The following is a 288358-nucleotide window of genomic DNA, read 5'->3' as shown; positions in this document are numbered from 1 at the left end:
GTGTAGGTTCTATGGCTCTAAGGATATTGCTGGTGTTGTCCGAGGCCCAAGGCCAGCTCCTGGAAGAGGACCTGGCACAGAGGGGCGGCTGGATACACATTAGTGTGCCCCATGACGGTCCATGCACTGGCTACAAAGTGAAGTCTGTGTTTTCAGAGTCAGAACAACAAAAATTTTTTGAAAAACGTTCTTGCTCTGGCTAGTGTGGCTCAGTTGGTTGGAGCCATCATCCCATAAACAAAAAGGTTGCGGGTTTGATTCCCAGTCAGGACACATGCCTGGGTAGTGGGTTCAGTCCCCATTCGGGAAGTGTACCGGGGCAGCCAATCAATGTTTCTCTCTTGCATGTGTTTCTCTCCCTCTCTCTAAAAGCAGTGAGCATGTCCTCATGTCCTCGAGTGAGGATTAAAAGGAAAAAAAGCTTGCTGAACAATTGTACCTACTGTGTCATGATCTGTGTTTCCTGGTGAATCCCTTTTAGGGAGATGAAAAAGTAAAGTCTTATTATCCCATAGACTTTTCCGCTTCTCCCTGCCTGCCCAGCCCCCAGCCTGGCTTCCTGCCTCACCCTGGCCGTGCACCACTGTCAGCCTCTGAAGCCTGACGCGGAACTCGCCGCCCTGTGGAGCCTTTCTCGGCATCCTCTCCCTCCGCTCACACCCCATCAGCACGCCCTGGTCGCTTGTGCATTCAGATGGCGTCTGAGGTGTGCATTTGCATTTGCTGACATCCTGTCCTGAAACAGTACTTTATCCCTTGGTGTGTCAGGTGGCAGAAAGGGACTAGGCAAGGGCACTTCCTAGTCATCTTTTCAGGCCTTTGAAAGCAAAACTTCATTATTTTCTTTTGCAAAAATGTTCTTACTCTTTGAACTGACGTAAAAAGCTGCCCGAGTCTTCTATTAAATGGGCTTATTGTGATCTTCAGAGGTAATTCATTGTTGGAAATAAACAACACAGTCACATTGCCTACTGCCTAAAATTTAAAACACCCAATGTGAGTGTATCTTTTCAGAATGGACTCATCCCTTCCAGTAATGACAACGTGCCATCCCACGGTCCCTGATGGCGGAACACCACGAGGGGCTCCATGCCTGTGAGTGACAGGGTTGGAGGACGTTGGAGGTCTGCTCTGCTAACCTCCCACCTCAGGAGAGGCCCGGGGAAGCCATGCAGTGCTGCAGCAGAATCAAAGAACAGGGTTACGTCATCGCCTTTTCTATCCTGCCCCAGGGCATGAAGAAAGCTAACCCACCCTAGTGAAGGAGAGGGCTCCTCTGAGACCCCCACCAGCCTTCTCTGTGGCGTTCTTTCGTTCGGAAAGGCAAAGGCATGGCCTGGTGGTGCAAAGTGACAGCGCAGGAAACCAGCTGTGAGGCCAGCCCAACAGGATGCTCCGTTCCCTTTCCCAGGCTCCACGACCAGCCCCATTCCTGTGGTTCCCATGGAGCAGAAATGTTTGTGTGGGTTCAGGGCTCTCCAGGAGAAGCTGGTCATGAGGTGACGGCCTCTTCCTTCCCTGGTGCCAGGGGTGAACCCCGTGACTTTCCACAGCAGGCGTTTCCTCCACGTCCTCGACCTAATTTTCTAAACCTTAAGGTTTCATAACTCGACCTGACTCAGAGTGAGGTGTTACTTAATAACATGGTGAGGCAAAGATACATATTTTGCCATGTTCACACCTGGGGGATTTTGAACTACAAAAAGCAGGGAAGGGGAAAGAGCAGAGGCTGGCGGAAGCCTCTAAACCATTTTCATTTCTCGCCGGCCCTGTTTCTGATACCCAGGCATTTCCTTCTTCTACCATTTTCTCCTCACAGAGTTCTCACTGCTCAAGTGGAAAACAAGCAAGGAAAAACACCAAGAGGCACAAGCAAGGAAAAGCATTTACTGGGAGACAGGGCGTGAGACTTGCCCAGGTCTCCTGCGTGGGTCCCCCCAGGGCAGCATTGCCCTGGGAAAACGCTGAGCCCTGGCTGGCTGCCCTCATCCGGGCTGAGCGAGGCCCTCACCCACGACTGATGGGTCCATGCAATGTGTGCATGCAGGTGAGCACACATGTGACCCTGTGTGCATGTGTGTGCATGTCTGTGTGCAGGGGGAGGCTCACCATGGTGAGGAGATACAAAAGTCTAAAAATGCAGCCTTCAAAGGGGATGATTTAAGGCAAGAGTGTCCTCACCAGAGAATTCCAACACAAAACCAGAGACGAACGTACCCTCATGACAAAAGGTGTTGCCAAGAAACATGTCAAATGTTTGCACTTTTCATTCAAACTTAAAGTTACAGTTAACAGGCTCATCAATACTGTTAAACAAAAATTTCGGCTGGAAGAGGATTATCTAGAGCTCCACAGGAAATCTGCCAAGTGCTATCTGTCACTGGCTTTAAGATGCCTGGTTCTGCTGATGTCACTGTGTTCCGGGTGTCCCTCTGAACTTGTCATAGCTCAGGGTTACACCATCTCTTTATTCTCCTTCCACAACCAGCCATTTTATTTGATCGATCTTTCATGTCTATTTCTTCCAAACAAGAAAGGGGAAGCATCGCCAGTGCCCCTTGAAGGGGTGTCACGAAATCATGGCTGGGACATCTAGATAGCAGCATTCCGTGGCAAAACCAGAGCTGTCCCTGCTTTGCTAAATGGCAGGTCAGGTCAGGGGGGGACAAGAAATGACTGTCTTTCAAATCCCAGCTGTTCTGTACTCTAATACATTTTCAGCCAGATTACTCAGAATTAGTAACATTTTAGAGCACATTGGAAAAGTGACTGCCCGGTCATTTTCTAAGGCCCAAGTCTGTCTGCATTTTCTCCCCAGCTCAGCTGTTGACCTGGTAGCACAGAACCCTCTCAGTGTTCCTCTTTGTGACAAGGGATAAGTGAAATGAGCCTTCAATGTGCTTTCAGAAAGACATGGTTTTAGTAGCCATTTTGGACGATTTAGAAATGAGCACAGTTGCTTTTTTTCTGTCCTTCGGCTGGCTAATAGAGAATAAGGTTTCTCAAGCAAAGAGGGAGACTTCTGAAAGGATCCTGAGCTTGGGGTCCTGATTTGAACAGGTAACACAGGTCTGGAGCGGGATGGATGGCTAAGCTCCTGCTTAGATCCAGTGTGGAGCTGCGGGGGGGGGGGAGGACTCCAGACGCAGTTAAGGGTACAGCCTCTGAAGCAGGACGCATGGGGTGCCAATGCCAGCCCCATCACTGAGGTGTAACCTTGGTCAAGTGACTTCACAGCATTCTCGATCGCCACGATAAATACCAGAGTTATGTTAGCAGCGGGGTCACAAGCGTAGCGCCTCGCAGGATAACTGTAAATGCTGAAGGAGCCCACCCGCCTCGGTTATTGCTCGGGTGTATCATGATTGCAGAGTAGAGAGCAGAGATTTATTAATCGCGGAGAGATTGGGAAGATGGAAAGTTGAAAGAAATTCAAAAGCTATTGGAAGAGAGCAATTATTTTGTGTAAGTAAGGTCACACTTTATTTTCATTTTACAAAAGCTTGTTGGGTTTTTCTCCTCTGTAGGGATGGCGGCTCACCTTCCCTGCCACTCCCGACACGTTGTGCTAGGCCAAGGCAGTGTCCCTAAGGCCTGTGTTCGGTCACTTTAACGTTGGTTAGGTGGGGGTAATGTTCACCATATTTAAGATGATCTTGGCCCATTTTTGAGGTCTTGGATTACGTGGAACTATTTTCAAAAGCTTGTGGGAAGTTCTCACCAAAAAGGCCCCAGTGCGTTCTGGAATTACCGAAATTTCTTCCCAGATCATAATTAAAGAACCAGTTACACGAACTGCTAGTTATAAGATGAATAAAGCCTGAGAATCTAATGTATAACATGATTACTGTAGTTGACAACACTGTATTATGTAATTGAAATTTGCTAAGAACGTAGAACTTAAGGCAAATATGTGAGGTGATACATGTGAAACTAACTTGAGGGCGGAATCCCCTTACGACGTATGCACACATCAAATCATCACATGGTACATTTTAAATATCTTACCAATTCAATTGTCAACTGTACCTCACTAAAGCTGAAGTGAATAAATAACTTAAAACGAATGGTTCCATCTCCTCTTAAATGGAGAAAGATTTTTTTTCTTTTCTTTCTTTCTTTTTTCTTTTTTGGCCAAGAGAAGGGAATTTCTTTTCCTCACTCCTCTCCCTAATTCTCAGGGCAATTCCAAATAAAAATTGTTTAAACTCTCCAATTTTCGTTGTGGTTTTCCAATGGTGCAATCAGCCACATTGACACGTTTAAACACAGACAATGCTTATTGTTCACCCACGATGGAGCTTCTTTCTACTCAATTCCTTACAAAAAAATGGAAATTAAGTAGGGAGCAAAGTGCCTGTGAATTTCCCTGCGTCCAAGGTCAGTAGAGGGATGGGAGTTTGAATGATGCTTCTGTCTCATGGGGCAAAGGTGGTCATGTCTCATCGTCCTCACCCTACAGCAGGTAGGTATCCAGCCTGGAGGAGCTAGAAGCAGGTGCTGGCAAGTTCAGCGGGGCCCGGGGATCGGGGGCTCGGCCTCTGGGGCCAGTGCTTCATGCTTACGGCACCACACAGGCCCCAAGTGGTAAGGTTGGGCCGGGGGCCGTGGCCCCTGCTGTCCCAGGCCTTCCTCCAAGTCTTCCTCCTGTTCCTTTCCCCCCTGGCCTGGGCTGCCTTGAATGTCCCCACTGGGGCCTTTCTCTCCACCCTTAAAGTCTCAGCAGGAGAAGTAACCCCAGGCCTAGTGGGGAGGGTGAAGTCAGGACAGGCTTTTCACCATAATTCTGAATTTCCTAGGTTTTGTCAGTGTAAGCCAGATGCAAGGCTATTTTAATGCAGTTGTTTTGTGTGTGAATAATATGCTCATTTTGCCAAACCTCAAGCCCTGGAACTAAGATCTCATAAAAATGCCTAGAGTCCAAAGCTAATAGCTGTTATTCAGCTGTTATGGGTAAGGCCTAAAAAGTTTCAGATTGATATTCTTCTCACCAGGGCAGCAGCTGATGCGAAGGTATTGCGGGGTGGCCGGGACTCCGGGGCCGGAGGCGTGGGCGGAGATGCGCCCCATCAGCCTGTCCCAGCCACCCCGCTGTGCGGAGGCCCTGGGAGCCGATTTTGGAAGTTTGTTTTCTCTGCAGCCCCCGGTCACAACTGGGCCTTTTGTGTTCCTCACTTCCCACCTTATTCAGAAAGCTCTGGAACAGATTTTTGACACTGGCCTCCAACCTCCATCCCTCCACCATTTTCACACACATATCCGACTACCACCGACCTTCATTCAATGAGGACTTCTGGCCTGTGCATACCAGGCACTCTGCGAGGTGTGATGACAAAATGTCAGTCTGCCCGAAAGAGAGAGTGTAGGGTCACGGTTAAGGGTGTGGGCTCTGAAGCCATCAGTCACATGCTGGTTCCGCCACCTGTTAGCCCTGTGACATTGGGCAAGGCCTACCTGTCTTCCTATGGGGATAATAATAGCACTTGCTTCCTGATACCTACGTGACTTAAAATTTCTAATGCACTCAGTGCCTGGAACATGGTAAGCACCATGTATTTGAAACATAAAATCATGAGGGACAGGAGAGATGTATCAAGCCTGCACGCAGACAAGTGAAGTGGCTGCTGGGAAAGGACGGCACCAGTGAGAGCTGAGGAACCTGGGCTGGGATTCGGAGGCCAGGCCAGGGTGCGGAGGCCGGACCGGGATGTGAAGGGCCAGTGGGTATTAATGCCCTGCAGACTCCATCTCTGCTACTCTCCTAGTTCTAGCCACAGTCACCTCTCTTCTGCACCACAGAAGCGCCCTTCTTAGTGGTCTTCTTTCCTGTTTCTGTCCGTTCCAGGTTGCAGTCCATTGGTTTTTTTAAACCTTAAGTCTGATCATGCCATTTCCTAAATGGCATTGTCCAGTGGCTCCCAAGCACCCTCAGGTTGATATCCAAGCTCCTCCGTGGGCCCACAAGGCGCTCATCATTCTCCTTCCAGCGTCAGCTCTGCCTCTCTCGTCCTCGTCTCCTTAACGTCCAAGATATTCCCTCACACACAGCATGCCGAAACCACGGACTTCCTTTTTGTCACCTCCACTTGGAGTATCTGCCTGCTCCACCCCACCTTTTCCCTGGAAACCTCCAATCATCCTTCAGCTTCAGCTTCAACCTCACTTCCTCGGGGCAGCCTCCCCCGGGCTCCACGCTAGAATGGGGGTCCTGCCCTTGTTCTCCCACAGCCCCTCTTAGGGCCTTATCATAGCGCTGAGGAGGTTATTTTTCTTTTATCCTCTCTGTCTCCCTCCCCCCACACATGCCCTGGGAGGGCAGAAGCTGCCTTTCTTCTTCAAAAGTGTATCCCCGGAGTCAGCACAGTGCCTGGCATGTGGTAGGTTCACGATACATTTATGGGTTCAATTTTGTCTCCCTTAAATCTTCATGTTGAAGTCCTAACCTTGAGTCCCTCAGGAGGCGACCTTATTTGGAGACAGGATTGTTGCAGATGTCATTAGGTAAGGTGAGGTCATACTGGAGTTAGGTGGGGAGGCCCCTCATTCAATGCCGCAGCTGTCCTTTTAAAAAAGAATGCGACGTGAAGAGAAAGACCCACGCACAGAGAGGACAGTGTGAAGAGAATCAGGGAGAAGACAGCCCACAAGCTACAGAGAGAGGCCTGGAGCAGACCCTGCCCTCCCAGCCCTCGAAGGATCTTACCGACACCTTGATTCAGACTTCTAACCTCCAGAACTGGGAGACAATGTATTGGTGTCGTTTAAGCCACCCAGGTTGTGGTACATTGTTATGGCGGCCCTAAGAAATGAATGCAACATAATTTCTTCACAGACTGGGTTTCCAACTCTTTTAAATGTGCTTCTCTAAGTAAAGATTCTGCGTGTGCACAAATATACTCTAAACAGCTCCGTATTCCACAAATAGATGGACCCACAAGAATGGCAGGCCCAGGTGGCTGTTAGTCATCAAAGCAAGCAGCCAATTTTAGCTTTCGAACGACCCCCTCCTTGCTGGGTATTCCAGGAAACTCACCCAAATGGGCAGGGGTGGCGGCCGTCTCAGCAAGTCCCCACAGCAGGGGGCATGCGAGTTGATGGGCACGCAGGTGCTGGTTTTTCTCTTCCCACCAGGAAGAAGCAGCTGAGGAGGAACCAGGGGAGGTGGGCAGGGGTGGGGGGGGGGCAGAGCAAAGGGAAGAAAAGAAGTAAGGGCAGGAACTTGGAGCCAGAGCCGCGTTCACCCTGGACCCCAGAGCCACACCGCAGGGTATCAGAGCAGGCTGTGCAGAAGCCAAGGTGTCAGGGAGGAATTTCCCCCCTTCTTGAGAAAGTTCTCCCTCTCCATTTGATTGCAGCCTCTAATAAGCAATTCTTTCAAATTTCTTCTGACTTAAGAAGTTCAGAGTGTGTTGAGCTAAAGAAACACCAGGATCATAATTACGGTTATTATAGGGAGTTGTTGTGTGCCCATCTCCACAGCATCTGGCTGTAATCACATGCTTAATGGAATGCAAGATGATCCACTGCTCATAATGGGCACTTTCCAAGCCAGGCAGCCACCAAGTGCCCACCCTCCCACTTGGGGGCCCAACGGAACAGATGTTTGTGGAAAAAGAAGATGCTTGTGTCTGTCTGAGGGCCAGCGACCTCGGCGCAGTGTTCAGGGAGTTAGTGCCACCACCAGATCTTGGAGTTCATATGGTTCCGATGAGCCAGCAAGGTCGGGAAATGGGGTCTCCCCAACTCAGGGAGGCAGGAAAGGCGTGCCTGCGAGTGGGTCCCATTGCTTACCTCAGATCGCGCTCAGTCTCACAGGGGGTGAGCTGGAGAGGTGCCGCTGTGGGATGTGGGCCCATATTTGCTCTTGGTAACCCTGGGCTCCTGGTCCTGTTCTTCAGCAACTAGGAAATTCCAACTCACGGAAAAGGCAGAAGGAAAGTCCCTCCAGTCAAACAATTGCTCTGAAGCAAAGTTGTCTTAGTCAGCTTGGGCTGCCTCAACACAACACCATGGACTCGCTGGGTGGCTTAAACAACAACATCTACTTCTCACAGTTCTGGAGCCTGGGAAGTCCCCGATCAAGGTGCCAGCAGATTTGTTTCTCGGAGAGGGGCCTCTTTCTGGTTTGCAAGTGGCTGCCTTTACCCTCTCTCTGTATCTCCATGTCGTGGAGAGAGAGGCCCTGGTGTCTCCTTCTCTTCCTGTAAAAAAAGTAGGGCCCCACCACGAGGGTCCGACCTTTGTAACCACATCTAAATGTAACCGGCTCCCAAATGCTATCAGATTGGGGTGCTGGCTTCAATATTTACCTTTGGAGGAGACACAACTCTCTTGTTCCTAACAGTAATTAAACTTGCTCTCTTTTTTCCTACCACCCATTTCTTTCTTTATTCTCAGGTCTGAGAGCTGAGGAACCCCGAGCTACAGGTGCCTGAGCAGGCCCTGTTCCCTGCAGACGGGGCCTTGGACTCCTTCAGGCCTCTCGCCCTGCTCCAGCTTCCAGATACAGTGCTTGCCCCGCGCCCTGGGCTGACTGCAGCAGCTGTTGGGTTTGACTGTAGTGGAGCCTTAGCTCTTGCCCTTGTTCAGCTCCTTTAGGTTAGTACCATCTGACCCTGATTCCACCGGGCCCCGCGCTCTGGGTATCTTCATTAACGGCCTCACACATAACCCTCTACAGTCACCTCGCCTCCCCTGTGCCATCACGCTCAGTTTCTATGCCGCTTCTCTTTATTCTAGGTTTCTGCTGCTGTCTTCCCTCTGCGGGTCCTGTGCAAATAAACCTTCCTATTCCTTAATTCATCCCACATCCAAAGATCTCCTGTGTGCCTTTGAAAGCCTCTCAGACTCAACACGGTCAACAATGAACTTTTAATCTCCCTTTGCCCACACTTCGCCCTGAAACCCATGTCTGTGCCATTGACTAGTTCGGTTGGGATACCACCACCCATCCAACAGACTTGTCCTTTGTCGTCCAACATCCTACCTATCAAGTCCTGCAGGGTTTCCTCTCAAAGTACTGCAGATATCAGGAAAGAAAGACGTGAACATTTAAAGTAGGTGTTTTTTTTCAATTAGAAGATCATCTCCCTAAAACTTAACCATATTTTGAAGGGGGCTAACTTAATTGCTACATAGTCAAATGTCTATCTGTACTTGAATGATAGCTTCACATGCATATTGAAAATAACATAAAATACAAGATACTAATTTAGAAATTAACATCCTCACTCATATTTCATGAAGCAGTTTTAGTCATACTTCTTATGTGCGATTTTGACATCAGGGCCTTTATCATCAGTGGAGCCAACTGTAGAATTAAGGTGGTTTTCTAGAGTAAATCATGGTCAATTCTGTGGTGTTTGAGACACAGCATTTTTAGAATCCAAATGTGATCTGTCTTGGCAAATGTTTGCTAAAGTCACAAGAATCCATGAAACAGCTGTTTTTTTCAACTGTGTATTGTACTCCTCACTATGTAATCACTTAATACATTCATTTCAGCATAATCTTTCAAAGGCTTGTTAATGACACTATCCAACATTTGTGATTGTGAAGTTATAATCCCAGGAAAAATTACTGCAGCTCTAGTAGTTGACTTTGCCTTTTTTTTTTTTTCAAACTGACTCAGTCAGGAGACCTCTCTAACACTCCAAACTAGCCTTTTTTCAAGCCATCTCAGGCACACGTGCCTTCTCCAAACATGGGGTGACCATATGCCCAGGTGGCTGGGACAGTCCAGGTTTAACATGTTGTCTCTGTGTAATTATCAATAGAACCATTTCAAAACGTGTTTCAATTTAGGTCATTAACCATAGCATCAAATACCCATTTGCTCTTCTAATTAAAGTAATTGAGAGAACCCCCTTAATAAGGATTTATGTGGTTTCAAACATAAGGTCACACTATCTTATCTGAGAAATTATGTGGGGATGGGAAGTACTTTGTCTTACACTAAGGCGTAAACGGTGCTCCTCATTAAATCACATGGTAGCCTCCCAAGTGGTTTCTCTGCTTCCAGGGTGTCCCCGTCATATCAGCTTCTGTTGTCCTTTCCGTCCCCTGCTTACAACCCTTCAGTGGTTCCCCATGGTCTACAGAGTTATATCCATACTCCTAATGTGGCTTACAATGTCTTTTTCTTCTGAATCCCTTTTGCTTCCTAAAACTCATTTCCTGCCACTCACTGTGTGAAAGCCTGAATCATGGCCTCCCAAACCGGTCCTCACCTCATCCCTAGTGCCTCTGAATGTTACCGTCTTCTGCTGTTGTTCTGCATCCTCCTGAGATAACCTGGGAGGTTACCCTAAAATTATCTGGGTGAGCCTGACGCAGTACGACAGTCCTAGTGAGAGGAAGGCAAGACGGTCAACGAGGCTGCAGAAAATGGGAGGGATGTTGGTCAGGGGAAAAGGCCATATGGTGACAGATGCACAGACGGAAGCCATTTGCTTTGAGGATGAAGAAAGGGACAACAAGCCAAGGAATTCAGAACAACAGCAGAAGATGACAAAGGCGAGGAGCCTCCAGGAGGAACCAGCCCTGCTGACATCTTGACTTGAGCCGTTGAATCTCAACACAGGTGTCTGACATCCAGAGCTGTAAAGAGAAAAAGTTCATGTTGTTTTAAGCCTCTAAGTTTGCGGCAACGTGTTACAGGACATGGTGCACCCTACCCAGTGCTTTATGTTCCAGAAACACCAGCCTGTTTGACGTTCACCACCCACATCACGCTCTTTGCTGTTTCACGGCCGTTCCACTGCCTGGAATGTGCAGTTTCCTTCCCACCCCCCTTCCTTTCTCACTCCAGCCCCTGTTTGTCAAATCCTATTTACCTGTATGACTCAGCTTGGGTGTTCCCACTGCAGGGGAGCGTTCCCTGACCTTCACACCTACACCCACCCAGGTGGGATCAGTCCCCTTCCTCCAACTGCCGCGACTCCATTCACATTGCTCTAGCATTTCTTCTACCATAGTTTACTAAAATCGTCTATGTGACTGTCATCCCCAACAGTCCAGGAATGGACTGTGTCAAGGGACTGTGTCATATTTATTTTCTATCTCTGTATTTAATAGATGCTCACTAATTATTTGTGGAATAATTGCAGAAAATGAATTCAGATTGCCTAACAAATATATCTTAATAAATATTGAGTATTCCTTGCCATTTTTCAAGTAATTTGAGGAGGAACCACTTGTGTTCAATATTCTATTATGTATTATCCTAGAAGAAAATGTGATTTGTTCCTAAATAGAGAAATCCTAGGAATCACAATGGAAGAGTTACGGGTCTCTTTCATCCCCCACAGAGAGGGCTTTCTGGTACCCCAGCTCAGCAATAAGCTATTTAGTGTATCAGAGGAAGCTTTCCCCTCAGATGAACTTGCACACCAGGGTCTGGGACCCCAGACTCTGAGCTCTGTTGGGTAATGGGGCCTAAGTTCAAACTGTTAGGTGCCAGCAATGCCTCATCCCCTACTTTAGCCCAACTGGACTGTGCTTGTCCTCAGACAGGCATTCCTTTCTAGACACCTTTGTTCGCTCTTTTTCTCCCTTCTAGAATGCTGCTCTCTCTTTCACTCTTTGTGCTTTCATATTTCAACTTACTTATCCACTGAAGTTACAGCTTCTGAAACTATCCAATTCCTGGTTGGCTATTTCATAGTTCAGATGAATGGATATGAATAAGTCAGACCAATCCATCACTACCATAAAAATAGCTGAAATTCAAGTTCCTCCAAGATGCAGCCAACATTTCTCTACAAAGGAGAGCACATTTCCAAGGGAAAGCAAGCATATCTTTATAATGGTGGTGAAATCTGCCATATAGGCCTCTGAGCATTCTCTTGTGTATATTCTGTGGTCCATTATGGTAATTTCTTCTTCTCTTTACCTCCTTCGTAACTGGGTGATTATACTGCAGATCCCTGGGTGCCGTAATTTGCATTGCAATATGAGGCTTCATTTGATGCTTGGAAATTATGGGCCCAGGGCCGAAGCTCTGATGTGGGAGTTGCTTCCACGCAAGTCAGAAGTTACTTATATATGAGTGCAGCTCTGGGAATAAAGAACCTCTCTTCATAATCACAATTTAATAGTTAAAAATAAGATCTCACTTACGGAAAAATAACAGGAGCAGGCCCACCATAAGAGGAAGAGGAGAACTGAAATGAAGTGCTCTCATAAAAGTTTCATTTAATGCAGCCACACACATATTACACACTTGGGAAAAATGCCATAAAGTTTCTATTCAGGAAGAGGCAATGTTCCCTCCATCTCCTGCCTGTTCAACAAAGATTTGTTCTGAATTTTGAAGTCCCTACAGGTGAGTGTTCACAGGCATCATGGCGTTCAGGAGGAAAGAAGCTACAATCACTGAGCTGTGAAGATGGGAAAAGAGAAATGAGCTCCATCCAGGGAAATCAAAAGTTACTGGTATCGGAGGACAAGGATTTTCATACAGATGAGTTCTTCCTACTTCAGGTTTTATAAGAATTCATAGCTTCCTCTGATCTTGAATTTAGGTGAGGGCTTGGTGTATTGAAGTTGGCAATTTTCCTGGAGGTAAGAATACCTGAGCTCTAGTTTCATTTCACCTCCTAATTACCTAGTAGTCCCCTAACGAGATCTTGTTTCTTCATCTGTTTATCCTGGAGGTTGAATGAGGATATCTTTAAGGTCCATTCTACGTTTAACATTTAGTGCTGTCACTCGGTGCTCACTGGTTTGTGAGCACGGTAAGGGTCACAGCCTGTGGCAAGCAAGGCCAAATCTGTATGTGGGGAATACTATTCCAGTTTTGATCCACGTGAAAGACTTAGTGAGACACCAGATCCAGAGCTGGGTGGTCGGTGGCCCATCACTGTTTTTTTGGTCTGAGCAGAAGGCATTTTATTCTGGCCTCAAAATCTTCCATAGAATTGATTTCTCTGTAGAAGGGGCGTGTGTGTGTGTGTGTGCGCGCGCGTCCATGTGTGCGCGTGCAATAGAGAGAGAGAGAGAGAGAGAGAGAGAGAGAGAGAGAGAGAGAGAGATTGCTCTGAGAAGTACAGTGTTGAAAAACAGAGATTTGACAAAAGCAAGGGCAGGGAGGTGCAAATGAGGCAGTCTTGAGCTAATATCTATTAGCAGAAAAAGAGCAACATAAAAGTACCCATAATGGTTAAGTAACACTCAAATAATGCTCAGTTCTCTGCACTTCAGCTACAGGTTTGTGTTTAAATGAGATTTATACAAAGAATCTCAGATCCCAGGAAACTCATTAAATGAAGTTATTTGCTTATTTTAAAATTGTCTATGATAAAATTCTTCTAATTTTCAACTGTTACTTAGGTACAAAAAATACCCCAATATAATGAATGATGATTCAAATACCAAGGAATGGCTTCTCTGTAGCAAAGTGGCTCAGAGGTTCTCATAAATTTTATCATGAAATTTGACACATATGGAATTTTACATGAAGCACAACTGGTGAGAACAATCTGCAATGAAATTCTCTACTTCAGTCTTCTTCTTCTAGTCATTCGAGAGGCTGAGGGCGAAGAGTTCAAGCTTCGAGTCAGATAACCCTGGGCTCAGGTCCTGGTAGTGCTATTTCTGTGTGACCTTGGGTGGGTTTTGTAATCTCTCTAAACTCAGGCTCCTTGTCTATAAAATGGAGATAGTATCTTAGGGGATGGTTGTAAAAATTAGAGGCAGTGAATTAAATACCCAGTGAAGCGCTCTTGATAGGTTATTATTAATGCACTAAATTTTTACAGCCCAGGATAAACAATGGACTTCATGTGAAAAAAAAAAAAAAAAGAAAAAAAGAGGGCTTATGAGCCCTAAAGTGTTTTAACAGAAAAATATTTGTTAACAGAGTGACTACTATGTGCCAGAGAGTGTGTTAAGTTTTATCGATGCAAAGAGAATTAACCATGTTCTATGGCCTTAAGGAGTGTGGAGTTGAGTAGAACAGACAGGCTTACTTACATTACAGTTAATCACTCTGGTAGATATTGACATATTTCAGACCTGTAATGGGACCAAGAGGATGCAAGCATCTCCATGCCTCTTCTAGTCTGTGGTTTGGCTGAGGGAAATGGATCCGACATTGAAAATCAAGAGAGAGCATTTTCCTGTCCTTCTTTCCTTTCCTCTCCTGTTTCCTTCCCTCCCTCCCATCCTCTCTTGCTTCCTACCTCTCTTCCTTCCTCACAAAACCATCCTCTACCTTCTGACATTCTTTTCTTACAATCTCCTCACCAGTGCCTGCTTTTCATTTCCTTTCACAGCCTAGTGGTCTAAGAGAGGAATGACTCTTTGGATCTCTTCTTCCGAAATGGAAAGAATAATGCCCCGTCTCTCAGATTCTTTAATTGGATCTCAAAAACATTTTTACAATAGCCTTTCTATGAGCCGCCCATCCATCTGCTGAAGGCCAGTGCTCCTCTGGAGTCAAGACTCCCTTCTTTGCCGCTGGTGGGGAAGAGGCTGTGTGTCACATCCTGGAGGGGCCTGGTGTGCTTGCTGAATTTATCGCTAGCCTGCTTTAGGGTGCCGTTGGCTCATCAAACTGTTTCTTAATGTTCAAGGAACCTCATAAGGCCATCTTGGCTATACTAGGGGCAACATTAGCTATTTATTTCTCCAAAATTACCTACACTTTCAAATAAAGTGGCCAGTTTTATTCTCACTAAATAGCTCCACCAAGAAACAGAGGCAAAACAATTTTTTGATAGTTCCTTGATCTCTTCTTGCATTGCTTGACTTGAAACATGATAGTTTTAAAATTTTATACCATATATTTATGCAAAGTAGTTTAAAATTAAAAGTGATATTTATGTTAATATCAACTATATACTGACTCCTTGTTTTTGAGCTATTCGTGCATTCTATGTACATCATTGTCATTTTATACACATAATTTCCATTTCAAACTATAGCCATGCAAGATAGGTAACATTGCTAATCTTTTTCAAATGAAGGAAAGCTGATGATTAGAAAAGTTAAGTATCTTTGCCATAGCAACACAGCTGGTAAACAGCAGAGCCAAGATTTCAGCACAGATGTATATATTAACACTCTCATATGTATGTATTTATATGTCATGTAAATTAGATGCTGAATCATCCTCATGTCTATTTTATTTTCAAGAATGGTTATTATGAAAATATAGCCTTTTTTCTTTTTCTTTTCTTTTTTTATTAATTTATTTACTTTTTAAATACATTTGTCTCTGCCTTCCCCCCACCTCTTTCCCTTGCCCCCTCCCACCTTCCCTCCCTCAGCTCTTCCCCTTTGGTTTTGTCCATGAGTCCTTGCCATATGTTCCTTGACTTTCCCCTTCCCTTCCCTATCCCTGCCCCGCCCTTCCCTCTTGTCTCTGTTGATTTCTTTTCCTTTCAGTGTTGCTGGTCATATTTTCCTTGCTTCTTTGCATTGTTGGTTAGGTTCCGCTTATAGGTGAGATCATATGGTATTTGTCTTTCGCCCCCTGGCTTATTTCGCTTAGCATGATGCTCTCCAGTTCCATCCAGGCTGTCGCAAAGTTTAGTACTTCTTTTTTTCTTTCTGCTGCATAGTATTCCATTGTGTATATGTACCATTACTTTTTGATCCAGTCATCTACTGATGGGCATTTAGGTTGCTTCCAACACTTGGCTATTGTAAATTGTGCTGCTATGAACATTGGGGTGCATAGGTTCTTTTGTATTGGCGTTTTGGTGTTCTCAGGGTATAGTCCCAGCAGGGGAATCGCTGGATCAAAAGGCAGTTCCATTTTCAGCTTTCTGAGGAAATTCCACACTGCTTTCCATAGTGGCTGCACCAGTCTGCATTCCCACCAACAGTGGACTAGGGTTCCCTTTTCTCCACAGCCTCGCCAGCACCTGTTGTTTGTGGATCTGTTTATGATGGCCATTCTGACCGGTGTGAGGTGGTACCTCATGGTGGTTTTGATCTGCATTTCTCTGATGGCTAGTGATGCTGAGCATCCTTTCAAATGCCTCTGGGCCCTCTGTATCTCCTCCTTAGAAAAGCATCTGCCCAGGTCCTTTGCCCATTTTTTGATTGGATCGTTTGTCTTCTTGGAGTAGAGTCGAGTGAGTTCTTTGTATATCTTGGAGATCAAACCTCTATCTGATGTATCATTAGCAAATATATTTTCCCAAACAGTTGGCTCCCTTTTCATTTTGCTGATGTTTTCTTTAGCCGTGCAGAAGCTTCTTATTTTTATGAGGTCCCACTTGTTTATTCTTTCCTTTATGTCCCTTGCTTTAGGAGACATATCAGTGAAAAAATTGCTGCGTGGGATATCTGAGAGTTTCCTGCCAATGTTCTCCTCTAGGACTTTGATGGTGTTGCGACTTATATTTAAGTCTTTTATCCATCTTGAGTTTATTTTTGTGTATGGTGTCAGCTGATGATCCAATTTCAATTTTTTGCATGTAGCCCTCCAGCTCTCCCAACACCATTTGTTGAAGAGGCTGTTATTGCTCCATTTTATGCTTCTGCCCCCTTTGTCGAATATTAGATGTCCATAGAGACCTGGGCTTATTTCTGGGCTTTCTATTCTGTTCCACTGGTCTATGGGTCTGTTCTTGTGCCAGTACCAGGTTGTTTTCAGTATGGTGGCTTTGTAGTAGAGTTTGATGTCCGGTATTGTGATCCCTCCTACTTTGTGTTTCTTTCTCAAAATTGCTGCGGCTATTCGAGGTCGTTTATGGTTCCATATAAATTTTTGAAATGTCTGTTCTATTTCTGTGAAATACGTCATTGGTATCTTAATAGGGATTGCGTTGAATCTATAAATTGCTTTTGGTAGTATGGACATTTTGAGGATATTAATTCTTCCAATCCATGAGCATGGTATATGCTTCCATTTATTTGTGTCTTCCTTAATTTCTTTTTTCAATGTTGTATAGTTTTCTGCATACAGGTCTTTTGTGTCTTGGGTTAAATTTATCCCTAAGTACTTTATCTTTTTTCGTGCTGAAAATATAGCCTTTTTTCATATAAGAAGCTGGCTTTGGGAGAAGAGATGCCAATGACAAATGACAACAAATTTTTAGAACTAAGAAAGAAGGTTTTATTTGTCATAAGATGTAAACACAAGCTATTTATTTAATAACAATGTGATAAAATTATATTAGGATAAGAGAGGGAAAATGTCTGGAGTCCTAAGCACAAGAAGCCTAACTCCTCTTTTTCCACAGGAGAATGCCAATAGAAATAAAATGGAAATATTTTTTAAAAAGCTAACCCTGGGTTAAAAAAATGAAGATAAATATCAGAAGATACAGTGGAAACAATTGAAACTAATCACTCATGCAGGAGGACTTGATGGGTAGACTATATAGAGCCTTATAATACACTTGACTTTTAAAATTAAATTTGAATATTATCCTGATGCCAAATAAAATACAACAAATGCATATACATTGTAGATAACAGAAAATACAGGGTAGTATAGGAATAACAAAGATTATCTATTAATAATTTTGCCACCTAAATTTAGTTATAATTAACATTTTAGTGTTTTCCTCCAATGAATTTTTTGTTATAAATGAAACATATTTATATGTTTACATACATATTAAAAAGAATTCTGTTTAAAATATTTAATGTCATAGATATTTTCTTATGTGATGAAAACATTGTCCTAATTTTTTGTATACTATTCAGTCATATGGATATTATATAATTATCCATTTTTCTATGACTGGGCATTTAACTTTTAAATATGTATTATTTCATAGTCATTACAATAGCATTATGAGTTATTCTCATCATAATCATCTTTTTAAAAAAATTTTGAGGGGGTGGGAGAGGGGGATAATGATGGAAAGAAGGGAAAGGGACCAAAGAACATGAATGAATGACCCATGGACATGGACAATGGTGTGGGAATTGACTGTGGGAGTGGGGGGGTGAAATGTAGAGGGGGGCAAAGGGGGAAAAGTTGAGACACATGTAATAGAATAACAATAAAAAATGATTAGATAAAGAAACCTTGAAGAGGTTACATAATGTGCTATTATAGGCTGAGTTACATTCCCCCAAATTCATATGCTGAAGTTCTAACCCCCAGTACCTCAGAATGTGATTGCATTTAAAAATTGGGTCTTTAGCGCAGTAACTAAATTAAAATGAGGTAGTTAGGGTGGGCCCTAGTTCAATGTGACTGGTGTGTCTGTAAGGAAGGGTGATTAAGATACGATCACAGAGGGAAGACCATGAGAAAACACAGGGAGAAGAACGCTCATCTACAAGGCCTCAGAAGAAATCAACCCTGCCGACGCCTTGATCTTGGACTTCCAGGCTCCGGAACTGGGAGAAATCAATTTCTGTTGGTTAAGCAACCCAGACTGGGGTAATTTATTCTGACAGCCCTGGCTAACTAATGCATATGCCTGTGGTCGTGTCACCAGTGAAGGCTAAATTTTGGGACAAAATACAGAACTTTTGAATTCAGATTTCAGATCCCAAGGTCTTTCCCTAATGCTCAGTTGCATTAATGTGTATATACATGAACATGTACACATATATTCAGCTTCCATGAAAGTCACAATCTTATTGTACATGAGTTAATATTCTTATCTACTTTTGTTTTTGTTTCTATTCTTTTCTTTACCTCTTCTTATAACGTTTCCATATTTTCCTTATGCTTTTCCCTTCTGCTATATTTCCCCATAGTCATGCCTGGACAGTTTATCTCACCATAAACATCTGTTTTGGAATAAGTACAAATCTGCTTTTTATATCCTGACTTGCAGGTTTGTAGCCATCTTATGTTCTGTGTCCTTAATTTGTTTTTCAAGGCACATCTGGTTAAGAACATGATGTCATCCCGCGCTCTTGGTTGCTAACTGAGATTGATAAAGAAACAAACTTCACAGTGTAATGTAAATACTGATATGAATTGAGATTTGATATGGTCAAAGAAAAACAGTGAATACAGTACTGGCCTGGGATGTTCTTGCTTTGTAATTATTGTAGTTTTAGCTAGTTTCTCCTTGTCATACTCTCAGAGAGTTGTGCCCCCCCCCCCCCCCCCCCCCCCAAACTCCACTCACCTTCTTCTCCAGGATCCTATGATCAACAAAAAAATAAGTAACACTCTGTTTGGAGCAGTCCTTGCCTTTATTTAAGCAGGTGCTAAGTAATTATAGACATACTTAGCATTTAAAGACTGTGTTTCTTTTTAAATCCTTAAAACACATGTTCACATTCATGTTTCAAATGTAAAAACAAGTTCCAAAGAGGAGAATGAAATCTCAAAAGTTGACTAGTTCTGGTGAATAGAAATGGGACCAGGTGGTTTTACCCTCCTGAAATCAGTATTTTATTCTGAAGGGAATGGAAGTCACTCTGGCTTAGAACCTCTTTAGAAATGATGAGGGCTTTGAACTCTTCTTTCTGAAAGTACAGGCATGAGTTACATGTACTTTCTGGAGAGTCATAGGCAGTTGGTAAATGTGTTGACATCCAGAGATTAGTTGTGTCATGAATCTGATTTTTCAGGCTCACGGATTTAAAATATCCTGAGAACGACAGTGGGAGTTCACAATAAGGATTGCTAGACATTGAAGAATTTTTTGAGTTATCATTGTTCTTATGTCCTAGAATCTATTTTCTTAAAACTATACAAAGGAAATTGATAGCATCTCATATTTCTCCAGTGGTTCTGCCAAAAGGCAGAAATGTGGATTTAAATGGTTTTTGAAGACCCTTTGAGCCCTAATGAGTCTGAGCTTGCCACCTCTTAATGATTACCAGATAGTGGTAATCATTAATGACAGAAAGTTCTATAGCCCCATGAAAACGGTAATTCATAAGAGGCATGTCCAAAGTCCCTAAGGGATCTATCTGTTCACCTTCTCCTCCTTACATGGCTTTCATGGGTTAGAATTACACTGAGGGATGTTTATAACATTCCAGAGGATGGATTTGTAAAAAGGACTAATTAAAAAGGATGTCATTTTTCTCATCTATTTAGTTGTATAATTTCTAGTGAAACCTGTGAAGATTTATTGATGTGTTCTAAAGAGCTATGATTGTAGGAACTTAAACTTTTTTAATCTGGAATTTGAGTTAAAACCACTACCGAATTAGAAGAGTGCCAATCCTCCTCCTTCTAACTATGTAGATAAAATGTAACCCTAGTAGAGCTTTTCTCAAAACCCATCTGGGTGCTGGGGAAAAGAAATACGACAAATCCAAAATGTGCTTGGGCTTAAAAATAATGAGCATGTTTTGATGTGTTCCAACTCAGTTAAAAATTTTTAGTCCATGGGTGTAAAAGTAAACTTTGACTTGGAAAATATTCCTGGATTGTAATAGTACTGTGTTTTGTTTTGTTTTTTTCTGACAGAGCTACATCTTTTAAAAAAAAGTAATTGTATGAAGATACAGAGAATTGAAACTTGCATTGCAGTAAAATCTGGGCAATTGTACGATTAAACAATTTCCTTTTTTTCTCTAGAGGCATGTGAATAGCAACAACATCCCCAGAATCACTTAATGTAACTTTTGTTCATTCAGACATTTATGCAACATTTCTTCCTTGTGGCTGTTTCTTGTTAATGGGTTATTTATGTTATTCTAATTTTACTTTCACATTTAGATTGTATTATATGAACAATTAAATGCTTATAAAGTACTATTTGTGAAATTTAAAGCAAACATCTCTCTTTTTTAACATCTTTTTTAGAAAGCATAAAGTCTTAATATTTTTATATATACTTTCCTTGTTGTTTTGTTTGCTGTCATAATAGTTCACAAGACCTCAAGTCTATGCTTTGTGTGTAAAAGGTAATTCAATATCCTTGGACATTCTCTTTGTCCTCAACTTAATGTTAGTGTATCTGGGGAGATACAGGTGTTTAAAGCCCTCTAGTACTTACTAATTGGCCAAAATTAATTTTATTCTCTATGTTTCTTAAAAGTTTATTAAAAGTTAGTTTAAATATATTGAGTTTTCAATGGGTAAAAAAGTGTTGGTAGTATTCCAGGTTCTGTATTTTCCTTTCTAGGCTGGTCTAGTTCAGGAAATAGAATCCTCTCAAGTCATAAGTAGAGAGGAGAAGTCTCCAGTTGCTTCTATGTTACTGAAATCCTGAGGTAAAATACCACATATTTGAGCCTGTGATTCTGTTCTTCTAAACCCTTGTATCTCCTGTGTGTTAAGTCTTGTCCCTCCAGTAACACTTGAGCTTTTGAGGTCAGAGCTGTGCCTCACGTTTTTGGTATTCCTGTATCTCGGTTTCTAGTAGTTGTTCATTAAATACTTAAAGTGAAACAAACTCTTTATGTTTGATGGCAGTTACCATTGCCAAAGAGTTTGGTATTAAAGTTAGTGTCCTTGGGTCACCTTGGCAATCTGTATTTCTCCAAAGCAATCCCTAACCCTGCTGAATTACTCTATTTGGTAAGGTGATTCATTCACTTTCCAGCAATTCACTTCTGGTTTTCTTAATTCAAGTAGAAATCTAGATTGGCCTTATTTTCTTCATGTTTACAATTCTTCTCAAACGTCTGTATCCCAAACTCACATATCTTCTCAAGTATCTGAACCTATGACCTTCAGAGGGATTTTCCATCATTCTCCTCAAGAGCTGCTGGGTATTGAGTGCTCATTGTCTGGAGCTCCTGACCACAATGAAGCCGTGTGTATTTGTTTTAGATGCATGGCTTCGCAGTTCTACGTGATTATTACAGTTATTTCCAGCTGTGTACACGTTGGGGGTTGGCGGGAATTTGGGGTCCATACCAGTCTTCATGTGTATTCAGTTAAGTCAGAAAAATCATTCCTCAACTTAGTCCAACCAAAAGGGAAAATTATTGGGTGAACATGAGGGGTCACTCAGAGGGGAAAGAACCATGTAAACCAGGAGTCAGATTAGTTCCAGGGTTTTCAGGCCTAGAACTGGGGTTAAGTGACTACCAGGTTCCTCCTGTCCTCTCTTTCCTGCCTCTCCTTTCTCCATTTCCTCCTCTGGGTCAGCTTAATTCTTTCCTACTCCACATAGGCCTCTAAGTGTGGTAAAAGTGTGGCTGTTCCAGGTGTATATCCTTCCAGTTCTAGACATTAAAAGGCACCATCCTGTTTTTTATTTTTTTAAGTTAAAACCTGGGGAGAACTCTAATAGTTAACTTTGACTTATATGTTCATGTGTGGACCTGTCTTTAAAGTCAGAGGGATGGATTTCTACTATGGGCCCTGCCTTGGTCACTTGTCCACCCCTATGGCCAGGAGGTGGGGCAGCATTGTAATAGGCAGACACCACTGAAACCAAAATGTGGAAATAAAGAGCAGCTCTTCCCCCAAACAAGGATGAATGTTGACTGTTATGGATTGAATTGCATCCATCCCCAGATTTGTATGTTGAAGTCCTAACCCCCAATATGACTATATTTGGAGATAGGCTTTTACAGAGGTAATTAAGCTTAAATGAGCCTAAAGTAGAGCCCTAATCCAATATGACTGCTGTCCTTAGCAGAGAGAGGAATACGAGAGATGTGTGCACACAGAGAAAAGACCATATGAAGACACAGCCAGAAGATGACTGTATGCAAGTCAAGCAGAGAGCCCTCAGGAGAAATCAAACCTTCTGAAGCCTGATCCTAGACTTCCACCATCCAAAAGTGTGAAGGAATAAGTTTCTGTTGCTTAATTTATTTTATCAACCTGTGATATTTTGTTATGGCAGCCCTAGCTAACTAGTACACTGTTCTACATGTCACTAGGTGGTACCTGCCATACCCAGCTCCATCTTGCTGTCTTTACAAATTCTGAAGCTGTGTTTACAAAAAGAAGTTCTGGGTTCAGGAAGTTAGAGAGCTCTAGCTTTCTAGAGAGATGTTCCAGATTGGACAGAGAGAGTCACCTGACCCAAGGCCATCTCTCATGCTGGCAAGGAATCCTGTGTGTGTGTGTGTGTGTGTGTGTGTGTGTGTGTGTGTGTGTGTGTGTGTGTGTGTGTGTATTAGGATGAGGGTGGGTAGTATGTACAAAGGTTATCACCTAAGTCATTTAGGTTGTCTCTTCTAGGGTCTGGATCAGGGAATACCAGTTCATTCATTGCAAAAAGAGAGCAGAGAAGACTCTTTTGAAGAGGCCAAATCTCCATGAGACAGAGAAATGGAGAGTAACAAATTCCTAATGTGACCTCAGATCCTGACAGCTTTCCTTTAGGGTGACCAATTTGTCCCAGTGCTCCTGGGACTTTTCTGGTTTTGGCTCTGAAAGTCTCATGTCCTGGCTGTTTTTCTAGTTTCTTACAGTCACTAAGTCAGTCTTTGTTCTTTTAATGCTAAGTCTAGTCTAATTATGTCTAAATCTGTTATAATTTTTTTTCTGACTCTATTATCCTTCCTGGGAGATTAATTACAATGTAAATTGTTTTTGTTTTTAACAAAATAGTGCTCTGTATGAGTGAACTCCAGATCTAGCTCTGGAAAAAAGAAAAGAGGACAGAGAGACAGAGAGAGACTATGAATTTGAAGGTCTGGCTGTATGTAGTGGCGGAGGCGGGGCAGGTGAGGTTTTTGTAGTTGTGGGGCCGTCAGTGGGGGAGCAGGAACTGGGGATGTAGAGGGAGGTGTGATTAGAGAGAATAAGTTTAAAATGAAATTACAAGCCAAAATGAAGTCTAAATAACCACTCTCCCACCCCACTGCCAGCGCCAGTGCCTGTGGGTGAATCTGGAGGCTGGTTTTCGGCAGCAATGCAGCGGTGGTTCTAGCAGAAGGCCCCTGGGCTTCTCTTTCCCCAGGGCGCACAATCGCCAACCATTCAAAAGGAAATTCAGGTCAAATGAAATCATCTGCTACATATGTTCAAGTCTCTCTTTGTAAGTTTCTTCTATCATCCTGTTTCTGTTTTGCTAAACTTTCCATCTTAAAAGATGCCTATTTTTGTTCCATTTATTTTTAAAAAAATGGAATTTTACCTCTTAACTCTCTTCAGTCTAGCTTCTACCTTCATTACGCCTTTGAAATCATCTTGTTAATCTCTACAATGACCTCCTAACTACTCCTTTCTGTGGTTCCTTCTCCAACTGATCTTTCCGATTCTTTCGAAGATTTGACATTGTTATTTCCACATTTTTGAAACTCACTCCTCCTTTGGTTTCCAGGATACCATTTCTTTGAGGCTCTCTCTTTGTGCACCTTGGCTGACTCCTTCTTCCTCCGTTTCCTGTAAATGCTGGCATTCCAAAGGGTCTTCTTCATCTTTTTCTATGGACATTCTTTAGATTCTATTTGGATAATCTCATCTTTTCTCCTACAACAGTGTCATTTCCAAGTACTTACCTCTAGGGCATTTCTTGCTCCTGCCCTTCAGACCTGTTTTTTTCAACAACTATTGAACAACTCCATCTTCATAGTCTCCAAACCCCTGAAATGCAGTATCGCACAAATTAAGTTCTTTTTCTTTGTCTCTGTCTCTTCTTTCTTTATTCTCTATCTGGTTCTCAAAAATAACATCGTCCAATAATCAGCTGGAACAGAGTCTTTGTTGTTTCCCAATATCTATTCTCCCGTCTTTCCATAGTAATACAATTCTGTAATTTTAGCTGGACTAATGGCCACTCAGAATAAAGGCTATTTTCCCAATCTCCCTGTGGCTAAGTTTTGGCCAAAGGAATGCTAATGGTTGTGTCATGTGGCAACTTTTGAAAGCTTTTTAAAATATTGCTAGGATCTTTCCTTTGCCTTTATTTTCTTTGGTCCTTCCCCCATCCTGCTGCCTGGAATACAAACACGGTGACAGGAGCTTGAGTGCCCACATTGGACCCCGAGACCCAGCCTACGCCTTAGGAAAACGGACATATGCAGGAAGGAGGCTGGGTCCCTGAGGGCTTTGGGGAGCAGAGCTGTTGGTCTAACCCTTCATTGCCGACTTCTGGACTTACACACAAGTGATGATAAGCTTTCATATCGTGTAGCCTTTGCTATATTTTGTTTTTGTTACTCACAGCCAAACCTAACCTTAACTGGTACATTAGCCAAACCAAAATCCTAGAGTAATGCTAGACAATTCCTTCACTTCCAAGAGCCACAATCAATCAATCATCATGATCTATTAAGTCTGACCACTCTGGTGTCTTTCTCTATTCGCTAAATCCATTATTTTTCCAATCTTAACCTTCGGCTTCATTCTAACCCAACATAGGCTCCACACTGCCACCAGGATGACTTTTTTAAAATGAATTAAATCACTGCTTAGCCTCCTGCAATTATTCCCTACTTTCTACCATTCTTAGCATGGGAAACGCTTCATGACCTGTATCTCTTACTTCATCTCCTGCTTCTCTGCCATATTCATGGCTCTCCAAGCTTTGTACCCTTCTGGACCATGCCAACCTTTATCATACCTCTGTGCTTTTTATGTGCTGGCCCTACAATTTGCTACGCCCTGTCTTTTTTCTCCCTCAATATTCATCTAGAACCTTTATGCGAAACTTTTAATTCCCAAAGAAAGCGGGGAGGGGACTTATAATGTCTCCCTTTGTGGCAGGAATGAAATTTATGTGTACATCTCTGTTGTAGTTTTTATTCTGTTCTAGAATTACTTGCTTATATGTCTCTCTCTTTTAGACTGTGTGCTTTTTGATGATAGGAACTGTATCTTTTCTCTTTTTACTGTTAGTGTCTACCTCGTATCTGATATATGGTGAGTGTACAGTGACCTAACTGCCTCTCTGCTTCCACTTTTGCATGCCATCCGTGTGTTTCTGATCACTGCTGTAAGAACGTAGCACAAGTTTAGTGGCTTCAAAAAAAAAGAAAAAAACAAAACCAAACCAAAACAAAACAAAACAAAAAAAAAAAATTGATCTTTCAGTTCTAGAGAGGAAAAGTCTAAAATGGGTTGGTAGTTTGCATTCCTCCCAGAAGCTCCAGGCGTGAATCAGCCCCCTTGCCTTTTCTAGCTTCCGGAGGCTGCCTGCATTTCTTGGCTCATGACCACCTAGCATCTTCAAAGCCAGCATTGAAGGTCAAGTCTTTCACAGTGCATCACCCTCACTCTCACTCGCCTGCCTCCTCTTTCATTTACAGCAACCCTCGTGGTTACATTGGGCCCACCCAGATAATCCAGGATAATCTTCCCATCTCTCCCCATTTGATCAGCATCCTTAAATCTATCTGCAACTTTAATTCCCCTTTGCCATGTGACATCACATATTCAGAGGTTCCAGGGATTTGGAGGTGGACGTTATTCTGCCTACCACATCAGGTCAAGTCTATTCTTACTACAGTACCTTAAAACAATCCATTAAAAAATATACATTAGATAACATCACAGCTTTACTTGAGACTTGCCAATGACTTCTGATTTCAGTTAGGGTAAAAGTCCTTGTAATAATATTTCTAATGTTGTACATGGTCTGAGCCTCTTCTTTCTCCTCGATCTCTGGCTTGCGTATGTGCCAGCCAATCCCAAACATACCAAGGAAAATCTTGTCTCAGGGCCTTTTCCTCAGATATCCACATGGCTCACTCCCCCATTAGCTGCAGAAATTCAATCGCATGTCAATTTACCAGTGTAATTCTTGACAAATTTATATAAAATAACAACTCTCATTTCTCTGACAATTCTTATCACCTTATTCTATTTTATTTTTCCTATAATTCTCACCTTTATGTGACCTACTATTTATATTGACTGTTGTTTTAAATTTTATCATCCATGTCAGCTAGGATGAGAGTGGGATTTGTTGTTTTTTTTGTTGTTCACTATTATATCTCTGTTCATAGAAGAGTGCCTGGCACATAGACAATTTTCAGTAAACATTTAGTGAGTGAACTAAATGGATGTATGTATGCATGAAAGTCCAGTGTTAAGTCAAGTGCTCAGATTTATCTCAGATTCATTTTTTTATAAAAGAAATTCTCTCATCTTTATCATTAAATAAAGACGCCCATATCAGCCTCTAAGAAGAGTTCATAAGTCAACATGACTAATTTTTCAGACTTTAAAAATATTTCAAGAGAGGAGAGATCATCCACAGGCACAAGGCCCTCAGACCTCAGAGTCCAGACCAAGAGAGGAACACACCCTAAGAGAGACATATTTTAAAATTAAAAAAAAAAAATTCTCAATTTGGAAAGTGAAAATGCTCCCTAATTGGTTTCCATTCACATTGTTTTCTTTCTTTTTGCTGAAAATTTTGAAAATATTAGCATGTATGTCTTCCTAACTGAAATCCCATGCGATGCAAGTGCTTAAGTGGCAAAAGCTATAGAATGAAACACACACAGAGGCACACAATCACACACACTGGTGTCTTCAGGAAATCTTAAAGCTCTGAGGACAGCAGAATTCTGCAAGTGTAGGTCTAGTTGTCATTTACTGACAGCAGCCCAAATTTCAGGCAGAACGTGTTCCGGTGACAGCGACAGCTCCTCCTGGCCGCCGGAACAGAAGCCTGTGCGGCAACAGTCCCGTGCTTTTCTGTCTCTGAATCTATTTCTTACTTCCAACCCATTCCAGAGCTTTTGCCTTAGCTGTAAGATTCTTTATATAATGTTGGAAATGAGAAAGAAAAAAAAACACCAAAAAGCCCGAACTAAAAAAAGGCGCAAAGTTTCTTTTTTTTTTTTTTTGGTTTCTGCATTTTTACCCTTAAAGCAGACAAAGAAGCAGCTGGTAAAACTGAGTTTCCTGAAATGATTATCCAGCATCTCTTTCTCAGGTGCATTGATTTTATGTGTGACAGAACAATGCGCAGCTCACCTTCTTGACTGCGATGATGGCTTCATGGCCCATGCAGGTGTCAAAACATCAGCGCGTGCACTGTGAACATGTGTGATTTCTTTTTCTTTTCTTTTCTTTTCTTTTTCTTTTGCCAGTTATACCTCAATAAAGATATTTTTAAAATTTAAAAAATGCACACACACACACACACACACAGTGTTCTACCTTGCAAATCTCCACTGTTCAATAAATTCTGGCAGCTATTTCAGTTAATTAAAATTGAAGAAAATTAGAAATTCAGTTCTTTCGTTGCATTAGACACATTGCAAGTGCTGCATAGCCACACACGGCCGGTGGCTCCCATACCAGACAGTGCAGGCCCAGAACACTGTCCCCGGTGGACAGCACTGTTGTAACTCATTCCCCGCTTCCTTCTGCATCCTCATTTCCATGCCCTACCTTACTCGGTGCCCTTATCAAAGCAGGGGTCCCCTGCTTTCTACCTCCATACTGAAGCAGGGCAATCTTCCTCAAGCACAAAAGTGCTCAGCCCTCCCCTGCTCAGATTCCCACACACGATGAATTGCAAACTGCGGCAAAGAGAAGCGATGGGAAGGACAATTTCATCCCCATCTCCTGCCCAGTTTCCCTCCTTCAGCTCCATGTACCTGTTCTCTAGCAGCACTGCTTCGTTCACCTCTGTGCCCAGAAAGCTCTTTGCTTGAACATCTACTTGGTATATTTATTCTTATACTTTTAAATTAAAAAAAAAAAATGATCTTGTCTTTGAAGTCTTCCAGCTCAATTGGACAATCTTTTGCCCCATGGCCTGTTTATTTTAGGAATTTACTGAGGTTTTCCTTGTGGGTTAACATATGGCTAGCTTTATCAGTGTTTTCTGTGGACTTGATAAAGAACGTCCAATCTGTGTTATAGAGTAGGAAGTTTGATTTGTGTATTTGACATCATCCCCATTGATGGCATTTTGCAATATGAACTGTACTGGCTCATATCTAGTCTAGAATATTTTATTTAAAATAATCATATTTTTAAATAAAAACTTTTTAAAAGGCTTTAAACATAATTTTTTGACTATCATAATAAATTGCATATTTGAATCTTCTCAATTAGAGCCAAATAATTCAATTCGGTGTTAGTGTCTTTCATTTTTACCCAAACACTTCACTGTTTTTTAATCTCAGGCTTCAAGTCAGAAAATTATGTGATTTATTCTCTCTTTCTCTCTATATGCGTATGTGTGTATAGTATCTATCATCTATCTATCTATCTATCTATCTATCTATCTATCTATCTATCTACCTATCTGTCCATCCATCCATCTATCTATCATAGGGTGGAGCCCTTACCAATGGGATTACTGCCCTTATAAAATGAGACATGAGATCTTCTTCCTCTCTTTACTCTTCACAGTGTGAGATTACAATGACAAGGACAGGATGCTATAAAATAGGAACATTTATAGAATATAGATAGAATTTTTTGAAATTGAAAACATGTTAGCAGTTGAAAAGCTCAAGTGAAGAGCTAGAAGATAAAATAAGAAAATTCCCAAGAAAGTAGAGCAAAAATGCAAAGAGATAAAACATAAGAGGAACGACTAGAATTAAGAGCACCAGTTTAGGCTGTCTAACATCTGAGAGATAGAATGTCCAGACACAAGAACAGAGAAAAATGAAGGGAAGAATTTACCAATAAATAAATTTAGATTTTTCTAGGCCTGAAAGACATTAGTCTCTTAATTAAAAGGGATTTGAGAAGGATTTCTGCCCAGAATCATAAATGAAAACAATGCATTCCAAGGCATATCAAAATGGAATTTAGGAAAACTGAGGGTGAACAGAAGTTTCTACAAACTGAGAGAGAGAGAGAGAGAGAGAGAGACTCTCTGCTATGTATCAGACACATGTAAAGAATCAGGAGTCTTAAGAACTTCTTCCAATTTCCTCTTTTGATAGGATTCCCATAGCCATTCGGGCAAGAGGTTAACACTCGGGTCATTTTCAATATGCATAGTCACAGATTATTATCCTCCAAAATCTTATGTAATTTTTCACTGTCTCTGAAATGTAAGCATAATGAAGATGGTATAGAAATTTCTATATATTAAAAATTACTGATTTCTTTAAGTTTAGCAGAAGTTCTGTGTCCTTTATAACATCTAAACCCTCTTCCTTCGTGTTCACAAATTTCTCTTGTCTTAGAACTCATAGAGGGGGAACTGTCTATAAACTGTGCTTTTCCTGAATTATATTGTTATTTTTCATGTTTTTAAAATCAGATTGTGAGCTCCCAAAGGGCAGCAAATACCTTTATTTCTAATTTGCACTTTAGTTCCTACCACATTGCATCGAATAAGTAATATTGGCTTCCATCTCTTCAGCTCTTACTCTAAGCTAAGTTAAATCTACGGCTGTCTCACTGCAATTCTACAACAGCTCAGTAAGGAGGGGAACATTGTTATCCCCACTTTGCAGTTGAGAACACCAAGATTTAGAGGGCTTATTAAGGACGTCCCTCAACTAGTTAATGTCAGAGCTGGGAATCCAAGCTGCTCCTGAGCTTGTGGCTTGAGACCCTGAGCACCGTGCTATTTGAGTTCCCCATTCATTTCCTTTTTGTTTCAGACAAAATAGTTTTCTTTCAGCTTTAGGAAGGTAAACTGGGGAATTTATCACAAAAGGCAATGAGCATTGTTATTCTGTCCATTTCCGCCTTTTCTCGTCTCTCTGCTCCCTATGATGATAGTCCCTTTTCACAACTGAAGGGGCCATGGGTGGGACCGTGACAGAAATGAGGGAATGCTGAAGATCTCGGGGAGATCCAGAGTTTGGGCGTCTTTTGGCAACAATCAGTATGTTAATTACTTAACAATCCTCAAACCATTTAATTTAACGGTAATACTTCCAGTGTCCTGGGACCAATACTTTCCATTTCTATTCTCGTACAGCGGGGGGCACAAAAGAGCACTGTTGAGGTTAGCAGGGAGCCTGGCAGAATCCCAGCTCCACTCTGTCCCCATGCCCACACCCTTGTCGCAGGCCTCCTTGCCTGTCATTTCTCTTGATAAAAGGGATCAAGTCTCACAGCGGTGGGGAATTGTCACCACCCCCAGTTTAGGTTATGAAACCTGCCGTCTCAAAGAAGAAGAATGAATGAAAATTGTTGGGGAAGGGGGCGATGCAGACAGGAATACAGAGAAGGGGCTGAAGGCTGATAAATGGGCAAAAATAGAGAGTTGAGAAACTGCCTTGCTAGAAACTGGCCAGAAATCAGTGGGAGGGAGGAGGGGGTCCCTGTAGAAATGGGGGTGGGGGAGGGTCACATGAGAAGGGAGGAAAAAAACATACGCAGCCACTGTTAATACAGGGTCCATGCCAGGGCCATCCCCAAATTATTTTTCCTGTATTGTCTTTTTAAATGCAATATTTGATGCATACAAAAGAATATGGACATATCCCAGGTTATTTTTAAGCTCTTTGAATTTCATATCTAAATAAAATGTGAGAAAACAGGCAGTAGGTAAGACCATTTGTTCTATGCCTGGGTGGGAATACAAGAAGAGGAGGTATGTCTTTACCTGGAGTTTGGCACTGAAAATTTTCCCTTCACTGCTTGAAAGAATAAATTGCAGGTAAAAAAAACTAGTTACATTTAGGGAAGCAGAAGCTTTGCCCTGTTTTGTAGCTTTGTACCCACATCCCCTATGCTATGAAATTTGGAGACGGGCTTTATGTTGAGGCCCTCCTGCGGAGAAGCTGTCTTTTCTCTCAGTCATGGTCCTAATTGATGTTCAAATAATAGTGCACTCTGCTCTCAGTAGCTCTTTTTTAAAAATCAGATTGTATAACAAGATGTTAACTTAGGGAATGCGATTTGCAAAAACTAAATAACTACAAAACTTTAAAAAAGAATCTGTCAAGAGTTATCTGCCTGACAAGGAACCTGACTAGGAGTTGGTCCTATTGGGTGGTGGTCCCTCAGGAACGCCAAGCTAGGTGTTTCCTGCTCCTGTTTATTGAATTTCCTCTCTTGTTCTTTGGGGCTCTTTGCTTAGGTCCAAATAACAGGGATGGAAACAAATTGACACCTGAGGATAAAAATGTCCGGTCCTTGACCTTTATGTGCAAAAATCCTCAGTGCAAACATGAGATAGGGGATATTTGGAAGAAGATGCAGTTGAGCATCACTGGTCCTTGTCACAAGCAGGTAAAAAGCCTCTGAGCTGGAGAAAGGGGGACAGCTGGAGAAGGTTAGAGAGAGTTAGATTCCCGAAGAGAATTGCCTTGTGGCCTACTCCCCAGGCTGAGCCAAGTCGTCGGTGGGATAGATGAGGATGTGAATAAGGTGGCATCATTCAGAGAAGGCCCATGTAGAGGCATCTCATGCCTTGCTTGTGGTCTGGAATTCTCCTGTGAAAAGAATATAATCATAATGCAGTGTATATAAATATAAAGACATCACTTGTTTTTCTTTTTAATGGGAATTGTAGAAATAGAATGTGTAAAGATCTCTGTATTCATAGGGCACAAACTATGCAAACAGAGAGTACATCTGTGTGTGAAGTTGTGTGTTTTATTAATCCTGTTTAGAGTAATAATCTCATTTGACTATGCTAGAGAAAGTAGTTATTGTCTAGTCTCTCCGTTGAAATCATATCATAAAACAAACAGTATGAGTCCAAAAAAACGCAAGAAAAAGCAGCAGAGAGGTACAATAGGGAATTAATGACTAAGAACATTTGTTACTTTTCTTGATTTTCTGTTTTTGGTATTTGCCAGTTTTGTAAAATGAGAGATTTGTCATCAATAAATGTTCATGTTTGTCCCTAATCTTGAGTGTATAATTTTGTAGTGCATTCTGTGTCTTAAAGAGGGCTTCCAAAATTATTTAATCTGCTGCCCCATGAAACTGTATTTGCTCCTGATTTAGTTTAAAAAAATAAAAGAAAGAATAGCAATCTTTGCGCATTGAATTCACACCTCAAAAATACACTCACGATCATCTCAATACACAAAATAAATGTTACGTTGGTGGGGGTGGTGGTGGAAATAAAGTTTACATTTTTTTTCTTATTTTTTCCTATGCAGTTTCTCTCAGTGAAATTTGATGTCCTTTGTAGGAGACACTGTAGTGTAAGGAGAGAGATGTGGTCCAGAGACAGACAGGAGGACATCTGCACCTTAGTCTGGCCACTGACCAGCAGTGGCAGCGTGACCGGTGTTCCCCGGGCCTTGGCTCTCCCCTCAGTTTACGGTAATCACTCCACTGCGAACCAGGCCGCAGCCAGGACCAGACCTCTGTTCCAGAAGGCTGTGTGGCCAGGGACCGTCTTCCAGGTACAAAGTGCTTCCGTGAATGGATTTTTTAAGTTTGTCAAGTGTTTTCCCAGCATCTGTTGAGATTACCAGGCAATTTTTTCTTCTATTCAGCTAAAAGGGTGAATTGACTGATTTTTATAATGTTAAACAAACCTTGTATTATTGGGATAAACTCCTTGCTTGTGGTGTATTGTCATTCCTATGTATTGCTGGATCCAACTTGCTAGTGTTTTAAGATTTTTTTGTGTGTGTTTATAGCCTCAAATGATATTGCTCTATAGAATTCTTTTCTGTGAGATGCGTTTGGTTTTGATATTGGCAGGGGTGTCCCTAGGGGGTGTGGGGCTCCAGGCAGATTTTTTTTTTCCCCCCGGCCAGGCCTTTTGTTTATATAAACACTTTTGATTAAGGATGTCTGACAAAATCTATGGGCCTATGTGAGATACAGTGAAGATTTGGAAAAATAGGTAGAAAAGAGATAATCACGTATTTTTTTTATTGTCCAATCAATGTAAATGACCTTTCTTTATAGTACCCATCTTTTCCTTCATATTTAGGTCCACAAACAATTTCCTTAGTTCTTTATCTTTAAATAAGAATAAATAAGAATAAAGAATATCTTTATTCCTGCTTATGACTTATTTCCCGTCTCCCATGTAGAGAAAATGTGGCAATGTTTTTCTTACTCTCACAGCTGGAAACTGTTTGCGTTGAAACAACATAGATCTTCTTACCTTTGCAATTCTCTGCTACTCTTTATTCGATTATGGTTGGATCATTACTCATGATGCCCTGTCACCACCTGCCACCCATGAATACTGGCTTCTAATGAGACACAACACATTGTTACTCTCTTTGTTGATGATGACCACAAATGAAGATCTCACACAAACTGTCCCCCCCCCCCCCAAAAAACGTGAAGGATGTTTTGTTTTCTGGTCATGTTAACATGTTTTCTGGTTACTGTTTGGAATTTTATTGCCTAAACATTGAACTCTTTAGACTGCTCAAGTTCGTGGTTTTTTAGAAAGTGATCTCTTTCAATGTTGACCACACCGCTACCTTCTCCACACAGGCATTCGCACAGAGGAGACACGAAGGTCCTGTGGGTAGAGCAAGCGGCAGTCTCATCTGTGCAAGGTCTTCCCCCTCATCCTGACTTAGAACCACCCTAGGAGAGCATGGTCACATGGGGCCAAGGCAAGAAAGACCATCAGTAAGAAAGGCAACGGGCAACTCTCTCAACAGCCCCTAGAGGAGACAACCGCAAGTACTTCTGGAGGACGCCAGACATGTCCCTGGGACCTTGCAGAAGGCTTTGGGGGATCAACGTGGGTGTCAAAAATGGGGAGTGCACAGCCCAAAACATTGTTGCCACTGTAGGTAAAAGACTCCCGCTGCCTTCACGTGGTCACGGGGAGCACGGAAGTCTTTAGGTACATGGGTGAGTTGGGCATGGGTCCAAACGCGCGGCTCAAACCCAAGGGTTGGCAGTGAACTCTGGCACTAGTCCAGACATCTAAACTTGCTCTTGTCTGACATAAATAAGCGTCGTTCAAAACCAGCATGCCAGCACCACTCTGAAAGCCCATTCTTTCATGATCCCACAAAGGTAATACTGTGCGAGCCGGAGGGAGTGACCTGCCTGCCAGGCTTCCTTCCTGGAACTGGAGTCTTACCATGGAGTCCTCGGATGACCCCACAGGTATGAGTTCCTGAGCAAATCAGGCATATGGTTGACACCATGTGAAGGGTAGAAAGTCAGGGGAGGGAGAAGGTGGGACTAGGGCCAATGAGGGTCCCAGAGCAAACGTAAGGCACTTCACCCAGACGGCATTGCCAGCTCAACTGACCCCGGGACCCAGAGGGGAATTTAGGAAATCTTGATGAAGGTGCTCCTAATATGGGGTTCCCTGAGGCCTAAGAGCCCAGAGCAAGGACGCTGATTGCCTGGGTGTAAAGGAAGTGTTACGTATCAGGGTGATTCTGGCCTCATAAATGAGTTGGGAAGTGCACCTCCCTCATCTATGGTCTGTAAGTGTTTGTGCAAGATTGGTATTATTTCCTTCTTTTTGTGTTTTATAGAGTTTACCAGCGAAACTATCCAGGCTTGGAGTTATCTTTGTCAGAATGGAATTAGGTATTAAATTTATTCAATTAACATTGGGTATTCTGGTTTTCTGTTTCTTTTTGAGTACATTTTGGTAATTTTTGCTTTTCAAGGAATTTGTCTATTTTTTGGAATTTAAATACTTCAATTAATTTATCCATAATATTCTCTTATTATCCTTTTAATGTCTGTAGTATTTCTAGTATAGGATAAGATTTCTCCTCTTATATTCCTGGTAACAATAAATGTTTGTCCTCTTTCTTTCTTGATTAGTCTAGGTAGAAGTTTACCAATTTTATTTTTATTTTCAAAGAATCAACTTTTGGTTTCATTGGTTTTTTCTATTACTGTTTCTTTACTTTCTCTAATTTATTTATTTATATTTCAATTTTACTTGGTTCATTTTAATTCCATTTTAGCTGAAGAATATACTTAGTATGATTTAAGTATTTTTAAATATTTGAGACTTCTTTTATGACTCAGTATGTAGTTTACCTTGACATATGTCCATGTGCACTTGAATGTGTGTTCTGTAGTTAGGCAGAGTGGCCTAATAAATATCAATTAGGTATTAAGTTGGTTAATACTGTTGAGTTTTCTATTTCCTTGCTATCTTGTATAGTTGTTCTATCAGTTATGGAGAGGAATGTTGAAACAGTCAATTACAATGATAGATTTGTCTATTTCTCTTTCAAAACTATTAGTTTTTCTTTATGTATTTTGGAACTATTACTGGTTGAACATACATTTAAGATAGTCTTTTTGATGAATTATAACATGCTCTTCTTTATTCCTGGTAATATTCTTTGTTAAATTTATTTTGCCTGCTATTAATACATCTAGTTTAGATTCTTATGACCAAAGGTGCGTGGTATGTATTTTCAATCTTTTTACTTTTAACCTATGTTTTTATTTTTAAAATGAATTTCTTGTAGGCAGAATAGTTTTGTCTTGCCCCTTTATTCAGTCAGAAAATTCTTGTCTCTACTGAAGTATTTAGATTATTTACATTTAATGTAATTATTGAATGGTTGGATTTAAATCTAAAATCTTATTATTTATTTTGTTTGTTCTACCTGTTTTGTGCTTCTTTCCCCTCCTTTTTTGCTTTCTATTAGATTATTTTTATTAACTTAATTGAGAAATAATTCATGTGCAATAAACTGCATTCTCTCAAAGTGTACAATTTGATGAGTTTTGACAGCTGTATACACAGGTGGAATCACCACCACAATCAAGATACAGAACACTTTAATAGCTGAGTATTTTTAGTATCCTATTTTATCTTTACTTTCAGTTTATGAGCCATATCTCACCTTTTTATTAGTTGCTTTTGTTTTAAGTATTGCTGCTTTAATTTTTGACAGTTTACCTTCAAAAGTATTATACCAATTTATGAATTATGGAAAGAGATTACAAAATTTTCTCCTCTCATTTTTTGTGCTATAAATTTTTTATATCTTTTACTCCTACATGTATTTAAACCATATGTTGTTCATACAGCATTTTATTTTTGCTTTAGACAGTCTTTATAGAAATTATAATATGAGAAGATTAACTTTTATATTTACCTAGAAATTTGCCATTGCAAATGCCCTTTAAGCGCCCATTTGCATCATCTGCCTCCACCTGTTGTGCAGGGGTGCTGCTGAGGTTGTCTCAACTTTTGTTTGTCTGCAAAAAAAAAAAAAATTCTTTATTTTACCTTAATTGATGAAATATGCTTCTCTGAGTATACAACCCTAGGCTGGCAGTTATGTTTTTTCAGCACTATAAAGATGTCATTACATTGTCTTCTGGCTTGCATAGTTTCTGAGAAGAAATCTATGCTTCTTTGTTCCTCTCTATATAAAAGTATGCCTTTAAAAAAAAAAAGATTTTATTTATTTATTTTTAGAGAGGGGAAGGGAGGGAGAAAAAGAGGAAAACATCAATGTGTGGTTGCCTCTCATGCGCCCCCTACTGTGGACCTGGCTCGCAACCTAGGCATGTGCCCTGGCTGGGAATCGAACCGGCTGCCCTTTGGTTCTCAGGCTGGCACTCAGTCCACTGACCCACACCAGCTAGGGCAAAGTGTGACTTTTATTATGTTAAAATTGTCTCTTTATAACTTGTTTACTGTAATATTATTACTTTTGTAGGTGTGATTTCTTTTGCTTAAATTTTGTGAATTTATAGTTTGCAACAAATTGGGAATATATTTTGCCATTAATTATTTAAATATTATTTCCTCTCTTCCCCCTTTCTCTCCTTTTTAATGGACTTCAATTACATATATACCATCTCACAGGTGAGTGAAACCATGTTTATTTCTTCAGTCTTTTTATTCTCTGTGCTTCAGTTTGGATAGTTTCTACTGCAATGTTTTCACATCCACTGATCCTTTCCCTCTGAAGCCTCTAATCTTTTGTTAAATCCATTCAGTGTACTTTTGATATCTGAAAGCTTTTATCTGCATTTGTTATATCTTCCATTTGTCTCCCAATCACATTGATTTTTCCCCCCTGACTTCTTGACATATGCAGTATATTTATAATAGCTATTTTAGTGTCCCTGTCTGCTAATTTCATCTCTTTATCAATCTAGGCCTATTTCTATTGATTGACTTTTCCCCTGGTTTTGGGTCAAGTTCTCTTGACTCTTGGCATGTCTTAAAATTTTGATTGTATGCCAGGCATGACAAATTTTGTCTTGAGTACTGATTTTTAATTTATTTTTTGAAGGGTTTTCCTTAGAGACTGTTGGGCTTTATTCTGTCAGGCAATGAAGTTACTGAGGATTAGTTCAACAGTTTTGAGGCTTCTTTTAAAGCTTTTTAAGAGTGGGTCTCAAGTAACTTTTAGCTAAGAACTCTGACAAATACCTGACCCTTCTGTATTCCCTGTGTGTTCAATGAGGCCTCTTCACTCTGGCTAGTAGGAACATAAATGATTCCTGGTCTTAAGTGAGCTCTTGGATTTATTCAGTTTACAGCTCCTTTGTAAGTGCTTTTCCCCCCAAATTATAGAGTTTCATCCTATTCATGTGCACACTGATATCCAGCCAAGACTGCAGGGGATTCCATGCAGATTTCTGGAGTTCCTTCTTTTCCAAACTCCCTCCTGTCTAGTGCTCTCTTGCACAAATCTTAGTCACCCCGGTCTTCCTGAACTATGGCCTCCTTCCTTCAGCGAGGCCAGCAGGCTTAGTTTGGGGTTTCCCACCCAGGGCTGTGATGTGGAAATGCCTCCAGGCACAAAGCCAGACTGATCAGAGGGCATGCTTAGTTTATTTCTCTTTCTCAGGGACCACAGTCTTAGCAGCTCTGCTGACCAATGTCTGAAAGTTACCAATCTTTTCTAGTTGTTTACAGTTGGGCATGGTATACTTCCAGACCTTTTAATTTCTTCTTAGCAGAAAGAAGACATTCCCCAGACACAACATACCTGCTTTCAACTTTGTGTTAATATTCTACTGGAGCGCAGAATAAATGCTGCTGATCGTGAGGCTGTCTCACAAAGGCAAACCCTATTTTTGGACTTCCTCCCTCCGTCCCTGCTACCCTTCGTCCTCAGGAACCTTTATCCCAGAGTTACAGCTGAACTCTTGAAAGCAATATCGTGACCTCCTAAATTATAATTGAGTTAGCACAAAGATTATACTCTCAAATTGAGCCGGCTTAAATAGAAAACTCACGTCAAAACTGCCTCTAAGACAATTTAGAATAATGTTACAAATTGAGGATCTGTCTTGGGAAAATCATCTTGTAATATAAAAATTCCAGAATTAATGATGGCAGTAATGCAAAATTCATACAGATATAAAAACAGTGGTAAAGTGGTGATGAGGGACATTTTTGCTTCTCTGGAACTGCCAACCAGAGTCCATGGGTCAGGATAAAATGTGCCAAGAGTCTCACCTTCTAAGTTCTATGAAATGCCTTCTTGATGCCAGTCCCCCGCTGTGATATTTACTAACAAAAGGCACGCAGCACAGCCAGCTTCTTAAACACCACTCCTTTAGCCTTCATAGAATAAAGGACACAGCGGGGGCAAGGATATCAGACCTTGGGAGGAAGGTTCCTGAAGTCAATATTAACAATGCCTTTTCCCTGTCCTTCCCTTGGTGGAGAGCCTGGGACGAGGCAGCAGGGAAGTGTCTATCGGTTCCAATCTCTTCTGTTGAAATCTGTGTTTCCGAAGTTCCCTCCACCCCCAAGCAAGTACTGTGGGGTGAGGTGGGGGCGGGGCTGTGTGCCACTGAGCTGAACCAGCAATTGGTGCTGCTATTGATAGAGCTGTAAGAGAGAGTGCCCGGGGCAGCCTGTGTTTCCTTCCACTCTTGGCTTGGAAAGGATTGACGGGTGCTTGCCATGGAAGGTAGCTGAGGCTTGCCAGAGGCAGAGACTTTTGGATGTATTGCTTGTTGCCTTGGTAATAGGAGAGAAGAGGACAGGGGAACTGTGCAAGGGCGGGACCTTGAGGAGTTCCTTAAAGAGCTAACAATTTCATCCTCACTCAAAACCCAAGGCCAACACTTGATCCCAGCCCTTCTGTGTTGGACTTGGAGGCAGAGAGGGGACCTGTCAGCTCTGATGCCATTTGCTGTGTAAGCACAGATCATTTCCCCTCCTCCCCAGGCACAAGGGAAGAGAGAAAAGGGAGAGGGAGTTTTGACAGTTCGGATTTCAAAGAGCACAGGAATAAATATTAAACCTGAGTGGGATAAAGAAAAATATGTGTGGCCTGGGCAGGATGCAGGATTGAGAGCCCACAACATTTTGTGCTGCTTGAAAAATGAATGAATTTCATTCTTGCACACATCTATGTTGAGACTATTCAAACATACTTTTTTATTTTTAAATATTTTATTTATCTTTACTTTTAATGATTGTATTTGTTTTTAGAGAGAGGGGAAGGGAGGTAGAAAGAGGAGTAGAGAAACATCAATGTGTGGTTGCCTCTTGCGTGTCCCCTGTGGTGGACCTGGCCCACAGCCCAGGCATGTGCCCTGACTGGGAATCGAACTAGCGACCCTTTGGTTCACAGGTGGGCACTCGATTCACTGAGCCACACCAGCCAGAGCTAGTCAATCTTATTAATATGCTAGCGCATATATGTAAAACCAGACATTAAATTTTAAAAAGCTTTTACGTTGTGTTTGCTTTTACACACTTGCAAAATTCCCTTGAGAGACTTTTACTGCATGGATTGTCTTGACTGAGGCTTTAACAATATATTTTCAATAAAGCTTGTCCATAAGATGCCTATTTCTCTTCCTGGCAAACCTCTTTATAATAGGCAAAAAGGTTTGTCATTACTCCAAAATCCTTTGAATTATACTTGAAATTAGGGTCATCTGCCTCAAAAATTTTTATTGCTTAGTTGATGAGTAGGCATGAAAGCATCCAAATGTTTTGAATGTTTCCATGGGGACTTCTTCAGTGATCATCAGCACTTCCATTTCAACACATCAGACGAGTCTGAATAACTTGGATCAGCTTGTCAACATTGGATAATTGGTTTGGCTTAATGAGGGACAACAGTGTTGGGTACTCAATTATTAGAAATTCACAAATATGAATTTTAGATATTACCATGTGGCTGTTTCTCTCTCTCTCTCTCTCTCTCTTTTTAGCATAGCACAAGAATACCCCACATAAATATGTAAAAAATGTTTGATTTTAACATATGTTTCAGTTTTTTATATTACCACAAGCTTAGTAGCTTTAAACTCAAAATTATTACTAACAGCTCAGTAAGTGAGGAGTCCTAAATCATGGTGTCAATAAGGTAGAATTACTTCTGAGGCTCCAGGTGAGAATCCATTTCCTTGTCTTTTTTGAGCTTCAAGCATCTACCCACATTCTTTGGCTTGTGGTCCCTTCCTTGTATCACTCCAACCTCTGCTACCATTGTTACATTTTTTTTCTTTAATTGTGACCTTCCTGCCTCCCTCTTTGAAAGGTGCTTGTAATTATCTTGTGTGCCCTGGAAAATCTAGTGTAAACTCCACATTTCAAAATCCTTAATCACACCTCAAGTCTCTTTTGCTATGAAAGGTAATAGTCAAAGGCTCTGGTGACAAACATGGGCATCTTTGGGATGGGGCACTAGTAACAAACCATTATTAACTAAAGAAAGCCAGAAATGGTATGACCTCCTATATCCCTGAAATGTTAAACCCTCACAGTTCATTTCTGATCATGACTTCCTGTCTATTACCCTCATTTCCTTGCTATATCTATTTTTGAGACTTACTGAGACTGTCAATTTCTGGATCATTTTGTTGTGCCCCAACATTGATCCTCGTTCTTTCTTCCTCAGTTCCAGACCCCGTGTGCATCCTTCCAACCACCCTTCATGCTCACTGGCTTGTCCTTTTGTAGGACCTTCTCTTCTAAACCAAACTTTCAGCTTCTTACTATGCCTGTTGTGGTTTCTTGGAGAAAATCTGTAAAAGCTCCTTGTTATCACCAAGGTAAATTCCTGATCTCCAGCCTTTCTGGGCCATCGGTGCCACCCAGAAAGCCTTCTGTGTTTTCTTAGTCCGTGCTGCCCTCAGGGTATATTACAAACTCCAGCTCCTAGTCAGTTCTCTCACTCTCGTCAGGCAATTCTTTGGGGAGTAAATTTCAGCCATCAAAGAGAAGTCCATGAACTCTTTTTTGTCTTGCAAACTCACTTCCAAGGATACTTCTTTCTCCTTTCCTGTGACTGGGGGAGGTGTTCCCATCTAAGGCTAACCCAGAATTTTTACCAAGATTTTTCACATTTGATTCATATTACCCTTATAGCTTCTGTTTTATAGGTATAAGTTCTGTTTTTGAAGTGGTATTCTGCAGTTGTTACCTCTTCTTTTTTACAATATACCAATGTCGGAAATTTCACTGAAACAGCCCTTGTCCTACATACAGAAAAATCCAAAGTACAGTTCATCATCAAACTCCATCCCAGCCTAGTTCTCCAGGTTTCTTAAATACAGAAATGGTGCTAACGTTGTCTTGAACATATCTGAGATGATTTTGTCTCAATTACTCCACACTACGTCAGTTGCAAGACCTGTATATTCAAGTTCCTAACACCTACACACACACACGTGTACGTGTGACACTTACTTTCCTCATTATATTTTATATAATATTGTTTCCTAACATATATGTTGTACATAAATGCTACATGCTTTTTCCAATTCCTTATTATAGGATAAGCTCTTCATCTATATTTTATTACATTTATTTTATTCCTTTTGGGAACATTTCATTATTTAATATATCTGAAAGTGTATGTATGGTGTGTGTGGGTGTGAGTATGTGGTTTAAGGGAGCAATCTGGTTTTATTTTACCGAGTCACTGTTCATTTGTTGCAGCACTATTTAATCACATATTATGCCCTTACTAATCTGAAATGCCATCTTTATTGTTTACTAAATTTAGACACACACACACACACACACACCCAGGGGCAGGCAAAAGTAGTTTTACAGTTGTATGTGAAACACAGTGTGTATTCCTGAATTATTATTTATTAATTATTGTATTATTTTCCATAGGAACAGCTGTGAACCTACTTTGGTGTCTCCCTCCCCCGCCCCCAACACACAGACCTGCTTCTGGGTTTGCTTTCTATTTTGTTGATTTTTCTATTTTTGAGTCATACCATTCTATTTTAATTGTTGCATTTTTATTTGTTTTAACAGCACAATATACTTTTAATTATTTGTCTTCTTCAAGATTTTTTCAGTTGTTTTTTACTTGCTTATTTTTCTGTTAAATTAAAAAAAACAACTTTGGCAACTTTGAAATGGAGTTATATAGCACTTATAAATTATTTGAAGGAAGAAATGAGATCTTCAGAATAAAGTCTTCTTTTCCAGAATTTGGTATATCTTTTCATTAATTTGCCTTCTAAAAAGACCCTGAAGAGAAAAACCATGATTAGATCAATGGCAATTATTATTTTATAGTATTAGGCTTATGTTGCTAGTATTTTCCTCTGTGATATGTGAAATTTTGTGTTCTAGTTTTATTTTGGGAAATATGTTAAGTCTGAAGGATAGTATGAGAAGCTTTTCATTGTTCTGCATCTTTAGTACCATTTCCTGTTAAGTGTCTTTCTATTAATTTGCGTTAGTTATTTGTTGATTTTCTTGTTCCAGAAGTTGGGCTAGAAGCACATTCTCCCCTGAGACTGTGGGTGTAGGGTTGGTCTTTACACTTGTGCACAGAGAAGAGGGTAAAACGCAGCTTCCTCCTGAGAACTGATAGGGGAAAGCGGGGAGGTTCCCAGCCCAAAGGAGAAACTGCTGACGATTTTTTCCTCACCCCTTAGTGCTCCTAGAGCAGTAGGCAGAGTCACCTGGCGCATCGTGCTCCAGGGCAAGCTGACTTTCTGTGAGGGGTCAGTGGCGGCAGCAGCAGGAGCAGCAGCTCCTGGTCGACGGGTGTCTTAGTGCATCACACACACCTGGGGACACCGCCCTGGGCGTGCGTAGGGCAGGAAGGATGGCCACGGTTCCCGGGCCAGGGTTCCCAAAGCAAAAATGACCCACCACGAGAAAACCAATCCAAACCCCGAATCTGATGACATAATTGTATTTCAAACAGCAGTAAGGCACACATTCAAGCTGCTATTCTATTAATTCAATCCGCTTTCTATCTACAGCCCGCAGGCGTCGGCTTCTTTAGGTATCAGCTTGGTGGTCAAAGTAAGAAAGTGTTATTTGCTGGCAGAGATGGGTAGTCACTGGATCCCTGAGGAATTGTCCCAGAAACTCCTTACAAATATTCCACTCCTTGAGGTTTCCACTTCTGAGAGTCATCTGGAAAAATGGTTTCCTTTTAAATGGTGGTTTTGCTCCTTTCCTGTTATTTGTTAACCACATTTTTTTTCCATTAATAACATCAATTCTATAGTTACATAGTTACATAAAACTTTTTTTAAAACATAAAACTTTTTCTGTCCAGGTCAAAATATAACTTATTTGATGCTAGATCTAACATTTCCAAACACCTCAGAACAATAATAGTGTCATAGACATCTATTTCTGACCTGAAAATGAAATGCCTTTGGTTTTTGAGATGGCAGTTTCTTCTCGTGATATGAAATATTTTTGAATTACTAATGGTATTATTAGAAATAAATGTTTAAATTTCTTAAGTGCTTTAGAGCAGCTGTGGAGAAAATCACGATTTTTTATTTTGTGCATTACTGAGACACGGTTTTTAGTAAAAAATCCTAGTATTAAGCCATCCTTGAATTTTTAGAATAAATCTTATTTATAGTTTTGAAAAGTTATTTGTGTACTGTTGGATTGATGTTGCCAGCATTTTAGTTAAAGCACGTGATTTTTTTTCTTTGCTGTGTTGGCTTTACTTTTTTAGGGTTATATTAACTTTGAAGAATAATTTGGGAAGTGTTTTATCAGTCTGTAATTTTGGAATGATTTAAATAACATGAGATTTGTTATTTGAAAGTTTTCAAGAACTTGCTCATAAAACACTTCAGATCCAACTCCTCTTTTGGGGATAGTTAATTGAACACTAAAAAATATCTTCTGTGACTGTCAGTCCATTACAGCTTTCTAACTCTTACTGAATTTATTTTCCTTAAAAACTGCACATTTCACTGAGTCCTAAGAATTTATAAGAGCTATAAAATATATTTTTATAGTTAGAAATTTGCTTCACATCTGTGCTTATATTTGTCTTTCTCTTTTCAGTTAACATATTAGTAACTTGCATGTTTTAATGCTATTTGTATAGATGAGATACTATAATAACAATTTATCAACTCTACTGCTATTTTCCTCCTACCTTACATAATTTCTGCTTTTATATTGTTTCTTCATTATATTTCTCTAAGATTTTATGTGTTTTTACTACATATTCTGCATTAGTATTATTTAAAACTATTTATGATCAAACACTTTGTAAATTAGTTTTTTTTCCAAAAAATGATTCTTTTTGGATTTATCAAAAAGATACACATTTTTACAATCATCAAACTATAAGAACCAGGTTCAGTAAACCCATTTTCAACAGGTAATAGAAACAAAGTCAGAAAGGAGACACCAATGTTGTTAGGGTGTGAGGTGTGCCATGCAGATATCAGACCAAGGGTTGCTTGGTCTTTATTAAAGTTACAGTTTGCATTTAGGAAAAGTTCCACAAGGTTAAACCATTAGATCCAAAAACACTCAGGGATTTGACTAAATCGACGTACTTTTTACTAATATTGCCTGTTTGAGGCATCTGTGACATTATTGCAGTAAGAACCATCCGCTGCATTTCCTCCAGACTTACACACTGTGGCCCAGATTCCTTATCCCAGCCACCTGGGGAAATGCACGGATGCCTTGTTCCATATCTGCCCCTTTGGTTTTCACAAATTGCTCAACAAGAAACACAATAGAATTTTATTCTTTATGGTATTACATTGCACACATTAAAATCCAATGACCCATTTTAGTTTTAAAATCCAGAAGAGGAAAAAAAAGATGTTATCATCAATCATGAATTTGGAAAGAGTCCTTTAACAAACAATGAGGGGGAGTTATTTTGGAAACAACTGGATTCTATTCTGGTATAGTGTGTTTCTCTATAAAAGGTGCCCTCCCTCTGGGGCCAGGAGGTGGAGGTGGATTTGGTCCAGTCCTCTGAGGCTTCCTCCCCTGCACCGCCAACGCCCAGGGGTAATGAGTCTACAGTGGCGGCTCAATTCAGCTTTTTCATGTAGACTTAGATCTCATTCCTGTTTAGGCTTCTCTTTCTCTTCTTCCATACCTAAAACACAGGCAGAGTACTTGATTTGAGTATCAGATGAAACTAGGAGCAGCTTTGCCAAGCTGCTTAAAAAAAACAACAAAAAAACCTCTCTTCTCTGGATACTTCTCATCCACGCTCCTGGACCCCCCCCCCCCCCCCCGCTTCTCTCCAGCTGAGAAGGAAAGTCCTTTGCGGCTTTCTCCAGAAACTTGCTCAGTGACCTCCCTCCCCACCCTTTTCCACCAAATCAGGACAGAACATCTCTGGGGCACACCCAGTTCTTGTGGCTTCTGGGAGCGAGGGACTCAAGTGAGTCCTGGACTCACTGAGTTTGCACAGAAACCCCGACTGGGCTGCCGTGTGACCAGCTGCTAGCGACAGGAGGTGTGTGGCTGATGAGTTTCTAACTGACTGTATTTATCTATTTATTTTTCAGTCCTGTCTCTTTCTAAGACAAAGACTCTGGATTTTTAAAAGTCAAGAAAGATACACATTTTAAAGCTCATAGACAGCTCATTAGCCACAAGAACTGTTTATATCCATACCCATTTGTGCTTAAACTTAAATTTTCCCTATGTTCAACCTAAGCTTGGGAGAACTATGTTTTTCTTCCTGAGAGACTCATAGGGATTGGACCAGTAAGACCTCTGTCTGTTGTCTGGAGTGAATAGTTAATGATGTTTCATTTTCCTGGAGATGAAAATGTTCAAGTCATTCTCATGAATTAAAGTGAAATCTGGCAGATGGCTCCCTATTTCTTTCTTTTCTAGCTAAAGATTTTTTTTTCCTCTGATACTAAATTCTTAAAGATTTTTTGCTGGAACAAAAGAAAAACTGAGTGCTGCTTAGAAGGTTTTGTTGGTATTCTTTTGTAAGTTGCAAGCTCTCTGAGGGCAGAGTCCTTACCTGTCTTATCCTGGATTATATCCCTAGCACGTAGCATAGTGTCTGTCTCACAATAGGAGCTCAATTAATTTTTACTGAATCAATTAGTAAACAGTAAACAAAGAGGAGGCCTCAGCAGGCTGGACTAGTAGGAAAATGGAACAAAATAAGGAACTTCGCAATATAAAAAAATCATGAAGCCTAACCCCAGAGGGTCACCATGATAGGGATTCCGTTAGGAGAGGCCCCCCGCCCCCCACATCCCGGCTCCTAGTATGTGTTTTCTGGGGTCAGGGCGGTGGCAGTGGAATGTGGATAACATGCTCTGAACAGGTGTCCTTAGACATTCTTTTAGGTTTGGTTTTCATGACTAAGGAACTGGCAGAGATCGGTAACACTTTTTCCAAAGTAATTCTCAGAATCATATTAAGGCAAACTTCAAATCGAGGAGTCATGACATCTAAAGGGAGGAGGGGGAGGGCAGAGGGGAAGGCAGGGGATGCCTCAGTTGTTGGGTAACCAAGGCAAAGGCAGAAAAACACAACACAGATTCGGTTCAAACAGCCCACATGACTTGAGCCTCCACTTCATCCCATGTTCGTTCATCCCTGTGGAGAAGCTATTGGGAGATAACCGCTTGCTTTTCTTTTTCAAGCCTGTTTCCTCCTAAGTGTTTTCCTGCAGATGGGTTGACTTGGCAGCAAGAGTGGAATCTTCAAAAGCAGGGGTGGAGAACAGGGGGTGTTCACTGACCCAGACAGGGAAAGTGGCTCCCCACCTACTTTCGTTTGGCAGCTTGGAGGTAGAGGGAAAAAATTAGACAGCTGTAAATAATATTTGGAAGAACCAGAGGTATAATTTCCACACAAATAGCTGAAAGAAACCTGTCCCAAAGCTGAGGCAGGAGGTGCTTTCGGGAGGAGAGAGGAAGAGCTGATTGATACCGAGAGACTCAGGCGCCTGTGGTTCCCTCCAGGCTGGGGGAGGGGCGCAACCGGAGGGCAGGGCTGGGACATCACTGCTGGGTGGGCAGCTGGCAGAGAAGGGAGGTGCAAGTTGGTGTCACGTTGGCCTGCTGCTGACCTCCTTTGTCATTTTGTCTGCTTTCTCTGTCCTCGCCGCACCTTCTACCCTCAGACCTTTCCATTTCTAGTCATATGAAGTTTGACTTTAATAAGACGGCACATTGGAATTGGAATAAATTTTTAGTTGAAGTATGGAAGTATTTCGGCTGTTGTAGGTTGAATTATGTCCCCTACCAAAGTCACCTATTGAGGTCCTAATCCCCAGGACCTTAGAATGTGAGAGAAGGCCAAGGATGTGGATGCACAACTGTTTGCTAAAGTGATTAGGCATGTGGCCTGTGAATCCAATTAATCCTCTCAGCAGAAGCCAGGGAAGACCTGTGGGGGACCCTCTATCTGATGATTTGGACCCCCATAAATTACATGGAAAGCCAAAAGGGTTTTTTGAGAATTTTGTACCAGCAGAAATCCTGACAGCATAGACTGGAAGGGGCGGGGTGAAATGAAGGAATGACTTCAAAGGCATTTCAGGGGCTGGATCCTCTTTGGTTTCAGAGGGTAGGGCTGCTGCCCAGGGCCAAGGATGCAGGGCCACAGCCCCCCTCCTCAGGAGTCCTGAGGACAGGACATTCAGCCAAAGAGGATCATTCTCAAGCTTTGAAATTGAATGGAATTTTCCTTGCTAGCTTTTAGAGTTGGTGAGGAACCATGACCCCTTTTTACCCTGTGATTTTTTTCTTTTGGAAAGGGAGTATATATTCTATGCCCGTCCAACCATTGTATTTTGGAAGCAGATTACTTTCTGTCTGGGTTCACAGGTTCACAACTGGTGTGCGATGTTGCTTTGAGATGAACAAGACTCCCAGTTTTACTCATAGGTGATTTAGATAATATTTAAGGTAAGATTTTGGACTGAAGAGGGTGGAAAAACTTTAAGAGTTATTTAAGGGAGTATATTTTGCGAGAATGAAGGGTATGGATTTTGGGGGCATAAGGTAGAGTGTTATGAGCTAAATTCTGTCTCCCTAAACCTAACTCCCAGTACTTGAAGAATGTGACTGTATTTGGAGGTAGGGTCTTTACCAAGTTAAAATGAAATCATCGGGGTGAACCCAAATCAGATATAACTGATATCTTTATAACAAAAACAAATTTGGCCCTGCGGCTGGTATGGCTCAGTTGGCTGTAGCATCATTCCACAGGTCAAAAGATCATGGGTTCAATTCCCAGTCAGGGCACATACACAGGTTGTGGGTTTGGTCCCCTGTCAGGGCACATATGAGAAGGCGACCAATTGATATTTCTCTCACACTGATGTTTCTCTCTCTCTCTCTCTGTCTCTCTCTCTCTCTCTTTCTCTTTTCCTCCCTATCTAAAAGCAATGAAATTGTCCTTGGGTGAGAATAAAAAAAATTAAAAAAAGAAATTTGGAGGCAGCCTCATATATAAGTGAGAGTGCCATGTGAACATGAAGATAGCCATCTACAAGCCAAGGAGAGAGGCCTGGGGAAGAGTCTCCCTTGCCGTCCTTAGAAGGAACCAACCCTGCTCAGACCATGGTTTTGAAAAAAAACAAAACAAAACCCTTAGTTTCACCATTCATTTTTAACTTCTTACTCAAAGCTGCTAACGTGTAATCTTCTATTAATGTAGATTGGATTTTTTTCTCTCCTGGTTTTCAGGCCACCTTCTCTTAGAAATAATAGGACAATGGCCAATGAGTGTTGGAATCAAGCCAATTGAGGGGAAGCCGGCAGTCATAAATACTTCCTGAATAACATATATGGGACAAATATAGCTTAAGTGAAATATGGCCTTTCTCCAAAAAGCAGAGAAAGTTTACATTTAATTTGTTATTAAAAATTTTTTTATCCTCTCCTGAGGATATGTTTATTGATATTTAGAAAGAAAGGAAGAGAGAGACAGACAGACAGGCAGACATTGATATGAGACAGAAACATTGACCAGCAGCCTCCCTTCTGCGCCCATGCCCCAACCAGGGCTCGAACTCATAACTTAGGTATGTGCCCTGACTGGGGATTGAACCCGCAATGCTTTAACCAACTGAGCTACTCCACCGGAGCACAATGTATTTTTAATATATTTTGAAAGTTAACTAAATATTTTAATAGGTTAATTAATAGAGAAAGATTACTATTCCCATTGAACAGAAAGGAAAATTATTAAAATATAATTTCTGGTCCCTCAAGTTATGGCCTGAACTGAATAAAAAATTTTGACACTTTTTCAAATAGACCACTTATTCAAATCAAGACAGCTGCTGGGAAAAGAAATGCTCAGATTCCTCTGGGCCATTTAACATGCTTTGAAGCATACCATCTTAGAAGATCCATGCACAAAAGAAATCTGATTCAGTAACCATGCAATGATTGTTTTATTTGTCTAATTAGATTACGTTCCTCGCATAGTGTCTGGCACAAAGTAGGGAACTCAACGTTTGTGGAACACAGATAATTTTTTGGTGATGTCTAGAGTGGTCTCTAAAGTCCCCAAGTCATCTTGCCTTTGGATGTATTTTCATGCAGGACTCAAATCTCTACACATCTTTGCTGTTGCTTTTGCCACCTTCCCAATTTTATGTTATCTTGCATACACTTTGGACAGATTTTGCACAGCTTGGGTAAAATTACATGCCTTGCCGGGATAGAGGCTCTGCCATAAATAGAAACAAAAGAGAAATCAAATCGGAGGTTAAAAGACTTTATGCAACAATGAAGTATTACCCTTTACTGCCCGGACTTTTCTGCCACTTCAGCCTTTGGACATGACAGTCACTGGTGAACCACAGTGGCCTGAGCCTTCTATGCTGCTTAAAGGTCTAGCAGAGGTGGTGAGATGTCTCTGAGGCTACTGCACCCAAGGAAAGGATGATGTAAAAAGTGGAGATCTGGGTGACTTCTATAGACTGGTTACATTTAAAGATTTTATTTGTTTATTTTTAGAGAGGGGAAGGGAGGGAGAAAGAGAGGAGAGAAATATCGATCGGTTGCCTCTTGCACAGCCCCAACTGGACACCTGGCCCACAACCCAGGCATGTGTCCTGACAGGAAATTGAACTGGTGACCTTTCGATTCGCTGGCTGGTGTTCAGTCCACTGAGCCATACCAGCCATGGAGAGGTTGGTTATACTTAATAATTTATCTATTTAATTGGGGATTCTTTAGCTAAGGCAGTCTTTTATTAATCAGAGTGAACTCCCTATCAAATTTTATAGACACACTTCTTTTCTCTTAGATTTAGATAATTTACTGGCTAATAAGACAAAGTGAGTAATAAACCTTTCAGGTACCTGCCAGGAGCTCTTAAATTAACGCTGTTTTTATAAAAAGGTAGGTCTTCCTAAGTGATTCTGTGCCACAGTGGAATTTTCCTTTGGTCTCTGCACACACTTCTTATGACAGGAATTCTCTTGTTTTATGCTCCCCTAAACAATACTTACTTTTCTGTGTATCCCAGATATAGCTGTTCAGAACTTCTCCCAGAAGGTACAAAAGGTTCATCAAGATGGTTGTAAATGCAAAGAAGGTGATTCTGGCTCCTGGGCTAATGTGTTCCAGGAACGGGTACACCCACATCCCGGTTACGTGATGTATCCAACACACCCTGTAACGGAATTGCAATGGAGACAAAGACAGGAGTTACTCTCACGTCAGGTGTCGAAGCTGCTGATATTACAAATATAGACCCCCCCCATTCCAACTATTCTTTCTTCTTCAATGTCAGCCACAGCTTTGTTTCTGACACTTAGGAGCTACCAGAAACTTTGTTGTTGTTTGTTCATTTGTTTTCACTCTGAAATAATTTTAGACTCACAGAAAAGTTGTAAACATGGTATAGAGAATTCTAGTATGCCCTTTGCTCAACTCCCCTGCATGTTAATATCTTGTATAACTGAAGTACAATTACTAAAATGGAGCAATTAACAATAGTACGTTACTACTAGCTGAACTGCAGGTTTTATCTGGAATTTCCAGTTTCCCATTAATGTCCTTTATCTGGTCAAGGGTCCCATGTTGTACTTAGTGGTCATGACTTCTTCATCTCCTCTAATCTGGCAGTTCCTCAGTTTCTCCTTGTCTTTTCTAACTCTTGAAGGGGTTTGGTCAGGGATTTGAAATTTTTTTGTTTAAATACTGTTATACAATCTTCTTAATCTCTTCTCTACATAATGAAATGTTGTAGCATTGGGCAACCACACTACAGTAAACCTAGGTGAACATGCAGCGGAATCTAGCCACCCTGCCTCCCAACTAGATACATTCACATGCTGACAGACCCATCCTTTAATCTCGGGATACCTGACTTCCCACAAGCTGATCCTTGGATCCCAGATGTCTTTCTTCCTTTTCCTTTCCTCCCTTCCCCCTCCTCCCTCCCTCCCTTTCCTTCCCTTTCATCCCTTTCTTCCTTTCCTTCCTCTTCTATTTTGCTAGTACATAGTTGTAATTATTCTATGTATGTCCTGGAGATTTTTTTTTAGACTCAGTGGCAATACAACATCATTAATATCTACTGTTTTCAAAAGTTTAGTTAGAATAATTGCATTATTGGTTTGGTTCTGACACACAGCTAAGAGTTATTTTCCAAAATATCACCTGTTGTCAATTTTGAACACTAAATAAAATATAAAGAATTTATGGATGGCAATAAAGATTACTTTTTCCACCTCTGTATTTTGGGGTCATTTTCCTTATTATGGTTTCACTCCTCTTTAAGCAGTTTATCTACATATATAATATACGAATTCTGTCCAGAAGGTATCCAGACATGTAATATGAAAAATAGAGACATTTATTGAAGAAGATACAAAGTACAAGAAACATTGTACATAGGACATGACACCTCAGTCTCCTTCAAAGCAGGCACCTTGGGACCTCACACAGTTCTCCTAATCACCATCAGTTGCCCCACTGTATTTTCCTGAATCCCATTGATGGCCTGAAATCTCTTCCCTTTAAAAGGTGATTTTGGTTTTGGGAAAAGCCAGAAGTCACAGGGCACCCAATCTGGGCTGTAGGGGGGCTGAATCATCTAGGTGATTTTACGTTTTGCCAAAAAACCCTGCATGAGATGTGATGCATGAGCGGGCACATTGTCATGATGAAGCTGCCAATCACCAGCTGCCCATAGCTGCGGCCTTCTGAATCACCTGAATCGTTTCTGTGAAGGAATGTTCAAGCTTAATGAAGAAGGTGATGCAGGTTCATCGCTCCACTCGCTCAGTCATTTTGAATGCCATGGCCACATAGTGCACATGCGCACTCAATGGTGTTTACCGCCTTCCAATGACTAGTACTGTGAAGCTGTTATTGTTCATGCAGGTGGGTTACAGTCTACCCTCCGCGGCTGCCAGGTTACACTGATGTTGCACAAACCATCCTTGTTACATTAACAATGGCTGAATTTTTTCTCGACAGACCGTGTGTGTGTGTGTGTGTGTGTGTGTGTGTGTGTGTGTGTGTGTGTGTGTCTGTGTGTATACTTCATCTGAGTCCAGAAACCAACCTGGGATCTTTCCTCAGAGCTTGTAGTCTCAGTAAGGGGGACAGCACTTTCACCTGAAGGAGGTAAAAACTGATTCTGGGAGGGTGGTGAAGAAATCTTACTCTTTTTATCTATAAAGCACAGATACATATATACACAAAACCTAAATATACAGTTTATCTGTAGTATTAAAAGTTCATGGGCCCAACAATTCCACTCCCAGGTTTAGAGCCAAAGGAACTGAAGCAGGGACAGAGGTATTGGTATAGCCATGTCCACAGCAGCATTATTCAAAATAGCCAGAAAATGGAAACAGCCCAAGTATCCATCAATGGGTGAATGGATGAAGAAAATGTATATACATGCAACGAAATATTATTCAGCAGTAAAGAGGAATGAGATTTTGATATATGCTACAACATTGATAGATGCTGAGAACATACTAAGTGAAAAAAGCCAGACACAGAAGGACAAATATCATATGATTCCACTTAAATAAGATACTAGAAGAGGCAATTCATAGAGACAGAAAGTGTAATAGAAGTTACTAGGGGATAAGGGGAAGAGGGGAATGGGGATGTATTGTACAGGGGGTTCAGAGCTTACGTTGAAGATAATGGAAATATTTTGGGTATAGGTAGTGGGGATGGTTACATAACAGTGTGAATGTATTTTATGACTCTGAATTGTACACTCACAAATGGTTAAAATGATGAATATTATGTACCGGGTGTGGTAAATGTAGTTTTACAGTTGTGAGTAGGTGAAACAGAGCTTTTGTATTATTATTCATGAATTATTGTATTATTTTTAATATGAGCAACTGTAAACCTAATTTTTCCCCACCCTGTATATTTCACCACAATAAGGCATTTTCATGGGGTGGAGATTAGGGAAAAATATCTAAAAAGTTTCCTTGGTTGGTGGAGTCAATAAAGAGAAACACTGCCTTAGAGGGAAGAGGTGGTCATGAGATCCAGCCAGGCAGCTTGAATAACTGGCCAAACTAAAATATTTTACCAAAAGAGGAAGCCAAGCTAGTCTTTATTTTTTTAAAGACTGAAGCATTTGTGAGAATTAGCAGAAATTCAATGGTTGGAACTGGCTCTATTTTCCAAATATACCCAACTTATCTACTTCTCACCGTGGCCGCCTCTGCCATCTCAAGTCCTCACCACCTCTCCACGGAACCATGCCAATAGCTCCCTTTACCCAGAATCCTACGGGATTCTGCTGCATAATATTGTTTGTCCATAAATTAGAGGCAATTTTATCCTCCCAATCTTGTCTTAATTAGTGTAAGAAGGTGTTGTAGGCCCACCGTGCAGCTTACTAATTTTCATTGAGATAGTATGCAATATCCCCAAAATATAGTACCATAAATCTATAATTGACTTTGCAAATCAACTTATAAAATAATCTGACTCACTGTAAAACTGCTTCCTCAATTAGGCAAGTAAGAGCAATCATGAATGCTAGTCATATTTTTAAATACCTGTTCCTGGTATTCTTTCTACTTGCTTCGGGAAAATGAAACTTACATTTGCAACTTTTGGTAACGTATCTGATGCCAGGCCTCTAGTCTTCAGACACTGTTTGCAATGTATTTTTGGTCTGTATGGAATCATGACACTGAATAGGTAACCATGACCACATCCCATCTATTTGTAGATGATTCCTAAATATCTATTTCCAGCCTTGACCTCTCCCTGAACTCCAGAGTTCTATACCCAGTTGCCCACTGTGCATTTCTACTTGGAGCATCTCTAATATAACATTTCCATGACGTCATCATCATCCCTGCATCCTAGTTTCTGCACATTTCAGCCCTCCCCGCATCACCAAACAGCAAACATATGCCTCATGTATCTTTCACCTCTTAAACTGATGACTGCTCTGTCACCCTAGTAGTAGCTTGGGGGAGAATATGTGCTTTAATATGATATATAATCCCCTTTAATTGATTTAACCATCTTATAAAGTATGGTTATCCCCATGTCACAGATACAGAAACTGAGAGTAGACTATGGACCTTGTTTAGAAAAACGGGAAAGGGATGCATATCTGATTTCTCGTCTGCTGCACAGACTTGCTTCCCTAAATGAGGCATGTTCACTGCCTCTAAAAATGACGTGAAAGTTTTATTTTTAAAAAGTTTTCTTGACTTAGTAAGCCACCCAGCCATCTCAGACACAGGAGTCCTGTTATGTGGGATTTCACCTGGACTGGTGCGAGTGATGCATCCTCTTGTCCCAACAGGTTGTGCTTTCACCGTTTGTTTCCTTGATATAATCAAGGCTCAGTTCTCTGCACAAAAATGACTCATGGGCTTGCTCATCTTTTTGTGGAGAGTTCTTAGTTGACTTTCAATTTCTAGCTCAAGTTAAGGCTGCCCGGTCTTAATGCCCAAATAGCTTCTGCTTAATGTAATGATACCAATTTTAATTTTAGCCTAAAAATTGATAACCATGGTGTGTTTGTGTGTGCACACACACATGTGGGCATACATATATGAGGTCTGTCTGGAAAAAGTCCAGCCATTGTTAATATAATGAGAATGGTTTGTGTGACATCGATGGAACCTGGCAGTCAAGGAAAGTGGACTGGAATGCTCATGCAAGAACAATGACAACTTCACTGTACTAGTCAGTCATTCTGGTAGATGCCATTGAGTGAGCATGTGCACTGTGTGGTCATCACATTCAAAATGACTGAACAAGTATAGCCATGAATCTGCATCAAATTTTGTATTCAGCTTGAACATTCCTCTCTTCCCTTTCGTAGGTGCTTTTAGTTTTGGGGAAGGCCAGGAATTGCAGGGCACCAAATGTGGGCTGTAGTGGGGCTGAGTCACCTGGGTGATTTGATGTTTTGCCAAAAATCTCTGCACAAGACATGATGCATGAGCAGTCACGTTGTCCTCATGAAGCTGCCCATCACCAGTTGCCCATAACTGTGGCCTTTTGAATCAACAGAATAGTTTCTGTAGAGGACCTTGTATATGCGCATGTTATAATATCATAAGACTTCTGGGGTGGTCTATTTTATTAAAGGTACCTCCAGTGCCATTCACTTGAATGTACAACTAAAAACAACATTTATTAATACTTCCTGAGTACTGTGATTGACACTAGGGATACAAAAGTAAACGAGGCAAAGGTGATTCATGTCTTCATGCATTACAGTCTAATGAGGAATACAAATATTAACAGGGGAATAACCAGTGTAGTAGAATTAAGAAAAGATTAAGTAGAGGATGTCATGGGTGCTCAGGGATCATTCCCTCAGTTTTTGGGATCTTACACTCACCATCAATCTTTCTTTTTCTTGTGTATTCAGCTTCCTTTCAAATCAATTTTTTCACAGCCGATAAATATGCTCAAATGTCTTTCATGAAAGCACAACAAAAACTTTTCCATCAGCTTCACAAATATTGATCTGTATCTCTCCTCTTCAAGAGCGAAGTTCCCCAGTGAGTCTGCACTTGCTGATTCCATGTCTGTCCTCTGTCCTCCTCTTCCACCCACAACAGGCAGGCTTCTGTTCTCGATAACCCACCCAAACATCCTGGCTCTCCGACCTCGAGCTCCCCTGATGCTCCTCCTACGTCTGGGGCTATTCTTGGATCTTTTTGAAAGTTCCCCCTTCCCTACCCACTATTAAAGGTTGCATTTCCTTAAGGTTTGGTTTTAAAACATTCTTCTTATATTGTGCATTCTCAGTTGAGCTGATTCATGCCCGCTGCTTCCTGTCTACTACTTATACATAGATACCTCACAAATTTATGTCCTATGAACAGTTTACCAAACAGTCCTCATCTCATCCCATTTTGCACATCATAAAGATATGTCAGTCTTGATATACCTGCAGCTAATGACGTGCTTGTTTCCCTTAACCCTGGTCCTCCTCCGGCATTCCTTATCTCTGCGAATGGCACTACCTCCATTCAGTTTTTCACCTCAAACCTGAGAGTTACCTTGGTTACTTCCCTCTCTTTCAGCACAGATTTTCAACCCATTACTTTGTCTTGTCAAGGCTATCTCACACATCTCCCCAATGTCTTTTTGTTTACATCTCTATCACCAGCATGGTAATTCGTGCTACAATCATCTATCTCTGTCCAGAGTATTGTCATAGTTTCTAATTTCTCTCCATATCTGCTTTTGTCTCCTTCCAATTCGTCCTTACAACTGCCAGAGGGATCTTTTCAAACCAGAAGTCTGAACACGTTATATCCCTGGCTCAAACCTGTGAATGCCTCCCCCACCCCCGTTGTATTTTGTTAAAGACCCACATTTTTAACAAAGGCGTGAGTGCCCTTCACAGAGTGGCTTCCACCTGCTTCATTCCTCCATATCACACCTGGCTTTTGTTACACTGGCTTTCATTTGGCTCCTTGATTTTGCCATTTCCTTCCTGCCATGTGGATTTTCACATGTTTTTTTCCCCTATCTATGCTGTTACCCACCCCCAGACTCATTAAATTATATTTTGCCTTTCTATCTTAGCTCAATTATAACTAACCACTCATCACTTAGGAAAGCTTTCTCTGGCCTATTAGATTAGGTCAGATTTTATAAGCTCTTTCAGAACCATGAATCTCTTTTATTTTTAAAGCTTTCTTTTTATTAGTACTTAAATTTGAATGGCATATTTATTTGAATAATATTTCTCCCCCTTTAGAATATCCGAATTTTGTGAGGTGAGGGACTGTGTTTATTTTTATTTCTTATTGTATCCTCAGCACTTATCACAAGGCCTGTCACATGATAGAAGAAAGGATAAATGAATAAAACAGCATTTAAGCTGTGATTGGAAGAGTAAGAGTTGATTGAACAAAGATGGGAGACAAGCACTTTCTAGTCAAATGAAATCACATGCCCAAAGTAAGGGAGAGCTTCCAAATCTTCAAGAAGAAAACACTTTGTTGAGATCAAGGGAGAGAGGGCATGAGGGGCAGGCAGGTGCCACACTGTGGGTGGTTTTTTAAGCCATGGTAAGAAATGTAGACTCTATCCCTGTGTAGACAGCAGGAAGCCTTTCAGGGGTATTAAGTAAGTGTGAAACAGATCAGGTGGTCAGGAGAGTGGGTTATTGGAGCTTTAGGATGTTTGCAAGTAGGATGGTTGGTAGCTTAAGTTCAACCAAGAACTGTTAAATGCTGCACATCAGGCTTCTCTACCCCCAACTTCCAGAAGAGCTGGTTGTTAAGCGTTGGGTTGGCCAAAAAGTCCATATGGTTTTTTCCAGAAAATAAAAGACATTTTTTATTTTCATTAATAACTTTGTTGATTTGGATATTTTGAGTATGTCAGCTGTCTCCCATGTGGTAGAACATTGACTGTCCTCAATTAATGTCTCAACTTGATAGCTGTCAACTTCAACTGGTCTACCTGACCATGATGCGTTTGTCCAGTGCGAAATCTCCAGGACAAAATTTTACAAACCACTTCTGACATATTTGGTCAGTTATAGCACCTTTTGCATACACTGCACAAATCTTCATGTGTGTGAGTGTGTATGAGTGTGTTTGTGTGTGTGTGTGTGTGTGTTTCAGTTGCGTTTTACCAAGTTCTCTTAATTCTATTTCCCAAATCAGTACCTTTCAAATTTATTTTATTGTGAATAAAAAATATAAAAAACATCTTGACAAAATAAAGCATAATATGCTGAAAATGTTGCATATTTTCCTCCATCTTCAATATTAAAATGCCTACACAAAAGTTCATCAATTTTAGTAAGTTTTTAAAAAATGCACACTGATATAACAGCAGTCACCATACAATCTAACATAATTGTTCTGAACGAAGTTAAAGACAGCTAAGTGCTACTAGAGTCATCTTACGGAAAAAACGAAACAAACTTTTTGGTCAACCCAGTATTTGCCAGTAACTCACTGGTTGCCAGCATTTAAAAAGAATAGAAGAAAACATAATTGAAAATATCAGAAAGCTTTGCATACAGTGGTGATAAAAATGGGTTTGTGAAACTTTTGTTTCACTTGTTTTTGTGCATTTATGTGTGTACCAACATGCACATTCATGTTGACGGGGTCATGATACAAAAGATGTTTTTTATATTTTTTATTCACAATAAAATAAATTTGAAAGGCACTGATTTGGGAAATAGAATTAAGAGAACTTGGTGATTGTGATTGGGCTTAAGCAGTTAGGGAACTGACGTGAGTTAAGGATTAATCATAGATTGCTGGCTTGATTAAGTGGGTGGAGGATGCTGCCATTTCCTGAGGTAGGGAATGCTGGAAGGGGGCTGGTTTGAGGGGATGAGTTCGGTTTGGACATGTTGAGTTTGAGGGACCTGTAAGATATCCAGGTGGAGATACAAGGCAGTTACAGGGGTTCAAACTGTAGAGAAAGAGCTGATGTGGCAATATAGACATTGGGTGCGCTGGCAAAAAGATGGCGGCTATAGCCCCCAGAACAGACTGAGATCACCCAGGTAGAGGACAGGGTATGAATGATGTGAGTCCACAAGGGAGCCTTGAAAAAGATCAAGATTTAAGGGACAGTTTGAGAAGGATGAAGCTAAAAAAGAAAGGCAAAAAATTGGAGGAAGACAGAAAACTGTAGTGTCTTGAAGCCAACAAACAAATGGTTCAAGGGTAGAGTAGACCACATTTTATAGCATAGTAACTCTGAGAAGAACTGAGAATGATTAGTAAACAGACTTTCCACCTACAAAGTAGGAGCAAGATATTTTTCTGACTTTAGGCAGTAAATGTAGCATTCAAATCTACTTTGGATGCTGAATGGATATAAATGGTTAAATAGTAAGTAAAGAAAAACTGACCTTGGGAAGCTCAGTAGCCCTTTACACCACATGGCCAAATTTCATCCAATCACATAACTCACGAGTTGTGGAGGTCACCGGAGCCCATGAGGAATAGTGACGGAGACATAACGCCCCTACCCTTTCTGGCTTTGTCACCCTACTTTATCCTATTAATGACCTTTCAGTTCTTATGATTAGTTTATTTTGAAGTGAATTTTAAAATTGTTTTATTATTCACATTTTGGTAAGGAGCTAGGCAAGTTGGCAGCCAAGCTCTTAGGTCATAAGACAGATTGGGACAGAGATTCAGTGCAGTAAGAGCTAATATCAATAGCTAATGATATTGAACTCTTAATGACAGGCATTGTACAATTCTTTGGGGAAGGTGTTATAGTAGCACCATGTTATAGATGAGAACACTGAGGCTCAAGGAGGCTCACTACGTGGAGGAGCAGGGACTGGACCTCTGCGGTCCAGTCTGCGCAGTACAGTCCCTGCTCCTCCACAGTGTCCTCTAGTGCTCTGAATACTAGGATGCGATGGATGGGAACAGGGCTCTGCATGGCTTTTAATGTGCTCAGCACCAAAAATAATCCAACTATAAAATCTCTGGGGAAATTTTTTCTTTTTTTCCCCCACGGACTCTAAAAGCAATTCATGCTTATTATGGAAAATGTGTGAAATATAGAAATGTTGCAAGATGCAAGATAAGTCAGTTCTGGTGAAGTTTTAATACAAGACTAAGTCTCTTATAAAACTCAAAAGTCAGATTTTGAAACTTCCCCAGAAGAGAGGAAAACCACTGCAGGGATAAAGTCATAAACACTTCCTTCAGAGAAGGCACTGGCTTACCTCTTAAAAAGCTGTCATATCATGTATGCATTGAGCCTACTGGAATTCACTACACTGCTTGGCAGGCAGTGAGTGTACCTCAGGGTGGAGTGATAGGAGGGATGTGCTTCAGCTTTTCACCCAGGAGGTATCTGTGTGTCTCCCATGGTACCTCAACCCTCATGCTTCTGAAGGATTTTTCAAGGACACATTTGACTTTTGGCTCAAATGCTGACTGTAGGCCTGGCCCTCTCTCTCGGCCTATTCATCTTATTGTAGGGCATTCTGTAGGCTCTTCGGACCATCTCTTCAGTACTGATTGTATGAAGCCTGGTTCTATCACATTTTTGAAAACCTAGAATTCTACTGGAGTCATCTGGAATGAATGTACTCATTCACTTACTCAACAAACATCTCTGGAGCGCCCCCTTTGTGTCAAGCAGGGCAAGCAACAGTGAGGATGCAAAGGTATGTCCATGAGGAGATTATAGGGCAGAGGGGCTGCCAAGACTCCGACTAAAAAGACTGCAGGTCCCAGGGAATGTGACAAAGGACAGCTGCATAGGGATAGAAACAGGGCTCTGGAAACAGTGCTCAGAAAGTTCTCCCTGGTGATGTGTGTGATAGTGATAGAGAATTAATGCATCGATCCACAGGCAAATACCAAATGGAGGGGTCCCATCCAAAGCAGGGTGGAAATATCCTCTAACTCAATTACAGAGATAATGTTAGAAGTCACAGACAGAATGATATGACCCTTCACTTACTGTGGGCTTAATGGAGTTTTCTTCAAGGCACCCTTTTAAGGCACAGTCATCACTTAAGATTGATCAAAGTCTTTCAGATTTTCTTCTTGGAGTGAGCCCAGATATATAGAGGCTGAGAGGCGTCTATGCGTCAGGCTGCCTATGGCTGCGCATCCCAGCAGCCACTTGGGGCCCAGTGCTCAGAAGGGCCCCGTGCTTGGTTTAATGCTCTTTGATCACTTTTGAACAAGGGACTGCACATTTTTATTTTGCACTGACCCCACCAATTATGTAGCCTGTCCTGTCTATGTAGCTGTTGTTTATACTTTGGATCAACTTCTAGCTCATCCATATAGCACTAGTTCACCTTGGATACTATTTAACTTCTTGAGCCTCAGTTTCCCCTTTGGTAAAGTTGTATAAACTGTCTACCTTAGAGATGTATTCATGAAATAATGTAAAGTTCTTAGCACTGTCAACTTACGCTAGGTAAAAAACGAGCAAGCAAAACAAAACACCTTTCCATTACTGCTTCTTATACAGAAATATATAATATTTTTCTGTACTTCTCACACACAACGATGTTTTCAAGGTTACAAGTCCCTCCACCCATCCCTGGGGAAAGGCAAATTGTGTGTGCCTCCCAGACTGAATTCCTGTAGTGAGGGAATGAGGGAATGTGTTTTCCTCCTGATTCTCAGTCATAAATATCAGAGTAATTTACCCGCACAGGCAGGCCGATCATTTACTTCAGAATATTTTTCCTCAACACATATCCTGGCACATGTCTAACCTGGTTTCAAATGATTTACCTCCTTTGAGGCCACTTTCTGCAGCCTACTTGGGTCCTATGGTGGCGTTTCCCTGGAGAGACTTCAATTTGAACTTCCTGTAATAAAATTCATTCCCGTTTTGCTTAACTTGAATCATTTTGACCTTCTCAAAGCATGTAAGTGCCAAACATGGAGTTGACACATTGACCATGGTAGCGAACATGTGTCCTTCCTGAAGGGAAGTGAGGAACACAGTCATCGAGAGGCGCATGGCCCAAACAATCATCAGGGCTGGCTTTGGTAGTGAGAAACCCACGTGTTCAAACTGCTCGTTCTGGAAGGGGAGGAGGAACATCCTAAATGCCATGATAGAAAATCATCATTTTCCATATTCTGTGGAAATGATCTGCAGTGTTTAGCACATTTTGTGCTCCTCTTTCTAGTAGATTCTTATTTTAGCATGACACACAATGTTCTGGCTATCCCTGCCATGATTACATCTTCCTTGACCCTGAGACCTCCTTGGACTACCAATCTTTCTCTCTCTTTAATTACCAGCCTTCTTTAATAAACAGTAAACTTTCCAGACATTTCTTGAGCTCCTGCTTTGTGGCAGTGCCCAGTGTCAAACTGTAGTGAAGCCATCTCTGTATTATTTGTCACAAGGCTCCTCTGTGTGCTGCTTCCACAACTGACAAATGTTTTACTTTTCATTTGCCAAATGTGTATCAGTGCCTAGAATGCATCAGACCTGTGAATGGAGCAGTATATGAAACAGATGTTGCCCCTTTCCTGGAGGCAGGCTTCCCGCCTGACAGAAATATAGACGTTCGATGACGTCCTAGTATTGCACCCTGACAGTTGCAAGGGAGGAATGGTAAAATCAATTATTATTTTTTTCAAGTTCAGTGTTAGTGTTCACTTTTTCAACTATGAGTTTTTATTAGGATTAAACTATCAAAAAGTTCTAGAAATCTCATTAGAAAAAGCAGAAACTCTGTGCCCCACCCAACTGCATCTTGGTCTCTTTCCCATGCTTTGTCCTGCTCACCAGAGGAGGCCACCTTCAACAATTTCAGCTGTTTCTTCTAGATTTTATACCCATATTTCTTAAAAATAGCCATATATTGCTGCTTCTTGAGTCAGCAATTTTAGATATTATCTTAAGATTTCCTAATTTGAAATATGTGAGTTCAGCTCTCTTATAACCTCTCCCCTCATTTCCCCCTATCTTTTATCCACCAAATACATTTATACCATATTTTGGAGGCCTAAGTAAGCTTTCAATATTTATTTCCTTATGCTTTTTGTGTTGTATCTAAAAGTTCTGCCAAACCTACATTCCTTGTGTTTCCTTCTGGAAGTTTATAGTATTGAGCCTTACAGTTAGGTTTATGATGTAGTTTTTGAGTTAATTTTTGTGAAAGATATAAGATTTGTTTCAGCACCATTTGTTGAAAAGATATCTTTTCTTCATTGAATTCCCTCTCCTCCTTAGTGAAATATCTGCTGACTATATTTATATGAATCCATTTCTGGGCTCTCTATTCTGTTCCATGGATCTTTGTGTTTATTGTTTTGCCACAGTATCTTGAAAAATGGAACTTTATAGAAAGTCTTGAAGTCAGGGTGTGCCAGTTCTCCAATTTTCTCTTTCTTCTTCAATATTGAGTTGGCTATTCCAAGTCTTTTGCCTTTGAGCATAAATTTTAGAGTCAGTTTGTCAATATCCACAAAATAATTCGCTGAGATTTTAATTAGGCTTGTGTGGAATCCATGGATCAAGCTGGTAAGAACTGACATCTTAACAATATAGGGTCTTCCAACTCATGAACATAGACCATCTATCCACTCATTTATATATTATTTATTTCTTTCATCAGTTTTATAGTTTTTGCATATAGATCTTATACAGGTTTTGTTAAATTTATATCTAAGTATTTCATTTTTTTTGGTGCTATTGTAAATGGTATTGTTTCCAATTACAAATGCCAATTGTTCATTGCTTATGTATAGCAAAGCAATTAATTTTTGCATATTAACCGCATATCCAGTGGCTAATTCCAGTAGTGTTTTTCTAAATTCTTCGGGGCTATCTACATGTCATCTGTGAATAGAGACAGTTTTATTCTTTTCTCTTAATTTATATATACCTTTTACTTTCTTTTCTTGTCTCATTGCACAAGCTAGGACTTCCTGTACAGACTTAATGTTAAATAGGAAAGGTGAGAGGGGACATCCTTGCCTTGTTCACAATCTTAAAGAGGAAGCACCCAGTTTTCCATTATTTTATTGTTCTGAAATGAGCATTGTTTGAAATAAATCTAGCTATACCAGCTTTATTTTGATAAGTGTTAGCATGTGCTATCTCTCTCCATCCCTTCAATCTTAGCCTATGTCTTTATATTTAAAGTGGGGTTCAGGGGGTGAAAGACAAACACCATATGATCTCACCTATAAGTGGAACCTAATCAGCAATACAAAGGTGCAAGGAAAATAAGACCAGCAACACTGAAAGGAAAAGAAATCAACAGAGACAAGAGGGAGGGAGGGAGGGGGGCGGGGACAAGGAAGGGAAGGGGAAAGTCAAGGAACCTATAGCAAGGACTCATGGACAAAACCAAAGGGGAAGAGCTGAGGGAGGGAGGGAGGGAGGGAGGGGGCAAGGGAAAGTGGTGGGGGGTAGGCAGAGACAAATGTATTTGAAAAAATAAAATTAAATTAAAAAAAAAATAAAGTGGGGTTCTTGTATGCAACACATATTTGGGTATTTTCTTTTGTTTAGAGATTTTGTCTATTTATTTTTAGACAGAGGGGAAGAGGGGAGGGAGAAAGAGAGGGAGAGAAACATTAATGTGTGGTTGCCTCTTGCAAGCCCCACACTGGGAACCCGGCCCACAACCCAGGCAGATGCCCTGAGTGGGAATCAAACTGGTGACCCTTTGGTTCACAGGCTGGCCCTCAATCCACTGAGCCACACCAGCCAGGGCACATATTTGAGTAGTGTTTTTTTAAAACTACTTTGACAACTGCTATGTTTAGATCATTCACATTTAAAGTGATTATTGATTTAGTTGGGTTAATAACTACCCTGTTTGTATTTTTTTAATGTAATGACTGCTTCTTTCTTATTTTTTTAATTTTTAAATCATGTTTATTCTATTACAGTTGTCTCAGTTTTTCCCCCTCTGCCCCCCTCCACCCACCCCACCCCCTCCCTCACTCCCACAGTCAATTCCCACTCTGTTGTCCATGTCCATGGGCCATTCATACATGTGCTTTGTCTAGTCCTTTCCTAGTCCCTTCCCCTTATTTCCACCATTGCCCTCCTTCCCCATCCCGTCTGGTAACATTCAGTCTGCTCCATGTTTCCATGACTGTGGTTTATTTTGTTCGTTAGTTTATTTTGTTGAATAGATTCCACTTATAGGTGAGATCATACGGTATTTGTCTTTCACCAAACTGGCTTATTTCACTTAGTATAATGTTCTCCAGTTCCATCCATGTTGTTGCAAAAGGTAGGAGTTCCATCTCTCTCTCTTTCTTTTCTTTCTTTCTTTCTTAAATGCAGATTGATTTTATTTATTTTTTAAATGTCAAAGTTAATTATAAAATATTACAAAATTTAAAACCATTATAAAGTCTCAGCAATTAAAACATGACACCAGCACAGAAATAATCAAGTACATCAATGAAACATAATGAGCATTCTAGAGACAAATGTATATATCTAACAATGTAATATATGATTAAATTGATATTTCAAATCAATGGGGAAAATAAGGCTTATTCAACAAATAAAGTGCACGGATCACTATTACTTGAAATAAAACAAACAGAGAGTCCTATTTCACACATTATAAAAGAAATATTCAGGTGAATTAAAAATCAATATGTAAAATCTAAGGAGTTTTAGGAGGAAATATAAAGTAATACTTTTCTTACCCTGAAGTAAAACATTCAAACCCAGAAGCTATAAAGTAAAATATTGACAAAAATGGCTATATTAAACATTTAAGACTATATAGTAATATACATATAAAAAAATTAAAGGACAAGTAATAGAATGGGAAATTATTTGCCACACATCTAAAAAAGGGTTTATAGTTGTTGTTTTGATGTTTTTAGGGAAAAAAATTCTACAAATCTTTAATCAATAAATGGATAAAGAATACCAAAAAGTCATTTAAAGCTTTTTCTTTAAAATAATAGAAATAGGTGAGAAATATACAAAAACAGGTTTAGTTTCAACAAATAATAAAGGAACAATTAAAATAACACATCATTGTCACAACCAGATTAACATTTATTAAAAAGTATTGGTAATATCAAATATTGGCAACTGTGAAAGGAACTGGGTATTCATAGACTCTTTTTCTTCTTCTTAAAGCAGTACCTTTAGCATATTTTCCAGTGCTGGTTTGCTGGAGGTGTATTCTTTTAGCCTTCTTTTGTCTGAGAAACTGCTTATTTCATCTTCCATTTTAATTGAGAGCCTTGCTGGGTAGAGCAGTCTTTCCGTTGAGAATCAGCTGCTGCCGTATAGGGACCTCCTTATATGTTACTACTTCTTTCTCCCTTGCTTCCTTTATGATTCTGTTTGTCTTTGCTATTTGCCATTTTAGTGATGATGTGTCTTGGAGTGGGCCTCATTGGGTTCCTCTTGAGTGAGACCCTCTGTGCTTCCTGGACGTGTGTGACTTTTTCTCTCTTCAAATTAGGGAAGTTTCCCATTATTACTTTTTCAAATAGGTTCTCTATCCCTTCCTCCTCCTCTTCTCCCTATGGTATCCCTATTATACGGATATTATTACGTTCAGGTTGTTCTGCATTTCCCTAAATGCCTCTTCATTCTTTTTGAGTCTTTTTTCATTTTCTTGCTCTTTCTGGGAGCTTTAGTCAACCTTATATCCAGCTTGCTGATTTGATCCTCTGCTTCATCTAGCCTGCTTTCTACTCCTTCTACTATGTTTTTTAATTCAGAAATGGTATTCTTCATTTCCTCTTGTCTTTTATTGATAGTTTCTATGTCCTTTTTCATGCTGATATAGTTTGCAGTAAGTTCCTCGTAGTTTCTCTGTAGTTTTTTTGTAATTCTCTCTGAGGTCACTGAGCTCATTGAGCTTCCTTAAAACCACTGTTTGGAACTCAATATCTGAAAGTTTACTTGCCTCTGTTTCATTTAGTTCTCTTTCTGGGGATTCCCCCTTTCCCTTCAACTGGGGAGGTATTTCTTTGTCTTCCTATTATTTGTGAGACTCTTCTTTTTTGCTTCTGTTTCTTAAATTGATCTGTCTTGATTTACTGACTTTGTGGTGTGAACTTCTATGGTTGGAGACCACTGTTTTTACTTTCTGGATCTGCCTCTGACGATGTTAAATGTTGTCACTGTCTGATCTTAAGCAGTCTGTTCGAGACTTCCAGGAATCTACTGTTTATGGCTGTCTCCTTCAGCTGTTAATCTAGTCACTCTGCACTCAGCAGACCACCTTAGACAGCTCAGGGCGGGGCGCAGCACCTCCTGGGGGCGGGGTTATTGGGTCTTCTCATGCTGCTGCCGTATGGTGGAGGAGTCAGCACTGGGATCCTGCTGGCTACTCTCTCCATCCTTTCCCCAAAACCTCCGTCCCCAGTCTCTACTCGTGTCTCCAGACCCACCCTGCGCTCCCGTTAGCCAGGGATCTACTGTCTGTGGCTGCTATTCTGCACTCAGCAGGTGGCTTAAGACAGCACAGGGTGGGGTGGAATCCTACCTGGGGGCAGGGCTGTTGGGTCGTCTGATGCTGCTGCCACTCAGGGGGAGTAGTCTCTGCCTGAGTGGGATGGCTGCTTCTGCATGGGGGATAAGTCAGCACCGAGATCCCGCCAGATACTCTCTCAGTTCTCTCCCCAAAGCCTCCTTCCCCAGCCTCTCCTCAGGCGTCTCTAGCCCACTCTACCCCTGCTTTTGCCAGAGACCAAGGTAAGTGTCCGCAAATAAAAATTTATGTGTTGGCCCTTTAAACAGCTCTTTGTGTCTCCAACCCTCTGTCTCTGGCAGAGAGCAACCCTGCCGCTTTTTGCAGCTGGCTGTTACCTGTGTACTTTTTGGGCTCTGGTACTGTAGGCTGGAGATCCCCGCTTTTGGTTTAGACCCTGCTCTTCTCAGGGAGATCCAACTGGCCGTTTCAATATCCTTCTGGTGCTGCTGCCCGTGGGTGCCTCACCTGCCTTCTCGAGTCTCTACCGCACTCCTTACCGGTTAGATTACACTAAAGCCGATTCTTCTGTCTCCAAGGTAACGAGGCTCCTCTCGCTATTGTTCAGTTGTTTGTTCCAGGTGATTTCCCCACAATTTAGTTGTAATTCCAGGTTGGTCCTGGGAGGAGGCCAGTGTGATTTCCACTCACTCCTCTGCCATTTTGATTCTCTGTGTGTTTTTTATTTATTGTACTTATTTTTGTTTTTTCTTTTCCCTCTTTTATATATTTTTTGGTTTTAATCATTTTACATGCTTCCATTTCCTTTTCTCTCTTAAAATATCAGTTATACTTCTTTTTGCAAATTTTTTCTAGTGTTTCCCTAGAGTTGCAATATAAATTTACAACAAATCTAAATCCACTTCCCAATATTGACTCATAGATAGTTCAGAGACCTAATAACCAGGCATTCTCAATTCTTCCTTTCCATTCATTGTAAGTTTGTTTCCATTCATTTCCCTTATCCACAGTACATTGTTACTATTGTAACTTTGGACAACACTTTTCTAATAGATCAATTAAGAATAAGGAAATTAAAACTTATATACTGCCTTTACTTATTCCTTTTTGCACATTCTTTCTTGCTTTATGTAGAACCAAGTTTCTCACCTATATGATTTCCTTCTTCCTGAAGAATATCTTTTAACATTTCTTCTAGGACAGGTCTGCAGGCAATGAATTCCCTCAGTTTTTGTCTAAGATATTTATTTCTTCTTCATTTTTGAAAGATAATTTTGCTGGATATAGTGAATTCTAGGTTGATGGCCTTTTTCTTTCAACACTTTTAATATTTTACTCCACTGTCCTCTTGTTTGCAGTGGTTTCTGATGAGAAGTACGCTATAAATCCTATCCTCATTCTTCTAAAAGTTAACAGTGCTCTCCTACCTCCACCCCCACCCTAGGTTCTTTCAAGATACTGTCTTTGGTCTTCTGAGCTGGAACATGACATTTACATATTTTTTAGTACTTATCCTGCGTGGTAACCTCTGAGCTTCCTGAATCTGAATCTGTGGTTTGGTGTCATCAATTTTGGGAAATTCTTGGCCATTATTACTTCAAGTATTTCTTCTGCTCTGTTCTCTCTTCTGGTATTCCAATTTTGTGTATGTTACACCTTTTAATCTTGCTCCACAGTTCTTGAATATTCTGTTCCATTTTTGCCATTTTTTTTTTTCCTCTTGCCGTTCAGTTTGAGAAATTTCTACTGAATATTGTCAAGCTCATTGATGTGGTCCTTGGCTGTGTGCAGTCTACTGGTATGCCCTTCAAAGGCATTCTTTATTTCTGTTAGTGTATTTGATTTGTAGCCTTTCTTTTCGATTCATTGTTAGAGTTTCTACTCTCTGATTATAATCCTCCTGTTTTTACAAGTTCTCTACTTTTACCACAAGAGCCATTAACATATAAATCACAGTTATTTTGAATTCCTTGTCTAATAATTTCAAAATCTGTGCCATATCTGGCTCTGATGCTTACTTTGTCTCTTCAGACTTTTGTTTTTTACTATTATCATAGTAATTCATTAAAGTTCATAATCAGTGCTCTTGCATAGAAGCTTTATGCCTAATGTTGATCGGCCCTTTGTAATTTTTCGTTTTTTGAAAATCAGGCTTGATGTCCCAGGCACTAGAAATTAAGGCAAACAGAACTTTAATGTGTTAGTCTGACTAGATGTGGGCTGTATTTAATGTTTCCTATACCCGTAAGTGCCAGAAGCTTCAATTTCCTTCTGTGCCCTTGTTTTTCTCTCTCCTTTGTCTTTGAGTTTCCCTAGGAGCTCCTTGTTAAATAGAGTCTGTGTCTTGTAGCTCTCTCAGTTGTAATCCACTATAAATACTAGAGCCCTTTTGATGTAGTTTTTAGTCTGGGATGGTGATGTGTTTTATAATCATATGGTTAAATCTTAGTGTTCTAATGGGCCTGTATTCCCAGTTTGCGAGAATGGAAAGCCAGAGGATGCTAGAATTGGGTAACTTCCTTTTCCTTGGGTTTATAAGGCTCTGATAAGGTCTCTTCCCCTTTAAAGGAAGTGTTTGTTGTTGAGAATGCTCTGGATGTATTTCAAAATGGTTACTTTTGCACTCTCCTTGCCAGAAACATAAGAGCTTTGCTGGGCTTTTCACCATTGGTTTCATTCATTTTGAGTCTCTATCAGCTAGCACAGCCAATATATAGTGAGTACTGTATATATATTTGTAGTACAAATAAAGCAGCGAATAAAGGTAAGTCCATAAAGTAGATGGTTCAGAATAATAAGTAAAGAGTATTTCCACCTCAACACTCATGGCTGCATTCAAAATGCAAGGTAATGTTTTTAATTTTATATCCATTAAAAAGGGGCAAAACGTTGTTTATTGCTAATTTTTAAAATGGGAAAACAGTGGTCCTTGGCACACTGCAGAAAAAATCGAAGGCCTTCTTTCTTCCGGGACAGTGGCTGGGTTCACTGTGAGGTTTCTGGAAGCAGTGCAGGGTCCCATCTGGCTGTCTTTTGGAGCGCTGCCTCCACTCCTTCCCACTCATAGTTCTCCACTGTATCCGCTATCCTTGATTAGTACCCTCTCCCCCCGTTTCTAGCCCTGCTGATCTTGAATTTCTATCCTTGCCCTGATCTCATTCTTGTCTGTCCATTAGGAAAGCCCACATTCCCCCTACATTCACCCCACCTGAAAGGTGAATGTTGCTTCCCAGCAACTTCAAACTTGAAATCTTAAACCCTTGATGCAGTTTAAATCTTCCAGCACAATCCTGGGTCCTTTCCATTTCTGTTTCACTGGCCAAATTCATATCTAATTCCTTATTAATTTATGGTCTCCATCTCACTGAAGTTTTCTTTTAAAAGTACTGTAAAGTACATGTAATATATGGCAGAAATTTTACAAACCTCTATGCATGAAGGTATGTAATGAAGACTAACAACAACACTACAAGGAAAAGTCATACGACGCCCTAGGAAAATTTAATAAATTAAAGTAACTAAAACTGAAGCACTCAAATCCTACCAGTTCATAAATGTTTTCAGATCTCCTAGCCTGAGGGAAAGAGGAAAGTAAATTAAATTAAGAGTGAAGTTGCAGTTTTTACTCTAAGTGGCAGAAACAATGTTTTGGCAGGACTGAATAGACGCTAAGCCTTAGTAAATAAATTGTTCTCTTTATTTGAATGGCTGAGCACCAGTTGACTTCTCTGGTGCTCCCGTTAGAACAGGACAGGCTGCATAATAAAGCTCCCCTGTGCTGCGAAGGGGCTTAAATGAGGGACTCAGCACCATGGGGAGGTGACACTTATCAGAATGCACTCATTTTAGACAAGGAAGACGACGAGCAAATCCAGGTATTGAGTCACTAGGAAAAATGAACAGACACACGAACATACCAAAAATCCAAAGGTATTTTCGTTCCTCGAAATTACCCTCGTATCTTGAAAAGTTGATTTTTTTTCCTTTCTACAGTGTTACACCACACTCTTGATAGCGTATGAACACAAACTGTCTTTTGTAAAGTTCAGCACTAATGACATAATTCTATTCACCATTTAGTTCCATTCATCCCTAGAGCAATAACAAGACCACTGAAGATCAATAATAGGACATAATGTAATAAGATCAAAGGGACACTAGTCTCATGAGGTGGAAAGCCGCTCGAAAGAAAACCTGAGTAGGCAGCATGCCCTCCCTTAGGGTCGCACCCAAAGACCATCTTCCTGACTATACTGGCATTACCAATATTCAATTTCTTTTCATTAAGCAGTGACACGGGGAGTATTTCGATACTGTCTATGTTTCCAATGGGAATAACAAAGGAAGAACTGCTACCATGGAAACTTACCTGATGGCCTTTGTGATGAGCTCCTCGGTACTTGAATGCAAGCAAACCCCACACAACAAAGGGCCGATCAACGTTAGGCATAGAGCTTCTATGCAAGAGCACTGATTATTAACTTTAATGAATGCCTTGAACGTCACAACCCGAGGCAGCATTATTCTTGTCCAACCTCATTATTAGATAAGCATGGGGGAACTTGCATTAAGTTATATTTTGGATTGCAAAGCAAGAGTCAGTTTAAGACCATCTCCCTTTATTTTTCTTTTGTAACGACAAGCTACACAGTTAAAGATGCATACATTTAGAAATAAACTATTAAAAGCAAACTAAAAAGCTGGAGCATTGCCTGCTACATTTCAATAGCTCAAACTCACTTAATTAGCATGTGTCAAATATTTCTTTGTTTATACAGTGCCTTCCTCAAAGAAAATTCATTCAAAGGCTTAGAGCACACAATGTTTTAAATATAGCTGTATTTTATATAGCTGGATATTTTAAAGAAAGATTTATTTGGCTAAGTTCAGGTGATAGCCCTATTAGCTCAGTAATACTAAAATCATGATTTTACAAGTTTAATAATTTTGGGGAAGTGCATAGGCAAAATTTTTAATACAATTAACAAAAAAAAACAAAAATTGAATTTAAAAAATCGTTGGTAATGGGTGGGGGAAAACCACTCTCCAATGTCAATTGAGATACTATTGCCATCTAGCCTAGTGTTAGGGTCTAGTCTAGTTCTAGGTGTCTAGTGCTAGCTTTTATTTGAAATCCTGGCTAGTATTCTGTTTTCCTCTACCTCTGTCCACCTGAGTGAATAGCCTTTTGCCACTGTTCAGTTTTGTTCTAGAAGCCTTCATTCGAGAATGGAACACCAAATGTAGACAAAGAAAGAAAGGGGGAGAATTAGTAAGCAAGTATGTCTGAGAGATTTATTTTCAACTCTGATGGAGAGTGTGTTCAGAAATATAAATAAATGTTTTAACAAACATTAATCACTCCAGTTCTCACTTATTTTTAAAGTTGTGAAAATTCATCTCTGAGGAATCAAAACCACTGTTGTGTTGGAGTGAAATCCACATTACTATCCTGCCCTAGTTCTTAGCAGCTTTGACCCTCATGGATTCATGGATTCATGGTTTTAAACATCTCCCTCCCTCCCTCCCTCCCTCCCTTTCTGCCATTCTTCCAAATTTATCGCGCTCCAGTTATGCACCAGGCAGCCTCAGGCACTTGCAATAACAGTAGTTCATCCCCACATGCTTATAGCCCTGTGGAGGTGCAGGGGTGAAGTTTCCAAGTGGTATACATGCTGTGACGAGGTAACCGGGGGGTGGGGGGTAGATGCATGGGGGTCGTTGAAAAGGGCACCTAACACCAATCCAGAGAGTCCAGGGACGTTTCCTGGAAGAAGTGCCATCTGATCTGAGACTCAGGATAGACTCTGAGTGGGGATGAGGCCTGAAAGACAATGGTCCCCACAAGAGAGAAGAACATTGTAAGAAAGATAAGATAAACGTAGCTTTGTGGAGCTATAAGAAGTTTGAGTGGAGTTCTGGGGAAGCAGCAGAGCAAAATTCAATGGGTTTTGTGTGCCATGAAATTACATGACTGTGCAGCATTATTTTGTGGTCTCATGTTCATCCAGGCCTTCTCTGTTACCTGAATTCCTTTTTTTCCCCATTAGCTCTTTCTCGCTTTAATTGTGTGGATTCTTCATAATGTCATACGTTTGTCTTTAGCCAAAGAAGTTGAAACAAATGAAAGAATGTTTATCAGTTGGTGAACGGATAAACAAAATGTGGTATATTCATACAATGGGATATTATTTGGCTATAAAAAAGAATGAAGTACTAATGCTACAACATGCTACAACATGAATGAACGTTGAAAGCATCATGATAAGCGAAAGATGCCAGACACACACAAAGTTACATATTATAGAATTCCATTTATATGAAATGCTCAAAATAGGAAGTTCAAATAGGCAGAAAGTAGATTAGTCCTTGTCAGGAGCTGTGGGGAAGGGGAAATGGGGAGTGACTGTGTAAAGTACACACAGATTCTTTGGGGGGCTATAGAAATGTTCTAGAATAGTAGTGATGGTTGCAAAATTTTTTGACTATTCTAAAATCCACTGTATTGTACATTTAAAAGGGTGGATTCTATGGTATACGAATTATATCTATAGAAAGCCAACAAGGTAGAGGTATAGATGAAATAAATTTGGCAATATATTATTGATAACATTTTGATGCTTGTTGATGGGTCATTGAGGTATATTATATAAGTCTTCTGAAAACAACAACAGAAAAAACAAACCCTTCCAAGTCATCTACCTTCTTCCTCTCATTTAGATTATTTGACATCATGAAGAAAATAGAAACCAAGAGATAACCATCTACTCAGCTTGTGGTCACCAAACCTTAAATTAACATATGCCTATAGCCTTTCCTCACTTATTCATCTCTGTGTTTAATATACTTTTTGAGCCACACATTCTGCCAGGAGGTGGGCATACAGCAACTGACACAAGAGGTTGGGTTGGGAACAGAGTGCCAGGAGAGGGAAGAACATATGCGAGTGTCACGAGGCAAGAAGGAACATGGTTTGTCTGAAGGATGGAGGCGCTGAGTGTGGCTAAAGCGTGGGCAAGGGCAGGAGATGAGATGGCTCAGGCAGGCAGGGGCGAGGCCAACCTCAGGGTTTCAGCGACGGAAGTCTCCCAGGTGCTGTCACTGCCTCGCTCCCAGTTCTCCATCTGCGTGTGGGCAGCAAATGCAAGTATCGAGAAGAAGCAAGAATCGCTGTTCTTTCCCTCAACATTGGCTCAGGCATGAACAGATGTGTCTCCGTTGGGGACGATAACAATATACGTGGCCGCCCTCATTTATTCATTGGCCAAGATAACTGATGACATGGTACGTATGGGGCAGAAGGAGAACCATGTGGATGGTGAACCCAGAACAAGGCAGGTATCTGCTGTGCTACCGAGTGGGGTGGGCTGGCTACTGGGTGAGGTGGGGAATCAGGCATCACGCCTTCTGCAGTCACTCCTGTTGCTCCAGAGAAACACCATGTTCTCCCAGGGAAGCTCCTCTGAACCTTGAGGCCTTTTGTTGCAGGTCTTATTTAACACCTTCAGTAGCCCAGTTATACATGCTGCTATTCTGGCCATGTGGGCCCTGTATGCCTCTGGTCCCATACTGCTGGGTTTGGGACTTGGGTTATTGTGTCACCTACACAATGCCTACCTAGGATGGTTACTCCTGCTCCCTGTTATCTTATTTCTGGACTCAGCTAGCTGAGACTTGGCATTGCTAAAGACTGTGAGAAAAAAGATGTTATAGCTTCACTATTACAGGCAAGAAGGAAACCGTACAGGATGTTGAGAAGAAGTGCTGCTGCCTATTCAGACATCAAGCAGGAGCTGCTGCTGCTAACTGTGCCCCCTGGAGAAGTGCACGAAGGTTCCAAGGTCAGCTGAGGGTCTCTGAAAGAGGGTCTTGGGCCCAGAAGCTCTTTTTAGCCATCCGTTGTAAGCATGAAATCATGGCATTCATGAGCACGCTTCCAATTCAGCCATAAGATGTGATGCTTACGTTGCAAAGCACCTCTATGCCAGTGCAACATACACCATTTGGTCTGGTGGTATTACCAAGTATTCTGGTGTTACTGACTTTAGAATGAAGGGATGTCACAGCCCTGGAATTAACCACAATGAAAATCAAGATGGTCACTCCTCTGAGTGCAAGTATGATATATAGCTACTCTCTTTACCTTCCAGCAAATGTGAATTAGTAAGAGGACACCGATGAGTTTAGCCTGTCTGATGGCCACTGCAAATACTTTTAAATGAACTGCTGGCAGATACGCTGTACTTTCTGTACAAGTTGGTTCACAAGTTTACCCTGGCAGAGGTATACGAAAGACTCTTCCACCTGGAATACGCCTTTTTAAAAAAGACACCTGTCCTTGCCTGATAGGCAGGCAAATAGCAACATTTCTCACTGTAATCTAGTTAACTATTTTTATAGTACATTTTGTAAAATTCTGTATACACTCTTGATTTAAAATTTAACACAGTTAGGTGGGCATTTTGTGTGACAAAGAAAGACTATGGGTTTTGTCCTTTATGGAAGGGACTTGGCCTAATGAGGTGGCTCTTTGGCTGAATGACAATTTCTAGTGAGCTGTTCACTCCTGTAGCACCTGATCACAGCTGAACAAAGTACTAATGACAATTCCTGGATTTCTCCAGAGGCTGTATGAATTTATAAATGAATTGTCACTTCTTTTCTGCAGTTTCCTACAGAGCTAGAAAACAGCTAGTTCAAGCCTTCAGATTCCATTTTTTTTTCTTATCTAATGTTTTTTCAGCAAGATATCATGGGGCTAAATTACTCATTATAGTCACAAAATGATTTGTATTTGTACGCGTAAATTTATGCATTGTTTTAATTTACATAGGATTTTTGTACGTAATTCTCAGCTTTTAAGGATGACTTACACATCCTGTTTTTCTACTGTCATGTGAGAGTATCACAGCCCCAAAGGTACGTCACTGTTAAGAGGCAAAATAAAAGTGCCACCAAAAAAGAAAAAACGCAAACAAAGCCCAAACTGGGGAAAAAGACCACACTATTGAAGAGTTTTAAGTAGGAGAATTGACATGACCAGATCTGCATTTTAGAACAAACTCCCTAGCAAACAAGTGGAAAAGGGTGGGAGGAAGTAAAGGAAGTTTGCTATGAAGGTTTGCGCTTCAGGGAATGAGGAGATGGAGGCGCCCTGCCAAGGAGGCTGAGAAGGAGCCGTCAGACAGGGCTGGGCATCATGGGAAATGGGCAAACTGACCAACCAACTGACCAACAACCAACCAACCAAACAAACAAGCAGAAAACTGATTCAAAGTAGGATGTTGGGAGATAAAGTAAGAGCAGCTTTGGTGGGGAGAGTAGAGGTAGAATTTAGACTGTAATGATTAGAGGAGGGCAAAATATTGATGGTTCCAGGTGCACTAAACTTCTGTGACTGCCTGGAATTTTCTCCCCCGTGCCCCTGCGCCATTCTTTTTTCTCTGCTTGCAACTCCTTATCTAGCCTTCATAAAGCCAACCTTAGTCACCCTCCAAGGGCCAGCTTCCAGGTCACTTCTAAAAAGCCTGTCATAGCCCTCTAAGTCTGAGGTAGGCAATGTTCGCCTGTACTTCTCCTATTTTCAATCACACTTTTCAACTGTATGGTCATTGCTTTTTTATTTCTCATATCCTTCAACAGTCTGTCAGCTCCCTGAGAGAAGAGCAGAAGCACTAGACATTGTTTCCCTCTGCACCTAGCACAATGCTTGATACATGGTAGAGATTCAAGTAACACTTGTCTGAGAGACTTAATGAACTTCTGAGTCAACATGAACCCAGACCTTTCAGATTATGAGAGAATCAAAATGCTACGTCAATAATAACCAAGCTGGTTCCTTCCCTTACTTTGAAAATTATTAAGGAAATGGGTCTGTTTAAATGGATAAAGTCAAAGCTTTTCATGCGTATTTTAAACCACATTTTTCTTCCCATTTCCATTTTATCTCAAGCAAAAGGCCTTTTTGGCTGTAAACTTCTTTTGATTGTTGGGGGGGTCAAATTTGATGCAGATGTTTCCTCATCTAAATTTTCAACCAGTTTTTATTGTGCGCCTCCCAGGATGGCAACGCTGCTGGCTGCTGGGGAAGGCACTCTTTTCCTCCCAGCTCCGGCAAGCTGTGGAGCTCACCTGCTGATGGCGAGGCGGCAGGGCTCAGGCCGCCTGAGAGATGGGCACGCGACCACGCCCATGTAGCCCCCACAGAGTATGTTCTGAGGATATGTATGAGCCTGCTCTCATACTCTCAAAGGCAACTTGGAGCCTTGCTCTGGAAGATGAGGAGGCTATAATTTGGCTAATAAGTGGATTTTTCTCTACTTGAAATGTTTTTATTGCCCGAACTGGGTCATCTCCCATTTAGGATGTCACTATGGCAAAGCACGTGTCTGTGAGGTTCCTCCTACAAGTCTATCAGATTCAGTGGGCAATGTGAATGAATCAGGCAGGTGGGAGAAGAGACAATAAAGCTGAAATTTAATATTAGAGAAATAGATGGTAGAAATATTATAAACACTTTATATGGTTATAGTTGAGCCAAGGGGAAGGTATATATAATTTTTAAATATATATAACATATATAATTTTAAAAAGTTTTCTACTTTATCTGCTTGCATTTAAAACTCACATACTGTGACAACTTCTTTTATTAAGCATTCTATATTAAGAATATTTTCTCTGACATGTTGATTGATATGATGTCTAAAGAAAATGTGCTTGCATTAACCCTTAGAAAACAGTAGGCAAGGAAGCTCTGTTTTCTTTTAAGATCATTTCCACTGCTACCATTATCTTGCTCGAGATAATGAGGGAAGGGAATTTGGGTGGCAGACTTTGAAAAAAAAAATTAATCAAATAACCACATGAAAACAACGGCTTTTATTTTTTAACTCCCTAGATAGAAATGAATGGGGGCACCACAGCGAGGCTAGTTCCAAGTCCTGGGAATCAGTGACGGCCTCCCTAGGAAAGAGACGCAGAGCTGAGATCTGAAGGATGAGTGAACTTCTGAGTCAATGACTGCGGGAGACATGAGTGAGAGAGAGGGAAGGTGGAGTCGTGGTATGGAAAAGGTGAAAACTTTGAGGCTGGGAGGACCATATTGCTCTTGACAATCAGATAGGTCACTGGACTGGAACTAGTGAGCAAATGCGAAGAGGAAGAAGATGAAGGCAGAGAGGTCAGTAGGCTCAGGTAATGCAGGGCCTCACAAGCCACGTAAAGGGATATTGGGATTTATCCCTAGAAGCACTGGGAAGTCACCCATAGTCTCTGATCATAGGTGTTTTTAAAAGATCAAGGCCCTGTGGATGGAAGGGGGAGGGAGGAGAATGCCAGCTTTATTCAGTGGTTCAGAAGAGAGAGCTGAAGTGGGACCGTGGTGTTGGCAGTAGAGAGGGAGCTAAGTGTATGAATCCTAAAGTACTTTAGAGGTATAAGAGCCAGAGATTAGTGAATGACTGTATGTAGGTCTAAGAGAGATGGGCTGAGGATGTCCCATAGATTTCTGGCATGCACAACTGAGTGGCTGCAATGCGAAGGGATAACGTTTGAGGGTGTGGCTAGGAAAGCAGGTACCATGTGAGTTTGTTTAGCAGTTTCTAAGTGTGAGAGTCTTGTAAGGAGGTATCAGGAGAGAGCTGCTTGCAAATACAGAGTGAATGGGTTGACCCAGTGAGTAGATGGGTTTACTACCTACTCAGGTAGTAAAAGAAGAGGACTTAGGTTAAGAGGGTAGATCTCAAGTTAAATATTCTTACCACAATAAAATTAAAAAACCAATAAATAAAAAAGAAGACCTAGGGCTGAGCTCCAGAAAGCTCCAACACTGAGGTTTGGGTAGAGTGGGAAGAGCCAGCAAATGATGTGGCAAGGGATCAGTTTTGAGAACTGGGAGGAAAACAGGGAGACTGTTGTATCATCAAAGTCGGAAGAGAAAGATTCAGGCAGAGGGTTGTTTCAGCACTGAAATTGCTAACATGTAAGTTGAGCAGCTTCTACAAAGCATTCAACAAATTTAGCAAAACAGAAGTCACTCATGAGATCAGCCGAGGTTTTGCTAAAATAATGAAGCTTAAGTCCCATTGGAGTGAGTGAGTGATAATATTAACAGAGTACCCACTCTGTGCTTAGACTGTTCCATGTGCTTTAGATAGACTAAAGATTATTTTAGTCATCACAACAACCTTGTGTCTTATCATACCATTCCAGAGAAGAAGAAATAAAGGCAAAGAGAGGTAAGGCGACTTGCCCAAAGTCATGTTGCAGAAGCAAAATGCAGGCTCAGGCAGCCTAGCTCATGAGAGCTACACTGCGCTGTCTCTCAAGTGTGTAACTGGGAGTAGAGACAGTGTAGACAACTCTTTGGAGAAACGTAGCTGTGAGTAGGAAGATAGGGCTGCAGCCAGATATAAAAGGGAGTGAGGATGTTTCCAGAGGAGTAATTATTTTTTAAGGCAGAGGGTAGGACTGGAGTGTGTTCAAATATTGATTGGGAGGATCTGGTAGTGAGGCTGATGTTACGGGAGAATGAAGTGATGATGGATGGATGAAGGGCTGGGAGGGGCTGGAGCCAGAGCACAGAGGGAAGCGTTAGCTGGTGGAAGGAGCAGAAATTCTCCCCCTATTGTCACTGGATGCCAGGGGTGAGTGGGTATGGTAAGGGTGTCTGCAGGAAGAAAGCAAAAGAATTCTTATTTAAAGCCTTTCATATCCTCTGTGAAATAAAAGGCCAGGTCCCCTACTGAGAGAGCCTGGGGAGAGGGCGGTGGAGGGGAACTGGCAGAGATGGCTGGAGAAATACAAAATCAAAGTGCCAAGTAACATCAAGGACACAAGTGCCTTCAAATTGGAGATTCTAGAAGATGACTGGGAAAGAAGTAGCAGTGTTGGGATGGATAGAGGGTAAGGATGTTGAGGAGCATGGGAAGGGTCAAAACCACATATAAAATGATTCAGGGGGTCATATCTAATAGCATATTGGCAATTCCAGTTCTTCATGTTCTCCCAGAATGTCCGAGAACCCGCTGCTGGGGGTAGGAGAAGGTGAAACTCAGAATAATACATTCTGGGAATTGAGATAAAGTATGTGCATCAGCTTTTACTGTCCAGACGTAGGACAGAAAATTGACTTAACCAACACTCAGGGGGACACTCTGAGGGACCTACTGCAAGCCACACTCCCGGCTGCAAGCCCTCAACTGTCTAGGTAGAAGTCTCCTCCTTACAAAATGAGAAAATAGTAACTCATGCTCAACAAAGTGGTTCTGAAAATAAGATCAGAATAATGGGAAAGCAATGACATCCTTAGTTCTCAGGGGTAAAGCAGAGCTCGGGGAAGAACGTAATATATGACCCATAAAAATTTTCAGAAAGCTCTTTAGCATAGGTTGTAAGAGGACACAAACCCCACAAAGCAGGACCAAAAGCCTTAACAAGAAGGGAGGATAAAAGGAAAATAAAGGTGATGGGGAGGAGAGAGAAAAAGAAACGGACATTTCCCATAAAGACTCCTCGACCATTCGGGATTTTTGTTGCCTTGGAGGAAGGAATATTGCTATCGTTTCCTGAGTTCCCCATGAGCTGATTAGTCCTTACACCAATTCTGTGGGGCAGGCATTATCTCCCATTTTAAAGGTGGTAAAAATGAGGCAAAGAGAGATTAAGGAATGTGCTCAAAGCCCCTAGGAAGAGGGGAGCTGAACAAGGACTGCCTGACCTCAAGGGTCTGGACCCCACCTCCCAGAGCAGGCATAACCAGTTAATGAGTGCAGACACGTGCAGAAATTGGCTGAGTTTAGGCTACTTTACAGCTAAGCATTCTTAACATATAAACAGAACAACAATGGCTACCATACTGAATGCCAATTATGCGGCAGGCATTTTATACCCATTTTCTGATTCTAAAGTATCATCACCCTCTTTTTTTCAGATGGGCAAACTGAGGCATAGAGAGAATAAGCGACTTACCTATTGCTGCTATAACGCATTAATACACACTTTGTGGCTTAACACAACACAAACACACCTGTAGGTTAGAAGTCCAACACAGGTCTTAAGGGCTAAACTTAAGATGTTGGGAGGGCTGTGTTCCTTTCTGGAGGCTCTAGTGGAGAATCTGTTTCCCTGCCTTCTCTCGTTGCTAGAGGCAGCCACCATTCCTTAGCGCATGATCTCCTTCCTCCGTCTTCCAAGTCAGCAATGGTTGTTTGAGTCCTTTCCACATCGCATCTCTTTGACTGGTCTTTCATAGTTTGTCTCTCTTTAACTACAGCTGGGAAAGGGTCTCCTCTTTTAAGAACTAGACAATTAGACTGGGCCTACTTGGATAATCCATGCTAATCTCCCCATCTCAAGATCTTCAGTGTAATCCCATTTACAAAGTCTCTCTTCTCATGTAAGGGGAAATATTCACAAATTCTAAGGGTTACGACACAGACATCTTTGTGCACCGTTATTCTGCCTACCATATCAAGTTAAAAAGCTATGAAAGGGGTTGAACCTGGGGTCTGATTTAGATTTGGCCTAAATGAAACAGGAATCCTGTTGACTCCATCTTCAAAATATATCCTGGATCCTACTGCTTCTCACACTGCCATTTCTCCCACTTTGGTCCAAGCCGTGGCATCTCCCACCAGGATCGCTTCTATAGCCTCTTAACTGTTCTGCTCCATTCTTGCTCCCAATCCATTCTCAACAAAGAAGACACAGTGATACTTTAAAAATGTCTCAGATCACACCAACATAACGCACCAAACCTTCCAATGACTCTCGATTTCATTCTGAATCAAGGACACAGTCCTTACAACGGCCTATGAGGCTCTACATGACCCTCCCCCATGCTAGGCGTCTCGTTCACTCTCACCCTCACTCTGCTCCAACACACTGGCCTTCTGCTGTTTTGAACAAACCAGGATATTGCTGGAGCCTTGAGTGGGAGGGGGCCCCGCATTGTCATTCTGCCCCTCTCTCTCCAGTACCTTGAGCTAGAAAGGGAGGGCATCTCCTGGTTCTGAGAGGCCTCTTCCCTATTGTTCTGGGAGTGGAAACGGGAGAAGGATGAACAATTTCTGGCATCATTGTCCATGGTTGTGTAAGTAGCTGCCCTGCTTTCTCTGGTTAATACCAACTGCCCACTGATAAGTTCTGTGAGGCTGTGAGATGTTCGCTTTTGCAAGGGATACATATGTGTGACTTGCGCAGGGGCCTCTGAAGGGCTTCCCCAGGTGGACCTCTTCAAACACCCCTTGGCTCCTGCTCATGGCAGTACACGCCATAGTTTCTTGCTGCTAGGAAACTCTTGTGCAGGGACTGGCCTTTCTGGATGGGCTATCATCAGGACAGCTCAAGCCCCGTGATGTCCCCCGGTATCAAACCAGATGTGTAAGAAACACCCGTCATTGCCACGTACGATGGGATACAGGCTACCCTGCACGTACCCCTCTCTCCACTCTGCCTCATCCTTCCAATGCTCTTCCTTGCTCAGGTAGGAGACACAAGGGAGGTTTACAAGTCTGCTTCCTAAATCAGATCCTGTTTCACCCCGATATTTACCAGGGATTCTCTTGGAGCCTTTTACAATGGGCTTTGGTGAGTATGGGAGGCATTTAGTCCCCCATGGCTGCTGTAGATGCAAAATTCAGGACTGCAAGGACCCTCTCTCTGTTCCCCAGCCAGGCCAAGCAAGAAAAGTGGGAAATTTGGGCGCGGCAAAAAGTGTGGATGGCTTTGGTGATGGATAAGAGGGCAGAGTCCTCGGCCTGTCTCTTATAAGCTCCAAGAAAGATGTCTCCTCAGAATGCACACTTACCATCTTACTCTGGCAGCACGGTCCCAGTTCTCTGATGACTGAACATCAGGAAACCTTTCACACACTATGACAGCTGTAAAAGTCATCAGGGTAGGCAGCTATGGTAGAGTGAAGTGTTCAAGTTGAACAGAGGAAAATGTCACATGCTGGTCACAGAAAAACTGCATGTTGGCCAATTTGTTTAACTGGTGAAGAAACATTCAGCTAAACAAGGAGGATTTTGAGGTGGCATAAAATTTATTTTTCTTAGTAAAGAAGGGTACCAATTTTATGCTAAAAATTTTACTTGTTCATGGCTCAAAATTCTCTCCAAGGCTTTTAAGTTTGTGTATACTTTTATTTTTAAAAATTGTTTTCTGTTTTGAAAATAATGTATGTTTTCAGCAGAAGTTTGAGGAAGTACAGAAAATTTTCAACAAGAAAAAAAATCTGCAATTGCACAGCTGAGGGATAATCACGATTAGTGGGAGACAGAATTCTGATTTGGGACAATTTGGAAATATATCCCAAAAGAAAGATCATACTTTATCTTGATTTTACTTTGTTTTATTTTCTGGGTCGGGAAGTTGTACAATGAACACATGTGGGGTAATAAGATTTGGAATATGGAATTAAAAAAAAAAATTAGGGCCCTGAGAAAATAGGAATCTCCATTTTAAAGAAGCTCATTGCAGTGACAATAAATATTTATCCATGAGAACAAAGTTCCAGGGCTCTTTCCCTCTCTTCCCTAATGGTGCCTTGCTCCTGGCCATGCTTTGCATGTGGTGGTCAGCCGTAGTATATATTATGTGTGGTCCCTGGGATCTCCCATGGCTCTGATTGGATGAGAACCATGGGGGAGGGGTCATGGCCAGGGGCTGGACGAAGACTCCCCAGGACAGAGGAGACTCACTGTTGAGCCCTTGGAGATGTAGATCTCCTACCTGGAGTCATGTCCTCTTTCTGTGTTCTACAGATTGAAAAGCAGAGCTGTAAGCAACAGCAGTATTATGGGAAGACAAGGATGGGAGCTGCTGGGTGGGGTGGGGATGCAGCCAAGGAACCTGCACCAGGTGAAATGAGGGTGTCTTGTTTTGCAGAGTTTGTCAACTAAAGGATGACAGTGGTCAGCATCCCATGATCTTAAAGCTCTCTGTTCTACTCAGCCTGCCCTTTGAGGATGAGTTAAAGGAAGAAAAAGGACTCGACGTCATCATAACTAAAATTCTGAAATTCTTGATTAAAAAAACATTATGCACTCTTGCTACTATTCATTGAGGAGCTTCTCAGAACTGCAAATATAATACTACTACTAATAATAACAACAAATATAGAAACTTTTTACTGTGTGCCAGCATTGTTCTATGGGTTCTACATACAAGTAACTGAGTCCCCAGGAAGTACACACTATCCTTGTCCCTATTTTTATACCTCAATAAGTTTATACCTCAATAAGTTAAAGCCCCTAAAGGTTAACTGGAGATCAGAATTCAAACCCAGGAAGTGGCCTTAACTACTAGACGGGGCTGGTTCTGATGTATTGCTTCACAATAGAAACAAAACTAAAAACCCACTTAATCTGTTCACTCATGGAGTCGCTCTTCACATGGTGGGAGGCAGTGGAGAGTGGTTAACCGTAGAGACTCTGCAGCTACACATCAGAGCGTGCACGCACTACAGTTCTGGCAACAACAACAACAACAACAACAACAACAACAACACTACCACCACCATCAGTGGCTTTTCCTTGGGCAAGTCATATAATCCCTCTAAGCTTTAGTTTCCTTATCTGTACATGGGCCAGATAATCCTCCTCAAGAACGGCTGTTTGGGAGCTCAATAATATTTGTACAGCACAGGCAGAGCTCTCAAAAGAATGGGCTCCATTACAATTCCTCATAAGTGCTATTGCTGGGTAAGTGCTAAGTGCTGGAAACCAAGGGGGCCCCTGTGCTGTATCCTGGGTAAGACAGTGTGTGTCCCATCTATTAGGGAAATCCCACAAAGAGGGTGCAGAGAAGTGTGTGGGGAAGCGATGACAGAGGGAGGTGTGCAGGAAAGGAGCCCACCATAACTGGACAAGGAGGGCTTGTGTCCCAGACCCCCGGGTAAGTGGAGAGAGAAGTGAGAGGAGCTGGAAGCGACCATGAATGGCGTCTGAGATGACTTCAAGACACAGAGCGTGGGTACAACGAACACGGGGGCTGGGAAATGGAGCGACGGAGGGTAGGAGCGCAATAGGCTCCAGGCTGTGAGGGGAAGTGCTGGTATCCTTCGCATTCTCAACACTTGCTGCCCAAAGCCAGGCAGAGAGCAGCTGCAGAAAGGGAGGGAGACTTATGAAATGGAGAGAAAGCTGGGCTCAGCGCAAAGCAGACTGCCAGCCAGGCCAGGCATCTCAGAGGTATAGACCAGCGCAACCATACAGAGACTTGGAAGGGAGATCTATTTATTTTATAATGAGCATGTGATAAGAGGAATGCTTTCTCCCATCTCACAGGAGGTTCTGGAATGTCTAGTCACGACCCTCATATGCTATCAACAGATTTCATATGCCTAACCTTCTGCTGGTTTATCAGCCCTTATACAGTCTGAAAGAGAGCAAAACCCAGTACCTTTCTGATAACCATTAAAATCCTTGGATTTATATAATGTGACATGATGTGAGGGACATTGTTTAGGCCTTGGCATAACTATAAATGCCTAGGGCAGAACAACAACAACAACAAAAAGTCTATTCTGAAAGGTTTCTCAGATGTATCTGAGAACATTTGCTAGTTTATGCAAATACATGTCCAAACAAGCACTGGTTTGCTTAGGGAGTACACAGAGCTGGCAAGCCTCACTTGGCATGAAGAGCGTGAGTAATGCTTCATTTTAATGAGGGATCTTGGGGGTCTATAATGAAGACGATGTGGTACAGTATTTCCCACGTGTCTCTTTGGAACGTGGACTGATTGTACCCACAGGGGAAGAAAAACCATCTGAAAGTACGCAGTTCTTGAAACCTCTGGGGCTCTCCAGGATTCAGATAATTTAATGGCATATAAATGAATTCATGGAAATACACCCAGAGTTCCCAGAGTAAGGAAATTCCCCTCTCATAAGTAAGCAAATATGAGTGCAAAACAATGAGAATGTATTTTGGGGAGGGAGGGGAGAAAGGCACTTGATGTTTAAACAAATGTTACAGGCAATGCCAGGTATGTTGTGAACATTGCAGCGTCTTTGGAATAATTGTGTAGCTTCCCCACATGGCTTTTCCGAAAGACATGGGTCATTTGACTATGAAGTTCACATGTACAGACCACATACATTCATTTTCATGTTTAAGATGTAATTTCACAGTCACATTTCACCCATAAACCCTGATAACATGGACCTTTTCTATATGACAAAATTCATACTTAATGTTTTAGGTGGAAAACAAATCTAGACAGTGACCAGGAAAACACAGATTCCTCATTCTTTATAAATGGTCTTTGATTAGTCAATGAAGTGGCAAATGGGATGAACATTACTGCACGTTTGTTCTGAGGTCTATAGTCCGATGTCCCCTTAGATCTAGTCGTACGGCATGACTTCCTAGAAACAAATCCCCTTTCTGTTCAGAGCTGGGGTATTACATGGACATTGATACACAGTATGTGAAGTACTGAACTGACCTTTATTTTACATTTCTGCGCTGGCTGGAGAAATACGCGCCATGAACACTGGGCCTCCCAAAGCGCTCCAGGAATTTGATGGGATTAAGTGCAGCTCAGGGGACTGGAAGAACATTATTCAGTCCTTCAGGCCTAAAGGAAGGGCTGGTGACCCAGAAGTCAGGGCAAGAGAGTCCTGAGAGGCAGAAATGTTGGCAGGGGAGACCTCTTCTGTGTGTTAATATATCAAAGAGGACTCGGAATTACAAAGAGAAATAAGAAATTTTCTATCTTATGATAAACAATTTTGAAACATTAAAACCTGGTAAGAACAGCAATTAATGTGCAATAAATTCATCAGGCAAAAACTCTTATCAAATACATTTGGCATCTCCCACTTGGGGCTTATTCATGCCCAGTAGACCAACTGGAGATTTCTTGTGATTTATTTACCCCCATTTTAAAAAACAAAGCCATTACATGGATGCTATATGCAATAGCTAATTCTGGAGCAAGTTTTAAGCTGACTCAGGAAAATGGACACTTTCTCTTGTTTCCTATGAAGTTTAAGTCACCTTTCTAAGGTCATTTGTTCTGTCCTTATTTGCATTCGCTGCAACTCCCCTGTTCCCCAACAAAAGCAACAATAAAAAATCCCAAGTGAAAAAGCCCTTAAGCAATAAAACCAGTGTCCAAGAAAAACATTTAGTTTGAAAAAGAGTTGAAAAATGTAGCCTTGGAAGAACCACTGCTTACATGGGATTGTTCAAGAAATTCCTGTTGTGTGAGGTTTGGCATATACTTTCTAAAAATATAAGCATCTGGGGAAATGAGACAAAGCCCAGGTCTTGGACCAAATGAGGCACGCAGTGTGAATCTGTTAGTGATTATATCCATAATGAAATATGTGCCCAAATTTAGCAGTGCTAAATCTAATACAATACAAAAGCCCAGCAGGCACTGTCCTTACCATAATATATAGCCAACCGAGAAGATACATATGGCGGTGAGGCCGCTGCTCCTGCTGGGATAGGCATGGTGTGATGTCCTCATCTCGATCAATATAAAGGGCAAAACCGTCGTGTGCTGAAAAAGAACAGAGGCCAGGTGACACAGATTCTCATCATCGCATCTCAGTAGCTGTTTGGTCTCCAGCTGGAGAGCGGATAGTGTAAATTCCCAGCGAAAGCGAAACATCAGAGAGCTGTTCATGGGCATAAAAACAGGGAGTGCATCTATGGCTCCATTGGTATTTTCCTTCTGTTTCTTAATTTTTGAAATTTTATTTATGTCTATTACAAGACATTTCTATAATATAGGAAGATGTATAGGAGGAAAATTGGAACATAAGAAAGGAATAAAAATAACCAGTGTTAATATTTTGGTGTAGGTCTCCATCATAACATTCATATTATTTATACATAGTTAAAATCATAGTATGCATGAATTTTGTTTTAAATTGTAGCATGAAAATTTTTGATATGCCATTTTAAAAATCCTTCTAAGAATATCAATCCTGATCACAGCTGCTTAAAATTCCATCTTACAGATGTACAAAAATTTATTTCACAAGTTTCTGTTCTTGAACAATGAGTAGTAAGATTTTCAAATTTTCGCTAATTAAAAATATCATAGTATCATAGTAAATATCTTTTGTAGAAGTCTTTTCATGAACGTCTGAATGTTACGTTTTTTTCCTTATAGTCAAAGGCTATGAAGATTTTAAGGATGTTGACATATAATGCCAGATTTTGTGTGTGCCAGCCATAAGTTAGAAATAATGCCAAATTAGTTCCCAGGAATAATGTACCAGTTTGAACGAGCAATGCATAGATTTAGATATGATGTTTGAAGACAGAATGTAACAAAGCTGGGTGGAACATTGCCATTTGTTTTCTGGAACCAGCGGCTACTCTGTATACTCAGTTTGGGGGGTCAGGTTGGGGATGAAATTTATCTCTTCTCCATATGGTAGAAAGAAAGAAAAGTCAAGTGCTCTTGGTATTGAAATTTGGTGGACAGCTATAAAAGACAGAGAGCTTCTTAGGTAAAACTGGGTCAGGGTATAGATTTACCTTCTAACATTGTAGAGTTAGTTTCCCGAGAGTAAGAAAGATGACAGAACAAAGAACGGAACCATCAGCAAGTTTGATTCTATTTAGTACCCCCATAACAGCTATGAAGGAATCTTCATTCTGTTCCTGCTGTACTGTTTGCATATCCAAGGAAAAGGCAGGAAATTGAATGATACGATTTTCAAACTCTAATAAGTATTGTAGCAAAATGGAATCAGGTTGCAGGTAAGCCTTTTCAACAAAAGACATGGTGCGGATCAAGATGAACATTTTTTGAGCAACTTATTATTTATATTCATATAAAAAAGAACAAGAATTTGTAAGAAATATTAAGCCTGGAAATTTTTTGCCTTAAGTATTCTTCTCTAGATGACTGTTCTGTCTGCCAAAACATTAGTAGTTAGGCAACGGTATTCCCAGAATGTCAGGTGGGTGAGTCCACAGTTGGGTGGCTTTATAATTCTTTATCCTTTGTTTCTCTATTATTGTTTTAAAGCAGTATAATTAGCTCCAAAGGGAACCATGCAAAATGTACATGTGTGTTAATTCAGAGACAGTATGCCTTTTAAAGATCTATTTTATTGTTAGTTTAAAAAAAAAAATGTTTTCACTATAACCTAGTCACCTCAGATGACACCGGCCTGGAATTTCACCAACAAATTCAGCTGCTAACAATAGTTTTACAATGGTGCATTCATGTAAAATTCAAATATATGGCTAGCAATAAGGCCAAGTTTCATCGATTCCTGCATAGAAGGAAAATCCATGCAAATAAAACGTTTACACTGAAGATAATGCTGACTCTGATGGCCTGTGTGGGTTATGAAATGACAATATTATTTTTGACTTGTTATTACTAAATAATGTCTAAACTCTACCTCCTCATCCATTGCTCCAACATGAGTAGAATATCATCCATTTTTCTATGAAGTTATATAAGTTCAAATAACAAATCTGAATATCTTTAGGCACCCGGTTATCATTATTTTACCCAGCTTAGCTACTGATTATCAGATGTCATACCTGGAAGTATTAGAATGTGCTTTGATGATGCCAGGCAGAAAATCCCTTTGAAAAACAAATATCTTTCTAGATTACTTCATCCCTGGCATCATTACTGCTAAAAAGGAGCTACTTGTTCCATCAGTGGCATAACCAATGACAAAAGATCCTTTTGTGCCTAGCTGTGCCTGGGCCTGTTCAGCTATTGGCAAATCTCAGGAGAAGTTTTTTCCTGTATCAGGATAACTTAACTGCATATCATTAGGAATTTCCAGGCACTAAATGATGCATATCTCCCTCTCTAAAAATGTATCATTCAAATTATGTTTACCAATAAACAGTATATATTAACAAGAGTAAAAATCATGCAAAATATTTATAGCAAATATAAATATTGCCCTGCGGGTAGCTAAAATTTTATGAGTTAGAAAAATTGTAAAACTCTAAAGATGCTCCTGCTGAATATCTAAGTAACCATTAGAAGCTCATTTATAACTCAAAATGTGTAGTAGCAAGAGGAATAATTGTTTGAGAAGCACAGGTACAAGCAAGCCAGGTCTTACCTACTCCCAGGCAATACTGTGCTTATATGACTCAAGAACTACAAAAGTCCATCAGCTTTTTGTCCCAAAATGGTAGTCTCATGTTTTGCTCACTGTGGTAGTTGTAGCACTCAAACAAGAGCCTGGTACATTGGAGGTGATCAATAAATATTTGAGGAGGTGATTTATTTACTCTTCAAAACAATATCTTAAGTGGGAATCATTAATTTCATTCTGCAGGTAAGGTACTAAAAATTATCCTGCCCAAAATAACAGAGCTAGTAAGTCTGGAGGTGAGGTTCAAAACCAAATCCTAGTCTCTGTTTTCTACATTAGAATTATATCTTTAAAAGATATGAGTTAAATAATCATTGCCTTAATAAGCCTGTGGAAATACAATTGTAGATCACTAATGTTGCCTCTCAACAGACCAGATCTATTTTTTTTTGAGCCTCAAAAATAAACAAAAGGTCTTCACTGTGGAAAAAACACACACACACACAACATATTTTGCTAAATGTCTTTCTCCCCCTGTGACATATAAACATTCTGAATAATAATGACCAATAAAATCAGCTGGCATAAAGTCAGAACTTTTTAGCGGTGCAATGATAGTTAAAGATGGCCGGAGACAGCTTTTTCAACTTTGGGCTTAGAAGAGGCCAACATGCAGCTTTCTCGATCATCCTACATCCGGGTTCCTCTGGCACCAGCTGCCTTTGCCATGTTACCTAAATTCCACCCAACGCAGTCCAAGTCTTACATCTGAAGTGCAAGAGTGGGAATTTGGTGCCACCTCTGCCCTGGCCCCTAGGATGGGACCCTTGGATTTGTCTCCAAAAAAGGTTAACAGGGTACTGGGAAGCTCTAAGAATTCCAGTGAAACTGATCATTCAGAACAGACGGGCCCAGGTTGAGTGGTGCCTTCTGCCTCTGCCCAAGCATCAAAGCCCTCCAGGACCCAGAAAGAGAGAAGCAAAAGCCCATCAAGCCCAGTGGAAACAGCACTTTGGATGGGACTGTTAACGTTGCCTGACAGATGCAGCACCAATCTGGATAGGCAGAGAGTCTCTGGAACCATGAAAGAGACTGGGACTGCCTGGTCTGTTTGCTGTCACGTTGATGGCTCCCACCCTCACGACATCATGGGCGACGCCCACAGGGTGCGATGGAATGCCCAGCTACCTAAGGACTACAGAGGAAAAATAGTTCAATAAAGGATCATTTGACAACTGAAAACAAAGCAAACCCAGGAATGACCTGTTCCTGTTCCTCCGATCTTTCGATTTACAGTTTTCTCAGGCATGTGTAGATACACTTTGGATAAACAGAGAAAGAGATCAAGGCTGGTTGCCAGAGGGGACTCTTTAGAATTATACTGGACTGTTTTCTGCAGTATATTATCAATAGAATGATTGCCCAGCAGCTGAATTACTGAGGTTTGACTTTTTTAAAGTGCCAAGTGAGATGAAGGGTTGACAGCCCAAGGAGAAAATCCTTGATCTGCCAATATAAACTCTGTACTAGAAAGTACTGGCCCAGGGTGTTAAATAGGCATCCCAACCCATGCTCAATCTTCCATTGCTGCTCATTTTAATGAGACTGTATTTAGAAGATTGTGTCTAAAAAGGAAACCCCAAATCTATGTTGGTCTTTTGCATCCTATGTGTTTGTCTTAATAGGGTTTTCATAGATTCTCCCCATGGGCCAGCGATTACCAGGTTATCACCATGAACTGACAAGCATCCATGGCGAACGTCCCCCTGGCAGAGGGGACCCACGAGGTGCTGTCGCCTCTGAACAGGGATGCGCAGATCTGAGCAGAGGGATGGATTCGAGCAAGGACCCATGACTCAACTATGATGGGGAGGACATGGGATAAGAAACAGCTTTTGAAGAAGAGGCTCCAAAGAAGAAAGCAGTGTAGCTAAGTAGAAAGGTCAGGAAACTGGCGCCTGGGATCCAGATCTGATTAGGCTCAGCTCATTATAAGACTTTGGGCAGGTTCTTGCACAATTGTGAAGCTCAGTATTGGTCTTTGTAAAATGAGGAGGTTGGATTAATTGCATGCATGCCAAACTTCAGTCATGAAGAACTATTATTTTCAGTTTTGCTATATCACATACCAGGGCCCACATATGCATTAGGCATGGTAGACACAGGGCCTTGGGCCCATGAAAATGTTCTAATTTCTCTTACAATCAGAAAGAAAATAATTAACTTTTAGAGTTAAAGATTATATTCATATTTTTACCAATGCAATTACAAGTGTTATATAGAAAATATGTACATATTTATATAAACACACATAAATGTATGTATGTTTTAAAGCATGTTATATCAAAACATGTATTTATATATATAAATGTATATATTAATAAGTATAAATAAATAAATGGAGAAAAAATTCACAAAGTGCCTAGGCATACAAAAATAAAAAGTCAAAATTCAGCCTGTTACATGTTACCTGATTTTTAAAGAAGTCATATTCTTGATCAATTTTTTTCTTAAATAAATATTTAAAGGGGAACTTATGGAACTTATAAACTTTCATACACAGAATATCATTTGTCATAAATAGAAAATAACCACAAATTTAATGAAGAGTAATTGATCTTAACATATATTTGCTAGATAGGTTTGCTGTTAAAAACTGTGATTCTGAGCCCTGCTTTATATACGCTAAGTAGGAATATGAAAAGTATTAGAGGGCCATTAAAGACACACTGTCATGAAATAGAGACTCTCCTAAATAGAATCAGGAGGATTGAAAAATAATCGAGAGGGAATTACCTTTCCACTCTGTGATTCAATATTATTTAATGCCAGGGTCTCTGTGCCACATAAATTATCCTGCACGTCGTCAGGGCACACGGCCTATGCCCTGGAATGGATGATCGTAAATTGTAGTTGTGCTTCCTAACTGCTAAATTGTTTATGAATAGGTGTTCTTTTACCAGAAAAATGGAGAGATGGATGAGTAGGAAGGTTAGATATTGATGGAGGAATTTAGTGGGCTATAACAGGATTAAAGAAATGGATTTACATTAAAAAGAAGGATCTGGACTTGCTATTGGGAAAAACATTTTGATTATCTGTGATGGCAATCAGTAGCCTATGAACCAAAGGAAAGTTTTAGAATCAACAGAAGAATAAAAACTATGCTGTGTGCTGATAGGAATTGAGGCAAGTGGAGTGGATGGATTAGGGGACCACTCAAGAGCATTTTTGAGCAAAACGCTCTGTAGTTGTAATCAGAGTGTACATTATAAAATTAACAAATGAGATTTGAAGACTACATTTAACTGCTATTGCTCCAGTCTTTCTTCTTTCTCCGAAATATTTTTTAAATAGGAGAGTACTGCTCCCCTACCGTATGAACACCAGATACAAGTAATTTTCTTCCTTGGAAGCAAAACCAGCTTTTGAATATGAGGTGAGCCAGACAGGCCCCTGCCCAGCTGAACAGTAAGAGAGCTGGCAGCCCCATGTCTACTTATTTGCATCTGTGGGACACAGGCAGAGCTCCGGGAGTGTTCTCAAAGTAATGTGAGCTTGTTAGAAATGAGATTGCTGGGCTCAGCTCCTGAGGTATCTCGTTTCCTGGATGTGGAGTAGTGCTCCTGGTAGTTTCCACAAAGTAGACCACAACTCTTGCCTCCATGTTTGTCAGGGCATCTAGGTTTTCCTATATCCCTCTGACAAGTTTTGATCATAAATAAAAAGTTGAAGGATGGCTGTGTGCAAGCGTACGTGTGCGCACATGAGGCGTGGAGCCGCTGCATTTGTGTGGGCACCAGGATGCAGGCAGGCCTGGAGATTTGAGCAGAGCAGCTCGGGAGGGTGGCGGAGGGAGCCCCTATGATATCCTGATAGGTTTACAGGTAAATCACAAATAAAAATAAAATGGAAGGCTGCCCTAGGATACAGAGAGTTGTACACTCCAGATTGTAACTTGACTATGTTGTTTGCTTTTTCCCCTCTCAATCCCCTCTAGAATAAAGGGGAGTTAAAAAAGAGAAATTTTTAAATTCTGTAATAAAGCAAGAAGGAATGTCAAGTTTGAGGATAATGCCCATTGTATTAGCAAAACATGATCTAAAATGACAGAAATGGTGATGTCAGAAAAGCTGGCAAAGATTATAAAATGCTGACCACTCCCCACTTTTGCGAAGCTCTGGGCTCTCCGCATAAGTTGAACGTTTGGTGAAAACAGGGAAAGGCAGTGCTGGGTGGGAGCAATTTGGCCAGTGGGTGCAGGGAGGCGTCCATGACACCCCGGGTAGCATGGGGACAAAGGCGAGGCAAGCTCTAAGAAGCCTAATTTTTTTAACTATGAAAACCTGACCTAATGTTTTATCGTGCCACCAGGAACTGTCATTCATTTTAGTAACCTTTCCTCATTCTTTTCACAGCAGAGATGTTTTACTGCTTTAAGTGCCCATCAGTAAATGAGTGGATCAAAAAACTGTGGGACATTTATACAGTGGAATACTATGCAGCAGAAAGAAAGAAGGAGCTCCTACACTTTGCGACGGCATGGATGGAACTGGAGAGCATTATGCTAAGTGAAATATGCTAGGCGGTGAAAGACAAATACCATATGACCTCACCTAGGAGTGGAACCTAATCAACAAAGCAAACAAGTGAGCAAAATAGAACTACAGACTTGGAAGCAAAGAAAAAACTGACAGTGACCAGAGGGGAGGGGAGAGGGGAAAACAGGGGAAAGAAGGGGAAGGGTCAAGTCAAGGAACATGTACAAGGACCCACGGGACAAGGACAACAGGGGTGGGAAGAGGATTGAAAGTGGAAGTTGGGGGTGGGTAGGGCAGGGGAGAGTAATGGGGGGAAAATTGGGGACAACTATAATTGAACAACAACAACAATAGAATAAAATATATATGCATAAGCAAAAAAAAAAAAAAAAGAATTTTGAAGTCTTAAAAAAAAACGATAGGGAACAACACATCTTAACCATTGCAGTTTCCGGGAATTTTCCCTTGTCGTGGACCTCCTTCTCCTAAGGGCTGAGGTGTTGGTTAGAGTGTGTCAATCAATGCCTGTGCAATGTGACAGATGTCCCCAGAAACTGCTGGAGCCGTTCTGGTTGTGCCTTTTTGGAGTGGCGTTGGATACCTATTTCTGCTGGCTGTCACATCAGTCCGAGATACTCTTACACAGGCATCTCAGAATCGGGTTAGAAACGTGACCCGGAATCAGAAACTCAGATTTAGATGGAACCAATATTTATTGAGCGCCAGTATGTTCCAGGCACTTCCCAAACTCTGTATGGGAACAATACTGAATTTGGGACTCATCCAGTCCTAACATTAGTCCCAACAACTCTTAGGATATGGTTTTAATATTTAGATCCAATAAACCGAATAGCGACCCACATTAAACCAAGACACGCATAGCTTTGCAATTAAAAGGAAAGGAGGCATCAATTATAGTAGGTGAGGGGCAACACTTTACTGGTCTGTTAATTTTGCACCTGAAAAGCATTTTGACTTGAGGTTGGTTAATATCTCCTGCTGAATCTTCCTAACAAAGGTATCGCGAGGTGCAAGGGTCTGTACCTCAAGAGAGGACTCCAGGGTGGGGCCTCTTTTTCAGTTCAGCCATGTAGGCTGCCAAAAGGAATTCTTGTGAAAGTGATGCCAGAGATGTCTCATGTGGTATCTAAAAACCTAACAGCGACTTTAAAGTGACTTAAAGGGATTCACTTCTTCCATGAACATTCTACAATTCGCATTTGTGGTTCTCACAGAAGAACACCTCTAATGACTGCCTTCAGACAACCAAAGCATTGCAATACGATGTGACGGTGCCTGGGCAATTCAGGGACCACAATATGCAGCAGAAGACATTGGAACTGAATTGATAAGTTCCATGGCTTTATCAGCAGAAGAAAGGGTACAAGAAGGAGTTTATTTACAAGGCTTTCAATAAAAAAGGCAGAAAGGCACAGCCTGGACCACCGAGGGGACTGTCACTATTGCAGGCTGGAAGGAGCATGAAGAATTAAGTTTAGACAGGTGAGGCAGGTGTAAGCCAAATCATGGAGGGTTTTCCTGTGGACTTGGTCCTGTAGGAAGCAGAGGTACCTTTATAAGTTTAAACCCCTTCTATGGAGTCTGAGGTGTATAGAGGTAGGAGAAACATATTTGGATATTAATAGTAAGAAAGAGCAAGCTGGGGGCAGGGTGGAGGATGGATTAGAGAGAGGAGAGATTTATCTACCAACATGCCGCCTCTCCTTCCTTCTCTCTACCTTACTTGCTCTTTCCTCAAGGAAGGGATTTGATTCTCTTCATGACTTTCTCCTAGGTCTTCCTCAGCCCTCCCTCCACCCTGCCTCCCTGCAGTCTCCCTACCTACAATTTCCCTCTTTCTCCTCTTCTTTTCTCTTTTGCTTTAATAAATATCATAACAGTGAAAACAACATAGGGAAAAGAACAAAAAAGAGAGCTAGTCTTTAACTTTGGCAAATTTATATTTGACAGGTAAACATGTAAATATGAATTTTTCGTCCCTCTGTGTTTTATGTTGATTCCTGTTATTAACTTATGTGCACAAATACTGAATACATAGTAATAAAAATAGCTACCAATATACTCAGTTTTATACTAGATATTTTCCACCAGTATTGTATTTAATTCTCACAGCAACTCTAATGAAATAGTTATTTTCACCTTAATTTTATAAATGAGGAAATGGAGGAACAGAGTAATTAACTTGTCAGAAGTAATGTAGAATTAGTAAATGGTGCAGCCAGCATTAGACTTCTGATCGACCTGATTCCAGAAGCGCTGCTTTTACTGAGTGAGATTCACTGCTTCCCAGGCTCGTTTGTTTGTTCATTCAATAAATACTTATTGTACTTTTACTATGTGCCACTCATAACTCCAGGTGCCTAAAATATATCTCAGAACAGAGCAGACAATGATCCTTGCTCTGAATAAGTTCCTGTTCTTGGGAATGCAATTCAATTTAATTTCAACTAAGCTAGTACAAATTTGAATTCTTTGACCTCAGAAAAGACCAAATTCATTAGGGTTGCATGAGGGTTACATGAGATCTTACAGTTAAAGTGGCTTGTACTGTGCATGCAAAAAACAATTCAAATTAATTTTGTGAAATCTCCTATACAAGACAAACTGCTAAACAATACTGTCTAATATATTTACTGCATGCCAGGAACTGTAGTAAGTACTTCACGTGGATTAAATGTCATTTACATCTCACAATGATTCATTGACACATATCTTATTAGCAATTCCATGTTACAAAAACTGAGGCACAGAGAAGTGAAGACAGTTGCTCAAGTTACTAACTGGAGGGTGGTAGATTTGGGCTTAGGCTTGCGCATTTTGGCTTCTGAACCCAGCTTTTAACTATGATGCCCTACCAGCTCTGGAACAATTGGGAAGACCTGAGAATAGGGGAGTAGCCAGTGGAAGAAGTGATGTTAGGAAGGGAAACTCCATCTTTTGGTTGCACCTAAGAGAAAAAACCAGGGACCTTCTCTCATCTGCACCATTCAACTTGGGAAGATTCCTAGGGCTGAAGGATGAATGGCTTCCATGTTCAAGTTTAAAATGAAGACTATCAGACCAGACTTTATGCTCATTTCATGTTTTTTGAAGACATCAGGTCACCAGAGGGATGGGAGTGAAAATAACCCCAATCCATGGACACAGAGAGGCATTCTCTTCCTGAGATGCTATTTGTGCTATCTTCTTTGTCTTTTTTTGGCCTACCGTCCTTAAAAGTGTTTTGAAAGCATTTTAGAGGGTGAGCTGGACAGTAGTGGAAGGGAGAGCAGTGGGGGATATGGTAGAGGTAGGAGACAAAGCAAAAGAAAATCTAATCAACTGCTCTATAGTCAGTAAAACTGAAAGCATTCTTAAAGATCATGACACACTGATAAGTTTCAGGAGCAATGATAGAAAAATGAAACTCATTTCCTGGGGAAATTAAAAAAGACACTGAAAAAATAAGAAGCTAGGATTTTAATGTTACATGCTACTCAAAAATTATTTTGAGCTCAAATGATTCTACTCATCCCTATCTATCAACCTTCTCCAATGTCAGGGTATTCTCCTAAAAACACAACTGTGACTATTTGGTTCTCGCCTCTAAAACCTCGCTATCTTCAGAATGAAGTTCAAGTTTCTTGGTATTGCCTTCAAAGGTTCATCCTAACAGATTCAACCTACTTTTCTGGATTAATCTCAAACCACTCTGTACTGGCACCCATCTCTGTTCTACCAAAAGGGCTCACGTGTTCATGCCTTCGCTCACACTCTTCTCTTGCTGGAATCCCCTCATGTTCGGGACCTCTTCTTTAGTACATACTTACGGCAGGGTCATTTTCAGTTCATCAAAGAATCATCCCTCACAGTTCCCTGCACCTTTGCAATTAGGCAACGCCATTGTGGTTAGTTCTAGTCAATGGCCTATTATTTAAAACGTGATATGAACACTTGTAGGCCAATACATTTTAAAACTGGTGTGAATTCACTTCCTTTGTCACAGTGACCTGTAAGCTATGATGAAGCCACAAGATGAAAGCATCCCTGGATCCCCGAGTCACTGCCTGGAAAAGAGGGGCGCTGGCGTCAGCTGGACTGCAGCAGACACTGCGTAATAAGAAGTAAACCTCTGTGAGGTTAATTCACTAAGATTCTAGGGTCAGTTTGCTACCTTAGAATAAAGTAGCTTATTCTGACTAAAGTTATTCCATATCATCAGCCCTATCCCAAAAAGAATTAATTCGCTTTTTTATTAATGCTCCCACTACATTATTTATACTATGGCACTTAATACTCGTGTGTGTGTATGTGTGTGTGTGTGTGTGTGTGTGTGTATGTATAATGGTATATTAATACGCCTTATAATGCTCTAGTTGACACGAAGGAAAGTGACCCTCATGTGTTGGAAGCACTTCTTTAGGGAGAAGGAACAAGCGTTATTGTCCATTGTATTCTTAGGTCCCTGCACAGTGTAGGGAAATTACCGGGGACTCAGTAAACCTTAGTTCTAGGAACATGATAGGATGACTTTCCCTTAAGTAAACCCTATTTAATGGGAAATTTGTAAAAAATAAGTTCCTAGCTGAAATATGTAAAGTAAATAAAAATAATACATTCACCTTGAAAGCACAAAAATTATAATTTCCTACTACAGAAAGGAAAGGGGCCACTTTGCCCCAAACTATATTTATATGGGATTGAGTCATCAAGTTAAAGCTGTGTATTCACAAAATACATAGAGTCATTAATTTTTTGAAGTGAGAAAATAGTAATATTTCCACTGACTTCAATTAATTTCATCACACTTCTCTGTTGCATGGCCAAGGAAATTTCAATGATCCTAAAGAAGTTTCTTCACTGAGTCTTCAAATATAAAGACTTCAAATGGTTTTGATTTACTCTTGTTTATGATAAAATAAATGTTATTCTGATTGATTGGCAAATGTCTACTAGCAGCAATAAGAGCAATTATGTTTGACATGAAGACATTATAAAATCTATAACCCAAACCTTTAAAGCCTGATTTGAAATGTCAAATTTGACTTATGAGAACCAGTTATAATCCTGCTTCATGCAAAAAGCATTAGGTTAATGCTGGAGCAAAGTACTGTTGCCAAGTGTGCACTGGCATAATTAATCAGGGATATTTCAGAAACGAATGGTGTCCAAGAGGTTATTGATTTACTGTCACGACACGTTTTTCTTATGGCTGCGCTAGTGCTCCAGAGCTGGGATGCGCTGGCATGCCTTTTTCAGTGACTAAGCCTTGATCTGTCCTCTGGATTCCTGCACTGACATCTGCAAGCACTCACATTTGACAGCCTCATGCCTGAGTGCGGTGGCTTCCAAGTTGATTAGGATTAGTTCGGAGGGGTTTTGGAGTAGTTTGAGAGTAATCGAAAGCAGAGCCAGAGAGCGACATGCACCCTGCAAATGGAATCATTAACAGAGAATGTGCATGGGTATAACATGCATGCATGCAAATGCACATGTACATACATCCATGTATACACATATACAAATACATACTTGCAAGTACACACCCATGCACATACATATGCAAACACATCCATGCACATACTCAAGAAAACATACATATGAACACACCCATGCGCCCAGCCATGCAAACACACCAATGCATACACACATCACATACTAACATACCTAAGGAACAGGGAACATTTCAGTTTTAATCTTGAAGCTCATCTCTATTACCTATTAAACTAAATTTAAGCTCTTACAGAAGCACTGTTTTAAATAATATAAAGCAGCTATAACAGCTCTTTTTTACAATGATTCCATGACATGGGTAATACTGCCAGAAGAAGCCATTAAAGCACTGAGTAGTCCAATGTTCTCTCAAAGATTACAGGAGAAAGCCCAGGGAGAAGGAGGCAATTTAGTTCATGGCTCAAAACCTTTTTCTCCGTAGCCTCTTAAACAGAAGACGACGCACTTTCAAAATAAGGCCATACTGGTGGTTATACAAGTGCGGGTGGGAAGGTGGGTGAGGAGAGAGGCTCCTAAGAAATGGATGACATCTCTGTTACCTTGGACACAGTGGATCAAGTTCAATGCCCCTCTAGGTGTTTGGTCAAGCCTTATTTCTCTGCACATTCTTTGTCTTGCTTAGGCTGCAGTGATGGTTATTATGTGGCCAACAGTGAGTCCTGATAGGTTCTGCTTGTTGTGAGGAAGTGGAGGAAAGACAGGGCGAGGAAGTCGTTCACCGTTAGTTGGCTACATAGCTTTGAGCCAGCTAGAGCCTTTCTGGGCCCCAGAATTACCAGGAAGAGTCTGCAGCAGTGGACAGCAGAAATCGTGTTCGAATCTTGGGAATTTGTGTCCGTATCCTTAAAGACACATTTCTGTATCAAGCCCTTTCTTCCTCCCTCTCTTCCTGTGTAAACTTTCAGTTTAAGTATAACATATACAGAAAAGTGCACCAACAGTTAAGTGTCCAGAAGATGAATGTTCGCAAAGGGAACTCACTCCTGTAGCCAGAACCAAGATTAAGAAACTGAGGGATACCCGATACACACTACCCACATTATCTGCCTTGTATCTCTTCCTGTTGCAACTAGTCTCCCCTGGGGTGGCCCTTACTCTGACTTGGAACACCAGAGAGCAGTTTTGTCTGATTTTGAAATTGACATAAATGAAATTATATACTATATATGTTTTTTTGTTCCTGGCTGTTTTTGCTTAATATTATATTCACGAGATTCATTCGCGCTTAAGTGTGGAGTTGCAGGTTTCCATTCTCATTGCTGTAGGGTACTCTGGTGTGTGCATACAACACTATCAACTCATTTGCTCTACTGCTGATGACGCTGTAGTTCTTCCAGTTCAAGGTCCTTGAGGGAGGGTGCTGCTATGAACATTCTTGTGCATTTTTCTTTTAGAGAATACGTTTGCGTTTTTCTTGGGTACATACTGAAGAGAGGAACTGCAGGATCTGACACTGGTTATTTAGCTTTAGTAGATAATATCAAAGAGTTTTCCAAAGTGATGGTACCAATTTACACTCCCTTCATTGGTGTATAAGAGTTTCATTTGTCCCACATCCTCATCAACCCTTCAGATTGTCTGTCTTTCTCCTTTTGGTTACTCATGCTTTTTCACGTCAGTCACTCGCATCCTTTAAATTATACTTTAACATTCCTAACACAGCACTTTTGTATGTGAGCTCCCCAGACCGTTGTAGTGTTTCAGGTCGGGTTCCTTGTGAAGCAGACTCTGAGGTGGAAATCAGCAGGCCGAAGGTTGACTGCGGTGTCTGGAGGATCGGCGCCTGCCAGGGGAAGACAAGGAGGTGTGACGCAGCACCTGCGATGTGTCCCAACAAGGGCCTTGGCTGACCCTGCCGGGAGCTCTGAAGAGGTGCCCCACGTTGGGGTGAGGGGGTCAAGTCTTTATCTTCTCGCAAGCACCAGTTACGCGTGTGGGCTGTCCTAGGCAAAGGAGTCTGACCAGTAGGAAAACACTGCCTTCAGACGAGGGCGGCTCCTGGAGACAGCCAGCGGTGCAGAGCAGAAGAGGACAATGCCCCCAGCGGCTGGGAGGTGAGTGCCGACGGGCACCTGTGTGGCACGCTGCAGCACCCACTGACGGCAGGTGGTTTTTGTTTGAGTCGAATCTCCCTGCACAGCCTAGGCCTTGACCACACAATCGTCATTGCAGTTGGTCTGAACCCCTGGCTGTAAAATTTGAGGAAGTGTCTGCAAGGATGGAGCCTGACAATTCACAATTGCACCGCAGGACTACGGCCACGCCGACACCAGCATTTGCAGGGACTGCGTGTTTTCAGGAGACATGAAGTTGTCAGCGTATGGTAAAATCCCTCACTCCTGCCTAATGCAGGGCTATAAAGTCAGCTACTCTGACTGCATAAATGGTCGTGCGTGACTAATAAGCCTCCTTGACATGTAACTGGATTTCTTATTAAACATGTCATAGTTAGTTAACCCAATCATTTTTAAAATTCATTATCAACTTGTTGCTATTCAACACCTTCCTTAACTGAATCAGGCAGGCGCACAGTAGGCCATCTCGTTTGGGGCACTGTGGATCTGAGGCTCTAGGTACAATGCCAGGCATGAGGAGAACATAAAACTCTTATTCTCTGTGCAACAGTGCACTTGGTGGTGGCGGCGGCGGGGGTGACTGGGGGGCAAATATGCTTCAGGCTCCCTTCCTAGAGCACACAAATTACCTTTGGTTTTATTTTTCCTTAAGGCCTTATGCTTTGTTATGTTCACCCACCGACCAATATTTTAAATACCTTTATTTCCCAAACCATATATATCAAGTCATAACCTTCCCCATTTTAATACAATCAAAGGCATATATAGGGTGGGCAAACATAGGTTTATGGTTGTATGCAAAACACTATATTATTGTTATTTATTAATTATTGTATTATTTTCCATACGAACGACTGTCAACTGGGAACCCACTTTGGCCCACCTCTGTATTTTGGCCCATTTCAGATCAGTGTGAGGTCAACAGTATTACTGCATTGTGCACATAAAGTTCAGGCAAATCAAAGAAACCTGACATTTTCATTAGCCCCTGCAGCCCGATCATAGGGAGAGCTGTGTATTTGGAAGCTTAAACACAGCTTGTGGACTCTTCCTCACACCTCCTGCTGTGGGCTCCTTGGAGGCAGGTCCCCCTTCTACATATGTCTCAGGTAAATTGAAAAATCCCCTGTGTCCACGGTGATGAGTGGAACAGATGTTTCTTCACCGGGAGACTTCCTTTTGTGGAGACTGGACCTTCAAGAGCTGGCCATCAGCTCCTGCCTTTGGGTCGATCCCTCACTCAAGCCAACCTATATGTCTCGCTTTGACAGTAGTGACATCGCGCTCTCTGGGAGCTATTAGAGAAGGAAGCAGGATGAAGTCAGAGCTCCCTGGGAGCCTTGAGGATCTTTTCAGTTTGAAGAATCTGAGAAGATGGAGGGGGAAAGAATGGGAGAAGATGTGTTCAAAGGAATAAAATGAGGAATTGCGAGGGTATACAAACGAGATCTAGCAGCCAGTTCCTGGAATGCCTGGGGTGTGGAATAAAGCCAGCTGAGGATTATGAAATGGCAGTCCGCTGTGCAAGGCGAGGACAGGCGGCCTATGGTGAAAGTGGAACAGACTAAAAGGGTAAATGGTTTCAAATATTGATTCAATTATGGATTCAATAAATTGATTCAAATAAAGGTTTTGATAAATTTGTGAACAAAAGTTCCCTAGGAAAATGTAGGGTGCATTAAAATATCTGGTGTCTTTATATTAAGAGAGACAAATAAGTCCTTGTGTGACATGGACTCAGGGCACCTTTTCCTCTGGCCAGAACTGACCCTGGGTCTGATCCTCTGCGGGTGCCTGCTTCCGCCCAGGGGAGGCAACATGGCTGCCAGCATTTGAGCAAAATGTTAGACTCCCTCAGGTCCTTGAGCAGATGTTTTACACACGTAGAGGAGGAACAGGGAAGGGAAGAGAGAGGCAGGACACTGGCAAGGGCCAGGGTTGCTTTTCTGAGTCATGCATATTCCTTAAGGTTGAGTTCTTTGGCTCTGCTTAACGTGGTCCTTCATCATGTTACTATCTTTGATCAACACTTGACAGAGTGTCTCAGCTAATTTCCACTTAGTACCTGCAGTGAATGGGCCATGGTCTTCTCCTTGTTTCCTTTTCATCCATCACCTATGGAACTTTTCAGATAAGCAGTATTCTAAACCAGAGGAATGAAGGGAAATGTCACTGAAGGATATGTGGACGCCCTGGGTGTGGTAAGGGCTGGAGCGTGAGCAAAGGAAATGCACACTGTACAAACCACTGACTTCACAGCCTCGCAGGGACAGGCGGGGAGGAACGCACCCGCAGGGTCTCCAGATAGTAGGTGCTTAATGCAATTTTGCGAGATGAGAGAATGGGTGAGGACTCTGCAGAAACACTGTGGATGCCCAAGGCATGGACTGAGCTGTCTTTTGTCATTTTAAGTTCCCAGAGAAGATGAGGGACTCTTTCTAGAAGGGTCTCTCTCACAAAGCTTTCTCTTTCGAGTGAGGTATATTGGGTTCAGCTCTTGCCAAACTTAAATTGCATCCATGTTAAAGAGGGAAAAAGGCTTTAGCACATTCCTTTGGGGAATGGAAACAATTTATTTTGTTTGTTTCTAATGGAAAGGGTTTGCTCCAAAATCTCACTGTGAGGTCTGAGAATCTGGGTTGAGGACCGCCAAGCAGCCAGAGGGAGAGAGAGAAAGGAACCGAGGGAAAGAGGGGGAGCGAGCCACCGAGACCTTATCAGGTGATTGAAACAGCAGGAGCAGCCAGTTAGAAAGGCAATGCATAAAATACAGTTCTGGATTTAGGTCAGGAAGGAATATTTAGCTATTATATTGATGTGTTTTCATGATTCAATTTTTTTCTGAAAAGTGCTTGTTTTGTGTTAAAATTAAAACCTTTCTCTGCTGGTCAGCACAACTACTATATTATTTATTTTAATTTTTCTGCAGGGGTGGGCGGTGAAGAGGATTTTTTTTAAATCTTGTTCTTCCTCCTTGATATGCAGAAAATAAACCTGCCAGGCTTACAGTTCACCTTCCTTCAGAGGAGGAGAGTGGAGGCATAAAGGCAAACGACTGGGACCATAACAAGTAACGAGCATTTGGAAAGACTCTTTCGTTTCCCAACATGAACTGGATGATGAGAAACATAAGCACGATTTCTCATCTGCTGGTGTCCCCTGAAAGCTTTTCTTTTTTTCTTTTTTTAATATAACATAATTTATTTCCAAAGAACAGGCTCAGTCTCCTAACCAGAGTGGAGTGTTGTCACTGCAAAGCTGCTAATGTCGGGCTACAGCCTCGGGGTTAACATGGGCGGCATAAATAACAAGGAAAACGCATCCTTCCCCGAGTTCCCAAGCCTGTCATAAGCCTGCTGGCGCGTTCAGTGATATACGGTCGCTTTTTATGTTCGTCGGAGAGCAGTGTGCTTTGGGTCTTCAAGATACTGTTTGATTGCTTTATAGAAGCCAATCAATAACACACAGGTAAAGTTTTATGCAAGGCACATAAATCCTAGCACGGGGAGACCAGCTGTTGCAAGATCCTGGATGGGTGCCAGTTTCCAACTGGGGAGTCTCAAGGAAATGATCCTGAATGTGGGGCTTTGTTTGGATTTCAATGGAACATAATCGGGCGACATCTGGTCCCCCACCTTGTGCTGGCTTGGCCACACTTCCTCCGCCATGGCTCTGGGCATCTCCTGCAGGGCTTCCTGCGAGCGCCAAGTGCCAGTGCCCTGCCCGTCGCCAGCTGCCAATCGGTTTTTCTCAGTGGGGGACCAAAAACAGAACTTGGGGCCTTGAAGACACCTGCTGAGAGCAACTCATAAAAATGATCTTAAAATGCAATTTGGGTCCCCCTGCCCCACAAGCCACTGGACACAAGACAAAAGAGAATTATAAAAATAACTTAGGGGGGAGGGAATGCTAGCAGAGGGAAGGAGGAGAAGCGCTGAAAATTAGCAGTGCGGGGCACAAGGAATAGAAAGGTAAGGGCTGGGTGAAAGAATTAATGGATAAAGACTAACAGTAAACGAATTCATGGAAATGCATGCATTCTTACTAATAAGCAGTCACATTCAAATGAAAAACCATTTTCACATATTAAATGAGCAAAGCTTTCTTTTAAAAGAAGAATACTTAGTGTTGCAAGAATGAGGTAAAACGCGCACACTCGTGAATGCTGGACAAAGAATATATTGCAACCACTGTTTTGGAAGCAAATTGACCCTGTTTTCAAGGGCTGTAACCTATTTCCCAAGGATTGTAATTGAACTTTTGAGACCTGTGCTAAAGAAATAAAAATCAGCCTAAATGAAACAAATAAACACAAGATAAAAACACACCCTCTCTCAGCTTAATAAACAGATATTTTCCCTGACACTATTTATGATGGCAAAATAATGAAAAATTTTTTTAAAAAAATATATTTATTTATTTATTTTTAGCTAAAGGGAGGGAGAAAGAGAAGGAGAGAAACATCAATGTATGGTTGCCTCTCACACGGCCCGTATTGGGGACCCGGCCCGCAACCCAGGCATGTGCCCTGACTGGCAATCGAACCGGTGACCCTTTGTTTCTCAGGCCGGCGCTCAATCCTCTGAGCCACATAAGCCAGCGCTGAAAAATTTTCTTGACCTACAATGAGGGAAATGGTTTTAAACTGAGATATATGCACTCAATTGATATTACACAATCATTAAAAGATATTAATAAAAATACAATATTTAGGCATCAAAGAACATATCAGAATATTTATTTTACCTTATTTAAAAATCATATTTGTAAAACAATCTAAAAGGAATAGATTATAATGTTAACAGTGGTTTCCTTTGTCTAAAAGACCATGAGTGATCATCTTTCTTTGCCTACATTGTTATATCTTTCAAATGTTCTTTACCTGTATTACTTTATTATTAAATGTAAATTCATAAAAATTAAAAAGGATACATTAAAGAAAATGTGGCATAGGAAAATATTAGAATATGAGAATAGCGTTTTTGAGAAAACACAGAAACATGATAAAACAGGGAACGGCTGGTAGTAAGCTTAGAAGACGAGCAGGAGAAAGGGCAAGTGAGCGAGTTCCCGGTGTCAGAAATAAAATAGAAGCAGGGAGAAGGAGGAAGCTTAGGTAAATAAAGAGAAAGGCAGAAAACCCAGAACAACACCAGGACCTAGAAAACGGAAAGAAAGGGCTATCCAGTAAAAGTTGTACAGATGAATGTTAGGTCACTTTTGCTTTGTTAGAGGACCATTTAAAAATACTCGGTCACCATTAGTCATGCTGGGGTAAGGCCATGTGACTTTACAAACAGAAAAGTCAAAGGCAGTTGGGCTGAGGGAGGATGATGTATTCATCTGCTTTCCCTTCTACACAGTCATGGCCAAAAGAGTCATGGTGTTTTAGGTTTCAAGTTTTCAAATAAGTCCACTGGGACATAAGTGCCCTAACAAATGTGGCCGTCCCCTGCCCACTGGATTAGTACCCTCTTGCTTATCTCTGGTGTTAATTTTATGTGTAATATTCGAGGCTAGCTAAGCAGATTGGTTTGAGGAAGAATTTAACGGGGAGACAATGAGAAAGGTTTGCAATAATAACGCACTGAAACTTGACTTTGAAAAACTTCTGAAAAAATTGACCACAATGTTGAGCCAGAAATGTGTATGTTGCCCAACCCCCATCTGGGGCCCACCTAACAATTTTTCACCCCTGGATTGGCCCTCTGGGAAACTCTAGCGGAGACCGTAAGTGTTACACGTCTGTCTAAGCTCTTCCCCCTGCTAGGGTGTAAACCTTTGGAAAAAAAATCTCAGTTTTTAGTTCGGTTTCATGTATCTTGCTTTCCTCCCTCTCTTTCTAATTTTGTGTAAAATTCCTCCATTCTTTATAGAAACCCTTAAGAATCGTTTCTCAAAATTAATATATGATCAAATAGAGAATTCATGTGATTCTTGGCAGCAGTTTTCTTCATGTAAAGGCCAAGCCTTCCCCAAATTTTCTTCTTTTCCCTACTTTTGCTCCCCTTTTTGTTTTTCAGCTTGAAAAAAAATGAGGAGACAAAATAGGGCAGTTCTTGTTTTCCAGTGAGAACATCATACACGTAAGGCAGGGCTCTGAGTTTGTTAGAGTTTCTCCCACAGGAAATAAATCTTTCTACCTCTCACTTGTGGATGGAACCTTCAATTTCCTGGAGAAAAAAAGAATCTCAGCAATGATGTCACCCTGCTTTAATGACATGAACTATTTAATACTTCCTATGCTACTTGGATTATATAAACCCATTTGCCTTCCCCTGGTACAGTTTAAATTTGCAAGTAGATTTAATATAGAGATATTTTTTCCTAAGCCCTATTATGAAAACACTTCCTATTGCAAATTCTTAGACTGCTTTCTATGATTTATTTCAATGAAACATCCATGGCTAAGCTGCAGCCATGGCTGAACGGCTCTCAGCAGCAGCACCTTGAACATGTCATCCAGTTCTCTGTCTCAGCAGCAGGATAGGTCAGATACTCTCTCATAACTCACACACTGCCTGAAAGATAATCATTAAGAGAAATTGACCATAAACTAACCATTTGCTTTTCCTAGAGTCCAAAGATTATCAGCCAACTTAAATTTATGGCACTAACACCAAGGAAGGAAAAGAACTTCAAGAGATTCCTTAAATCATTGCGAAGTGGAGTTGTTTGCTTAGCTCACTGCTTTCACTGAAAGTGTCCTTACCTAGATGTCCTCTCATGAGGAAAAGAAGTCTCTAAGTTAATGAAGGTTCCTCTAACTTTCCATATTTTTGGTGAATTCAACCCATTATGGGCTTAGTTTGGTGGTGATTTTATTACTCCGGGTGTTCTCAAAAATGAAGTAGAAAACCTCGCTGTCTCCAACTGCCCCTTCTCCAATATAGCTTTGGTTGACATACTCTACAGAAATTGTTCAGTCGGCCTCCAGGTGACTATATCTGGATCATATTGAACTGAAACTTTTAGGCAGCTCCAATGCTGTAAGTCCCAGAATAAATTAATCATTAGCCATTTTGCCCTGTTACTACTCTTCTAGTATTCTCTAGCCCCTGTCCAAATAACTGCTCAAACAAGACGTGACAATCATTCCTGCCTTTCCTTTTGGTTTCTGGCTGGCAAAACTGAATAGGTAACACTGAGAATGGACCAGGTTTTGGCAGAGGTTGGGGGTGTACATTCTTGACTTTGGCTATGAGCATGTTAGACATGAGGAAACTTTATGATGTTCAAGTTCATGTGGGTCTGAAGCATGGGGAAGAATTCTTAGCCAGGTGGTAAGTGGAGGGAGAAGTCAATAGCATTTAATACTCTTGAGAAGGCAAAATAAGGACTGAAAAATGTCTATTGACGTTCTGGTAAATGCAGTTCAACAGAGAGCCTGGAAAAACACATTTCAGCAGTAGATGGGGACAGAACACAAAAGTGCAGTCATTCCTGGTAGTCCATATTGTTCAATCAGAACTCTTAGGTCTAGAATTTAAGACGTTTCATCAATTGTTCTTCAAGTTGTTTTCAATTCAAGCATCCATTTATAGTCTCCAAAGTGTCCCTGCCTTGGCTATGCCAGTCACCCTACTGGTTTCTTACTCCATTCTACTCACATGTCCCTCTTTGGTTCTCCCTGCCAATCAAGTCCACGAAATGCATTCATTGGCTAGCAGAGGCTGTAGGGTAAGAAACATTTGAGAGAAGAAAAATCTTTAAACAAAGGTTTTATGAGTTTTGCAAGATATGGGCAAAAATGGAAGACACTGCTGTCTTCAATGTTAGCAGTGGTTAAGAAGAAATCTTTGCACTGAGGTGACATGTAATTCAGCATTCCCGAATCACTGCATACATTAATTCTGTTGATGATTTGAATCATAATTTGCTGATGGTCATTCACAATTCATAAAGAGACTGAAGGAACACGAACTCTCTTTAATTTGTTCAACCATGTTCAAGACTCTCCCATTTAATGACAGATTAACCAAGGTGGCAGACTTTGGAGTTTATTTTGCTGATAAGGAAACTGAAGGCTTTTCTTCGGTAGCATTTGTATAAAAATGGTTGAGTCTAATGGGAAACATCTGGCCTTTATCTTAGGAGAAACCTAGATTCAAATACTGCTGATGTCATGGATTAAACTGGAGGACTCTTGAGCATCTCCTTGGTTTTTCTCATCCGCAGTTTCTTCATCTGTTAAGTGGGGATGACAATAAGGTTCTCATAGGATTGCATGAGGATTAAATTATATAAACCCACAGCTGGGCTGAACAAGCTTTCAATAGTTACTAGTTTCTTTTCCTTTCCATTCTTCTTCTTTAACTTTCAAAATCTGAACAGAAAAAGCACCACCAGCTGCACATGGACATGCTTAACCTTGAGGGTTGGCAGGAAGTGATGAACAGTAAGGGGTACTCAGCCTGTCACCAAAGTGCATGCTTTTGGAACTAAGTCTTCATCTTCCTAAGACATTACTGGGCAGAAGTAAGAATTAGAACTCATGAAGAAGTTATCCTGGCCTATCGACTGACTGAGCTTGTGGAGTCAAGACAGAGTGCACATGCGTTAGGAGAGGGCCTGTGGCTCAGATTTCTATATCCCCATGGCCCCCATAGTATCTAGAAACTACCAGATAACTCAAGAAACAAGGGATGGTGTGTTGGCTAGTTAAAGCGGTACGTTAAAAACCCCTGGCTAAAAAATAATCTCAACTTGGCTTTGATACAAATTCTGCATGACCTGGGGAAAATTACATAAAACATCACAACTTTATTTCTTTGCTGATCAATTTAGAGCCAAAATGTTGTAAGAACCGAAACAAAACAAAACAAAAACCCCCAAACCAAACTAAACCAAACCAAACCAAAACAAACCAAACAAACCAAACCAAACAAACCAAAACCAAAACAAACACAAATCTAAAATAGCAGGAGTAAAGCTTTTATAACAATATAAATGCTTAACTATAGCCGTTTGTTTACATACACCCATACAGAAACTCAGTAGTGTATTTTTCCACTGAAAATCCCCAAAGCTCACAAATGTTGCATTTGTACTAATTTCAGAGGTTTAATTTGTTTTTTAAAGGTTTCCTCAATTTTTTTCAGGGTCAGCAAATGAAGATTTTTAATTTTTTTTTTTTTTAACAGTCATGCTATTTGGAAATACTCAGAGTCTCTCTAAAGAGTAGGAAAAATATTTCAAACTTCTTTTTATTTTAGTGTTTCAGGACTACTGAGTGCAGGAACGGAACGGATGGGACCCCAGGATCTTGGAGCGCTCCCTGAAAGCCATCAGGCACGGACCACGGCGGTGGGAGCTGCCAGCTGTCTTTGATCCTGACACAGTGACTGCAGCAAAAATGACACGGGGGTTTGAAAGGGCTCTTTCCAGAAGAGCCATTCACCAGAAAGTCCTAGGATGCCTTAAATATTTATTTCTGTGACTCCAGCTGCATGTTTTGGGAGAAAATGAGACCAAAGGTTGCAAGTGTTTCCAAAACCAATGATATGGTTTAAGGTTTCTAGTCCCCTCCTGCTGTCATTGTCCTAAAATGAGGAAAAGGAAGCGAGTGTTTGAATTTTCCCATCTACTACTGACATTTTTACAAGAAATCACAGTCAGAGAAAATAAATGTCTCAGCTAATTTTTCTCTTAAAACAAAACAAAACAAACTGGGAACATAATTTTGGTTTTTTTGTTTCTGATAGTCCAGCCTATAGGGAGTGCTAAACAAAGAAAGCAATAATCGACTATGAGCTGCTAATGGATTGGGGAATTTCCACACAGAGCATACTACTTTGGAGTAGGGAAATATCACATTATAGTGTATTTTTATGTCGGTAGGAATCTTTGCCCACTTTATTTTTCATTTGATTTCTTTAAAGATTTTATTTATTTATTTTTAGATTGAGGGGAAGGGGTGAGAAAGAGAAAGAGAATCGTCCATGTGCAAGAGAAACACCGACTGGTTGTCACTCATATGCCCCCCACTGGGGACCTGGCCTGAAACCCAGGCATGTGCCCCGAATGGGAATTGAATTGGCGACCTTCTGGTTTGTGGGACAACACCCAACCCACGGAACCACACCAGTCAGGGCTCTTTTCCTACTTTAAATCAGCTATACATTCCATTTGTATCTACTTGTCATTCATGGAAGATTGTGTTTGGATTTGACGGTTCTATAACTAGAGGAAAATTTGAAAATCACTAGGCAAGAAAAATATCTAAAGCTATCAAAATGAAATTTATTGATGGTGAATGAAAATCCAAAGTTCAGGTTTAGGGAATCAGTAGCACAAATATGCAATAAAAATAGTAGTCCCAGAGATCAGCACATGATAGGACCCAAATAAAGTTGTAGAGCTACAAGAGAGGGAGAGAAAACAATGGGTAGGCATAACTTTTAAAGTGTCATTTATCCTTTGTTTTCCATTTTAAAAAATTTTATTTTTTTTAGATTTTTACCAGAGGGCCCATTTCCCAGTCACATTTTTTATTGCATTTTGCCATATATTATATAGAGATATACAACACTGCCTATATTGGGAAGTTCAACTTTATTCATTAATTAACTAATTAATTAATTTTTGTAATATGATTACTATGTCCTAAATTCATAATTGCATTTTAATCATTATTCTCTTTACCTACCTCAGATATGTATTAGATTTAGAAAGCTATATGTTTTCTTAAGCACTTAAGTCACTATTTACAAAGGATGGTACTCTAAAAATGTACAATGATGAAAAATACATCATCATTTCAGTTATCTATGCAAAATTGAAAAACACAGTCTCCAGCTATTCCCTAATCTTTGGAAAGATTAATGATTAGTAGCCAAACAGAATCTAGATCTCAAAGTCTAGAGAGGATGGAGCAACAGAATTTATAGAATCGTAGAGTCCTTATGAATGACTCACATGTATCATCAAACCTGGAAAAATAATTAAGGAGGTTGATATAGAGCAATGTGTCCTATCTATTAGAATCCTTTGAAATTCCCATTAAAGCTATAAACTCTCCTTCCAGAAAAATCCACTTATGTACATGCTTGCACACATTTCATAAACTATTTATGACCTTCAATCTACCTGTGGGCACTGTGGGTAATCCCATGTTATAAACTGTATCATGTTCCCCTAAATTCATATGTTCAAACCCTAACCCCCAATGGAACCTTTAAAGAGAAAACTGAGGTCAAATGAGTTCATAAGGGTGAGGCCCTAATCTAGTGGGACTTGTGTCCTTATAAGAAGAAGCAGAGACACCAGGGAAGCAGGCATTTTAGAGAAAAAGCCATGTCAGGACCCAGAAGGCAGCCACTTGCAAGCCAAGCAGTGAGGCCTCAGGAGAAACTGAACCTGCTGACACCTTGATCTTGAACTTTTGGCCTTCTGAACTGTGGGAAATAAATTTCCATTGTTTAAGGCAGTGGTCCCCAACCTTTCTTGCACCAGGGATCCATTTGGTGGAAGACAATTTTTCCACAGCAGGGGCGGATGCCTGGGGTGTGGAGTGGGGACAGGAGGCGGAGCTCAGGCTGGAAAAGGAGCTCAAGCTTTGCTCCCTCACTCCCTCTCCTGCAGCTCACCCCCTGCTGTACTGCCTGGTTCCTAACAGGCCACAGGCTGGCACCGCTCTGCGGCCCAGGGGTTGGGGATCCCCGGATTAAGCCACTCAGTCGGTGGTATTTTGTTATGACTGCCCTAGCAATATACCCCAGGGCTGAAAGAACAATTATCATATATGGAGGAAAGTGTGGATCAATTGTTGTTGCTAATTACAGACCCAGATCTTCATTCATGAACTATTCTGTTCATGCATGAAGCAATTTAAGGGGTTACCCTATGACATACTGGCAGATACTCTTCCCTGATAATTTATCTGATAGTTCACAGAATCAGAGACTTCTAGAGTGGGGAAGACCTACTTTTAATTGCCTCACAAGGCATTACAACAACTCTCGTAATATATTCATTGGAAAACATAAAAAGAAATACTGCATTAGAGCTAAAATTTTACATATCTCATTGGAGAATTAAACTGAAAAAATTAAAAAGCACAACAGAATCAACCCATAACTAGTCTATGAGTCAATATCTAGAAAAAAGAAGGAAGTAAAGAAAAAGAGAAATTTCCAAGAGTTTCAGCTTCAGGTTGTGTTTACAGGTGAAACAAAGCAGGCTTATCACCAGCTTGTCCAGGACTTTGCCTCAGGGCTGGATCTAACCGCTCTACAGCCGGGGCAGACTCCCATGGAAGTAACTTGTTTTAAATTTGGACTCTCTCCTGTATGATGGCTCTGGGGTGTTTACCTGGGCCAAAATTTCCACCTATGGATAGTCCACTTCAGAAGCCACTCCCTGCTTTATACAAGTTACAGAAGCTGCAGCAACACGGGAGAAAAATGCATGTTCAATCTCCTGTCCTCCAAGTAGTGCCGCTAAGTGGCTTTCCTTTGATTTCCACATTTTCTCCAGATCTCTGTAATAACCATGACCTGCTACTGCTGCTTATTATTATTTTTGTTTACTGCTGCTGACAGATCCATGTAAGGCAGGAACCCACCACTTTCAAAAGGCGCTTTCTCCCAGCATGGAAGGGAAGAAGCCTTTGAAGCGGAAACAGGGTCAGTGGGAGCTGAGTTCAAAGCACTCCCCAATGGCTCGGAAGTCAGAGGAGACTTCAAAAAGGGAAAGGCCCTGTCTTTGATGCAACTAAAAATTCAAAAGACTTTCTTCTGCTAGCAGAAGAAACAGGCAGATTTTCCACACTGGGCTGCAGGGAGAGGAGGTGGCATCAATATTAACCCATGAGATTTAGGGTAAACAAACAAGGACCAGGAACATCAGCTTAGGGGATTTGGTATTATTGCAGTGAAAGTTTTTCTTTTCCCTTTAAGGATTTAAAAATGATTTGAAATGGTTCCTTGAATGAACATATTCTGAACGCTTTGAAAATGATTTACTCTCCTTGTAAAAACATTTAGATTTTCAGTGCAAATATTGAGGACTTTTATAGAATGACTACACAGAAAATGCATCATTGATAAACATCAGCTTGTGGGTAAATATTTTGCTTGGGAATAATCTGTTCCTATGTATAGTGTAAAACAGTTAACGAGTTCCTGATGGTGGAGGTACAGGACTTCTAACTTCCTATATTCTATGCTGAAGATCTGTTAACTGAAGAATTTGTTCCAGTATCCCAACTTGAAATCTGGAAAGCATATTCTCATAGGCTAACAATGGAATAAATAAATGTTGGCTAGAGTAGTTTGGGTAGCATGATCCATGGTAGATTGTGGGTAAAATATCCTTCCTTACCTGAGTAGTAAGTTCAAAAATCTAACTCCATTGTTTCTGTTTTAAAAAATCATAATAGATTCTTAATTCCAACTGAGGGAGAAATAATTTTTTAGAATATGACCCATTTGAAAAACTTGGGGAACACCTCTGGTACTCAGCACATGTGGCAGACCAATTCTAAGATGTGTTTTCAATGATCCTAGCTTCCTGGTATTCATGGCCTTGTTTGAGTGTAGGCTGGCCCAGGGACTTGCTCCTAACCTCCAGTATATGGTAAGGTTGAAGGAATGCCGCTTCTACAATGAAGATGAAAAGACTGTAACTTCCATTTTGCTAGCAGGCTACTTTCCTTGCTGGCTTTGGTGACACAAGTAGCTACATGGCAAAGAGGCTCACATGGCAAAAACTGAGGGTCCAACAGCCAGGTAGAAACTGAGGTTCCCAGTCCAACAGACCTTAAAGAATCCTGCTAATAGCTAAGGGATCTTAGGAGATCCTTCCCCACTCGGTCCTTCAGATAAGATCCCAGCCTAGATGACACTTTGATTACACCTTGTGAGAGGCTCAAAAACAAAAGACCCAGTTAAATCATGTTTGAACTCATGACCTATAGAAATTGTGAGATGATAGATATGTGTTGTTTTTTTTAACCCTCACCCAAGGACATTTTTTCATTGTTTTTTAGAGAGAGAGGAAGGAGTGGGGGAGGGAGAGGGAGAGAGAGAAAGAGAGGGAGAGAGAAACACTGATCAGTCGCCTACAGTACATGCCCCAACCACCCAGGGTTGAGAATCGAAACAACCACCCAGGTATATGCCCTGACTGGGGATCAAACCTGCAATCTTTTGGTCTATGAGATGACTCTCCAATGAACTGAGCAACAGTGGCCAGGGGAAAGTATGCATTGTTTTAAGATGCTATGTTTGTGGTAAACTGTTACGGAGCAATAGGAAAAACCAAGAAAAAGTATACATTGATATAATCATTCCGACCTTACTCTTAAGAGTTTGGAACAGCCCACCACCATTGTGTTTGACTTAATGTTGTGTTTAACCTCCTCAATTCTCTTCATTTTCCTTCTATTCAATTATGCAATATTTGTTGGGTTCCTATACTGTTAGCTCTTCCTATATTATTCATTAAGGGAAAGATGAACTGAAGGGTAAAACTATTCAAAAGTCTGGCAGAAGGGACAGTAGTCACATAAATATCTGGTTTCCCAGAGAGAAATAGGCGATATAGAAAAGGATGAGGTGGCGTGAAGTTTCCAAAAGGGGAGATGAGTTTTGGTTAAGCTTTGAAGATGAGAAATAAAGAGAAGAAATGGAAAGAAGATGTAATGGGGTTTATTTCAGAAACAATAGTTTGCATAGATTAAAGGGAAACAAAAGGAAGGTAGGTTTCTTTTCTTATCCAGAGTGTGCATGGAGATGGTGAAAGGAAGAACAGTAGAAAGAATAGTACCAGGATGGGACTAAGAAAAGGTCAGAAAAGTTGCAGCTTGAAATTTCAGTGCCTTCTGAAGCCAGGGGCATCATCTGGGTGCACAGAACCAGAAAAAACAATCAAAAGGAAGCCAGAGAATTTATTCATTCATCTAACAGTCATTAAGCACTTGTAATGTGTAGTACAGTGCTAGAATCATGGAGCTTACACACCAGCTACCTCAGCAGAGCATGTCGTGGCACCACCTGAATCTACCTCAGGCCAAAATCCACTCTAGTTTGCAAACACATAAGATCACACAGGCTGGTTTTCAGGAAAAGTATTCTGGAGATCTCTGTGGAACACTTAAGACAGTATTATGTGTTAGTTTCCTAGGACTTCTATAAAAATTACCATAAATTGGGGGGTTTAAAACAATAAAAAATTATTCTATCACAGCCCTGGAGGCTAGAAATCTGAAATTAACGTGTCAGTAGGGATGTAATCCCTCCACTGTCTCTAGGGGAGAATCCTTACGTGCGTCTCCTAGCACCTAGAGACCGCCAGTTTTTCTTGGCCTCGTGGCAAATCACTCCACTCTCTGCCTTTGTGATCACTGCCTGCCCCTCTTCTGTGTCTATCTAATCTTTCCTTGCCTTTCTCATGGAAGGACACTTGTGATCACGATAAACTCCTCCTTTCTAGATCCTTAGCTAGTCGCATATTTTTGCCTCATGGGTTAATAATCACTGTTTTGCCATAATAGATAATAGTCACAGATTCTGGGGATGAGGTGTAGACATATTTTTTTTGTTGACATTTATTTACATTTCAATATAAATTACTCATGAGAACTTTTAAAAAATAATATTTTACATTCTCACCTGAGGATTTTTTTAAAATTGGCTTTATAGAAAGGGATTGAGAGAGAGAAACATCCACTGGTTTCCTCCTGTACATGCCCTGACTGAGGATTGAACCCACAACCTTCTGGTGTATGGGACGATGCTCCAACCAACTGGGCCACATGGCCAGGGTTCATGGGAACTTCTTCGAGATTTATAAATTCCCCAGTGTTCATCATTCTGGTTAGCCCATACTCAAACCATAGTAATTGGCAGGAAAATATTTAAAACGGAAAGCCATGTCATTCTTTCAGGGACAGAGGGAAGGGGTAGAAGAATACAAAGAGCTGCTTCCTGCTCTAAAACCAACCTTGACAGGGAAAGAAGATACTGGTGATCACACTGATGGAGAAGAGTAATTAAATCCCAGGGCCTGTGTACAAGGCACACAGGAAGCTGGGCCAGAAAGGGGAGTAGGCCTGGGCTCAACCAGCAGGGTCTCTGGTGTGGCCTAGCCTTGTTATGAAGAGGCCAAAGAACATTCTGAGAAACCTCATGATGCCTGCCACGCTCACAGTTTCCTTTTTCTAAGGGATTTCTCATGCATGGCTTGCCATGCATCATGTATATCCTGTGACTCTACATTTCTGGTCAAAGCCAGTTGGGTAAGGAACTGGTGGTTCATCTAAAGACATCCTTCTATAGGCAGGCAGTGGCCCTTATGGTGATCTGCTTGTTGTAAAACATGTCCTATGGAGGGGCACAGAAGGGAGCGTGACTGTGGCCAGTCTTTCTTTTAGAGGCTTTAAATGTGAGACATACAAAGAGCATCAGCAAACAGCAGGATGCATGGACTTGAAGCAAAAAACATAAGAGGAAGGCAAGAAGCAGAAGCCATGAGACAGGAGAAGCTTTGACTAAACAGAAGCTATGAAAATGGAGAGGTAGTAGTCTGTAACAGCTGCAGAAATGATGCGCTGATAGTGAAATAGGAAGTTCAACTGGGTAGAGAGAGGACCAGAGATGGAAGAGCTTAGTATTGAACTTGGGAGCCTGTCAGAGCTGCTGTTGGGTTTCCAGAACTACCATCAGATGAAAGGAGCTACTGCATAGTCCTTGCCTTAACACTGATCAATGTTTACTTCTCTGTGAGGTCCATCCATGAGGTTGCCCAGTTGGTTTTAGGCCTTCCCTTTGCCTCCTCATGTGTCCTCCTTGTACATCCACATAACTTCAGTAACCCACACTTCTTTCTTCCTCACAGCCTGAAAGAACGTGAAACCCAGCCAGCAAATTCTATTGGTGTCAATAAATACTTAATAACTGATTATTTTGTCAGTAGATACTGACAGGAAATAGCTTCTAACCAACTTCTTGTCCCCACAGAAGATACACCAAAGGACATCTCCCTACCTGAAGTAGCTTTAGAATTTTTTTCATTTGTAGTCATTTACATCCAGTGCAAACACTTCAACAACTAATATATTGATAAATGATAATTAAATTACCTTGTGGTAAACCTGCCCTAATTTTAAAAACATTCATACTAATTATGTGCTTACCTTTTAATTATGTGCTTAACACTAATAGCCCCTCTTTCAAACCAAGATTAAATGTAAGTGGGGGTTGGTCATTTCATTTCCCTTTAAAGAATAAACCTGCCCTAGATGCTGAAAATGAGTATCAGATGACAGGTCGTCCTGTTTCACATATTTTGCAAATTTAAGTTTTTAAATCATGGCATAGCTTCAGTTCTATTACAAGCTTGACATTTGCTATGCCTCGGAGTCTCTGTAGAACTTTAAAAATGTCTACTATTGCTTATGCCTTACGCTGGATGAATGAGGATTTCAACTAACTGCTGGGAATTGTAGGAAGTAGGGGAGGAAGTACACTGATTTTCTGCCTTGATTCAAGTTCAGTCAATTGAACTCACATGGCTCGCCTCCCACCATTGTGATGAGCTGGCCTTGTACATCAGCATGGCTGATCTGTGGGTGGGAAATGCCTGCCCCTTTAGTGTCCTCAATGAGCCCTCTCCTGTTTGCAATGGTTACTCAGAAAAGCTCTTCTCCGAGGGTGGTCCTGGGGGTGTGGCTCTCCTCCCACTATTCCTCTCAAAACCATCCACTCCTGACAAGCAACTGAGACAGGGTTTCTAAAGGAACCAGCTGTAGCTTGGTATCTATAATTGCATACTAAAATTGACAAGACTGGAGACAGCCTCCGGAGAAATGTGTGAGGGCCCTGGCCGGGTAGCTCCGTTGGTTACAGTGTCACTCTGCTATGCCAAGGTTGAAGGTCAGGACACATAGAAGAACCAACCAATGGATGCATCAATAGTGGAACAACAAACTGATATTCTTCTCTCTCTTCCTTACTCTCTCTCTAAAATCAATAAATAAAAATTTTAGAAAATGTAAGGAAGCATCACTCTTGTGCCACTGTGATGTACTATAGCAAACAAGGGAACCCTAACCATGCTGTCCCAAAGACTTAAGGCATGTGACCATCAACACCTTCCCTTGAGCTTACATGCATATATTAATAAGCATTGGCAGCACTTTTTTTCCCCTACAGGAATAATACAGAATTATTAACCTCATAAATAATATTATTTTCAAAGATCATAAAAACCCCATTGGCTCTTAGTAGTCATACAACACTTCCAGGAGACCACAAAGGGGCACTTTACTGTTGAGACAGCCACTGATGTTCAGCATGGCTCAGTGTGCCAGATGGAGGACCCAGGGAGAGTTAGTAGTAGCTTCACTCATGAAGAAGCCAGAGCCTTTTAGATAGGCAGTCAGTGAGGCTCTCAGATTTCTGCAAGGAAAAGCCAGAAGAACATGGAAAGACCAAGAACTCTTGAATCAGATCCATCCACGTCCTACCATTTATGATCAGTCTGGTCCCAAGAGAGTCATTGAACACATCTTCAGGCAGCAAGAAGTAATGTTTAAAGACCTCAGAGAAACACTGCCTGGATTTGAATGCCAGCTCTCTCCTTATCGGCTGGGAGTGCTTGGGCAAGTTTCTTAACCTCTGTGTTTCAGTTTCTTCATCCATAAAATGAATATATCAGTAGTGAAGAATTAACTTCACCCAAGGAGAGGTCTGGCTGCTGCCCTCAGCTCTTGGGAGCTGCTCTCAGAACCCTTGAAAAGCCCTGGCTGACAGCCGTGTTTGCCTGGGAGCTTCGGCCACCAGTCTAACAGTGTGATTTTATGGTGGGGGCTTTAGGCACCTCTGTATCAGTTCTGCCTCCAAGAAAGGATTGGAGACTAACCGTCAGCCCTGCAGAAAGTATGTGACTGAGCTCGAATAAAAACTCTGGACATCACAGGCTCAGATGAGCTTCCCTGGTTGGCAATATTCTGTGCACACTGTCACACATTGTCACTGAGAAGAACTAACGCCATCCACAGCTGCAAGGGGAAAGGAAACTGGAACCCACTTCGGGCACCTCCTAGACTCTTCTCTAAGTCCTTATTCCCTTGTCTGATTTTAATCTGTATCCTTTTCCTGGAATAAACCAAAGCACAAATATAACAGTGTTCAATGAGTTCTGTGAGTCCTGCTAGCAGATTTTTGAAACTGCGGAGGATTTTGAGAATCCTTGAATTTGCAACTGATGTCAGAACTGAGGATGGTCTTGTGTAGACATTGCTCCCTCTAATTTTGTAGTTGGCTAACTCTCACAGCTAGCTGTAGCTTTTTAACTTCCTCCTATGGTTGTTGAGAGGATTACAAGAGTTCTTACATGCAAAACATGTAGAACAGTGCATGGTATATACATTGCTCAGTAAATGTTGGCTGTTATTTTATGGGCTTCATACACAAACATTTACTAATCATTTTTAAAATGAACACTTCCTACATGCCCATTTCTGTGTTGAATGGCTCAAATGGATCATCTCATTTCCTTCCCAACTAACTCTAAGAGGAAACTGAATGGAACTTAGAGGGATTCAATAACTTATCTAGGTTAAGTCAGTCAGTAAGGGGAAGTGAGGAATTATACCCTGATCTTTGTGACTTGAACACAGGCCTATATTTCTTGAAAATCTATGCTGCTAGCTGATTAGCTAGACTGTCCCATACCACACCTCTGCCGAGGGTATTCACCAACTACGTTGCTATCAGGGTTACAGGTGATGTTTGCGAGCTCCTGAGCAGGATCAACAAATGGGAGCAGCAGCCATCAAGTTCCCAGGGATTGTCTTTGCAGGATAGAAACACTCATCTCATTCTGTAGGAAAAATTTGGATGAAGAGCCCCACTTCTGAGACTGCTTCATTGGTTGACAGCACAGAACAGCACCCTCATCCAAAACTTGTTTATTTCTTTTCAGAGCAGTTAGCATTCTATATGACTGTAGCTTTGGGAGGGGCAACATTTGTTCCTGATTGGATTTTGTAATGACATATGATATGAATAAACATTTTCATTTCTGAATTAGAGTGTATCAAATTCCATTATAGTATCAATAAAATGAAAGGAGCAGTAAATTTAGTGCAGAGGCCTTGGGGGAAAATAAAATTGCCATGAAACTCTACATATTCAAAATCTTCTCTGGAAGCTATGTTCTTGCTCCTTCGTCTTCTTATTTCATTACTTTGTATAAATAGATGCTATGTCAGTAAACTTTGCTGATGCACATATCAAAATGTTGTCTAGAAAAAAACTGACAGCAAATTCTAAAATTTCTCTGCTTTGGTGGATTGTACTAATTGTAGACCCACTGCTCGACCTCTCCTCAGAGACAAGCGCTGCTTCCCCTTCTCCTTCCCTGTCCCTTCCAACCTCCCTCCCTCTCTTTCAGTTCCTTACACATTTGACTTCATTTTTTCATGCTTTCAGGGGTACATTTTGTACTTAAGAAAAATGCGCTATTAATAGCAATGTTTCAAATTGGAATAATTCCTCAAATTGCATGCTGCCTGGTTGCCATGGGACCCAATTTGTTACTAGGTTCACCGGGTTCATCTTTGGGGTGCTTACTCACCTTGAAAAATATTGAAGGGCTCTCATAAACCTTGCGTGACCCCTCTCTGACTTAATTGGCAAGGGATGGGAAAGGGCTAATGCATATAATTGTCCCAATTTCTCATTGTTGTTAATTATCCAAGCCTCTGTTTATACAGGTATTTGTTAAAAAAAAAATCCAGACACAGGATAATGACAATACTTACTACTAACATAGGTTTCATAATACCTTTCCACCTACCTCGAACAGTTATTAGAAGCATCGAATGATATAACGTATGTGAGAGGAAGTGCTTTGCCAACTGTGCTATGCAAATGTAAGAGATTATAATATTAACTTTGGTAATGAGGGCTGGCTAATGTTCAATGTTTTGATGAATAAACTCAGAAGTCTTGTTTATTAACTGAAATTTCAGTGGTGCACCCTCCCACAAAAGTGACAATGGTTGCTGATCCTTAATGATGCTAATTTAGTGATAATGTTACAGATCATTTCTTCTTCTAAAGTTGAACTACTAGTCAGACTAATAGCTGAGTATATTTCCTTCACAGAGTATTTATTTAGATATAATGACTTCTCAGAGAATGAACCTAAGTTCAAGTACTGTGGGTTGTCAGGAAAAGAAAAGGCTTTAGTGGTAACAAGTGCTGTAAGCTCATGAACCCAAACTGAATTTATATATTTTTCAATAAAAGAAGAATGAACTTGATTATGGTGAGATACCATGAAGGCACCCAGGCAGATGTTCAGATTCCAGGACTCTTCTGAATGGCCCACACTTTCCCAGCTTGCACGGGAAGCAGATTTTCACAGTTCAATCAGTTCTCAGCCGGCACCTTTGTGGCCACAGTGTTTGGTTTGTGGCACTTCAGATTAAACTTTTGAGGGTGAAAGCCTTCTTTTCCCTGTATTGTCTACTGCTCCGAGAACACTGTGTGTTCTTAGCAGTGACATTATAAAGTGCACACCTATGTGGTACCTTCACCATGTTTCAGAGGCTACTCAGTGGGCTATGAATTCATGGGACTCCTATAATAATTTCATGGCCAACACATTCAGGGTGGGAATTTTTCTACAATAAAAATCCTTAACATCTTATCTGGCAATTAAGGAGAGACAGCTCTTGACTTGTGGTCTGCCACCCATCCTGACCCCTTGCCATTCCCCACTCAGACCCTAGGCTGAGAAACACCTTCACAGGCCATGCAAATGACCTGTATTTTGCTGTGTATAATGCACACCTTTTTTGCCTACAATTTTGAGGGAAAAATAAGGATGCACATTATACATGGGCATAATGATTACATACTATGGGTATAAAAATAGGAATAATAATCCCATGTCTAATGTGCACAAAAACGTGGGTGCGCATTATACACAGCAAAATATGGTAAGCCCCCAGGCCCATCCCACCTTGACTAAGAAGTGAACTCTCCTTTTACTCTGATTCATGTTCATTTCCTCTAGGAAAAACTTTTTCAGGAATAGTTTCTCTTCATTCTATGTTTCCACACTATCGAATGTATAATTCTATCATTTTATCTCGAAATAGTATATATAAGTCACTCTTGCTAGGTCTGTTTCCCTCAAGTCTGAGAGCTATTTAAGGTCAGGAGCTAGGTTTTACTCCTCTTTGCATTACCGGTGCTGACAAGACAAGGTAAACAGGTCTCAACTCATCTGCCAACTGTTAAGCCTGGAACCCTGGGTGAGAAGGATTTACATGGCAGGGAAGAGTGCCGTGATTGATTAGCTATGTCTGTGTTGAGAGCGAGAGGGGAGGGTTAGGTAGGAGTGCCACATGTGCATCCTTTCCAGGGAGGATGGAAGTGTGGATGGAGAGAGTGGTTCTGGATCCAACAAAATGGACATCTAGTCACAGATGAGCATGGCAAGCCCAGATTACAGACGTTTGTGGCATTCCACCCCTCTCCCCCACCATCGTTCCCCTTAACCTCAACTCAGTCCAGGACATCTCCACCTACTAGCCTTCCTTTCTCCCATACCACGGCGGGTGGCTTTCTTCTCTGTTCCACCCGCAGTGGTGGGGAGGCAGTGGCCCACAGCAATACTGCAGCACCAAGTGGCAGCACAGAATGATTTCTCTCCTTCAGCAGGTTGCAGAAAGCCTCCTTCCTCCATCGTCCTTTATCAGTACTTCAACAATACCTATGCTCCCGCTGTCTGTTATCAAATAAAATGGATAGGTGGTTCTGCAGTGGCTTAACGTCAGATATCCTGAAAGAGGAGACTTCACCTGGTCAAAAGAGTCCTGGCATTCTGGTATCTAGGATACTTTATCTTGCTATTTTTAACTGGGAGACCATTCAAAGAGAGACAAGACTAGGGTTCCGTGGAAGTAGAGCGTTCTGGGGAAGCACCTTGCCAATTCCAAGTAGGCACAGGCTTCCCCCCACCTTTTCTTTTGAAACTCCTATCAGTCTTGCTTTCACAGTTTCACTTGGCATTCCAAGAGTATCATCCCTGATCATCTGTTCTGGAATTAATTTTTTTTAATTATCTTATTCTTGGATTGCTTTAGATAAACTGAATATCCTAGATAGAATTCCAATTCCACACCCAAAATGGCTTTAGCATCTACAGATGACGACTGCAGATGTTCCCACACAATCAAGTGATTGTTTATGAAGGACTGAAGAGTAGTTGGACTGAAGAATATTGTAAAAGGATGGGAATACATTTCATACAAGCCCCGTGGGGCAACACCCTCTGGCCTTGTCTCAGGAACCAACTCTGTCAACAAACTTTATATAGGTCTAGGATGGAAATAATGTTGGAAGAACCCCATCACTCTAGTGGATCATCCATCCAGATAGGCGTATCAGATAGGCTTTAGGCTCAGTAACATTCCACCTTCCGCAAACCACATACAACCTGGTATAAGAGAGACAGATACCCCAGGAGTTTCAGTGGGGACATATTCTCAGTTACCATGTCTATAAACCTCCTGTAAGGCACAAAGGCATTATCAAAATGGAAGGGTTGTGTCTAGTTGATGGGTAGCGAGGTGTGTCTTTCTTGGGGTTTCCCATTGAAAAAAGCTAACAAATAACCCATTTAGTTTCATTTATAGGTAATATAGTTCTGAGACTCTGGGACATAGAGTGACTTTGCTCACAGATTTAGGACTCTCCTAACCCAAACCCCCATGGCACGGGGTTACCAACTCTGACAGTGCGGCTGAGTAGAAACAGCCAATGATTTGGAGTCAAGATAGAACTGGATAGAAATTCTAGTTTTGCCAATCAGTGTCTGTGAGACTATGAGCAAGTTATACCTCTCTGCACCTTTATTAACGTTTTTATTTGAAAAATGGGGATAATACTGTATTTCTCCTAGAGTTGTGAGGATTAAACCAAATTATATATGTAAGCTGCCCCACAGTAGAGATTCAAAAAGAAGAGTTATTTTATCATTATTATTATGATTACAGATCTCCTACCGTGTCCTCTGATGTGAGTTTGGTTATGACAGATATGAAATTTTGGTTCTATTTGCTCACAGTCCATACCAACCCTGCCACTCAGTCTTAAGTCTCAGTTTTCCCTTACAATGACTAGCGTCCCTTTTTGTACTTCAGAGATTTGGCTGCCTTTTCATGCTAGAAGTCTTGTCTCTTCTGGGCTAAGACTCCATTCTCCTCATACCGCTATTACTCCCACTCATCCTAAGCCTTTCCTTCTACCTTTCCTTTCCATCCTGGAGGGGAAGGGATATGCTGACACAGGTGAAAACCAGCTGTGTGACTTTGGGAAGATCCTCAAATGCTCTGTGCCTTAGTTTCCTCACCTATAAAACAGAGAGAGTAGTAGAACCTACCTCTTAGGGTTGTTGGGAGGATTAAGAGAGCTGATGTTTACAAATTTCTTAGAACAGTGCCCGACACATAATAGGCACAGTGGAAGAGTTTGTTAAATAAAAATAAAAGCTAATGAAATAGAAAGTGGAACATCTGATAGGAGGTATTACAGCTGGTCTTCATGGGAATAAACTCTCCTTGCCTGGCTTCTCTTTCTGTTTTTTCTCTTAACACCTCATCCTAAAAGTGTGAAGATGGTTGACAGTCAATTCGAGTTTGGACCTGAGGGGAATGTTGTCAAGCAAGTCTGGTTTGAGTCAGGGATACAGGCTAAGGGGTGAGGGACAGAGCTCCTCATAACTCCACCTGACTCCACATAACGTTAAAATGGCTCCTTCTTATTCACAAGGGCTGGGGGTTTCACTTGGGGTTCGGAACTAGCTCTGGGCTAAGATAGCGTTTCTGAAGTACTACTGGGGCCTGTCTCTTTCAAGGGATCTTGTGAGCCTTTGTTTAAAGCGACTTTAACATTTACCTTGTACCCAGCACAAGATCCACTGTAGAGGGTGTGATTTTCTTGTTTTATGTTTTATTTTTCTCAGATCACTTTTCTAATGCCCTCTGATGATGGACAGAGGTTCTACAGATCTTGCAAACATCAGGCCAATATTTGTATAGGAAAATCCATAGAAATCTGAGGAACTTCCTCATAAGCAAAAAACAAAAAGGAATTCATATCATTTCCATGTGGTAATTCTTCACATAAGTTCTTCTCATCAGAAATTCTGAGTGTAGTCTGTGGGCCATGACTGGCCATTGGTACAGAGCCACAAAAAGATAAGTACAGAAACTGAGACTAAGCATCTAGAAATTTCTCTGGCAATTTGCCCATTAAACCTAATATAAAAATTTGAGTTTAGACCGTTGTTTGTTTTTTCATTTCCTTTTTCTAGTAACCCATTTTTAAATTATAGTTTATAAAAATGTTGGTTCATGACAGATTCCAAATGAAAAAGAAAGACAACACCATGTTCCTTTACCACTGACAGTCTTAGGTGTTAGGAAAATCGGTCTGGAGGGGAGGGACTGTGATTGGCTGATGTGCTCAAATCTGTGATTCCATCATTTCATGATCCCAGGCAGAAAGGGGCGTCCGTGGGTTCTGTGTTTCATGGAGAAATGCCAGGTTTGTTAAAGGAGACATAGTAACAGAAGTCTCAGCTACTCTCTAGCCACTTAAGGTCAACAGACTGCCACCCATAGGGTAAACTGCAGTCATGCAATTTCTTACAACAGGGGTTGTAGTGCAGATTTCAGTTTCAATCTGGATTATGTCACTCCCTACCTACTTGACCTAGCAGGTCCAGGGCCACACTTAAAATCTTTCATCAGCTGTGAAGGGGGGAAGTAATACTTATTTCCTGGGTTGTTCTGCAGTTCAAGTCATTAACAATTCTGGAGTATTCACTGTTGGCCAGGTATGCGATAAGATAGAGTGACAGACATATATTCATTTCATTTCTCACAACAACCCTATTTTTGCAGATGAGGAAACTGAGGCATAAAGGGTTTAAGTGATTTTCCCAAAGTCACAGAACCAGGAAGTGATAAAACTGGGATTCAAATCGGTGGTTGAAGACTCTAAAGTTAAATCCCCTATATCATACTCCCTTTCATGCTTAGTTTGAATAAATGCTTGCTCCCTGCTCATGTAGCCTTTTGGCCCGTTTTAGGTGGGCTTTGGTAGTGGCTCACTTCGACCCAGACCTTTATAGTTACACATACCTAATTATAGGGAGAACTTCCATCTCTACTTCCCACCTATTGGCACATTTCACCCATTCTAGTCAGATAAAATATTCTGAGCCAGATATGCTTAGTATAATGCAGTCAAGAGAGTATTTCATAAGCTCCAACTGCCTATATCATCAACACATATGTCACTCATGGCCAAATTCTCACTGCATTTCTTCAATCACCCATTTGTTTAACATGTATGTTTCGAGTATTGACAGTATGTCAGGTCTTGTGCAAAGGCACGGGAAGGTCAAAGCTGTAATAACACACATCTCACTGTTTAGGAGGTAAAGTTTACATGGCAAGATTTGCAAGATGAACTGATAAATATCAATATGGAAGTGGAAAGATTAGAGGGAAACAAGATCACATGGTAACAGAGGTGAGGAATTGAACACACAGTCCTTCCTACATTCATTAGGGGCGGCGTGTCCACTGTTCTACCCAAGGCCACCTCCTCAGCTCATCTGCAAACAGGCAAATATACGCACCCATCACCTCCCCATTAAAAAAAAATTATTGTATTTCTTCTATTATGATTTAACCTCTTTGTATCGCCCTCCCTCCCCACAACCCTCACACTGTTGTCCATGTCCATGAGTCCTTTCTCCTTTTTGCTCAATCTCACCACCCCTTAACCTCCCCCCTCAATAACTGTCATCCTGCTCTTTATGGCCCTGTCTCCGTTTTGCTTGTTAGTTAAGTCTGTTCATTAGATTCCACATATAAGTGAAATCATGTGGTATTTGTCTTTTTCTGATTGGCTAATTTCTCTTTTTTCTGAAGCAACTCCAACAGTCTATCCCAGCAAAGGAAAACATTGCAGGTTTCCCAGTTAGCTGGTGTAAATGTTGATTCTTTTCATTCTAAATGTCTTAACATTAAGTATCTGCTGAAAAAGATTCAGAGGAGTTTGATTTCTGTTAGAAGATCCCCCTGGCTACAGTGGCCTGCTCAATGTTTCAACTCTGAACGCCTCTTTTCCTCCCTCAGCGTTCAGCTCGCATGTCTTTCCCACTGCACATCCGGCCTGCATCCTCACCTGCCCCATTCCAAGAGGACTTGATCAGTCCCTTCCCAGTACTGTACTCTGAGCATAAACATTCCTGTGTGGTAAAGCATTCAATATATCGCAATTACAGTTGGAAATGCATAGAAATCTAAAATTTCTTGCATTTGTGAGTGGACTGAATGTTTTTCATCTTTGTATCCTGGCATATAGTTCAACAAAGACTTTTAGATGACCAAGTTCTTCTAGGCTGCCCCAGTGAGTATTAATCTTACTTGTTGATTACATCTACAGTAGCAGAATTTAAGATGAAAGAGAAGTTGTAACTGGTCCTTCTCCATTCCAAACACTCATCAATCATGGGGAGTTCGTAGGAGCCATTTAGTGGCAATTTTTATCCCTTAGCTTTCCCTTCTATGGATAATTTACTCTGAACACAAAACCTTTTTGGACAACAAAGTTTGTTGTTTTTTTCCAGGATCTATCTTTCCTAGAATTAACCTGTTGAGTGCTCCTGCTCATGATGTCTTCAAGTATTCTAGGCTTTTCTAGGGCTAAAAGGCCATTGCTTCCACTCAACTCTCTCTGACAGACACTCTTAATTGCCTACTCACTTTCTCCCTTGCAAATCAAACCCAGATATTGTAGCAGGTGGAGATTCCATGACTTCAGAGAAAGCAGAAGCCCCCCTAGGATCCAAAGGTTTAAATATGATTGGTGTAGAGCTTGAAGTGTAACTCAGTTCTAGCCAATTAGATACAGCAGGAGGAGGGCTTCTATTCCAGTGTGAAAACAACAACAAAAATGCCACACTATGGAGAAAGACATTTTACTCCTATGGCTTCCTTTCTGCTTTGGACACCAGGATGAGAAAATAATTCTGGAAACAACAGAAACTATCTTGCAACCATGAGACAATAACTTGGAGGATGAAAGGCCAACACCCTAAGGGTAGCAGATCAGAAACCTAGAAAGAAACTATGTCCTTCATGGAGTTGTTGAGCAATTGAAATAACAGCAGGAACACTTCCCCTTGGACTTCTTTTTATGTGGAAAAATTAATCCATATTTGTTTTTAAGTGATTGGTCATGTTTTCTGTTACTTGAAGCCATCTGGTTCACACGCTTCTTAAAGTTTTTTCCTGCTTCTCTCACAAACCTAGACTTACCTCTTTTCTCTGTCACCACAATTCTAAACCCTGGACTCCCTTGTAAGGCCAGTTAAAGTAGAAATGATTGTTATAGAGCTGGAGGTAACCTTCCATAGTATCTACTGAATATGTGAAGAAATCAAGAGAGAAAGAGAGGGAGAAGTCCCATGATTCGGCCAAGACATAGATAATAAATACTAGTGCCAGAATCCAGCTCTTCTGATTCCTAATCCAGGAATTGCAATTCCTGAGGGTTCCGATATATTGGAAAGCTTCACTGTGAGTATAACACAGTTAGGGGATGGTATTGTTTTTGAGTTTATAGTCCTAGTCCCTAGCACAGTGACTGTATACTGTTTCTTACAACGATCTGTTAAATAAATGTAGCCTAAGCTCTATTTATTATAAGCTCCACGAGACAAGACTTATTCATAATTGGTTCCTCAGGGCCCAGCAATCGTGTACACAATAGATGCTCAATAAATATTTGTGGATGAACAAATGAATGGGAATTGCTAATGGATGTGGGAAGCTCTATTTAGGAATTAAGGGATTTTTGGGGGGTCAAAGGCATTGAAATTCAAAGGGTTGGATAATTAATATCAAGAGAGGGGCAGTATACAAAAAATGCTAAGCTCTTGCATTCAGGAGCCAGGTAGTAGGGTTCATATTTAGGTTTTGTCATTTACTAGTGGCATGGTCACAGGTAAGTTAATTAACCTACCCGAGCCCCAATTTCCTTATTTGCAAAAACTGGGATAGGCCAAGTACTTCATTGGGTTTTTGTAGATAAAATGGAATCATGAGAACAATGAAAACGTAGCACAGTGCCTGATTTGTAGAAAAAAATTGAGACAAGTTCCTTATTTGTACTGTCTATGTTTTTGATGAAAATAAATTTCTTACAGAAGTATGAGAAAGAAACGGGATTTAGAACAGACAAAGCAGTGGCATTTAGGTCGACTTGATGCAAATGTGTTTTAATGGGGGGGTGTTTTTGGTGTAGGTAGCTCACTCACTTTGCTTGCAGTTTGAAAAGGGAAAAAGCTAAGCAGATGGCATGGTGACACAAAGGACGGCAGCCTACTGTTGCTAGAGCTTGTAAAAATGGAACCCCAGGGCTGCCAGCTTGGCTGAACTTCAAACAAGTCCCATGAAGAGTGAAACTCGCTCAGGAGGGGGCAGGAACTTGGTGTGAAGCTTTCTAAAGTGCAAAGAACATTATCATTACACTCACGGCAGATTGACTCAGAGCAGGGGCCTGGCCAGAGACCGGATGGGAAGCTGGAGTCAGAAAACCGTGGCCAGGCGGTGCACCTTGTGGAGGGGCTCCAGAAATCGAAGGCTTTGAAAACCCCTAACTCCAGAAGAACGACAAATTACCGACAGATGGCGTGAGTCACGGAAGCCGAGTCCGGGTGAAGCATCTGCAAATTCAGGGCTGAGACCCTGCCCTGCTGGGCTGAGCGGGCAGACGCGGGTCCGGACCCAGATGGCTGCGAAGGTCACCAGGAGGGACAGCAGCCATACGCGGTCTACTCCTGAGAACTGGCACAACCTGTGAAGCCCACAGAGGCTTCCCAGGAGCAAATAAACCAAAATGTCCTGGGAAGGTAAAACGTCACAAGGAGGGCTTACTGGCTACACAAAAGTAAAAAAGTGTCAGAGGAGAGAGAAGGGAGTAAAATGAGGAGTCCAGGGGAGGCATTTAGCACAAAAAAGCCACCCTTTTCCATCCCAGCAGCTTAATCCGATACACTTCCTTTTTGACACATAGGTTCAGCTTCAAATCACAAAAATTCTATAGATCTGAACATGTCCCACAAATTTCCCCTGCCATTATTTTATAAAATGTAGCCACACATGAAACCAAGTACAGAAGTATCCAAAGCGCAGATTTTTATTCTTCCTCCAACAATATATTGTAAAAACATGTAACGTGTCCTAATGGAAATCGTGGATGATGAAAGAAAATACTAAATTCTATTAAAAAAAAAAAGTCTTGCATGGACTATAATCCTCACAGCATTGCACTAGAAGAAAAAGCCCATTTCCGGGGTTCCATGGCGCCACACACATATCCTTCCTTTTACCTTGTATGTGACCATTCTCTAACCCACGTCTGCCACTAGAATTGCAGCCCTTCTAAAGTCAGCATCACACATCGTTCATTTTTAAACCCCTCACACCATCTACCTAACATTTAGTAGGCTCTCAATTAATGACTAAAGAATGAAAAAATAAAAAGCATGTACACAGGGCTATGGGCTCATAATTAGTTTAGTTTAGTGAACTAAAAAATTTGTTTTCCCAGGAATGGGACGGTATTTGAATTTTGCATGGAATAACCTCTTTGCCATGTTCTCAGCCCATCTGCGCGAAGTTCACGTGCATCCTCATCTCCCAGCTGTTTTCGCTAGTGTTATTTATTATAGGATATTCACCACCGGTTGTGAAAGGTAACATTCTAAATGAAAGGTCCAAGTATTTCTGTCCCACTTCATTATCAATGGTATTGATTTAGGTCCTCGAGACTAATTTGGATCCATTTTTCCTGATTAAAAAAAATCCTCATCAGGATCTGTCTGAGGAATCCTCACTCCCCCTGTCCAAAAAGGACACTCGAAGAATCCAGATAAAAGAAAGCAGGGCCCAGCAAGGAGACACTCGCTGGCTGGCTGATTTTTTTTTTCCCTTCCTGCTTCTCAAAAGCAACCAGGTGGAGAAATCTCTAGGATTTTCTCTTTTCTTTCGGAAACCCCCTTAGGGATACTTGTCTTATAATCACTTAATCACTCAAATCTACCTTTGAAAGAAGGCAACTGACAAAAGCAACAGAAATCCACCTCCTGCAGTTTTCCAGCTCATAGTTACTTTTTCTTTCTTTTCTTTTTCTTTATGAGTAAGCATGTGTGAAGACCTTATAAAGAGAAATCCTTTACCTTTGAAAACGCTAAGGACCTAGTGTTTTATTTGAACAGTGGGAAAAACCGTCTCAGTCCAGGTCTTCCTCTCCTCCCAAAGACACTGTCCCCACTGCACAGGGCTGGGCAGAGGGGTGTGCTGGGGGCCCTAGTTTTTGAAACACCGTGCTGCAGGACAAGCACCATGGACAGATGCCAGACGGGCACTGCAGCTGGCTTCCCAGAACATTGAACTCAAAATGCAGGTCCGTTCTTAAAAAGAGAGAAAGAGAAAAAAAAAAAAAAATCCCTTTCTTTCTTTCTTTTTTTTTTTTAAAAAGACTTTATTTTTTAATTTATTGTTAGAGAGAGGGGAAGGGAGAAAGAGAGGGAGAGAAACCTTGATCAGTTGCCTCTCACACTCCCCCAAAACTGGGGACCTGGCCTGCACCTAGGCATGTGCCTTGGCTGGGAATCAAACAGGTGACCTTTCAGTTTGCAGATGACCATCCAGCCCACTAAGCCACACTATCAGTCAGGGCAAAAATCCTTTTCTAATAATCTAACTCAGTAAACTATGGACACAATGGAGAAAGAACAGCAGTTATTGACAAATGGCCCAGCAAACTCCAGGCAGTTCCCCAACAACGTAACACAGGGTTCCTCTCCCCCTTCATTTCTATTATCTCATGAAACCGCCAATCATTTCTGAATTGCCTGGGCTCTCATTGGAGCAAAATAAATTAACCCCATTAATGTTATATAATCTGAGGACTTGGTTTTGAAGTTTAAGAAATTTTAGTTTTTGAAATATAAGATTTAAGACGTGGTTGCAGCACCAGGCAGAGCCAGCGTGGGGGTCAAGTCCTGATGTGACTGATAGTCATCAGAATCACCTGCTTGCTTTAGTCACTTCTGGGCCTTGGGGACAAGAGGGTTGGATGGCGCCTAGTGTGGAGGCAGATGTGAGATGCACAGACACCTCCTGCATCAGTGAGAGCAACTCCTCCCTTTGCTTGTGGCCTCCAATCTCACTAGCTGCTCTGTATACATGTTAGTTATTATTATTTGGCTCAAGAGGATAAGCATAGTTCAGGAAGCCCTGACCCTACAAAAGGGAGGCATGGCTAGTATATTACTTTAACAAGATTCAATTTAATCTACTTTCACGCATAAAAATTTATTGATACGCTATCTTTGGGACTAGAAACCAGTGGAGCCATGGAGCAAAGTGACAGAAGGATAGGTGGGAGGAAGAAAGGACCCCATGAAACAGGCAATCCTGAGAAGAAAATGAATCTAGATGCTTGCCTTCTGCCATGCACGCATGCAGCGACTAACGGCATCATTCCTGTACAAAGCGGTTTGGGGGAGGCCGGACTCTCTGAGTAGAGCTGCGCGACATGAGCTGCTTAGTTCAAGCCCAAGGTGTCCCCACCCAACGTTTTCTCTTTTACAACATGATATCCTTATTTTCACTTCTACCTTACCCTTCAAATTCTCATGAAGGCCTAGGCAATGATACAGAAACTCGTGAAACACTGAAAATTGAGAACAGCTATTTACTCATTGCAAGAGTTCATATGACCATTTCATTAAACACGGAAAAGCAACAGATTGAGAAAGAGCATCTATGGTCCTTGCACGGTGCCCCCTCAATCAACTCTCCACACAGTCCTCAGCATAATCTTCCCAAAGCTCAAATGTGATCTATGTAAAACCTCTGAAAGGCATCGAAGACTCCTGGATGCCCTCACAATTAAATCAAAACTCCCCTAACACGGCACCCAAGGCCTTCGTGGTCTGGTGTCCGCCTGCATCTCCCTTTCATCTCTCGCCCGTCATCCACATCCACCCTGTGGAACAGGCATCTCAAAGACCTCCTGCTTATTAATAGTCCAAGGTTTTCCTCTACCAGCTAAACTTGTGTTGTCAAATACAGTAGCCTCTAGACACACGTAGCTACTGAACACACAGGATCTGTGCTGTAAGTGTATGCCACACACATCTGATTTTTAAAATTTAGTATAAAATAAAGAATATAAAGTATTCCATTAATAACTTTAGAATACTGACTACTTGTTAAATGACAATATTTAGGATTTGTTGAATTAAATATACTATTCAATTGGTTTTACATGTTTCTTTGTACTTTTGCTTAATCTGGCTCACATATGTGGCCTGCAGGTAAGCCCACGATCCCTCAGCGAGGGCCTCTTTTCCACTTTGTTCATGGGGGTAGTTCCTCTTTATCCTCTAGGACTCAGTTTCACCATCACCTCTTCTTGGAAGCAAATGTGAAAATGTATAGTACATAATAAAATACCTATTTTCCTTCAATTCCCAACAAGCTACACCTATTTATTTGTGATAGAACCCCAGCGAAGGTGGAATAGAATTGTTATAACACAAGTTTCTTACGACAAATTCTTCTTTGGAGGCAAAAGTCTTCAAGTGTGAGTAGTAAGTACAAATACTTTGTTCTAATTGCAGGCAACAGAGCTTTCTTCACAGTAGCTTATGGCAAGTTCAAGGGGCCTGCTGGTGGCAGGCCTTCCGTCTGCTGGAGGCTCAGGGCCCACGCAGGGCCGCACTCAGCTTCCTCTGGCTGGGAGAGCCGTGGCTCCTCCCCGGCCCCCGTCAGGGTCTCTGCCGCGGGGCTGGTGCTATCCAACTCCACCAAAAAGACCTGGCCCGGGCATCCTTCAAAGCAGTGCCTCCTGTGGCCACAAAAGCAACTTCTGCCTCTCCCAGGAATAAGAACTGAACTCTTAAATTGAGAATGAGTTGGTGCTTTACACTTGACATCTTGAAAATGGAAAGGACACATTTATTAAAAACTAGCTCCACATCTACACAAAGAGGCAGATGAAGATTACCCTTGTTTCCCCTGCCCCCCCAGACCACGCCTGTCACTTCGGTGACAATCTTATCTTTATTGGCACTGAGCTTCCCCCAGTCCCCTGAGTTCAAAGCCCTGAGTCTCTCATTCTTGTGAGTAAAGGATGCTCAGGCCCCTTAATGACTCTTTAGATTCTCCTTCTTGTTCCTCGGCTGTTCTCTCCTGTGTGTTGGCCTTTGCTGTTTGGAGCTTCTGCTATATGCTCTCCTGGTTCAGGTACCGGGACACTTGCTCCAACCCCACCACGCAGTAGACATGGAGGCACAGTGTTATCATACACACAGTTCCTGCCAAGCCATTACCTTACCCAGCCCCTGTTGAAGAGACAGCCCTAGGTGGCCACGTGTTACGTGTGTTAACTCCACCCCCACATTGGCCACCACTGATTGGATCAAGGATGGTCACTTCTTTCAAGAACAGTACAGCCAGGTGCAACAAGACTAAATGGAGCCCATTAGAGTCTCTCTTCAGGATGTGTAAAGGGGTGGTCATTGGAAAAAGTAAACTGAGAAAACCAAAGCAAAGGACACAACAGAGGTTTTCAAAAGGTTCATTCCAGGGAATCACTGGGGTTCTGGGGAGGTCACACACGGCCTGACGTCAGGACGACAGGAGGCCTGGGTGGGAGGAGCCGAGCCCACGCCCACTTTATCCAGAGCAGTTCCACCTTCATCAGCTTTACATACAAGATGTTGCTTGCAAAAATGTTTTCACTGCTCAAAAGTGAAAATCATAAAGAGGAAAAAAGTGGAACCAGAGAAGGTTAAAGAAGCTAGATAATAGACATGCAACAAATAAAGGAGGGAGAAGTGGGCCCTGGGAGACCATCCGAGTCACATTAACGCAGACCCCCCAACTGAAGACCCCTGTTCTTCAGCAGTCCCGGACCTTCCTGGCTTGTCTGGCACCCAGGCACATGGAACCTTGTAGTAATCTACCACCCCTGCCCCCAGCTCCTCCCTGACCCAGCCACTGAAGCTGCTGAGTCTTTGGTCTTTTCTTCTAAAGAACACTGGTGAAAGAGCCCTAAAATATCCAAAAGGATATTTCTCTATGTTGAAAAAGATTGTACCTCAAAGAGATCACAGCTCTTCTGGCCTAAAATTGGAAGCCTATACCTCTGCATAGTTATGGAGATATTTTAGGCCTTAAAAGTTAGGCTTTTTTTTCCCCCCGCTCTTGTTTTTATGTCAATTTTACAATCTTTTAGATAAAACCACTTGGATAAATGTCTTCCCAATGTCTCCAGTAGATTTAAAGGATGCCTCTTGTTGTTTTCTCAAGCCCTCCTCCTGGAGACAATCGAGTCAGGTGAGGCTGACGGGCACGGGGCAGAGACACTGGCACATCTGCAGTGGCTCCTCTCCACTAGACAGCAAGCTCCTTGTGGCAGGGCCACGCCTGGGTGCTTTGCAGTGTACCCCAATGCTGGCGCAGTGCCTAGTATACAGCAGGCACTAAGTAAGCATTTACGACTAACTGGCTGACTACAGGTAAGATTCTTGCCTTCTGGGCCAACCCTTCCACCTCTGAGAAGTCTATTATTTGTGTTCAAGAGTCTTAATTCAATGACAGAAGTTCACACATACAGTTAATTATCTTTCTTTAGGACATTAGATTATCTTTGGAAATATTATAGCATGATTGGTGGCTTGTCCCTGGCATCCGTTTCCTGGGAGGTGATGTGAATTAGCAACCCACCTGTAATTCAATTAATTTTTAATAGGCACCTAAGTTACGTAGTCCCTATAAAATTTTCATAAAGTTGTGCACATGTGAAGGCCTAAGCATTTCAAATTCAATGAAGGTTAACTGCCTATATTTTCATTTCCGAAAACTCATAGTGAGATAAAAGTCTTGGGTAAAAATATTCACAGCAGCTGATGGAACTGTTAGAGCAATTACTAAATGCAAAGAAAATGATCTCTTGAATTAAAAAAGTTAAAGAGAATGGAATCTAGAGCTGTCATTTTAAGGTATGATTGTACGGGTGTGACTTTTTTCACTACACCAGAGCACTTTTGTAAGTAAAACAAGTGGTAAATATCAAAACAGGAAAAGTCTGAAAATTAAAACTGAGTTATTTTGTTAGTTTTCAAAAGATCTCTTTGGAAACAAAGAACTTCCTCTTAATGACATTTTGAGCAAAAATTAAAATTTTAAAATAAGACATTTCTTAACCATATCTGTTCTCTAAAAAAAAAACAAAAAACAACCCCACAAAAACCTGTATGTCATAATAACTATAAAGCAGTCATACAAACAAATGCCAAAAGAGATAGTAAAGTCACATTGCTATAGCGTATATATACAAGTTTGCTTCTCAAATTGGGACAGAAGCAAGAAAAAATCAAGACAAAATTGTCCCACACATTTTGGAGTTTGGAGAAAGGCATTCAAGGAGACTGATTTTTAAGTATTTTCCAATGCCCAACTTGTAAGTAGATGCTTTCACCATTTGCATCTATAAAATTTCTTTGACTAAATTTTTTAAAAACTGGCCAAATCAGGCTAATAGCATCAACGTGAAGGTTCAGGGGAAAGTTATGTGTAGTTTTGGAATCTTTACTGTCACCGATTAGATGTTTTCAATCTCTTCTTAAAAGGGGCAAAATAAATGAGAATCGTTGCCATGCATTTTTAGGAACTTTTGGCTAATTGAGGAAGTACTGGCAGTACTGAATTGCTGGCAGGGCCACAGTGATTTTCATTCATTCATTCATTCATTCATTCATTCATTCATTCATTCAACAAGCATTTTCTGAGTTCCTCTCATGTGTGAATTATCTAAAGCAACGAGGCATAGGCCAGGTGTATTCTCTGCTTCCTCTCGCCACCCCCTTATTTGTAGGGTGTCTGAAACCTAAACCTGGTTGACTACAATGTAAAACAGAGAGCATCCAGTGCTGTAGGTGATGAATGTGACACCCTTAGGAGAATCTAGGGGGTACAGGAAGAACGTCTCACTGGAAAGACTGGGGAAGGCCTGTTGAAAGAGGTCATACTCCAGCATGAAGGGCAAAGTGGATTTCAAGAGTGGTGATAGGATGGGAGAGTGTGGGAGCCAGGGAGGAGAGCATAATTAGCAAAGGCATAAGAGAGGGTAAGACAGTGAGGGCAATGGTTGAGTTTGCCAAGAAGGTGGTGTAGGAAAAGGATGGTGCTTGGAGTTAAGTCTGAAAAGATACACTGGAAGTCAAACAGAAAGACTTTTAAATGCCACGCTTGGGAGTTTTAACTTTAGTAAGGGGGCAATGGGACATCATTAAAGGGTCTTCAGGCAAAGAATGGTTGAAGAGATGTGGTTTCAGAAGATTAATTTGGCAACAGTGCACAGAAAGTAGTGGAGAGGAGAAATGGAAGGCAAGGCACTCAATCAAGAGAACATTATTATCCTTCAGTGACAGGGACTGAGGACAGCTTCAGGGACAGAAGGAATGAAAGTGAAGGGTAGATTGAGAAAACACTGAAGGCAAACTGGAATGGCAGGAAGGAAGGGAAAGGGGACTAGTATTTATTGAGGATGCAACTATGTTTTACTCATAACAGTAAATATAGAGGATGAATATATGTCCTGCTTTCCTTGGCACAGTCTGAGTTTATGCCTTTTTTTTTTTTTTTTGATTATGTGATAATTATTAAGAATGGCCTCTCTCATTCTCAATGTTTCTGGTTTGTACAATACATTTCACAAGCATATTCTTATATACTTTTCCTCTTGGATTCCTCCAACTTATCCTCCAGTTTGCACATGAAGAAGCCGAAGGTCTGAGGAGGTGCCTTATGGCACATGTAGCCAGTAGGGGGTAGAGCCCTGATTTGAATCCAGCTCTACACAGTTCCCAAACTGATGACTATCCTACTATACCTGGTTTCCTGTCCCCAACTTATGACAGGTTGTGGAGGACACAGAGATGGGATGTTCATTAAAAGAAATGGATGTCAGAAAGAACCAGGTTAGGGTAAACAATAAGTTCTGGTTTGGATGTATAGTCTGTAAGGTCTTGAAGGTGCTGGAAGGATATTGAAACAGTTGGAGATATTGGCTGGAACCCGGGAGCAAAATCACACTCTAGTTACAGATTTGTGAGCCTTCCAAATCAACAGATGCAGGACCCTGGGACCAGATGACATTGCCAAGCATGAGACTGCAGGACAAAGGTCACAGCTCAGATGCCTGCAGTGGCCGGGCAGGTAACACGCATGAGTGAGGGGACAGGAATGAGACATTAAGGAGTGGCAGGAGGAGATGTTGGTGAGGATTAGCGTAATTTCTCCCAGAAATTATTGGCAATTTTAGAAAGAAAAAATATAACCATTAAAATGGTAGTCTATTTCTTATTTAAAGCTGGCAACTAGGAAAATTTACAGTAACTTAATTGAAAATAAATCACAGTTGATTTATAAAAATAGATTTGTTAACCATAAAACTAGTTAATAGAACAGAAAATTATAAGTAGTAGTCATACCCTTATAATTGGTACCCCTTTTTTTTAATTCTAGGTTTTAATCCTAGGAGGAACCCTAAATGAACTTTTAAAAAGTGCAATTAGTTCTCATCAAAATCACTAGCTACATACAAGTATGTTGAACAAATTGCAGTGCATTTTTATAGTCCTAACAAGGGCCAAACATAAGGCGGACACTATTGCCGCGGGCATGTAGGTAGGGACAAGGGGAGAGGGCAGAGGAAGAAGGGGACAGAGGAGAGGGCAGGGTGGCAGTAGTAGGGGAAAGCATAAAAGCAATATGCCCACAGTTCAAGTTGACATATCAGTTCATTTATATTCAAAAAATGACTTCATTCATGAGAACTTAAGTTAGTAGTCTTGTCACTAGCAACTTTGAATTCAAAGATAATAAGCACCGGTCGCCTTCCCATGCCTACACGAGTAGTTCTACACTTTTCCCAGCACTTCACTTGAACTGGTTGACCAGGAGCGCCCCTGACAACACAGGTTGCCGGTCCTGGTGGATTCAGCAGGACCGCGATGGGCCAGTGAGAATCTGTACCTCTTCCCAGTGCCCAAGTGGTGCTGACGCTGCTGGTCGGGGACCACGCTCGGAGAACCTCTGCTCTACATGCCAGCGCGTCTGCTAGACAGGGACTGGCTGGCTTTGCCCCTTTCCGAATTACTGTGGTGCACAAACATCCACTGAGGCTGTGTTTCTCATGGCACTCTGGAAAATGATTCAACGACATCGCTTCAAACAGAGGTCCAACTTTTTGCCTCATTGTCTGTGTTCTGAATCCAACCTAGTTTAATATTTTGGAAAATGTTACCCTTTTCTGTACCGAGCAAAGTAAATATTTTGTCAGTTGTTAAGGATGAGCAGCAGTGTAAGACCTGAAGATGGATCCAAATTCAGCAGGAAGGCTTGGAGCTGCTTTGGGATTTTTTCCAGGTTGTGATTTGTAATGTATTTCAGAAGCCAGCAGAAATACCAACCACTCGATCTATTAAGGAAAGGCTGAATGAACCTTTTCACAGCACACTTTTTTTTTTCCACACCAGCCCTCATTGCACTTGGCCAAGAAGAGAGAAAGGGCAGACAGAATGCTTTTCTGTCCGTAAGACTTCATCTGCGTATTGTTCTCATAGAGAGAACTTAGTAGCGCCGAGTTTTCAGAATTGGAAGAAATTTTTTTAATTTAATTTTTATTGAATTTGTTGGGATGACATTGGTTAATAAAATTACACGTGTCAGAGGTTTTTTAATGATCCCTTTTGACAACCGAAACAACTAAGGCCCAAGGAAGGTGAATGTCACTGGCCTGAGAGCCGGACAGTGGCCGAGCTGCAGCTGGAATAAAGCTCTAAGGCTGCTGGGCTGGTACTTTCCTTACCGCAGCCTGCCACCTCTCGTGCAGTCAAATCATTGAAAAAAAAATTAAAACAAACAAACAATACTACCGAAGTGCATCTTATGTTGTGCTTTCCTGGAACACGCCTAAATCCATTGGTGACCGATGACTTTGCCCTACTACTGAGAGTGCTGGGGAGCAGACAGACAGAATCCTGGGGGCCGCTTGTCTTACCTTCCTTGCTAAGAATTTCCTGAAGCATCTTCCATTATAGTAAGTTGGGTCTTTTCAATGTGATGTGTGGGCTGAGATGGTAGAAACAGGTAAAGCCTGATAGCAAATTTCACATGTTGACAAAGAAATATGTGGGGAAGACTTAGAGGGGACAGAGGATCTTAGAGACCATCAGGCTCACACATCTCATGTCATGTGTACACAAGGAAATTAAAGCTCTCAGGGGTGGGGGAACTCACTGGGGTGTTCAATTCATTAAATGGCAGAACTCAACACCCGACCACAGATCTCTTGCCCTGCAGGTTGTTGCTACTTCTACCTTGTTATCCCGTCTACTGTAGGACAGCATGTTGATTTAAGCCAGAAGAACGCATGCTTCAGCGTGAGTCTAGGTCCAAAAATATGGAATCTCTTCAGCATTGAGTAAGAAATATGGTAATAATAACAGCTCACGTTTCTTGAGGGCTAAGTCTATGCCAGGCACTGTCCTAAGCACTTTATATGGATTATTGCATCTAATCAGTCATATCACTGAGAAGCGAGAATACCATAATGTAGGACTGGAAAGACAGGATGAAATGAAATAATGAATGTGAAGCACTCAGCACAGGGAATACACTCTTTTCTCAGGACAAGTTATTGTCTCATAAATGCGATAATCCAAGTAAGGGATTTAGACCAGTTCTTGGCTCACAGAGCATAGTAAATATTAGCTGTTATTATCACATTTTTCTCTATTTCTTCGTGTGGAACCACCCAAAGAAATTGGATCTAGATAAAAGTTATGAGCCATACAAGATTCAAACATAGGGAATATCCTTGGGAGCCAGTTGCCACCAGTGGAAACCACAGTGACCGCAGTGTAGCTTGGACTAAAACACTCTCAAAGGCCAAAAGTTTAAGCCAGAGACCACAAAGGAACAGAATTAAACAGGTTTGTACTGGGCCTTGGTTTCAATGAGCTCCAAGAGTTTACTAGACATCTCCTCGTCAATTTTTACCACGTTCAAGTTGGAGGTGAAAAGTGAATCTAGTGCGAACACGTCTTTCATGTGAGGGCAGTTTGCAAAGACAACACTGATCATTCAAAGCCTGCGGTGAGGACCCACATTCCTTAATAAGAATGTGCTGATCCACTGGTGAAGGAAAAGAATATCACCATTAATTATGATGAAACAACAACACAACTGCTCATTAAAGCACCCATGGCGGGTAAACTGCCCACGTGGGAATGCTTGATGTACCAGGTACTTGCACGCAGGCAGGAAACAAGGGAAATCCAGAATCCACCCTACTGTTATCGACTTCCTCTCCAACCTGCAGTTAGAAGGGATTCATTCTGCTTTGTTACAGAGGAATAAACTAGAATCAATGGGTGGAAGATTCATGAAGACAGATTTTGGCTCAAGATAAAAGAATACTTTTTAAAAATTAGAGGTATCCAACAATGAACATGCTGTCAGCTGGGGTGGTGTGTGCTCTGCAGGTGATCAAGGAAGAGGCCCAGGAAACACTCCTGGGTATATACAATGACTGGCATCATAATTTACATTGTCATTGTAATCATTATCTTATTAGTATCCTACCAAGTAGATAGGGACACTGATAACTAGAGTTGCTCTAGGTTCTAACTTGAGTTTGAATCCATGTTCTACCATTTACTAGATATGTGCCTTAGAGTTGGTAATTAAACCTCTCTAAGCCTCACTTTACTCATCTGTACAATGGAGATTATAATATCTACCTCTCCTGTTCATTTATTCATTCAGATACTTACAAGCATCTACTGTGGACCAGGCACTTTTCTAGGTGTTGGGGATTTGATGATGAATAAGATAGACAATAGCATTATTCTGTAGAGGTTCACAGTTGAGTATGTGTGAAGAGAGTCAGAAACTACAAAAGTAAACATAAATATAGTGAGCTAACAACTAGCAATTGCAAACAGTAATAAATGCTATGAATCAGATAAGACAGCGTAACAGGATATTTTCAGTTAGGATGATCAAAAAAGACTTCTCTCAGCAGGTGATAAACACACAGGAACCTAAAATAAGAAAAAGGGCCAGCTTGCAGACGTGCTGGCAGAAGCAGCAGCAAAGGCCCTGTGGCCCCACCAAGCTGGGCTTGTGTGTACGGAGTAGTTCAGGATGAGGCTGGTGGTGAGGATTAAAGGAGGCAATGCAGAATGATCAGCACTACACTCCGTGGCACATAGAAACACATTCTTCATACTAAAAATAATTCCATGACATATCAACGACCTTGTATCGTCAAGGCAGATGGAGAGATCGCTTCTCCACCCACGGACCTCCCCAAATGCCCAGCCCTCGCCCCAGGGACCTCCCGCTCTGCTAATCTAACCTACTTGATCGAATCCTAGCATGATCCGCCTTTTAACTACTGGAGAGCATAGAATGTCAAATCTGGAAGAAAACTTGTTGGGTCCCTGTATCAACGATCGCAGCCCGATGAGGAGGAATCTGAGGGACGGCCCCTTAAGCCCTGAGGCCTGGAAGGTCGGGGGAGCTTAAGTGGATGGGACTCAGAGCCGGCCTCCTGCCCTCCCTCCAGCCACAGCAATTCCACACGTGTCTGTTTTATGCCTTGGAAAACACCGATGGAGTCCGGTTTCATAGATAAGGAAACTGAGCTTCAAAAAAAGTTAAGTAACCTACTGACGATCACTAATTGGTGGTAAACTGGTACAAGAACCCATCTCCTGATCTCTGATTTAAGTTTCCCCATGTTTTTATTACATAAAACACAGATACGGATCTTTATAGGTATGGAGTTTATTTCTATTCAACGTTATGCCAGCCAGTATTTATTCCCTTTAATAAAAGTGTATACCTGGGAAATGATGCTTTATAAAGTACCATATTTACTTAATTAAATTGGAATAAGCAAGCAACACAGGGTCTGCTTCCAGTGTCTTGCAGTTCATAGATGTTTTCTCAGAACCAAAAAATGTTTCAATTAGGGTTTAGGAGTAAAATTTGAAGGACTAGGATTAGGCCAGCAATTTCTCAAAGGATTATAAAAGAGTCAAGTTACCCTTTCCTAAAGCCGAAAATTGGTGAAAGAATAAACTATAGCATCAGGAAGTAGCAGAGGTTAGGAAAACAAAAAAAAAGATGGTTTGCAAAATGTTGAGAATGAACAAGGAATCCTCCAGGATGCCTATTTTCAGGAACCACTACCTTAGGTGGTGGGAATGGTTTATATTCTGTTTAGATTCAAGCTCCGGTACAGAGAGGGAACCTGGCTGCTTTAAAACAGTACAAACAGGTTTAGGAAAAAACAGAAACCTACAAAGATTTGTAAAGACATATGTCAAACACCTGCTTCAAGGACAGGAAGTTGGGCAGGAAAATTGGGTCAAATAAAAGCAAATTTCCTAGTTGGAAAAGAGCAGTGACAATGGGGAACATATGGTATTTTATTCTATTTTTGCCTGTGGAAGCAATACTGGCATGTAGGGTGAGGTAATTTAAAGTGTTTCCTGGATTAGCTACAGGAGTTATGAATAAGTTGTCCTCGTTGGGTCAGTTAATGCTGGCAGCAAAAGCAAGGTGACAGGAGCATTTTCACAAGGTCGCCAACTTTTCAGAACTCAAGGTACTTTTAGAAGAGGGCTAACAGGTTTCTCTGCAAAGGAGAGGAAAGGTGTTCTGCCCAAATCCCACAACTAGATGGGGGAAAACAAAAGAGGACAGTACTCGTAGTTCATATAAGTTAATATCCTCATTGTATTTAGGGTTTATTCAAATTGATCAAGTAAGGGAATTCACAAACGACCAAATGCCATCAGTACATACACAAATGAGAAACCGTTCACACTGAAATCACAATGAGATGCTATGCTTCCTTCTATTGCAGGAGTGCTGACAAGGGTGGAGCAAAGCTGGTGATCTCATGCGCTGCAGGGGTTTGCTGTCCATCAATACAGCCCTTCCAGAAGGAAAGTAATTTGGCAACACACATTGAGCCATAAACATGGTCATACCTCATGACCAGTAATTCCACTTGTGGGAATCCATCCTAAATAAAAATATGTGAAAAGCTATACTTCCAAAGATATGTGTTGGAATAGTGTTTAAAATATTACAAACTTAGACTGGGCAAGGAATTTCAATTTAATTCAACAAATGGTAATTGAATACCTACCAGTAGCTGGGTATAGTGAAGCAGAGTTCCTTTCCTCAATAATTCCTAATCACAAATTAAGGACTGTACTCTTTTCAATATAATGCAACTATTGAAGGAGAGGCTATGGACACATGAAGAGATTAAAATGTGTACAATATATTAAATTTAAAAAGCTCTACACATGCATGATGTTTACGATAATGTTTAGGGGGGAAAAAGCAAATGAAAAAGCCCAGAAGGATATAAGCCAAAATGGTAACAACGATGAAATCATGGGTCATGCTTTCTTTTTCTTTTTCTTTTTTTGTACTGTGGGTATATTTCCTTTAAAATGAAGGCCAATACTCTAGCTGGTGTGACTCAGTGGATTGAGTTTCAGCCTGTGAACCAAAAGGCCATGGGTTCAATTCCCTGTCAGGGCACATGCTTGGGTTGTGGGCCAGGTCCCCAGCAGGGGGCGTGTGAGAGGCAGCCAATCCATGTTTCCTTCCCACATCAATGTTTTTCTCCCTCTTTCTCCCTCCCTCCCCCTCTCGGAAAATAAATAAAATCTTTAAAATAAATAAATACAATAAAGGCCAGTAATAAAAACAAGAAGAGAAAAATAGAGCAGTTATTGAATGAAAATGAAAAATAATGAGGCAAGTACCAAGTATATGTAAGAATTTTTATTTATTTAAAAGTTGCTTTTAGTTGTATATCTTTAGTAATTATGATTTGTTAATTCAATAAACTACTTTATTTTATTAGGGAAAATTATGGGGGTTCTAAACCAGAGATTCACTGAACTTCGCTCATGGAGGCCTTCAGAATCCCACACAAATACAAATTGCTCTGAACCATGAACTTAAAAAATTCTGGCACATAAAAACGATAGGCTAGAATTCACTCCTAAGACTTGGGCTTGAAGAACAGATAAGATTCTGGTGTTCTAACAGAGATGGGAAAAGTGGCTTTCCCTGGCATGGAGCTCCGGCAGGTAAAGGAGCAGCAGTGACTGTTAGAAGGTGGAGAAGCCATGTCCAAGTGCAAGGGAGGCTCAAGGGAGCAGGGATTTCTAAGTATTCTGAGACCCCCAAATTAACTGCTCCAATTCCCTGGGCCCTGCTCTTTCCAGGAGACCCGAAGACACTGGGAGTTTAGCTAACGCTATGAATCAAAACCCACAGGATCAAACTTCATGGGTTTAAAAAAAAAATCTCTGTTTTGAAGCCATATAAAGGAATCTTTTTCATGACCGTCAAAAGCTGTTGGGTTTTTCTTTTACCTTGGACCAAGCACGTGTGGAAGTGAGCCTGTCATTCTGTCTCTCACTTTAGGGGCCTTGACCCCCTCATATCCTTTCTGCTCTTCCAAGACAGTGGCGATCCAAGATCTTGCTCTGCCTCTATCAGCAGTTGACACCAAGTCAACACAGGCACATTTGATTAACTCATTCACCACTGGGTGCCATGAGCTGTTAGAATCACATTCTGGATATTAAGTAGGACTTCTCTGTGTTCTACCTAATCTAGGTCAGATAATCATTTCCCAATTCTTCATATTTCGCTGAGAGTCTGTTCCCTGAAACCCACTTCAGGATCAACTTCCATATCATCCACAGTTCTTGATTTTAGGCAACAGAAATGGACTCTGATCATCATTAACTGAACAACATAAAAGCAACTTTTGGAAGGCTATCAGGAGCTCATGGAACTAAGGCTGATAAAATGCTGGGAATAAGAGCTCTAGAAGTATGGTTGTGGGGACCAAGCAAGATCTCATCAACAAGCGGGTTCAAGTTCAATGTTGGAAAGAAATTATTAAAAAAATATGAAAAATGTAAAGAGATCTTAATTAAATGTGTATAGTACTGTGCAATGAAAAAAACCCATTGTTGACTTCTAGTTATGGTTTTACCACTAACAAACTGTGTAACCCTGCGTGACTTATTTTACATTTCTGGGCTTTAATATGTCCCCTTGTAAAATGAAGAACCAGGTTAGAGACTGTTAAACTACAGCTTCTTTCTAGCTTTCATGTTCCTTGAGTCTATCCCAAGAGCGAGGAACTGTGTGAGACCCTTCCCCCCTCCACACACCTGTGCCCCTGGAGAAGAACACTGGTAGACAAGCATAGACTAGTTCTGTTAAAACTTGGATGCAGCCATAGAATCCCTCTCAATACAAGGCTCTAGATATCTACCATCCAGCAATTAAAATTTACCTCTAAGGGGAATCAATCTGCCATTCTTTGTCTGTACAATGCTATTCCACTTTCACAGGATGGGCTAAACCAGAAAAGTCAAGACTTCCTAGAACATCAGGCAAAGCCTTTGCTGCAAAGTATCTGCAAGACAAGCTCTTGCTCTGCTGCTAAACATCAGCTCAGCTTGCACAATCTTCCTGGTAACAGAGCCCAATAAGCTATCATTCAGTCAGCCTGAATAATTTGTAGTATAATTCAAACACATGTTAGGAGCTCTCAGTGTGGTGGTCTTTGTTCAGATCTTACCAGTCTTGCTTTTTGTGTTCTAGTCTCCTTGTCCACGCACCTAATGACTGTCTCATTTTTATTCTGTTGGAATGTCTCAAACTGAACACAATGGAACTGAGGGAAAACCAGAAACCCTGTCTGATTTCATTGGTCCCAATAATCAAAAAAGTCTGAAAAGAGAAATGTCAGAAGCTTGTATAATTAAATCAGGATATGGTAAGGGAAGAATAGTCTACTGAAAGAAAAACATTAAAAGTTAAACAAGAGTCTTTATACTTTCTCTCTTCTAAATCAAAACACTCATCTGACCAAACACAAAGTATTAGTTCAGGTTGTATCTAACTATATACTCCTATATTGGAAAGCCTCAGAATCTCAGTACTTTAGAGTAAGTTCCAGCCCATGGACTCAATCCAACCTGCCACCTATTTTTGTAAGTTAAAATTTATTTGAAATAATCACTTGTCTGTTTATTCATTGTCTATGCCTGCCCTGCACTCTAAGAGCAGTGTCAGGCGGTTGTGACAGATTCTATGGCCTACAAACTATAAAACATTTGCTATCTGGCCCTTTACATACATAAAAAGTTTGCTAACCACTGCTTTAGAGTGTCAGTTCAGTTCTCATGTAAAGAAGTCCAGAGGCCAGCAGTACTGTTATTGAGGAAGAGACTCCTATCTCCCTGCTTTTATCACCCAGCACATGGCTGTCACTGTCAAGGGCACCTCATGGTCCAAAATGACTTCTGAGACTCTCATTACTATTTCTGAGGAAGGAAGGAAGGAAGGAAGGAAGGAAGGAAGGAAGGAAGGAAGGAAGGAAGGAAGGAAGGAAGGAAGGAAGGAAAGAAGGAAGGAAGGAAGGAAGGAAGGAAGGAAAGAAGGAAGGAAGGAAGGAAGGAAGGGAAGGAAGGAAGGGAGGGAGGGAGGGAGGGAGGGAGGGAGGGAGAAAGGGAGGAAGGGAGGAAGGGAAGGGGGAAAGGGGAAAAGCAGAAGGGTAAAGTGGGACCCTTCCCTGATGAGTCAGTTAAGTATCCTTCCTGGAAGTTCCATAAAACACTTGCACTTACATTTTATTTGCCAGAACTTAGCCATTTTGTCATATCTAGCAGCAAAGGGGCCTGGGAAAGGTTTTTATTCCCTGTTTGTTTATTTGTTTTGTTTTTGTTTGTTTTTTATTTTTATTTTAAAAAAATTTCTGGTGGTCATGTTCCCAGCTAAAATAAGAGCCTATTATTCAGGAGTAAAGAGAGAGTGGACGCTCAGTTAGGCAATTAGCAGTCATGGCTATGAAACACTCTTTAGTGACATCACGAGCAGCAGATTCCCAGGTGACCCTTCCCTTTCTTTGTCTGGGGGTGGAAATTTTTGAAGAATAAAAAGTTTGTATTCTGACATCATAAATACTACTACTTTAGTCTTATGTTTAGTCATTTGGTATGTATATTAGTCAATTCTGTGAGTTATTGTCTTAGTCCATTGGGGCTGTTATAACAAAAATAACAAAACTACCATAGATTAAGTGGCTTAAGCAACAAACATTTGTTTTTGTGGTTCTGGAGGCTGGAAAGTCCAAGATCATGGTACTGGCAGATTCAGTGTCTACTGAGGATATAGTTCCTGGCTTATAGCTAGCCTTTTTCTTGCTGGATCCTCATATGGTAGAAAGAGAGTGCTCTCAGGCACCCCTTTATAAGGACACTAATGACATTCATGAGGACCCCACCCTGATGATCTCATCACTTTTCAAGGGCCCCGCCTCTTACTACCATCACTTTTGGAGGTGTAGCCTATTGCAGTGATTGATCAATTCATTCATTCAGCAAGACTTACAATGTTCCAGGCATGGAATGAGGGAAAGGCAAGGTGCAATGACCCCTCATCCCTGCCCTCAAGGAGTCCAAGCCAACAAGGGAGACAGACTTACAGGAAGAGACATTTCTTGTGAAGGTTGATATTGATATATCATGGAAAGCACAGAGGAAGATCTTAAGGCTCGAGCCGAACATTGAAGAACTAGGAAGGAATCTACAGGGTAAAGGTGTCGGAGCAAGGGCCTTTCAATATGAGGGAGGAGTGCAAAGACATAGAGGGGAAAGAGAGAGAGGATGAGCCTCATTAACCTGCGTGGGGGACACCAGAGGTCACCCAGAGAGGTGGGCACAGATCACCCACCAGAAAAGAAGAGGACTTCAGTTTTCTCTGAACAGTGATGAGTGGGCACTGAAGGGTATCACTTAGGAGAGTGACATGATCAATCTGTTTCATAAAGCTGATTCTGCCATAGCGAGGACGGACTGAGGCAGGGTGAGAAGGTTGGAAGATAGCCAAGACTTCCACTTATCCCTCGTCACATATTTTACAATTACGCTTAAGTTGGAGTGTGATCTTGTATTGTTGCACAGGAAGATCCATTCACTCAATAGCTAGTCAAGAGACACAATGGATAAAAGTAACCTATATTTTCATTTAATCCTTGCAGCCATCATCTTATACATGAGGTAACTGGGGCTCAGAACAGTTTAGTGGCTTGTCTAAAATCTTGCAGCTAGGAAGTGGCAGAGCGGGGCCTGCATGAAGGTCTTCTGATCCTAAGTCCAGTGCTCTTCTCACTGCCTGTAGAGAGTAACCAGCATTCCAGGCCCAGCCTGTCACCCCTAACTCCAGTCCAAGCAGTACTTTATGCATGTCTTGGCAATACCGTATCTCAGTGACATTAAAATGCAGGAAAACACAGAGACATTTCCCTTCAGTTACTTCATGAGGCAAGACATCAAGAGTATTTTATTAGGCTTTGGCAAGTTTTCTTAATAGGAAAAATCAACCATATATTTTATTATTCTTTTGTTCAATGATGTGGCAATTATTCAAACTGAACAATCTCTGTTTCTTTATTAGTCCAAGCCTCATTTGATTACAGTCCATCTTTCCTCATTTATATGGGGGAGCCATAAGAATTCTCAAAACAGACTTGTTTAAAATCTCAAATCAACTATATTATAATAATTTTATTTCTTAAATTGTTCTCATAGATTTTTGTCTTCCCACGAAGAACTTTCCAGATACCTGTTCTCTTCCTCTGACCTTCATGTTTGTGTTAGAAGCTATCCCTCTCACATTATGCTATCTCACATTCTGTCAAGACACTTAAAAATCTGCATTATGATTGTTAGTTTTCTCATCTTTTTCTGCATTAGATGATAACATCCTTAAAGTTAGCAACAGGGTATTTATTTGCTTGTTTGTTTCTATTATTTCCAAACACAGTAGCTGGCATTTAATAGCCCACAATAAGTATGTGGAGATCAATTAATAAAACGGGGCAATCATATAACTAAACACATACACATATTTAAAATCATACTGTAACCAAATATTTAGCTCACTTAAGGAAAAAAGGACTACCTCTGTTTTAATTTTACTGCAAAATATCAAAAGCTTTTGAAACAACTTCATTGCTGCGGAATCCAGCGGGGCTCTTTATGGGTCCATTTCAATATTTAAGTCTTGGGTCACAATGCTCTTTAAGAAGTTGATGTGGGGATGGCCGCTCTGTGTTCCATTTCCTGCCCTCCGGCACATCTCCCACACAAAGCATAGATTTTACAGATTACGTCTGCCTTTCTCGGTTTAGAAGGAGAAGGCTTGAAGCTTTCTTGAGTTACTATCTTAGGAGAGCTTGTTGTGGGCACGTACGCCTCTCCAGCCCATGTTGATTTCCACTGTTTGACTGCTCTCCCTGCTGATATGGCACAGAAGGGGGCTTCTACGGCTTGATCTGAATGGGAGCTGAACTCAAGGGACCTCTTGTGCCAGGCAGAGACACTCCAAGCTCTTCTATGCTCATATCCCTCACCTTTTCTCCTCAAGAGTGTAGCACTGGATGGTACCGCGTTTTCATTTTATGATTCAGTTTTCAGGCCTCAATACGTGTAACTATAAAGTAATGAGAAATTTTCACCAACGGATCAAAATTCATTATTTGGTTGGTTCCTTGCTCAAAATGTGCCTGGAAACATCTCTTAGACTTGCCTTGGACCCTGTTCATACTCACACTCTCTACCAGTCTCCAACTCTAGAATGGTTCTTTCCACTCTGACCTTTTTTTTCCCTTCCAATTGCTCTGCTAAGCTTATTTTTCCTCTTTTCTTCTGCTCTTGAGTCCCCAAACCCTAACATCTTCACAGTTCAGGGATGCAGAAGAGAGAGTTTGTGGGGCAGAATAGGGTGGAAAACCCACATCAAGCCTTGTGCAGAGCAATGGTGAGCTGAGGCTGACTGATTTCCTTCTGGACATGAACTCCTTCCCATCCTAGGGCAGCCGGCCTGGCTGGGGTGGTGGCGGAACTAGGGGGTTGGCTGAATTTAGGAAAGGGAACTGCTGAGCTTCAAAGACTGCAGTGTTGGTGAGGAGAGAAATGGAGAGGAGAATGGGCCAGAAGCACTGGCCAACATAATTGTTCTTCAAGGGTAGGTGGGATTTGAACTACTGGGGCGTTACCAGTGCTCCTCAACCCAGTGCGATTTTGCTCTCCAGGGGACGTTCAGCAATGTCTGCGGATATTTTTGGTTGTCACACTTCGGACAAAGAGAGGTGCTACTAGTGGAAGGCTGCTAAACATCTCACAATGCGCCTCCTTCCTCCAACAAACAATGATCTGGCCCAAATATTTGATACTGCCGAGGCTGAGAAGCCTGGGGCTAGACAAAGGACATACAGAGTAGGTGTCATACTCCATATAAAAATGGGAAAAAAATTGTAGAAATTAACTTACTGTTGGAATTTTTAAAAATCATTCAGATCACATCTCATCGGTCTCCATCCACCTCAACTGATGTTTGTGTATGAGACACTTACAGAGAAATATTCACACACGAACATTCCTTTGCTCTTGGTACAGAGTATAATAGGAAGGAGATCGGCACTGATTCTCACTCTCAGCATCCTACACTCTGCCTCCTTCCTAGCACCAGTCAGCATACACATTTGTGCCATTCTTATTTGTGATACATGCCTATGCATTTCTCTGGTGTCTCTTTTGGGGCTGGCCCTGCCTTATCAGCATCACTAGTGGGGTTCCCCTGGTTGTGCCCTTCTCTCCTCTCCTCCCAGAAGCCCCTCTCCTATGACTTCTTGAGAGCTCTCCCGCCACCTTGATTTCTGTTGGCTGTGGCCATTTCCCTGAGTTATAAAATACAGGGGTTTTTGTTGTTGTTGTTGCTGTTGTTGTTTTAAAGGAACCTAGGTGTTCCAGATAAAGAAACTGAATTTTAGAATAGCTGGAAAAAGCATTAAAATAGTTTAGAAAGGCTTGGGGTTGGTGAATGTGAGATTAGACAGTTTTATGGGGTTGCTTTTATGCAGTATGAATATGGTGAGTTTAATTTTTAATTTCCGCAGTGTTGCTCGACTTTATGATGCCACTATTTTGCTGGATGCATCTGAAGCACGTTATGCTTCTTCCTCAATAAGTTACAGCCTTCCCTTCCTCCAAATGTCTCAAGAATTAAGCCTTGCCAGTCTAACAAGACCTTGCATCCACTGACCCTTCCTGCCCTGGGTTATATAACATGGGTGGCTGCATGCGTGTCGGTTTGCTTCTTTTATTTGTATCCATCTATTTTGCTGTGGATGCACGGCTCTGTTCTCCATGCAACTGTAAGCTCTCAGCAGGAAGGGAGGAAGAGGCTCATTGCTCTTAATTTGCTGGCACTTCTGCACAATGGCAACAAAACTCTGTGGCCGATGTTGCTGAATTAGATTATTTTGATAAAGAATGTTGCTCAAAAATGATTAAAAAATATTAATTATATTTCCCAGCTAGCTTTTATTTGAACAACTGAATATGAGCTGTGCCCATCAGAAAGATGTTGGAATTAGTTTTTCAGAGAAAATGGGTAACTCCAAGCCACAGTCAAGCACTTGGGAAGGCTGGTCCTATTCACGTGAAGATACGAAGTCGGCAGTGCGTCCCCTGGCATGCTTTCTCTAGATGTCATTCTCATCTCGTTTTACACTGAGTTACGTCTAATTAGAAATTACCATTCACACAGACCTTTGATTTCTCCATAGAATGGCTACTGAAATCTCTGACCTAGAAGATGGTAAAGCAAACCTGGCATGTCCTAAATTAAAGACATGATTCTACCAACTGAAATTCTGAAAGGAAAAGACCTTTAAGGCAAAATAAATGTTAGGTATATGCTTAGCAAAATGAGCTGTAAAAAAAAATGGGAATTTATGTTCTTTGTTTCCTCTCTATTTTTTCCTTAAACCTACCCTAAGGATTAAATGCCAGTTCAAATGTGTTTCTTTCATATTCCACTCCCATTTGGAACTGAGAGCAGGGAAGAAGACACCATCTCTATGGCTCAGAGCGCTCATTGCCTGAGCTTTCATTCTGCTACAAAGCTCCAAAGAACTAGTCACATTTCAGCTCTGTGGACAGGGACAGGAGGGTCTAGCCCATTATACTGTGTTTATAACATAAATTGGAAGGGGGTTTGTGTGTGTGTGTGTGTGTGTGTGTGTGTCTGTGGTGTAATGGTTACAGGAAATCTAAATTGAGGCTTTGCAACCCATAGCTATAATGTTCACTTGGATAATTGCTTTGTCATAAACATAGTTTCATACAGGCTTAGCTTGCTGCTATGGAAGCAATGACATTAACAGAAATAACAGTGGTGCCACAAATCTTCGGGGATTTTTTTTAATGGAAAGGAAAATTCTAAAACTAAAAATATACTTTTTAGTTGCAGCTATGGGAATCCAAACACCAGAAAAACACAAGAGGGCTGTATAATTGGGACATGGGAGGTATTCTATCTGGTGGTTTTATGGAAAGGATAGTCATGGGATGCAATCTCGGTCTTAGGTCATCACAACTTGGGCAGAAGAGGAGAAAACTGCATTCCTCACCAAAGAGGTGCTATCTGGGAGGCAGTGGCAGTGCCCCCGACCTGCTCCTCCATAACCCGGGCACCACACCACTCTCGTGGGATACGGGGGTGCCCATTCTGATGCCTCCTGAGTGTATATTGTTCATGACATCACGGATCCTGTCCCCTTGGCCTATGGTTTTTAAACACAACCACCCACCACAGAGATCCTCTCTTCTACCTTAATTGTTAGTTGTTAATCTCAATTGATATTTATTTCACAGAATCCACAGGAAAATATCCAGAACTAAAAACACTGAAGTGTAAGAGAAATACCCTCTGCTTTTACTTCAACATCAGTTGGACTTTGAAGGTATATTATTAATCTCAGCGGCCCAGTTCATTTGAATTGGGCTCTATTAGCACTATTAGCAAAGACCATGAAATGGTTTTCTGCATGCTTGAACTTAATGATCTTCTGATTACAGCTGTAAATTATTTATAGCAAAATGCTGACTCATAAAGCTTGGCTACAGGAAAGTAGTCTTTCCATTAAGGAGCACCGTACTTTGTTTGTTTGTTTGTTTGTTTGTTTTTATACCTTTTGCTTTCTTAAGGACCTTAAAAGTTTTAGGGGGTTAAAGGACAAATGTTAACTTTCTGTATTCTAAATTCACTCTAAAGCTAAGGGAGGTTTTCACTCGCAAAGCAAAAACTCGTCTCTATTTCTCTATCAAATAGATGGCTGAAAACATAAACGCTCTTGGAATCAGAAAAAGAGGAGCGTGGATTTAGGCCATCCTTTGGCAGACTGCAGTACCATCTTAATTTACAAAGGTGAATATCTTGTATCAGGGATGTTTTTATTCAGTTAAATTTTGCATCAGTAAATTGACCTAGAAAAATATCATTCCAGATTTTTGGAATAGGAAAAACATGGTGGTTAAAGGTTGAAAATAACCTTAGGAAAGACAAAATAAAGGTTGTTACTTAAAATAGGTCCAGGATGACCCTCGCCAGCGTTGCAGCGGCACTGCCTCGAAGAGAGCTGCCTGCTAGCTATTTACAATGGATGGTGAAGAATTCAATTTTCCTTTTGGCAGCTCAGGCCATGTCACCCGTGTGGCTACGTCAGCCTTCATTGAAGTTTTGGATGTGACACTACAACTATACAAACACTGGAGCAAGTGAAAACTTAGAAATAAAAAGTTGTGAAGCAACATAGTCAGAGACCTGCGCCATTTAAAAGCCCAGATCCAGTAAATCAACAGAGATAGCCAAATGTCTTAATGGTTTAGAGGAATGAAATCATGTAACAATTGCACTGTATTTCCATTGGCAAGTCCATGAAAAGTTGACTCCTCAAGCACTTTTGCTATCCATAAATTCTCACGTTGATGCTTTTTACTTTTTGCCCTGCAATCTGTATTGTATTAAAAACTTTAGTTCGGGGAATTCTTGACTGCTGGCTGAAAGAACCCGTGCATGTCCTGGGGTGTTGTAACAGCACATTAATGCAGTATTACATTAATCAATGGCACCATACACATATATTATTTTTAAAAGAAAACAACTGCAAATCCACATGTGTGTTGCCTGGGCAAGTGAGATTCTGATTTGGCAAAACGTCCCATTCCAGATTCAGCTATCCTAAAACAAATCCAGTTTGTGCACTTTGCATCAACAACAGAAAACACTGACTGAGCAAAGGTAATGTATTTATGCATTCATCACTTATCACCAGACTATATAACGTGAAAAGAATGAGACACCATGCCAAAGGGAAACGTTTCTTTAAAATTAATTGGCAAACTTCTTCCTTTTCATTTCTTTTTCACTGAATTTATTGGGGCGACACTGGCTAATAAAACCTTACAGGTTTCAAGGGTACAACTCAATAAAACATCATCTGTGCAGTGTATCACGCACTCGTCTCCCAAAGTCAAGACTCTTTCCCTCCCCATTTCTCCTCCCTTTGCCCACTTCCACTCGCCCCCACCCCAAATTAGCAAATTTCTAAAGATACTTATCCAAAGGATACATAAAAGCAGACCTGCACCAAACAACCCAATCCAACAGCTCTGTGCACACAGTAGGTGCCAAGCCACCGCCACTGCCACTTTTGGTACCTGCCAGTGTCACCCTCAAGTGGCTCTTTTTGTTTTGTCTCCTTTGTTTATTTTTGAGGCAGAAGAGGCTTGGAAGAGATTATCTGGATGATTTGTCAAAAGTGGTTATTGCACTTAGCTACTCAAGCCCCGGTTCATGGGTCTTCTACTCAGTCCCTTATGTGTGGACTGGGACCAAAGCTGCTCACAGAGGGGCTCATTTTTCAGGGAGACCAATCGCTTCCTCACTGCCCTGGACAACCCTGGAGTTTAGTGTGCTGCAGGCTACATGAAGAACACTAAAGATATGAACCAAAAATCGTGCAGACACTGACTTCAGGCAAAAGGCTGTGTGGGGCATGCCTGATGAAACCAGGGAAGACGGACATCTATCCGAATGGGGAAACGACGCAGAGGTCAAGTATATGGACAGTGGGGTGGGCCACATAATCTTCATTATGTGAAGCTCCCCTTCCACTAAAGTCTTGCATTACTTGAGCTCTGAAATAACTCTTTTCACTTTCTCTTGTTTTCATCTCAAAATTTGCGTCTCCACCACCCTGTACCTCTTTTCTTTGTTTTTATCTCCAAGGCAGACATGCCCTGCCACCTTTCTAAGGATAATCCTATATTCGCTCTCAACTAGGTCTCCGGGCATTGTTCAGCATCTTGCTCCCTCAATTGTTTCAATGGGAGATGAAAGGCGGCTATCAATTCTTTGCTAGTCCTCTCACTGAGCAGTGACACCGAGTTCCTTTCCTCTTAGACCTGACCTGGCCTTAGGGATGTGACCGACCAACAGGATGCTGTGGAAGTGATGCTTCAAGGCCTCTAGCTAGGTCAGAAGAAGCCATGTGGTTTTGCCTGGACCTTCTGGAATGTTTCTCTGGAGCCACTGTGTAAGAAGACGGACTGCTCTGAGAGACTGGTGAGGAGATATGTAGGGCCCTTGGTCAAGAGTCCCAGCTGACCACAGCTTCCCAGGTATCCCCACCAGGGCACAGGACTGTGCCAGCTGAATACGACTGTATGATCCCGGATGACACCACCTAGAACAGAAAAATCGCCCCATCAGCCCTGCCTCAATTCCAGACCTACAGAATCCTGAGCTACAGCTGTCTTTTAAAGCCACCTAGTTTTGATGTTACGTAGCACTACATACAGGAACAGAACTCTAACTTTTAATTTTTTCCTTTTTTCCGAATTCCTTACCTTCTATGTGCAAATCTGTTCAGTTCTTCCCAGTGTTAAAATCTTCCCTTAATCCCACCTTATGTCAATACTATATAGCTCTGTTTCCCTCAATGGTAACCATTTTCAAAAAACTAGTCTACCCCACTGTCTCCATGTCCGCATTTTTCACGCTTTAAGCACACAGCAATCTGGCATTCACAATCTCCATTCTACGGTGGCAGGACTTCAAAGTTGAAAGGGACCTTAAAAGCTGCATCACTCAGCTATACGTTCTCTACTGAATTCCCCTCCATAAGGTCCTTCTTAGTAGTAGGTGTCTCAGCGATGGTCTAATATCTCAAGGGACGGGGGTTTCTAATCCGGCTGAAAGAAGAGCAGAATCTGCATGTAACCTTTTGGTGTCTGTGGGCCACACTGGAGGAAGAAGAGTTGTCTTGGGCCACACATTAAATACACTGCAACATATAATCACATAAAAATCTCATAATGTTTTAAGTAAATTTATTATTTTGTGTTGGGCCACATTCACAGCTATCTTCGGCCCCATGTGGCTCGCTGGCTGCAGGTTGGACACTTGTGGATCTGCGGGGTCCCCCGCACTGATGGAACTTCCCGGGATGGCCCCGACTGTAACCAAGCGTGGTCAGGCTCAGAAAGTTTGGCTGCCCAGGGCAAGCAGACCACAAAATCCTTTAAAATATATAGCTTGAATCCAACCACAGATTTAAATTTACAGCCAGCACTGGTGCCGAAATCAAACGGCTGTGTTACAATGAAGCTATGTGGGAAACCTTTGTTTTTACAGCTTACACACTTCAGCCACTTGAAGGAACAGTCTGAAGATCAAAGGACATTCCATAACAGAGTGGTGTTTGTTTGAGCCTCCTAGCGGAACTGTCCTGTGGATCTTTTGCAAATGAAATGATTCCCTTTATGGGCCTGAACAGCAAAGCACAGTAGACAGAGGGTGGTGATTTACTAAGATGGAGAACAGAGAAGAGGGGTGGGAGTCCAAATTTCAGTTTGGGATGTGTTACATATGAAATACCTGTGAGGAATGCAAGTGGAGGTATTAGGTAGGTCCAGGACTCAAATGAGATACAAATGTCAGCGCTCTGTTGGCTTTTCTTAGGTGAAACTGTAGAACAGGAAAACCCTCCAGGAGAGATTGTAGGAAGCCCAGCACTGGTCCTAAGGTACCACAATGTGTACAGGTTCAGGAGAGAAGGAATCTGACGAAAATGAGAAACAGCAGCCAGGAAACGCCAGAGGCAGGCAGAGAGAGTTCCAAGGAAAAGGGAGTACTCAGACAGTCAAGAGAAGAGAGCCGTAAAAGGTGTCCATGGAACTGCTCAACATGGAAGTCACTGTGAGCCCTCCATGTTGACGCGAACACAGTTTCAGTGGACGGGTGAGGCAGGAATCTGACTCGGATTCGGTTAAAGAGTGAACGGAAGCCTGGTAGCGGAGACATCCTGTGCAGACAACTCTTTGGAGAAGCTTAGCCTGAAGGAAAGAGGAGAGAGAAGCTAGAGATAAGCGGGCTCTGTGACAGAAAGGAGTGCTGAGAGAGAGACTGCTCTCATTACACCAGGGACTCAAATTGTCTTTAAAACTGTTCAGTCATTTTCACAACAATAATGTCATCGTTTCCACCCTCTACCAGCGATCCCCAACCTTTTTGGCACCAGGGACGAGGTGCATGGAAGACAATTTTTCCATGGACTGGGGCTGCAGGGGGCAGAGCGGTTAGAGACCGGAAGTCTCTTTAGACTCTCTCAGGAGGTAATGTGACAAGCATCACGGTTGAGGAGAAGGGAAGCTGGGGACCTCTACTCTACTCTAATAAAACTGGCCTTCAAAAACCTTCAAGCGCATCATCTAACTACAGATTTAACTGTCAATACACCCAGTTAACTACCCTCACCGCCCGCCTTCTGTGCTCCAGTTCCGCATCTGCAGATGGATGTCTCATCTCAAATCTCACCAGTGTCTCAAAAATGACATGTCCCCTTAAAGAACAAGAATTTTCTCTGTCAGATCCACTTTACTCCCCTATTTCCTTTAATGGGACATTGAGATACACTCAAAACCCTATCTTTCTTTCCTGTCACCAGGAAACCATCTCAAATTTCCTGGCTTAGAGCCGTTCTGCCCACCACTTCCATCTATCAAAAGCCTACCTCTCTTTAAAGCTCATGATATCTGATCCAGGAAACTTTCCCGATCCTTCCAATTTGATGTGATTTCCTAACAGTTAAGTCTTCTTGTACACCTCTCTTCAATTAGATTTATTTGAGAGACTGTCTTATCTGCCTGATTAGACTTTGAACTTAGGGTTCAGGGGCCTCATCTTACATATTTTTTGCATCCTTTGCATACCTAGATGCAGCAGGCACTCACCAATGTCTTGCTTAATTGGCTCAAAAGCAAATCGTGAGTGAATTCTTTACATGAAATGAGTTTTATTTCAGTTGTATGCATGCAGAATAAATAATAATACACTGGAAACTTAAGAATGCACTTAACTGGAGTACAGAAATGAGCTCATATGAATGTCAGGGCACTGCCAAGAATTGCTTTTCTTTCCTGGAACAAGTATTTATTTAACTTTTTATTATGGTATGGAATATTTCAAATATACCTAAAAGTAGAAAGAATAGCATAGTGAACCCCCGTGAACCTATCATCCAATTTCAACAACTTAGAACATTTTCCCAATCTAATTTTATCTATTCATCAATCCTTTTCCCATTATTATTATTTTTTTTGGAGCATTTTAAAGCAAACTCCAGACATCATATTATTTTGCTTACATAGACCTCAGTAAATACCTGTACCAGATGAGGTTTTTGTTTTATAATTTAACCACATGTGAAACCTAATGAAATTAACCCTAATTACTTAATATTATTTAATATCTAGTCTTTGTTTCTATGTCCTCAATTTGTTGCAATCATTTTATTCAGAGAGTGTTTGATTTAATAGTTATAGCCTAATGTAAAGTAATTTAGTGCAAGACACTAATTCTTGATTTTTTAGCATACATTCTGGAAGAAGTTAAGGAGAAAGGAGATACTCAATTTCTGAATTACTTAGTTTACTTGATTCATTTTCTTCCCTTCTCTGCTACTGCTGTTTTGAATCTTTCTCATTATGATGTTTATCAAAAATGGGAAGTAACAGAAGGTGTGGCAAAGGCTTCCATTTGTCCCACAACGTCTCTTGTCCCCTTCTTCTATAAGAATATAAATATTGACACAGGCCAAGCATTTAAAGATGACATATCCTGACTCTCTTGCAGTTAGACAGCAACAAGACCATGCAATTTTTTGGGCAAAAGTGATGTGTGCAATTTCTGGGTCATGCCTTTAACCGGGAAGACATCTGCCCTTTCTTCTCTTGTACCCCTTTTTTAAGGCTTAAATGCGTATGTGATGTGGTAAGTCAACTGCCATCATGCAGATGAAGCACAGTCCTAGAGGATCCAGAAGCAACCAGATGAAAGAGCCTGGGGCCCTAGTTAACCTCATGAGGAAGAGCTGGCCGGCCAACCTCCAGACCATCAGCATTAAAGTACTGTTATTTTGCTATCTGTTACAGCAACAGTTCTGATATTTTAATTAGAGGTAAAACTCAACAATGTCAGTATTGCAATTTTCAAAAATTCTAATGAGAGTTTCTCTTCCCAACATCACAGATAATCAAATACTCTTTGCATATGTTTCCAATTATTACTAGCTATCATTCTGTCTTAGAGCGTAATGATCAACTGATGTAGTTAACTGAGTGTGAGCCACGAAAAGCAGCGAAGTAGAAAGCTTGGCTGAATTTGATTCCAGGCAAACATTTATTTGAATCCTTCCTTGCTACTCCCTAGCTATGAAAAAGTTATTAAAACTATATGACACTTTAAAAGTCTGTAAAATGGGAATAGCAGAGTTTCCTTGAAGATTAATTATAGATAATAAATAATGTATATTAGAGGGGTAAAACAGTATTAGGCACATAGAAGTATTCAGATAATGTTAATTCCATTTCCTTGGGTTCCCTGTGCATGTAAATCACACAGGTCTATGATAATTTTCCAATTATGTAAAATTACTATAGCATTCAGGTCTCTAGCGCTTGTCAAAACAGCAAAGTTACCATCAGATCCTGATTAGGGGCCCTAAGATTTGCAATGCTAGTTTCTTTCTAAAGGCTGTAAGTTATGGGAAAAACTTGTGGATGAAAAATATGGACCTTTTCCCAAGGCTTATATGCCCACATAGAAGAACTACTGATAAACAGTAATAATAGTTAGGGTAACACGAGGCAACATAGCACACAATCCTCACCGTTGAGAGGATATGTCTCTTTTCCATAACAATAGATGTTCCTTGTCAGCAGGGAGGCTCTGCTTTACCCAGTTACTCAAGAGTCCAGACTGGCAGACCAGCCTGGAAAGAAACGGTGGGAGGATTAAGGTGGGAGGTATTTGTGAGCAAGACCTGGAAGTGATTTCATAACTTCCATTCACATTCTACTGTCACATGAGCCCTATGGTCAGAACTAACTGCAAGGAATTCTGGGAAATAAAGTCTGGAGAGTGCCCAGGAAGAAGAGAAAGGAATGCGGGGACCAGTTAGCAGCATCTGCCATAAGCTGTTAGCCTGAAAAATAATTTACTGAACTATTTTATTTAGCGTCAACTTGGGTAGTGGGAGGCTATATTTCAAAATACTTGCTCAAAAACTTTGATTAACAACAGTGTCTCACAAAACTCTTTATATGATACAAGAAACAAATTTAGAAAAGATAATTTTTTAAAAGAATCATAAAAAAATTCCTGAACCCCTCAAAGTGACTTTAGTAAGTAATAATAATTACTTTAAAATTTAATGGCAGAAAACCTAAATTCTTGTAGTTAGAAAAAGACTCAGTTTTGGAACACTTCCCTTTAGGAAAAAATAAGCACTTTTGTTTAAGAAAGCATTTGAACTTTTAAGGAATTCTCAAGAGTGATTAACTTCAAGTTGCCTTTTCCTAAACAACGATGTCCTAGTTACTGGATCCACAGCACACAGGTGGCCCAAAAACCACACACGTTCGTCACAGCCATCGGCAGAGTCTCTGAGATACATGGTGAAACTTGCTAAGAGGCTGCAGACTATTATGTTTCACTCTAATGATATTTCCAGAAATAAAGGGAATTACACATTAATAAAGCAATGAAACTATGCAGGTAACCATGACGACTGCTGCAGATTCAATAACATTTTATACTCTTGACGAGTTTTTCCTTTTCTTTTTCTTTTCGTTTATTGCCAGAAAGATTAGAGAAATTATGAGAAAGAACTGAGAAGCATTTATCTCTCATCTGTCGTCTCATACCTCCAAAGATGTCATGGGCAGACTGGGCTCATTATAACACCAACTTTGCAGCAACCTCTGAAATTGTACCTCCTGGTTACCACCTGCATATTTATCTTGAGAAACAGTCAAAGCCTGGAGCCCAGAGCCCAATGTCTTTAAATAACATTTGGCCAGAGAACTCTTTCTCCAAGTCAAGTCTAATTTCATCTATTTTCTAAAATACATTTCTCTTTTCCTGAATTCTCACTAAAACAAATAGCTTATCTCTAATGACAGGTCCACAGAAATTTCTGAAGGCTCTTAAAGAACGAAGTCAAATTTCAGAACATTTTAAAGACATCATCTAAATCATGCAGCTTTCCAATGAATCAAATCATGTTCTTGGTATTTTCGCTTGTGTTGCTTTGGGTGTGCTGACAAACTGAGAAGTCACAATGGGAAGAATTATATTAAAGTTTCTCAAGAAATGTGCAAAACAAGTAACTTCTTTTTTACTATGTTTCTCCATATTCTCCTATGACTTATGCTTAGTATGTATAGATTAACATTCTGGTCAATATAGAGAAAATTATTCTGGATGGACAGTACATGAAGCGGCAGGAAGAATGCCAAAGGCCATGATCGTGTAGCTGGGGAGACTTCTGACCCTGCGAGGTGTGTATGTTAGGAACAGCACGTCCTTCACCCGGGGGAAATGGAGCTGAGGCTGGTAAGGGAAAACCCTCTACCCCTCTAAAGCTGTTACTCAGTCAGACCTTGTTTCTGGTTCCAAAGATGAAACCATCCACCTTCCCTCACTTGAAAAAAAAAAGCCACATCAATGGGATTTTTTTTTTTACTCTGTTTTGCTTTTCAGGCAGGCTCCTCTTTTCTCTGCTGGTTTGTCCCCTTGAAGTCACCTTGCCACTCCTCATTGCCCGTGTCAGCTGCTGATCTCTGTGGCCCCGGACCTGTGACTGACCTGCCTTCTTCCGGAAGTGTCTTCCTCTCTTGGCCTCCTTTCTCCCTGAGCTATTCTCCCACCCCTGCGATGGTGTCTTCTCGGCTTTTCCTCCCTGGAGTGTGGGTGTTGACCAAAGCTCCATTCTCAGACTTCCTGTCTTCCCTCCCAAGTCCAGGCTGTCCCTGTCGGTTCTTCTTCCTTGACCCTGAAGGAGAAAGCCTTCTAAAACGCTTGTCTGACCCCATTTTCCCTCTGTTTAAAATCCTCCAGCAACTCCTCCAAGCTACTGGGATCAAGTTCAGTCGCTTCGGCCAGGACACTGGGTGTTCTGGGACCAGCCCTGGGTGACCTCCCAGTGTCCTTGCTTCCTTGTAGCTCTTCATCTGTGGGATCACACTTTGTGCAGTTTGTCCAACACATGGTGGTATTTCCTGACTCTGCATATGCCGTTCCCCTGCCCGAGTCACCTTCTTTTCTTTTCCCATCTCTTTCACGTGTGAATTCAATCACCTGCCTCATGCAAAATTTTGCCATGTTTCTTGTCTCCTAAAAGGTAAAACCTAAACTAGTTTCTGGTGTGTGAGGCTCTCTCAGATCTGAGACCCTTCTTATTTCTCTAACCATGGGCTCCAGCTATGTCCCCACCTTTGACTCCTCTTCCAGATACACCCAATTAGTGTGCGTTCCCTAAGCTCAGCATGAATGGACATTCTCCCCAGATCACTGAGTCTGTTCTAGACTCCCAATTTCAGCTCCTGAAAATTGGTCACCAGAGCTCTTCCCCTACTTTCTTGGAGCTTTAACTTTTCTCCCTTGGGAGGTTGTAATTTTCTTGAGAAGTGCAAAATGAGTACCCAGAAAAGTCCTAGGCATAAGAGTATTAAGCAAGTATCGTTGAGCACACAGCCATGAATGGGTTACTCTTACTATGGCTCCTCCTCATTCCCTGGATGAGGCTCACTTCTTGGGGATCATCACAAGGGGGTTCTCCCTCTTTCCAGTATGACTAGGCAGAGAGGGCCCCACTTCTTGTCGTTCCATTCTAGAGAGCTGCAGATGTGTCCTGAGCACCTTGGATGCTATCTCTGGTGGCAGTAATGAGCAGGAGCACGCTGGGGGTCACCTGCCAAGAGGTAGAGGGATCAAGCACTCAGCCACATTTTTCAGGGATTTTAGGGTTAGTGTGGGCTGGGAGATCCACAGGAAAACAAGGGTGAGCCCAGAAGGATAAAGAAGACCTTTAGTTTTCTGTTCAAACATTAAACTGTATAACTTTAAATTATCCAAATAAATATGTGGATTAAAAAAATTTCTAAGTACAGCCTCTCTCCCCCAAAGTTATGATCTCCTGACGAGACACTGTCTCATACATATAAAAATGTTCATTTGCACGTGACTTCTACATCCTGGTCAACTGAGCAGGGGATGGGCAGGAAGAATGATTTCCTTCTAAGTCACTTGCAATTTTTCCCAACCCTCTTCTGCATTTTGCTGATCAAACCTGAAGCTATTTATTTCTCTTTCCCTAAACTTTTCTTCCCTCTATGGCTGAATTACCAGGAAGAAGGTTATTTCCTTGCTTTCCCCATTAATCAAGTGAGTTTGTTAACCCTCAGTTTCTCCTCCTGTGAAATGGGAAGAATAATAGGGTTGCAAGGATCGAGTAGATGATTCCATAAAGTGCTTAGCCCAGCAAGAGGGAGACGCGTGGCTCCTGCTAGCTCCGCTCCTGGTTCTTTACCTCTGTTTTTGAGTGAGGGAAGAAAATGCAAGGGGTAACTCTGTTCAGGAGAAGGAAAGTGTTGTAAGTCTCAGGATGAATTAACATATAAAGCAAAGGCGACAATTGCTTGGTCCCCTTTAAAGGAACCAGAACTGTCTTTCAGAATTGCTGCAGTTAAAAATCAGTCGATCCTTCCTGCTCACTCTTGAGTGCAAGGACCTGTTCTAGGTCAAATGGAGGGGACAGAGAGAGACCATCAAGGAATTCCTGAAGTCATATCTGTTTCCTTTCTATTTATGTAATGTGTATTCCAACTATTTCTCATAAGGGCAGAGCAGCTTGTGATGAAATGCTCAGGTTAGTAAAAACCAACACAAAATGAAAAAAAAATCAGACAAAAAAAAATATGGTGGGAAAGAAGGAGAGGAAACTGTACCAGAAGCTGCAGGTGAGCTGGCCACGGCAGGAGAGGGCTGCATATGGCATCAGAGCAGAGGCAGAAATGACTGGCATTGAGGAAGAGAAACACCAGCATTAGCAGAGAAAGCACTGTTGCCATTCCTAAATTCGAGGTGGAGATTATTGCACGGGTACTTGTATAAAAAATATTGAGTAAAATAATGGGGAATGTCTCCAGAATGGTTTTGCAGACCAGGCATCTTGGATTGGCTTAGTCAGACAGGCTTGGTCTGCACCCAGCTCTGCTGGCCGGCGTCTTCCCGTCTTATACACATGTCCTAATGTCCCTGAGTCTCAGCTCCTCATCTGAGAAGTGGCGATAATGACCTCTACCCCTCAGGGTCACCACTCAGGATTAAATGAGATAGCCTAAAGTAAGTGGCTGGCCCATGGCAGGCATTTAACAGAGATTTATTTCCTCCCCATCCCAAGGCACATACTATGGGACTCATCATTATTTCCTGTGAATAGGTATCAACTCTAATAGTCATATAATAGTTTTTCATAAACCATAGGTCATCTATCTGCACAATTACTTGACTGTCTCCCCGATTAGATTATAAGCTTCACAAGGAGAGGGTTTTTTCCTGGTTTCCTTCTCACATAAGTGGTAAGGAGCATGTCACACATAGTATGTGTGTGTTCTAGTAATGTTTGCTATAGAATGGAAAGGCAGCGTTCTGCTGAGGACTTACTCATATGGTCTAAGGGTGCTGCTTTTTGGTGCTAAGCTTAAAGCATGCATGTGGCTTTCTTGAGGAGACCCTCAAGAAAGAATGGCTTTTGCTCCTTTGAGCGGTGCCCTCCAGTATCAACATTAGGTGTTTTGAACATCTTCAGGCCTCTCAAATCAAACCTGCTTTCCCTCCAGCACCAGAATTTAAGTGAGAAGTTTGAAGCAACTCCACCACTGACTTTATTGCTTTTATGTTCTTTAGATCTACAAGTTTTCACTGTGCAGTCTAGTATTTATCATTGTAAATGCACAATCATTCGGCTTCAAAACAGAATGAGGAGAGTTTATGAGCTTGCTTCGAACATTAATTCCCACTTATATAACAAAATTTCTGTGGGGAACTATGTTCCCAGTTCCCAATCACTAGTTGTAAACTTTTGAAATCCAAGTCCATTTGTATTTCAAGGTTGTCTACAACCCACCAGTGAGATACCATGAAACATTTTCCCTTTATAATGTCATTAAGTTAAAAAATGTAATCTAAAGTAAAATATTTGGTGTCTTCTCGACCCCCCCTTTCCCTCCCTTCCTTCCTATCTTCCTCCATTCCTTCCTTCCTTCCCTTTTTTCCTTCCTTCTTTGCCTCACTCTTTCCCCTCTTTTCCCTTCCCTTCCTATGTTTTTCAAACACAGTTAAAAAAAAAAACAAACCCTATATTCCAAACTGCATTGGCAAAAGAAGCTTCAAAAATGTGTCAAGACTATGACTCACCTCACTGTAATTCTGTTTATGGGATTTATGGAAAAGTAATGAGATCCAAGAAAATAAAATAAAATTTTAAAAAATCCCACCGACAAGCAAAAAATCCTTTCTGTAGGAAATAGAGTTATATAAAAGATTTATATTTTGTTTCATATAACTCAGAGGAAACCCATATCCCCTGTTAACTGCTATCTCTAATTAGTTACAGACAATTTAACTCTATAAATATTTTCAAGGATTAATACTAATTGACACATGTATTATGCTTTTAATCTGCTAAGAAATGTTAATATTGATTCATTTTTCCTAGAATCTTGGGATGGTGCCAGTATTTTATCCCAGCAGAAAGCAAGGCACAGATGCCACCTTGTAACCAGCCTGTAAGAGTTAAGTTACGATGGTTATGCACATTTAACCAGGTCTTTGTGCCATACCCTCCACGGAGCTCAGCTCTGGCCATCAACCAAGGTGACGTTCCCTCTGTGTTCTTCCATTAATCATTTTCATTGATTCCAAGGAAGCCCAAAGACCAATAAATTTAAGGGTTCTCAAACCAACCTTGGCTATGCCTCAGAACCCTGTGAAGGGAGCATTAAAAAATACTCATGGTGCATGGGTCCCCTCCCCGACTGAATCCATCAGAACCTTTGAGCATGAGACCTGGGCCAAGTAGAGCTGACCAACAGGAGAGCAACTTTCATGGCATGGATGGAGGAAGGCAATCTACAGATGTCTACAGGTGGAGTTGTTTTTAAAGGAAAAGAGGGGTTTTCAATGGGGACCTGTGATGGTTAATTTTATGTGTCAATGTGACTGGGCCACGGGGTGTCCAGGTATTTGGTCAAACATCTTTCTGGGCGCATGTAGGAGGGTGTTCTGGATGAGATTAACGCTTGGACCAGTAGCCTGAGTAATACAGATTGTCCTCAATGGCGGTGGCCGCATCCAATCTGCTGAAGGCCTGAATAGAATATAAAAGGCTGACTAAGGGTAAATTTGCTGCCCGTTTACTCTGCCTGGCTTTTTAAAGCTGGAACATCATTCTCCTCCTGCCTTTGGTCTCAGATTTAGACTAGAACCCACTGCAATGCCTCTTCTCGTTCTCAGCCTTGTTGATTTGCACTAAAACTATGTGATTGGCTCTCCTGAATTTCCAGCTTGTTGAATACATATTGTGGGACTTCTTAGCTTCCATAATCACATGGGCCAATTCCTTATTATCTACTCATGTCCCATTGATTCTATTTGTCTGGAGAATCCTAATACAAGATCATATTTCTTTCAATCATGTATTCCAGTATAAATATATATGAAGGTACAAGGAAAGCATCTGAGATACTTTGCGATGAAAGCAAACAGGACAAAGTGCCATCATATTGGAATCGAGGCTGAAAAACTCCCTACCTGTGGCTTTGGAAAGATAGCCCCTGTTCAATTGGGGGAAGCTCGGAGGGGATGCAGAATAAACTTTTTCATAAGAAAATGCTTTACTTTTTATTCCAATACACATAAATAATCGCATATGAGTCTAAAAATTAGGACGGTGAGACTGTGAAGACAGCTTAAGGGTAAATGTGTTGTCTGCCTATGCTGACTACACTAAGCTCTGTACTTCCTCATTTCTAAATGTCCACTGAAAAGATAAATAAAAATATTATAAAGAGGAGAAAGCCAGTGCTGACGTTAGCAGGAGAGCAAGGACAAATAAGTGAGTGTCAAATCTTGTTGGCTTGGGCCTTCTCTCTTTATTCAGCATCTTGGTTCCTGTGATCTACAATATTAAGTACCAGAAGTCACGCTGTACCGTATGGTTGATACTCTCTGCTACATTTCTTTCTCTTTTCCCCATCCCTTTTGTCTCCCTGCCCCCCTCCCCAGCTTTCTTTATTCAAGAAGCTGAGAAGTGTTTTAGAAAATTCATTAAAACTTAGGCATATTAATATGAGAGACTCTAAATTAAGGATGAGGGCTATTTGAGGAAATGTATTCTCCAATGAAAAACACTTAAGAGTGAAAAAGAGGAGTGGGATTGTCATTTAAAGTGACTCACCTAAAACATAGACAGATAAAGAAAACAGGGTAAGATAATGGAATCTGAGTCTCCCATGCTAGAACCTTTCAGGCAATACCAAAAATAGGCAATTGGGGAAAAATATTACAACAAATAATTCAGCATATGACATTCGGTATCACCAAGCTTCACTTCCATGCGAGTGACTGCATTTCAAAAACTGTTTTGCAAACATGTTATTGGTGTTCAACTAAGTTACTGAATAAAATATGAAGAGTTTTGCAACAGCTATATTCTCTAATTTAGACTTTTAGCTTAGTTGCAAGGCTTACTTATGTAACTTTACAAAATGATGACTCTGGAAGGCTTGAGCTTATAAGGAAAAAATGCCTTCGTTTTAGTGATTCCAGTATAAACTTACAGAAATATCAAATTACTTATTGAAATATCCCAGATGAAGTAAGAAGGAATGTTCTGGGAAGTTGCTGTTGACAGTGCATTGCCCTGATCTTACGGATGTATATTTCCCAGGATTACTTAGTGAGGATTATCAGCATTTAAAAAATAAGAATGGCCAGAAGTCATTTGCAGTCTGCTCAGAATGCTCTAAAAGGCCTGAATAGTCTTAAACAGTCTTTTTTTTTTCTTTTTCCTTTTTTTTTTTTTTTAAATCATGTCCTGGTGCTTGAGGATAAAACGGGTAGATGGGAAACCGTCAGCACAAAAGACACAGTGCCAAGAGGGCCGGAGCCCTTTGGTCTTTTTTTTTTTTAATTAGTATTGAATCTGATTTTGATCATAAAAATCTGATAGTAAGCTTAAGAGAATTAGTTAAGAGTGAATTCAGAGAGTATGTCTGGCTTCCCAGTGTTCTTCCAACATCCCACTTGGACTGCCCTGACCTTGGCCTACCTTACCCTCTCCATGGTTGTGGAAGTACGGCCACAGGGAGCGAAGCCGAGGGGGACGTTCCAAAGTCATGCCAATCCAGGAGTCTGATCACTGACTACCAAAAGCACAGCTTCATCATCCAGATCCTGAAATGTCAGCCAACTTCACCAGCATGAGAAGTGCAATCAAAAGGAGACATTGTGCATGGACACGAACACATCACCAGTGTCTGGAAAACCATTTAGCAACAACTGACATCAACATCAAGGAGCATTTTTAAACTGCAACAGATTAAAATATGGGTGTGCATATTGTGATAAGGCAGTGCTCCTCTCCTGGAGCCTAAATCTGGTGAGATGGAATCATATCAATGGGGCAGTTTCCCAGTACTGAGAGGCGCTTCTTCCTACCATCTTTTCCTTATCCCCAACTGCACATTCACCCTTTGGGCATCTTCTGTTCCTTCAGAGAAAGTCTGAAAAGAAAACACCTAAGAGAAACAACAGTGGAATGCCAATTTCTCCATTACCTAATTTTTCCAACCTGTTACAAAGTGCAACTAATAAAATCACGGGATGGAGCATCATTCCTTGTGTATGTTAAACACTCTTGGTGAACTAATGCCAAATTAAGAGGCTGAGCTTTGACAATGTTGCAGATACCCTTCTGTAAGTTGCTTGTGAAATGGCACCTCTTGAAGGCCCATATTTCATTAACTTGGCAACACTGTGTTTCAAGGTCATTTCCAAATGCTCGTCTTGTGCAGAGCAGCACGCATGGAGCAGCACTAGTGTGGCACCAGGTCAATGCATTAGTCATTGCTGGAGTGAGCTTTCTGTGGAGAGACAGGCTGCTTCAAAGTCAGATGGGCTTTTGAGAAGTATGCCAAGAAAACTTTAAGATTTGAAATGTTACAGAAGAGAAGGTTGCTGTATCTTTTGTCTACTGTCCACGCAGAAGATTGCTTTCCATATTTTTATGCAAATAGTATATATCTGCCCCGTGTGAAAACCAGCTTAAAAAATGTGGTGAGTTTGTGCATATGTCTTCAATTGAGTATAGTGCTGAGTGCCAAACTTCAACCAAGCTGATCAGACTGTAGGTCTCTGTGTAAAAGCCTAAAGTGGTGGAATCTAGTTGCTATAGCTGCAAATTAAACAAATAAATGAGACACCATGGAATGCAGCAAAATATCTGTGGTCTGATTAGTTCATATTTGCCATATGTGTGAATATTAGCAGTCAATTTTTGAATTTAAGCAATGTTCTTTTGAATAGGTACAACTGAGGGGAAATGCTTAAAAAGGAGCAAGAAGATTTGAATTCTATATCCATGGATAACTATCTTACATTTCATATAACTTTGTAGGGAACTTCATGAACTTTTTACTTTAGGAGTATATATGAATTTAGGGTTGTTAAAAATATAGGATTTCCACCAAGGCATTTTTCCTTGACGCTTTAGACAGTTTGACACTAACTTGTTACTTGTTAGATGGTAATAAATGAAAATCGTTAGCTATAGTGAAACTTCCATCTCATCTTATAGGATCGTGTCCTATTCTATCCTATTTTAGAGGACTTATATGACTTAGGCTTACTCTGTGGCATGCATTGTGCTGTGTACTTCCATGGCCAATCTCATGAATTCCCACAACAAACTCTTAAGCTCCCCACTGGTGGAATTGTTTTCACAGAATAAAACCAGAGAAAACTGGAGAGATCGTTGGTCTCAGTCGCCCTTTCTAGGTGACTCACACATCTGCATCTAGTAGAAGCACCGCACCCAGAAACACAGTGGCTCTTTTGGGTTAATCTGGTGTAATACAAAGAATGGAGCAACAAAGGCCTTCTGTTGTGTGTGGTGATGGCAGCAGGGTCTGTATAGAAAGAAATGCTCACTAACATCAGTCTTTTTATCCTAACACATAGAGATAGTTGCAGTGTAAGCAGCTGCACTTGGACGTATAGGACTGTAAGATACGTTACCAGGTTACAAAATTTAATGCATTTGATAAGGAGGAAAGGGGTTGTATTAAGGGGAAACATTTCTACCAACTGGCCAATCCTTGCATCTAGGTTAAAATATATCTCCATTAGATCAAGTGCAAGCTCATTCTCTGGATATGCGTATGAACATGGTACCACAGTAGGAAAAAAAATCATCCTTTGCATAGATGAAAAGGAAAATAAGCTACAACGCCAGGAATGTTTATTAGCGTCCTAATGAAATATGTTTGGTGAAATTAATGAAAATTCATGTTTAAAAGCTTCTTTTTAATTAGATGTTAATAAAGTTCCATGGAGACAGGTCCTCGGCATTGCACTCCCAGCCAGGCCACTCACAAGCTGTGTGAACCCAGAAAAATTATTATGCTGGACACTCGGAGGCCAGCAGATATAGGCCTGCTATTTAAAAGGGGAAGACTGATCATGAAAATTATAAAGCAGTGGGCTTGACATAAATACTATAGGGCTCTAGACTGAAGGACTAGGGTATGAAATGTAGAAAATCAAACGGTGACCATGGGTACCAGTCTAAGTTCATCAGAGAAAGTAATCTTATCTCTTTTCTAGAAACAGTTACCAGCCTGAGGGACAGAGGAAATATGATATAAATGTATTCACGTAATCATTTATTCATTCATTCTTAAAAACAAAACAAAACATTTTCTGAGGCCTGCTATGTGCCACGCACTGAGCCAGGTGATGGAGATAAACAGAGGAGGCTAAGACCACGCACCTGCCCCCAAACATCCGTTCCAGAGAAATCTGACAACGAACTGCAAGTACAGTGCAGTGGATGCTGCAGCAGAGGTGCATATTGGATAAAGAAGCTCATAAAGAAGAGAGTTCTATGATGTAAGGAGAGGACTGATGCTTGGGTGGACTCAGAGCTTCGAAGGGAAATGTGGGCTGGGCAGCCACTCGGTCCTGAAATGTCCTGGAGAGCAGTTGGGGGCGGGGCTTTGCTAGCTCTGGCTGGAGCTCCGTTTTTAGCCCCAGGTGAGCAGAGGGGGATTCTGGAGACAGGCTGGGGAAGCTTCGCCTGAAAAGATATATAAATGGGCTCAGGGAAGTTAGCCAGTGTCCTTAAAGGGCCAGGCAGTTTGGAGACAAATTCGGTAGTTTAGATTCAGAATCAAATGGGCAGGAAAAAAAAAAGTTGGGTTGGATATATGCTTGTGGATTGCTACAGTCTTCCTTGCTTCTCTTTAGCCAGCCATTTTTCAACGTAACTTAAAAGAAGCACGCAGATAGGAGGAAAACACGAGAGACCACCAACCCTCCCTTGTTATCTCCACAGGCTGGAGCCAAGGTAAGGATTTGGGGCAACAATTCTGGGCTCTCAGAAGTTTCTTTTTCTACTTTCCCTGAGCACAATGGCCCCTCAGGAGCCCTAGATGTATAGGATGCAGCCAGCCAGGGAAAAGCAACGCCTCTCCTTCACGGGTACGTTTCGTTCCCGGGCCACCCTTCACTTGTTGCCAACTCCTAGCCCCTAACCTTTTCCCTCCCTAGATCCCTTGTCACAGAACCATCTCTTCACCATACGTACGTAATGGCTTCCCTGTTTCTCCGTCCTGAGAAACGGAAATCATTTTCATGTCCACTCCTGCTGCCCGCCCTGCCCTTCCGCCTTCACTTATAGTCATCTCGATCCAAACACTTGTCTTGACTTTAAGGCTCAACATTCCTCTCTATAAGCGTGGTTACATGTGGTTAAAATCTACTGGCCTGAAAAACCAGTTGTTTTGCGACTGCCTTTACCCAGAGTGTAGCCTTCAAAGTAGCTTCAACTCAATGGTGCACACTTTGGCATCTCAATTCAAAACAAATAAAACATCATTTAATAAATCTGAATATTTCCATTCAGTGATCCTCAAATTCTTAGTGTTTTGGCTTCCCAAGAGCCAATTCCCTATTCACATTGAGTTTAACAGGTATATTCACTAGGTATACATATATGGGTCCTACATTTTGCATATAAAAAATGAAAATAACAATTTAAAATATTAGTTCAACCGCATAATGGTCAGCCAAGAATCACATGGACGTTTTAATGTAGAGTATAATGAAACTACCAAAAAAGCTAATGGAAGCTTGGACAACACTAATAAGCAAGGACAATGGCTAAATTACTTGGTTGTGTACTTGATAAATCATATGAAATTGTAAAAATGGATCTAGACAAGCTGAAGCCTGGTCAGCAGAGACTGAGCATGATGGTGAGCTGCCCACATGCCACTTCTTCAGTCAACATTTGCTGCATGCGCACTACATACCAGACACTCTGCTAGGTTCTGGAGAAAAAGATGAAAAAGAAAACAAAACCGTTGCAGTCCTTTATGGCCTCATAAACCACTGGAGGAATAAACACATAAATAATTAGCAACCAAACAACGTGATAAGAGAAATCATAGGTGCAGGAACAACGCGTCCTGGGGGCAGCGAGAAGGCACTCAGATGCCTCGCAGCCTGCAGACGGCTTCACGCACAGGTGGTGTCTCAGGAGGGAATGCACTGGCCAAAAAGTCTGTTTAGTTTTTTCCATAAAATGAAAGACACATTTTTCATTTTTGCCAATAACTTTATTGATTTGGATATTTTTAGTATGTTGGCCATTTCCTTCATGGTATAACATTGACTGTTCCCCATTAATGTCTGTATTCAATCCCTATCAATTTCAACTGGTCTACCCAATCATGGAGCATCATCCAGCGAGGAATCTCTAGCACGAAACTTTGCAAACCACTTTTGATATGTTTGGTCAGTCACAGCACCTTTCCATATACTGCACAAATTTTTTTTTTTTTTTTTTTTTGCATTTCAGCTGCATTTTCACCTTTTTTGAAATAATAAAGCATAATACTCCAACAATGTTGCATATCTTCTTCCATCTTCAATATTAAAATGCCTACACAAAAATTCACCAATTTTGGTAAGTTTTTTAAAATGCATGCTGCTATGACAGCTGTTACAATTTAATCTAACAAAGCTGTTTCGAATGAAGTTAAAGACAACTAAGCGCTACTAGAGCCATCTCATGGAAAAAACCAAATGAACTTTTTGGCCAACCCAATAGCAGAGAGTCATCAGAACTTCATCTTTTCTAGAAAAGTAACTGGGGCAGCAAGTGGAGAAAAATGTGGTGAGGAGACAGTAGGGAGGCAAAGAAATGAGAAATGAGCCTGCTGCCTCAGCTCAGTTGAGAGATGTTAACACCTTGAACTAAAGCAGGGAGGGTGGAGATGAGGAGGCTGGGGCAGACTTTGCAGCTGCTTTGGAGGTACATCTGATAAGACTTGTTAAGTCTGGGGGATGTGGTAGAAAGAAGAGCTTTGCCATTTAGATGGCAACACGAGATGAGTAACAAGATTTAGAGGAGGGGTTAATACAAGGAGTTTGTTTCAATATGTTCATCTCAAGGTCATTGTGTCAAATTCAGAGGGTGATGCTTCTTCAGAAGGAAGACCAGGAAGTAGACTTGGGAATGACCCATGTATGGCAGAGACTGAAGTCATGGGTAAGGGTGAGGTCCTCTTGGAAGAGAACATGAGAACAAAGAGGACTGGCATTTGAATCCTGTAGAATAGATGAAGGGATTGGGCATTGAAACTTGAACAGAAGACTCAGTTCCTTATAAAAGCCTTTCATGTAGTTGAAGACCCTTGGTCTTGGTCCACTGCTGCAGCTGCATCACTGGGGATGCTCGAGCAGGGACTGAAAGGAAATTTGCCAGGATGTTGTTCAGGTGATAGAAGTACCACATGGTTTGTGGACAAGGTGGTCTTTAGAATCACTTCCCAAGTTTAAGATTCTGGGATTCTGTGCTTCGATGATAGAAAATGCAGCTTTTTTCCACTTCACTTTCCTTGGCAGTTATCACAGATGCTTGCTGAGGTTGAAGCTTCAATTAAAAGGGAACTGGAAAGGGTAAAGGGATGGACTTCTGCCAAGGAGCTGGGTCTGTGACTAATGAATGATCTGTCTGTGGTAGTGAAGAAGGAAGCCAGTTCCTAAGACAATACCTTCCTCCCTGTCCCACCCCCTCCCCTGACTATGAAGAGCTAATGGCAAATGAATGAAAAACATATGAATTAAGTTTACTTTGAAATATCTATGGATTTAAGGATTAGGGGCAAAAGAACTTGAGTAAACCACACTTTGGGTTTTGCTGACCCCAAAACATCTGAATATAACTTACAGACCTTTTGATGAACTCATACTACTGCTGGGCTTGCTCATCTATTAAATGTAGCAAAAAAAAAAAAGGGCAGAGTGTAAGCCAAATATTATTAGCCTTGAATTCTGCCCTTGCATGAAAAATTAGTTCTACAAAGGGATTTGTGATGGCAGGAAATTGCTTTAAAAAGCCATTGTCTATTACCCTAGAGAAGAAATAAATAATACCCAGATAAAATAATCAATATATGGAAGCTTTTCAATAAATTTGATCCAGCCTATTATATACCTCGCCTATAGCTCTTAGGTGTTCCAGGTGCCCATGGTGTGTTCTTTAGAATTCCGTTCAGGCCACCTCAAGCAGTAGTAGTAATATGACATGTAAAAACCAGTAAGAGCCTCTGAGATGGGGGGATTGCAGGCTATGTATGCAGAATTTTGCTGTAGTGCAGCTGAGACTGAAGAATGAAGTAAAATATAAATTAGGAAAGAAGTGAATGGTTTGGGGTTGCATTTTCTGTCGACTACTATGAAGGGGAAGAGATAAAGAGTGGGGGGAAAAACAAGAGAACACATGGGCATGGAATACTGCAACAAATATTCATTGATTGCCCATTATGTAGAGGTACTGTTCTAGGTGCTTGGGATAACTCAGTAAATAAAACACAGATCACTGCCCTTATGGAAATTATATTCTAGCAGAAGGAGATGAACAATAAGCCATGTAATACAACATATAAGTAAAATCATATAACGTGACAGGGTTGGTAAGTGCCACGAGGAAGATGAAGAGCACAGTGGGGAAATCTGGGAGGCATGGGGGTGGCTGCAGTGCCTCATGGGCTGCTCAGTCAGCCTTACGGAGAAGGTGAGTTTGAGCAAAGACTTGAAGGGGGTGAGGGGGTGAGCCAAATAGATTTTTGGGGAACAGCATTCCAAGACAAGGAGGGTGCTTGATGTGTTTAAGGAACAGCAAGGAGGCCAGCTCAACCTGCTAACATCTATTGATTCATAAAATAGTTCATGAGTAATATTTATAGTATGCCAAGCACTGCAGAGAAAAAAATTAACCCTCCAATCTCAAAGAGCTACGGAGGAGATATGGTACTAAAAAAACTGTATGACTTAGCCACTGTGCCTTCTTTATGCTAGTCCGTCTTAACCTTTCTCTGCCCCAGTCTCCTTCTTCCCATCTCCTCTGATCGCCCTCCTTTCTGCAGCCATCTCCCTTCTCACCCATGACATTACCTCGTTTCCTTTCCTCTTCTCCCCTCTTTTTCCCTTCTCCATCCTAGATTCTCTCCAAACTTATTTCTCTCTCCAGTTCTCTCAGTCCCTCTTGCTTCTTTCAGGAGTTTTTTCTTCATCTCTGATTTTCTGTATTTAAAAAACAATATGCCTAAGTGTGGATGTTTTGGTATCTACCTAACTTGGTGTTTTCTGATCTTACTGGATCTGTGATTTGATGTCTGACAATCTGCGGGAAAGTCTCCGTCTTATTTCTTCTCTTCCCTTCCCTTTGTCCTCCTTCTGGTAATCTCGTCATGGATGCGTTACACCTGCGTCGTTGTCCCACAGTCCTTGGGTATTCTGTCCTGCTTTCTTTCAGTTTTTGTTCTCTTTACTTTTCAGTTTTCTGAGGACCCTACTGATATATCCTCTGGCTCAGCGATTTAGGCTGCGGTTAGCTTCCCCGAGGGCAGACCTTGCTAAGAACTGAATGCTCCAGTGTATTTAAAAATGGTTGCTTTTCCTCTCCCGATGATGGAAGTAGGAGGGGATTTTTTTTTCAGGTATTTACTGTGGGGACCCAGTCAAGTTCCTGGGGGTATATCTCACAATATGGTGGGGGTCCCTAAGACTGGGTCCCCCCAGAGTTTTTCACTTTCACATTTGTCTGCTCTGAGCCTCGCGCAATCCGCCAATTACAGTTCAGGTTTCCCTATCCTGCCACTGGTTCCCACGGTAGTTTCTGCTCATGAATCTCTGCCCCAGTAAGTTGTTATTCTTTATATAAGTCTATCTGTCTCTCCAATCTTGGGGGCAGCAGTTTTCCCTGTATCTTCCTATCTTTTAAGGATTCAAGAAGAGCTGTTGATTTTTCAGTCTGTTCAGCTTTTAATTTGTTAGGATAGAGATGTGACTTCTAAGTTTCCTACATGTGAAACTGGAAAGCCCTTTTGGTCTCTCTACCAAAAAATGCTTCAAAGGTTTCTCAAACATCAGTTTACAAAATATATTTTCTCTAATTTACAATAGTTCTGGTTGAAATAATAAATAAATAATAAAATCTGCAATGGCTACAATTAAATAACCTTAAAGCTAACTACTGATTTAAACAGAATAATCAAATCCTCATGGCAAAATTTAGAGCAGCAAAATCTGACCAAAGAATTGGACTGGGTGGAAATAATGATCACAAATAAAAATTCACAATGGAAGAAGCTCGGATCAGTAAAACTGAAGATGGAAAAAAGCTTATTACCCCCAAGAACAGTATGCGGCATTGCCGGAAGCATCTGCCTCACTGTGGATGCAACCCTCCTTGTTCCTGGGTCTTTGGGGTCTTATTTGTGTTTTCTTTGGTAGGTCCACTGGGAGTCTTAGAAAGAGGTTCCCAAGAAATTTCTGACCTCTGTTCCAGTCTGAACTTTTATTTTTAATAATTTCCAGATATCTTCTAGCTACTTTAGAATGTATTGGGAAAACTGAGAAAGGTCAGTTGTTGTTTTCTTGGGGTTTTTTTCATGCAGAATGTTTACAATGGTCTTCTTTCAGCCAACAGCTTACTTTATAAAATATTCACTCTCAGGGTGGCACAGGCTCCCTGGGTACTGAAATGCATGATCTGTGTATCCCAGAACTGGAAATTCACCAAAAGAATAATGCCAAATCTGAGTCCCTGCAAAACTGATGATCATGCAAGCAGCATTTAAGGCCTTTTCTTCTGGGAAAGACAGATGTACAAAAACTTCAGTAATTACCAAATGTCAAAATAATGCTGAACAGAATAAATAGTGCCCTGAATTAAGGTTCTCTTGAGGATCAGTTACATATAACAAGAACAACCGACAAATCAAGCATGAAGAGAGGTGGGATTTATTTTTTTTCTCTCCTTAAAATTACATGGGGAGTGAAAAACTCCTGCTGTGATTATAAGAATATCTAGGTCATGTCTGCTTAAGGATCTGTGGTAATAATAACAATAATATAATAAAGTTCCACAGTGCTGGGCCTTCTCGAAGCACTTCATAAACATTAATTAGGTCTTCAATAAGCAGAAACATGGTCTCATTGTTGGTTTTTTTTTCTCTCCTGTTATAGCATTAGTGGGAGTCTGCAATCATACTGGAATTTAAATATTTATTTATTTACCTATTGTTTTAATGTATATTTACTCCATTGGCAATGCTTTACAACAATAATCAGCAGAAGAGAAAGGTCCAGGCTTCTGTTTTCGCAACCAGAACAATAGTGCTTCTCCTTCTCAGAGTGAACCTAGCCTGTTGGGAACTACTCTGCTTGTGGAATTGTCTTCCTATTTGCCTTCCCCCACTTCAAACATGCCATTTCCATCCTTTAAAATTGCAAGTGTTTTTCTCATCCTATAACCGTTGAGCGCCTAGCAGGGTGCTTTGCATATCACTGATATTCAATAAATGTTTACTAGAGTGGATTAAATCAATGCGCAGCACCAACCCTCGTGCTGCAGCCAGCAGAATCCTCACACAACTGTCCGTGACCTTTCTCGTTACATTTTAGAAACTGATTCATTGGCTGATATCACATGGTCTTCTTCTGTCTGGTCATCAGTGGACTGAGCATAGAAAGGTGGTAGAAAGATATAAATGTAAACCTGACATTTTTCCATGTTTCAAAAGCAAATGCACAAACATCTTTTTTATCATTGACACTTAATGAATGCCTTATAGACATTGTGTGCTTTTTGAATTGCTGGGAATACAAAAATAAATAAGGCTTTAAGAATAGACCGTTTTTGATCTATTTGGATACTGAACTAATTCTATTTAAATCTGCTATATTTATATGTTTATATCTTCAATTGTAATAAGTTAAAATTCTTTTTATTTATTTATTTTTGGTGCTACTTTCATAAGGCCTGGAGATAACTTAGTAGTTACACACCAAGGGTGTACTACTGTTTCAACTCATCGATTTACCCCCTTCTCATTTCTTTTGCTAATAAATTCTAGGATTAGTTGATGAGAAAAAGAGGTAGAGAGTGGAAAGGAAGTGATAGAATACTTGCCTTTAGTTATAACCATGTCTAACTTCTGGCAACTTTAGTGTGTATCAAAATGAAAACCCTGTGAATTTCAGAGTCTGTGGGTTTTTCTTTATGCTCGTTTTCTGACTAATTTTGTGATGGGAAGTTTAAATGCTGGAAATTCAAGACTGAATAATGTCTTCTGAAATGGTGTCATGTTAGACTTTTAAACTGCATCTGAGCTCTGTGGTTCAGGGGTCCGGGTCCCTAGAAATTATGTTGAGACTCTAATAAGTACAGGCTACATTCTCCCTAGGAATTCATGTAGTTATAAAAATTTAAACATACAACAGCAAATAGGCCTAGTGGGCCATAGACCATTTGCAGAAATATTTAGAAGTTACAAATTAAGTCAAGTATTAAAAAAAAGTTCTATCATCCTACCTTGTTAGATATATTTTCATAAAATAGAAAATATGTGATTTGATGAGTAGTAAAATATAGATAAATTGACATAAATTACAAATGTGAATATAAAATATTTAATATAAATATATGTATTAAAATTCATTTTCTTGCCTTTCATGAAGTTAATTCATGAAATTTGTTGTTATAAAGGAAATTTTTACAAAATTTGAGCTCTACTGATAGTATTACTCTAAGCTAAATCTAACATCAATTTACAATAAAATGTAATTATAATAAAGTGTACATAATTTAAATGTTTTCATAAAAATATGAAATTAAAATTAATGTAAAATTTTATCAATGAATTATTTTTCTATTTTTAAAATTAAATATTCAAAATTGTTTATTAAAAGCAAACACAAGTTCTGGTTAATTATTATTAAACTTTTCAATAAAATTTAAGCTGAAAACTTATTTAATTTTTTGATATTTCACAAATATTATTACACATTTTATAAAAGTTTAATTTATTCATGATTTCAGCATTTAATGTTCATATTTTAATTGCCAGTCTAAAATAACCACCATTATGCTTTGGGCATGTTGTATTTAAAATTTCATACATACAAATTTAGAGTCATGTAAATTATTTAATATTGCAAAATATTCCTTGGCCACCACACGCAACTTCTGTGTTTGTTAACTCGTGGAACCATGAGGTGAAGTATGAAGAAAAGCAAAGAAGCGGTCATTTATCTGTACTAAAGAGACAAAATTCATTGTGAAAGAATCTTTTGAGCTCGCATTATCTGAGAGGACTTGACATGTTAATAACTTTATCTTTTCTCTTTCCTAAATATCTGCATCACTCAAATCCTCCTTGCATTTCTATGTAGTGCTTGCCTCTAAGAGTGAGAATTTTAACCCATCCAACTGAATCAAAGGAAAATGCTGAGACTCGTGTTGAAGTCCTAATGGCTGTATACATGCTCAATAAACCATTTGTTGGAAAGACTAGTGCCAGGATCTGCTAAGGTTGTAATTCATTCTCTGGCCCGAAGGTAATAATGTTCAGCTGAGAGCTCCAAATAGTCAAGGATTGTACTTCTTGAGCATCCAATGTACCAATTTTCCTTAGCTAAGGCACTTCTGGTACCAGAATCTTTCAGAGCTTAAGCTTCTTCATCTGTAAAAGGGATAATACTTTCTCATTCATAATACCCGAATGAAAATTAAATGATATAACTATAGAATGCCTGGCACACAGTAGGTTCTCGAAAACAGTAGCTATTAGTATTGACCAGCAAGGCGTTATGGAGATTGGCAAATCAAATTCATTCATCAACCTAATAAATACGTACTGACCCTAGGATGAGTCAGGCACTGGGCAGGGTGCTTGGAATTTGCAGGCTGCAGCTTTGCACAGGGAATGTTAACATTTTTGTGGGGATACAGGTGTGTAGAATATCGATATGAAAGTGCTGTGCTCGCACAAATGACAGAAGCACTAACTTGACTTGGGAGAGTGAGGCAAGGCTTCTTAGCGACGTTACCTAAACTAGCAGAATAAGCAGGAGTTCCCCAGCTAAGAAAGGGAAGGTCAGGTGGGGCAGAGGCTGCGAAGACATGGAGTCATGAAAGGGCTTTCACATTCAAGACACTATTTCTAGCTCTTTCTCCCCTATAATTTCTGTGATGGGTTGCCCGTTTCACCAGGAGCACCCAGTGACACTCTAAAAGTTGCCGTCACCAAAAAAATGCAGGCTGCTTACTTAATACCAAAACCGCGCTCAGTTCCAGAAGCAGAAGGGGAAGATGACACACAATTTCTCTGCAGAAAATCTCTCTTCAGATCTTGAAAAGTGATGTGCAAACCATCCAAAGTATTTGATTTGAAACTGGAAACTTGGGAAGGTAACACGAGGGCTAAAGCATCAGAAGAATTAGACTCAGAAGAAGAAAAAGACCCAGCAGCTGCAGGCAAATGCCCTTGGATGGGCAGATACAGACAAGGCAGCCACTACCGAGGGCCCATCTCCCAGGAAATGGAACAGCCCTGCTGCTCCTGGGAGAGCTTCTCTGGCTACAATACGCAGTTACTCCCCACATGATCGCACTGATGGGAGCGGAGGAGGAGCAGGGTGTCAATAGTTGTGCAGGGGAGAATCGATCCTCGGGCTCCGAGAGTGGACAAGCCCCTAAACGGCACAAATTCATCCCATAATGAGCTAGCTGTATCTTACTGTCAAACACCACAGATGCCTCGTACAAACTGTGGGTTCATCTACTACATAATTTTCATTGTGACTCGATTTCATGGGAAGACTTTTTTATTTACGTTCAGTATTCTTCTTGGCTTATAACTGCATTATAACCTTCTAACATTTCACAGCTATTAGATTGAAGCTATAAAAAGCCTAAGTTAGAAAATAGCATTTAATAGATTTTTCAAAAAATAAAGATAACCATTTGCTTTAATCAACTCACCATTCCGTGGTTCAGCCACCCTGGGATAAAATTATCAAGTAACTTCGGGTAAATCATCTCTCTGTCATAGGCATAAATGATCCAGAACACCGCTACCACGAACTGCAAGGGAAAAGAAATCCTTTATTTCAAATTCACCAACTATCCGCAACATACAATTTGTTAATTATCTATTGTTCAAAGAGCTCAACAGAATTTGTAATCTATAATGAAAGACAAATCAGTAAACCAGCTACTGAGCGGAAAAACAGCGCGAACTTCATGCCATTAGTGGTAATGGTTGGGGCCCTGCTTCTTTCCCTGATCACTCAATTGTGTTCTCTCAGGCAAAGGGCTGCGTTTGTGGGGAAAGAGAAACTGTCTGTCTGTTGTCTGCAACAGCTCCCTCCCAGGGCTGACTACATTGGTTTGATTCCTCTCAAGAGGGTTTAAAAGTTCACTGGTGGTTTTTGGATCCCATTCCCCACTGTACGGAGTCAGCATACATTCAAGAACCTATAGTGGGTGTCCCTTTTCCTTGAACCCATCATGTGGTTTAAATTAATCCTCGCATTCTCAAGTTCCTATTTCACCACTAACAGCATGAAAATCACCGCTATAAAATGTCCCGAAGTCACATTGCAAGCAAATGTATTAATTTATATAGCCTGAGCGGGGGCTTTAGCTGCGCTGAATAGAGTATGTGGTGGGCAAAGGAAGATTCCTAATTCTCTTGGAATAACCTGTAAGTTCATCTGGATTCCAGAGGCTGATTTTGACCCATCAGCAACATAATCATCAAAAGAGAGTAGAGTCCTGAATTTATTATCATCTTTCTTCAAACTAATGATGAGAGAGTAAGTTCAGATACAATAAAGAAATGAATGGCCCAAGGTCTTAACCTTCAGCAGAGACTTTAAAAGAAGCGAATGCTAGCAAGAAAAAGGGCACTATCCCAGGGGAGGGATCCAAGTCCCCGTCTCAAATCAAAGTTATGTCTCAAATAATAAAAACTACAGGATGATAAATGCAACATGAATATTCAACAGAAACAATTTCAATCTCATTTCTTATGTCATCCATGCCCCCACATTTTATTAATGAAAATAATAAATATTTTAATGCCACTTTTTATGAAACCCCTGATGGTTATAGCTCAAGGCTAGTAATCAGATGGGTTCCCAAGTTCTGTTCCAAGTATCTCAGTTACAGCATGCGTTATCTTGCCTGAAAACAAATCACTCTTAAAACCTAGGGTGTTACGAACATTCATTCTTTCAAAAAAACACACTGAATGATGACAAAAGGCAAGTATAGATTATACACATTACTTTAATATGACTGAGGTCCTCAGTTTTTTATCTTGCTTTTGAGTCAACTACCTTTACTCAGTTGATAAATACATAAGATGAAAAAAAGAAAAAAACTATTATTAGCTTAAGGTTAACTATCATTAGGATCTTCCCAAGGGCAATGAACAATTTTTTAATGAACCACAATTGGTTTATGCATTCCACTATCGACATCAAATGCATGACTACCAGTGTTAGCTGCCCTCAGACCTGGGCCCCAGGCTTTCCAGCACTGCTCACAAAGGGGGTCCCATGGGTCAGCTGCACCTGAGAGCTTGTGAGAATACCACCTCCCGTCCTGGTAAGTTCTGATCGTGCCCTTGGACAAGGGCCTGAGGTCATCCGTACACACAAAAAAGTCTTGAGGCGTCCTGCTTTGGCAGCCCCTACTCTAGCCTCCTTGAGCCTCCTCCCTCTCTATGAAGTGAGGCGATCCCAGGGCCAAGTGGTTTGTCCACCCAGAGCCGATACCCCTTCTCTTCTAGACTACTTCCCAGGAAACCAAGACCCTGGAGTTCCCAAGAAGACACAAGTATGCCCCAGGGCCCACGCGGGCCTTTCTAGGTCTGACACCAGAGGGTCGACTGTGAAATGTATCCCTTGACCTGAGAGGTGCCTAAGAGGCATTCGTTTCTGCACAAAGTTTTACATTTGGTCTGGCGTGCACACAGACAGGCATTACGCCCTTTCAATCCTAGATGGAGCCACTGGTGGAAATCCCTTTACCTTTGCCATATAATGTAACCTAATCATGAGAGTGGTATCTCAGCGTATTCACAGGCCCCTCCCACGCTCCAGGGGAGGGAATTATTGGAGCCTGCACAGTGGGGGTGGGGGTGGGGGTGGATCCTTGGGGCCATTTTAGGATTCTGCTTCCCACGTGCTCCCTTTCTGTTCTCAGAACTGTTTTGACTATTTTAAGTCCTTTGCATTTCCTATTAAGCTTTAGAATCCCAGCTGATTAATTTCTACAAAAATATACTGCTAGAATTCTGATTATAACTGTATTGAAACAATATATTTAATTTGGAGAGAAATGACATCTTAGCAATATTAAGTCTTCAAACCTATGAACCTAATTTATGTCTCCATTTATTTAAATCTTCTTTAATTTCTCAGCATTTGTAGTTTTCAACATACAGATCTTGCACACATTCTGTTAAATCTATCACTAAGCATTTGATTTTTTTATGCTGCTGTTGATAGTATTGAATTTTTTTTCATTTTTTTTGTTGATAGTATATAAAAACAAATGACTTTTCATGGTAACATTGTTTTTTAAAGTATTTTAAAGTATTTTAGATTTATATATGTACATAATCTGAAAATAAAGACAGTTTTTCTTCTTCCTTTATAAGTTATATGCCTTTTATTGCTTTTTCTTTTCTTGTTGCACAACCTAGGACCTTCAGCACAATGTTCATTAGAGGTAATTAAGAGTGAGCATTCTTGCCTTCTTCCCTCTCTTTGGGAAAGCGTTAACTCTTTTAGCATTTAAGTTTGATCTTGGCTGCAGGTTTTTCTTACATGCCTTTTATCAAGTTGAGGAATATCCCATCTATTGTTAAATTATGTATGTAATGAATGAGTGTTGATTTTTTTCTGATAGCTTTGCTGCATATTTTGAGGTGATAATGTAGTTTTCTCCTTTATTCTGTCAATATGATGAATTATATTTATTTATTTTAATGTTAAAACAACTTTAAATACTTAGTCGTTATGTATTCAAATTTTTATATATGGCTGGATTCAACTGCTGACATTTTGTTAGGATATTTTTTCCACTTTTTTAAAAAAGATTTTATTGATTTATTTTTAGAGAGGGAAAGGGAGGGAGAAAGAGAAACACCGATGTGTGAGAAACATTGATTGGTTGCCTCTCACCTCCCCGCCCCCTGAGTCAGGGGCTGACCTGCAACCCAGGGATGTGTCCTGACTGGGAATCAAACCAGAGACCTTTTGGTTTGTGAGACGACATTCAACCCACAGAGCCACACCAGCCAGGGCATATGTTTTCCACCTTTATTCATAAAGTATATTGATCTACAGTTAGTTTTCTTCTCTAATAATGTCTTTTTCTAATTTTGGTACTAGGTTAATGCTGACCTCAGAAGACAAATTGGGAAGCATTCCTTCCTCTATTTTCTGAGGGACTTTGTGCAAGATTGATTATTTCCTCCTTTCCCATTTGATATACTTCTCCAGTGGAGCCATCTGAACTTGTAGGTTTCCTTGTGAGATTTAACTGTGAATTCAATTTCTTTAATAGATATAGAGTTTCCAGGTTTTCCATTTTCTCTGGAGTTAGTTTTAGTTATTTTTGCATTTTGAGAATTTCTCTATTTCATCTAACTTTTTGAATTTATAAAGTTCTTATTAATATTCCACTATAGAAATCAACAAATACTAGAGATCAGGTATTCCCCCACTCCCCCCAGAGAACTGGTTGTTAATCATTTACCAGCACACCACTGATGGAAGCTACTTTCTGTTACCCACAAAGAAGGACCATTCAGTATGCTTACCACATGTAAAGAGCACTGTGGGATCAATATTTAATAGTGCAATCTGGTCAATCTCCTACCATATGTTGAGGGAATTGTGTGGGTTATTAAAAGTGAAGTGACTTTCAAGAACAGGTTAGTCACCTCTCTTAGTGTAACACTAGAAGGTCAAGAGGCACAGCTAATTGAGTAATCAGCCTTCTAAACAGTTCTCGAGATATAAACACAGCACAGGTGATAGCTGCTTGGCTTCCTGCACTGATATCCTTTTGATTGTATGGTCATCAGCAAACCCAAAATAAGCTTGAGCTCTACTACCAGGGCACGAATAAAAAATAAAAATAGGTGCTCTTGGACAGGCTAAGTGATAGTGAAACATTCCACCGTTGTGAAGAAGCCCCTTCTCGAGCCAGGACCAATGGCCAGCTATTCCTCAGCTCACACCTGCTGCTTCTCAGCTGCCAGGACCAGAATACTGTACTTGAACTGAGAGAGTGAAAGGAGCACCGTCACTTTCCAGTCCTTCAAGCGTCCCAGACAAAAATACCCGTGTCACAGCAAGTGACCGAGGCCTCACTTGAACCCCTGGAACTGTTAGAAATGAAAACTAACGACAACTGGATTCACCCTTTGTCTCTTTCTGTAAAGAGTCTCTCATATGGAATCCCATAGAAACTGAAGCTAGTTAGCATTAGCCTGTTCTAAGAAGCTCTGCTGAACAGTGGGGAATTTTTTGGAGTTCAATAAAACAGATTAGAATACAAAGGCAGTTGCAGAGAATAGTGTCATGAAGGTGGCTAAAGAGAAAAGTTACTTATCTATAGATTGCTCTATAAAGGTCACTTAGCATATCTCAAATATCCACTGTTGAAGGAATGAAGGAAGGGGAAAGAAGGAAAATAGGAAGAAATAAATGAATACGTGTTTAAAGTCTACGGCTTCAACATGACATGATCCTATGAAATTGCTTTCCTCCTAAAACAAATCTACTAGTACTCAGACTTTACTAAATACTATTTGGAAGAATGCAAATTCTGTTTTGGGGCTCTGTGACTTTGCTTGCAGATTTCCTATGCATGATTTTTTTTTTTTTTTCATCAATTCTTTCCACGGTCATACTGTTGCTGAGAGGTAATATTGTATTTAGACATACTTCCAGCTGTGACTTCTCTTTTCAAACATATGAAGCATGAGAAGAAGCTGTGTGTTCTGGATGCTAGCTGGCTGTGTCTCGGAAGGCCCCATGCACACAGAGAATGTCTCTCTTTAACATGGCCCTTGTCTCCCCACTTTCCAGATCTAGGAGATCCTGACTCAGCAAGTGCTCCCCTCCTGGCTGACTTCCCTCAGCCACACCCTCAAATTCAGAAATACATAGTGAAGCCTAGGGCCCTATGTAATGTTATAGTATCTTTTTTTTTTCAGAGTACAATTAGTTTGTAGTGCTCATTCCTAGAAGTGCGACATGAAATTCCTCTAATTGTAATTATGAGGCTCTGAGTAACATTATACTTTTTTGTATTCTCACTGAGGACATTTTTCCATTGCTTTAAGAGCGAGAGGAAGGGAAAGACAGAAACATCGGGGTGGGAGAGAAGCATCACCTAGGTATGCGGCCTGACTGGGAACCAAACCAACAGCCCTTTGGTTATAAGATGACGCTCCAACCAACAGAGCCACACCACCCAGGGCTATATTTTTTATGCTATGCATTCTGCTCAAATTATCTTAAAACCAGAATCTCCATTTAGAGAGTTTCTAAAGCCTGTGTTAATGTTATATGCCTTTTTTCATGGCTTTCAACTATCATCTTTTTGGTAGAATTTATAATTTATCTACAATTTATATACACTTAGATCCTTAATGATCTCTCCTGACTGAATAAATAATGTGAGAATAAAAACCAACTCTTCTAAATGTCCATGTGATTTGGTGCTTGCCTTTCTCTCCAACCTCGGCTTCTACCATATTCTCTCTTGCTCTGTAAGCTCCAAGTGGCAATTTAATTGTTCCTAAAACTCATTAAGCTCTTTCCTGACGCAGGGCCATTGCACTCTCTCCTCTCTATGCCAGGAATGCACTTCCCTCATTTTCCCATGGCTGGATTCTCTGTTCCTTCAGATGTAGCTTAAACATCACCTCTTCATAGAAGCCTCCCCAGTGACTTCACTCTGCCTTTATTTTCTATCATAGACCCTGATTTTTTTTAATAGGGTCTTTTTGTTGTTGTTGTTGTTGTTCAATTGCTCATTGGCCAGCTCTTTTATGAGAAAGTAAAGTCTCAGAGAACAAGAACCTGTCTTTTGTTCAATGCTAGTTCCCAATGCTGGGCATATACATGTTTATGATAAAAATGTGGTGAATAGATGAACAATGGTGACGTGTTACTTCTCATCTGTGTCAGACCCCACATCTCTCATAGGAGCAATTACTCTTTTACACCTTCAGTTTTCTTCCTGTTGACCTCAAATTTCTCTCCTGTTCTCCCTACATTTTATCCTCCTGTCAGTGAGGAAGACTGCCCTTCATATGCCCTTCTTTCTAAAGTGATTCTTCTGGTCCATCCCTTCTATGAGTCAGCTCCTCCTTCACCTGTTTAAGTCCTCCCATCATCCTAAAAGAATCCTTCTCTGCACTTCTAGATCAAAATGGAGGACTAGCGGCTCTCTTTCCTGAAATCAACCAAGAATGAGGAGAACGAGAAACAGAAATGAGACCAATGGAAGAAGGAAACACCCAAAACCAAACATCACTCTTTTAAAAATGCTCCCAAGTACTAGGAACATTGAACCAGGATGGGGAAGACTCTGATGTAAGAAATGAGACAGAAGGGCTCTCTGGTTGAGCAAGCAGAACAGAGAGGTCATTAAAAGGGACACACTCTAAGGCACACAAAATTACCCCTGCTTGGAACAGAAGGTCTGAGATGCATGAGAGCACCAGGGAAATATCCTGATCCCTGCTTGGCTTCAAGGGTCCTAAGTGTTAATGTTCAATGTGAAAATGGGTCAGCATGTCATTTGTTCCAGAAGCCATATGTGGGTATGTTAAGGTGCACAAGAAAGGGTCCACAGTAACCAGCCTGCAGGCTGAGTCTCAGGCTCACCCGGCAAAGACCGAGCTATCACCCTACAAAAGGGATATGATCAAAATGAGTCAAGGAAAGAGAAATGAGTGGAGCGCAGAAAGAAGCCTTTCCCAGGGGAAGGTGGCAATGGTGGAAAACAGCTGGAAATGCAAACTGCTCTTGCTCAGTTCCTTAGCCTGTTTCCAGCGCTATCCTTTCACAAAGAGCCAGCTTGGGAAGAACAGACCAACTTGAGGATAAGCAATCATAAGCAAAGAATAGCATGGAATGTATTCGTAGGTACCAGACATCCCCCCGAAAAAGAGATAAAGTGGAATGTGACCCCCCCAAGAAAGGCAACTGAACAACACAAACCAGAAAAGTTACACCAGAATAAATGTACTTCATGATGAAATAACGATCCATTAAAGAACAGAGGCCAAAGAAGAAATATTGAGGGAAAGATGAAAAAATAAAGCAAGAGAAGATTGTAAAAGTGAATGAACAGAACCTAAAAAATGAATAAAATATAAAAACTAAAACTACAAAAAACTGCTAGTCACCTTATAAGCAATGAAAGGAAAAACTGCCTTTGGTAGAGATAGTTGAGGTTTAGCTTTCCGCAGCTCTGTAGACTGGATACACTGGAAAACCTTCCTGCTGCGAAACACTGGGTGCTAAATAAGCTACTACAAATACACTTTCAAATGTATTGCTGAGCACACAAGAAAGGAAGAGAAATCACTAGGAGCCAGAAACACACACACACACATGCATGCACACACGCAACCCATACAGACAAAAAAAAAGAACAGGGCATAAAATCAGAACAGTGGCAAGTCAAGAAAATGGGGTTGCTCTGGGTGTAAACACCAATACGAGCATCAGCGTGCTCTGTGCATTGTGGGCAAGGAGATGGATGGCTAAGGTCTTGGGCCATGCAAGCTGGTGCAGTGAACACTGAACCTGAGGGGCTTGGCCGCTTAGCTTAATAAAACTGATTGATTTGAGTCCAGTTGATGTAGAATAGTCTTGCAGTCCTTAATTCAGGAATTAAATATATGCCATTTGCTTATAGCTTTGAAGACTCTTGGTCTAGGCTAACCCAAATTCCTAGTCCAACGTGTACACCCACAGGCATATTCCTTCCGGGAAAGGATAGGCTAGAAATAATACTCTCTTGATGCAATTTATTTGACTTGATGATACCCGATTTTCCTTAGGTGCTTCACAGTACCCCACTATATGATTATGCACCGTCATTTACTTAAGCACACACAGATGGATATATAGTCATTCTAATTACTGCAATTTACAATAATCCTGCAGTAGGCATGTTATGGGTATGTTTTTACGTATGATATGGGTATATCAGAGAACAAATTACTAGAAGTGAAGCACCTGGCTCTGAGGTCGCCACTGCACACCGAGCTGACTTTCACAAGGTTTCAGGCCATGTTGTCCTTTTTCTGACTATTGAGGTAGCCTCTCGGCAAAGCCCATTGGCTTCAGGTGTTGGTTTTTGTTTGTTTGTTTGTTTGTTTTTATTCTGTCTATGCTTTATCCTAGCCTCAGAGTTATCTTATCTTACTAAAACTTTTAAGAACTTCTCAATTTAAAACTTCTAATGCTGTGCCCCTACTTTGTTTGCAGAATAAAATCAAAAGTTTTTGCGCAGAATACAAGCAAAGAAAACCATCAACAAAATGGAAAGAAAACCCACTGAATGGGAAAACATATTCACTAATGGTACATCTGATAAGGGGCTAATATCCAAAATTTATGAAGAACTTATACAACTTAACACCCAAAACCCCCAACAATCCAATAAAAAAATGAGCAAGGGATCTGCATAGACCCTTCTCCAAGGAGGAAGTGCCAATGGCCAAGAGGTATATGGACAGATGCTTAATGTCACTAATCATCAGAGAAATGTAAATTAAAACCACGATGATATTTCACACCTGTCAGAATGGTTATCATCAATTAATCAACAAACAAGAAGTGCTGGAGAGGCTGTGGAGAAAGAGGAACCCTTTTGCACTATTGGTTGGAGTGCAGATCGGTGCAGCCACTGTGGATAGCAGTGTGGAGATGCCTCGAAAAATTAAAAATGGAACTGCCTTAGGACCCAGCAATTCTACTCCTTGAAATGTATCTGAAAAAACCTTAAACATTAATTCAAAAAAATATGTGCAATCCTATGTTCATTGCAGCGCTATTTACAATAGCCAAGATTGGAAGCAGCCTAAGTGCTCATCACTAGGTAAGTGGATAATAAAGCTGTGGTACATTTACATAATGGAATACAATTCAGCCGTGAAAAGAAGGAAATTTTACCCTTTGCAACAACATGGATCGACTTGGAGAATATTATGCTAAGTGAATAAGCCAGTCAGAGAAAGACAAATACCTTATGACCTCACTTATATGTGGAATCTAATGAACAAAATAACCAACCAAACAAAATAGAAACAGACTCACAGAGACAGAGAACAGACAGCTGTCAGAGGCGAGAAGTCTAGGGGGCTGGTGAAAAAGGTGAAGGGATTAAGGAAAAAAAAAACCCTCATAGACACAGACAACAATATGGTGATTTCCAGAGAGAAAGGGGGGTCAGGGAGATGGAAGAAGATATAGGGGGATAAATGGTGACAGAGGGAGGCTTGACTTTGGGTGGTGAACCCAAAACCTATATAATTTTATTAACCAATGTTACCCCAATAAATTCAATAAAAATGTAAAAAACAAAAAATAAAAAAAGCCAGCCTGAAAAATAAAATAAAATATATGGTATTTTAATTCAAATAAAATAAAATAAAATGCAAAAAAAGAAAAATGTCCCTTTGTGATCTAGCCCCAAGTTCTCTCAGCAGTCTCTTTCCAGCTTCTTCTAGGAACCCAATCCCTATATTACATGTAGTTTCCCAAACTCACCACACATTTCCAGTACCCATTCCTCTGCAGTTTTTATAACTGCAGTTTGAAGTTCACTACATTTCTACATTTTTTAATCAAAATTTAAGCTCTATTGAATGTTACTTGTGTTGTGCAGTCCTATCTATCCAATGTCTTGTCAGAAGTAATTACGTTTTCCCTGGCCCACCACAGCACTCTGCTGTAACACAGCCCCTTGAACTCTGACCTGTACATGCTCTTTAATTTGCTGGCCCCTCTCAGCGGCCAGCCGGCTCCTTCTTTCTGCAAGGATGCCTCACCCTGTCCCTTTGGCTGGAATGCCTCCCGCCACACTTCCCAGCTCATCCCTGCCATATAGATGACATCAAAAATGTCAGAACCCCTAAGAGCCCTCCCCTGAGTTGTCCCTTTTCCTTGCATCTTCTATCATGCTTTTCCTTCATAATACTGAGCATAATTATGGTTCAACAATTGACAGTGTAATTACTAATTTCTCTTCTCAGCGGAATGCAAACTCTTTGAGAGCAAAGACCAATCTATTTCCTTGTTTTTGCATTGTCACGTCTCTTCTGGTGCTTTACAGTTTTATTTCTTAACTCTTGATTTTGAAATAATTGAAGGCTCACAAGAAGCTGAAAAATAACACAGAGAATTGCTGTGTATTCTTCACCTAGCTTGCCACAATAATAACATTATGCAAGCACAGCAGACTTTTTAAAACCAGAACACTGACATTGGTAGAAGACTGTTAACTAAACTACAGACCTATTCAGATTTCACCAGTTTTCACATGCAGCCATTTTTTGGAGGGTGTATTGTAGAAATTTTACTACATGTATGCATTCGTGTAGCCAATACCATGATCAGGATTCGGAAGGGTTCCATCACCACAGAGAAACTCCCTAATGCTATTCTTTTAAGAGTCACACCCTCGCCGCAACCTCGTCCCTAGCAACCACGAATCTGCTCTCCATTGCTGCACTTCGTCACTTTGAGAATATTATATAATTGTTACCGTCCCCAGTGCTTCAGGAAGACTGGGTTACATCTCTACTATTGGTGGCTTCACAAGCAAGATCTTATTTAACAATCACAACGACCTTGAAGTAGCTATTGCTATTCTTCCCATTTTATAGATGAAAAAAACTTAGATTCAGGGAATTTTAGTAACTTTCCCAAAGTTAAAAAATTAAGAAGTAGCCAATCTGAATGTGAGGCCAGACAGTGGGACCCCAGAGTCAATGCTTTTAAACTTTATGAATATATTTTGCACATAGCAACACATACTTCTGATGGAATTGATCATTGAATGAATGAAAAATTAAACACCAAAGACCATTTCATTTCTGGGTCCTCTGGAAAGGCCTGCGTATAGCAGGAATTCAATGAATGCGAGGTAAGAGAAATGTTTGGCTTATCATTCTAGAAAAACTAAAAGAAAAAGAAAGAAGGTCACGTGTGGAGAATAATCACCATGTTAGTCCTCTGGATTGAACATGATGTACAAAAGCCATAGGACAGTGGCGTGGGACTCAGAGCTAGTCAGGAGAATACTCCTTCCTTTGCTAGCAGAAATGCAGTAGTGGAATTTCAAGTATCTCAACAAGGATTATATGACCAGGTACATCTTCCCTCTGGCAAATTCATTTCTATAGGATAGAGAAGCAGTACGGACCTAGAATATCTGCTGGTCCTAGCTGATATTTGGGTCTTGTCCCATACCTTGGAGCCACGCTCCCTGCCATACTCAAATTTGAGATAATAGGCTCCTATCTTATTTTAGGGGTGCAAGTATTCTGAGAATACCAGCTTATGGGAGATTTTTTTTTCATTCTTTTAGTGTTTCCTTTTGCAAATACAAGAAAAAAGTACACAACTGTACACGTATGTATGTGTGTATATATCCCCTTTTTAGATGTACAATATATCATATCATACTACATAACCTTGATTTTGTTGTTTCAGAACATACCCAGGAAACATAAATCATCTTTTAAAATAAACTACTATGTGACAAAAAACAGTGCAACTGCAGAAGTCAAAATAAAGGGAGAGTGAGCCTCCCAGGGTGTCAGCAAGCACAGGGGTCAACTTTCCTCCAAAGGGATCTGTCAAACAGCGCCCCTGAGCTTGTCTTACGATGCTCTGTCAGATTCAGGAGGAAGGAGATAAAGACGACACAGAAAGCTAGTAGCCCACTAGGGCGCACACCTTCAGTGTGAGCGCGGATGAGAAATGGCCGTGGGTAGGGAAAGGCTCAGTGAGGAAACATCCTGCTGGAACCTTAGCTTTTGTATTAAGAGGAAAGAGAAGGACAGCTTTCCCTGAAAATTCATACCCATAAGACAGTCATCAGAACCATAAGACAACCATGACGTGGGCTTGGGTCCTGTCTGTGCGTTCAGGTGCAGTGGTCCAAAACGTGCTTTCTGTTTAAGCACATCTTGTGAATATGAAAACTGGCCACTCTTGAGGGCAGAAAAGCAAGTTTCAAAGCAATTTCAGAGTATCAGCATCTTACTAATCAAAGACCCTGATCAAAATGCAATTAAGTTTGAAATCAGTAATGGAAAGAATTAAAATCCCTATACATTTAGAAATGTAAAAATATAAGAATCCCTCCCGGGATTCTAGATGGCATGACCACACGAACCCATGGGATTTTAAGAACCTGCATTTGGTAACCTTCTGAGCGAGCATTTGCAATGGGGCAGCCTCAGGCTACACCAATAGATGCTGTCCTCTAACATGACATTCTCTGTGACATGAGGCCATTTTTAGGGCAATCTGAAGGAAGCTGACATTCTTTGACTGCTTGTATCATATGCCAGATACTGTTCTAAATATGTCTTTCACTGACCTTAAAAATAACTCAGGTAAGTTAGGTTTTGTTGAGCCCTCTCTTTACATTAGGAAACCAAGATTTTGAGAGCTAATAAAACAAAGTAGTAGGTTCATTGGGAAGTGGTAGATGCAACATTAGAGCCAAGGTCTGTCTGTCTCCACAGCTCAAGCCTTCGACGGCACCTTGTTCCTTTAGGCCTCACACAGGTGAGATCGCCCACAAGGTGAGTCATCCTGGCATTTTGATAACTAACTGTGTTTTATGGGTTCAAGGTTATGTCCATTTTAAATTAAATTCCACTGCAAAATTATTAAGCAAGGCTTCCTTTCACTCTCTGTCAAGTGACAACAAATAAAATTCTTAGACACATCCATAAACCTCACACAAGACAAGTTATATTCGAGAACAACTGCCAATCAATTAATATAGATAGAAGTTTCTTTTTCAGGAAATTATTTGGACTTTTGTTAGCATAAAAGCACTGAATAATCAAACTCTTGCTGTGTCTGTCTCTCTCTCTTTTAAATAAAAGTGGACTATAGCCCTGGCTGGTGGGGCTCCGTGGATTGAGCACTGGCCTGTGAACCAAAATGGTCCCTGGTTGATTCCCAGTCAGGGCACAGGCCTGGGTTGCAGGCCAGGTCCCCAGCAGGGGGCGCGCCAGAGGCAACCATACATTGCTGTTTCTTTCCCTCTCTTTCTCCCTCCCTTCTCCTCTCTAAAAATAAATAAACAAAATATTTTTTAAAGTTAATTTTAAAAAAGTGGACTATAGTTATTACATAGGATTACATTAAAATGAGTATCCACAGGGCAGCTATAAGTCCATACGAAAGACATCCAGCTAACTGCAACTTCAATTTAAAGTTACCATCTGAGAATAAAATTAAGAAAAGTCTCACTTAATCTAATCTAATAGCATTTAATTATGTGAGTAAGTAATTAGAGCATCTTTTGTAGAAGCTACCTATGTTAGGTGGCTCTGAGACTTCCATTCAGTGCCTGGGTGTGGACTGGGACAGCCTGACCAGGGTGCTCCTGGGACAGTGGAAGCTGAAGCCAGATCAACTGAATCACGGCCTCTGCAGAAGGATATGTCAACAGGAGAAAAGTGAACATCATAGTGGGTTGCAGTTCGTGGGTAGAAAAGAGAAGGAATGTGTGTTCAGCTCTGTGCAGAGAACAGGGTCCTCTGGCCGCTCAAGGCAGCATCTGGGTTCACCCCGCAAATCAACCCCTATGGTGCAAAGGGATGCATCACACTGTAGTAATGTGATGGCCTGACACAAGTATCAACCAACTACTTCCTTGATTTGAGTTCACTCAGAAATCTCCTGGCTACCCTTCGTCTTCCTCAAAGTCGGCCTGCTCCTGAGGAGAGCTTCTGCAGGCTCCCGTCTTCCTGACAATCTTTTTGTCATTATAGGTTGCTGAATTATCTTTCTGAACTAAACTTTAATTGGCATACATTCATCTACTGAGAGAAGGATTACCCCAAAATGGACAGACAAAACTGAGTGTCTGGATTTTGATTCTTTGCTATAATGACACTTGAATACTGTCTTAGCACAATGGGACATTCGGAAATGGCCACCTTACTGTCTTTCGATTGCTGTGGAGATAGGACAGGAAGAAGGTTAAGGTTTTCTGTTTTGTTCAGTTTAGATTATAGGCACAAACAAACTAGGAAAATATGTAGCAAGTTTTGTACATAGTTTGCAACAGGAAAAGAACTTTTGGAGAGGTTGGTGAACTTTTTTAGTGTCATATCAACTATGTATAAATCCTTCCTTCTTTTTTCCTCTGTGCACAATTTACCCTCTAAATTTAGAGAATGAAACATCTGTAAATGAGAATACATTTGCCAACATAATTGTGGTTCTTTCCCAAATATGAGTAGTTGTGTGAAGGCTTTTCTAATACCTTTCTGGGTTGTTTTTTTTTAATTATAAAAGTAATAAATGTTCATTGTGGAAATTTGTGTGGCCATTCATTTCTGCCTTTTAAATTATCCCATCATGATCTATGCTGTGTAAATAAAGCAGAAAGAGTCAACAAGCAAACCGTCATCTTTGGAACCGAAAGGGCTCATGGAGGCCTGTCTCAGCCTGAGCCTCAGCTGCGGGTCTTTGGACAGCAAGCCCTTGGCATCTGGTCTACCTAAATTCCTTGCTCATCTGCTTAGACCACCCCTTAGAACTGTTAACCAATATGGATTGTTTTGTTTGTTTTTTGGTGGCTGAAGGACCTTCTAATCAATTAAGAGCCAGGATGTTATACTAAACTATTTAGTTTGAAGACCAGCAGTTCAGGAAGGTGCCAAGACTGGGGAGAAATATGTTTTGATGCTGAGGTGCAAAAAGAGCCAGGGGACCCAAAGAAAATCTCCTGTGGGTGGATATTTGTTTTCTCCTAGGACTTTTTTTCTCCTCCCTTGCTACCCTCTTGAGACTCTTCAAGTGCAAGTGTTCATCGAACACCACTGGCCAGGCCCACCATGGTGGGCATCATTCTCCAGGGGGACTGGGGCAAAGCAAGAACCAGCTGTTACAGCCAGGGTGGCGGCAGCGTTCCCACCCTCAGTACCCCAGGGCTCCTGCCACAGTTTGCAGGGGCCAGTGAGCTTCCTACTGTCTGCTGCCTCTTGTTTACATAAGGTCCCCTTTCAGGTACATGAAATGATATAATTGTGTCAACACAGTGGCTGGCCATAGCACTCGCTAAATATGAACTAAATGTGCTAGAAAGGAAGTTTCCTCTCCAATGTTCTGGCTTGCCTCACTTTTCAAGATTAAGTGTATAGAAGTTCCCCTGCATATCCTGCAACATAATATAGAAGACACTTACCCAAACAGGCAAGGTTATTTACAGGAAGCCTTCGCTGAGCAACACTGAGGCCTGTGAGGTGAGACCACTTTCGACGCTGACCACCTCAAGTCCTTGTTGATAATAGGTAAGAGGGTAAAATATGAATTTATAAAGGAGAGATCTGAATAAAAACCCTCTTGATATGGCAGAAGGAAGTGGCTTTCAGGAAGGAATACTTGGTAAAATATCTCACTAGGTAGGCGCAGTTCATTTGTTAGGATACCCATGCAGGATGTATTGGATCATTTCTTGCCAAAAATATTCCTTGGCAATCACGCAGCTATGAACCATGCCTTCTCGGAAGCCCAGGGGTGATTTAGAGATGACATCTGATACATTTAGTAACCACTTCAAAAAACGTAGTTACTTCTACTGATAAGACCTTATTTTCACATATTAAAAATAAGCATATTGGGGAAATATGTGGGAAGTTAAATCTGTATTGAATTGTTGAAACGAGAAGACAACACCGGAAAGATTTTCCTTTCTTGCCAAAATGTGTATTTTGCAGACCTGCCTGTAAAACTGCATAAAACCACTGGCTGTATAGTGCCAAATAATACATCAAAGGGAAACAACAGTGAGCACAATGAAGAGTCTTTTGTTAAATAGCTTCAAGGAAACAACTTCACTGACTTTTGATCCAGATCCTGCATAACTCCCTTTCATATTTGGATGCATTTTCCTAAATTGGAAATTGTGGTCAGCTCAGACTCCATGTACAAAGCTGAATATGTCTATCAGGTGAATGAGGAAAAGCCAACAGTACTTGCTATGAGCAAGGACTCCATTAGTCAGCATTTGGCTTCAAGTCCTGATTGTCCCACTTGCTAAGTGTTAAAAAGTTTACAGTACTTGCTATGAGCAAGGACTCCATTAGTCAGCATTTGGCTTCAAGTCCTGCTCGTCCCACTTGCTAAGTGTGGACCTCAGGCAAGTGACCTGAAAAGTGGGAACCCCACCTTAGAAACTAAAGTGGAAGCATCTTCTGCGAAGTGGGAAGGATAGAAAGTCCTACCTGCTGGAGCAATAAGAATTACATAATTAGAATAAAGCTTTGAGCAGCGTCTGGCCCACTGTCATATGTAGCAAAAGTCAGCTCTCCTTATTAGCTCTCTCAGCCTCTTGAGTTGTTTATGGGTTTTGCCACAATGGAAGGGGAGATGGAGAAATGTCTCAGAGTAAGTGGAACTGCTCATCCACAGGCTGGACCCAATAAGGAAGGTGACAGCAACCACCTCTGGGCATGAGGTGTCTTCATCAGCACTCTAAGGTAATGTGGTGGGGAAAGGCACAGGTAGTATTTCTAATATTTCAGACAACAATGTTATTACAGCAATGAATCTCAGAGCTGTTTTCCTTTGTTGACTCATTCTGGCAGCGATCTCCTGGGCATGTGTGTGCTCATGTGATGCTCTCGGCATAGGAGCCCTGAGGCTTCTTTCTGTCTAGTTATTTGTGTTTGTATGAAGGTGGTCATTCTAATCTTGTAGTTGATTTTTAAGGTGAAACAAAGGAGAGAGGCCCTGCTAAGATTACACGGCGAGGTTATAAAGTTAACCACAGGAAATTCCTCTCCATGGGTGCCTTCCAATTCCAGCACACCTCTAATTTATGCTTGGGATCTTCCTTGTTTGACATCCCTCCCCTGTCTCGCCTTGGAGACCGATGAGCAAGTTGGTAAAGAAGCAAAGAAGTGGACTGGACAGAAAGACACCATGACCCCTCTGTGACACAGCTCCCTTCATTTTCCTTATGTGGCCATAAACTCTGCCAGCACAAGCCCAAGTCCTAGCACACGGTTGTCCCCATGCATAAATGAAGCACAGACCTAACCCAAAGGCAAACGGGCATTTGGAGGGGAAGCTTCTTAGAATGTTACTCTTCCAAGGAGCTGAGGAGACAGAGCACTGGGCTGGCAGGGCTGCCTGTGAAGTTTGGCCACACACATCCTTCCCCTCACTGCCTCCCGTCTCCTCTCCTCGTCGGCTCACCTTCCCACCTGCGTCTCTGGGACATAACCCCCAGATATGTCAGAATTATGCTGCAACTTTTTTTCCCCGCATAAAAAAGGCATGATGAATGGAAGTCCTACCCAGGACTGACTGGCAAATCATCAGCATGGTGACTGCCTGGGCACAGCTAACATCTGATAAATGTTGTGTAGGTGGAAAGTCCACTAACTCCTTCCTTGGGGCGAAACGTTCCTTCTGATGTCGGCTGATATAACGCAGCACAATCTGATCCAACAAAACAGGTAAGAGTTACCTCAAAATGCCCACAGGAACTGTAGTAATTTCAAGAACACCCACATGGCAAAAGTGTTGCCTTTTTTTTACATAGGAGGAGATGATTGGGGTAGAAGGATGGGCGGGGGGAGGTAAAAGAGGCAGGCAGCAATAGGTAAAGAGACAAAGATAGTGAGATAGGGAGGAAGAGAGATGTGCAGAGAAGGAAGGAGAACAACGAAGAGTGTTCCTTTTTCTCTTTTCTACTTTTTTAACCAAAACTAATGATGCATCTTGTTCCTGGTCCCTAAACAAGGGCATACAAAAAGTCCTGGTTTGGGGGTCATGTTTTAGAGAACCAGAACCATATGTCTATTTTATAATATGTATCACATTATTCATGTTACTGAAGATCAATTCTACCCTTTCTTGACCACATGGCTTATATATATATATTTCATTTATGGATATAAATATGGAAAGAAGCTATCTTCATTTTCTGAGATATTTTTGTGGCCTTTTGCCCAGAGAGAATGGTAATTCTGTAAAATGATACACAGGCAAGATAATTCTCTACTATTTCTAGGGGACTATGAAAGGAAGATTTTACTCATTGAACCCGCCTGTCTGCATATCTGAGCTTGTGGTTTATCACGGCTACCTCAAACAAATTTCATGTATTCAGAAATGGAACATATACCATTTGGTCAATGGTGTAACATTTCTGACTTTATTTGAGAACTTCTCCAAATATCAGATTTAGATAGTTGTTTATGATAATACTGGTGAAAAAGCACAAAAACAGTATTGGCAGAGAGTAAGGGGAAAGGTGTACCTTTCGTGGCTAGAATAGCAAGTGTCTGTGACTATTCTCATAGTTTATGGTATCTATTTTTCATATTAACCCAGATAAACAGTGTTACCTAAAATCTTTTAAGTTTTTACTTATTTTATGTTTAATTGTTATTTTCAAAACTTGTTTACCTACATTTCCTGAAACCCCTGATTTTGTTTGGGACCAATGTGCCAGCCAATAAGGACAAATCATAGTTGGTTTAAGCCCCGACAGTAACCTCATTCCCTTTGCAGCTACTTGCTGTCCCAGTCTCCCGTGCACCTTGTTCTACCAAAGCGACAGTCCTCACCAAGGAGATCTACGGGGAGTCTGCTGGCAGAGCTTCTAGGAAAGATTCTTTCACCTGATGACGAGAAAAACACAGGGGGAGAGCAACCTAAAGAACTTCTTCCTCTTCCTGCCTTGAACATGGCTGTGAAAAATGTGAAGCTTGGTGTTTATCAACCCTTTTGAGATGGTAGGTGGCAAGTCCAAGGACAAAAAATTAATACCTGGTGATAGAAAATAGAAAATGTCTAAATCTCAAATGACAATACTGAGCAATATCACTCTGAAACTACCTGCTTACAGGCTTCTTGTCTTGTGAGATATTAAATATCTTTATTGCTTAAGTCACAGCTGGTTGGATATTCACTCAGCAAATACTGAATTATTCAGACATTCCTCCTGATGCTTGGGCTGCAGCAGTATATCAAATATACAGCCTCCCTGGCTTCAGAGGGAATGTATCAAGTCAGAGCACACACACCCTACAGAAACAAAAACTTAACATGGAATGTGCCAGTGAGTGGTAATCATTATGTAGAATATGAAACAAGGTAGGTGATAAAGAATAATGGGAGGCTAATTCCTATTGGTTATTTGTGGAAGCCTTTCTAAGGAGTAAGCATCCGAGCAGAGACTTGAATAAAGTGAAAAAGTGAGTCAGGTGGATATCTGGGTACACTGTGCCTTACAGGCGAAAGTGCCGTTAACTTAAACATCCAATAAGTTTTTAGTCGTTCTTCAAAACAGAGCTCACATATCGTCATTTCCAGGACCTCCCACTCACTAAAATTAATCCCTTCCTCTTCTGGGCTACTCTGTGCCTTAGATATATATTATTAGGCTTATCAATCCCTCTTCTATTTTTTATTAATTTATTTTTCTTTTTTAGAGAGAAGGGAAGGGAGGGAGGAAGAGAGGAAGAGAAACATTGATTGGTTGGCTTCCATAAGTACCCTGACCAGAGACCAAACCCATAACCCAGGCATATGCCCTGACTGGGAATCTTACCATGACCTTTTGGTTTGTGGGATGATGTCCAAACAATTGAGCCAAACTAGCCAGGGCCATCATGTCCTTTTTTAATTTACTAGTTACACAGCTTATAAAAATCACCTTTTCTAAACTGCAAGACCCGTGAAGGACAAGATCAATCCTTAGTCTCTACTATTTTGGCTTCTAGCACTAAGTGCTTGCTGTGTAGTAGACTTTTCAATTTTGACTGTTCTGGATAGAAAAGTGTGATTTTCACTGTAGTGTGATTAATAATGAACACTTACAATAAAATGTTTTTGAAGCGAGATTGTGTTTAGTGTTGAAGAAACTTGTCTTGCAAGCATTGAGAAAGCTGACTATGATGACTTAGCATGACTGTGTACAAACTAAGTAGGTCACCTAGGCAGAAAATCTTTAGGAGATTTAAAAAATTTAGGAGAAAGGAATATATAAAGATGGTTGAGAAGCAACTGGTTCCTTATCAGCTATATCTGTCTAATCACATTATGTCCTTGGTCTTTTGAAAAGTCTATCAAAAAATTAATTGTAAGACCACCCACCTAGGTTAGGTAAGTACAGTCTTCTGAACATTTCTCTTGGTCGGGGAGAAAAAGGCTCATTACGTTTATTGATCTTGAATGAATCCTCATCTGTAAATCTTCCCTTTTAGGCAACTCAATCACACTCATTTCAGTTCAGAGGGGAAGCATATTGTTGACTCAATTCTAAATGAACTGGGTTTTGCCATAAAATAAAACTTAACAGATACTGTATTTTTAACTTCAAAGGTGACTAGAAAGGAAAAGGGCATGTGAGAAACTTAAAATATCAGAGAAGGCTAAAAGAAAATTTAAAAAAGAATTTGATTGTAGGAGCCTGTGTAAAAATTTAATAAAGAGAGGATCAGTGGATATTAGCTGTATTTTAAAATTAAATCTACAGTTTGTAGAATAAAGTAAATGATGTGCTTTTTAAAAATTTCCCCCTTAATATCAAAACAAAAGGAAGACAGATTTCCGGTCAAAATGGCTACGTAGGTAAACACAACTCACCTCCTCAAACAGTCACATCAAAATTGCAACTACAGTACAGAACAACCATCACTCAGAACAGTCAGAAATCAAGTTGAATGGAAGTCTGACAACTAAGGAATTAAAGAAACAACATCCAACTAGACTGATAGGAGCGGAGGAGATGTGAAATGGGCTGGTCCCATATCCATGTGTGGCGGATAAAAATTTGGAAGCGGTATCTTGGGAGCAAGGAGTCTCAGCCCCACACCAGGTCCCCCAGCCCAGTGTTTCAGTGTCAGAAAGATAAGCCTCCACAACTTCTGGCTGCAAAAACCAGTGAGGATTGAGTAGGTAGAAGAAACTTCTGGAGTCGCAAGTATTCCCCTAAAAATGAACTTACCCAGACTCATTCCCTCTTAACTCCAGCACTGGGGTAGCAGTTTGAAAGGCACCAGTGGCATACAAGGAGGAAATGAAAGGTCTGGCATCAAGACGGGAGCCACGGGACAGGTTTCTTTCTGACAGAAAGGCAGCAGAGGGCATTGTCCCTTTTCCGAGCCCTCCCCGCACAGAGCCACACAGCCACAGAGCTGGCAGTTGGGTGCCATAACTGAGGCTCCATCAACCTGGCTAACACTGTCTGCCCCACCCTGGAGATCCCCTGAGGTTCTGTCCCACCCAACTTACGGGCCACTCAAACTGTTAACCATGATCTTTCCATATGAATGACTGGTTTTGGCTCATGCTTCACAACTTCTTAAATCCTATCAAACAAGCAACAGCAAGCCTCAGTAATCCCTCAGTCCAAGTACCTCTTGCTAAGTGGACCCGGCACTAGCAGCATCCAGCCTAGATTCACAGTTTGGCTTTGCCTGGAAATCTTCAAGCCCAGTACAAGTAGCAACCATCTCAGATTGCTTTACAACACGTGCAAGGTGGCCAAAGGGGAAAAATTGGGACAATGTAATAGCATAACCAATAAAATATAATTTAAAAAAAAAAGAAAAAACACAAAAGGAAAGATTTTTGCTTTTATTTACAATCTCAAATAGAATCAAATTCCCTTCCCTTGTGTTATATTAACAGACATTAATATTAGCAATTGATATTACTTAATATGTTTTCTTTACATTTAAATCAATCTTTTACTTTTAAAAATCAGAAATAAAAATAATATATTTTAAATTGTAGGGGTATGAAGATCTAAATGTATATGCACCAAATTTTTTTTCTTAAGGATGGCTTAGAGTTAGCTAGTGTGTCAGTAAATGAAGATTTTTCAAGAAACATTTTTAAAAAGATAGTTCCTAGATGCATTTTCTTTGAGTTTGCATTTGAGATTTCAAATTCCATTTTCCATATGTTTCCGAAGGAAGCAGGTACCATACGTACAGTCCCCATCACAAGAATGAAAACAAGTTTTAAAGGATTCTAGAATAGATTGGTGCATATAAAATATTACTAAGTCTTTAGAAAAACATGATTATAATGCCAAAAATGGTTCACTAAGAACCAAATTTCAAAAAAGTTCATCCTGGTACATGCTGATTTGTTTCTTCTATACTAGATGCTCATCACAGGTTAGAACATATCCAAACTTCTAGGACCTTCCCAGACGCAATCCCTCTTTATTAAAGGAGGGGCATTCTCCACCTTCACCCTGAGTGGGTGAAGGATAGATTAGCAGCAGCCAGCATCTGGTCTAGAGCAACCAAGTAGCACCAGGGACACAGGTATACTGGGGAGGTGATGAGATTGGATTACACGTATTACGCAAGCTGAGCAGCTGTAATTGAATGGGATGCATAGACTTGAATTAATGGAAAACATACGACCATTGTGTTTAAAAGGACTGTGTAGGATAGCAGCTGGAGACACATGTAGGATTCATCGTACTCATTTTTTTGTTTCTATTCCTCTTTTTCTTCATCATTTTTTTGGTTGAAACCTTAGCCTATTCTCTTAACTAGAAGACTATCTGCCAGCCGAAAAGTCAATGAACTCACAAGAGACAAAAGACATTCTTAGTTTGATTGCTCCTAATAAGCTTCAGTGCTTCCAGACCACATAATGTCATAGAATTGTTTGTAATGCTTCTTTAAAAGGGCGACAGGGCTCAGAAATAAACTGCACATGGTAAGAGGAGCCTCCCACGGGTTATGCCTGAAAAGTGAGTGGCAAGGCTTTGGGAGCGGTGGTGGTTTCCGGCCATTAGCGTTACTAACCAAGGCCAGCTTAGCGTTTATGGGAATCTACTCAAATCAGGATGACACATGCTATGCTCACTCAAGCAACCCTGCCTGATTTCCTCAAGGTTATGCTGAAACAAACTTTATTCCAATTATCTTTGATTGGAATGTTTCATTATTTTTATATATCCTTGAGATAGAGAGAGTCCATGCAGTAGATGCATTAGGGCCATGGGTCATAAAACCATATTGAGTGCTTTGTGCCCGCGTAGAGCAATTACTGTCAACTGTCAATTAACCTGGTTATGGGAGGAAACATTAGAGTAAAAAATACAAATCCTAGAGATGCTACCCATGTCTTTCTTGCTGCCATAGCTGCAGATGAGGTGAGAGAGAGAGAGATCATGGGAGCACCAGAAAAAACTTAGGGTTGAGAGGTCTCCTAAGGAAAATTTGAGCAGAGGCGATAAATTCAGCTGCCACCATGCCCTCTATTTTTGCCCGCTGCCCTTCTGTCCGGCACCAGGAAGCAAAAATAAACATTGCTTTCCCCGCAAACTTCTGGCTGACAAACAAAAGGTATGGGGCAGAGAAAGGCAGCAGAGAGTGGCTGGGGAGGCACTCTGAGAGGTTGGCGGTCACCCGGCAGGCAGAGCCCACGGCCGGGAGGGACCGTAGGCACGTTCCGAGCAGCTCTGCACCTTCCTCCTTAGGAAGCCATGCCCAAGGCTCGGGGGATTTTGACTGTAACCAACATGGTGAAAGATGTTTAATTACAAATGTTATAATTAATCATTTGCTCATATGATAAACATTCTTACACTACAGATTCCTACGTGTGTAACTCTGTGTCCAGCAGGTCCTGGGCATTAGTGCTATTCCCATCTTTCTCACGTAAAAAAAAAAACCCTTCAGGCTGGGTACCTCCCTCCAGGCCAGGAGCCACAGCCACAGTGAACATGATGCCTCTTCAAATGATTCCTCACGGCATTGCTCCAGGAAAGGTTCACATTTTAATAAGGAAGAAAGATAAAACCTCAGTGGGATTCCAGGCCCCACTGAGCAGCTGGGGGCTCTGAGGGGAGATACAAAAGGGGCAGGAGACAGGTCTAAGGTCACAGCAAAGAAAGAGAGCTAGGAAATGGTCCTGGGGAAAGGAAGGCAAAAGAAACGATAAAATTATAGGTTTTGATGAAGAAAATATTTTATGTTTATTAAAAAAGAGACAATAGATCCAAAATGAAGTCACTTGTGCTAGGCCCCAGGTCAGCAAACCACGATTTAACACTTAGGCTAGCTGTAGTTTCCACTTGCCAGGAATGTAACTTTTAACCAGTTAATGTGAAATGACTTGGTCGACATTAAAGAGATAACCCAGCCTATAAGCTCCTTCTGTTCCCCTTAGGAGGGCAGCCTGGCCTGAAACAACACATTCTTTGCAAATAATTTCTTTTTCTGACCCCTTTATGCCTTTCAAAAACCTTTCTTTTTCTATAGTTCTGTGGAGCTCCTTTCTGTTTGCTAGAGAGGATGCTGCCCAATTCACGAATCACTGAATAAAGCCAATTTGATCCCTAACATCACCAGGTTAATTTTTGTTATTTAACAGGTTAAAATGTGAATAAAAAGCTAAGTTCATATCCTCTGTTAATACAATTTGGCAATAAAATTAATGGGGCCTAGGAAGAAGCCATTTGCCAGTGTTTGCCTCAAAATGAATTTGTGTGTGTTAGAGTGAGAAATCTGGTAGAAATTGGATAAATACGTATAAAAAGTCAAATGAAAGAGTAAGCGAGAAACAGTGGAAAACATACAGAGATTTCTGGAGATTACTGGCCAGGATTCCTCTTAATATTTAAGGTGGGGCGTGGGGAGAAAGAGAGGAAGGGAGAAAGGGAGGGAGCGAAGAAAAAAAATGTAACACAGAAAGCTAAGCATAGTGACTGCAAAATGGTAAGTGACTCATAAAAACAGGGAAGATGATGAAAAATGTAAATATTGACTATAAAATGTCAGGGGGCAAGAAAAAATTGAGTGAAAGAAATCAGTGAAGCTGCACCTCTCTGAGGGATTATTTGTCTGTCAATCTTTCTATGATGCTAATCAGGTAGGAAAGGTGCATACATATGTAATGAAGATGTGATGTTACAACTTCTGGTTTAAAAAGGGGAGAGATATTAAAGGTATTGTTGTTTGTCCCTCTTTCAAGACACAAAGAAAACAACAAAAATGGTGAAACATGCGGGGAAATATCAGATGTAATCAAGTAAGGAATCAAACAAAAAGTCCCTCATTCTTTTTACAAACCAAGAAGTATACAGGGAATAAATACCTGTACTTGACAAATATCTCAAGTCTCAAGCAGATGCAAAAAGTTTCTGGCCAAAGTAACATTCAAACGGCTACAGAGCATATGCAATGAGCCTCTGATGAGAGTGACGAGACTCACAATCTAAGTCCTAGAGGCACAGCTTGACATCACATAACAGAAGGAGAGGCAGAGCTAATCAAAAACATGTTAATATTGCATTCCTATTTACTTTGGTATTGTGTTACTATTGTATTCCTCCTAGCCAGGGAAGAATTCCAGAGGCAATGACATGTCTATAGAAATACCAAGGGAGTGAGGGATAAAAAGAAGCAAAAAAGCATTCGGACTTAAGTAACTCTTTTATGCAGGAAGTATATGTTTTTATACCTTATGCCAATGGCAATTTTCTCTTAGATGGCTATTTTGATAGAAAGCATTAGAATTTTATAAGGCAAGTCCAAAGAAGGAAATATTAAATAATACATAAAACATGGAACTCTGTTATGTTAAGCAATAGAATTTGAGTGATTTGCTAGATAGCTTCGATCTGAGCACCCGTTTCGGTTTTCAGGGGGTAGGAATGAGAAGAGGAGTGTGACCAGATTACAATAAACCTCCTGCATTGTTAAGAGCTAAGGGCTCTTTTCTCTAGGGACATACAACTCAATCCCTAAAAGAAGCAATTCAGTGATAGTCTGGGCGCTTACTACTGTATTTTGCCAAGTATCATGTGCACATTTTGCCTAAATTTTTGAGGGAAAAATAAGGATGTCCGTTATTTCAGGTACATGGGGTAGTACCTGGAATACCTTGTATCTGTTCTTGTATTTATTACACAAAATTTCTTATATCATGATATGTTCAAAAACAAATGCTGAAGTTCCTTTATAATACAAAAAGCAGGTACCTAAATATAAATAAATAAACAATTGAATTCAAAAATTAAAGTGAAAGGTATTTCTCCTGATAGTGTGGGTGCCCATTAAACATGGCAAAAATTAGTCTTAGAACAAGCATGTTGACCTTCCACCAGCTATAGATCTGGAAAATATGAACATGAGCCATCGGGAGGATTTGAAAACAACTTTTGACTCTTGCTGCATTGGGCCTTGGATGTGGGGCATGTAGCCTAGTTCACTTGGGTGTCTGTTATTCTCAGAAATCAGCTGTCAAATGAAAGATCTGAATTTGAGTTAGGCAATATACTCTAACTTGCACTCACAATTTGAGATTTATGAGTTCTCTCATCTCCTGGCTACACACAGGTAAAAAAAAAAATCTATAGAATCTCATAGGTCCCTGGTCCTTTAAAGAAATATGGTTTATGTTTCAGACAGACCTAAACATTAAACAACATTTACTTAAGAGATACTGGCTAGTGGCACAATTGGGTAACTGTAGAAACATAAATTAATGCTGATCTCACCCCTCTCAAGTTCAAAAACACTAGGATGATCATAGACCCAAGAGCCATACATTTCAAGTTTGGGCAGTTTAGGAAACTGTTGAATTGTGCCCCCTCCCCACCACCCCCACCCCTAATTTTTATGTTGAAGTCCTAATCTCATAGTACCTCAGACTATATTTAGAGGTAGGGCCTTTAAAAAGGAAATTAAGGTTAAATGAGGTCACTGAGGGGGGGCGGGGGCACTTATCCAATATGTGCCTGTAGAGGCCACTTATAAGCCAAGGAGAGAGGCCTCAGAGAAATCAAGCCTTGATCTCAGAGTGCTAGCCTCCAGAACTGCAAGAAAATAAATTTCTGTTGTTTAAGCCACCAGTCTGTGGTGCTGTGTGATGGCAGTTAGAGCAAACTCATCTTGTAACCTCCTATTACGAGTCTTTTCTCTCAGAAGTCTGAAATAAGACCCAAGTTTCTTTGTGCCTAAATGCATTCTACATCATACTCACAATCCCAACAGGAAAGGCCAACACAGCTAACATCCAGTCCCGAAGAGAGATGAGCTTCCTGAGCTGTCTCTCCTGTTCTTGGTTCCCACTTCCTCTAGTCAGAAGACTAGAAAGGTCAGTCAGCACGCAGATGCCAAAAAAGACAGCCTGGATTACCTGGAGGGAGACAACAGCTGGTATTAGTCCATGCCCTACAGAGGCCCAAGCAGTACGACAGCAAATCAGCTACATGTTTACAACACAATTCACGATACGAGAAGATCAGGAGCACATTTAAAGAGCTGGCCATAAACATAAAACAAGGAGGAAGATAGGTGAGAAAATTCCTCTTAAGAACATTACTCCCATTTTTGCTCCCCTAACGACAAAGGCATGCACACACATGGTTCAGCAGAAAGGAACATCAATCCTCAAAATGCCATGCCTGTTATTTTAAAAAAATCACATGTGTGGTCTAGTCATATTGACTGGTGGAGTTTAACAAACATTTAAGATGTGCAAAGAGGAGGATCAGGGTAGTCCGAATAATAAATGAGGCAATTTAGTCTGAATGTGAAGGAACCTTTTTATCCTTTAATCTGTTAGATTTAGAAACTTTTACCAAAGGAAGCAGTAGAAAATGTCTAGCCCATGAGTCACAGAGAAATCAACTGAATGCAGTAATCAAGACTGACATGGAACAAACTGTTGTCATGCTGGAACTAAATGAACTCCTCAGGTTTTCGGTGATTATGAACCAAAATCTTTACAAAGCATTGTAAACTTAGATGAGCTAGTTTTTTCACACCATTTTCCCAAAATAAAGTGACGAAATGCACATTCCCAAATCGATTACAAGTTGAATTCCTTACCTTAGCTCTGCTTTGCTTGGACTATCACAGAGAGAAGCACTGAAATGCTACAGCCCAATTATGTGTGAAATTCTTAAAGAGGGGGTAAAGCGCTGATGATCCGGGGCTATGAGTGGCGGTGGGCAGCGTACTTACTGTCATATAGCTTGGCAAACGATCATTAAAATTATGGGAAGGACAGAAAAAATATTCCCTGGGCTCAAAATCACGCCCATTTAGCACCAAGAAGAGATTCAGGGGAATTATTCTGGTTTCTTTTACCAGAAATAATTTTCTGAAGATGTATTTATTTGTAAAAGATAGAATTTTACTCATTACCTGTGTAGAAAACAATTTTTTTCTTGGCAAATTTCCATGCTGGCAGTGGAGAGAATCTGGGAAAGCTCTGTGGTTGGCTTCCCCACTGAGGCACAGAACAAAGCGAAGAAGGAGCCTGAAAATGCCCTGGTTCTACCCCTGAGCATAGCACTGGCATACTTGTGCTGTTATTTGTTTTGTTCAAACTCTTACAAAAGCCACTTTGAAAGTTCCCCATAACAAAGTCTCCATCATTGCACTTAGTTAAATAAACAAAAATCCTGCAATATGTTTATATATAATACACTGGGCTCTTTGGAGCTACCAAATCTTGCTGTTATTAGCCAGCCTTAGCCAGAGTATGTTATATTCTTCCTAATAACTTAGCCTCTCTTTTAGCTTCAGTGACTTGGGTTTATTGGTTTTCTTTCTAGAACCAGAAAAACCAGAATAGGAGAAGCTAAGACTTCTGAAACTGAGCATGGGACAACTGAACAGCTGGCAAGAATTATGTTGTGAAGACCAGAAATAATTTAAATGACTCAGGGAATAATTTTATACTTGGGAACATTTTCCATAGCATATTGTATGACTTTAGGTGTTAGGTCTTTAGGTCAACCCTAGTAGAACTTGAGAAACTGAAGTGGCCATATTCAGGAATATCACACTAATTTGGCCAGAGACCCTATTAAAAGGTTTTCTGCCAAATCAATAATCAGGGAAATGTAAATTTAGATCACAATAAGATTGCATGTCTCATCTATGTAATTATTCATAGTTTAATTCTGATAGTACCAAGGGCTATAAGGATGTGAAACAACTAAAAACCTTATGGTAGGAATGCAAATTAGGACAATCACCTAGAAAAACACTTGGCAATATTTAATAATTTAAAGATGCATATAATCTATTATGTACTGACTTTGCTATGAAGGGTATTCCTTAAAGAAACTCTCCTATACTCGTAGGGGTACTAGTCACATCTATATGAAAGTTAGTTTTAACGGTCATTGCTTTAAACTAGCTGAAGCAATCTAAATGTCTCCCAATAGGTGACTGGATAAATAAATTGTGCTGTATATATTCTTACGATGGAATTCTAAGCACTTGTCAATTTTTCATTCTCACAACAAAACATTAAACAAAAAAGGAAACCAGAAAAAAGCTTCATTTTGAAAGCAAAATAAATTTCAAAAAGTGCAAAGATAATTTTAAGAATTCATGTCTATGAAACAAAATATGAAGAAATGCACGGGAATTAATAACACTGAATTTAGGTTTGAAGATGAAGAGGAGAAATTAGGGAAAGAACATATGGGCCTCAATTTTATTAATGATATTTTATTTCTTAAGTTGATTATGAGGTATATTGAAGTTTATTATATTATTCTCTATATAATTCATTACTATAAAATATGTCCACATAACTTAAAAGGTAAGAAATACCTTTTGGTGTTTATACTTTTGGGATATAGTTGGTTGGTCTCTTTTAATTCCTTTCCTTCCAACTCAGTTACTACTCCTTTTTAAGCCTGGCTAATGACAGTAGGATTTAGTGAGCTGCAAACTGAGTCAAGTGAGTGAATTTTAAAATTCCATGATCAAGTAACTAGCACCAGATTTGCATTTTCACCATAAATAACTAGATATTGGAATTAAATATATAATCAATGTTTTCATATTTTGGACTTTCCTTCTGCAATCAGCCAGAGAAATCTCTTATTTTTCTAATGGGGTCATCTAATGAAGTCAGGTACACCTTGGAATTCTCTCTCTTTCTCTCTCTCTCTTTTTGCCAGATAAAGTAATATAATGACAGGAGTGATTATATTCCCAGGATCTTCCAAAACCCAGTGGAAGGGGACTATATAAGGGTTAGTATCACTGAGGGTCATTTGAGAATTCTACCTACCACAAGCTGTAGGTTAAACAATTTTCAGAATTCACTTGGAATGGAGAGTTATTCAAGTTCTGGCCAATCAAACAGAGAGGCCTTATTGACTACCACAGGTATTCAGTAGAAACCTAAGAAGTTTTATACCTAAATATTGGTGCTAAAGTAGCCTTGCATTAGAAGAAAAAAGAAACCAACAGAATCAAGAGGAAAGGAGGGGAGGCAGGGAAAGGGAAGGGAAGGGTCAAGAAACATGTATAAAGGACCCATGGACAAAGCCAAAATGGGAAAGGATTGAGGGAGGGAGGTGGGGGAGGGGGGCAGGGGAAAGTGCTGGCAGGAAGGTGGAGACAAATATATTTGAACAATAAAAAAAATAAATTAAAAAAATAAAATAAAATAAAATATTTTTATTTTACAAAAATAAATAAAGGCTCCTCTAGACCCACTTCAACAATACCTAAAAACAAACCTCTGCGGTATCAAGCTGATCTATAAGTAACTTAAATGCCTGCAAACACAAAATGCTACAATATTTAAAAGAGGATAATTATTCAACAATACCCAACATTATAATAGCCAATATACACTAAAAAATTATTAGACATGCCAGGAAATAGAAAATCCTTAACCAGGAGAAAACCCATTCAATAAAAACAGATAAATGACAGACCTATTGTAATTGGCAGACAAGAACATTAAACAACTAAATTAAATAACTTCAGGAAGTTAAATGAAAATAAAGAAATAAAAGATATTTTTAAAAAACCCAAATAAAACCTTTAAAAATTAAAAAGACATTATCTAAAATAAAAGTCACCGGATAGAAATAGTAGCATATTAGACACTGCAGAAGGGAAGAATAAAAAACTGAATAGACAGAAACAGAAACTATCCAAAATGAATCAGAGAAACGAAAGTTTAAATTAAAGAACATCCGTGTACTGTCAGAATGTCAAGCAGTCTAATAATATGTGTGCTAAAGTCCTAAAGTAGAAGGGGGGTGGGTCATGTAGAAAAAGCATTTTAAGAAATAATGACTGAAGTTTTTCCAAATTTCAAGAAAAATTTACACCCATAGATTCAAGAAGCTAAACAATGGAATATATACACAGAAAACCACATAAGGAATACTACAAGTCAAATAATGAAAATCTGTGATGAGATATTAAACAATACTAGAAGAGATATATCATATACAGAAAAATAAAGATAAGAAACATACAGACTTTTCATGTAAAACAACACAAGCCAGAAAACTTTGATATCTTTAAAGTCCTCTACTCGGGGAAGAGTGTCAAAGATGCAAGGCCTTTTCAGACAAAAGAAGCTGAGAGGATTCAGGGTCAGTAGACTTTCACTATAAAATAATATTAAAGGAATGGAGAATAGGACACTAGACATAACTTTAAATCTATTCAAAGTCATGACAATTGCTAAAAATAGTAAATATGTGGATAAATATGACAGATCTAACCTCTATTTTATTTTTTTAAAGATAATTGACTAAAGCAAAAATACAATGATATATTGTGAGGTTTTAAACATATTTAGAAATAAAATTATGGCAACAATAGCACAAAGGAGGGAGGAATGAAATATAAACTGCTTTTAAGTTCATAGTTATATATAGTGATATGCCATTATTTGGAAGTGGACAGCGGTAAGTTAAAGACATATACTGTGAACTCCACAGCAACCACTAAAAGAATAAAGTGAAGATCTTTAGCAAGTGTGTTCATTGTCTCTGCTGCATAACAAATTACTACAAACTTAGCGGTTGAAAGCACCAATTTATTAGCTCACAGTTCTGTAGGTCAGAAGCCCAGGTGGGTTATTCTGGCTTCGATGCTCAGGGAACTATAACACCAAAATCAAAGTGGTCCCCACACAGGGTTCTTATCTCGAGGCTTCATTAAAGGTTTACCTTTAAGCCTAAGCAAAAAGCATTGAAAATATAAAGTTACAGATTTGTTAGAAGTGTATATATGCAAACACTAAACATAAGTTGGAATAGTTATATTAATATCAAAAGTAAGTTTCAAGATAAGAAATGTTACCAAAAATAAAGAGCAGCGCTCCATAATGATAAAGGGTCAACTCATTAAAATGGCATAACAATCTTAAATGTGTATGTACCTAATAGCTGAGCTTCAAAATAGAACGAAAACTGGTTTAACAAGAGGTTAAATTACTCAATAAAGTTAGTTAAATAAATAAACAGTTCAGTGATTCCTGGCAAACAGATGCTTTTCTGAAGATTTAGTAAGAAAGGAAAGGGGGGAACCTTAAAATTCAAAAGGTGGGGAGCAGAATTGCATTTTAGAATAGAAAAACAAAAGAATTTCTGGAAATATAAATGTAATAGTCTAAACATTTTGCCATTTATAAGATCAACGGTACTAGGAAGTATTAACACTTTTCTATTGTTGATTTATTTTCTTATCCAGTGGAGCCATCTAACACAGCAGTGACCTGACTCCTACCTGGGGGTGACCCTTCACTGTCTGTAGACCTCTCCAGCAGCTTGCCCCCTGCTTGTCGGCGCTTGACCTGGACTGCTGTGGAAGACCTCCCCAAAGGGAGTACTCGGAGGTCAGGGAAAAGACATACTAGCACAACATGATTTTCTCCTAATTTACAAACATCAGGAGGCAGACAGGGAACTGTTGGCTTCTGTTAGTTTTGTTTTGTGCTTTTTTTTAATTCAAACTCACACTGACTAATCCTCAAAAGATGATCTCTAAAAATTATGGACGAGGTTACCATTCCCTGGGGAGAAACACAGACTAACTGTTGGTTATTTGTTCACTTAAGAAGCAATTAGCCAATACTGTTAAAACATTTCAGATTTCTGCTACTTGATTAGAATTTCATTTGAGCTGATAGCTAACACATCACATTAAAGACATTTTACTTGTGTTTTTCTATTGCCTATAGCTGTCATGTTGTCCATTGCAACTCAAAGCTCGTTAAAAGAACTGTTAAAAATGTAAAGGGTGCGCGGAGATGCACAGGGGAATCTTAAGTAGGATTACCTGGAAGCATTATTTGGCTCCGGCCATTCTGCAGAGCTGGCATTTCCACACCATCAACTCAGCATGACACACATAGGCACCATCTGGCTTTGAGTTCTTAGCAGGCTGGTTGCTCTTATTATTTTGTGTTATGTGTAGAGATGAAGTGGCCAATTGTACCATTTGTCTCCAAGAAATATAAATGGGGATTTATCAGGATGAAAAAATATACCCCAGGTTATTTTTGAGTCACTCTAGCATTTGCTCTTCTAGAACATTCTCTACTGTTTAATTCCTTCTGCATCTTCTCTCTACCTCCTCAGCTCTCCTTGTCAGGAAATCACAGCTTTATTCTGAGTCATTTTAGGTTTAGGGATTAATTTCCACAAGTATGGAAATATACCCAAATTCCATTCATATACTTATCTTTTTTAACATAAGTGGTTTTCATTAAATTAATTTAATATTTTTTCCTTTTTCCTCTGGAATGCACTAAACTAGTACCAAACTGTTAGTGCTTTGGGGGCAAATTGATTAGACTTCTACAATTTAGTCCCATACATATATGATATGGTTTATCCAGAATAGTTTTTATTTCATTTTATTATATCATCTTCAATATCCTCGATTATGTATAATTGCATCAAACCTCTAGTGTATCTATCAGATCATGTCATTATTAATTAGTTGGTAACTTTTACATTTCTGCCTAATTGGCCAAACTCAGGCAAGAACCAAGAATGCACCAAAGTAGAAAAGTAGCACATTAAGTAGGAAATTGAATCGTTATTTATATGAATTTTTAAAGACCAAATTATAGGACCTTGGAGAGTAAAAATTCCAGTGACGTATACTATGGCATACCATATTTCGCTTATATTGAATTTTCATAAAATGACCATAACGAGTACTGAAATATTTGAAGGTTTTTCTGGAAGTTACTTTGAGACAGAAGAAACAAGAAGATGGACTCTATGGGGCAGCATTAAAGCCAGAATGACATAGATCATGAAATGAAGAAAAACTGGGGAGAGACCAGGCAGGGAGAAGTCACAAGGGAAGTCCTGGAGGAGTCCCCTGTGTGAGAGGACAAGAGTATCAATTTAAGGCGAATTACTAAAGAAGAAGTGAAAACCTACCTAAACTTTTATAATTAGGGACCAAAGTATTATGTAACTTTTAAGAAATGTTTATGTAGTCTAGGAAAGAACAGTATACTCCATAGATAGATAACACACATATATATCGTACGTGGTACTTGTGTGTGGTGTATGTGTGTGTTGTGTAGTTGTTCCCATGCAGAAGGCTGAATAACACGTGTGGAAAAATGGTGTGAGCTCGAGGCCTTCCTGTAACCCACCTATTGGCACATAGCACATGGCGCTGTAAACCAAAAACATTATTTTGTTTTCAGTTCACAAAACTTTCAAGGTAGTTCTCACAGGAAACCAATCCATGGCAGTATCTCTGCTCAGTGAAGAGTGATCTTGACTGAAGTTAAGTAATATGTGAAAAGGATCCAAAAGCCATAAAATAGCAGTACCATTAAACATAATTGTCAAGGGATTCCCCTCCATTCCAAACATATCTTACTTTCTAATGGTGCATAATTCCTTTGCCTTATTATCAAGACCAAGAGTGAATGCCAAAAGAACTTCCGCACCATGGGACAGCGACTCACTATGAAATTAGATGAATGAATTCTACAAGGACTCCTTCACATTGCTTTCCAGTGCCTTCCTTGCCTGAGATGTTCGGACATCCCGAGCAGCCCTGCAGCCACGGGAGCCCATCTCAGTGACAGACAGTATGGAGTCTATCCGTTACATGGAAGCCATGATCAGTCAGCCACGTGTCTGAATATTACTCTGTAGAGAGATCAATGCATTTAAAAGTACCAGAGGCTCTCTCTGCCTCCCTCATCCCTGAGACTATACCCATTAGTCTTGGGGAATTTTCCTCTACTACTCAGCTTGAATAAGCCAATACGGTTCTCACTGTAATGATTATAACTCTATTTTTCTAAATCTGTCATTTAAGTGACGTGCTTTAAGCCCAAGCATTTTCAAGGAATCTTCACCACAAGCATTTTTGAGGAGATGGACTCACTGCATCATCAAGCCCGTGGTTTTCAGAATGTGATTTAGAATCCTTGCCCATGTACGCAGACATTTACCTCATACTGCTCTATCTCATTACTGAAAATCGATGAAGTAAGCCATAAATCACCACTGGCAAGCAATTCATTCAGATGGAAAGAAAGAAAAATAAGCTTTGCAGTCAGAAATAATGCATTTAGATAAGCAGCTTTGGAAAGGAAAACTTGTCCACAAAATTCGTTACAATATCACATAATCGCTTTCAATATGTAAGTAGCAGGAGAAGAGTCGTCTAAAGAAGGCACTTGGAGCGGCTGCACAAATGGGCGCAATCATGCCAGGCTTCCAGCAGCAGCCCAGGAAGAGCGCGCACAGCAGGACCTTCCCAGAGATTCCATTCTAATCTGCAAAGAGTATCAAAAAACTCCCCTTGGGGTGGTTCCACCGTGCCTTACTAACGCTATGATTTTTAAAGTTATTTAAAGATTTTAAAAGATTTTAAAGATTTTTTAAACTATTAATATTAGCATGAATTTCTTGAACATGATTAAACACACCATTGACTTATTTAGCAAATATTTATTGATTAGGATGTACAAAGCATTTAGTAAACTACTAGTGCAGAAATGCAGACTATGAAATGATTGTATGTGGTGCTGGGAATGTGAATGCGCTTGGGTGGGTTTCACTTCACACTTAGCACAATCTATATCTGCTAAGTATACAATATCTAGATTTAAGCACAATAGTGGTGATGATCAGTTATTGAAAAAGTTGTATCTTTTTTTAATACAAATCCATTCTGAAGATTTTCTCACATTATAAAATGTGTTTTGACCCTCCTAAATTTTTTACTCATGGTAACAACTTACTTCAGCAGAAAATGATTTAAGTGCCAAACATAATCATTAAAGAACTAGACTAATCTGAAACCTAAAAAGGATCTTGACCTGAAGACCAAATCAGATCTCCACTGATTAGATATTATAGACTCAGATAATCCTACAAACTCATGCACAATCTATATATAATAAACTAAATTATATATGAGCATACACACATGCAGGTGAAATTATGTTAATATAGCCAATGGAAAGATATGACTGCTGTCCCTAGAAGTTTCTATTTAAAATACTTAGAAATCTATTGATTTTGGTTTAACGTTGAGTCTATATAAAGGCTATGTCTGTACAATTGTGAATAAATACTTGGCAGGGAACTGAATGTTAAAACAGTTATGAAGGCAGCTCCCTGTGTCTGGATGCTGACTTCTGCCTTCAGAAAGCGGATCCTTCAGACAAAGGCTGCTGCAGGGGCCTAGAGACGTGCCACTTCCTATCAGACAATATTTGCTGTTTTTAACTCAACCTGGCCATCGCTATACCATATTCATTTGTTTACTATTATCACACTGAAGTTTACTGGTACAGAGCGTATACGGTTAAGATTTACCATTCTTTTCATTTCTGTTCTCCACCAGTTCATCAACGAATCCACAATGTTTTACCTCTAGATTGAGTATTTATAAAATTCCAGGACTCTTTTAGTTTGCAAGAGTATGAAGCTAGTGCTACATGAGTCCTACCGTCATTCAACGAGAGTGACAATGTAAATCTCAGGCAAAATTAAAGGTACCCAAGACATTTTATAATTTTATTAATGATACAAAAATGTCTGATAATATCAGGTGTGGAAGATGATAGGGAATGATGCTAGTGGCTGTACATTTTGGTTCAATCATTTCAGAAGATAACGCCATTTTCTAGTATTGCTCAGGATGGACATACCCATGAACAGTCTTATGTATGTCTCCTGGAACCTACAGTGTACAACTTGGAATGAGACTGGAATTGTAGGTGTATGCTTCTGTCCTCTACAGTGAATTATTTTTTTAAGGAAAAAGTGGTACTGTTTTTTATTAGGAAACTAAGAAATACATCTAGTTTTCAATTAATTAACAAAATAAATACAGCCATTAATTTCTTAATAAAATTATCATCTTACACTTCTGTAAAAAAGCGAGCTATTTTTATGGCTTGAAAATAATAGATATAATCATGAGTCATAACTGAAGTGTAACATGATTTTCTTGCACTTGAATGACTTGGTGACATTTAGAACACTGAAATGGGAAGTTTATGCTTGGTTTCAAGTTTGGCTTCACTTATTTTTTAAGCAGGGAAAAGTTTTAATATAAAGAATAATTAAGCTATCATAGGAGAGTAATTATAAGATGTAACGAGAACTCTGAGTGGTACCCTGGGGCTCAGAAAGAGTACCCAAGGATAAAAGAACTTGGAAGAGGCCCCCTCCACAAAGACACGGTTCAGACTCCACTGGAGAAGATGGGTTTGCAGCCTGTTGGATGGCGAAGAAGTTCTCTGGGTTTCCTGGGCAAGAGCTGGTCCACATCGCTGGAGGGGCAGAAAGCACTACTCCCAGGTGAAGGCGAGCCGCGCCTGATGAACCGGTGCACAGAAGGAGCTGGACAACAACTGTGAGCAGGAAGCCTGAGGCATGTGGTCCCTTGTTGGGAGGGGCTGCTGCAGGGAGGTAGTCAGCAGGCCAGGCTGGGGCTGTGAGTTCACCAGGGGACTGCACATGTCCTACACGAGGCTGGGGCAGAGCAATACGAGATGTCCTCCTAACCCTGCAGCTGACCAATGGAGCAGCTGCTGGAGCCGGCAAGTGAAGCCCCTTCTTCCTGCAAAGGCCTTTCCAGTGCCTTCTACTGAGAAAGTCCAGCATTGTTATCAACGTGAAGAAATGCTTAAAAAGTTATGGAGGGCCAGGTATTGAAGGCTGAATTTGGAGCTGGGAGACAATACATATCTCACTTAATTCACCATGACTTTGTTAATATTTAATAGCATTGCTGAAAATATTTGTTATTCTAATGAAATATAGAAGAATCAGGGAAGGGCACTGGTTCATTTTTATTTTTAATTTTTAATTGAATTTATAGGGTGACACCGGTTCACAAAGCCCCAGAGGTTTCAAGTATACAATCAGTAAAAACGTATCTGCACCCTGCATCCTGCGCCCATCGCCCCGAGCAAAGCCTCTTTCTGTCCTCATTTCTCCCTCCTTTTGCCCAACTCCACCCAGCCCCCTCCGGCCGTCACCACACAGCTGCCTGTGTCTGTGCGTTATGTATATACATTTGCTGGCGGACCCCTTCATCTTCTTTCATCCAGTCGCCCCTCCCCTCTCCTCTCTGACAGCTGTCAGTCGGTTGCTTTAAAGTATTCAGACAGGCAGTCTGAGACCTACCTCCTGACTTTGGGCCATTTAATTATTTTTCTCATCTCCTGTAGAAAGTAAATCAGGAAAACGAAGAGAGATATTATCTTAATGCTTCAAATATGGTAGAACTTTAAAGTGGTCTAATCTGCTACTAATTTGTGATATTGTATTAGATGGAGAAGGTTGAAGTGAGTGGTCAAAAGTAAGTTTTACATGTATGTTGAAAATTAGCCAGTCTTCATCACACCCTTCCTATTCATATCAGAATTGTTTATACAGCGGTCAACCCTTATCTGTGGTTTCACTTGAGGTTGTAGTTACCCATGGTCAACTGGAAATGGAAAATTCCAGAAATTATAAATTCGTTAAGTTTTAAATTGTACGCATTCTGGGTAGCTGATGAAATCTTAAGCTGCCCCCACCCCACCAGGTGAATCATCCCTTTGCCCAGCGTTATTCACTTAGTAGCCATCTTGTTTATCAAATTAACTGTCACACTATCACAGAACCTGTGTTTAAGCAACCATTGTGGAAGTAACCCTATTGCACTTAATAATGGCCCCAAAGCCCAAGAGCAGTGATGCTGCGAGTCATATGTGCCAAAGAGAACCCATAATGTGCTTCTTTTAAGTGCATAAGTGAGCACAGGACACAAAGACATTCCAAGAGAGTGACCACATTCAATTTTATTACAGTATGTTTTTATAACTGTCCTATTTTATTATTAGCTATTGCTGTTAGTCGCTAACTGTGCCTAATTCATAAATTAAACTTTATCATAGGTATGTATGGATAGGAAAAATCATAGTATATATGGGGCTCAGTACTGTCTGTGGTTTCAGGCATCACTGAAGGTTTTAGAACATATCTCCCACGGATAAGGGAGTCTAGTGTCATGACAGAAGCACAGAAAACAACCCAGATGACAACAGACGGAACTATGCATAAATAAATAGCGGTATTAAAAGAATAATATAAAGCAGTGAAAAATAATTGCTAAAGTTACAAGTATCAACATAGATCATTGCACAAGTATAACGCTGAACAGTAAAAGTTAAAGAAGATTGAGAACATATCGTACTGTTTAGATAAAGTTCTAAGAAAATGCAAAAAATCCAGAAATATGCATGTGGTAAAACGATAAGGAAAAGCAAGACAGTGATAACAATAAAATGCTGCCTATAGCCAAGTTAGAGTCTCTCCCTGCCCCGATATGCACCTCAGGTCACCTTTCATTTTTTACACCTGATTGAAGTATAGTAAAATCATCATCAGTGTTGCTATTTGTAAGGGCTTGGCTCTCTTGTACACAACTGAGGGTAGGGTATGGTTTTTGATTGATATTGTTACCAGTAGATGGCCTGTCTGGAGTGCCAGGGAGTCTCCCTCATTGGTCAGGATAGTGGCAGGGGTGGTTCTTACACTGACTGAGTGGAATGCTAGAAATATTAATTGGATAGAGAAAAAGCCCTCCTGCCCCCACTTACCAGATTGGGCGTGGGATCAGGGGAAGGCAGGTACCTGCACCATTGAAGTCAAAATGGTGCAGGGGAGGTTATGGACCAAAGAGCACTGTCATTCTAGCCTGGGAAAAGATGGGACTGGTTGGGAGGTGGATCCACCCAAAGCACATGGAAGTTTGGGAAGTTGATTGGCCATTTTGAAAAAGCACCTTGCCCACCCTCCTCACCCCCACCAACCTAACATAATCTGAGGCGCACGAAGGGGCTCTCTCTCTGGCTCTTGGCTGGCTCTCTGCACTCACTCATGGCCTGGGCTCATGCAGTGTAATTGTCCTCTCTGTGAGCCACGTGGCCTTAGCAGCCACATGGCCTATGGCCTCCAGGAGGGAGCCTGCCTCTCATTCCCTTGCCCACCTGGTGCGCACTGGTCGGCATGTTCACGTGCTCTCTTGCAGCCCTAGCAGCGACATGGCCCATAGGCGTGCAGGCTCCAGGACGGAGCCTGAAATGACAGGCAGCCGGAACAAGCTAAACTACCTTGATGGGGACTAGGACTGCTTAGAAGCCATCTGCAGGCTCCAAAGGTCTGTACTTTAAATTGGAGCAGGAACTCTGGACACTGAGCTTTGTCCTCGTCTTGCTGAGGAGATGGGCTTTCAGACAGGAGTCCACCATTCTTCCAGACAGCACAGCACCTGAGTAAAACCTCTTTCCTTTTGCAACAGCATCTGCCTCATGAGTTTGGCTTTTGCAGCGACAGGCAGCTGAACCTCCCTTTTTTTTGTTTGGTTACAATATTGTATCCCTAGAAATTGTGACAATGTGGCTGTAGTATTAATACACATTCACTAGTTACAGAATTGATGATAGTGGTGGAGACAGCTGAGCTGCATGGGAGGGGGCCTGCCTGGGGGCTGGTGGAAGGACGGCCGGAAAGTGAGGCAGGGGACAGCACAGGAAGAGCTCTGAGACTGTGCTGCTGCTGCTGGCCAGCACCTAGCATCCTGGTTGCCGGGAAATGCCTTTTGGCTCTGAGGTTTCTGGATAATAAACCAAGGCAGGGAGGAGGCAGGAAACATGTCTCACCTATGAACTCAGCAGTCCTGCGCCCGGTCTAAGAATATTGCCAGGTATGCCAGTATCACAGGAAACACCATGCTAACATGGGAGGAGGGAAGCCCTTGAAATTCCATCTACCATCTCCACTACCAGGGTGAGAAGGCCTTGAAACTGTGTATTCATCCCAAGGCCTGGATGGGGAAAAAAAAGGGGGTCCACGGAGCCCAAAGAAGAAGCCCATAAAACAAACTTGGTTACCTACCTATCTCTGGTCACTATCTTTTTTTATGAGGGCACTCCTAATGCTTACAGAAAGCCCATAAATAACTTGGATTATTCACCTCCTGTCATGTATCTGTTTTACAAGAAGGTGAACAAATGGGGTCTGGAGCAAGATAAGGATTTGGGCCAACAGACCCCCACACATACCTAAGTGTGGGTAGTCACATCCCTCTTGGGAAAACTGGCACCACCTTTACCTGTCAATCAATATCTAACTTCTTCAACCCCATCACGCCAACTATGAAAGTCCTCAGAACAAAGGACTGATGCTCCTGCCTCTCACACCACCTCGGCAAGGGCAGTTCTCTTCCACTAGAAAGTATCACCAATAAACCCTGCTTGCACACTAATAGATTTGCTGATCTGTAATTCTTTACTGTGTCGGCAAGAAGAACCAGGAAGTGCCGAGGGCCTTGTAAGAAGGGAGACTGCAGAGGTATATTTTCAATGATCTGCACTGTTGTGTTGCTTCCAGTCATGCTCGGGGCCCTAGTGACAGGGCATGCAAATGGACCTAATGTGTTTCAGGGTTTGCAAGGCAAACCCAACAAGGTGCTAGGGCTGCGAGGCTGACAGGAGATGGGAGATGAATACTTAAAAAGGTAGATCATGAGGTTTAGTCTGGTAAAGGTAGAGAAAAGCCCAAAATCAGAAGAGTAAAAGAGTACAAGTTGGGGGTTGGTCACAGGTCTGGTGGGAGGGGACAAATTGAAAGATGAGAGACTGCCGTTGGAGAATGATCTAGAAGTCAAGCTGTTCTCCATGACAATGATATCTAGGTGTGGACTTAGCAGTAAGCTCCAGGATGGACAAAAGACAGCAGAGTTGAGGAGGAAAAAGGACTGTGAGGAGTGATGTTACTGTAAATTTTGGGGCAAAATACAAAAAGAAAAAAAAAGGTCCTAAAAAATTTCAGAGACATTGTAGAAATCTATAAATTAAGTATATTAATATAAAATACATATTTATAAAACAATTCATAGTAACTGAGTGCCTTGCCTCAATAGAAATATAAACAAGGCATTCTCCCTTCAGTTACATTAAAGGAATTGTACCTCCTTTTGATCTTGCCACACTTTTGTTCTAATGAGCATACAAAATGTGTTTAAATGCTAAAAAATAGGGAAAAAAATCAAAAGCCAAAGCTGTATATGGACAGAACAATTAAAGCAATTGGTGACTATATCCCATAAAGGGATAAAGCTAGTCTTACCACTTTTGTTAGGGGTGGAATAAAGAAGGAAAATCAAAATCCTCTGGAGTTCCAATAGGTACTAATAAAAATATACTTTTCTTCTAAAAACAGTAATTCATCTAGAAACCTCTCCTGAGAGAAACAATTCAATATCACACATCAAGAAGAAATATTTTTGGTGGTGACCATAGTGAACAGTCTAAAGGCAATACATGAAATAAACTCCAATCAAAATTTGCACCAAAAATCATGATATACTGCATTTTTCCAAAAGTGTATCATGCTTATAATGATCTTCTATATGGCAGTTTACACGACATATAGTGCGCTTTCATGTAGGTTGTTCTGCATGTTGGCCCCTTCCTCTTTCCTACTGGACATCATGCTGTCTCTCAGCTGGGTCTTCCTTACCTTCTCAATCTCTACCCTCTGGCATACCCCAGGGCTAGTCACCGAACCCCTTCTCTCTTCCAGCTGCAGTCACCACCTGGGAGATAAGAAGGCTTGCCTTTGCATTCCGTCTCTATGGTAATGACTCCTGCCCTTTCATCTCTAACCTGACCCCCGCCCCTTGGATTCCTCTCCTGGAATGTGGCTAGGGGCAACCAAAATATAAAGATCCTGTTTTGTTGGACTGTTTTCTGAGATTTCACACTATTTCTGAAAAAGATATAATGAACCTTTCAAGCCTTTAGGTCCTTATTCACCATAAAGACAATCATTAACAGGGAAAAAAACAGGGTGAACTTTTGTCTCAAGCAGAGTTAGAGTTTTTGTCGGAGAGCTCCTAGACACAAAATAAGTTGCTGCCGCTTTCAAGTCTCAGCTAAGCTTAATGCATATATATCTCTCCAACCAAAAAATCTCAATGCATATATATCTTTCCAACCAAGCTGCAAATGTTTATTTGCATGTTCATGTATCCTTTGTAAGTATTTTAGCTCCCATACAGTTCTCTGCATCTAGAGATCTGAGGGAATGATCTCTGGAGAGTAACTGGTGAAATCTGCTATCGTTGTCAGGAATTTTCCTTGAGGATCTTTACTCGGAGGATTATCTCTCCACACATCATTTCTCTAGAGATCCTTTGTGTACATTTAAACAAAAGTCTCTCAGACCCAGAATCAGGTGCTCAGTTCTTTCATGTTTTGTAAATACCTGTAATGTGGCACTTAACAAATTGCACAGTAATTATCTGTTGATGTTTCTGTATCACCTTGTACACTGTGAAAGCCCTGTGGGCAGAGATGAGGTCTTATTCATCTTTGCATCCCCAAAGCCTAGAGCAGTGCCCATTCATAAAAGCAGACCCCAAGGGAGGATACAAACAGGAAAGGCCCCTTGCCTTCAAGAAGTTCAAATGGGGGTGATCAAAACGAGCGAACACTTACAATGCAAAATAATATACTCTAGACTGGTGGGGGAAGAATGGGAAAACGTCTCCCCTAGAATGGGTTCTATCTGCGCGAATAAGTAAGAGGCAGTCCCTAGAGGGAGGGTGATGGATGAGGAGGGCAGTGTGCTTGTTCTGGGAAAAAGCATCGGCACTTCTAAAGGGAAGGCAGAGTGATAGAAGGAACTGTAAGGAGTTCCGGAGACCAGTCACATCAGGCAGAGCAAGCGTACTGTCAAGAGACAAGGCAGAAGAAGTAGAGAGGGGCTCAAGTGTGACAAGGTTTAGGAAACTATGATAAAGCGTTTAAAGCAAAAGGCAAAGTGTTAAAGGGATAAAAATGGAACCATTGTGGAGTTTTAAACAGAAGAGTAGCACAGGTGGAAAGATCGCTTTGAGAACAGATAGTGGATTAGGGCGTGACAATACTGGAGGCAGAGAGGCCAGTGAGGAGGTTGCGTAAGGCCAAGTGAGAGAATATGTGGGAACAGAGAAAAAGGCCGTGGACATAGGGGAGAGGACCGAGACTGGAACCACATTAAAGCTATGAAGGAGGAAGACTAACCTTCACTGGATACGAAAGGAGAAAGGAGAAAGAAGGATCAGTAACCGCTTCCCCGCTGACGGACTACCGGAAACGGTGCCATTGGCCAGATGCAGAGGACGTTTACAAATTTCCTTTTTTGACACATGAAATTTAAGGTGCCTTTGGGGCACTTAAATGGAGAAGTCCATGAGGTAGTTGGACATATGTGATTGTAGGGTAGGAAAACAGCCTCCCGAACATCAGAATAGTGCTTTGTCAATGAACCCGCAGGAGTGAACAAGTTCCGCCAGGATGAGTTTCCGATAAGGAAACGATGAGTCTGAACTGGTGAAGTGTCATACCAACACTTATGGAATAAAGAAAGACTGAAAACAGGCCTGAGAAAGAGTGTCCAAGAGGTGGGCGGAAGACCAGGAGGGGACGGTGGCTGTCAGGGAAGCCCTGAAAGAACAGTTCCATGGAGAAAGGCTACTTCAGTATCTTGAAGACGTGGGAGACGTGGGAGTGTTTTCACTGGCTCTGACAATGAGGAGACCTTTGTGTCTTCATGATAAGAGTACTTGCAATGGACTTTAGAACTCAGGAGCCAGCGTGAGAAGTGAATTGCAGCTGAGACACTGAAGACAGTGAGTAAGAAAAGTTCTTTCCCAAAGCATGACTGGGAAAGGGAAGAAAAACAAAGTAGTAATCAGATTTCCAAGAGATTTCAACTCTGAAACAGAATGCTCTCAGACTCATACATGATTTATTAAATTTTGGAGATTTTTTTTTTATTTAATGGAAAATACACTTAAAGATAACTCCAACAAGTGCATCCCCTACTCAGTCACCTTGATAATATTGTGATCATTAGCCTTGGCTGGTGGGGCTCAGTGGATTGAGCACTGGCCTGCAAACCAAAGAGTTGCCGGTTTGATTCCCAGTGTAGGGCACATGACTGGGTTGCAGGCTAGGTCCCCAGCAGGGCATGTGTGAAATGCAATCCCACATTGATGTTTCTCTCCCTCTCTTTCTCCCTCCCTTCCCCTCTCTAAAAATAAATAAATAAATAAATAAATAAAATCTAAGTAAACAAATTGTGATACTAATTTTAAAACTTTAATATCTGGCAATTGGTGAAGTTAAGCCCATAGATTCAGGAAGGTAGGTCCATAAAAAAATCTATTTGTTTAAAATGGTCATTTGTGTCCCATCAATGGCTGTGCTTCAGATACCTCAAATACATATTAGTTTTTCATTAAACTATGAAATTACCCAAGGCAGTAAGTCAGTCTGCTTCTCAATATACTCTGTCATTCTTCCCACACACATCTGTTGCCTTGAATGATATTTCAAAGATTCCATCTGGACAAGACATACTGCATCTCACCTACCTCAAACCAACGGAAAAAAAACCCACACCTCCTCCTCAAGGTGCAAGGGCACTTCCTCTCTTTAGTTTTAAAAAGAGTTTCTCTGTAATATTTTGTTTAATGGTGTAAGCCTAAAGGAAGATTTTGCTTCTGTACAAATTAGAACTGCTCTCTACTAAAAAAAAAAAAAAAAAAAAAAAAAAAAAAGGCACACAACTAGGAATAAAGCTAATGAGAGATGTGCAAGACCGCCACAGAGAAAACCACAAAACTCTACTGAGATAACATTAAAGAAGCCCTAAAGGAATGGAGAAACATGCAATGTTCCTGGAAGGCACAATATTGCTAAATGTGAACTCTCCCTAAATTGATTACAAATTCAATGTCATTTTAATTAATAACCTAAACTTGGAGGGTTAAAATTTGGCAAGCTGATTCTAAAATCAAATGGAAATGCAAAGGCCAAGAGGAGTAAAAACAATCTTGATGAATAAAGTGGAAGGACTTTAGCACATACCAAGACATAATTTATAGTTGGTAGCAGTTAAAAGAGGGCGACACTGGTCAAGGGTAAACACCCCAGCGGAGCAGGACGGAGCCCAGACGCAGACCCACGTACACAGGGGCCTGACTGACAGCAATGCTGCCGCCGCCATTGTGTGGGCTGAGGAGAAAAAATCTGTGACTTGCACCACACGCCACACACAAAACCCACCACCAAATGGATCATAAATGTGAGACGCACAATGACAAAACTTCTGGAATATAGCATAGGAGAATATCTCCATGATCTTGGACTAGGTAAATATCTCTTAAAAGGGCAAAAGAACACATGTACAGTCATGAAACAGATTAATAAATTAAGCATCACTGAAAGTAAGAACTTCAGTTGATCAGAAGATACCTTAAAGAGTGAAGATAAGCCATAAAGAAAGAAAATATATTTATAATACATATAAATCTGAAAAGGGACTTGTATTTTTTTTAAAGCCTCCCACAAATTAGAAAGTAAAAAACAGATCGCCCAAGTTTTAAAAATGGCAAAGGACTTTAACAGGCACTTCATAAAAGAGGCTACTCAAATGGCCAATAAGCAAATAAAATTTTTAACATCATTCATGACCAGAGAAATACAAATTAAAACCACATGTATTATTATTTCATACCCCCCAGAATGCTAAATAAAAATAATAAAATAAATAAATCTGAAAAAACACTGACATTTTAAAGCTTTGGTGAAGACACCAAATAACTGGAACACAAACCCTGCTGGCAGGAGCAGAAATTTCTAAGCCACTCTGGAAAACTCTCGGGCAGTATTTGCTAAGCTGACTATATGTGTTTATCCTCTCATTCCGCAATGCTACTCTTTGGCAGATATGCACATACACATGCATCAAACACATACAAGCATGTATATGTTCAAAGATGCATTATTCTCAATAGCTTCAAACTGTAAATAACTCAAAAATGCATGAGCAGTAAGGTGGAAAGTAAAGTTTAAAACGCACAATATGGAATTCTACATAGCAATGGAAAAGAACAAAGTACTGCTACATGCAACCACATGGATGAACCTCAAGGACACAGTAATGAGCAAAAGAAATCAGAGAAACAGACAGTACATACATGACTCCTTTTCTATAGAATTCGAGAATGGATGGCATTAGGCCACAGTAACAAAAGTCATAATAGTGGTCATCTTTGAAGAGTTAATGACATGGAGGGGACAGAGGGTGGCTTCTGGCCTGCTGGTGTTTGACATCTTGATTTGGGTTGTGGTTACACAGATACGTTCCCTTTGTAAAAGCGTTTTTGAGCTTTTCTCATTTATGATTTGTGCATTTATCAGCATGCCTCTTATATTTAGATAGTAAATGAATGAATGAGTAAATAAATTAATTTGTAAGTAATATGGGACATAGTAAGATGAAGTCAATTCTATGGAACATATTACACAACTATAGTCCAGGGTTTAAAAGACATTTCTGACAGTAAATATCTTAGAAAGCTAAGTTACCTATGTGTCTACCACATATATGTGTCTACAACATATATGTGTCTGTCTGGAACTGGCAAAGGCACGTGCTAATATCCTCTCATGCAGTTAAAAGTGTAATTTTATACATGAGAGCCAGATTCTGGGGCTAACGCAGCCCAAGTTGTTAAGTGAGGGTTCTCTGAGCTTCAAACTGCCCTTCTACTTTTTTTTTTTTCTTCTTTTTATTCCTAGAAACAGAGGTTGGTTAGGTCAGGGGAAAGAAAAAGCAAAAGGTTCTATTTTGCTTACTGCTCCATCAAACAGACACCACAAACATCTGACCATCGTGGTCAGAAGATGTTTTTCTTCCAAGTCTTTTCATTTGATCTTAGGTTCCTCAAAATACTGTCTTAAATTGAGTACATTTTTCTTAAATGTTATGTCGCAAGTAGGACATCTTAAACAAAATTTTTATCTTATCCTTTTTAGAAGAGTAAATCTGGAATGTTTTTAAAATAGATTTCAGTCTAGTGCCTGCCTCTAATTCACACTCTCGTTCTAGTAATCTTCTGCAGTCAACACAGTGAAGAAAAACCAATGTAGACCTCCAGCCATGTAAGGATATGGTCTTCCCCATACTGTGAAAACAGTTCTTCCTTAACTGTAAGTTGAGAGATGTAATTCAGCATAAAAACTTCTGTGCCGCCATTTTGACAAGTCTAAACATTTAAGCAGAACAGATACCTCCAGTTAAAACAACAGTAATTCAAGCTAATGAGTTTTTCAGGGGGAAGTTTTATGTAAAACCATGCTGTCCATCGTACGATTAACTGGCTTGGGGATTTAACGGAAGTGTTTGTTGTGAATTTCCCTCTTTGAGAAGAAACACAACCAATCACACACGAAGAACCACAGGAACTGAAACACACAAAAGATACGAAGTTAAAGCGTTTCCATGTTTATGATGGTATGAGAATATTTTAGTTGATCTTCAAGCTTTCAGAGGTCTTCAAACTTGGGGGTTCCAAGAACGACTGCAGAAGCTAAAGAATCCTTCCCGTCTTCCTTTGTCCTAAGCCGCCTCACCCCCTTTATAATCTCCAGGAAGGCTCCGTCCCCTCTGCTTTTTACCCACTTGGTACAAAGGCTAAAATTAAAGTAAATGATAATGAGGTTTCCACATATGGCCAGTTGGCATATTTTTTGCTGCTGGCACTTTTGGACGAAGTTTTCCAGTTAAGGAACTACATTTTTACTTAAAGTTCAAAAATATCTCAGTTCACTGGTGTATGCACAGAATTTTGTATTGCTATTTTGTACAATTTGAAGATAGATGACTGCATCTATGGGAATATTTTGGATAAGCAACCTTTTGCTCTGTGTAAATAAATTGTTCACTTACGTTCTCTATTTATTCAAGACAAACCTGTACAATGAGTAGCCATCTTTATATTAAAATGAGTCATTGCCTTTATTTGTCCATTAATAAAAAATCACTTTTTACCCCTTAAGAAAATCTTAACCAAGTGTTTAATACAACATACAAATTCTATTGTAAAGGATGGCTTTCTTAGGACAGTGGTATAAAAACTTCATTTATCTATAAATACTGAGAAAGTTGTTATGTTTACATTTTTAAGTACAGAAATATCTGAAAGAGGTGCAGTGGTAGAATCTGAGGGGAAGTAATCAAGGGAAGCCACCCTGAACCTAGTCCAGGGTCAAAATTACTAAACGGGAATAAGTTTGAGAATTGGGAAAAGAGAATACATGCTTTCCTAATTGAGAGATATCTGAATGTTTATTGGTAGAGACTAGCATATTTACTTACTTATTTAATAAATATTTTGGAGGCCCCAAAATATTTGGGGGTCCTGTGTTCTGGACGGTGTGCTAAGTTTTGAGGATTCAGAAATGACCAGGAAGTAGCCCCTGACCTCAATGAATGCTGAGTGAACTGGAGGAGAAAGACAAGAAACACAGATAACACAGGTATTAATTTTCTAGTGCCACAGCCTGAAGGGCTTACACAACAGAGATACCTTGTGAGACGTCACAGTTCAGGAGGCGAGGGGTCTGAGAGCAAGGTATCGGCAGACTGGCTCCTCCTCCTGAGGGCTGTCAGGAGAGATCCGTACCAGGCCTCTCCCCCAGCTTCTGGGGGTTTGCTGGCAGCCTTTGGCATTTCTTGGCTTGCAGAAGCATCACCCCAATCTCTGCCTTCATCTTCACATGCGTTTTCCCTGTGTGTGTCCGTGCCAAATTTCCCCTTAATGAGGACACCAGTCTTGTTGGATTAGGGGTCTGCTCTATGCCATTATGATCACATCTTAACTAATTACATCTGCAATGACCCTATTTCTAAGTAAGGTTACATTCTTTTATATTAGGGTTTAGGACTTTGACATATGGTAAGAATTTAGGGGGGCACAATCCACTCCATGGAAATACAGAATGAAAGGCATTCACCCTCACTGTAATCATTCATCAGACTTTGGGGAATCCTTGTAGAAAAGCCACCATTTCCTTAATGGCATCCATTCCTACCACCTGTTTCCCAAAGTTGGTTCACTGTTACTATCATCTGCCCCACTGGCTGCCTGGAGAGCTAAAATCTTAATGAATGGGAGCTACTGCAACTGAGTGTACACAACAGCTGTGTCAAAGTCCCAGCCTTCTACTTAACGTCCAACTCAAAGGTCTCAGCCAGAACCAGATTACCAAGTTTCAAAAAAACAAATCAGAGAACTTCTGTAATACAGAAAATGATCCATTTCGCTTGTATTGCCAATTCAAGGTTTGAAGTGTGCTTGTGGACACATTTTCTGGAGCTGTGGGAAAAATACTGATACCATTGTCAAACTTTACTTTTTCTCAGTAAAACCTACACTTCAGGATATTTATAGTCAATTTAGGAAGCATTCCAGCTATTATTCTTTTAGGCACATATTTTAGACTTAAGGATGTGATATTAAAATCACAATACACATCAAATTCTGAATTTCTTGATTTTTCTTCTCTGAAGATCTACGCTCTATTTGTTCACCCCACGTGGGTTCGTCTGCAGCCTCATCTTGAAGATTACTCACCCAACCCCGACCCCAGAAGCTGTCAGGGCTCTGCCTTTTCCCCTCAAACGCTGCCTCAGTACCTCCCACTCTTACTGTTGTCTTGCACGTCCTCTCTTTGGTGAAATTCCTTTGGCTTATCTGGCTTTCTTGGCGGGGGGACCTTCATTAACCACTTACATTACCCTCGCTTGACCATACACTCAGTATTTTGTATGTTCTCATTGATCTGTGCCATGTTGCTCTTATTTTAAACAAAATTTTGTGACAACGTAGAATGTGGCAGTCAGCTGACAGGCACAGTGACAATCCTAGCTTGGCTGAGCTAAATTGCTAATACAACATTTTCTGCCCAGGATATAAGTCCATACTTCCGGTGTTTAGTCCCAGGCCTACTATCTACAGCTCTGGGACACACACAGGACATTCTATGGCTTCTATGGTTTCTCTGAGCCAGCACTGAAACACAAAACAAAAACAGAAGAGCTCACACCTGGGAAAGGCTAAGAGGTCTTTACGAACCAAACGTCATACACTCAGAGGTCTTTAGAACTACAAAGTAGCCAGTTGAGACAAAGAACCACTATCCTTGTGCATAGATGGCATCTTCAGGTTGGAAAGAGGGGCCCTTGTGAAGAAAAGAATCCCTCCACTAAAATGAGATCAGAAGGAAACTCCATCCTCAGAATTAAGAGGCAGGAGCCTGACGTTTACTACTGTGAAGGGATTATAATAATTCAAGCCAAAGGTCTTTATACACAAGACTGTAAACAATGTCACTTTTCAATGCTAGTATTTTTAATTTTAGGGTCTTGTCTGTTTCCATGGAATGTTTAGTTTTAAGACTCAAATTAAAAAGAATCTTAAGGAAGCACTAGAAAGGCAATGCAGAGGATTCTCCGAAATCAGCAGGAACCAACTCTCACCTCCACCTCTGCTAATCACAAGGCTTCAGGGGAGAATCCCTGGGGTGGGTGGAAATAAATACAGAAATCTCTTTCCATCATCCCCACCACTATCATAACCACCAGAAGCAGCAACAGTGACAAACACTGTCAAGTCCATCCATTTAGGGCAGAAAATAAAGGCGAAATGTTCTGATGAGGCAAGTACTTTTCATTCAGTTGCTCCGAAAAGTCCTGGCTAATGAGTAATTATTAGCCCTTCCAAGGGCTTAGTAATTATTCTCTGGTGAACAATTTTGGGTTAGAAGGTACAAGGAAGAAGGACATTCAGTAGCTCACTTTATATTACCCTTTTAAAACATGTTTTATAATATTTATTTATTTTTTTAAATTAAATTTATTGGGTTGACTGACATTGGTTATTAGGATCATACAGGTTTCAAGTGCACATTTCTATGATACAAGGTCTGTAACAGTAGCTCACTTTAGAAAACCTCTGTATTTATCACATCTACCCTGTCAATGCTATAAAGGATACCTCAACGAGTACACTGCTTGTTATTATATTATAACCTAATAGAGTAGTACACAGTATCGAGAAAGTGTCGAGTAAACAAGTCAACTACCTTAAAAAAAAAAAAAAAGGATATTTTTTCATTACCTTTTAAATGTATAATTCAATAACATTTTCTGAAAGAACAGATTCATTGCTAATGGCCTAACATATACATGTGCATTAGGTATTTGTGCCCAATGCATATACAAATCTTTAGGATTTGGTGATGATATAAAAAATAAAGTGTCAATCCAACATACACTGGGGTTTTTTTGTTTGTTTGTTTCTTTTCGTTTGGTCTTAGTTTGGATGAAAAATTAAATGACTACTCTGGCATGTCTCTATCTGTCTCTGTTCATAACTATCTTCTGTACTTTATTAAGTCAGGTATCTGTTAACTAAACAAAAAGTAAAGGTGTATGACAGTGATGAAAATTAATACTGACCACTATTGTTTTATCTAGGACACTTTTACATGCAGGGTTCAGAATGATAAAATGAATGCAGTGCCAAAAAATTAAAATTACCTGTCTGTGGTCTTGAAAAATATCTGGAGTCCTAAAATAATGACATTTCCATTTCATATCTCCTGGATGTTTTAAGTCATTCTTCAGCCCGAAAATGGTTGCTCAGACATTGAGTCAAGAGCCACAGGAGACGGTTCCTATGGTGGTCATGTCGGACAAGCAGTTCTGGACTCTGTCACTGAGTTTCCGAGCCTCACCCCGCATGCTGCCCTCCAACAGTCTCCAGCCCCTACAGACCCCTACCTGCTTCAAGCTCCATTCTAGAAGATATTCAGGCTCTTAAGCATGGTCTTCCTCTCCCCAACCCTTCCAACTTACTCCTCTTTCCCCTACCGATAATTCCCCAGGAATTAAGCTAGGATGGTAGAAGGCAAACAATGTGACTGCCTAATTAGAGTCATTCATACAATGTTGTGAATAATTGATGGGTACTACCCTGGCAGGCCACATGCACTTTAATGATGGAATGTGCTCACTAGGATTTTTCTGAGCATCGGGCTCACTGGTCTCCTGGATGCCTGTACATGTGCTATCTCATCATCCTATTTTCTCACCTATTCTCCTAAAATTGAAACTTGAAGGATAAAAGCCAGTAACCTGACATTTCACTTTTATAAACTATTTAGAGCAGCTCAACAACAATGTGAGTAAAAAGAGTTATAAGAAATATAAAAGCTTCTCAGATATAGATATAAAAAAAGATACAAAATGAAATTCCAACTTTCATAACAATAAGAATAATTAGTTATTTAAGGCAATAAACTTTAAGTATGACCATGTTATTGCAGTCCCCATTAGCATCTTATAAAATTGTTATGGGGGTGTGTATATTTCACTTGCCTTTTAAAACAAAGGGAAAAAAAGAGTAGAGTATTAAGGGCGCGCTTTTCTGATTAGAAAGCTTTAACTAACAGTTTTCATAGTATTGACTTCTATCATTTCCTAAAGTAAATCAATGCTTTTTTTTTTCTTTCTTCTTTATTTATTTTTAAATACATTTGTCTCTGCCTCCCCCCCCATGCTTTTTTTTTTTTTTTTTTCATTTGTAGATTCAAGTTATGGCCAAGTGTTGGTTTCTCTTTTTTTCTGCTTTCTTTATAAAAACAATTTATAGCACTTTCTATCCAAATTACATTGAGACAAAGTACTACAATCAAAAGAATATTTAAATGAAAACCAAATTATAACTATCTCTGAGATCAAAGTAAACAACCTAGGTCAATGAGCCACATGTGAAGAGCAAAGGAAAGATATCTTCATGTAAATCTTACAGTTCAGAACATTCACTTGGCAGCTGGCATGGGAAGAAGAGAAAGTGCTAGCATAAGGATTGGCAAAAACTAAATTAACGTAGTCGGTGGATGGTATCAGGGCCCTTGGGTTACAGCCACGCATGTTGAAAGTTTCAACAACGCTGACCGAAGCTATAGAAAAGGTAAATATATTTTTAAATCAGTACAATCCCACTGGTTAACCAACCCAAAATTATACTTGAATGGAATTCAACTTTGGCTGAATTTTCTTAAAAAGCTGGCCACAGGTCTGCCATTGACACACATGTTTTGATTTGGCACCAGGCCTCCCAAACAACAAAGCAGGTGAAATTCCACAGAGATACACTTCTAATAAATCATTCTGTCAGTTAGACAGTAACATTTACATATCACCCCTCCAATTCCTAATTGGCTAATCAGCTGCAAGACCAAATTACACAGTACTGAAGGCAATAAGAAACACAGGCATGTAAACAATATCACAATGGCTCATTGTACTGTCAAGTTTACCCTATTTAAGCTTGCTATTTCTATTTGGATAAAGAAAGCCTTGTAATGATACCATTTTATGAAGGCCCTAATCAAGCTAAACTAACCAACACAATATATTGTTTAGGAGTACATACTATTTTTTTAAAAAGGGAATGATAAACACAAAATTCAGAATGGCAGCTACCTCCAGGCAGAAGGCAGAAATACAGGATGGGAAAGAAACATAACATGGAAAGCAACAGTACTAGTAAAATCAATGTTATAAGTATGTTTAATACCTTATGCACATCTTGATTATACTATTTTGTATTTACCATTTTTTCCCATGATTGACTTTTGAAAAGCCTCTGTCTTGCTTAGACTATGAAGCACTCTACGGAACAGAGCATAGCAAGCTTGGATTATGCAGAGAGTAACCTATATTTATTGTTAATTAGAAATCTCTTTGAAAGTTCTTTGATCTTTGCAATATTTCTGGCCAAAAAGCCTATGAAGTTAGCTATAGTAGTACCAGCATATAAAAAGAGCTAATAATGTGTTTTCAGTTCTTTGATATTTACCACTTTTTTTTTTTTAGCAAGATTTAATTTTTTTAGAGCACCTTTATGTTTACAACAAAATTCAGGGGATGTTACCGAGATTTCCCATATAACTCCTTGGCCTACAGTACAGCCTCCCCTATTATCCACGTCCCTCACCAGAGTGGTCCATTTGTTACAGCCGATGACCTTACATGGACATGCCACCCAAAGACCATGGTTTACCTTAGGGTTCACTCCTGGTGATATGCATTCTACAGATTTGGGTAAACTGTATCCGTCATTAAAGTATCATATAGAGCATTTTGATTGCTCTAAAAGTCATTTATTCTCTGTTTATTCATCCCTCCCCCTACCTTCAACCCTAGGTAACCACTGTCTCCATAGCTTTGTCTTTTTTAGAATGTCCTATATTTGGGCTCATACAATATGAAGGCTTTTCATATTGACTTCTTTAACTTAATAATATGCATTTGAGATTTCTCCATGTCTTTTCATGACTTGATAGCTCATTTCTTTTCCGTGCTGAATAATATTCCATTGCCTCTATAAACATCTGTGTGCAGGCTTTGGTGTGGACATACCTTTTCACTGCCTTTGGGTAAATACCAAGGAGCACAAATTGCTAGATTGTATAGTAAGAGTATATTTAATTTTTTTTAAGAAATAGCCAGACCGTCTTTCAAAATAGCTGAACCACTTCCAGAAACGAATGAGAATTTCTGTTGTTCCACATCCTTGCCAGCGATTTTTGGGGGGGTGGGTTGGGGTGGATTTTGGCTATTTTAATGTGTACAGTGGTATTTTGCTGTTTTGATTTGTATTTTCCTGATGACATATGATGTAGAAAATCTTTTCATATGCTTACTGGCCACTGTATATCTTCTTTGGTAAGTCTTTGGCCAATTTTTATCAGGTTTCTTTTTTTATTGTTGAGTTTTAAGAGTTCTTTGTATATTTTGGATAATAGTCCTTTATCACAGGCCTTCTGCAAATGTTTGCAGAATGTCTTCCGCAAATATTTTCTTCCAGTGTGTGGTTATTTTTCTTATTGCCATGACATTGTCTTTCATAAAGCATACATTTTTTATGTTACTAAAGTCAGCTCATCAGTTATTTCTTTCATGGGTCATGCTTTTGGTGCTGTGACTGCCAGGCCCAAGGCCATCTACGTTTTCTCCTATGTTATCTTACAGGAGTTTTCTAGTTTTGCACTTTACATTTCAGTCTGTGATCAATTTTGAGTTAATTTTTATGAAGGGTATAAAGTCTATGTCTAGATTCACTTTTTTGTATGTGGATGTCCGGTATCATTTGTTGAAAAAACTATTTTGTTCCATTCAATTGCCTTTGCTCCTTAGTTAAAGATAAGTTGTCTGTATTTATTTGGGTCTATTTCTGGGCCCTGCTCTTTTTCTGTTGATCTATTTTTTTTACTCATTCACCAATACCACATTGTCTTCATTACTGTAGCTTTATAGCTAAATCTAAAAGCTGGACATGTCAATCATTCAACTTCGTTCTTTTCTTTCAATATTGGATTGGCAATTCTGGGGGGGATTTTTTTCTTGCTACTTCATAGAAACTTCAGAAGTGGTGTGTTGCTATCCATAAAATAACTTGCTGGGATTTTTATTGGGATTGTATTGAATCTATAGGTCATGTTGGGAAGAACTGATATTTTGATAATACTGAGTCTTTCTGTTCATGAACATGGAATCTCTCCATTTATTGGTTCTTCCTTATTTTTGTTCATCAGAGTTTTATAGCTTTCCTCATTTATATGTATACTATACATATTAGATTTATACCTAAATAATTCATTTGGGGGAGGTCCCAATGTAAATTGTATTATGTTTTTAATTTCAAATTCCACTTGCTCATTGCTGGTATTTAGGAAAGTGACTGTTTAATGCCATCTTGTTATAACCACTTATTAGTTCCAGGAGAGTTCCAAGAGTTCCAGGGCAACTCTGTTGGATTTTCTACACAAATATTTGCCACTTGTTAGTCAAATCCGAATATGGCCATCTTTGGTAGAATCAAAATATAACGTGTGGTTAGTCTACTAAATGCTAGGTAAAAACAAATTAAAAAAAAATCAAAAAGCCTTTGCTGAAATTTCTCCAAGACATGAAACTGGTTAAAACCATTTTTTTCTTTATGCATTTCTTTTGCATTATGTTCTTTCACCATTATGAAGGTTATTCTCTGATCTTCAGCAATTTCTCAAACAAAGGATATTGCTTATCATTTTCATCATGTACTTAATATAGCAGTTCCTCAGAGAGATTAAAAATTTCAAGAGTTAGAAAGAGTTGCCAAATTGTTTGCATTATTAAGTCTATTTCAAACAAATGAGATGTCCACTGAAAAAAAATAAATAGAAGATTAAAAAAAAATTCAATTGACCCATCAGAACAATGCACTTTGGATTTGTACTACATCGCAGGCCTGGATAATAGTGGTATTTATTGCGATAGAGAACAATGTAGTAGAAGCAAGTTTGGGAAGTGAAACTAAGAACAATGGCTTTAAGTGTGAGTTAGAAATATATATTATCCCTTTAAGCAGAGACATAAAGCAGGCTGTTGGACATAGGAATATGGAACTCAGAGGGGACTGGGGCTCCAGATAGAAATCTAGAGGACCATCCTCACATAGAATGTACTTAAAGCCACAATACTAGGTGAGATCCCCAAGCAGGTGAATGTAGACTATAAAAGGAAGAGGATCTAGGACTTATTTGGGGGCATTTGACATTGAGAGGCTAAAAAGAGGAAAAGACACCAGACAGGGAAACTAAGAAGAAATAGCCAGAAAAGGAGGAGGAAAGTCAGAAGAGCCTATTCTCATAGAAGTCAAGTTTAAGAAAGTGTTTCAAGGAACAGAAAGTAACTAACTGGGTCAAATATTCCTGAGAGTTTGAGTTAAATAAAGACTTGAAATTGACTCTTATATCTGTCAATGTAGTGGTGACTGATGGCCTTAATTATAGCCCTTCCAGCAGAGTGGGTTTCAGAAAGAATGGCAGACGAGGAAGTGGCAACTGGACGTGTAGACAGTTCTGTCAAGGAGCTTTGCTGGAAATAGATTTAAAAAATAGAGTGGCACTAAAAAACTCAAGACCAAGATAAATTTTATTTTGTTTTGTTTACGATGAAATATAGCATAGTATGTCTGCAGATGTATGGAAAGAAAGCAATTGAAATGGAAAATGATATAATACAGGAGAAAGAGGAGATCATCTCAGGGAGCGAGTGCTCAAGCAGGCTGTGGGAATCAAGGTTAAGCCTTATTTACAGTGACAATAACACAAGTTCTATCTTTTATTCTACGCTATTTGAAATCACAATGTAAAAGCAAAGAGGGGGCAGTTTGGGTGGATGAGGCCTACATAAGACTGGAATTTACCTTTGAAACTGAAGAATGATAAAAGCATATTAATGGTTTGTTAAAGCTAATTTAGCCAGTTTAGCCATATCAATTTATATTTATTCATATAAACTACAATGGAAGCAGCAAAAGACCATACTGCTCAGATGAATATTTTCAGGTGCTAATTACACATAATTCTTATACACTCATTAAAGTACTATCTCTACTACGAAATATTTAGCCAGATTCTGTGTAACTTTAATCAGGAAAAAAGGGTGTGTGTGTGTGTGCGTGTGTGCGCGCGTGCGCGCGCACGTTTATCAAAGCAAATAAGTAACTTGTACAAGATCTTACTCCAGAGCTGGTACACTTAATTGCTGAACTTTGTATCCCTTCTGAATCTTGTACTTGGTTAATCAATTAGTTTCATCCTAAAGTGACTACAGTACTCTCAAATCATGGTTTTTTTTCCTGGTCTCAGGTAAGCATATAACAAGAAGAACATTAATAGAAAACATTTAGGTGCCCTGTAGGGTCCAGTGGCACAGGCTCCTCATCACTCAGGCTGAGTGCTAAATGTATGCCCTTTGTGTGGGCTGAGTACACCCTCCTCTTGTAGGTGAGTCTTGTAGAAGAGACTCACCTACAAGAGTCTAGGTAATTCAAGACTCTTGTAGGTGAGTCTTGAATTCTTTTGGCAGGTCAATGGGAGGGATTTACCTAGGCCAATCAGCTGCAAGGACTGGCTGTGATCACACCACCAACCTCAGCCCTCCATGGAGGATCAGCTGTGCAGAGGCAGGGTGGTGGTGCTCTGACATAGCCTGTAGCTGTCCACTGGGTGTGAAGGCTCTGGGATTTCCTGGGTGGTGTAGGTCATGGTTAGCCCCCAACGTGTGTTCTACCTGGGGCCACCCTGCATGAGCTATAAAGCAATCTGAGATGGCTGCTACTTTTGCTGGGCTTGAAGGTGCCCAGGCAAAGCCAAACTGTGACTCTAGGCTGCCGGCTGCTGGTGCTGGGCCTACATTAGGCCATGCTACCAAGTCAGAGAGTCATGCCAGCTCGACCTAATACATGGAAACAAACACGGGGGGACAGCCAAAATGAAGAGCCAAAGAAACAACCTTAAAGATAAACAATCTTAAAGATAAAGAGAGGCCCAAATGTAGGAACAGATCAGAATTCCAGAAAAAGAACTCAACAAAATGGAGAAAAGCAATCTCTCAGATCTGAGTTCAAAACACTGGTTATAAGGATGCTCAAGGAATTTAGTGAGGTCCTAAGCAGCATAAGAAAGACCCAGTCAGAAACAAAGAATACACTAATTGAAATAAAGAACAATTTACAAGGAAATAACAGTAGAGTGGATGAAGCTGAGAACCAAACCAATGATTTGGAACATGAGGAAGCAAAAAACAACCAATCAGAACAAGAAGAAAAAAAAAAGAATCCCAAAAAACAAGGATAGTGTAAATAGCCTTGGACAACTGCAAGCATTTCAACATTCACATCAGAGGGGTGCCAGAAGGAAAAGAGAAAGAGCAAGAAATTGGACATCTATTTTAAAAAAATAATGAAAGAAAACTTCCTAAATTTGGTGAAGGAAATAGACGTGAAAGTCCAGGAAACAAAGCATACCAAACAAGATGGATATGAAGAGGCCCACTCTAAGACACATCATAAGTAAAATGTCAAAGGTTAAAGATAAAGAGAGGATCTTAAAAACAGCAAGAAAAAAGCAGTTGGTTACCTACAGGGGAGTTCTCATAAGACTATCAGGTGATTTCTCAAAAGAAGCTATAGCTAGAAGGGACCGGTGAGGAATCAGTCATGAAAAGCAGGGACACAGAACAATGTCATTTAGAATTGAAGGGCAGATAAAGAGCTCCCCAGATGAGAAAAAAACTAAAGGAGTTCATTATCACCAACACATTAGTATATGAAATATTAAAGGGGCTTCTTTAAGAAAAAGAAGATCAAAACTGCTAACAATAAAATGGCAATGAATGTAAAAACAAACGAAACAAACAAGAACAGAGACAGCACCATGGATACACAGAGTGTTTTGATGGTGGCCAGATGGGAGGGGAGTGTAGGGGAATGTGTGAAGAGGTGAGGGGATAAGTACAAATGGGTAGTTACAGAACAGCCATGGGGATGTAAGTACAATGTAGGAAATGGAGTAGCCGAAGAATTTATATGCATGACTCATGGACATGAACAACGGTGGGAGGACTGCCTGAGGGAGTAGGGGTGCTGTGTGGAGGTAGGCAAAGGGAGAAAATTGGGACAACAGTAATAACATAATCAATAAAATATAATTTAAAAAATAATAGAAAACACTTATTAAATACTGGATATATGCCAGGCATTGGTTTATGCAGTTAACCCATCATCTCATTTAATCCTCACTGCAACTCTCTCTACGTGATAGGTACTATTATTATTCCCATTTAACAAGGGAAAAAAAAATAGGCCTTAGAGAAGGTATGAAATTTACTGAGAGTCAGGTAATTGCTAGATGGTAAGGCTGAGATTCAAATGCAGTCTGATTCCTGAGCCCAAGTGCTCTCCTCTTATGCTATAAAGCCTCTATTTAATAGGTATACAATAGGCTTTGTATAATTCTCCAAAAAACTGACAGTATACTTTGCTAAGAATTATCATTTTATATATTCAATTATAAATATATATCTTGTGAAACAAACATTCCCTTATCATGTACAATTGGTTGCAAATTAGCCAGAGACTTCTGCATTTGTGGTAGGGGTTCTAAGTCAATATTTATTCCTATCTTCAGCTTGGTAGATCTTGGCCTTACACCAAAGAGGCTATCTTACCTCCCGACTTTTGGTAGGGATTAAGCAATGTGAGGTACTGGCAGGAGGCTGGATAGCGCAAGGGAAGGAAACTTGGGGTGTTTGTTTTGTCACTCACTCCCCGAAGGGTCCTGTGCACAGGAGACACACCAAAGGTCATTCCTCTCAGCCTTACTATGGCACTGCCCCTATTAGCAGCCCACAGTTTTGTTCTCTATCTTGTGACTTCTCTCTACCCTGCCCACCCTCGTAAACTGTTCCTTTGCAAAACTTGTTCAAATTACCCAGTTTGAGTGAGCCACCTCTTCGCTGCCAGGACCTGGGCTGATACACAAGTGATCTCTCCTGGCATTGAACACAGGCCTTAATATTTTAGAAGAAGGTATTTTCCCATTCTATATGTCGTCTTCATGTTCATATGTCTTTTTAAAAATAACAAAGATGTGTAAGTATAATTCCAAAGAAAAGGAAGTGTAATGTAAGAGCAAACACACTTTCCTTGGACTCCTAATGTTGGCTTTTCAAATTAGATTTAATAAATCACTCATGACTCAGCTAGAGTACAATTTTAATGCAAGGTGAATGGAATGCACAAGCAAACCCATGATTACTGTGCACAGAAAACTACTGCTCACGTCAGCCATGTCAGTTCTATCCTAATTAGGATGCTCTAGGCACTTGAAGGTTCATGTTTGGTTCAAGTATTAATGAGTCCAAACTACATGCGCCAATACCACTGGGTCTTATAGAGTTAATGACAACTACTCACTTACATTTAAAAGATATGTGATGAAATATTTGCAGGGCAACTCCTGGACAGGAAATTGTGAGGTTGGAGAACGTTGCATAATCATTGGCGTTGTTTTTCTATTCATAGTGTTAGCAAGAATATAGAGAAATACGTACGCTAAATATTAGAGGGAATGGAACTGACTGATTTAAAGTTAAGATGCGCTCTTAAAGATTTTAGTATAGCGATTCCACCTCTAAGAATTTACCCTAAGAAAATAATCACAGATGTGTGAAAAGATTTACCTATTCTTTTGTTCACTAAGACAATCAGTGTAAACACCATATGAAGGAATATACATTCACTAAAAATAATGTTATGAGGGGATGTATACTGGCATGGGAAAATCTATACAAAATATTCTAGGTGGGAAAAAAACAGATATTAAAATTATATGCAATCTGTTTCTGGTGCCAGCCAAGGTGGAGAAGGCTGACCACAGCCTGTCACCATCACTGAGTACAACTAAAAACTTTGAACAGAACACGGAAAGCCACTGCCTGAGGGCTCTGAGAAGCACACAGAGCAGGTGGACTGAGAAGTAAAGTGAAAACCTGAATAAGTGGTGTGGTTCAGGATTTTTATTTTCCTTTTTTCCCCTATACTTGACCCGAGGGCAAGTGAATCCTGGAGTTCTGCAACAAGCACCAACAACAAAGGTTCCAGGAGTTCCGCAGCAGGCAGGAACAACAAAGATTCTTTACAGCCAGGGGACCGGAGAAAAGACCCCCTGCGTGCCGGGGGTCATGAGGGAGATCTCATAGGTCCCGTTATGGAACTGCACTGGGAATAACACAGGACCCTAAAACCCTAAGGAAAACCTCTCTCTCTAGCCAGAGGAACTGGGAAATGGAGGCTCTCGTGTACAAAGAGTGGTGGTGGGTAGGAGCATGGGGTTTTCTCTCTTGCTGCCTCTCTGTGAGGGTAACCCTAACTGTGTAGAAGAGCGCGACAGACAGCACAGGAGGCCAGCATCCTGGAAGAATTCCACCTGTCTGGCCAGAGGAAGCAAGAAGAGGAATAGGTGCAACCTGGAGAGTTGGGGAGACGCCATGGAGAGACAAGAGCTGGACTGAGACGAAACAGACCAATTCCTTGAAAGACAGAAACTACCAAATCACAATGAAAAAGGAAACGATAAAATGGATAGTCTCGTATCTTGTAATCAAGCCAATGAAAATTTTAGTTAAAACCTCCCCTCAGAGAAAACTTCAGGCTCAGTGGTTTTCACAGATAAATTCTATAAAAAATTTTAGGAAGAAGTAATACCAGGTCTACTCATTCTCTTCCAGAACGTTGAGGAAGAACAAGGGCTAGAATTGAAGCCAGATTTAAAAAAAAAAAAAAAAAAAAAAAAAAAAGGACAAATACTCCTCATAAACATAATAAACACAGAGGCAAAATCAGCAAAATTTAGCAAAATAAATTCAGCAAACTAAATTCAGCAATATATAAAAGGGCAATATATCACAATCAAATGCATTTATCCTAGGAATGTAAGACTAGATCAATATTTTAAAATCAACCAATATAATTCATCATATTAACAAGAAAAAGAAATAAAGTCCATATGAACATATCAATAGATGCAGTCAATGCACATGACAAAAATCAACATCATTTATGATTTTTTAAAGCTTTTCAGTAAGCTAGGAGTAGAAGAAAATACTCAAACCGATAAAGGATATATGCAAAAAATACTATCACTAACATCATATTTAACTGCAATAGGCTGTTTTCCTCCTAAAAAAATAGAGCAGAAATATCAACTCTCATCATTTCTGCTCAATATCAGAAGTCTTAAACAATACAGTAATACATGAAAAAAACATAAAAGCCCTGAAGATTGGAAAAGAAGAAAACTGTCTATTAGTAGATGACATGATTGTCTACTTAAAAAACAAACAAAAGAAATCACATGGAATCTACAGAAAAGCCCTAAGGATAAATAAGTTTAGCAAAATCACAAGACACAAGATCAATGCGCAAAAATCAAATGTATTTCTATGTACTAGCATAAACAATCAGACAGTACAATTTAACAAAATAATACTATTTGTTTCACTGAAAGGAAAAACAGATGCCAAGTAAGCTCAAAGATGTTCAACATTATTAGCCATTGTTAGCCAAATGCAAACTACAAACACAATGAGATATCACTACAAACTGGTCAAAATTGCTAAAATTAACAATACTGACAACATCAAATAATTGGCAGGAATGAGGAAAACCTGGGTCACTCAAATATTGCTGGTAAAAAAGTAAAATGCACAGCCAGTCTGGAAAACAGTTTGGCAGATTCTTCTAAAACTAAAATTGCAACTATTATACAACCCAGCAACAACCCTCTTGAATATTTATGCAAAACAAAACTTTATGTTCACACAAAAACCTGTACATGAATGTTCATAGCAGCTTTATTAACAGGAGCCCCAAACTTGAAACAATCCAGGTACCTTTAAATGGGTGATTGGTTAAGCAAACTGTGATGCACCCAAACCATGAAATACCACACAGCAATAAAAAGTAACAAACCATCAACACATGTAACAACTTAGAGGAATCTCTTATTATTCTGAGTGAAAAAAGTCAATCCCCAAAAGTCACACAAATATGATCCCATTTATATAATATTCTTGAAATGAAAAAATCATACAGAAAAAAATTAATAGTTGACAGGGGTCAGGGATGGTGCAAAGGGAGAAGGTATGTGTGGCCATAAAAATGCTACATAAGGTATCTTGTGGTGATGTACCTATCCCGTATCTTAACTGCTTCAATATCAATACCCTGGTTGTGATATTATGATTCAGTTCTATGAGATGTTATCACTGGGGGAAACTGAGTAAAGCCTACACAGGTCTGCCTATATTATGTCTTAGAGCTGATGCAAATCTATAATTATCTCAATAAAAATGTCAATTAAATATAAAATATTTAATAAAAGGCAAATTTTTAAAGATACCACTTATAATAGCACTAATAAAAACAAAATAGGTACAAATTTAACAAAATATGTACAAGAACCATACGCTGAAAACTACAAAACACCCATAAAAGGTATCAAAGATCTGAATAAATGAAGAGATGTATCATGTTCATGGATTAAAAGGGTAAATGCTAAGATGTCAAGTTTTCCCAAATCATTCTATAGATTCAATGACATTTCACTCAAAAATCCCAGAACTGTTTGTAGATATTAACAAGAGTAGTCTAAAATTTAAACAGAGGCAAAACACTTAGAATATCCTAAACAAATTTTGAAAAATTTCAGACATGATAAAGCTGCAAAAATCAACAGAGTATGGTACTTGTGAACAGGCAGATAGCAGTAGAACAGGAGAGAGTTGAGAAACAGACCCACAGTGTAGTCACCTGCTTTCTGGCAAAGGTGCAAAGGCAATTGTGAAAGGAGAGTCCTCTCAAGAAATGGTGCTGGAACAACTGTACATACAGATTAAGAAAGTATAAAGAGAAGACTCAACTTGAAACTCATCGCACACCATATCCAAAAAACTAACTCAAAATGGATCATAGGCCTAAATGTAAAATCTAAAAAAGTAAAACTTCTAGAAGGAAATAGAGGAAAAAATTCTTTGTGACCTTGGGTTAGGTAAAATGTTTTTGGATAAACATCAAAAGCATGTTCCATAAAAGAAAAAAAATAATTATTTGGATGTCATCAAAATGATAAACTTTTGCTCCGCAAAAGAAACTGTTGTACTAACAAAATGCAAAGATATGCCAGGGAGAAAACGTTTGCAAATTACGTATTTGACAAAGAACTTATATTTGGCATACACAAAAACTCTCAAAGCTTAACCATAGAACCAATCTAATTTTTTAATGGGCAAAAGATCTGAACAGACACTTCTCAAACAAGATATTGCATAATAAAAATGCATAGTCATGAGTAAAATGCCAATTAAAACAATGAGATACTACCACACACTAGAATAGCTAAAATAGAAGAAAAATTGACAATGCCACACACTGATAAGGACTCAGAGTGACTGGGACTCTCAAACACTGCTGATGGCAATGCAATATGGCACATGCACCCTGGAAACCAGTTTGGCAGTTCCTTACCCAGCTAAACATATACTTGCCATATAACCAAGCAATTCCACTCATAGGTCCATACCCAGTAAAAACAAAAACTCATGTTCATGCAAAAACTTGTACACAAATGTTTATAGCTGCTCTTTCATTATTACTCCAAACTAGAAAAACCTCAAATGCCCTTCATCTTATGAGTGGATCAAAAAAAGTGGTGCATGACTACTGTGGAACACTATTCCGCAATAAAATGGAACAAACTATTAATATACAACGGCATGCAAGAATCTGAAATGCATTATGCTAAGCGAAAAGTGCCAGACTCAGGTGCTGGATACTGCATGTCACATATTTTCCTAGAAAAGGCAGAGCTATGGGGACAGAGAAGAAAGCTGGGTCGCTAAGAGTCAGGGGAGGACTTGGCTATAAAGAGACAGAATAAAGGACTATTTTAGGTGGCTGTGGTGGTGGCTGCATGAGTCTGTGCATATGTCAAAATCTTATAAACTGTACACCAAAAAGAGTTAATTTTAGTGTATGCTAATTTTAATAATTCATACAGACTGTATGTATGTATTGAGCTTTTGTTTTAAAGGACAGTATGTCTATGGTTCAAAAGGCAAAAACCAAATACTACTATTGGTATCTCTGAGGGACAAATGTTCTTCTCTGTAATTTAAAAATAATTTTTATAAAAATAGGATTTTTCTGAAATATGACTATATATGTACACATACTATATACATATGCAATATATATAACTGCAGTCCGACTCTCTATGTGTATTTAAAGTTCCCAAATAAACGTGATCTTGAAGAACTCAAATGCTAAGATGCACTTAGCATTAAAGGTAATTAAGATGCGATATATCTTCTTCCCTATGGTTTTCTGTACTATACAAATTTTCCATGATTCTACGTATTGCTTGTGAAATTAAATTCTTAAAGAACAGCCTAACACATCTAAATATAAGTCAATATGAAAGGGCTATACCATTATCTGACTTTCTAGAATTCCATGCTTCTAAAATACTGTAACAGTAACGTTCTAATTTCTCAAGATTCAAAACAACAGTATTCAAGCAATTTCTCTGGTTATTCTTGGTTAGTCCATCTTGACCAAGCCTATCGAACCGACATTCCATATCTTGCTCCAGAATAGGTCTGATCAATGGCTATCCCACATTCACAGAGGGCTCTGTGCTCCCTGTACTGCGGGAGGACTGCCCTGAAGGCGAGAAACAGGCTCTTTAGCTGCCTACCCATAGGCTGCTAGACACAAAAGAAAGCTCTGTTGTGATGGAATCCTAAGCAGTAAGATTTTTCCAAGCATGCTTGGGTCCCAGGAATATCTGATTCAATATGGAAAATTGTGCTATTGTTCACAGTTCCACAGGAACACATGACATTTCAGGGTATTACAGAGAAACAAAAAGAAAACCCTCAAGAGCAGCTACTAATTTTGCTAAATGTTATAGCAGAGATGGGGGATGGCAGGGGGGGGAAAAGAAGTGACCTCAGCTAGTGGTCAGATGACTTTCTGTAATTTCAATAACAGTTGCAACTAAGAAAGGGAATGGGTGATTATATGCTCAACTATCTCCCCCACTCTGACAAAACCAAGCCCCTATTTTATGTTTCATCCAAAACAAACACTTTCAAAGAAGGTAAAGAGGGTGTTATGCAAAGTATTATACTCAAAATTCTTCCCCCACGTTAGGAAAAAGCATTATTTAACCCTTCAAATTTATGTGCACATTTCAGGGTCAAGGATGATTCTAGTAAAAAAAAATAAAAAATAAAAATAAAAAATGCAGTTTCACCCTCTTTGTATAATATCCAAAAACAAAAAAAAAAAACCCACTTCATTTTGTTCCCTGAGTACTCAATGAACTATTGGCCTTCACGTGGCATTCTGTGGTTTTAACTGGCAAAACTAAGTACCATAGTTACATAATGACATACAGAATCTCTTCTCAAGATATTTTATTTCCTATTTAAAATTAAGCCACGAACTGGAGTCAAAAATATTTTAAATAATAAGTAAATATAAGACAAACTTAAATTCATTGTTTAGTATACTTATGTAGTTCTACCTTTTTAATGTTCTTTAAATATCAGAAATTCTTAGCGTGTCTAAAAGCAAAAAATGTATCCTCCAGGTATACTTGACCATTTCCTGTTCTTTGAACACCCCAAGCATTTCAACATCTGAGCCCTTATTTATCCTTCTCGCTCTGTGGTTTTCTTAAATTCTTGGGAATTTAATACAAATTTAGAAAACAAAAATAAGTGCCTAGATTATATTACTTTAAACCTCTACAAAAATGCCCTCATCCAGTCAAAATATAAGACCATGCCTTTGGCTTTCCTCAAATCATGATATAAGAAACATCAACTATAAAAATACTTCTATATATTCTGCTAAAAAAATCAATCAAAGGCATTATTTACTTGCTACCTAATGTTTTTTGTATGACGATCTGAGTGATAAATAACCTTGAAAATTCGGTGCCTGGAAAGAACTGTATTTTTCTGATAAATTGCTATGCTTCCTTTGTGCCAACACTAGGGACAATGCAATCAAATGTGTATTCTTTTTCCGCCTTGGTTGCCCTGAAGATTAGCTAAATTTGTTTCATAATGGCAATAAATAACCTCTCCCTGGTGCCTAGCACATTTTTCTCTTCCTTTTATTTTAAAGTTGTCATTTTTTACATCATGTTTTCAACCATGTCACTGTAGGAGTCACCTTCGATTTATTTTGAAATATGTTGAAATGTTTTTTCCTTCCTCACCCGAGGACATGCTTATTGATTGATTTGTACAGAGAGGGGAGGAAAATGGGGGAGAGAAAGAGAAACATCAATGTGAGAAACATCGATTGGTTGTTTCTCGCACATACCCTGACCACGGACCGAGCCTGCAACCCAGGTATGTGCCCAGACCTGGAATGAACCCAAAATCTTTTGGTCTACAGGATGACACTACAACCACCTAAGCCACACGGGCCAGGGCATGTTTAAATATGTTTTAGAGTAGGCAGAATTAATATATTGAGGCTGTGTTCTATAAACTACTCCATGTTAACTTACAAAACAAACGATGTGGCCTAGAGCAGCATTGATCACATTAGAATGTGCAGATGAAGCACCTGATGATCTTATTAAGGCATACATGCTGATTCAGAAGGTCTCGGGTGGAGCCCGAGGTTCCAAATTCCTAGCAGGCTCCCAGGTAAGACGGATACTCTTGTTGCCGGACCCCGCTTCTGGGAGGCAAGGCCTAAACACTCTTCTGCGCATGCGTAAATGAAGTCAGTACCGGGAGAATAAGGAGATGGAGCCCTAAGAGGTAACTCTGAAAATGGTCGGCACCACAAACCAGAGCAAATGGGATAGCCAAATTTTTGTTTCAATCTTTAAAAATCAAATGTCCTAAATCCGATGTCAGTAGTAATTTTTTTAGTAAGGCGTATCTGGCTAATGCTTTTCAAAGAAGTTGATTCTGGCTTACGTGTTAGACATCCTACCATACACATTTGAATAAAGTTCTGACTGATACATTTAAAAAAAAAAGCCCTATTATTTCAAATGTCTTAAGTGGAGATAGGGCAAGAAAAGAGTGCTCACTGAAAATTTGGTAAGAAAAGCTTTCCATTTGTTCAAAAGTTTAAAAACTTACTACACCCCAGCCTTACTTTGAGGCATCAAAATGCATCTGCCTTTTTTTTTTTTAAACTTATTTATGCTGCTTTTATTCTAATTTCTCATTTTAATAATTTTGGGGGGCAACTGTTACATAACTTGAGGGGGCAAGTATCCTTTCATTAGTGATAAGTGATTATCATTTGAAGAAAATTCATCAGCTGTAATACTGGTTAAGGAAGTATTTGAAATCAGTTAGTTTAAGCTTTGTTTTCCTCCAGCTTATTTCCAGTTAAGGGTATTCTTCCTCCTGGTACAGCATGTTGCATAGTGATGGTCTCCAAAATACTTTACAGTAAAGCAAACACCTAGTTTTTCCAATGTTGTTCAGTTTTTACAGATTCTCATGTTTCCTATTGTTACATGTATGTCTCCTCTGCATAGATTCATAGATGCAGTTGGCTAAAACCTGTATTTTGGTTAAAGCTCAAATTCCTAATTACCTAATACCTATTGGCACTGGTATTGGTTTATTAGGTAATACCAATTACCTAATCAACACAAAGAACTGCTGAGTCATTGCATAAGTACGACAACATGTAAGTTTTTTTTTCTAGGTCAGAGGATATAAAGCCATGTGTACTGGCTTTCTATTGCTGCAGTAACAAATTACCATACACTTAGTGCCTTAAACAATACACATGTATTATTTTACATTTCTGGGGGGCAGAAGTAAAAAAATGGGTCTCACCAGGTTAAAACCAAGGTGTTAGCAGGGCTGTGTTCCTTCTGGAGGCTCCAAGGGAGAATTTATTTCCTTGTGCTTTCCAGCTCCGAGACACGCACCCCTACATTCCTTGGCTCTTGGCCCCTACCTTCATCTTCAAAGGGAGCAATGCAGTGTCTGTCACTTCTGTCACTATCTTCAGCAGTCACATCTTCCACTTGACTCCTCTTCTGCCTCCCTCTACTTTTAAGAACCCTTGGATTAACTTTGGGCCCATATGAATAATCTAGGATAATCTCCCTATTTTAACATCAGCTAATTAGCAACCTGAACTTTCCTCTGCTTTGTGACCTAATATATTCATAGATTGCAGGGACATGGACATCTTTAGGGACCCATTATTCTGGCTATGACACCACAGCATTCCACTTCCATTTACTAACTTGAGTATTCCTGAAGCACTGTAGTTCTTCAATGCTAGAAAAAAAGAAGCTCTTGGGGAATAGCAGTATAAAAATTACTGAGAGCAATATCTTGCATTTCAGTTTTTAACCATGAGCTTTGATTCTAATGGGATGACTCCTATTCAAAGAAAGCTATGGCTACAGCTGGAATGGTCACTGCCACGTAACCATCTGCTCCTGGACACGTTGCCTGAGATTCCCAACTTGCGTTCTGGTAAACTGATGCCATGGAACATGGAGCCAGACTGTGGCCACCAGGATAAATGTCCAGACTCCCTGCAAGCCAAGTTGACTAGAAAGAGGGCCTTCTCCTTGAAATTTTGAGAAGCTAAACCCTCTTCAAAAATTGCTCTAATGATCTTAGAATCATTAAATTTGTCCAAGGCACTAAGCAATAATGATTTTTAACACACAAAAGCGAAAAGTTAAATCAGTGAATCAGTAGCCTAATCTTTTTATGCCATTCCTAAGGATTGACAGGTTGGTTGTTTTAACAGCTATGCAATGTTTTATATAGCTAAAGACTATAAATCCATATAGTCTGTCCATAAATAATCCAGCCATGTGATAAGGAAAATAGGGACATTTATTGAAGAAGATATGACACGAGAAATACTATACATAGGACAATGACACCTCAGCTGCCTTAGAAGTTTTGATCTTCTTGAGGAAATCTGGTTCATTGGTAGCGGTTCGAATCAAGTTATAAGCAACTGCAGCACGACGTTCCTTCTGTTCTGGTAGCAGAAGCGATGGAATGAATTTTGCCACAACATGTTTCATGCCAAGATCCTGCATCAAAATTTTGGACACAGTAGTTTTTGGAATCCCAAGATCAGCTTCTAGTTCATGCGCAGTCAGTCACCGACTTTTGCTGATTGCAGCCTGTACCATGTTCAACATTCTCAGGTGTTCTGCTTGTTGCAGGCCTTCCAGAACGTGGACCACTCTCAACAGATTCCTAACCATCTCTGAAGGGTTCATGCCACATTTGATTTGCAGTGCACTCATTGTGTCATCCCTGAAAGCCTTCCGAATCACCTGAATAGTTTCCAGGAGGAATGTTCAAGCTTAACACAAAATTGGATGCAGATTTGTTGCTCTACTTGCTCAGTAATTTTGAATATGACAGCCACACAGTACACATGCTCATTCAATGGGTTCTACCGCCTCCACTGACTAGTACAGTGAAATTGTCATTGTTCATGCATGCGCATTCCAGTCGACTCTCCTTGGTTGCCAGGTTAAGTCAATGTCATGCAAACCATTCTTGTTATATTAAAAATGGCTGGACTTTTTCCAGACAGATCTAGTATATGTACATATACATATATAAATATATATAATATATATACACACACATATCACTTTGCTTGAATGTCCCTCTGTGAATATATTCTATACATACTGTCTTGCAAGAATTTCATGGTTAAAGAGAATTGTTATATCTCAATCAGAACCAGAGAGAGTAAGAAATCTAGGTGACCGGCTGAAGGCCTATATAAGCTGAATTTAAATATGAAACCAAGTAAAAGTTTCAAGTTTGAACTTATGCCTGAATTCTGATAGACAAAATATATTTGTGATGATCATTAAGAGACAAGTTCAACCATCAAATGCTAAAATATAAAGTATATGACAGTTTAAGTAGAGTCAAATTGGCTCTAGAAATATATTGTTTTATGTGAGTCTCGTTTTTCAACACACAGTACGCAACGCCAATGTGAGAGGCAGTCATCTCTCATAGATAAACTGACACCTTCAATTTCTATCCTTCTCAACTGCGGACCCCCTCCTCTGCTCCCCTCTACACTATATCCAAAGCCAAAGTGCTTCTGAAAACTGTTCATAGTTCCTGTGGCTCTGCTGGGCTCTCCATCAGTATTTTAGCTCAACGTTGCTCCTTGGTGACATTGAAATGCGCCAGCTTTAAGTGAGACCTGATTGATGAAGGGGATATTATAGTGATCTAAGAGGAAATTTGTTCGCATAGCCCTTAGAAGAATTCTGAAAGCCTAGGCACATATTTTTAAATAACATCTAAACATTTTTAACATAAGTTAAAACACTTGAAAAAGGGGCATGATTTCCAACACCCTGCTACATATCTATGAAAATGTCAGGGCTGTAGATTTCACTCATTCAATCTACAGCAAATGGATGCCATACATCATAACTGCAAGAGCCAATCAACCCAATACACTTTCCTGTCAAAACAAGTCTGACGTTGTTTTCCAATCAAATATGAAGACAGTACTGGTGAAAAATCATCTAGCCTCTGAATGCTAAGTACAACACAGAGCTCTGTCATGTGCTCATCCCTTGGGTGAATGGAGAACATGAAAAAGAGAACTGGGAGGCATTATATGTATTCAGAGGGAGATCAATTTCAAAAAAGACACAGAAGTTGAAGATTTGAAAAATAAAACCCTTGAACCACTGGGAAGTCTTGGGTACGCCCTGTGCCCTAGGGTACTAGCCCAGTTTGGAGGCTGCTGGGGGAAAAAAAGAACTTAAATTCCTCTCTGAATATATCTAATGTGACGCAAATATAAGGTGGTTTTTCTAAACAAAAACACTGCGACTGCATTTTTTTTTTTTTTTTTTTTGAAGGATCCCAAGCCTTTGGAAGTATCTTAAAGCAAGTATCATTCTCTTCAAGAAAATGGAGGGTCAACAATGATAATCGTGCTTGTGTAGCCAACCTGGTATATTATTTTGGACAGTTCTGGCTTCCTAGGAATTGGTTCTACATTTTCTTTAGTCCTTAGCATGGGTTACTTTTGTTTGAACCCTCTGCCCAGACTTGATCATCTTTTAGTATGTATTGGACCCAGAGTAAATTAACCACCTCTCATTCTGAAGTTCCTACATTCCACCCCATGTCATTCCTGGGCCTTCTTGTTCATTTTCTGATTGGCCCTTTTAGTGCCAGAAGTAAGTATGTTAAAAACAAACAAATAAAAAAACAAAAAAACTACAATTGCCAGGGCTATCATGTTGTGCCAAAAGTGGAACTGCTTATGCAAACTAATGCAATATTATGTGGAAAGATAAGAAATCAGGTGCAAGTCACACTGGAAAGGCATTTTGAAAATCTCTATTCCCTAATGTTTCTGGGTAAAGGGTAGTAAGGAAATTACTGACAAAGGGCAAAAAAACAAAAATAACCAGATGCAAAAAAAAAAAAAAAAGGCAACTTTATTAGGCGCTTTCTCTTCCTTGTATGGAGGATTTTGGTCTTTGCACAGGAAACTCCAAGCAATTCGACAGTACCCAGTTTCCACAGTTGCTGCAACTTGATCCCACGATGGGCGCTCTGGAAAGCACCTTGGGAGCGAATGAGTCGGAGGCCCCTCATGATCAAGGTCGTCCAATCCACTTATTAAGTTGAGTATCTTTCCGTGTCACCTCTTAGAAGCATGTCTGTGTTCCCCTCCAAACAGCCCACCACCTGGCTGCACCCCACCTCCTCTCGAACTACAGCAACCAGGTAACGTGGGTGGTGCAGAGGGGCCGCCGCGGAGGCAGGCGGGCGTTAGACGCAATCACTGGGGAAGAGGCGAGGACCAGCGTCGGTGCTGGAGGCGTGCGCCCACAGGCGCTGGAGCACTCGCAAATACACTCAGGCTAAAGTGCGGGGCGGACGGGGGAAGGGAGACGGCAGCCTTACCAGATCTATGAACGTCAGGAATTTCCAGCTCCCTCCGTAGGTCTGGTGCGAGGGCATTTCGATGGCCTTGTAGTTGCACAGGATGGAGCAGTAGGACAGCAGGATCGCCACCCGCAGCACCTGACAGGGGACAAGCGCCATGTTCGCAGAGGCCTGGACTGGCTGAGCGGCGAGGCGCGGGAAGGGCAGGGCGAGAGGCGCAGTGTGCGCGACGGGTAGCCGGGCGCAGCAGGGGGCAGGGCGCGACGGCGCAGAACGGGGTGTGCCCGGCTGGAGCCTCGCGACCGCGAGTGCCCAGGCGACCCGCGCGGGCGCTATCGGTGGCCGAGGCCGGGTAGGCGGCGTGGCGTCAGCTCTTTCGTCATCTCCGTCATTTCTGTTCCAGCGTTTTCGGGCCCCGGGAGACCCGGCCGGGGGCGCCCCCTAGGCGTCCCCTAGGCGTCCCCTAGGCGTCCTAGGAGCTGCGGGGCCGAAGGGTGGGGCCGGATGGCGGGGCCGGGTCGGTGAGGGCGTTGCCCCCAAAGGCGACCAGTGTTCGGAAAGGGAACGCCCTCCGACGTCCCGGGGTTGTTGCGAGTGACAATACGGGGCGGGGCGGGAAGTCGGAAACCCTGCCCTAAAGGACAGGACCCCAGCTTCGACTAAGAGTTCCAGCTGGGGGATTTTGGGGGAAGGTTCCTGGGTTGAACTTCTTGGACAAATAGGGTGGTTGATGCTGCGGAACCCGCGGAATGTCAACCTGAGCACGGGTAGGGTGACTTGCTTTATTACGGATTGGATTTTTAGTGTTAGACTACTTACTGTTCATCATTATGAACTTCCGTTTTAAGTTCTATCCCAGTAGATAGACTTCCCTGCTCTTTCCCCAAGAGGTTTATAAATATCCTATTACTATATAAGAAGGCAGACTGAACTTTGGACAAAGAGATTTATAAATAAAAGCATATAAAGAGTCAGATAACTGTCTACACTACAAGACTGCATTCTACTTAAAGACAAATAATTCGACGTTTGGAAGTAAAACCCATGTGTGTAATTTAATACTAATCTTTTCAGGGTTAAACTGGTTTTGCCCTTTTACTTATTTATTTTTTCCTACACTACACATCCAGAACTTAATGGAAGGAAAATAAATATAAATTGGATTCCCTTTGCCTTCCAGTAAATGTTGTCACATCGGAGTTTCATCAGTCTGTGGGCAACATGATCACATTTTAGCCAACCAGAAGCAGAGGCAAATTATGAAAAGACAACATAGGTATTTCCTGTGGATCCATTTAAAACAGGTGTCCTCTCCAAATAGTCTCTGAGTCAGAGACTGTGGAGGGAGGGGGCAGGGAAAGCAGAGTGAAAGGGAAAATAGCAACTCACAAATGTTTGCTTGAAGTTTTCCAATCAAGCTCTAAACCAAAAGTAAGAAACCCAGTAGATTTTTAAAATTGGCCTTATAACTATGCTAGTAGAAATCATGTCACAAAAAAATTGGGATAATTCCAAAAAGATTCTACCAGCCTAGAACTATTCATTATTGATGATTTGTAGATTTCATGTAAAAGTTGGGTCTAATTTTTTTAATTGTTTCCATGCTACATGTTTGTAAGATTAAAAATTTAAAAGTAGGTCTGAAGATCTATCTTGCTAAGCCCTTCATAAAGTTTTATGAGTTCATGTGATAGCCTTTCAATTTGATGTGACTCCCTACCTTACAATTTAAAAAATCATTAGTAAGACTCCCTCCCCATCATTACAAAATATAAAAATATTTTCATAAAGCCACTTCAAATTTTATTCTGTGGTCAGTTTCTTTTTAAATAAATAACTATAGCACTCAAAAAAGTGTTTTGAGTCTATTCCAATCGGGTTGCCTTTCTTATCTTGTGATTGCCTAACTATGGTAAGATAGTGAGTTTTGTTGTGGGTTTTAATGAAATATTTGCATAAACCTTGACTCAAATATTTTATGGAGAATGTCAGTCCACAATTTTGGGAACTTCTTGACAACTATGTTTTAACATGTCTAGGTTGTTCTTTTTGTTTTGCATATACTGTCTAATCTTAATTATGTTTGAAGGTATTAATCTAGACATGGACTGCATTTTTACAGTGTAAAGAATACAATGGGTTATTGCTTTTAAAACTTCATAGGAAGTTATCCTTTTTGATAAACTGTAATACATTATTCACTGATAAATATTTACATGATGATTCCGTATCTGAGTTAAAGAATACATTGTGAGGGGAAATATCTATAAGTCACTTGTTTATCTTTTTCATTCCACCACAGAATTAGTGGGGATGGAGGAGAATAGCCTTATCCTGGTGAGTTTCATGGAAACATGTTTCCCAAAGGAATATTTTAAGACCCTGTTTTAGCTTCTAGGTACATTAGTGTTTGGTTTTTTTATTGTAATAGTTCTTATTCTTAGTCCGTATATGGGCTGAAAGTATAGTTCCTTGAGTAATTCTAAAAACTGATACTCTTTTTTTTTTTATTTTTGAGGGAGGGTGTCTGACATGTTAGTGATGATAATCCTCACTATTTTTGGAAATGACAGGAACCCCTGCGTCTCCCTTATGTTGTATTCTAAGAAGCCAACTTCATATAGCCATGGGCCTTTGCTTAAAAATGTGGGAGGAAGAATTTTTTTGTATATCCTTACAATATGTTATGTTTATGTATTTCCTTTGATTCTGTATTTACATTTGATAAGCATTTTCTAACAATATCAATATATTTGAGCAAATCATTTTTCCTCTTCACATTTGTCTGTATCACAAGGTAGAAGTTGGGCTATGTCCCTTTGAGAGGTTTGGGCATCAGAAAAACCCCTTCATTATCACAAAAAAATACAGCTTTGAGTCGTTTAATTTTTCTTCATTATAAAAGTAGCATATTTATGATATTAAAATAGGAAAGCTTCTCACTAACCAAAGAAAACACTGCGAACATTTCAGCATATACCTACAAGTCTTTTTACAATATTAGGGGTGGTAAAAAGTATACATAAAACAGAGTTTATTCTCATATTACTATTTTTTATTAATTAGTATAATAATAATAATAATTATTATTATTATTATCCTGCTTTGGCCCTCCCCTTTTTACTTAGCTTGTGACATACTGTGTAACAATTTGTACCATGCAGATTTATTTTGCATTAAATTTAATTAAAATGTTCTCATTATTTAAAACTCTTTGTAAAATTGTTTAACGATTACATAACATCATAATTTGAACATGTTTTGCTTAAACTTTTGTCTGTTTTTAGGTATTTAGCTTGTTTCCAGCTTTTTATTCCTACAAATACACTGTAATGTCTACCTTTTGAGCTGAGAAGGCCATTCTTTTAAGGATTATTTGTAGCTTAACACCAATTAAGAAACCACCCTTTTATAACCTAATGTGTTATAAACACATTTTTCATACATGTTTATATGAATAGAGCCAAGTTGAGCTCTCGTGCCATAGAAGTCAATTCGAAAAGACAGATTTAAGTGAAAGAAGTAGGTAAAAATCACTTTTTTCTCAAAACCTTATGCTCATTACAGATTTTTTAAATTGCCTTAGGTATGAAGCTCAGTGCCAACGCATTTAATTAGTCAGGTTTTTTTGTTTTGTTTTGTTTTGTCTTTTACTATTAACCAGGAAGAGCTGTTATTTATAGGCCAATGAGCAGCATCTACTAGCAGCTGTGCTATTGTTGCTGGCGGCAACAGTTTCTGCTGATTTACAAATGGACTGTATTTGCCATAGGGAAGTCTACTCAGTGAGATTTCTAAGTACCAAGGATTCTGTGGAGAGTCATGGAAAAGCTTTAGAGAAAGTAGTGTGGGGATTAGGTAAGAGTCACCGTCTAGAGCTCATACAGATCGGAAACATCCTCCCATTGCCCCGAGTCTTTCTGTGCCTTTGCCCATGCTGTTCGTCCTGCTTGAACCCTCTCCCTCTCTTCACGTGCACATACCCAGCCAGACCCAGCACACCCGCAGGACTTGGTGTAAATCCACTTTGACAGACCCTCTAGGACATAGGATGTGTTCTTCCTGCTCCAAACAATCCACATGGATGGCTGACCAGTGATTCAAATTCTACGTGTACTCATTGAACTCATTATTTCCTCTTCAGAAATTATCCTTCTGGAGGGTTCCCAACTTCTGGAAATTGCACCACGCTGCTGTACTTGAAATGTCGGACAGAACTAGGTGCCTGGGAGCGTCCATCTTTTAAGGTGCTAAAATATCTCTGGAGGTGTGGCAAGTTGAAGGGAATCCCCTTACCAAAATCCTTTTCAAGGAGGAGACTGTGTTTTAAATAAAAGAAACGTGTTCATAAGCTACTTTGCTGGATGGGGTAACTGGTGAAGAGAGACCTCCTAAACCATTAGAGAATTACACAAATCATTGCTAAATTTCTTCTCCCCAGTGGGTGTCAGGGTAATTGCAGGGTTTCTGTTTTGCTGAGTAGAGTCTGTACATGAGTTTGTTACTAAAACTCGCTTGCTCTGGGTAGTAGAGGAAAGGTGGGCCACCGCCACCAGGGGGCCTTCCCCACAGGCGTCTGCCTCTAGCCTGAATGAAAGTTAAACATAATCAAAAGCTGTTTCAGAGGTCCTAAAAGCCAGTCCCTTCAGAGAACAGGCATGTATTATAGCTAAGTCAAGCCAGAAATAAGGTAAGGGCATGGTTGGCTCTTCAACAAACTAGCATAAATGCCCTACCTAAATGCATTTTAATTCAAATTTTTAAAAAATGTGTCAGCCAAAAAAGACCAAACAAACAAAAAACCACACCTGTGTGCTTTAGTCAGCTGCAGACAGAAACTTTTGGATTACCCTTTTGAAAGAGTGCTACACGAACACCTTACCTTGGGGTCCAAAAGGCCCCATCACTCACTCGTCACCACCATTGGTAAGAGTGAAGATTGCTTTGGTTGAAGTTGACAACCCTCTTCCTGGAAGTAGAATGGAAGAAATCATGAAGACAGGTCGAAAGAGCACATGTACACTGTCTCTGAAGGAAAGTTTGCCGAGGAATCTGCCCCACACCCATTCTACACTCACCTCACTGGCCAGCATCCTTCCACATGTCCAAAACTAGGGAAAGCAGCCTCCATCCTAAGCCTGCTCAACCCAAAATCAGGGCTCCATTTAAGGGAAGGCGGATATTATGGGTTGAGTTGTGTTCCCCAAAAAGATATGTTGAAGTTCTAATTCCTCAGAAAGTGACCTTATTTGGAAATCGGGACATTGCAGATATAATTAGTTAAGAGATGATGTCATACTGACATGGAGTAGGTCCCTAATCCAAGATGACTGAGGTCCTTATAAAAAGACAGAGACACACAGGGAGAATGCCACATTGACAACAGAGGCAGAGATTGGAGTAATGACAAGCCAAGGAATGCCATGGATTGCAGACTGTCATCAGAAGCTAGGAGAGAAGCCCGGAATAGATTCTCCCTCACAGGCCTCGGAAGGAACCGACCCTGCTGACTCATTGATTGCCAGCCTGTGGACCCGTGAGACAATAAATGTATAAAGCCATGCAGTCTGTGGTACTTTGTTAATGGCATCACTGAGAGACTGATACAAGAGAGAAAAAGACTGGGAAACATCACTAACAGCTTCTACCACAATATCCAATCAGTAGTCAAATTTCAGTAATCTGTTCTCTGTGACATTTCTCAAATCTGAGCTTTCATTTTTATTTCTACTATTGTTGCCTTATTGAATAAACTCTGTAACTGCGCTTCCTGCCTCGCCCTTTTGTCTCCATGTTATCCTTAACATTGCCACTAGAATTATCTTCCTGAGATTTTAGGTCAGATTTTTATTACCCCTCTCCTAAAAAACAGTGACTCTCACTTCATTAGCATGGTGCCCAACATCTTCCATGGTTTACCTAACCTTAACCCAGAGTTCCAACTTCCATTATTGCACCTTTTCAAAGAGTTATGAGTACCATTATCATAGGAATACTCATTTCCACCTCCAAAACTCAGTATTTACTTTTACGTTTTCATGTCCCTTGGACACTAATAATTCATATCACCTTCTCTATCTGTCGAAATTTTACTCATCTCTGAAGGCCCAGCCCTGGCAGAAATTCTCTGATAATACCTATACTTGCAAAGACTTTGCCAACTAGGAAGCATGTGCACATTATACTAAGTGATGACCGCGGCATCTGCTCCTTGTGGGACAGCAAGTGAGCATCCCTGCTACAAACACCATCACCTTCTAGGAGGGGATCGCCCTGAGAGGCCCTTCCTATGGAACCAGCCAATCCATAGGGGACACATGTGTCAGAGAGCATGCTTTCTCTTTCGTAACATGGGAAGTGTATTCCCCCAAAGTGTGAGATTATGTGAAGCAGCTAATCAAACTATTCCCTTGGGACCAGACTTTTTGTCCATCTAAGGCGAGGCTTTGGGGGAACTGGTAGCCTCAGCAGTAAAGCGATAGCACAGAAATGTAGAATGCCAGGATGATGAGATGGGTTGCTACTTCTTACCATATTAAGCAACTTTTCCCAGAATTAAGGGCAGCTAAAATGTCTGCAGTCCATTTATTGGCCCTCTGTGTTAGTTATCCTCAGAGCTAGTTAAAAGTCTGCTTTAAAAACTAATATAATAAACATCCAGCACAAAAGAAGAGTTCAATAAAATTAAGCCAAACACCATCATTTTGTTTTCAGAAGACATGTGATTTTCCACAAGAGATGGCTGTTGTCAGGCAGGCCTGCCAAGTGCCAAAAGACACCTTAAATGATCTGTGAATTTGGCTAACTCTGAGCTGAGAGAGCTCTTTGTTCTCCTGTTCTGAGGGAAGACCCTGGTACCCAAGTAGGCCTGCTGGAGCCAAGGTTAGTTCGGACATCTCGTGCCCCCAGGAGCTGAGAATTCGTTGTCCATTCTGCTCAAAAGTTCATTTGTCGAAAAAAAGCAGGCAAATTGCTTACATCACTGACAACTCCAAACATAGATGAAAGTATCAGATCCATAAGGATGATTGGAAGTGTACCTAGGATTGCAGTGATCTGGCTGGGCCAAGCCACAGTTCTAAGTAAAGTTGGAAACTGCTGGAAGGACTTCCGAGAAATATGTCACTAGAGCAGGTCTTCTCATCCCTATTTTTCCTGTTTCACTCTGTGTGTGTGATTGCTGGAGCTGCTGTGGCCATCTTGTAAGCATGAGGAGCAGAACTGGAGCATCTCAGAGTTATTTCTCCTGACATCAGACCACCAGCTGAACCAATGCCTGCCATGGCCTCCTTCCAGACTTCTTGTGATGTGAGAAAAATAACCCCCTATTTGTCTAAAGCAATGTAGTCAAGCATTCTGTCTCATGCAGCTAAATGATGGTACAAGGAGATATTTGGGATTAGTTCCTGGCATGCTTTAAAAAGTACTGAATCATTGGATAGTAGGATACTACTAAGGAGACCAGGCTTTACCTTTATGTATTTTTTAATTTAATAAGCACTCATATAACACACACTGTGGGCCAAGCTCTGATGAGAGCACTTTACAAATATTGACTCATCCTCCCCAAAGGTGGTTACTACTATTGTCTCCTTTTCACATGAGAGGAAATAGAGGCATAGAGAAAATTAGTTAAACGGCCAAGGTCATACAGCCAGTAAATGGTAGAGCTGGGATATGAAACCATGTCTTAGGTTCTAAATTACATCATGCTGCCTGATGTGGCCAATGAGTGCAGAGCACATTGCAGGATCTGGCTCTCCTGCTACTGATGAGCTGGGTGATTTTGACTGTGTTTTATCATATGTTAAAATTCTGACCTCCACTCACAGACAGCTGCTTACTCCACCCACACTAATATCTGATAGAGATGTACCATGTCAGGCAGAAACAATATCTGTATTTCAGAATCTTTATAGACATTATTGTGTGATTCATAAGGACAAGAGAATTTTAGATAAGAATCTCAAGAGCCACAAATCATTTCATAATAATTTTCATGAAACTTCCATTGTTGACAATCTTTATGTTATCATTCGACCATGTCATTTAATTTCATGTTGTCTGAGGCATCTGAAGCTATCTTCTAAAAACTTGAGTTCTAGCTTCATTAAATGAATGCTTCATCAATGTGTATTTATGTACTTTTCCTTCATTGTTCTTTTCACAAAACTACATTTGACCACCAGAGTCATTCAATAATTATATTCAGTTTCATTTATTTTCCAGAACTGCAAAATTACATTCAAGTTTTGCTTAAATTGATGAATTATTTTCTTTCAAAATAGTAGTCTTTTCTTCTAACTTAATATATATTGGAGACCAGGCACCTTTATATTGACAATCATAGAGTGGATAGACTCATTTATTTGGAGGAGAGCTTAGAGATCACCTAGTGCAGTCCCTTCCTTTATAGATGATGGAACTGGGGCTCAGAAGAGTTAAATAACTTGCCTGAAGTCACACTGTTAGTAGTAGGAGAGCTGGATTTAAAATTTTCCTTAGGGTCATTTTTTCTTTCCTTTTTATTCTGTTTAAATTAGTAATTTTATTTTGTAGAGACATTTTAGGTTTACAAAAAACATGAACAGAAAGTACAGACTTCCCAAAAACTCCCTTTCTCCTACCACATAGTTTCCTTTATTATTAATATTTTACAGTAGCATAGTACATTTTTACAATTGACCATTATTATTATAGTTATGTTAGGGTACACTCTTTTTGTGTGGTATAGCTCCATGGGTTTTGACAAATGTATGATGTCTTGTATCCTCTCTTAGAATATCATAAAGAATAGTTTCACTAAAGCCCTAAAAATTCCTCAAGCTCCACCTACTCATTCCTCACTTCCTTTCTCTGAGCCTCTGAAAACCATTAATTTTTTACTGTCTTATAGCATTGTCTTTTATAGAATTTCATATTGTTGGAATCATACAGTATGTAACCTTTTCAAACTGGCTTCTTTCACTTAGAATTTAAGCTTCCTCTGTGATTTTTTGTGGCTTGACAACTTACTTTTTTCTATTTTTCAATAATATCCCACTGTGTGGATGTACCATAGTTTATTTATCCATTTACTTAAGAACATCTTGGTTACTTCAAAGTTTTGGTAGATATGAATAAAGTTACTATAAACATTTGCATGCATATTTTTGTGGACACAAGTTTTCAATTCATTTGGATAAATACCAAGGAGCACAATTGCTGGATTATACGCTAAGATTATGTTTAGCTCTGTGAGAAATTGCCAAGCTGTATTCCAAGGTGACTGAATCATTTTGCAATCTCATAAGTAATAACAAGAGTTCCTGCTTTTCTACATCCTTGTCAGCATTTGGTGTTGTCAGTGTTTCAGATTTTAGCCATCATAATAATGTAGTGGTATTTCATTGATGTTTTAATTTGAAATTCCCTAATAACATACAATGTTGATCAACTTATACGCTTATTTGCCATCTGTGTATATATTTTTGGTGAGGTGTTTCTAAAGATCTTGTGCCTATTTTACATTGAGTGGTTTTCCTACTGTTGAGTTTTAAGAGTTCTCTGTATATTTTCCATACAAGTTTTTTGCCAGATATATTTTGCAAATATTTTCTCTCAGCTTGTGGTTTGTCTTTTCATTCTTTTAACAGTGTCTTTTGCAGAGAAATTTTAAAATATAATGAGTATAGCATGTCAATTCTTTCTTCCATAAATCGTGTTTTGGGGGTATCTAAAATCTCAATGTTAAACCAAATCACCTTGATTTTCTCATATGTTATCTTCTAGAAGTTTCATAGTTTTGTATATTATGACTAGGTCTATAATCCATTTTAAGTTCTTTTTGTAAAAAGTGTAATGTCTCTTCTTAGGCCCTTTTTTTCCCTTTATGGACATCCAGTTTTTTCCAGCATCATTTGTTGAAGAAACTATCCTTTCTCCTTTGAATTGCCTTTGCTCCTTTGTCAAAGATCAGCTGACTATGTCTGTGTGGGCTTATATCTGAGCACTCTGTGCTATTCCATTGATCTACTTGTTTATTCTTCCTCCAATACCACACTGTCTTAGTGACTGTGGCTTTATAGTAAGCCTTGAAATCAGGTAGTGTCAGTCCTCCAGCTTTGTTTTGGATATTCTAGGTTTTCTGTCTTTCCATGCAAACTTTTGAAATAGCTTTCCAAAATAACTTACTGACATTTGACTGGGATTACTGATATATTAATACTGAGTCTTCCTAGTCATAGCATATGATATCCATTTATTTAGATCTTTTTTTATTTCTTTCATCAGACTTTTATAGTTTTCCTCATACAGTTCTTGTACATATTTTGTTAGATTTATACCCAAGTATTTTAGGTTTTTAGTATTAATATAAATGTTTTGTTTTTACTTTCAAATTCCAACTGTTCATTGTTGTTATGTAGAAAAAGTGGGCTTTACATATTAATCTTCTATCCTGCAAATTTGTTACAATTATTTATTAGTATGAGGAATTTTTTGGTGGTTTTGGGGGGATTTTCTACATACACAATCATGTCATCTGGGAACAATGACAGCTTAATTTGTTCCTTCCTGATCTGTACACTTTTTTTCCCCTTTTCTTGTCTTATTGCATTGACTAGGACTTTTAGTGCAATATTGAATAGGAATGGTGAGAGGGAACATTCTCATCTTGTTCTCAGTTTTGGAGAGAGAGAATCTCGTTTCTCACCATTAAGTATGATGCTAGTTGTAGGTTTTTAAAAGCCATTCTTTATTAAGTTGAGAAAGTTTTCTTATATTCCTGCTTTGCTAAGAGTATTTATCATGAATGGATATTGGATTTTGTCAAATGTTTTTCCTGCTTCTGTTAATATAATCATATGATTTCTACTCTTTAGCTGGTTGATGTTATGGATTGCATTAATTAATTTTTTTAATGTTGAACAAAACATGCACATCTAAAACAAATCTCACTTGGTCATGTTTTATAATTCTTTTATATATTGTTGGGTTCCATTTGCTAACATATTTTGAATATTTTAGTTTCTCTATTTATGACAGGTAGTTGTCTGCAATTTTTCTTTCTTATAATTTCTTTGTCTGATTTGATATTTAGGTAATACTGACCTCATAGAACGAGTTAGGAAGTATTCCTTCTGCTTCTATTATGTATAAGAGATTTCAGAGAATTGATGTCTTTTTTTCCTTAAATGTTTCATAGAATTCACCAGTGAACTTACTTGGCCCAGCCTGGTGCTTTCTGTTTTGGAGGGTTATTAATTATTGATTGAATTTCTTTAATAGACATAGGCCTATTCAAATTATCTATTTCTTCTTCTATAAATTTTGGCAGGATGTGTCTTGAAGAAATTAGTTCATTTCATCTAGGTTATCAAGTTTGTGAGCATAGAGTTGTTTATAATATTCCTTTATTATTCTTTAATGTTCATGGGACCAGCAGATAGCCTCTCTTTCATTTCTGATATTAGGAACTTCTGTCTTTTCTCTTTTTTTCTTGATTGACCTGGCTATAGGGTTACCAATTTTATTGTTCTTAAAAATCTAGCTTTTAGTTTCATTGATTTTTTTATTTTTTATTTTTTCAATTTCATTAATTTCTGCTCTAATATTTTTTCTGCTTAGTATTTAATTTACTCTTCTTTTTTCCAGTTTTCTTAGGTGGAAACTTAGATTACTGAATTTACGTCCCCCTTCTTTCTTACTATATGCATTTAATGCTAAAAGTTACCTCTCATTACTGTTTTCACCGCACCTTATAAATTTTATTAAACTGCATTTTCATCATTATTTAGGTCAAAATATTTTAAAATTTCTCTCAAGACCTCTTTTTGTTATTTTGAAGTGTGTTGCTTAATTGCCAAATATTTTGGGATCTTTCCAGCTATCTTCTGTTATTAATTTCTAATTTAATTTCATTATTTTCTGAGAACATATTTTGTATGATTTCTATTCTTTTACATTTGTTAAGGCATTCTGATGACCTGGGATGTGCTCAATCTTAGGGAAGTTTCCACATATACACTCTCTGTTGTTGCATGCAGTATTCTATAAATATTAATTAGGTCCAGTTGATTGATAGTGCACTTCAAATTCATTATGTTATTACTGACTTTCTGCTTGTTAGGTCTGTCAATTATATCCCAGCTATAATAGTGAATTTGTCTACTTTTCTATTCTGGAAGGTTTTGTCTCCTGTATTTTGATGCTCTGTTGTTAAATGCAAATGTATTGGGGATTGTTACACTTGCTCTTTTTTATGTGTAGATTCTAACTTCTGACATGCTATTTTTCCTTCTCTCTGAAGAACTTTTTTGAACTTTCCTTGCAAAGCAGATCTACTGGCTTTGAGAACAAATTCCTTCAATATTTGCTTCTCCAAGACAGTCTTTTTACCTCCTATAGTATTTTAAATATATTTTACTATTGTCTTCTAAAATTAATTGATGCCAGGGAGAATTCTGTTGTCAGTCTACTTGTCATTTCTTTGGGACAGTCTATACATTTTCCTTGGTAGCTTGCAGGTATTTAAACAAATAATTGATGTTATGCATGATATAACATATCTAGATATCAATTATTTAACATTCTTATGCATTTTCAATATTTATGCACTTCTAGAAAAATTCCAGGTACCGTTTATATAACCTGTTGCATATTTTCTTTCCTTTATTCTCTTCTTTCAAAAGTCCTATAATAAAACTCTTCTATCATTCTTCCGGGTCTCCTAAATTCTGTCATATTTTCTCTTTATCCTTCTATGTTCAATTCATAATAATCTCAAGTCTGTCTTCAAATTCATTGGTTTACTTTTATGTTATATATAATCTATCATTAACTCCTATATTGAGTTTTCTTATTTCAACAGCCATGTATTTTTTACTTTTAGGATTTCAATTAGGTTCTTTTCTATATTCACTTGTTTTTGATTGCCAGTCATTGATTTCCTTTTGTGAACCAAATACTTTATTTTTTGAATGATTTAAACATTTTATTATTCACATCCCTTTCCAATAAGTGTAATATTTTTACTTCCTCAGAAATTAATTTTTCTGCTTACTCAGTCCATCATTTGTATTCATGACAGTTAGATACATCATATTTTAAAGAGTTCAGCAAATGCTCTGGGGCCTTATTATTGAGCAGTTTTGCATTGCCTTTCCCTTGATCTATGAGATTCAGCAGTTCAAAGGGAATTTATACTTGATTTTATGGCTTTGGGTATCTGAACCTATGTGAATGTATTTTGTCCTTTACCTAAGACAAATAGCTTGCTTTAATTCTCAAACTCCATTTTCAGGGTGAAGAACTTCAAGTCCTTATTTACAGATGTATTAGTGATTTCCTGCTCTCTGCTTTATGCAAAAAAAAAAAAATCCATTTCTAGGAATCTTGATTCTAGAACTTAAAATCCCCAGGCCCTAGGATGTCTATATAGGTTCTCAGTGAGAAGTTCCCAAAGGATGTCATGGATCCTTAGAAAACAGAACTCCTGTGGAAGACAAGCTCGCAAACAGTAAGAACAGTGTGGAACTAGTTACTAGTGATAGTGTGCAAATAAATAAGCAGGTTAAAGAATAAACAACAAACCAATAACTAGGGTTGCCATGAGAGATGGGCTAGAGGAAATTGCTTTACCTACATTATATGACTCTTTCACAATCATAATACATTCATATGCTACATGTATAATTAAAAAGTTTATTACTTGAAAATTAATAATATGTAGTGTATAGGAAATATGTTTGAGTCTATACAATAAATGTGACATTAAACATAAGAAAGAGTTCATAAAAATAAATAAATAAAAATATTTTTCTAGATAATTCCTGTAACAAAGAGGGAAAAAAAACCCCTGATAATATTTTCTCTTTTACAAACCTATGAAAAAAATACAGTGAAACCCCACTACAGAAAATATGCTAAAAATATGAACATAAGATTCATGAAAGAACTATGGATGATCATTGAACATATTCCTTGAAAGATACTCAAACTCACTTATAAGTATATAAAAGTAAATGTCACTTAGACTACAAAGAATAAAAAGGATTAACATTTTACAATATTAGGTATGACAATAGTTAAATAGATAAATAGGTAAATATACTCTTGGTAGCATATACATTGGAATAATATTTTATCCTAGTAATTTTTGGAAATTTCTGTATGATGATGTTACCTTCAGCAAAAATATAGAAGTAATGCAAATGTGTATGGCTGAGGAACTGGTTAAATGAATTATGGGTCTGCCACATAATGGAATGGAGTCCTATGTCACTATTAAAAAGAATGGAATGACTCCATATGTCTTGGTAGACAAAGTTGCCCAATGTATATTGTTAAGTAAGAAAGCAAATGCAAGTCACAAACATTCACATGCACACAGAGACAGTACCATGTATTTTTGATAGTACATTTTGATACATGTTTGCATAAACACAATAAAAAATCTAGAAATACATACTCCAAATGTGATCGGTGGTTTTCTCTGATGGATTGAAGGTCGCATATGGTGAAAACAGCTGCTATCAGGTAAAACCACCTGAGGCAGCTGCTACTTTGGGCTGAAGAGATACGCTGAGGACATGGAAACATATCTTTAATGTAGCAGGACATTGACTTGTAGGGAATGGAAAAATATTAGAAATTAAATCTAATAGTTCTTTTGGAACACAGACTGCTTGTGATAAAAGCAGAAATTCCCTCAGAGAACATTGGAGCAAATGGACTGCAGCCACAAAAGAAAGAACAGCCCAGAGTATACAAATGAACATATCTCTTCCTACAAGTAATTGAGTGTCTTTATAGCATCACCTTCAAGGCTAACAAATTTCATTTCCTTTATAGCTTTATCACTCTTTGGAGAGAAGATTTAAAAAACAACACCACTGTTTACACTATTAAAATTTTAGCACATACATGTACTTGTACAATGGGATAAGATGGGAGAAAAATCCATATGGTAGTAAAACCATTTCATAAATTATTAACTAGCTGGGGTTTCATCTAAGTAAGAGAATCATGAATTTTTCTCAGCATTGCCTCTTAGTGAGATAATAAAGTCAAGCTGTAAAAAGATTCACAACATCCCGCTGGAACCATAGATGATAAAGTTCAGGCAAATAGTTATTGGCACAAACTTGTCTTTCTCCTTAAAGGAAGGGAAATTTCAAGAATAACTCTGCAAATAAAGTAATTTTTATAGAGTGAAGGCAACACTGTGCATTTGACTGGGAGGTGAACGCCTGGATTTAGGCCCAGTTCTGCTATTTATTAATACATGGAATTGCATAGCTCATGGTGGCCGCCTTTCCCAACCCTGAACCTCCATTTCTTGACCAAAAGATGGGCTTGGACTAGATATTTATAGTTATCAGATATCATTGTAGGTTTTTCACAAAATACTGTAAGATATTGATGTCCAGCATACTAATTTACAGAATTGATAAAAAATGTTAGAATGGGAAGAAATCCCATTCTATACATAAAGGACCTATTTAAGTAAGGACCTCTGATCTGTTAAAATGAAAAATAAAAGAAATGGGAATGAGGAGAAGAAGCAGGGAGAAGTAGAGCAAAAAAGAACAGGGAGACATGAAGAAAAGAAGGAAGTAAGAGTGTGAATTAAATTTAGAATGATTTCAAGTTTTAGCCTAAAAGCTAATCTTTATTGACAAAAGTAAAGTTTTTCTGTTTTTGCAAAGACGTTGTTTTTGAACGTGCTTTTTTTCAAATGAGTACAAGTATTATTATCATTGGATTTGAAGTCATAGAATATGTTGCTCTTTGCTCTTGAAACAATACAAAAAGAATCATAGGTAGGAAAATGAGCCAATGAATGTATATGATATGTGCAAGATACAGGGTGGGACCAAAGTAGACTACAGTTGTGAGAACATGAGTTCATGCCTGTATTATTATGTAAAAAATATTGTATTGTTTTCCATACGAAAAACTGTAAACCTACTTTTGCCCCACCCTGTATATGCATTAATGTCATATTACTCTGAAGGCATGTTGAGTCGTGTAAATACCCAGATCAAATAAATTACAAATGCTGTTTTCTCATTGACAGAATAAAGGGTTTACAAGAGAAAGAAGATATAATGAGGAATCTGATATTTTTAAACTACACTTTTTTGAATAGTTTTACATTTACAGAAATGTTCCAAAGATAGTACAGGGCACTGCTATGTACCTTGGACCCAGTTTCTCCTGTTGTTAACATCTTACATTATGAGACTTTTGTAACAAACCACATACAATTGATAAATTCTAATTAACTAAGGTCCATACTTTATTCAGCTATCCTTTGATTTTACCCAGGGATCTCTGTGTATCCCGGGATCCCATTCAGGATACCACATTACACTCAGCTGTCCCCTCTCCTGATCTGACCTCCTGTAGTTTGCATCAGTTCCCCACGTCCCAGCCTCCTGACCTCCCATTTGCGAGAGGAGCTCCAACCCTGGCTTGAAGCTGCTCTAGTCCGGCAGGCAGAAGCCTTTGCCACAGTTCCAACTTCATTAAGTTGATGATCCCACACTAAAGACTCCCGCTGAGGCAGCAAATCAATCCAGAATTCTTCCAGGCTTACCAGGGTACTCTGTTCCAACTGCCTTTCTGAGCCCAAGACCTCTTGGCTTTTTATTTGACCTGGGATAAAGCAACTCCTGCTAAATTTTGACTTCTACACGCACTCCCGAGGCACAACCTCCCTTCAGTGCCCTGCTCTTAAAAGGTGGTCGTGTCCCCAAACACACCTTTGGTTGTTATTGGCCTCTGATTCTAAATGCGAGCTTCACTTTTAATCTAATTCAAGACCTTTGTAAAATAACCTTTCTGGTTGCCCCCAGAAAACGAGGAGTTTGTTTCATGCTGGCAAATGCCCTACCAGATTTTGGAACCTTGAGATCCAGTCCACCAGCTAAGGCTTTGCTCTCTGCCGACTCCTTGTCCTGCACATTCGCTGAGATGCTGGTATTGCATCGTGGATCTCCTTTCTCACCCCGGTCCTCTTAACGCCCGTGCCAAGGACTGCCGAGATGGACGCGACTACCAGGGCCCCCCCCGCCACCCTGGTTCCCGGCACAGAGGACGTACTCAGCCTCCGTTCTGAGTAAATGTCCAGGGGCCTCAGTCCAGGCTGCCATTTTCAGAACCCGGACCAGCTTTCCCAGGGGGCAGAGGGGGCCGTTCTCCGGTCAGGCCTGGTTCGCCGCTCGCTGACCTGTTTCACTATGAGTCATGGGCCACACTCTCCAAATGAGATACCCTTTTAACGGAACAACTCAGCAAAAGGGGAAACTCAGCCTTCGAACAAAAAAAAAAAAAAAAGAAAAGAAAAAGAAAAAAAGCCACTTAAAAAGATTTGGGGGCTAGTTCCTGACTTTATCTAAATATAAAATTCTACAATACAGTTGTGATTTTCCTAACAACATAAGACTAGTGATTGTCTTTAACAGCAATCTTTCCTTGATTAAGGCTACAGATTATGGCTGGTAAATGTGGCCAAGGTAAACCATTAGCTTTAGCTGTTTTTATTGGAGATGAAATTGATAAAATAAAAATTTAAAAATAAAATAAAAATATTTGAAAATACTAAAATCACTGGTTATGTAAATTTTAAATTCTGTTCAATTAGGGACTGCTTTTCTAGTAATACTGTTTCTCTATTTTGAAAAATTTGAACAAATACTTTTTTACCCAATTCCCAAAATCAGATTTAGCTGCTACCCATAATTTCTATAACAATTTTTGAGAATAGGCTATGTTGATAAACACAATTTAGAAGGTGCTTTTCCTAATATTCCATTCATTTTAATTTATAATTAATGTTTATTATTATTTAATAAAGTTCTCTATTTGTAAATATTGACACCTTTGTATTTAAGTGCTTTTGCAGTCTAGACAGGAAACTCTTGTTTGTATGATAAATAATAAATAAATTATTAGTGGGCCATTTGCTGTTAATGTGATTGATAGGTTCCCTATCGCAGTACTTCTCTGTTCTTATTTTAGCTTTGATGCAAATGGTCCTGTCATTTGCATCAATACCTGCAATACCTGCATAAAAATTAATGGGTCTCCTCATGTTTCTTCAATTTGTTCGTTATACTTTGTCATTTCACACACACACACACACACACACACACACACACACACACACAAAGGTGTTAAAACAGAATGGTACAAAATGGAGCCTTAACTCAGGGCCTTTTTTGCTCTGCCACCACTTCATTACGTAAAAGTGATTTTTCAGAGGCAGAATCTTGGGGCTCTTTAGCGAGAGGTGTGAGGGAAGAGAAACTAGGTTAGAAGTGGTTTTTTATGGCTGGGTTTACTGAGGTGATGCAAAATGACAGAGTGGAGCTTCTCCTTTCTCCTGTGCAAGGTCACGGAGCTTGTGAAGAGTTACTGAGGCTGAGAATCTCAGCAAGTCCTCAGGAAGAGTGAAAGGCCTTCTGCCCATAAAACAAGCACTGTGTACCATTTACACATATTGATGTTAAAAGAAATCCAGCACATGCTTGACAACATCCTGACTTTATGCTACTGAGAACAGGACACAAAGAATAGGCTTCGACTGAAGATATATTTACATAATATACAATTGTATGTATATTCAATTGTAATGAGAAGTCTATTAAAATTGGAGAAAATATGCCCATGATTTCAGAATATAAAGTACTAAGCCCAGTCCAGATCTTGGTTTCTAATACTATTCTCCAATAAAAAGAACCAGACTCCTCAGAGAAATATATTAAATCAGCATGTTGTATTTTGAACATACACAATGTTATATGTCAGTTATACCTCAATAAAAAAAAAATTGAGGGAGAGTTTACTAATCAACATTATAATAGTGACTGTTTTTTAACAGTGATCTTTATTTTTTTTACATTTCATATTTTTTATTGTTCAGTTACAGCTGTCCCCATTTTCCCCCCATTACTCTCCCCTGCCCTACCCACCCCCACTTCCCACCTTCAATCCTCCCCGCCACCATTCTCTTTGTCCGTGGGTCCTTTATACTTGTTCCTTGATAACCCTTCCCCTTCATTTCACATTTTTAACTTTACTGTGAAGCTGGATCTTGCACATGTTCAATGGATTTGAGAGACCTAGTGTTTTCTACATAGCCCTTGGAATCTGGAAATTTGAGCTCTAAATTGAGATTGTTTGCATCATCAATTGTGTTTCTAAGCCTCTTCACTCTGCTGTAATTTTCCTGTATGTAAAAGGACACCTTCTATCATCACATCATGAGGCATTCTGGGGACCTGATGTGTTCAATGGCACTACGCCCTAGCAAAGGATGCAGCTGAGCGTTTTCCCTTCATTTTAACACATATCACCTCACTCATCTCCACCACCCCCTCACAGGCAGATAAGCAGAGACGTTACCGTTACAAACAATCATCAGCTGAAGCAGTGGAATAAACATGCCTAGTAGGATGAGGGCAAGTTGGTTTGCAGACTACAAGTGAGGAGAAGGTTTTGGAGCCGAGGAGGAATCCAAGGTGACAGTAGCAGGTAAAAATGCACTTGCTGAGTATTCCAGAGAGGGAGCTCCTCCTCTGCCTGACTTCTCAGGCTCTTCAAGGCAAACCTCCAGGGTGGAATAAGAGACCACGGCTCACATGTCTACTTTATGAGGTAGAAATGACAAGCCAGGTGGAGAAACACCCAGAAGAGACCCATAGTAGCACCTCGTCATTCTCCTTAGAGATTTCTTATGCTTTCCCATTTAAGACAAAGTTAATATCAACCCAGTGCAGGGGGCTGGGCAGATATTCACCCCTGGCAAGTCTAAGGTAACTCTAAACTGACTGGAATGGGCATAGAGAAGATTCCTTCCATCTCTACTCTTCTTAAGAAAAACAGTTCAAGAAAAACATTTAGACTAGAGAAAAGACATGGAAATGTAGAAAATGATACAACATATGCCTGAGAAAACTGTTGAGACTCTGGCTTCTCTCTCTCTCTCTCTCAGTGGGCTCTCTATATTTATTTATGCTACCCTAGGAGAGTCATTCCGAAAACTCAGTTTACCAAGTGAAATGGCCCATCTATAGCGATTTCTTTAAAATTCTGATGGAATTCCCCCTTGTCACAGAAATCCCAGTGGAAAATGCTTTTGAGTGTCTCAATCCCTTATCTCAGTGCGGATGAGACTGAAGTTCCGTTTTGGATTCCCTCACTGATGGTGTTGAACTTCAGCCAGACCTCTGCCAGGCCTTTTTGTAAGCTGTTCCCTAACTAGCAAATCATTTGGGGCCTCCAGTGGCTCATTCATGGACTGTCAAGGCCGATTTCCTCTTCGCCATGCTCCAAGCCCAGATTTTTGTTATGACTCAAATATTAGCTCCGTGACCTTGCTTACGACCCACATCTGAGGCATTCTGTGCAGCACCACAAGGTCTCACATGGCCGTTTAACACCCTTTTCCTGCATCGTCGCTTTCTGAGTCCAGTATCAGTTTCAGATCATATAAATTACCAAGGTGTGTTTTAGCTGGTAAACTGAAAGCCAACAACAACTTTTATTGCAAAGCCAATCTGTTGATAAGAACCCAAGCTTCCACATGTCTTTTCTCTTCTTTTTACTGCCATCTACTACTCACACTGTTTCTTAGACTAATATTTTAGTACTGACTTAGAGTAGTGGAACATGAGCTCTCCTTTTCATTAGTAATACATTAAACTATTTCCTAGTCAAAGAAATCAGAGTGCCATAGAGAAATGGCTGATTTCAGGACTGAGACCTCCAGAAAAAGAGCAAGATAAATCTGGAATATTCTGTGGTACCAGAAAATAAGGAGGTGCTCAAAAATGATGGGGATGTGCCATAGGATGGAGGAGCCATTGTCTTAACCTCATGGGGACTTTAATTGGTTGCCTTATTGAAGGCATTTTCTTTTCAAGAGTCAGTTTTGTCAAAGGAATCTTTGTGGAAAACATGGAATTTACAGAACTTTGCTATTATTACAGGAACCAAAGATTAGGCGGACAATCGCATGTATCCAAATTATTAAAGAAATTATTAGAGGGCAATTCTTTTGAAATTACGCTATATTATTTTGGGACACCAATTATACATGGCATGATTCAATAGAACACATTCATATATTGTAAAAGATTGTTTTTTAAATACAATGTTTTCTTACTCCATCTACATCCCTAGTTATTTCTTCAGTAAGTTGCCTGCAACTCAAAGGATAAAACTGTTATGCAGAAGACTAATAAAGAGCACTCTCAAGAAACTTAAAAAGACTCAAAATTCAATAAATTATCTACCCATCCACCCAAACATCCATAGGAGAACCTAACAGGCCAAACAAAAAGCAGTACTAAGCAAATAGAAAATTAACAAGCATAAAATAAATATTTGTGATAAACTCATTGAAAAACAACATAATTCTTCAGGAGGGAAAAGGAGGTACTAAACAAACAGGTTTTACCTTGATCAAATGGTAGAATCTGAACATATAACAGCACTGTACCTACACAGAAAGATTTTTGTCCTGCATGCAAACCATTCATATATTTCTTAAAATATAAAAAAGAAAGTCCATAATTACTAAATTACTCTGTGCTAATAGTTAACTTGATGAACATATATGACAAGCCCTAAATTCTATGAAACTCTTATCAGAAACAGTTTTTAAAAATATCATAATACAGCTTTCAACCAAATTCAGATTTTTTTACTCTCTCTCAACCCAACTACTGTTTCATATTGTCTAAATATAAATATGTATTTTATAAAATATTGTTAATTTATAAATATGATAGAAAAAAATAAAGACACGCATTCCAATGAGTTCAATATTGTGACTAACACATCGAGTTTTGTTTATATTTTTTAAAGGAAATTTTTTAAAAGATTTCATTTATTTTATTTTCAGACAGAGGGGAAGGGAGGGAGAAAGAGAGGAAGAGAAACATCAATGTGTGGTTGCCTCTTGTGCATCCCTTACTGAGGACCTGGCCTGCAACCCAGGCATGTGCCCTGCCTGGGAACTGAACTGGCGACCCTTTGGTTCTCAGGCTGGTGCTCAATCCAGTGCACCACACCAGACAAGGCAAGTTTTGTTTATATTTTTAATGTTTATAAATAAGAAACTTAGTTATGGTAATCATATATATGTCACATATGATACGCTTATATATATATGGTGTGTGTGTATATATATATATAATGTAAGTTCTCTCTTGAGATATATGACAAATGTATACCTCTAATTATAAAAATGAAGCACAACATCACATAATTTTGCATTAAAAGCACTAGGGATATTTTATGTTCCTTTACCATATATTATCATATTTATCACATATTATGACATTGTATCTTGTCTGAGTTAGGTACAGTTTTCACCTAGAATGAAGAAACAGATGCTTTTTGACCTAAGTAATATCATTAATCAAATGTGACAGGAGTTACCTTATGTCGAGTTTGTTGGTCATAGACTAGCAGAGAAACCAGGTATGAGGACAGGAAAGAGCTAACATAAGGAAAGCAGGCTCAATTAGTAATTTAAAACTTGTCATATGACCTTAGGAATTTAATTAGATTAGACAGTGAATTGAAACGGGCCACAACCCACTGTTAGATAGAGGCATCCAACTGCTCCCAAGCAAAATGCAATTCAGCAGTCAGGGTCGAAACTGGCGGAACTCAAGAAGTTACTTCCAAATACCAAGATCGCATTTAAAAATTTTCTCATTGTGCTGACTTAAAAATCTTTATTTGAAAGTACCCATGATAGTGGTTGACACAGAGTAGACACTTAATATATGTTGGCTTACTTTTTGTGAAATAGGAAATAACCCATAGGAATAACATGGCCATGAGCCAGCTTATGTACGCTAGAGGAAATCTCTTTATCCCTTTGATCTTCAATTTCTTTATGTAAAATTTATACAATGTGAGCCTTTTACTGTTGAGATATCTATACTACAAAGCATTGCAGTTTCTATGCATTAAGATTAACAACAGAGTACAATTCTCTAGTGTAATTAAAAGCTATCTCAACAGGTTGTTTGTCTTTTCATAAGAGAATTCAACTTGATGGGCAGGAGGTCCTGTGTTATGGGAGATTCCAAGGTGAATAAAGCAGACTTTCCTCTTAGGAAGAAGCTGCTTCTTGAGAAGAATACCAAACATTTTTTAAGCACTTCTTTTATTCCAATACCTGGACTACGTTACTTCACTTCATTAAATGCTTACAATGACCCCGTATTTAATGTGCTAGTATCACAGAGGAAACAATTCAGAAAAGTCAAAGAAGATGATTATAGCCACACCTAATACAACCAGCAGCTAACAGAACAGTAACTCCAGACCCCAAGTGCTTCACCCATGCAACACTGTGTCCTTTTCTCAGGCACTGGATTACTTTAAGGAAGAAAGGGATAACTACTAAGGGGCTCCTACAGCAAAATGCTCAGGAGTCCATGAGGAAGAAAGAAGACTTCATTTTTAAGTGGCATTTAAATTGAAATTGTAACATGAGCAAGGTGATGTCAAAGTAGTCCCATGCCAAAACATGTGTCAAATATGTTATGTGTCTGCTATCACGTGTCAAGGAAGTAAATGAGGTCCACAAGATGGGGACAGATAGTTCCTAGGGGAACTCAGTTGAGTGTCTAAAAGACAAGAACTTGGGGGCATGATGCAGCATTCTAGATGCAGTGACTCGACCCCCAATTCTGAGTCTAGCAGGGAAATTGTGCTAAACCACACTTACAACCTGTTAAGGGAGAGGTTTCTGCTGTTTGCCATCTTCTGGTTACTTGGAACTGTACTTCTTTGCTTTTGTCAATGTTTTTGCCTCTGTGGAGGATGCCCCTCCTCTTTAGTCTCATGTCTGAATCCCACCCACCCGATACAAACCACACTTGTTCCATGAGGTGGCTCCCTGTACCACCTCCTCGCCCAGGGCTCTTTCATCTAAATCTCCATACTTTTTAATACAATTTAAAAAAAAAATGATTTTAGGTTTTCAGAAAAGTTTTAAACACATTACTGAAAATTTCTTTATTCCCCTTACTCAGTTTCCCTGAAGATAAACTCAAATAACAATGGTAATAATGGCATATTTGTCCCAAGTAAGGAATTAACAAAGGTGAGACACTATTAACTAAATTACAGACTTAATTTGGATTTCACTGGTGGTTCCACTAAGGTCCTTTTCTGTTTGAGGATCCAATCCCAGGCACCACTTTGCATTTAGCAACCACACCTTAAAATATTATTATTTGTGACTCGATTATTACTCTTTACTTTGCATTTGAATAATTTGTAGACATCTATTCATCTACTAGACTGGGAGTCACCTTGAAGGCAGGATTTATGGCAGGTCTGATTGATTTTGTTATCCTGAAGTGACTTTACTAATTATACAGTTAGTAAATATTTTTAAAGCTTTTATATATAAAATAAATTATAAAGGAAACATTTTTCCTCACTCTCTTGGATTTTGTTCCTTCTCATTCATCCTTCATTTTTTAGTTGCTCTTCAATTCACCAACATCTTAATGGTGGTGTGCCCAGGCCTCAACTTGGGGTCACTTCTCTTTTTTACAATGATATGGATGACAGGTAGGTAATCCAGTGCCTCATCCAATGTTGAGGCATTAAATGCAGGGTGGGGCACGAGTAGGTTTACAGTCGTTCAATTGGAAAATGATACAATAATGAATATTAATACAAGCATAAAATTTCACACACTCACAACTATAAACCTACTTTTGCCCCGCCTCATACTTCCAACATTCTAAAATGTTACCTCTTGCCCAGACTTCTCTCCTAGTATTTAGACCTGTGTAGCAACTGCCAGCCCAGCCTCTAAATTTGCATGTCTAATTGATGTCTCACAGTGAACACACCGACCATGCAGCCACCGATCTTCTCCCCCACCAGGCCCACTGCTCCTTCACTGTCGCCAGGTCCCACCCCTGAGACTCAGTTCTCGCTTTCCCTTACACTCTACATCCCTTACATATCCAGCCTCTCAGGACATACTGGTTCAGAAAAGCTTAATGTTTGGAACAATTGGCCCAAAGATCACAGAATACTAGGACAATCAGATTGAAATTCAGACTTTTCCCTCCATTACCCTAAAGCTGCCTTTGGCATTAGAGGCCACAGCAAGAAACTAACATGGTCCATCTGGGTCCAGCTAGGAGCACCAGGCACAGGGAGTCATAGATTCAGCCATAGGACATGTGTAAAGTGGATGTACAAAGGGAGGAGGACATAAACATCAGAATTTGGGGCAAGATGGCAGTCCCCAAATCTGGAGAAATATCAAAGATCCGAGTCACTTAAATGAGCAGGTCATGAAAAATAAAGAATTGATCCCAGACTCCAATAACCAGAAGGTCTTGTAAACAAAGATCTTGATTTTTTTCCATACATCCTCTTATTCACTCATGTATATAACAATTGCACTGTTATAAGCTGAGGAAACAACAAAGAGAAATGAGTTATATGCTTTCATGTTTTTTACATTTTTATTAACAGAAGATAAACAGAAAACAACTAAATACATAGAGAAAGAAAAATTTTCCCGATAAAGATTAGTGCTCTGAAGAAGAAAGCAAGATCAGGTAACAGTAACTAGGAAGGCCGGAGAAGGCCCCTCGGAGGAAACAACATTTTAACTGAGCTATGTTCAGACACGGAGAATGGCAAGTGCAAAAATAAAATAAAATAATAAAAGAAACTGACTTAGAAGTTTCTAGGAAAACAAATAACACCGGTGTGGCTAGAGAATAGTGGAGGGACATAGTATGAGATGAAATCAGTCAGATAGGCAGGAAGCAGATTGCAGAAGGCTTCCTGTGCCCCAGAAAGGCGCGCGCGCGCGTGTGTGTGTGTGTGTGTGTGTGTGTAAGGGCAATAAGAATCATGATCTAATGGAAAGTATGTAAGAACTGTATCTTAGTTTAGTGATATTTTTCTACTTGAGCTGAACATCTGGTGGAAATAGGGAATGGAGTGGCTGAGTTAAATCTTAATGCTAACTAGCATATCTGACCAAAAAAAAAAAATTAAAGATAATTATAGTCCTATCTCCCTTGCTCCAGAAGAACATTTAGTTTCAGCAGAATCACATCTTAGTCACCTTTGCATTAGAAAAAAAGGATCGGGACCTAAGAATGTCATTCTTCAGTGATGGTATTCACCATTGGTCATGAAATTGCTGTTTCAGGCTAATTGTTATTATTGGCAAATAAATGCTCAATACCCATTTCTTAAATAGACACATGGAAATAGCTAGGTAGCTTTGGAAGAAAAAGGAATCACCCTTTTTTTCCTCCTGCTAAAAGGTTCAGAACATACCATGGAAATCAGGACAATACGAGTTAGAAGTCTACTCTGAACTGGTGGCCACATGAGGCATGCTTAAATTGCCAGTTGGCTTCTCCCCCACCCCCAACAAAATCCTTGCTCATTTAACTCCAACTCCAAATCTGTAAAGCTGAAGTACCAACCTGTGCTTGTCACAAATTTGAATTCTGGGAGAGAAGAAACCAAAGGGACGAGTCTACATAGCACAATTATTTTGCTGCCACTTTAAAAATGCTGCTTCAAATTACTCAGATTTCAATATCCTAGTTTTCTCTTCAGTTTGTAATTACCATTAGGATTCTACTAACAACAAAAGTGTAGCCAATTATGCTACTGAGTGCTATGTTAAAAAAAAATAACAACAATTACAGATGGCAATCTACTTTGCAAATCTCTTCTATAAAAATAAAATAATTCGTTAAGTTGGTTTGCTGGCCAAACAAAAAATTAAAGCAAAGAAGTTTGGGGTTTGGTTCTCATTAGCATTGGTCAGTTGCATACAAGAAAACTGGCAGGAGAAAATGCAGTACTTTCCATTTTGTGAAGGTTGCCAGATAGAGTCAACTTACTTCCAGAATAACCTTGAAAATGATTTTCAGCAGATACGGTTTTGCTGAAAAGTTTTTGGACTTTAATTGGGGTCTCTCATTTAAATATATTTTCTATTTCTTGCTTCTTTTTAGAG

The 288358-nt window shown here is 40.2% G+C and overlaps 1 protein-coding gene and 1 pseudogene across 3 annotated transcripts; both read right to left on the bottom strand.

Annotated features, from left to right (window-relative positions):
* Positions 1–45114: 45114 nt before the first annotated feature.
* On the bottom strand, positions 45115–261873 carry AIG1 (androgen induced 1). Of its 3 annotated transcripts, none has more exons than XM_054570054.1 (6): positions 261343–261797; positions 213747–213902; positions 186445–186546; positions 88543–88658; positions 51253–51416; positions 45115–45900 (listed from the first exon to the last, which is right to left on the bottom strand). In XM_054570054.1, exons 1-6 carry the CDS (start codon positions 261481–261483, stop codon positions 45863–45865), a joined length of 717 nt encoding a protein of 238 aa, XP_054426029.1. In that variant the 5' UTR covers positions 261484–261797; the 3' UTR covers positions 45115–45862. The 3 variants fall into 3 exon arrangements, with proteins under 3 accessions (XP_054426029.1, XP_054426030.1, XP_054426031.1); XM_054570055.1 differs by lacking the exon at positions 45115–45900 and adding an exon at positions 50211–50465 and having other exon boundaries at positions 261343–261806; XM_054570056.1 differs by lacking the exons at positions 45115–45900; positions 51253–51416; positions 88543–88658; positions 186445–186546; positions 213747–213902 and adding an exon at positions 260883–261220 and having other exon boundaries at positions 261343–261873.
* LOC129068012 (uncharacterized) lies at positions 172917–173050 on the bottom strand (annotated as a pseudogene).
* Positions 261874–288358: the final 26485 nt, after the last annotated feature.

This window comes from Pteronotus mesoamericanus, unplaced genomic scaffold (genome assembly GCF_021234165.1).
Source record: "Pteronotus mesoamericanus isolate MK-2021 breed Mesoamerican mustached bat unplaced genomic scaffold, CSHL_Meso_final contig_20, whole genome shotgun sequence".
Classification (NCBI taxonomy): domain Eukaryota; kingdom Metazoa; phylum Chordata; class Mammalia; order Chiroptera; family Mormoopidae; genus Pteronotus; species Pteronotus mesoamericanus.
The sequence above is the reverse complement of the archived record's forward strand: the minus strand, read 5'-3'. Positions and strand labels throughout refer to the sequence as shown.

Coding starts and splice junctions, on each gene's coding strand:
- AIG1 (XM_054570054.1), bottom strand. CDS start 261,483: ATGGCGCTTGTCCCCTGTCAGGTGCTGCGGGTGGCGATCCTGCTGTCC. Junction 88,659..186,444: donor GGTGGCTGAACCACGGAATG/GTGAGTTGATTA, acceptor GTTCTTTTTCAG/CACACGACGGTTTTGCCCTT. Junction 45,901..51,252: donor TATCTGGGATACACAGAAAA/GTAAGTATTGTT, acceptor CCTGTGTTTTAG/GTATGGAAGAAGAGAAAGAG.